The sequence below is a fragment of the Macrotis lagotis genome, chromosome X (genome assembly GCF_037893015.1).
Source record: "Macrotis lagotis isolate mMagLag1 chromosome X, bilby.v1.9.chrom.fasta, whole genome shotgun sequence".
In the NCBI taxonomy this organism is placed as follows: Eukaryota; Metazoa; Chordata; class Mammalia; order Peramelemorphia; family Peramelidae; genus Macrotis; species Macrotis lagotis.
The window spans coordinates 175,757,765-176,046,122 of record NC_133666.1 but is presented as its reverse complement, the minus strand read 5'-3'; the positions used below and the strand labels follow the sequence as shown (position 1 = coordinate 176,046,122).

Sequence of the window (288,358 nt, the reverse complement as noted above, 5' to 3'; positions counted from 1 at the left end):
TGGTATATGAAACCTGGTCTTCTCTGACAGTGCTCAATTTTAACATAGAGACACCTTAGGAGTCCTTTTGAGCATGCTGGATTTGATTTCATGGAAGTCCCCACACATATATACCTGGCTTTCAATTTCTATGATTCTGGATCATGGAAATTAATTTTAAAGAGACCTCAAAAAATCATAGAATCATTAGAAGTGGTCAGAGAGATCATCTAGTTCAAATCCCTCATTTTACATATAAGAAAACTTGAGGCTCAGTTAGAATCTGATTTGCCCAAATCCATACAGATAGTAAAACAGCAGAGCAAAAATTCAAACCCAGGTCCTCTGACTCCCAAATCTAATCCCCTTTTCACTATATTTTATTGACTCCATCTTTCCCTCTTCTAAATTATTTCCTTAAAATGACTCTAAAATGGAAGGAAAAAGAACCTCCCAAAGTCAATAATCGCTGTGGTCAACAATAAAAAGAGTAGCAAAAGCACAACTGAAATGTTCTTACAGCTATACAGATCACCAAGTCTTTGTAGTCTTCAGCCTTGACTCTTATCAGCCCTTTTTTTATGAATATGGAGATGTATTATAATACCAAATAAATTTTCTACTGAAACCATTTCCTGATCTTCTTTACCTCAGTTATATTCACTTTGATACTCTTTCTTTGATACAGTTCTGCTCAAATAGTTGTTTAGATTCATTGAAACTTCATGTGATTTCACATGTCTAATTAGAATTAACTTTAGGCAGAAATTGAATAAGAAGAGGCCTATCTGTTTCAATTTCAGTCATATAGACGGACTTCTACTTACCCTATACCAAACTCTCTCCAATCCAGGTGGATGATACCTAAAATTCAACCTAGGTAATAGGCAAATTGTTAATCATTATTTACCCTTAATATGTGATTAAGAGTTTTGAAAGGAAAGAAAATTTTAATAAGGGACAGAGAAATAAAAGGCAATGTAGACCTGATTAGGAGGGGAGTGAAGGTTCTCTTGGGGGCAAAGATTAGAAGGGGGCACCAAAACAAATAGCCAAAATTTCCAATTTTGCCTAAGACTAACTTGTATGTGCTCTTTTTCTGAACTTCTTTTTTGCTTCCTTGCTTATTAAAGTCTTCTGTGTTAATGATTATGTTTTACTTTCTGTTGCTTTCCTAATGTTTCTGTTCTTCCCATTTCTTAGTAGATTTTCCTTGCTGGAGATAAAACTGACTTAAATCTCATTGATTTAAAATACCCACAACCTGAAGCCCTTCACAGAGAGATCCAGTTTACTCCATCAGCAACCACAAACCATACATCAAATTACCTATCCAAAAATGGTGAGCATATTAAATCATTTGAACTTCATCTGTATAATCATTCTGCTAAAGACCCTCCCTCTGCTGCTGACTACTGAGGCTTTGAAAGCCACACTTGCAATTGCTGCTTAAGAAAACACTGGCTCACTGAGCATTTAGGAAATGAAATGTGTTAATTCAGATCCATTTCAAATTAGATCCTGGCACATAACTGTCTGAAGTGAGCACACCTAGCTGTAGTTTACATTTGTCTCCCCACTAAGCTTTTTCATCAAAAGTAATTTGGTGTTAAGCATATTGAAATGCCTTGCATTAGTAGTGGATGGGCTTGATTTATTCATGTGCCTATGCAACATATGTTGCTTATACAGTGGTTTATAGCAATTCCAATTTTAAATTAGTGTTTCATTTTTTGTTGCTGCTGCTGCTTCTCTGGCTGGCTGCCAATTTTCATTTTTGCCTGGTGCAGAGCAGGAGAGTTCACCATTTCTAAGGTTGCTGGTCTGCAGGTTGTATGTTTCCTTTTGATGGTTAAAATTTCAAGCGACATCACTGCATAATGGATAGAAAAGCTAAAAATACCTTTGGTTGATGCTATATCATCATCTATTAAATCTTTTTGTTGATATTATTCATGAATGCATAACAGTCTTTGAAATAGAACTACAGATTCATAGAAAAATCTAATTTAAAAATAAATTATTTCATCTGAACTGTTTAGGATTATACTGAATTGGTTTCATGTCCATTCTTCACACAGGCCACATCTATCTCCTTTCTGACCTTCCCTTCTCTCTCTCTCTCTCTCATACTCTCTCTCTCTCTCTCTCTCTCTCTCTCTCTCTCTCTCTCTCTCTCTCTCTCATACTCTCTTCTCTCTTTCTCTTTCTCCCCATTTTCCTCCTTCTTTCCTTCTCTTCTTTCCTCCCTCTCTATGAAAGTGGATGTCCCTATCTCATCCAGCCTGTAAATACAGTGGCTATCGATTAGCCAACCCGATGTTATTTGGCACTGAAGAGCTGATATGACCTATCTCTGAACTGGGCCAGTTCATCTATCCTTAGGCAGCCTGGAGGCCCAAGGAACTATAGTAACTGATTCTATTTTAAAAAGCAGTATAAGGAATAGGTAGGGATTCTGGGACTATTCTTTAGCATGAGAGTAATATGATAAAAATGGTGTGTGAAAATTATTATCCTAGCAGCTGTGCAGAATGAACTGAAGATAGAAAGATTTTATTCAGCTATTTCCTGCTTCCCTCTGCTATAACACACACACACACACACACACACACACAGACCCTCACACAGAGCACATAATGCCCCACCTACTTTATAGCTACCTTCCCAATAACTTCCCCTAAAATCCATAAATTAAATTATCTGTAATTCCATTATTCTCAGTATACATATTACCATTCTAAAAGTCATTCAACTTCATAGCTCTCTTTACCATCTTCTTTTTCACTCTCTATCACCCTAATAAACAGCTATCCTATAAACAGATTCAGAAATTTCTAGTCCTTTCTATACACGTTGAAACTTCTACAATTATATTTTTAAAAAGGAACCCATGAAAATTCATCATTGGGCAAGACTTAATGACATGCCTCATTCTCCACTTGAAAGAAAGAAACAAAGAAAGAAGATATCAAATTAATTGAAGCAATAAAATGAAAAAGATTAATAAAATATGCAGATATATAAATACATGCATGTATAAAACACATGCATTAATTTTATCATACTATTGTGTGTAAATATATTGAGGCGATGCAGCTATGGATACATATGCATTTGCATACATGTATGCATTTGCATACACATACATACATATGTTTTTAATGCTTATGCATATATGTGTATATTTTCCAAGGCCTTTTCATAATACAACCTTTTTCACAGTGATTCAGAAAGTTAGCTAAAGTTCTAGGATTATACAAAAATCATTTTCTTGTTAACTAAATAGAATTGTAGTAAGAATGCCTATAATCTCCATATCAAGGTGCTCAAATGTTTTGATGGAGATTGATGCAGGAAAAAATGCCTTATTTAGGAATTTCATAGAATTTTAGAGCTGGAAAGAAACTTAGAGGCAATTAGAGGAGCAGTAGCATGCTATAGCAGATGAGCCTTCAACTTGGAATCAGTAGGACCTGAATTCAAATTCTTCTACACTTCCTAGCTCTGTGATCTTAGACAAGCAACTTGACCTCTAAGCCTCACTTTCTTCATCTGTAAAATGGGGATAATAATAGAACCAATTGTTGTAAAAATCAAGTGAAATAATATCTGTAAAGTGCTATATTGAGGTAACTAGGTATTACCCTGGATAGAGTGCTGGGCTGGAAGTCAGGAAGAGCTGAGTTAAAATCTAGCCTCAGATGTTTATCAGATATGTCACCCTGAGCAAGGGTGAAGGAAATGACAAACCACTCCAGTACCTTTGCCAAGAAAACCCCTATTGTCATGGATTATACTGAATTGGGGTCATGGATTCTACTGAATGTTAACACAAATACTATCCAGTCCTACCTCCTCGATTTATAGATGAGCAAACAGATTTGGGAAGGTTGAGATTTTTCCCAAGGTCATACTGATAGTTAATGATAATGATAATAAATCTGCCTAAAAGGCAGATTTACTGACTCCAAGTCCAGTGATTTGCCTCTGCTCTTCATCATCCCATGTGCCCCTGCCTAAGCTTAAGTATGTGAGTCTATGGCTTTGATAAGCTCATTGAACTATATAGACCTTCAAGTCTATTTCAAGGGAAAACATTGACAAAGACCTGGATGTAAATCTTGAATGTGCTACTTATTAGTTGTGGAGTCATGTGTCACATAGCTTCCCTAGGCCTCATTTTCTTTATGAATAAAAAGAACAGGGTTAGACTACGTGATCTCTAAGGACTTTTGTAAACTTCAAAATATGAATTCCTTTGACTCTATTTCCATCTAGCTTCTTAAAATGAAAAATATTTTAAGCATAAAAATTTTAAATGGAGCACTTATAGCTTAATAGAATACATTCCCTTTCTTTATCTACTTTGCCCTCCTCCAAAAACACAATAATAATGAACAGAAATAAAAGTGTTTTAAATAGTCAACTATGGAGTCTAGCTCTTCCAACTGTCACAATGAGTAATTTTTGAGTCTGAAACAAAAATGGGAAAGGAAAGGAAGAATGAAAAATAGAATTTGACTTATAATATGAAACCCCAGGTAAAATAAGAATTAGTGTACCCAGATAATCTAGTTAGAAGATCATCAAAGTTTAGACTCAGAAATAATCTAATCCAAGCCTTTCATTTCTCAAGGAAGAAATAGAAGCCTAAGTGACTTATCCAATGTCACTCAGCAAGTTAATAATCTACCTAGTTATCAGTCCACCTATTTTCATCAGTTTGAATGAAAAAGTAAATAAGGATTAACCTGATGCTTAGAGCCCTGGTATCACCATTACATAGAATCCTTATTCTAATCACCAAGATGCCTTGTTCTACCTTGCTGTAGTTTCTTAGCTAGCATTATCAAAAGATATCACTAAGTAGACTTCATTACAAGGAATAAAGCCTGAGGGTAACACAGGAACATAGGAAAATGGCAAAACTGATATCGGAAAGGAATATTTGCAGTCTGTCAACCAAGTCAAGACTAGAAGAGAAAAAATGCAGCTAATCATTTACTAGCTACCACTAGTGGAGATGTTTGATGAGATCATATAATTTTCCAAAATGGGAATGATTACAGAATTAAAGAAATTGTTATGCTCAGGGGACCATCTCCCGATTTCATTTTACTCCAAAAAAATTATAAATAGATTTTCAGAATGATCTAGATTTTAAAAGGCCAGACACTCAAGATGGATGAACAGCACCATCTAGTGTATTTCCTTCTCTGACTTCATGTTCAAAAAACCCCAGAGATTTTGTTGATATCCATTTACACTGCTTTGGAATTTAAATCAACTGAAGTAACTCAGGTTATATTTAAATTTTCAGTCTTATCTCTAATTGGAAATCCATTTAATATTGAATAAACATTTATTAAATACCTACAGTGTACAATGCACTATGCTATTGCACTGGAGAAAATGAATGGAAAGCAGTTGCTAAGCCCTATCCCAAAGGTATATCTGACCTTGTCTCCACCCACCTTCTCTCAATAAATTTCAGTGGCTCTCTGTTTTATTCAGAACCAAATATACAATCCCCTGATTGGAATTTAAAAACCCTTCAAAACCTATCTTTCCAGTCTTCTTACACCTTATACTGCTCTCCTCACTCCCCTTATACACGTAGACCTCCAACACTCTACATCCTTGACATTGGCCTCCTTGAATAAAACAGTCCATCTCTCCAGCTCTAGGCATTCTCATGAACTATCTCCCATGCCTAGAATATTAACCTGCTGATTCCCCTAGCTTCCTCCAAGTCCTAACTAAAATTCCCCTTCTTAGAAAGACTTTTTCAATCCCTCTTAATAACAGTGCCTTTCTTCCAGTGATTTCCAATTTATTTTGTATATGGCTTATCTATAATATTTGTTAGTTGTCTCCCCACTATAATGGAGCTCTTCAAGGGCAGGAACTACCTCTTGTTTCTTGTTGTATTCTCAGTACTTAGCCTGTCACCTAGTAGTGATTTCTAAATGTTTGTTGTTGTTCTATTGTTGTTTGTCCTTTGTTCTCAAAAACGCTGACATCAAGGAAGTGATACCATGATAAGCAAGTGAGATGTATTTAAATGAGGGGGTGCTGAAAACTGAGATAAACAGGGTTAAAGTGACTTGCCCAGTGTCATGCAGTTATAAAGTATCTAGGGTCAAATTTGAACTCAGATCTTATCACTTTATCCATTGTGACACCTACTTGCTGGATGGCATAGTGGATAGAGTGCTGGGCCTAGAATCTGGAAGATCTGAGTTCCAGTCCAGATTCTTCCAAGTCTGTGTGACCTTGGGCAAGTCATTTAACTTCTTATAAATGCTTATTGACTAATTTGTTGACTGACTTACCATATGCCTTACATGTTAAGCACTGGGGATGCAAGCACAAAAGTAAATTAGTCCCTGCACTCTAAGAACTCATATTCTAATAGGTGGGTATCATATAGACAAGGGAGTGGTAGGCACAGAATGTTTTCCTTTGAGATCATATAATTTTCCAAACTGGGAATGAATACAGAATTAAAGAAATTGTTATGCTCAGGGGATAATCTCCAGATTTCATTTTGCTCCAAAAAATTATAAACAGATTTTCAGAATGAAATGAATAGGGTGAATTAGAGGTATAGGACAGTTAACTGATGAAAGTAGCAGTAACTTTACTAATTTAATTAATTCTCAAAGAAAGAGGCAAAAATGTTTTCTTGGACTGGGGGTAGAGTGGGGAGGGAATCTGATGGCAGGATAGTTGGGAAAAAATGGTGCCATAGAAATATGATGTATGGCAGGGATCAGCTAGATAAAGTATGGATATAGAGGACCATTTAGTAAAATGAATTTGTCCTCATGTACCCAGTAATCAGAATATCATGGAACCCTGGATGGGAGCTCCAAATCTAAGTAGGTTAAGTTCCCCATGTTATGGTTACTATTGTCTACAAAATGCTGTATAGGGAATGAGACAAAATGATGATCAGGATAAAGATAGAAAACTAAATAATTCCTTACTTTAAAGAATGTATAATGTGGGGGGAAGCAGGGGCGGGGAGAGACATTTAAGTGTTTAATACTTGCCAGGTACTGTACTAGGACTATCATAATTCCCAGAAGTAAAGCCTATGACCAGGAAAGTCATGGCCATGGAGATTGCTTCAGCTTTGGTAGTCATATCTCATCCTTAGCCTCAATTGCTCTGCACTTCAGATTGGAAGGCAGAATAAAAACCTCCTTCCAAAACCTCCTTTTAATAGAGGAATCAACACTTCATTTTCCATCAGTTGCTCTGGTTTATTATGACTATCAAAATCATGTCTCTTTTCCTACCCCATTGCATATTCTCTAGTAGTGTCCCTCCTCTTTTAACATACTCTTCCCTATTAGAATGTAAACTCTTGAGGACAGGGCCTGTCACGAATTCATTCTGGAAAATACAGTTTTGACTTCCTGGGATTGTTATCTTGTACTGACCTTTTTTGTACCTATTTTTGCTGACTATTAGAGTATGTGTCTAATTCCACACTGGTCAGTGGTTATTGCTTATCAGAGATCCTGCCAGAGATTGTGAACCTTGAGATACTTTGCCCTATTGTGATTTGTTTGCAAGTTATCTAATATTTATTGGTTTTCTTTCCTTTTAATAAAGGAATAATTTACATTAGATATAATATATATAATTTATATTATAATTTAATAAAATACTTATTAAATGTGACCAACATTCTTGCAAGTGAGGAACCTGTTGATGGTTCACTTTTTTTTTTAATTTCAATGGAGAAATTTTGTGAGATCTCTGAGTGGGGGCTTGTGCAAATAGAATGTGATATTTGCACCATGGTATTTCAGAGGTTAAGTTGTTTTTATAAAGAAAGTTTCTCTGGTTTTATAAGACTAGTTTTTTCTTTCTTTCTGAAAAGCTATCTCTGTAGCATTGAACCATTATTTTCCTGTCCAATATCCCTTATCTTTTCTCTTCTTGGAACTTCCCATATTAGAAACTTCTATTTTCTTACCAATTGAATGAGATCTTGTTCCTATTTATAAAATCTCTAGCTTTCTTCTGCATCCCTAAACCTTCTTGATATATTGGTTGTCCCCATAAACTGGAATGTCAATCCTCCTCTTGGATTTCCTGGCTTCCTTTAAGACTCAAATCCTACCTTTCACACTCCCACTACTAATACCTTTCCTCTGACATTAGATTCCAGTTATACCATATATAAATATTTTGTATGTAGTTGTTTGCTTATGGTCACCTCCATTAGAATGTTAGTTCCTTGAGTGCAAGGACCATGGTTTGGTTTTTTTTTTTTTTTTGCCTTTTTTTTGTATACCCTGATGCCAAATACAGTGCCCACACAAAGTAAACAATTATTAAATTATTTTTGATTGGCTTGCTACAAAGAATTATGATAACAAGTGTTTAATCTGCTAAAACATGGGAAGATAGAAAGAACATGGTGTAATAACATGACAAATTCAAAGAGCAACCTCAACTAGGGCTATCATGAATTCTCTTATCATATCATGATCAAAGGACCATTGTGCCAGAGGCAATGTCACAACTGATGCTTTGTTACATCTCTTCTTTGGTCCTCCCCATCCTACTTTGATGGTGTCATCTGCTGCCCTAATTTGAGGGTGAATACTGTCTCCATTTTGGAGGTATCAGCTACTACCCCAATTTAAGGGTTGGGGGCAAAAAGCAGTGGATGCCTGGTATGCTTCCCTTGCTACCCCATTCTCCCATTCTGTGACCCAAGTTTAGCTGTTAGTCTTCCCTAGTATATGTGTGAGATATGTCAAAAAAAAATTCTATTACTTTGCACTGAAAGTACAGTCTTACTATAACATACAGAGTGCACTAGGGTCATTAAAAACATTAACTCTAATTGGTCTATTTGCTTGAATTGAGCTTCCTTTATCCTCTTAATTTCAAAGGGAATTTGAAAGGATAAATGAAACATGAAACACTCTAGAATTGCTCACACTATTCTTGACCTTGACTTAAAATAGTTATGAACACAAAAGAACCTGGGAATTCTTCCATCAATGATCCAAGCTCATTGTTGTAGCCAGACAATTCAATTCACAACCCCAATTCACCAGGGAACCTACCCTTCTGCATCATGGCTTTCTCATCACAGTTTCAATATATCACGGGCTGGCATAAAAAATTTAAGTGGGAATTTGGGGGGGATTTTGCAGAAGCCTTAGACAACACACAAAGACCAGCAGAAAACAAACCAAAAAAAACCTTTAGAAACTCAGAAATGCATATAGGCTTATACCCAAATTTTACATGATATAAACACAGGGTAGCTAGATGGCTGGATAGAACACCAGCCCTGAAGTCAGGAGGACCTGAGTTCAAATTTGATCTCAGATACTTCATAATTACCTAGCTGTGTGACCTCGGGCAATTCACTTAACCCCGTTGCCTTGCAAAAAAAAAAAAGATATTAAAAACACTCTATAAAAGAAAAAGAAAAAATTCAGACTTCTTCTCTGGTACAAAGGGAGAGCCAAATAATTTTCTGTCGATTTTTCCAAATTTTCCTACAACATGGAAGGTGGAGCAGTAATCTTGAATTACATCCTGCCAAAAACATAGACTGTTGATCAGGGAACATTTTGAACTAGAAAGGAACCTTAGAGATCATTAAATCTAATTTCTCATTCTAGACATAAAGAACATGATTCCAGGTGAAAATGATAATAACAATAATAATAATAATAGCTAATCATTTATGTGCTTCACATATATGACCACATTTGATCTTCAGAATAACCCTGTGAAATAGTTACTATTATTTCCCCCATTTTACAGATAAGGAAGAAACAGAGATAACGTAATTTGCCAAGGACCACAGAGCTAGTAAATATTGGAGGCAGCATCTCAATTTAGCTCTTATGACTTCAACTTCACTGCTCTATCCACTGTACTATCAAGCTACCCTATGGAAAAAGTTTCCTAGGTTTTTAGGTAAATTTTGTGCCAGTATGATCTATACATGAAAATGTGACACTCCCCATGTGAAGTGATTTTTAGTAGGGGAAACTGATACCTGCCATTAAGATCTATGCTTTCAGTGCAAGAACATGGAAAAATAAAAATGGGAAAAAACAGATTTTCTTTAGAATTATATTTCTTCCAGAAAATTGTTACTGCAGGAGCTCCTTTATACACCCCCCCCCAAGAGGCCAACTCAGCAATTAGACTAACATCCTTCAATCAATATATGCTTTAGCTTTCTAATTAAACATTAAGTATCTAATGGACAGGGTTCTTCCTTTGGGGGTATACTTTACAACATGATTATGGGTCAAGTTTGTATGTGCAAACAAATATAGGGGAATAAATCCCAAACCAATAGAACTAGGTAGAATGACAAGTGAGAGTCTATATGGTATAATGTGTGAGGCACAAGAAAGGTTCTTTCTTAAAATATTTCCTCTGATTTGTCTGAAGTTCATTTTAGAATTGGTATCCTCTTGGCAGAAGAAAATGTCTATTAAAATGCATTTATAATATCACTAGAACAGGCTATGTGTTAAAGACTAATCTGTTTCAGTGTGTGTGTTTAAAGTGAATTTCTTTCTTGGAGAATATGTTTTAATAAAAAGAAAAATATGCAACCTACAGAGTATCTGAGGAGAGAAGCTTGGGAGAAGGAGAGGGCACAGAAGAGGAAGGCTGGAACAACACAAGCATAATTAGCAATTTTAGTATCTGGGGCAAATATCACAAAAACACAAAAGGCTTCCTCAAATATATGGGTAGGAGGCAGGAAATGAGGTTAAGAAGCAAAACATTTATCTGCACATTGTGGAGAACAAGAAATATGGAGAAGATGTCTTGGAGGGATAGTAGTGAAGAAAAGACAAGTCAGTAATAGATTAGATCAGAGAAGAGTTACACTTCATGAATTTGCATGTCATCCTTGTGCAGGGGCCATACTAATCTTCTCTGTATCATTCCAATTTTAGTATATGTGCTGCCGAAGCGAGCACGAGATCAGAGAAGAGTTAACCAAAAATATGAATGCTAGAGGGATGGAAGTTTATATCTAGCAGGTTTCTACTTTATTATTATTTTTATTTTAATTAATGAGCATTCAGTATGATGCAGAGTACCATGGGCATGGGAAATATTGAAATCAATTGGAAACAAATTTTGTAAATCTTTTGTTAGCACTGTTAAAAAAAAATGTTCCTTCTTCCTTTATTCCTCTGTTAAAATACTCCATCCTGACCTTCAGTCTAACTTTGTTCTCTTTTGGTAAGGGGCAGCTAGATTGCGCAGGCACTAGAAATAACATCTGAAACTAAACATACTGGAATCTGAGACCCTTCCCCAAAAGGCAAACTCTCCAGTGCCAGACTTGGACCACTCCCAGGTCTTCTTCCCATGGTCCACTTCCTATGGATCCTGAGGGGAAATTTAAGGAGATTTTGAGTGGGGTTCAGTATCTTTTTTTTTCCCCCAGACTTCTGCTGAGCCTGGCAGCTAGCCTGCCAAGATTATTTAGCAATCCACATGGCTTTTTCTTTAATCTCTTCTTAACTTTCCTATCACTTTCTTTTGTGTTGTAACTTCTTTTAATAAATCTCTATTTTCTTTTTACACTTGCATTTCTGTATCAAAAGAGTGATTCTTGACAGGCAGATAATCGAACAATTGGCAACAATTTTATTTCCTTCCACTCCTCTAGACAGAATAATGGATAGAGTTCTGGGTCTGTAATCAGAAATATTTGAGTTCATAACTAGCCTCGAACTCATCATCATCATCATTGTTTTATATAGCATTTACTGTGCTAAGAGCTTCATAATTATCATTTGATCTTCACAACCCTAAGAAGCAGATTTTATCATTTTTCATTTTACAAATGAGGAAACTGAGGCAGATAGGGTTAGGTGATTTGCCCATGGTCTCAAAGCAGTGGCTGAAGCTAAATTTTAACTTGGGCCTTCCTGACTAGGCAAAGCACTCATTCTACATGCACCTGTGAACATAACTGCTTGTTGACAAGTGACTCAACCTCTTCTGCAAGAGATTGTTGTCAAGATCAAATAAAACCATATTTGTATAGTGCTTATCTCAGTCCCTGGTACATAAGAAATGCTTATTCTTTTTCTTTCCCCCTCGACACCTCTACTAAAAAAGAAAACCAAGTAGGTTTCTACATTTCTATTTCTATTCTATAACAAATTTAAATAATTACTAAATGGGTGTAAAACTCAGTGTAGGTGCTGTCATTGATAAACCTCATATAAATTTTGATCCTTAGAGCCTTTCATCCTTCCCCTAAACATACTACCACCACTACCCTTCTCCCCTGTAGCCTCATCCTAGTTTGGGAACTTGAAGACAAACTTCATCTCCTTCATAATTTTATCTAAAGTTAGAAATGAAGTATTACCAGAGACCAACTTTCCTAATTTTAGTTTTGTTCTCTGCACATTTCTATAGTCCTATAAAGTTTTTAAAATACTTTCTCAACAACATCTTCATGAATCAAGTACATATCATAATTATTATACTGAAGTTTGGAGATATAAAAATAACTTACACAAGGTGAGCTAGAATTTTGCTTTATTGTCAAAACTCATTCCATTATACCTTTCTGATTCCCTATAATATTGTATATACAGTAGGCTCTCAACAAATTCTTATTAGTTAACTATGGCAGAAAAAGCTAGGAAACTGGCACTATTAAAGATCAGGAGATTCATACTGGAGCAAGTTCTAAAGGAGCACAGAAGTCTAGTATACAATTAAACATATGATTTGTGGAGTGGGAAGGAAGGAAGGGAGGAAGGGAGGGAGGGAAGAGAAAAAATGGAAAGGAAGGAAAGAAATGGGAAAGAGGGAGGAAAGGAAGAAGACCTGTGTCATTATTGTAACTTGATAACCCAAACAAGCAATACCAGGATTTTCAGGATAGGACCTAGATAAGAAAGCTCCAAAACTGAACAAGAGAAGGCCAGTCAAAGACTTTATTGTATGTGTGTGTGTGTGTACATGTGTGTGTTTGTATGTATGTGCATTTATGTGATGTGTATTAATTTTGGAGTCATGTTTACTTACTATGATATATCTAAGTAATTTTATTTTATTATATACCATCAAAATATTATGATTTGAACTTTTCTATTAGAGTGTTATTTCAGTCCTCAGTCCAAAAAACAGACCAAAGTAGAAAATCTTTCTGGCTTCTTCCTCTATCCAGGAAACCCTAAGAATGTCAATATCTTGATTATTTTTTCTAATCTCAAATGGATATTCATTTTCACTAGAAAAAATCAGTATAACAAAAGAGCTAATCTAGAAATAAATAGTATAAACCCTATGATAATAGGAACTACCTCGATTTTGCTCTTCTCTTCTGCAATATCTACATCATCATAGGCATTTAATTAAATATTTGTGGAACTGAACTGAACATGACCAAAAAATATAGAGCAGGATCTTACAGGAGCTACACAATAATCTTGAAAATGTTCTCTCTTTTTCTACCTTTCTCCTGGTAGATTCTATTTTCCACTGAGAACTCTCTAGTTTATTGAACTCATGGTACAATAAAGGGAAGGGGTAAGCTGCCCACTCGATGTTTTCTTCCTGACTGTGCCTATTATTTGCTAATAATCTAAAAGGGAGAAGGTCATGACTTTTCCCTATCCATTTCTTACTATGTCCAAGGGCTTTTTAAAGGAATCTTTCCTTTAGGAAATCTTCAGCCCTTCACAGGTTAAAATAATTCATTCAGATTCAGCAGGGATTGAATTGTCAAGAAAAATTATGTTATAACAATTCAGCAATTTCAGCTTTGTGCTTTTGTGTCTTTCACACTAATAAAGGTCATACATACACAAAAATAAATCTACTGGCCCCTTGTGAAGTTAGATAATTATCACTTCTTTAGACAATGGGCATGCTACAAGGAAAAAATCATATGCTCTAGGATTATTTGTCATCAGTTCAGCTCCCCTGGGCTTTAGCTCAACTTCAAGTTAACCTTGAAACTCTCAGTTAAAAGGGACAATGGTATGGAAGTCAGCAAAAAACAAAACACCAACTGATAAGCTTATCTTGGAACATTAAAGAATGTTTTACAAAAAATTACATTTTAACCTGTTGTTGTTCAGTCATATCCAAATCTTTGTGACTCCATTAGGGATCTTACCATTTCCTTCTTCAGCTCATTTTACAGATGAGGAAACTGAGACAAACAGGGTTAAATGCTTGCCCAGGATCACACAATTAGTAAATGTCTGAAGACAGATTTGAACTCAGGTCTTCCTGATTCAAGACCCATCATTCTATTCACTGTGCTACTTCTAAGTCTCTAATGGCAAATGTTAGAATGGCATCCTTTCTTATTGGCCAAAATTCCAAGAAATAAAAATTAGTGGTCAGGCCTATTTGAAAGGTCTGGTCACATTTCCTTGGTGACTATGGTGTAGAGGAAATTCTTGTTTAGGCACAGATCAAATGACCTCCAAGATGTTACCAAATCTGTTAGTCCATCCTATTCACTTTTTAAATGAAGAAGCTAAAGCACATTGCAGAAATGTGACACTTATTTTCTAACCCCAATTTTAAATCCTTTCAGTATACTAGGACAAGCCTTTGACAACAAAAAGGAACCCCAAAATCCAGTCCGTTGCCAAACAAAAATCCCTGAATATTACATTTTTTTAAATTATAAGAAAATTTTCTCAGATCCATTAGAATTAGGGGACAAAGTTAAAAAATAAAAAGACTCAACTTGTTACCTCTTGAGATAAATCTCAAATTAGAAATATCCATAGCTAAAATCCAGAGCTTCCCAAAATATTTTGTATGTATACTTTAAAAAAAAAGGATTCAAGTACCAAGGAACCAAAGTCATGCTTTACATAAGACTTTGCAACAACTATAAAAAGAGAAAATCTCTCCTAAAAAGTAAAACAGAAAAAGTTCATGATCAAGCATGACTAAGTAAACTAAGTAAAATTATAAAAGGAATAATCAGTCTTTTATAGAATATAGAAATTTCAAGCATTCCTGATTTTGAAAAGACAAAGCTTGACAGAATCTTTGAAATGCAAACAAGAAATAGATAAAAGTAAAATACATTTGACCTTTTGGAAGGCGCTAAATTATGAGAAATCAAATTAAATAATTAAATAAATTAAATAGTTAGTAATGGAAAGAGAAGAGATGCATCCTTTCAAAATTCCATTGTCTTCAAGGATCACAGTGATACAGAAAACCATGCAAGACCTGGAAGTGGTTTTATTACAATTTGTTGACTTTGAGAAAGGAAAGACAGACAAAGAAGGGGAAAAGAAATAAATTAGGAAAGAAGTGAAAGACAAGGAAGAGAGGATATTTAGGGCACCAGAAGTATATTACAAACATGTGGAAGGGAGTGGTAGAAACAGGAATATCAGGAACCACATTCTTATCTGACCAAGGCAAAGAAAGGCAGAAAACACCACACACCCACACCCGCAGCATAACCCAACACACACACACACACACACACACACACACACACACACACACACACACACACAAATATACAAATACACACACACATACACATAGAGTTTATTGTATTGTATATTTTAAAAAAAACATCAAAATAAGCAAGAAGAGGGAGAAGAGGGTGATACTTAAAAGAGAGGAGAAAGTGCAGAAAGGAAAAGTCACAAGAAAAGAAGCTTCAATTATGGGGAATGGATCATAAAGGGAGAATTAAAAGGATAGAAAGGATAATGTTTGGGATCAGAACCATGTTTCACAGCACTGGTTCATCTCAAACACAATAATCAAAAGACTAGGATCAGAGAACCAAAAGGAATTTATTTGCTCTTCAAGAAGAGAGCACGACCTCCCTAAGATGAGTGACAGCTCTAAGAGGAGTATAAAGTATGGTCACATGCAAGCCCCTTTTTATCCTAGTCCCTAATTCAGTCCCATCCCCCTGATTCTCTACTAGATAGCTGGGCTCCCATTCTTTCCTTTAGGATTTAGCATTTCAAGCCCTATTTGCATAATTATTCAGATCCAGTTTTACCCTATCAGAGAGATAATTCTGTATCCTTCCATATATGGAGTCAATCAGCATAGTTCTATATAATCTTTGTTACCACCTGACTTGGGAAAGTGGAAACTTTGCTACTCTTGCTGACATGGCTTTGGGGAAAAGGAAGATTTCATTTAAACCATGAGAGAAGTTTCATTCAGTTATAGTTCCATTCAGGGGTTTGGACTTAGTAAAAAAAGAAGAGAAAGAGGAATAGGTTCAGACCCCTTCAATTCTTGATTACTAGTTTTAATCACACTCTTCCTTTTTCACCATCTTTTTCTTCTTTATGAAAAGGAAGAGGGGAGGAAGAAAATTAATGAAAAAGGGAGGTATAATGGGGGGTAGTAATAATAATCAGTGAACATTCAAAAATATGAAAAAAAAGTAAAATCTAATCATTAACTATTTACAAGAAACAAATGTCTACATGCTTAAAGATATATATATATAGATAATGAGGTAATATCAATAGTATATAAAAATACATACATATATACATAAAATGAAATAATTTTTGTTGAAAGGAAAAATTAACAAAATGGGAAAAAAAACAGTAAAATTATGACTTGGAATATTCAAAGTACCTTCTTTTGAGACTTGGAACAAATCTAACAAAATAAGAAAGAAATTAAAATTTTAAATAAAAGTTTAGAAAAAATAGATATGATAGATCTCTCACAATCATTGAATATGAATCAAAAGTATAATTTTTTGTCAGGTATAAATAGCTTCTATAGAAAATTGACCATATACTAGAATATTAATGCCCTACAAACTAATATAGTTTTGTTCCTTTTGGCCCATTCACGATCAGCCTAAAGACCATTCTAAGCAACCAGACTATGGACATCCCAGAAAATGTTGACAATTCTGTGAAGGGTCAGACAGTTATTGTGAAGGGGCCCAGAGAAATCTTCTGCAAGGATTTCTACCCTATCAATGTAGAGTTCAGTCTCCTTAGAAGAAGAAAAAAAAGGAGTAGGTGGTATATAAATCAAAACAAACTTGCAATCTTATACACAATACATAGTCATGTAAGAACATGAACAATGGTGTTACCCTTGGTTTTCGATTACAGAATGAGTTCTGTGTATTGCTTACTTATCTATCAATGTTATTGAAATCAGAAATTTCTTGGGTGAAAAGTATATCTGAAGAGTGTTCCCATGAGACCAGGTGTTGCTTCTGAAATTTCTCAAGTCCAAAAAGATGAGTTAATTCTTGAAAGAAATGATATTGAACTTGTATCAAACTCAGCTGCACTGATCCAACAGGCCATCACAGTCAAAAACAAGGATATCATAAGGTTTTTGGATGGCATCTATGTTTCTGAGAAAGGCACAGTACAACAAACTGATAAATAAGTTGGAAAAGATGCCAAAGATTCCTGAAGAATCAATACTTATTCAGACGTCAAAATAAAAATACTTTTTGTCAAAAAAGCATATATTTAACACATCCTTTACTGACTACAAATCAATAAAAAGTTTAATAAATAAAATAAAATATATCAACAATAACATTATTGCAATATTAATAAATATACTAAAAACATAATCAATGAGCAAATTTGAAAAAAATAGCTATTTAGGAACTTAAATTACTTAATTCTAAAGAATTTGCAGGTTAAAAATCAGATCAGAGCCACAGCAGATATTTCATTAAAATAAGATAAAAAAGTGAGAACATATCAAAACCTTTGAAAAGAAATCAAAGCAATCCTTAGGGAAAAATTTATCTTCAAACTCTTTGGAAGAGAGAGAGAGAGAGAGAGAGAGAGACAGACAGACAGACAGACAGACAGACAGACATCAGGAATGAAATTAAAATAAAATTAGAAAAGTAACATGAAATTCAAATTAAATTAAAAAAAGAAATTAACAATAAAAAAATTGAAACTAAAAGTTAGCAAAATTGAAAATGACCCCAAAAATCATTAAATTAATGTTAAAAAGGAGCTAATTTTTAAAGTCTAGTTAAATCAACAAACCATTAGCTAACAAGAGAAAATCAAACTGCCAAAATGAGAATAGGAAACTTATAATAAATGAAAAGAGGCTAAAGGAAACTATTAGAAACTACCTTGCACAATTCTATACCAACAAAAACAATCAAATTAAATTTATGAATTTTTTCAAAATACTTAACATATAGGAGAGAGAATTTTAAAAAACTAATCTTAGAAAAAGATTTTGAACAAGTAATAACTGAACTCCCAAAGAAAATAAATTGATTAAATGATTTAAAAGAAATATTCAAAGAATAACTAACCCCGGGGCGGCTAGGTGGTGTAGTGGATAAAGCACCAGTGTTAGAGTCAGGAGTACTTGGGTTCAAATCCAGCCTCAGACACTTAATAATTACCTAGCTGTGTGGCCTTGGGCAGGCCACTTAACACCATTTGCCTTGCAAAAAAAAACCTAAAAAAAAAGAATAACCCCACTACTATATATAAACTTATGGAAAAATAATAGAAAAATAATAGAATGTCTCATTCTATGAGACAAATATGGTTCCAATACCTAAATCGGGGGGGGGGGGGCGGGGAATAAAGCAGAAGAAAAATAAAACTATAACTCAATATTTACAATGTATATGACATACAAAATTATTGAGCAAAAATTTATAAAATAGCATTTGGTAACATTTAAAAGAGTATACACTATTAATAAATTCTATTTATATCAGGAATATGGAGTTGATTTACACAGAGAAAGAAGAAAACTCCCCCCTCTTGGTGATTACACTTCCTGGCATTGCTAAATGCCAGGCATGATCTGAGGCAAAGGAAAATGTGCTCTCAATAGTAGCAGGTCTTCCTATCCTTATATATCTTAAATATCAGACTTTTCCCTTAAAATGTTTGTTAAGGAGTAGATAAATAGTGTAGTGGATAGAGTACTGGTCCTGCAGTCAGGAGGGCCTGAGTTCAAATATAACCTCAGACACTTAATACTCACTTAGCTGTGTGATCTTGGGCATGTTATCTAACCTTCTTACCTTCCAAAAACAATTTTGTTGAAAAGATGCCCATTATCACCATGACTATTCAATATAGTATTAGAAATGTTAGCTTTAGCAATGAAAAGAAAAAGAAATGAAAGGAAATAGCATTGACAATGAGAAAGCAAAACTTTCACTCTTTCAGATATGATAATATACTTAAGAGAACCCTAGAAAATCATCTAAAAAAACTACTTGAAACAATTAACAAATTCAGCAAAGTAGCAGAATGAAAAAATAAACTACATAAATAATCAACATTTCTATATATAAACAATAAGCCCAAGTGCAAGAGATAGAAAGAGAAGTTACTTTTAAAGTAAATGCAGACAACACAAAGTACCTGGGAATCTATCTCCCAAGACAAACCCAGAAACTGTATGAATACAATTACAAAATACTTTTCATACAAATAAAGGCAGAGTTAAACAATTGGGAAAATGTCAATTGTTCATGGTTAGGTCAAGCTAATATAATAAAAATGACAGTTTTATCCAAATTGAATTACTTATTTAGTGCTATACCAATTAAACTTCCAATTAACTCTTTTACTGAGCTAGAAAAATAGTAACAAAATGCATATAAAGCAACATAAGGTCAGGAATATCAAGGGAACAAATTTTAAAAAATGCAAAGAAAGATGGTCTATCTGTTCTGGACCTAAAGCAATACTATAAAGCAGCAGTTATCAAAACTGCCTAGCACTGGTTGAGAAATCGAGTAATGGACCAGTCAATTAGGATAGGTACAAAAGAAGCAATAGTAAAAGACTATAGTAATCTATTGTTTGACAAACCCAAAGACATAAGCTTCTGTGATAACAACTCACTATTTGACAAAAATTGTTGGGGAAACTGACTAGGCATAGACCCTCATCTCACAAACTGTGACAAAATAAGATCAAAATGGGAGAGGTTGATACCTTAGACCAATTAATGTCTTAAGATCTTTGAAAAGGGGAGGAATTTATGAACAAACAAGAAATAGAGTACATTATTATTTTCAAAATTGATTGTTTTACACTTAAATTAAAAAGGTTTTGCACTAATAAAATCAATGTTGCCAAGATTAGAAGGAAAATAGAAAACTAAGAAACAATTTTCACACCTAGGGATTCTGATAAAAGGTCTTATTTCTAAAATATATAGAGAGAATTGAATGAAATTTATAAGATTACAAGTCATTCCCCAATTGATAAATGGTCAAAGAATATGAACAGAAAGTTTTCAAATGAAGAAATGAAAGCTAAATTGATGAAATATGAAAAAATGCTCAAAATAATTATTGATTAGAGAAATGCAAATTAAAACTACTATGAGGTACCATCTCATACCTATTAGATTGGCTAAGATGACAAAAAGGGAAAATAATAAATGTTGGAGAAGTTGTGGGAGGATTGGAATATTGATGCATTGTTGATGGAGTTTTGAACTAATCCAACCATTCTGGAGAATAACATGGAACTATGCCCAAAAAAGCAATAAAACCGATCATACCCTTTGTTTGACTCAGCAATACAAGTACCAGGCCTATATTCAGAAGGAATCATAAAAAATGGGAAAAGTCTCACATGTTCCAAAATATTCATAGCATCCCTTTTTGTAGTGGCAAAGAATTGGAAAATGAAGGTATGCCCATCAATTGGGAATGACTGAGCAGGTTATGGTATATGAATGTTATGAATGGTATATGAATGTTCTAAAAAAAATCATGAATGGTGGAACTCTAAAGAAGCTTGGAAAGAATTACAGGAACTGATGCTGAGCAAAGGGAGTGGTGGGGTGGGAAGGGAGGGTGGAAGAAAATTGATTAATTTATAAATATAGCTTGTGCATGAATGTTGAAAATGTAACATGTAATGGGAAAAAAAATTAAATCTATTAAAAAAAAAAGAATTTTGTTGAAGGTCTGTGGGACCATAATCACAATATTGGTTAACAACCGAGGGAAGGTCAAAAGCAGTATTATAAATAAAATTATTACCAAAACATCCTTTAAAGAAAGAATCATTAAATAATTGGAGAGATATTCATTGTTTGTGGTTGAAAGCTACAATAAGATAAAATTAGTATTAATATAATTAAATTAATATAGTTTTAGGACTCTAGAGATAGCTAGATGTCACAGTAGATAGAGCTCTGGATGGAGTCAGGAAGACTTATCATCCTGAATTCAAATCTGACCCCAGATATTTAATAGTTGTATGACCCTGAGTAAGTTACTTAAACCTGTTTGCCTCAATTTCCTCATCTTTAAAATGAGCTGGAAAAGGAAATGGAGGGGCAGCTAGGTGCTGCAATGGATAGAGCACTGGCCTGGAGTCAGGAGTCCCTGAGATCAAATCCAACCTCAGACACTTAATAATTACCTAGCCGGGTAGCCTTGGGCAAGCCACTTAACCCCATTGCCTTGAAAAATCTAAAAAAAAAAAAAAAAAAAAAAAAAAAAAAAGGAAATGGAAAACCACTCTAGTATATTTGCCAAGAAAATCCCAATAGTATAATAAACAGTCACATATGACTGAAAAACAATTGAACAACTTAGTGTTCTAGGAATCAAACTACTAAGGGACACTTTATAAAGATAAATAAAATGATAATAAAATCACTTGAGACACAAAAGTTCTAGACTCTTCAGGCAAATAATGAAAAAAACAATGGAGGTGTACACAGGAATCATCAAAATTATTTGATACTGATTTTGAAGTGGAGAAATAGATTAGTGAAACAAAGTAGATATTCAAGAAACCTCTTCCCCCCAAAAGGAACTAAATAGTTGTATGTTGGATAAGAGCAAAAAAAAAAAAAACTCATTTAGTCTTATTAGAATATGAGCTCCTGGGGGGGCGGAGCCAAGATGGAGACAAGAAGGGATCGAGTCTTAGGAGCTCTCTGATAAAATTCATCAGCTAAGGACTCTAACTAAACTTTCGAGAGACAGAACCCACAAAGGGAACCAGTGAGGCAGTTCTACTACTCAAGGTAACCTGGAAAAGAGCAGAAAGGCTCTGCTCCCCGGGGTTGGAGAGGCTGCCCGCCAGAGGGGTGGCCCACCAGAGCCAAAGAACCTCAGCCTCCCGGAGGCAGCCTCAGGGCACTGGGGGTCTCAGCTCACAGCAGCAGGGGAGTGTCCTGAGCTGCACCCCGAGGAGCACCGGGCACAAAGTGGGGGAACAGCGGGGGACCTCTGCCAGAGCCAGCATGTGGAGTCCAGCCCTCAGGGCACACAGCAAGCAGCATTGTCTTTCCCCAGCCCTGATCCAGGAAACAGAAGCAGGAGCAGGTAAGCAGGAGCCCCCAGGGCATGAGCCCATTGAGCTGAGGGAGGGGAGTGAAGAGAGACTGCCTAGCTCTGTCCTCTGCCCCTGAAACAGGACTCTGGGGCTCTGACCACATTCAGATCCTGACCACAGTCTAGGCCCCCCAATAGAACAGCAGCCCCCCCACACATCAGCCCCTTGGCAGAGGGGGGCACTTATGGTCATTCACAGACCAGAAGGGAGGACAGAACTTCACACACTGAGACCCTTGTGGGAGTGTCCCAAAAGGTCAAGAAACACCCTAAACCAAGCCCAGGCTGGGAAAATGAGCAAGCAGAGAAACAAAAAGAAAACTATTGAGAAATATTTTGCAAATGAGCCCAAGAAGGACCAAAATACTCAGTCTGAAGATGAGGAAGCACAAGCTCCTGCATCTAAAGACCTCAAGAAAAACAGAAATTGGGCTCAGGCTATGACAGAGCTCAAAAAAGACTTTGAAAATCAAATGAGGAAGTTGGAAGAAAAACTGGGAAAAGAAAGGAGAGATGCAGGAAAACCATGAAAATGAAGTCAGCAACTTAGTCAAGGAAATCCAAAAAAATGCTGAAGAAAATAGCATGTTAAAAACCAGCTTAGGTCAAATGGATAAAACAGTTCAAAAAGGTATTGAGGAGAAGAATGCTTTAAAAAGCAAAATTGGCCAGATGGAAAAAGAGATAAGAAAACTCTCTGAGGAGAACAAATCCTTCAGACAAAGAATAGAATTCAAGGAGATTGATGAATTTAACAGAAATCAGGAATCAATACTTCAAAACCAAAAAAATGAAAAACTAGAAGAAAATATGAAATATCTCATTGAAAAAACAACTGATATGGAAAACAGACTTAGGAAAGATAATTTAAAAATTATTGGAATACCTGAAAGTCATGATCAGGAAAAGAGCCTTGACATCATTTTCAAAGAATTACTACAGGAAAATTGCCCTGATATTCTAGAAGCAGGGGGCAAAATAGAAATGGAGAGAATCCACCGATCCCCCCCGAGAAAGAGATCCCAAAAAACCAACCCCTAGGAATATTATAGCCAAGTTCCAGAACTCCCAAGTCAAAGAGAAAATATTACAAGCAGCCAGAAGGACACAATTCAAATATCGTGGAACTGCAGTCAGGATCACACAGGACTTAGCAGCAGCTACATTGGAAGCTCGTAGGGCTTGGAATACAATATACCGGAAGGCAAGAGAGCTTAGAATGCAGCCAAGAATGAACTACCCAGCAAGGCTGAATGTCCTCTTCCAGGGAAAAAGATGGACTTTCAATGAACCAGGGGAATTTCAAAGGTTCCTTTTGGAATGGCCAGAGCTGAACAGAAGGTTTGATCTTCAGATACAGGACCCAGGTGAAGCATGGAGATTGGAGGAGAGGGGGGGAATATGAGGGACTTAATGAGGATGAACTGCATGTATTCCTGTATAGAAAAATGACACTGATAATACTCATATGAACCTTCTCAGTTAATAGAGCAGGTAGAGAGAGCTTTTATAGTTGAAGCACAGGAGAAAGCTGAATTCGAAGGTAAAATATGGTGTAAAAAAAATGGAGTCAGTAGAATATGAGCTCCTTGGGGAAAAGGACTGTGCTTTTGATTTTCTCTGTATCTTTAGCATTTCCAACAGTGCCTGGCACACAGTTTGACTAGTTATTTTGGGAAGAATTCCCAATTTGACAAGTATTGCTGGAAAAACTAGATAGCAGTTTGGAAAAACTAGGCTTAAATGAAAAAAATAATATGCACAATAGTTACAAAATGGGAATAAAATGATACTGAATATTATGTAATTATAATCATCAAGGTTTTTCCAAGAGAAGAATTGAGAAAATGCACCTGTCTCCCATCATTGCAAAAGTGGTGATTCATGGATATATAATATTACATATACTATCAGAATATTATACTTGCTATTATATTTGGGAAGTAAGGAAGAAGAGTTAAGTCAAAATGGGAGAGGGTGATACCTTAGACCAATTAACATCTTAAGATCTTTGAAAAGGGGAGAAATTTATGAACAAACAAGAAATAGAGTACATTATCAATTGCAAAATGAATGTATCAAGTCTACTATGTGCTAGGTACCATTTTAATGCTGAAGATACAAAAAAAAGGAAAAACTAAAAGTCTCTGCTCTCAAGAAAGTCATAGTCTTATGGGTTAAATTATTGATGCCAATTACAAAGTAGGAACTGGATGGACCACCCCATACAATTATTATTTACTTTAAAAATTTTTATACTAGTTTTATATAAATACAAATTAAATTAAATATAAATATAAACATGTTTAAATTTACTTATATTCTATTTTATTTTAATTATATATTTACTTATTTATGGAATATATATATAATTTTACAGATACTAAATAAATCATAAATGATACAGAATTCTATACAAATATCATTTAGACTATATAGATAATATAGCATATGGAGAAATAGACAGAATTCTACAGTACAGTATAGTGTATTGGAAGGGATTCTAAAATCAGAAGACCTGGGTCTGAATCTGAGTCCAGTCACCTTGTACTGTTTGATACATCTATAAAATAAAGGATGGTCAGATTCTCAACTTTTCAGGTTCCTTCCATCGTGATGTTTGTGAACTCACTATCAGAGTTCAGATTTTGATGAGGAATGCCTCTTTAATGGAGATTGCCATTGCTGTGCTAACTCCTTTCTCAGCCTAAACGTCATATCAAATCATCCCTAAACTGCAACTTTGCAATTAAACCACTGGATGTCAGGAAAACACAGCACTTGATAATAATGCTTGCATGCTAAGATTGTTTTTTTCCTGACAGACTGTTCTGTATATCTAATGAAATCCAAGTTTTCCCTTTTAAAATTCAAAAGGTTGGTTTCTCAACTCTCATTCTTACTTATCATGAAACTATATTCATTTCTCTTCCTATTTTATCTTCTTACCTTCATCCTTTCACATCTCTCCCACCCCACACCCCAAATCCCCCAGCATAAAAGGGAGAAAAACAACACAGTTTTCTGGAACATATATATATATATATATATATATATATATATATATATATATATATATATATATATATATATATTGGCAAGGCAATGGGGTTAAGTGGCTTGCCCAAGGCCACACAACTAGGTAATTATTAAGTATCTGAGAACAGATTTGAACTCAGGTACTCCTGACTCCAGGGCTAGTACTCTATCCACTGTGCCACCTAGCCACCCCACTGTAATATTTTTGACAAAGATTTCTCACAAAACCTTTTGTGAGAGTTGTCCTTCCCTTAAGATTAAACTATATGATTATTAGTGTTGGCAAGTGAGGTGGAAGGTTTTATTTAACCTAATTAAAATCATTTCATAATCTTTAAAATGAATTTGGGGATTATTTAAATGATTTCCAAAGAATTATTTTCAGCCCCCCCACACACACACAATCTATAAACATTATCTTCAGGAGTAGGTGTTTTAAAGAAATCTAAATAATATTTAATTGCCAATAGGTTAGGGAATAAGAATTACGCTGACTTTTTTTGTATTGATGATTTCATTGATTTTTGATTACCTCCGATGATCAAACATTTGCACAAGATTAGGCAAAATGGGGCCAATGTGAAATAGACCTCATGTACAATGTTTTAGCTTCTTCTTTCAATTTCCTTGTTTGGTTTGAATAAAGAAATATGTGGTTGACAGCAACCACATTCTGTGATTATCAACTATGATAGACTAAGCTTTTCTCAATAATACAGTGAACCAAGATAATTATAAATAACTTATGATGGAAAATGCCTTCCATATGCAGAGTTTGAATTTAGATCAAAGAATAGTATTTTCACTTTTAAAAACTGGTTTTATGTTTGTTTTTCTTTCTCAGGGTTTTTTCCTCCCCTTTGTTCTAATTCTTCTCGGACAACATGACTAATTTGAAAAGGTGCTAAGCGTGATTGTACATATAGAACCTATATCAGATTACATGCTGTCATGGAGAGAGGGAAGGGAAGGAAGGGAGACAGAAAAATGGGAAACTCAAAATCTTATTTTAAAAATCAATTTCAGGGGCAGCTAGGTGGTGCAGTGGATAGAGCACTAGCCCTTGAGTCAGGAGGACTTGAGTTCAAAATCAGATACTACATTTAATAATTGCCTAGACTTTGAGCAAATCATTTAACCTCATTATCTTAAATAAATAAAAAAAATTTAAAATAAATGGGGGGGCAGCTAGGTGGCAGGGGCAGCTAGGTGGTGCAGTAGATAGAGCACCGGCCTTGGAGTCAGGAGTACCTGGGTTCAAATCCAACCTCAGACACTTAATAATTACCTAGCTGTGTGGCCTTGGGCAAGCCACTTAATGCCATTGTCTTGAAAAATCTGAAACAAAAATCAATCTTGGTAACTATCTTTACATGTAATTGGAAAAAAATGTAATTTAATTTTTAAAAATGAAAATGAACACATGAGGGGCGGCTAGGTGGCATAGTGGATAAAGCACCGGCCTTGGAGTCAGGAGTACCTGGGTTCAAATCTGGTCTCAGACACTTAATAATTACCTAGCTGCATGGCCTTGGGCAAGCCACTTAACCCCATTTGCCTTTCAAAAACCTAAAAAACAAAAACGAAAATGAACACATAGTAGAAGTATGAATATTTTGGGTGCAGGTAGATTTTTTTCTTATTTATTTCTCCTTTTTCTTTTCTTATTTTTTCCTTGCCCCATCTACCCCATCAACTTTATTTTATTTATTCATCAAATAATTATTATTAAGTGCCAGTTCATCTTAACACAGCATCCAACATTCTATCTTGTGACTTAAGGTATTTTCTTGAACTGTCCTTCATACCTGTAGCTCTCTCTTTGTCTGTCTTTCCAATTTATCCTGTATATATTGTATTACATAGTTATTTGCAGATTTTCTTACCCATTATATTGAACATCTTGAAGACAGAGACTGCTTTTTCAATGTTCTTGATATTCTCCAGTCCTTAGCACAGTATTTTTGTTGTAGCAGGTATATTTGTTGACTTGGCTTGCTGATTAAAGTTCATCAGATTGAACTTATATAGTCTTGAGGAAAGAAAGCATCAGTAGGACAGAACTCCTGAAAAAGGACAATCTATATTGTAACAATAAGTCTAATGCAATAAAAACATGCTAGATCAAAGAAGAAATGGAAAGTTTGCACTCCCATAATATTGACAACAGAACAGTTACATTAAGGGAAATGACTGAAACTCTAGCCTCTACACAAAATCAAAAAAACGCTAGTGACATAAAAAATCTGAGATCACCTCATGACAAAAACAACAGTCATCTCTCCAAGTAAGGATCAATTATTTGTTTATGTTTGTTACAGAAAGATTTCATATCAAGCTAAATTACAAATTAAACAGCTTTTCATCTGGTGGAAATTTTTCCTAAATATATCAAGATATGATTGATAAAATCAATGTAAAATTTTTAACATATACAAAGGAAAGATAGAGACTGACCCCTACAAGCTGGAATTTGGAAGTCACATTGATCCAGTAGATGAAAGTGATCACTGTAAATACCTTGGTCTCCTTCAGGAAAGATGCATTAAGTGTAAAGATTTCAAGAAAGCTATGGCTAAAATATTAAGACTTGTTGTCATTCTGATATCAAGGTTGCATGGGAAGAAGAAGACATTTAAAGTAATCAAAACAAATTTAAAACAAACAGTGCTTATTTCTTGAATTATAAAATGGATTGTAACAAATCTTGAAAGTGCCCTAATGAAAAAAACAAATACTATGCAATATTAACAAAAACATCCCCCTTATTAATTAAGGCTCACTTGCCAAAACGGAAGAATAAGGGTGATAAAATTTCTCAGAGCACAACAGGTCAAACACCATAGAAATATTTTTTCTGTATTTTTCGGTACTTCTCAGATACAGGAAGAAGTGATTGAAGTGTCAAAGTCTATGCTCTTTCATTTGGGGGTTTTAAGAAAAAAATCTGGAAGTTGGTGGCCTGAAAAGGCTGTGTGTGTCCAAATCTTTCATGGAATATACAAAGTATATTCCAGAGTAACAGTATAATCATAATAGGAAATCAATATTGAATTTATTGAATATAACTGACAGCGGCTTACCTCCAGATTAAACCTATGAAATGACTAAGATATAAGCGTGGAATGATCAAGCCCTCCATAGATGACATTTGATTGAATTCAAGAAGCAGAATGTTCAAAACAAAACACCAATATCTTAAATAATTTTAAAACAGAGATGGACAAATGATCTGGAATTTCAAAATATCCTTTTAGAATTTTATAGATGACTAGCAACTAGCCAACAAAATAGCATCATTTTTTGAAAAATTGTGTCTTCTAGAACTATAATGAATATAGCAACATATATGAGTGAGTGCCACAGTAAGATTCATATAAGAAAAGTTGGAGTTATCAAGAGATGTTAAGTATAGGGGTCAAACATCCCATTTATTATTTTCAACTTGTCAGGTGTTAATGAGTGGTCAGTTAGTTCTAATAACTCATGATGTACATCTTTAGCAGATGCTTCTAACTCCATGACAATATGAACTGTTCTACAACTCTCACATTCTTTTACTGAGTACTACAGTCTTGTATAATTTAATTTTCACCTCCACATTCAGAGTCTGCTCAAAAGTGAAAGCCAGCAGTATTTTTTCAGGTACCCATTCATATGTTCAGAATATTGCTTCATGTCATTATGTAACAGTCCCCAAAGGGCAGTTCACTGACAGATGATACAAAGTAAGCAAAATGACATGAAGAAATATATACAAATTAATAGCAATAAACAGCAGTAGTGTTCCACTTGTGCACCAATTGGCAATTAGCACTATGGTCTTCTTTGCACTACTGATTAACAGTAAGATGTAACATAGAGTACAGTAGGCCAAACTCAGCAACTAGTACATAGAGGAAAGAAAATAAACAAAATAATTCAAAATAAAATCGATCTAAAAATAAAATAGCATTCAAAATAGTCCAACTGATAACTTCAGTGAGAAAGAAGAAAATATAACACTATGATGTTTTTATTCAAAAGATTCAAAATTCAAATTAAAAAACAAGATACTCAATAATTTTCCCTCAGAAGTATCAGTGTTTGGCTAAATTCAAATTTACACCCAAGTTCATAAAAGAAAAAAATTTCAATTATCATAAAATTGAAAATTGGGGGAAAAATATAAATGTATACTTTAGTACAGGTTCATTCACTACTGCAGTGATCATGATGAAAATTCTGTTCTAAAAATATCAAGTATAAAAACATAATGAATTTTAAATTTCCAAAGAAGAGAAAAGAAAAAAAAAATATTAATGATGAACTTCTTACATTGTAACCAGTAGATGGAGATGTCTAGCAATGTTTGGAATTTTAAAGGAACACAAAATTGAGAGATACTCAATCCTCACTCCAATGCTGCCACCTCTCCTGCTGTTTCGCCAAAGGGTAAAACAAAAATTAAGGATTAGGATCTTTATGATTTAGCCTAATCTGCTGCTGGGGAACTTCTAAGGGTTAGTAATAAAAACAAAACCATCAGGTTCTTTCTCAGTGTTGGGGAGAAAGGAAAAATGGCTAGGAAACAAGACAAGAAATTAATTCCTTTCTCTGCCAGCCTGCTCAGGAAGAGCCAGTTCATACTTTCTATTCAGAGAAGTCCATCACTGGTCATTCTGTCACAACCCCTCTGATCAAAAACAAAGTATGTTTTTGGCTGGTCTTAGTTTTCTGAGACTCATAAGATTCTTTCAAAAGCATAAATTAAATTATTTTCAAAAGACTGAAAGAACAATGAAATTGGAGACTATCAGGACAGAACCAAGATGACAGTGTGGAGCTAACATGCTCCCAGAGCTTTTCCCTACCAATGATAAATGATGCCTCTATTCTGACATTCAAGCTTCAGCTCTCTCTCAAAGAAATTTTCAGCGGTAGACATCACAAAGGAAATTCAGTGAAGGGCATTCTCTTTGGAGGAAAAAGGGAAGTAAAGTCCAGGAGGAGGGAGATGGGAAAAGCCTTCAGCAAGAGGCTTTTAGTCGCTGTATAATCTAGGTCTTGATACCTTGTCAATGGCAGAGGTTCCAGCAGCCAGATAGCAAGCCAGCAGGGAGGATCCCAGCCCTAAACAAGGTCTGAACCCTAGGAACACCAGGGCAAAAAACAGGACTAGGGACAGGAAAAAAATACTGCTAAGTCAAAACCTGGACATAAAAACAGAAACAAACCTCTGCAAGGCCTTGCCTTTGGACTTCATAAGCAAATCTTAGTTAACAACAAGCCAAAGAGCAGACCCCAGCTACAGCAAAAAAAAAAAAAAGCTTGGATCTATACTCCTATACCCCAGGAGCAGAGCTAAAACAAGAAAAAGGAGCAAAAAAGCTAAAAATGTGCTCACTATAGAAAACTAAATTACAGACAAAAATGATAACATGCCATGTCTGAAGAAGAAATCAGTGCAAAATCACTCACAGGGGAAGTATCAAAACAGTCTATATATTGGATTCAAATACAAATGCTCATCAAAGAGTTTAAAAAATATTTTAAAACCGAAGAAAGAAGAAAAATGGAAAAAAGAAATGAGAGTCATGAAGAAAAATTATAAAAAATTGACCAGATAACTCAACACCTTTAAAAAGTAAACACAAAGGGTAATTGAAGAAAATAAAACCATAAAAATTAGAATTGAACAAATAGAAACCAATGAATCTATGAGACTACAAGATTCCATCAAACAAAATAAAAAAGCTGAAAAAAATTGAAGAAAATGTAACACACCTTTTAGGAAAAATAGATCCTGAAGACACAATCTACAAATAATCATCAGACTACTAGAAAGTCTAGATCAAAAAAAGAACCTGGAAAATATCTTGCTGGGGGGGGGGGGGGGGTGCAGAGCCAAGATGGCAAAAAGAGAGGATCCTCTCTTAGTCACTCTCTCATAAAACTTATAAACTAAGGACTCTAACTAAATTTTTGAGAGGCAGAACCCACAGAGGGACCCAGTGAGGCAGTTCTCCTACTCAAAGTAACCTGGAAAAGAGCAGAAAGGCTCTGCTCCCCAGGGTTGGAGGGGCAGCCCACCAGAGGGTGGCCTGCCAGAGCAAAAGAACTTCAGCCTCCCGGAGGCAGCCCCAGGGTGCTGGGAGCCAGGGCTCACAGCAGTGGGGGAGTTTCCTGATAGACACCCTGGGGAGCACTGGGCACAACTTGGGGGAACAGCTGGGGGACCTCGGCCAGAGCAAGCACGTGAAGCCCAGCCCCCATGACACACAGCAAAGACAGTCCAGATCTAGGAAACAGAAGCAGGTGGAGCCCGTAAGTCAGAGCCCCCAGGGCATGAGCCCATTGAACCGAGGGAGAGGAGTGAAGAGAGACTGCCAAGCTCTGCCCCTGGAACAGGACGCTGGGGTTCTGACCACATTCAGATCCTGATCACAATCTAGGCCCCCCCATAGAACAGCAGGGCTCCCTCCCACCTCAGCCCCATGGCAGAGGGGGACACTTATGATCATTCACAGACCAGAAAGGAAGACAGAGCCTCACACACTGAGATCCTTGTGGGAGTGTCCCAAAAGCTCAGGAAGCACCCCAAAAACAGGCTTAGGCTGGGAAAATGAGCAAATAGAGAAAAAACAGGAACACCACTGAGAAATATTTTGCCTGTGAGCCCAAGAAGGATCAAAACACTCAGTCTGAAGATGAGGAAGCACAAGCTCCTGCATCTAAATACTCCCAAGAAAAACAAAAATTGGGCTCAGTCTATGACAGAGCTCAGAAAAGACTGAAAATCAAATGAGGGAGTTAGAAGAAAAACTGGGAAAAGAAATGAGATACAAGAAAAACATGAAAATGAAGTCAGCAGCTTAGTCAAGGAAATCCAAAAAAATGCTGAAGAAAACAGCATGCTAAAAACCAGCTTAGGTCAAATGGATAAAACAGTTCAAAAAGTTATAATGCTTTAAAAGGAAGAATTGGCCAGATGGAAAACCAGATAAGAAAACTCTCTGAAGAAAACAAATCCTTTAGACCAAGAATAGAACTCAGGGAGAATGCTGAATTTATGAGAAATCAGGACTCAATACTTCAAAACCAAAAGAATGAAAAATTAGAAGAAAATGTAAAACATCACATTGAAAAAACAACTGATATAGAAAACAGATTTAGGAAAGATAATTTAAAAATTATTGGAATACCTGAAAGTCATGATCGGGAAAAGAGCCTTGACATCATTTTCAAAGAATTACTACAGGAAAATTGCCCTGATATCCTAGAAGCAGAGGGAAAAATAGAAATGGAGAGAATCCACCAATCCCCCCGAGAAAGAGATCCCAAAAAACCAACCCCCAAGAATATTATAGCCAAGTTCCAGAACTCCCAAGTCAAAGAGAAAATATTACAAGCAGCCAGAAGGACACAATTCAAATACCATGGAGCTGCAGTCAGGATCTCACAGGACTTAGCAGCAACTACATTAAAAGCTCATAGGGTTTGGAATATAATATACTGGAAGGCAAAAGAGCTTAGAATGCAACCAAGAATCAAGTATCCAGCAAGGCTGTATGTCCTCTTCCAGGGAAAAAGATGGACTTTCAATGAACCAGGGGAGTTACAAATGTTCCTGTTGGAATGGCCAGAGCTGAACAGAAGGTTTGATCTTCAGATACTGAACTCAGGTGAAGCATGGAGATTGGAGGAGAAGGGGAAAATCTGAGGGACTTAACGATGATGAACTGCATGTATTCCTGCATAGAAAAATGACACTGATAATACTCATATGAACCTTCTCAATTAACAGAGCAGGTAGAAGGCGATTTTATAGATGAAGCACAGGAGAAAGCTGAATTTGAAGATAAAATATGGTGTAAAAATGGAGTCAATAGAAAAAAAGGGAAATGTAATGTGAGAAAGGAAAAGGAGAGGGGGAGAATAGGCCAAGATAATTCATATAATAAGATTTTTCTTTATTACAATGAGCTATTGCAATGATATGGAAGGGGGGGAAGGCAAGGGGGCATGAGGGAATCCTTCTCTCTCATCAGAGGTGGCTAGGAAAGGAAACAGCATATATACTCAATGGGGTATAGGCATCTGGAGTAAGAAGGAGAGAGAGGGGGGACAGGGGGAAGGGGTGGGGATGTGAATGAAGAAGGAGAAGATGGACCATGGGGGAAGAGTGGTCAGATATAACACATTTTCTTTTTTACTTCTTGCAAGGGACTGGGATTGGATGGCCTGTTTGGGACCATAGGGCCAGGTGGATGCTGGGCCTAAGGGGTGGTATGGGGGCTGGGGGCCTCTTGGCCCCAGGGCCAGGGATCTGTCTGCTGCACCACTCAGCTACCCTACAGCAGAGTCAGAGTGAAAGGAGAGAGAAAATATAGTACATGGTAGTGGAGAAATATGAAAGGAGGGAGTTGCGATCAGCAATGGCAACGGTGGAAAAATATGGAAGTAACTTTTGTGATGGACTTATCATAAAGAATATAATCCACCCACCAACAGAGTTGGTGGTGTTGGAACACAGACTGAAGCACATTTTATTATTATTATTATTATTATTATTATTATTATTATTATTAATTATTTGGGGGGGTTGCCTGGGACCACACAGCTGGGTGATTCTTGGGTGTCTGAGGCCAGATTTGGACCTAGGTGCTCCTGGCTCAAGGGCCAGTGCTCTGTCAGACACCCAGCCACCCCTACTATTATTACTATTTTATTTTATTTAGAGTCTTTTTTTTTCTTTTTTTGATTTTTTGCAGGGCAGTGGGGTTGGGGTGGCTTGCATGTCACACAGCTGGGTGATTATTGGATGTACAAGGCCGGATATGGGCTCGGGTACTCTTGGCTCCAGGGCTGGTGCTCTGTCCACTGCGTCACCTGGCCATACCTACAATTATTACTATTATTTTTTAATTATAATTTTAATTTTTTTCTCTCTCCTTTACTTGAGCGCTCAAGCAAGTCTATATATTTTGGGGGTAGGAGGTATAGACTATTTTATTAATGTATAAAAAAAGTATTATTTGTACAAAATGAGAATAAGTAAATATTAAATTAAAAAATATATCTTGCAGGAAATTATAAGGGAAAACTGTCCAAATCTGCTAGAACAATAATATAACCATTGAAGAATACACAGGGGACAGTTAGATGGTTTAGTGGATAGAGTATCAGTCCTGGAGTCAGGAGGACCTGAGTTCAAATTAGGCCTCAGATACTTAATAATTACCTAGCTGTGTGAACCTGGGCAAGTCAATTAATCCTATTGCCTTGCAAAAACCAGAAAGGAAAGAAGGAAGGAAGGAAGGAAGGAAGGAAGGAAGGAAGGAAGGAAGGAAGGAAGGAAGGAAGGAAGGAAGGAAGGAAGGAAGAAAGGAAGGAAGGAAGGAAGGAAGGAAGGAAGGAAGGAAGGAAGGAAGGCAGAAAAATAAAGAAAGGAAGAAAGAAAGAAAGAAAGAAAGAAAGAAAGAAAGAAAGAAAGAAAGAAAGAAAGAAAGAAAGAATACACAGAATCCCTCCAGAAAGAGACCCTAGGATAAAAACTCCAAGGGCTGTTATAGCCAAATTCCAGAACACTCAAATAAAGGAGAAAATTCTGCAAGCAGCAAAAAGGAAACAATTCAAACACAAAGGAAATACAATCAAACCCACACAGGACCTATCAGCCTCGACACTGAAGGATCAGAAGACCTGGAATATCATATATATTGGAGAGCAAAGGACCTGGGATTACAACCCAGATTGTACTACCCTTCAAAATTCAGCACATACTGTCAGGGAAAAAGATGGATGTTCAACAAGACAGAGGACTTCCAGAATTTCCTGATGCAAAGATCAGAACTGAACAAAGAATTCAATCACCAAACACATGACTCAAGAGATACATAAAAAGATAAATGCACCTAGTGGTATAGCATCCAAATACTTACAGGAAAACCTGAGTGAATTACAAGAAGCAAATTACAAGACAGCAAAACTTTAATAATAGGAGACCTCAATCTCCCTCTCTCAGAACTAGATAAATATATCTACAAAATAAACAAGAAGTTAAGAAGATGAATGAAATCTTAAATATGATAGACCTCTGGAGAAAACTTAATGGGAATAGAAAAGAATTTATCTTTTTCTCAGCAGTACATGGCACCTCTACTAACTGACCATGTACTAAGGCACAGAAACTTTCTAATCAAATGCAGAAAGGCAGAAATAATAAATACACATTTCTCAGACCATGATGCAATAAAAATTACATGTAGTAAAGGGTCATGGAAAGATAAACCAAAAAATATTTGGAAATTAAATAATTTTATCTTTAAAAAATGGGTGGATCAAACAGCAAAAAATTGAAATAATCAATAATTATATCCAAGAAAATGATATTAATGAGACATCATACCCAAATTTATGGGATACAGCTAAGGCGGTTTTGAGAGGAAACTTTATATTTCCAAATGCCCATATGAATAAAATAGAGAAAGAGGAGATTAATGAATTGAGTGTGCAACTAAAAAAGTTAGAAAAAGAACAAATTAAAGATACCCAAATGGGGCAGCTAGGTGGTATAGTGGATAAAGCACTGGTCCTGAAGTCAGGAGTACCTGGGTTCAAATCTGGTCTCAGACACTTAATAATTACCTAACTGTGTGGCCTTGGGCAAGCCACTTAACCCCATTTGCCTTGCAAAAACAAAAACAAACAAAAAAAAGAATTAAGAGTTAAAGATCCCCAAATTAGAAATTCTGAAAATCAAGGGAGAGATAATAAAATTGAAAGCAAGAAAACCATTGATCTCATAAACAAAACTAAGGAGCTTATGAAAAAGTCAATAAAATAGACAAACTTTTGGTTAATCTGATTTAAAAAAAAGAAAGAAGACAACTAGATTACCAATATTAAAAATGAAAAGGGTGAACTAAGCACCAATGAGGAAGAAATTAAAGAGTTAATTGGGAGCTAATTTGCCAAACTGTATACCAACAAATTGGATAACCTGAGTGAAATGGATGAATATTTACAAAAATACAAACAGCCCAGATTAACAGAAGAGGACATAAATTTCTTAAATAACCCATTTCAGAAAAAAAGAAATGGAAGAAATCATCAATAAACTCCCTAAGAAAAAGTCTCCAGGTCCAGATGGATTTACAAGTGAATTCTACCAAACATTTAAGGAGCAATTAATTCCTATTCTACATAAACTATTTTAAAAAATGGGAGGGGAAGGAGTTCTACCAAACTCCTTTTATGACACCAACATTGTGCTGATACCTAAACCAGGAAGAACTAAAAAAGACAAAGAAAATTACAGACCAATCTCCCTAATGAATATTGATGCAAAAATTTTAGATAAAATTTTAATAATGAAACTATAGTAAGTTATTACTAGGATAATACACCATGATCAGGTTGGATTTATATGAGGAAGACAGGGAAAGTTAAATATGAGAAAAACATTCAACATAACTGAACATATCAATAGCAAAATCAACAGAAATCATATGATTATCTCAATAGATACTGAAAAAAACCTTTGATAAAATTCCTATTAAAAAATCTAGAAAGTTTAGGAATAAACAGTTTTCCTCAAAATAGTAAATAGTATCTTACTAAAACCATCAACAAATATTATACGTAATGGGAAAAAACTCAAAGCATTTCCAATAAAATTGGGTGAAACAAGGATGCTCATTAGCAGCATTACTATTCAATATAGTATTTGAAATGCTAGCTGTAGCAATAAGAGAAGAAAAAGAAATTGAAGGAATCAGAATTGGCAATGAGGAAGCAAAGCTGTCACTCTTTGCAGATGATATGATGGTATACTTAGAAAACCTGAGAAAATCATCTAAAAAAACTCCTTGAAACAATTAACAAATTCAGCAAAGTAGCAGGATATAAAATAAACCCACATAAATCACCAGCATTTCTATATATGAATAACAAAATCCAAGAGCAACAAAGAGAAAGAGAAATTCCGTTTAAAGTAACTATAGACAACATTAAATACTTAGGAATCTACCTCCCAAGACAAACCCAGAAACTCTGTGAACACAATTATAAAGCACTTCTCACCCAAATAAAGTCTGATCTAAATAATTGGGAAAATGTCAATTGCTCATGGTTAGGTTAAGTTAATGTAAAAGAATTACAGTTCTACCAACATTAAATTACTTGTTCAGTGCCTTGCCAATCAAACTACCAAATAACCACCTTAACAGAGCTAGGAAAAAAGTAACAAAATTCATCTGCATCAATAAAAGGTCAAGAACAGAAAAAGGGGAGGCTAGGTGGTGCAATGAATAGAGCACCGGCCTTGGAGTCAGGAGCGCCTGGGTTCAAACCTGACCTCAGACACTTAATAATTACCCAGCCATGTGGCCTTGGGCAAGCCACTTAACCCCATTGCCTTGAAAAATCTAAAAAAAAAAAAAAAAAAGAATAGCAAAGGAACTGATGAAAAATAAAAGTAATGAAGGTAGCCTATCTCTATCAGATCGAAAAACTATACTGCAGTTATCAAAACTGCCTGGTACTGGTTAAAAAATAGAGTAATGGATCAGTGGATTAAGACAGGTTCAAAAGAAAGCAAAGTAAATGACTACAGCAATCTACCGTTTGACAATCCCAAAATCATCAGCTTCTGGGATAAGAACTCATTATTTGACAACAAATGTTGGGAAAACTGGAAAATAGTATGGCAAAAACTAGGCATAGACCCACATTTTACACCCTGTACCAAAATAAGGTCAAATGGATACAAGATTTAGACATAAAGGGCGACACTATAGATAAATTAATATATTAAAAAACTATCCAGGGGCAGCTAGGTGGTGCAGTGGATAGAGCACTGACCTTGGAGTCAGGAGTACCTAAGTTCAAATCTGGCCTCGGACACTTCATAATTACCTAGCTGTATGGCCTTGGGCAAGCCACTTTACCCCATTGCCTTGAAAAATCTAAAAAACAAAACACACACAAAAAAAACCAACAAAAATAACTATCAGATCTATGGAAAGGGGATAAATTTATGACCAAACAAGAATTAGAATACATTATAAATTGCAAAATGAATGATTTTGACTATATTAACTAAAAAAGTTTTACACTAATAAAACCAATGCTGCCAAAATTAGAAAAAAGCAGAAAACTGGTAAACAATCTTCACAACTAGGAATTCTGATAAAGGTCTCATTTCTAAAATATATAGAGAATTGCTTCAAATTTATAAAGTTACTAGTCATTCCCCAATTGATAAATGGTCAAAGGATATGAATATATCCTTTCAGTGTTCAAATGAAGAAATTAAAGCTATATATAATCATATGAAAAAATGCTCCAAAACATTATTGATTAAAGAAATGCAAATTAAAACAACTAAAAGATATTACCTCATACCTATCAAATTGGCCAAGATGAGAAAAAGGGAAAATGATCAATGTTGGAGAGGTTGTGGGACGATTAGGACATTAATACATTCCTGATGGAGTTATGAACGGATCCAGCCATTCTGGGGAACAATATGAAACTATGCCCAAAGAGCAATAAACATGTTCATTCCCTTTGACCCAGCAATTCCAATGCTAGACCTATATCCAGAAGAAACCATAGGGGCAGCTAGGTGGTGCTGGAGCAGTTAGGTTCACAGTGGTTAGAGCACCAGCCCTGTAGCCAGGAGGACCCATGTTCAAATCCAACCTCAAACACTTAATAATTGCCTAGCTGTGTGACCTTGGACAAGTCACTTAACCCCATTGCCTTAAATAAATTTTAAAAAAGAAAAAGAAAAAAAAAGAAATCATAAAAAATAGGAAAAATCCTACGTGTTCCAAAATATTCATAGCAGCTCTTTTTGTAGTGTCAAAGAATTGGAAATTGAGGGGATGCCCATCAATTGGGGAATGGATAAACAAGTTATGGTACATGACTACTTGGAATACTGTTGTTCTATAAGAAACTATAAATGGTCAGACTCTAGAAAAGCATGAATGAGTTACAGGATCTGATGCTGAGCTAAAGGAGCAAAACCAAAAGAACAATGTACACATTAAAAACAACATTGGGAGATGATTGACCCTGATGGAAGAAGCTCCTCTTAGCAGTTCAGAGAGCTAGGAAAACCTTTTTAGTGACCATAGACAATGTTATTCCCATCTGGAGGAAGAAAAACAAAAACAAAAAAAACCATATACCTTCAGAATCTGTGGGACATTTTATAAAAATTATATTTTATGTATCTCTTTCCTTAATCCTAATTCTTCATACTGAAAATGACTTATCTGTAAATATGCTTATAAAAAAATATGCACATATATAATACTAACTTGACTGTTTGCCTCTGAGGGAAGGGGGTGGGAAGAGAGGGTGAAAGGAAATTTTGTAACTTAAAAATATACATGTGCATATGAATAAAAAAGAGAAAAAGAAAAAAAGAACAATGAAACTTTGGAGTAAGTGCCTGCCAGTCACAGGAAAGGGTAGAAGCAAAAAGGGTAAGCAACAGTAGTACTTTGCTGCTTTCTCAATCTCTCAGAGAAAATCAGTTCAAGCCCAACCACCAGAAAGTTAAACAGGTGGAAGGAACTTGGTTTTCCAAAAGCCATGATGATATCCATTCAAAACATGTAGGTTCAACTTGCTTATCTAATTTACTTGTTCTTCTTCATCAGAGAACTCTTCCATCTGCCTTTCTCCAAAGCAACAGTTTCGTACTTTCCTTCAGCTCAGCTCCGATTCCAAGGTCCTATCTCAGAATTTAAATTCAAGAGATCCCCTTCTGATTAACAAATCATCAATCCTTTTCTTAAAAGTTACCATCATCTCTGAGGATTGAATTTTGTGGTCCTTTGCATAATCAACTACAAGATTCTCAATATCTGAAATTATATTAAAGCATAAAAATTAACATCAATGTTTAATAAAACAAACATTTTGAACCCAACATCTCAGGCAATCACTTTAAGGTGATGTTTATAAAAGATGCACACCAGTAATCTATTCTTGAGATGCTGTTGTTCAGTTGTATGCAACTCTTCATGACTTAGAGGACTGTAGTCAACCCATTTAGGTTTTCCTGACAAAGATATTGGAGGGGTTTGCCATTTCCTTATCCAGAGGATGAAGGCAAACAAGTGAAGTGACTTTCCCACAATTAGTAAATATCTAGAGTTGGATTTGAACTCAAGCCTTCCTAATTCCAGGCCCAGCACTCTATCCACTGAACTACCTAGCTGCATTTGAGGCCAAACTTGGACTCCAGTCTTTCCAACTCCAGGCCTATCCACTGAACTCTAACCACTAAACCTTTAGCTGTTTATAGAAGGCAGTGCAAAGAAAGCATCACTTGACTGATTAGTTCAGAGGCTTCAAGACTGACTTCTATGTAGGATACAATACATACACATCATAGCAATATAAACACATCCATAAACAAAAGCAAACATTGAAAGTAAAAATAAAACAATAATGACATCTGTGGGCATACAAAAATAATAAAATATGGAGAAACACTAGCATTCATTCAAATAAACAAATAGCAAAATTATACATACTTAAAATAGATCATAATATAGGCATGATGTGAGACCAAAAAACAGAAACAAGAAAATTATTTTAAAAAGAGCATACTTAAACTTGGAATTAACACACACATGCAGGCACATAAATGTTAGCATTATCATCCATCCACATTTCTCCCGGTTCTACTGAAACATCATAAATTAGACTGATCCCTAGTCTAATAAATCTGATTCTGATGTATACACAAACCTGTCTTCTGCTACATTTGAATGAGTTGATTTGATCCTAATTATCATCAGAACTGTATCCTTGCAACCTGAACTCAGGGAGGGTCCAGGATAACTGAAAGTATTACTACATTCTGAGAGGTGGGTCTTTGCACTAAGAGTCCATAAAGTTGGTTACAGACAGGAAAGCTATTGTTTCTGATTTCCATTTTCTCTTCTTGTTTTGCACTTGTCCTGCATGGCACTAATGGACTAAGGTCCATTTTTCCAATTCCAGATAGTTTTCTGAGGAACTGGGGAGATTATTGACCTTGTTCAGTAATCTTAGTTCTTGATTGCCTCTCTGAAACGATGCACTTATTCCTAGCAAAATACATGCAGCACGGTTCTAAAACACTCCCAAGATTGTCAGGAGATGCCACTGAATGAGCTATGAGTGATAGGGTTAACAGCTGCCAAGTCATCATGATGTCTTCCCAGTTATAGATAAGTGGCAATCTATATTAAAGAGTTTTCTCAATAAGTTATTCTGTGGTGCTAAAGAAAAGAGTAAGAATATAATCAACATGGAATGTTTGCTAAGAATGTTTCCAATGGTTATCTAATTTTCTTTTCTATTTGAATTAAATACTTTTATTGATTCTATGCTGTGGTTTATCTGGGCTTTTTTTTAAAACACTGTAATAACCATCTAGAGATGACTTAATATTATTATTACCAAAAAATGACTCAGCACTATGGTTTACCCAGACTTTTAAAATGCAATAATCATCTATTCCTGAATTAATAATCTTATAAATTATTAAAATTATATTTGCAAATCATTTTTAAGTTTGAAAATGATTTACATATCCTATCTATCTCATCTGAGCCTCTTGACAATTCAAAGTGATACATGACCTTTTCTATTTTACAAATAAAAAAATTTGAAGTTTAAAAAAAGTTAAGTGACTTACTCAAGGTCACCCATCTCATAAATGTCAGAAACAGGAATAGAATTCAAGTTTTCCTGACACCAAAACCAACATTCTATCCACAATGTCACAATGATTTTAGAGGACTCCAGTTTCACACCTTAACTTGAGATTCAAGCCAAATTTCCAAAATGCATCACTTAACTCCTCTCTACCAAAGACATTAGACAAAAGACCAATAGAAATGAGTAACCATAAACTAATGTATCCAAGAAAACAGCAAACAGAAATCATTATTATGCAGATATTATACAGTTTTATTCAGATTAGACTATATCAGAAATAGATGAGAGAATAAGTTCTTTAGATGGAGTGAAGTGAGATCTCATTTCAATTCAAAAAGGAGTTCCTCTTCTTATTGAATTCAGTAATTCATTGGCCAGTATTCTAGTTGACATCTTTTTCACCCCTGATCTGGGTTCCTATCTGCCTTCTCATCTCATCTGTCCACCTTGCACACAGCCACCAATGTGATTTTTAGAAGTTCAGATAACTACTCTGCTCAATAAACTATTTTTGCTTTTAGGATGACAATCTTCCTTTTGTTTTTTTTTAAGTTCATAACAATATTACCCCAAACTACTTTTCCAAAATTATTATACATTATTACCCTTCATATACTCTATGGTCAAGACCAACTGACTTTCTTGCTGTTCTTCACACAATCATTCCTTCTCTCTTTTATATCCCTTTGTATTAGCTATCTCCCTCCCACACCTGGAATGCATTCCTTTTTCACCTTTGTTTCTTGCATTCATGGTTCCTTCAAAACCCATGCTCAACCACAACATTCTACATAATGTCTTTTATCATCCCCAATTCCTAGTGTCCCCCTCACAAAAGATATTTCTTTTATTTATTTTTCATATATTTTTATACACATGTGATCTCCCCAGTAGAACTATGGTTACTCAGAAAACATTACAAATGGTGAATAAAATAAATAAAAATAAAATAAATAAAATAAAATAAAAATAAACTCATCATATAAACAGCAAATAGAATTTGGAGGAACTATAGATTAGAAAAAGAGGAAAACAATGATCACCCAAGAATCCTGAAATGTCCTTGCAGATCTTTAGAGTATGAAGAGAAGCTATCTAAATTGTGGCATAGCTTTGGAGTCTATTAATCTTTAACAGAGAGGCATATATATATATAGTGCATGAATGAGGTCCTCTTCTTTCCTCTCTCCTCCACATCCTAGGAGACGTAATGCTTTTCTTCATTTTTGAAGTGCTGAATTTGGAGGAAATTGCTCTTTGAACTATTCAGTCAATAAATCTGATAAAATATTTATAGCAGCATTTTTTATAATAAAGTACTTAAAAGAAATTGAATCCTATCAATTTGAAAAATGACAACAATTTTTGGAATTAGGGAAACATAGGAAGACTTTTATGAACAGAGGAAAAATGAAATTCACAGAACCTAGAAGAAAATTTACACAATGTTCATAATAATATAAAGGAAAATAACATTGATTCTGATTAATGCCCATTGTAACATCATTGCATAGATTGATAAATCATGCCTCCCACCTATTGATAAAGATGTGGTAGATAATAAATGTGGGGTGAGACATTTCATCTTCAAAATATTGATTAGTTTTGCTTGATTATACTTATTTGTTACATAGGAAGGATGAAATCATTGGAATGTGACAATTATCTTTAAAAAAGGAAAAGTATATCAATAAGCATTTCACAAAGTTTTGATCCATACCCTCCCACTGTGTATGAGTATGCTTGCTTATAATAATATTGGCTAGCAATTCTATTGTGCTTTTAAATTCAAAAGGCACTTTACATGTACTATCTCATCTTATTCTAACCTACCTGTGAGGTGAGTGCCATTGTTTTCCTCTTTTTATTGACTGAGAGAGGATAAATGACTTGCCCCAGTTCACACAACTGTTAAAAGTCTGAGACAAGATTAAAACTCAGATTTTCCTAACTACAATTCTAGTACTCATTACATTACAATAGTAGTAACTGCCCCATTGGAGACCCAACTGGTCAGTTTCAATTGGACAATGCTGCTTCTTTCCTCCCTTCCTTCCTTCCTTTATCCCTCCTTCCATTCCTTTATTTCTTCGAACTTTTTCTACCTCCTCTTCCTTTGTCCACATAGGGAATCATTCCCTTACATATGAGCACTCTGTCCAAATGTATATACATTTTTATTGCTGAAGCCTTTCAAGAAGATATCTTTGGGTTTAGAGGATAGTTTTTTTTTTTAAGGGTCATGCCTTAAACCCAAGTCACTCTGGCTCTCACTGATTGGCTAACAATGGTTTCCAGTTTTGGTGACTGAGAGAGTGAGTAAATAGCAATTGTCTCTGTTTTAGTCAGAAACCCTGAGGGTCTTTCCCTCACAGATTGAGAGATTGAGGTGTTTTGGTTTTTTTGGCTAGGTAAAGGAAGTCATTTTTAGTCTCATTTATTTTTTTTTGCAAGGCAAATGGGGTTAAGTGGATTGCCCAAGGCTACACAGCTAGTTATTAAGTGTCTGAGACTGGATTTGAACCCAGGTACTCCTGACTCCAGGGCCAGTGCTTTATCCACTGTGCCACCTAGCCACCCCTTAGTCTCATTTCTTACCTAGCCTTAATCACTGAATAGACTTTACCTCAGACAAACTGAGACATAGGACTTTGCCTCAGACAAACTGAGACCTAGGAAAGACCTTAGTTTAAAAAGGTCACTGCATCCAGGGCTATATCCAGTCATCCCAGATCTATATATTGCCACTGGACCCAGATGGTTTCAAGAGAGAGGAAAGGAGAAACTGGGCCTGGTGACTTTGCACAGTCTTCCATCACTCAAATTCAATTCACTTGCTTGTCATGATATCACCACCATGATCTACTGGGTTTGGGGAATTGTTTTTCTTCTGAAAGCAAAGGACAAATAGCAACAGTAACACATAGCAAGTGATTAATAAGTTCTTATTAACTTACCGGACACGTGTGTGTGTGTGTGTGTGTGTGTGTGTGTGTGTGTGTGTGTATATCTTTTCTCTCACATTTATTTATTTTATTTTAATTAATGGAATAAAACAAGCATTTCCATAACAGTATTTTTTTAAAAGGTGATTGCACATGAAACTACAAATCTAAGGTATACAATAGAAGGTATGCTCCTCTGCTGATCCTCCAATTTGTGCCCAATGCTTCCCAGGATGTAGGTCAGGAAACTGCTCCAGCTGCAGTGAGCCACTCAATGTCTTACTTTCATCTTTGCTTCATCAGAACCATGAACAAACCATGGAGCATAGGAAGCTTGACAAAACCTATATATTCTGCCATTGGAAAAATACATACATTTATAGTCTCGAATAGAGACTAAAAAAGAATTAAGGCAAGTTCGTTCATTCTTTACTTGCTGTTGATTCTTGTTTAAGGAAGATGACAAGATTTTTATTGTATTTTCTTTCTGATTTCTGTTTCTTGTTTTAGTAAGGTCAAATTTGATGTTTTTCCTCCCTTTTCCTCTCTGTTCTGGGGTTTGGAAAGAGCCCAGAAGAAGTTTGCCTTCTCTTTTACCTTTGCCTTAAAGCATCTGACTTTATTTGCAGACAGAGAAATTCAGAAACTCTATTATTTTTTTCAAATGATCAAGTAACTCTGAAATATCATCCCACAGGAATAGTCCCTCGGGAACTTAATGGTATTGAACTGTTTGTATTCCTCCATGGGAAGAAGATATTGATAACTTATATGAACTTTCTCATTTATGAGAGCTGTTAGAAGGAAGATATATAGACAAGGGCACAGGATGGAGCAGAATATAATGATATAATATAGTAAAAAGATGGAGTCAATGAGTGATAAAGGAAAGTACTGGGAAGAAGGGAAGGGAGATAAAGAAGAAGCTAAGAAATTTCACATAAGAGTCAAGAAAAAGTGGAGTGGAAAGGGGTAAGGCAAGGGGGAATGAGTGAGCCTTCATTCTCATCAGAAATGGCTCAGAGAGGAAATAACATACACACTTAATAGAGTGAGGAAATCTATCTTACCCTAGAGAAAAATGAGAAGAAAGGGATGGGATTAGGGGGGTTGGGGGGAGGAGGGAAGGGGGGAATAGGTGATAGAAAAGAGGGAAGATTGAAGGAAGAGGGTACTCAGATACAACACCCTTTTGGACAGGGCCAGGATGAAAGGAGAGAAAGAATAGAATAAATGAGAGTGGGGAGGAATAGAGTGGAGGTACAGCTAGTAATAACAGCTGTGGGAAAAATATTGAAGCAACTTCTCTGGTGGACTTAGGATAATGAAAGCAATTCACCCCAGAGACAGAGCCATTGAAATCTAAACACAGACTGAAGTACATTTTTTTTTCTCTCTCTCTCACACTATTCTTGAGGTTTCTCATCTTCTTGGGGGGGAGGGGGGTTTTATGTTTACTCTTATAACAAAATCATTGTGATAATAGTAATAATAAATTTAAACTAAATAAATAAATAAAAGAATAGTCCCTCAGGATCCTGAGAAAGGCATCTTTATTCCTCAGGTCTACCTTCTTTACAGGTATTTTCACTGCAACATCTGTATCTACCTACTTCCAGTATTCTATGAGCATGTTATCTTTCTACTTTTATGAACTTTAACTTTTTTCATCTTCTTTCTATATATATCTTCTCTTTCTAAGTATGTTGTGTGTGATGTTCTGTTAGAAACTTGGAAAGTTAAGTTCCTAAAGAAAAAGTTACTTTATTGAACTCATCATAATATAGAAGAAAAATAATTTGTATATTTGCCTTTGAATTAAAATTCTCTTATATGGTCAACATATATTTCAATTCTTTATGTTTATTAAATTTGCTTTCATTTTTTAAAGGAAATATCTATGAAAATGAGTTGTCAACTACCATCTGCTAAGTTACTCTATCATGAAAGCTAAGAGATGCCAAGTTTACTTCATTTCAAGAATCATGAATATGTGTAAAAGAAACATATGCCTGAGTTAGTGCCTTATATACAAACTTGATACAGATTCAAAAGCCTTTTCTCATTTCTTTTGAACTTCACAGACACAGTTTTTCTTTGTACATTCACAGTCACAGACCTAGAAACATTTTATTTATGTATTGATTACATCATAAGGTTGCATAGGACAAGAAAAACAGGTTCCCTAGAGCTCTCCAGTAGTCTCCCTTGTTTCTTTCCATTAGTCCCCTACACCTTCTATACAATGAGAATGTGAGATGGTGATAAAGATGGCATGTATTGAGGTCCCACATACTGTGAGGGCTGTCCCCACTTATAGCATGGGGGATCATTGTGTGGCTTGAAGAGCAACATAAAATACATCTCTACCCTCTTTTCCCCAAATTCTTCTCTAAGAAAGACTTTAATTTTTTCCAGGAGGCAATTTTTCACTGTGTCTCACCTGCTTAGAGTATGTGCCTAATAGGAATATTGCTTCGTCAAAGTTAATGTACATTTTATAGTCCTTTTTAATACATTCCAAAATGCTTTCCAGAATAGTTGGGTCAATTCATAGTTCCACTGATAGTGTACCTGTCTTCTCTCAGCCTTTTCAGTACTTATCAGCACCTCTCAGTACACCAGAGCCCATTCGTATGAGACTTTCTCCTCACTGAGGAAGATCAATGCCCTGTGCCTACATGAGGAGTGGGGTGAAGTTAGACTGGCAGAGAGGAGAATTCCTCAGTCTTTGAAATTTGGTTGTTTCCAGTCATTGATTCTCTTCAGGCTCTGCATTTGCTTTTGATACTGCTGGCTTCCAGCTTCAAGAGAGAAATGGGGGATGCCAACCCCACTTAAAGTTACTTAAGGGAAAGAAGTCAATCTGTGATTAGCTGGTAATCTCCATCATTTTCCTATCCCCAGCCTGCCAAACTAGAGACTTCAGGAACTTCACCTTGAGTGAGATCTAGGATTCTCTCTTGGTTTACCTGAGTTACCTTGCTCCCAATGTGAAAGCTCCTTCACTCTGTATTGGCTAATATATTTTCCTATTTATGCCTTTGTATGGTTAATGCATAAGATACAAGATTATCCATGGTAAGGTCTTATAGTTTAGCTGCAGAGAATTACTGACCCGCAATTTACCTCTGGTATACAAAGAATTACTGACCCCCTATTACCCCTTGATGTACTACGGGGAAGGGAGATGAGCAGGATTTATTTTATGCATATATTTAAAACAGCTTGAGAATTTAAAAGAACTTCTGAATGTCCTTTACTGATCCTGGCCAAGGCCATACTTGATTAACATTGCCTATCTCTTCAGGAACTAGCCATCCCTGAATGTAAACACCATAATTCTTGGGATTCAGAGAAGGATGGCTCCCTCCTTGGATAACCTGGAAATTTTTGTTTTATTCTACAAAAAGTTGGCAAGAAGCCTCCTTTGATCTCAAGCTGTATAAGATCTAATTAGACCTTAGCCTAATTGGAGTCTCATCCATGGAGAGGATGCTCTGCCTGGGACCTTCCCAATCAAGATTCTGGAGGCTGTACCCCAAGACTCCCCAGTCACTGTTGATTCAGATGTTGAAGCTCCCCCTAAATGGTGATGTTTTCTCTTAATATTTATGCTTATGTAAGATTTGCTCTTCTTTTTATTATATTAGGACTGATTGGTTACTTTTGCTGTAAAACTGATTTCTACCTGTTTTATAATCATTTTATTAAATATACTTTTTAGCTTTTTTGGTGTGAACATGTCATTTTGTAGGAGCAAAGCGAAACCAAAACTCATTAATCAAACAGTCTTCTCTGACTTTTTATTTACAACTGATCTGGATAAATAGATTTCTTGACTGCCATTGTAGAACTGGAGAGAAAGAAGTCATCTTGGATATAGCACTTCTCCCTTTACCCCACCCCACCTAACAATGAACCAGCATAGCTAGTTTGAACCTAAAAACCGAATCCAGTGAATTAGTGAAAATACTAACTAATAATAGATAGAATTCTAGCCTAGTAGCCTAATCTCTGAGGAGAACTGAATGGTCAGACTTCTGTTGACCCTAATCTACTGCTTCCCCTTCTGGCAGGAATTAAATGTTTATATTTATGTTATAACCATTTGAAGTTTATTGGGTTCTATTATTTAAGATTAAGATTAAATTCAGGGGGATGGGGCATTTCCTGGGAACTCCTCCCCCACCAACTCCAAAAGCCAATAAATGATGACTTTAGTCAAAATTTAGAGGGGAGAACACACAGAAAGACTGAGTGATACATTTTCCCAGTCCAAGATAACTTAGAAGTTCCATGGGAAAGGTGTGTTTCACCAAAACCAGGGGTTGGGAAAAAACACACAGCAGTAGTGCGGCCCAGCCCAACCCAGCCCAGAGATCACTGGCAACAGCTTGAAGGGGCAGGGAGAGAACTCTGCAATACCAGAATGAGTGTGGAGTGAGGAGCATTGGCCACAGAATCTGGAGCAAGAATCTGGAGAAAGCAGCCTGAACTCCTAAAGATGGTAAGGGAAGTCTGCAGATATTTCTCTGCTCTCCCTCGGGGTAGGACTCTGCTGTTTGCAGAGACACTCAGATCCAGGTTGCAGTCTGGGCTTCCATACTAAGTAACCAAGCTGGATCCCTCCTTATAGCTCCAGGGCAGAGGGAAGTATGAGGGGCATCTATATATCAAAACACAGGCAAGAGAGCCTAAGACCTTGGAGGAATAAAGGTCCCAGTGGGGTGCCCCCCCAAAAAAACCCCAAAGCCTTTGAAGTGCTGTATTGGGCTGAGGAAATGAGTAAACAACAGAAAAAGAAAAATCTGACCATAGAGAATTATTTTAGTCCCGTGGAAGATCAAAACACATACTCAGAAGATGACAAAATTGAAGCTTCCATATCCAAAAGCTCCAAGAGAAATAGAAAAATGGGCTCAGACTATGGATGAGCACAAAAAAGACTTTGAAAAGCAATTAAGGGAGATGGAGGAAAAATTGGGAAGAGAAATGAGAGCCATGCAGAAAAATCATGAAAACCAAATCAACAGGTTGGTGAAAGATATAAAAAAAAAATACTGAAGAAAATAATATGTTAAAAACCAGTTTAGGCCTAATGGAAAAAGCAAAACAAAAGGCAAATGAGGAGAAGAATGCCTTAAAAAAAAGAATTGGCCAGCTGGAAAAGGAGATAAAAAAGCTCTCTGAAAAAAATAATTCCTTCAAATGCAGAATGGAACTAAAGGAAGCTGATGACTTTGCATGAGACTAAGAAGAAATAAAACTCTTCCCCCCCAAAAAAAAAGCCAAAGATTAGAAGAAAACATGAAATATCTCATTGGAAAAACAGCCAACCTCAAAAACAGATCCAAAAGAAATAATTTAAAAATTACTGGGCCATCTGAAAGCCATGATCAGAAGAGCCTAGACTTCATTTTTCAAGAAGTAATACAGCAAAATTGCCCTGAGATTCTAGAAGTAGAGGGCAAAATAGAAATCGAGAGAATTCACCAGTCACCTCTTGAAAGGGATCCCAAAAGAAAAACTTCCAGGAATATTATGACCAAATTCCAAAACTCCTAAATCAAAGAGAAAATTCTAAAAGCTTCCAGAAACAAACAATTGAATTACCAAGGCTCCATAGTCAGAATTACACAGGATCTGGTAGCATCTACATTAAGGGCTCATGGGGATTGGAATATGATATTCCGGAAGGCAAAAGATCTTGGTTTACAATTGAGAATCAGCTACCCAGCAAAACTGAACATTCTTTTTCAGGGGAAAAGATGGACTTTCAATGAAACCGGGGACTTTCAAACTTTCCTATTGACACAACCAGAGCTGAACAGAAAGTTTGATCTCTAAGTACAGGACTCTGGTGAACCATAGAGGGTTTGGAAGAGAAGAACTAACTATCAGGAACTTAATGATATTGAACTGTTTGTATTCCTGCATGGGAAGAAGATATTGATAACTCATATGAACTTTTTCATAAGAGCTGTTAGAAGGAGCATATATAGATAGGACATAGGAAGGAGCAGAATATAATGATATAATATAATAAAAAGATGGAGTCAATGGGTGATAAAGGAAAGTACTGGGAGGAAGGGAAAGGAGATGAAGAAGAAGCTAGGAAATTTCACATAAGAGTCAAGAAAAAGCTTTTTCAATGGAGTGGAAAGGGGGAAGGCAAGGGGGAATGAGTGAGCCTTCATTTTCATCAGAAATGGCTCAGAGAGGAAATAACATACACACTTAATAGGGTGAGGAAATCTATCTTACCCTAGAGAAAAATGAGAAGAAAGGGATGGGATTAGGGGGGATGGGGGGAGGGAAGGGGGGAATAGGTGATAGAAAAGAGGGAAGATTGAAGGAAGAGGGTACTCAGATACAACACCCTTTTGGACAGGGCCAGGATGAAAGGAGAGAAAGAATAGAATAAATGAGAGTGAGGAGGAAGAGAGTGGAGGTACAGCTAGTAATAGTAGTTGTGGGAAAAATATTGAAGCAACTTCTCTGGTGGATTTAGGATAATGAAAACAATTCACCCCAGAGACAGAGCCATTGGAATCTGAACACAGACTGAAGTACATTTTTTTCTCTCTCTCTATTCTTGAGGTTTCTCATCTTTTTGGTAGGGGAGGGGGGTTATGTTTACTCTTATGTTTACTGTTATAACACATTCAATTTCGATCAATGTATAGCATCGAAACAATGTAAAGACTATTAGACAGCCTTCTGGGGGAGGAAGGTGGGGGGGACTGTAAAATTCAAAACCTTACAAAAAATGATAGGTAGATACTACTATTGTATATAATTAGAAAACAAATAAAATGTTAATAAGATCTTTAAAAAAATTAAATTCATCTTCACCAACAAGAAGAGAGTTCCAAAACAATGGGTTTGGGGACAAAAGTTACAGACAGAATATATATTGCATCAAAGTATTTGTTAGAAACCTTTTTTTTTTTGTGGTGGAATTGTAATGACTTACCATAAGATATATATAAATAATGTAATCTAATTATTTAATATGAAATATAAAGAACTCAGAGAAACAGGAAAATTTGTAAGAACAGATATAAAGTAACCACAGCAGGACTAGAAAAAAGATAAACACAACTGCCCACTTAAATGTGACTTTATGAATGCAGATGTTTCCTCCAGTGATAGATTATAACCCTAATAATACCTATCTATCCTGTCTAACTCTTAAGTATTTTGCCCCATAAAGTTCATCACAAAGGAGTATCCAAGGTATTAGAGACCCCCCATCCACTTTTTTTTTATTTTGGAAGAATGCCAGAATAGCATATAGCATATTGGTTTTGACTATCCCTTTTACCAATTGGCAGGCAGCTTTTACTCCAACTTTTCTTTATAATTCCTTATGTGTTAAATGTTCCAACCTTCCCATATCCATTCTTCAAAGACTGTAGTACTCCATGACAAATGAACTATGGCTGGTCACTACATTGATCAGAATCAGTATATATTTTCCTTTATATTATTTTGGACACTGTGCAAGATAGTCATAAAATTCTGATGGCATATTTGCATTTTTAAAAAATGGGCTTTTCTTTTCAAGAATAAATTCATAGCTGATAAAGGACTTTTATTATTTTCCAAGGCAGAGAGAAATCCTAGATATATGCATACCTATCAGCTACCAACACATATACCTACTTATGTAGCTTTTTAATGAGACTATTATAGACAGGAATGGAAGGTTCCTTCATGAGGATATTGGTCAGGAACAATTTTCTACAATAAATCAATTCCATGATTACAATTTACTGAAAAGGACAGGCAGTACAATGTCCTGCAATGATCTGTATTTATTAATTATTTTTAAAAGCTTTGAATTCAGTAGGGCAAATCACTCCCCTTTAATTCTTTTCCAATAAGATATGTGCAAGAGAAAAAAAAGACCAAAATTTTTCAAGACTACTCTACTTGAAGTATATAACAGATTAACTCCTGGACAAAATAAGTACAGATTAGAACATAAATTAAAAGATCACTGCAAGGAATCTGAACTCTGGATAAATGAAAAACCAGTCATTGTCCCAGATAACTTATAATTAAACATATCTTCATCTGTCAACAAAATGTTGTATACATATATCTACTATCACTGTATCCTGTGTTTTTAATTTTTCCCCCCTTTATTAGAAGAGGGTGCATACTGCAGGTATGAGGAAGTGTTATTTGATGTATACTTTTTTAAAAGGAATATCAGAAAGCTGGAAAAAAATGAAGGGAGATTTTTATATACAAATAGATCTCTTAAAGGCTTGGCAAGGTCAATTCTCACATAACAATTTGACAAAAATTTCTCTGGAAAGAAGTTACCACTAATTCATTTTCACACATTCTCTAAAAGTGCAGAATGTGATTGTCCCAGGAGTAAGTGCCCCCAATTAGCTTTGCAAGGAAGTTCTACCTTTTCTTGGCAGAAACCTGAATCACTATGAGATGAAGACAACAAAGAAAGTCATCTTTTCTTCTCATTTCCCTTGTAAAGAAATACTAAATGGGAGGGGGGGCTGCTAAATGGTGCAGTGAATAGAGCACCAGCCCTGACCAGTTCAGAAACTTAATTATTACCTAGCTATGTGACCTTGGGCAAGTCACTTAATCCTATTGCCTTAAATAAAAAAAAAAAATTTAAAGAAAGAAATACCAGAAAGGGGGTGGAGGATGAATACTAAGATAAATCTTTTGTTCTGGAAAAGTACCTGTTCAAAATTGTTTACCCCTGTTCAATTTGCCAAGCACCGTTATTCCTTATCCTGTTGGCTTTGCTTAATTTGATATTAAAATTTTGTTAAAGTCAGCTAGGTGGCACAGAAGATGGAGTGTGAAGCCTGGAATCAGGAAGACTCATCTTCCCAAACTCATATCAGGTCTCACACTTACTAGCTATGTGACTTGGGCAAGTCACTTAATCTTGTTTGCCTCACTTTCCTCATCTATAAAATGAACTGGAGAAGGGAATGGCAAACCACTCCAGGATCTTTGCCAAGAAAGACCCAAATAGGGTCCAGAAGAGTCAGAAACTAGTGAACAAAGTTTTGTGGTGAGGACAGGGACAGGTCAAGGGCTGGCCCGGTGATTAATTGGAGTAGAAAATCCCTCAAAGGTGTGTAATTTACAATCTTATAGAAAGCTTCCCTCAGCTTCACTGAGAGTTTAAGCGATTTATTTGCACCATGACCACGCAGTTATTGTGTCCCAGACAAGACTGGAACCGAAGTATTCTCTACACCAAGGCCAATCCTCTACCCCCACTGCTTATCATTTTTGAAAGGGGGAAAGTGATCACTTTTGGCTTAAGTCATGTGCTTTAAATAGTCCAGGATTCTGATGCACCAACGTTTTCCTTTTCTTTTACTGAAATTTATATCCAATTATCTTCAGAAATTCCACCCCGTCCAGTAGAAAAGCACCACAAAGCGTGGGAAATTATAAGCTCAAGAAGCTAGAAGAAGGCCAAGGGCACCAGAGTGGCGCTCGGGTCTAAACTGTCCAGGGAAGGAAGGCAGCTGCGGCCAAGGCCAGCCCACACCCTCGCAGCCCCTGTGGCTCCACCTCCGCAGCCACCTCCCAGGATCGTCCTGGAGCTAGAGATCCCACCACCGGGCCCTACCGCCCGAAGCGGGGCCTCTCCCACTCCGCCTCCCTCGTTCCTCCGGGACGCCGGGCTTCCCCGCCGGGACAGAGTGGCGGCGCCGAGCAGGGCGTCCCAATGGCCAGCGCCACGCTCCGAGCGGTCACGCAGCAAATTTGCAGCCTGGGCCCGCTGCGGCCGCCGGAGACGGAGCGCGGCGTGCCCTTGGCAGAGGACGTGGCCGAGCTGCCCGTGCTGGATGCCTCCGGCAGAGGGATCCCGTTCGGGGAGCTCTTCCGAGAGCGCCGAGCCATCGTCGTGTTCGTGCGGGTGAGACCCGGCCGCCGAGTCCCGCAGCCGAGCCGGGAGGTTTCTCCTCCCCTTCCCTCCCCGAGGACCTTCCTCCGCTGGCCTAGTCTTAAAGTTGCTTACAACCTACTTCCAGGAGGAGCTGTAGATTCCTTAGGGTTGCGGGACCGGGACAGGCAGAGGTTTATTACTTTTTTCCCCCCGCGAAAGACCTTTCCTGTGGCAAGGGTTCTTTCTTTTTTTTAATTTTTGTTTTCTTTTGTAAGTTTTTTGCTAGGCAATGGGGTTAAGTGATTTGCCCAATATCACGCAGCTAGGTAATTATTAAGTGTCTGAGGTCGACTTCGAACTCAGGTCCTCCTGACTTCAGGACCCGTGCTCTATCCACTGTGCCACCTTAGCTGCCCCTTGGCAAGGTGTTCTTAATCTTGGCCATCTCTTTTGGCAGTGGGGTAGGAATCAGTGGAAACTATTTAAAGTCTACTGACCACTTCTCAGATTGATATTTTTAATACATAAAATACATTGATCACAAAGGAAGCCAAGTATATTAAAAGTTATAAAAATTTTTTAAAAAAACCGTAAGCTCATGGCCTAGAGAGAGAGAAGGAAAGAGAATGGAAAAATGAGTTTTTATGACCCTGCTCCCCATCTAAGTATGTGGATTCTTTTGTTTCTTTTGCTTTTTTTAGAAGGAGGAAATACAAAATAAATAGCTAGCAGGGTCCGTAACCTCTTACTTGGAAGATGCATTTCTCTCCTTTCTTTCTGTTCCCAAACACCACCACAACAAAGGAGGAGATGGATTCTTTTCAGTTTTTAGTATGACTAGTTCCCTTATGACAACTTTTGCTAAATGTTTGAGTAAAAATTTTAGGAAAATTCAATCACCTCTGGATGCTTGGTTTCATTACATTGGTATGAGTTCCTAACCGGCCTGCCTTGCTGCATTGATGTTTCAGCATTTCCTGTGTTACATCTGTAAAGAATATGTGGAAGATCTGGCCAAAATCCCCAAGAATTCCTTACAAGTAAGTTTCCTAAGTGGGAATAATCAATGAGTTATCTGTGCAAGAGATAGATTAATCCATCAATAAGTGTTTATTCAGGGTGCCAATCAGGAAGCCAGGTGCTAGAATTACAAATTATATTCCAGGACTTCAAATAGTTAATATTCTGTCAGGAGGAAAAAAAAACATGTATATAAGTAAATACATAATATATGTATGTATATGTGTATGTATGTATGTGTATATACACACATTTATATATACAACGAGAATAAATACAAGGGTCACTAACAACAGTTTAGGAATGATAGAATTAAATCAGAATCTCAGAACTGAAAGGGACCTCAGAGGTCATAGAGTCCAGTCCTGAACAATGATGTTTTCCATAACATGCCCCAAAAGTAGCCATCTAGCATTTGCTTTGATATACCAAGTAAGTGGTAACCCACTACCTCAAACAACTGTCAATTCCAGTTATTTTAATTTTTAAGAAGTTTTGCCTTCCAATAAGCCTTGATCTGCCTTTCTGTAAGGTCTGCCCATTAATATTAATTTTGTCCATGAGGGCCAAGCAAAGTAACATCTTCCACATACAAGTCCTTCAAATAACATACAGATGGATATCATTTCCCTGTTAAGTCTTCTCCAGGTTAAATATGCACAATTTATTTCAGTATCCTTGGATATAATATCTAATATTTACATAGCACCTAAAAGTTTGCAAAACATTGTATGAATATTGTTTCATTTGATCCTCCCAGGGAACCCAAGGAAGTAGGTATTATTCTTAATGTTATAGATAAGAAAAATGAGGCTGAGAAAGACAGGTTAAGTGACTCCCATGTTCACAATATGGTATGTGTCTGAAAGGCAAAATTCAAACTCATTTCTTCTTGATTCCAGGTACAACATTCTATCCACCATATCACCTAGCTCTCTGAGCTAACTTGCCTTCAATTATCCAAACTTTTTTTTATCACTGTCTTCTTGATTGCTGTAGCAACAGGCCTTCTCCACTCTTTTTCAGTTTCCCTGAGTTTCTCATCCAGAGTCACCACTTACAGAAGTCTTATTGCTTCAAAGATATACATGAAAATTATATTTCCTGAATTTAAACCTCAGTTCTTTATATTCAGCAAAAGTGCACTTGATGCTTCTTCATTGATTGGTATGTGAAAGTAAAATGAATAGAGAATATCTGATTTAATAACTTTATTGTTAATTGCTTTTATTCTTCCCTCAAACACTTTTTATGGTAATAAAGCTCATTAGGCATTTAATTTAGGGAAATCTTACTTATTGAAAGAGTTGTCTAAATGCAATGTAGGTTTCTAAATACTTTTAAAATTTATTGATGCTTTTCTTTTGACACAGCAGACACTTCCCAGCAAACAACAAACACCTTCCCCTTCTCACATAAACACATAAATTATTTGCTCCTGAACAGCTAAACAAACTTCCTAATAGTTAAGTGTTTGTTTTTTAAACAACTGATATAACTTGACACTTTGCATTTTTCTAGTTAATTGATTTAACAGAAGGGAAGGATATGTTTGTTAATTTGGTACCATTATTCTCTGTTATATCATCTCTGAGATTTTTTGCCTCATGTTGACAACATTTTTATTTGAATGACCACCTATGGCACCCTGATATCAAGAAATACTAATTTCATTTTTCCCTGATCCTCTATCACCTTTGAAATCCTGTGGGTTTTTTTCATTGCTAAGTTCATTGCTGATTCTTCAATCCCTCTGAGGCGATTGATAATATAATGGATAGAGTGCAAGGTCTGGAGTCAAGAAGACCCAAGCCTACCTCCCAACTAAGGTCCTTACTAGTTAGTTGTATGAGGAAAATCACTTAACTTGCAATTTCCTTAAGTTTTATAATGAAGATAATAATAACACTCACTTTACAGGTTTGTTGAGAGGATCAGATATTTGTAAAGTGCTTAGCACAGTGCCTGGTAAATAGTAGGCACTACATTTGTGTTTCCTTCCCTTCCCCCTCCTTCCATAACTGTTAACCTATGACAGTAGGCTTATCTCCATTTGCGACTGGCAAGGAGTTGGCCATCATCTAGTTCAGGGCTGCCCAACCTTACTTTTAACAGTTTTTATTGAAAAGTAGACAATACATTTTGCTTTGCCATTTTTAGTGAGAGTTCAACTAAAAGCATTTAGTAAACCCACAAGCAGCCACATAAAATCACCCTATGGGGCCACATTTGGACAGCCTTGATCTAGGTTTTTCAAACTATTTGAATTTGTAAAAGTATCGTCACTTAGTTCTGGAAGTGACCTTAGTGACTATCAAGGCCAAGGTACTCAATTTACAGATTAAAAAATCCCAGAAGATACAGAGAGGTTATTTGAGATGAGAGTCAAACCTAGGTCTTCCTGACTCTAAGTCCAAGGTGCTATTGTTTACTACATTTGCATTTTTAAAAACTGTGCTCACTTTTGACCTTCTTAAAATGTAAGCTTGAAAACATAAATTTTGTTAAAAATAATATTTCCCCATATAGGGTTATGCTTACCTGTTTTTGGTAGGATAAGTTTGGCTACCAGTCATCCTTTGCTTTTTGACATTCTATATTTCAGCCTTGTCTTCAATTTCTCAATTTGTATTTGACACAATATGATGCTACAGTAGGAATGCTATATTTGAAGTCAAAGATCCAGGGTTTAAGTGTTTTAGAACTTATCCAGTTTCCTTATCTGTAAAATAGCAATATTAGAGTAGATGACCTTGAGATTCTCTTATAGCTCCAAATCTATGTGAGCTGGGCCATATTGGTTGCTTGTGAGATGTTTACTGAAGCTCTGAAGTGTGTCAAAATACTTTTAAGGGTTAGTTAAATTTGGTCTTGTTTCCTGTGAACTAGCATTTTGCCTTCAAGCTTCAATACTAAAAGGAATTTTTTTCTTACATGATTTTGTACAATGTGGTATACATGTACCCTTTCATCATGAGTTTCTTCTTTTTTTGGAAACCAGTTATTATATTATTAATTTAAGGTCATTCCCTGAAGCAACTAAAATGAGGGCTCCTTGAATTTGAGAAATTTTATAATGAGGAGACTTGATTGGATTCTTGTACTAATTTTGGTTCTTTTATTTGGTGGCAAATACCTCTCTAAAATGGTGATTATGAATTGAACCAAGTGCCTTAACCAAGGAGGGGAAAAAAGAAGGCCGCATGCTAAATTTCAATGTTTAAAGAAGATTTATTAAAATATAATCTTCACATTTAGATAGACACATAAGTAGGATACTCAAGACCTCCATTTCTTCATCTTGCTTAGGGCAATTATATGGTAGTTACCCAAATTGTAATGATATGGTCTCTCAACTTTCCTTTTTTATGCAGTAAAAATTCCATCCCTTATGAATGCTAGCTTTCTTTTTCATATGTAGTAAAAGTCTAATCTCTCTTTTTTTTCTTTTTATTTCATATTTTATTTCTCCCCACTCCACCCCCCCAATTGAGCAGACAAGTAATTCAAAATGGATTATGCATATGTAGTCATGCAAAACATTTCATGAAAAATTCCATGACTATTAGAGATTCCCCTTCTTTTCTGGTATTTTAGGATAGTTACTGATGGAACAAAGTGCTCTCTGTTACCGCCACTTCAAGAGCTAAATTTTTCTATCTCTGAGCACACTAATTAGTTGTGAAGGATGAGACTGAAATGTTCCCTGATGTATTCAAAGTTAGCTAAAAAGAGACACATAGAGAGTATTCACGATGCCTGCTGCTATGGTGCCATCTGGGCCAAGATGGGCACTTTACCTGTGAAGTAATTATTCATGGATAATAAACACTTATGGGATACATGCCAATTACCAAGCAGGTGTCAGGAAAAAATGGTCTTAAGTTGTTCTCTGAAGTGAGGAATCAAAAGTCTCCCATGGTTTGTTTTTTTTTTCCTCTAGGATTCAGCATTTAAAATTCTCAAATTCCAGAGGAGAGGACAAATGTCACACACACACACACACACACACACACACACACACATAAATTATATATATATATATATATATATATATTTATACATCTATATTATATATATCACCAGATGATAAAGGCCTTACTTGTTGAACTATAGACACCAAAAATTATGAAAATTACTACAAAGCTGAATTTTATAGTGCTTGTCACAATTGTGTTACCAACTTATGACCTTAGGTTAAGTTGTTTTAATTTGTAGGGATCTTCCATGTTCTTCTAATTTTTTTCTTTTTTGCTTTTGCTTCAGTATTTTTACAGGGTATACACTGCTTTATACATCTTTTTTAAATCTCTTCTCAACCATTTACCCTCTTTGAATTTTACTTTAAAACTTGGATTTTACTCTTTATCTCTTCTTTCAATGCTTTTATAAAAACAAGGGAGGATTCCCCATTCTATTTTTATGGAGTTTTGTTCCACTGCCATTAGAATTTTTCCTCATCTTCCTTAATGTCATAGTGTTTCTTAATTCAGGAGAAATTTTTTTACTTATTTGTTTGTTCATCCATGATTTTCCTTGTAAGGAAAGTATTTCCTTTCCTTTTTATTTTTTGTTTACACTATTTCATCTTGCTAACTATTTTGAGGTAATGAGGGAAAGCTAGGCTTAGTCATGACTTCTCACTTGGCCATCTTACCAGAACTGAAAATTTAAAATTAGCATAACTTTTCCATTTTGAAGTCTTTCATCCTGATGCTGTAGAATACTGTTATTAAAATAAAATAAAAATTGAAGGCTGAGGAGACAGATGTAAAATAAATAGTGCCTAATGAATAAGATGTTTGCTAAAGTGCTTTATAAAATACCATTAAAGACAAAGACAAGTTATAATCTTACATAGTCACATCTTTTTTTTTTCTCTTTCAAAGGATGCTAATGTCAAACTAATAGTTATTGGGCAGTCATCTTTCCAACACATTGAGGTAAGTAGTTTTTAATAAGAAAAATTGTATTTTTTGATCCAGATCCATGAATCTTTTGATGTAGGGATCTCCCAGTGTGGAAATTTCCTCCAGTGATGCTCGGCTGCAAGTATCTATAACTTGTCACCTCTCATATATTCACCTAAGGAATTTAGAGTTAAGGACTATATAACAGAGTCAGGACTTCAATCCAGTTCTTTCTAATTGTATCTACTGTGCCATATCCTCCACACTTGGGAAAAGTGAGATTAAATCAGCTTACTTTCAGATATTGGATGTGTGTGTGTGTGTGTGTGTGTGTACATAATGTAAAAATTTTGACTGCGAATTGACTTTTTACAAATAAAAAAATCAGTGTTATTTTTTACATATTTTTTCTTTTTAAAGATTTAATTTTCTGCTTCCTTTCCTAGCCTTTCTGCAAGCTGACGGGGTATTCTCATGAAATCTATGTTGACACTGAGAGAAAAATTTATAGAAAACTTGGAATGAAGAAAGGTGAAGGAATTGCTACATCAGGTAAGTGTACTTCTGGGCCTTTTATTTTATTAGGAGTAAACATTAATATTTTCCTTTTGTGAATATAATTATTTGTGTATCTATGAAAATGCATCATAGTGGAGAAAAGTATGAGTCAGGGGCCTTTAAAAATTAATGATTTTTGCTCTTATATCATTGCACTTTCTAAATTCACCCTTTCTAACTCCCCTTCATAGAGTTATGTTTTGAAAATAAATGGAAAAGAAAGAGGAAAAAAAGGTAATTTCGCAAAACTGATCAACATATCAATTGAACCCAAAATGTATACATTGCTCCATATCCATAGTCCATCACTTCTGAGAAGCTAAAAATGATGGGCTTTTCCCCCTTCCTTTTCTCTAGAATCAAGCCTTAGTCATTATAGTTACATAGTGTTCAGTTTTGTTGTTTTTCTTAAATTTGAATTTTTGTGCAAATTTTTGAAATTGTACAAATTACTTTTTTAGTTTCTCATTCATCTACATCAGTTCATGTAAATTTTCCCACACTTCTCTGAATTATTTATATGTTTCTTGTTGCTCCAATTGTATTAATATTGTATTAATATTCCATTGTATTCATGTAACATGACTTATTTAGCTGTTTCCCAATCAGTAGACATCTACTTTAATTCCAGTTCTTTGCTACCACAAAAAAACACTGCTGTGAATATTTTGGTGTGCAATTTGACCTTATTTTCTGTCTTTGATATCTCTAGGGAATATTCTTAGAATGGGTAGCTAGGAAGTGTAATGAATAGAGTGGCAGCCCTGGAAGTCAGAAGGACCTGCATTCAAGTCCATCCTCAGCAACGTGACACTTATTAGCTGTGTGAACTTGGGCAAGTCATTTAACTCTGATTGCCTGGCATCCAGGGACATTTCCAATCATACTGATCCATATCTGACCACTGGTTCCAGATACTTCTGGAGGAGAAAGTAAGGCAAGTGACTTAGCACAAGTCCCCTCCTTACTCAAATCCTATTTATTTGCTTGTCATGGCATCACCTCCCTGATACCAAGGTTTTCTTTGAGAACAAAGGATAAACATCATTATAGTTTAGAGATGGAATCTCTGAGACAAAGGAAATGGACATTTTGGTATCTTTTATTTTTTTATTTAATTTATTTTTTTCACATTACTATAATAGTCTTGTAAAATTAAACATAATCACCTTTCCCCCCCACAAAGAAAGAGAAACCTCAAGAAAAATAATGAGAGAAAAAAATCTGTGTTCAGATACTATTAGCTTTCTCTGGGATGGATCCCATTCTTTACTGTAAGTTCATCAGAGAAGGTGCTTCAATATTTCTTCCCACAGTTGCTATTGCTAGCTATATTTCTCTCCATTCTATTCTTCCCCATCCCCATTTATTCTCTTCTCTCTCTCTCCTTTTGCCCTGTCCTTCCTCAAAAGGATTATCCTCTCCCTTGATCTTCCCTCTACACCTACAACTGCCTTCCACTCCCTTTTCCCCTTTTTCCCCATCCCCTTCACCTTCTACTTTCCTTTAGGGTAAGATAGATTTCTATACCCTAGTGAGTGTGTATGTTGTTTCCCCTCTGAGTGACTTCTGATGAGGATGAAGGCTCACTCATTCCCCATAACCTTCTCCCTTTCCACTCTACTGCAAAAGCTTTTTCTTGTCTCTTTTACATGAAATATCTGAGCCCCATCCTTGCCCTTTCTCGCAGTAGATGATTTTCTTGCCCATTAACTCCATCTTCATAATATGTTATACATTCCTATGTGGCTCCCTCTTGTGCCTTGTCTATTTATGCTCCTTCTAACTACTCTTATAAATAAGAAGGTTCATATGAGTTAACAGTATCATCTTCCCATACAGGAATACAAGTAGTTCATCATCATCATTAAATCCCTCATCATTTACCCTTCCTGTTCACCCTCTCTATGTTTCACCTGAGTCCTATACTTGAAGATCAAATTTTCTGTTCAGCACTGGTCATTTCAGTAGGAAAGTTTGAAAGTCCCCTATTTCATTGAATGTTCATCTTTACCCCTGAAAGAGGATATTCAGTTTTGCTGGTTGGTTGATTCTTGGTTGTAATCTAAGCCCTTTTGCCCTCCAGAATATCATGTTCCAAGCTCTATGATCCCTTATTAATATAGATGCTTCTAAATCCTGTGTAATCCTAACTGTAGCTCCATGATATTTGAATTGTTTCTTTCTATGCTTGTAATATTTTTTCTTTGCCTTGGGAGTTATGGAATGTGGCTATATTATTCCTGGTAGTTTTGATTCTGGGATCTTTTTCAGGAGGTGATAAGTAGATTACCTCAATTTCTATTTTCCCCTCTGCTTGTAGGATATCAGGGCACTTTTCTTGGATCTGTTTTTCAAGTCAATTGTTTTTCCAATGAGATATTTTACATTTTCTTCTACTCTTTCATTTTTATGGTTTTGTTTTATTATCTGTTGATTTCTCACAAAGTTATCAGCTTCCTTTAGCTCCATTCTACATTCGAAGGAGAGCCTTTTTATATCTTTTTCCATCTAGTCAATTTTGCTTTTTAAGGTATTCTTCTTCTCATTGACCTTTTGGACTGCTTTTTTCCATTTGACCTAAACTGGTTTTTAACATATTTTCTTCAGTATTTTTTGGTATCTCCTTCTCCAAGCTACTGACTTCATTTTCATGATTTTCCTGCATCACTCTCATTTCTCTTCCCAATTTTTCCTCTACCTCCCTTACTTGATTTTCAAAATCTTTTTTTGAGCTCTTCCAAAGCCTGAGGCCAATTCCTATTTTTCTTAGAGGCTTTGGATACAGAAGCTTTGACTTGTCATCTTCTGAGTGTGTATTTTGATCCTCCATGGGACCAAAGTAATTGTCTATGGTCAGATTCTTTTTCTTCGTCTGCTCATTTCCCCAACCTATGACCTGATTATAATTCACTTTCCCAAGCTTTTGAGGGATTTTGGGACACCCTCCTAGGGACCTCAATACCTTCAAGATTTTATGAGAGGCTCTGATTGCACTCCTGGCCTGTGCTCTGGTCTGTGGATGACCACAAGCACTTCCCTCTTCCCTGGAGATGTGAGGAAGATCCCTGCTCTACAATGGCATGACCTGGCTCTGAGTATAGGGAAAGCAACAGAATCCTGTCCCAGGGACAGTGAAAAGATCTCTGCAGATCTCTTCCCCAACCCCCAAGAAAACCCTAAATGAAGTCCCAAAGAGTTATACATGACTGAACAATAACCAACAAATGTACCTGATACACTGTGCTAAGCACTTGACAGTTATTATCTCATTAGAACCTGAGAGGAATATGTTATTATTGTCCCTGTTTTACAGATGAAGAAACTGAGGTTAAACTATTTGCTTAAGATCACCTAGCTAGGGGCGGCTAGGTGGCGCAGTGGATAGAGCACCGGCCCTGGAGTCAGGAGTACCTGAGTTCAAATCCGGCCTTAGACACCTAATAATTACCTAGCTGTGTGGCCTTGGGCAAGTCACTTAACCCCATTGCCTAGCAAAAAACTAAAAAGAGAAAACAAAAACTTAAAAAAAAAGATCACCTAGCTAGAAAGTATCTGAGCCAGATTTGAATTCAGGTCTTCCTGACTCCAGGCCTTACTCTAACCTACCTGCCCCTAGTCTTAAATATTAACTATCAATTGTTTTTTTTCATTGATAATTTACTGCGTGCTAAGTGAAATCTTAAAGCTGTTTTGATTTATATTCTTCTTACTATTAATGATTCAGAGAAATCTTTCATGTTTCTAATATTTTGTAATTTTTTGTTCAATTAAATTCAATTTCTTTTTCACCATCTCTCCATTAAAAAGCAAATAAGCATAAAACACTTGTGAGAAATATACAAAGCCAAGCAAAATAAATGCTCACAATAATTATGTCCAAAAACAGTTTGAGAATTGATTACATAATGTTTAACCCCTTTTCTGTGGGAAAATGGTTCTTGCTTTTTCCATTTTTGGTTAAATTCTTTGTAAGTATATCATGGGTATCATACTTTAAGCATTTTGCAGAGAGAACTTATAATTAGGGAGGCCTGAATTAACATCCTGCTTCAGATACTACCTCTGTGTGATGCTGGGCAAGTCAAATTCCTCTAAAGATATATGATTCAAGATTTTTCCCAACTGATCACATTCCATCTTATCTTAGTTAAATTGTATTCACTGAAAAATTTCATATAATTTAAATGACCAAATTTAAATGTTTTTTCAGATTTATTTTTTTATTTATTCTTTGTTTAGATTAGAACTCTCCCATTAACCATTATTGAAACCACTCCTGAAAATTTTTTTTAGTTTATTCTGGTACATACATAGTAAAAGTTTTTAATCTAAACCTCATTTCTGTCAAATTTCATTCCAATTTTTCCTCCCAGTACTTCTTGCTAAATAGGGAATAATTTCCCATGTAATATATGTTCTCAGATTTATTGAACACTGGTTAGTTTGTTTCATTCACTACTTCTTCTTTATCTAGTCTCTTTCACTGATCTACTTTTCAATTATTAATCAATACAAACTTGTGATGATTGCTTATATATCACATAAAATTATATTTTTTAAATTATTTTCCTTGAGAAACTAAAGCTTTTGTTGATTTAAATTAATATTTTAATTTATCTAGCATCACGAAGTATCCCCTTGTTAATTTGATTAATGTGGCACTAAAACAATAAATTAATTTAAATAGTATATTCATTTTTATTCCATTGGTGTGATCCAATAATGAACAATTCCAAATAATCAGAAGCAAATCTTCCAATTATTTAAATTATTCATTATTTTTTCATAATGTTTTATAATTATATTTACATTAAGATACATTAGCAGATTGACTCCCTGATATTTCATCAATTATGCAGGGGACTTTTTTGGTGAAATTTCTCTTTATATTATTTCCTCTATTCAAAGGGTTTTAAAATTATTATTTTATAAAGGATAATAATTTATTATTTTAAGTTAGACATTAAATCTTCATTTAGGATCTTAGTTCCCTAAAATAGTAGCTATTATGTAGGGAGGTTGGGAGACAGAGTAGAGGCAGGTGTGAGTGGAGGAGTAACTTATGAATCATGACCATGACATTTTTAGAGCATTGTTTTTGTGCTCTTTGAAAATCTCAACAGAATCTACATTCATAGAGCTCTGTGTAATTAAGATAATAGGATCATATACAGAAATGAAAGGAACCTCAGAGACTCTCTAATAGAACTCCTTCATTTTACAGATGAATAAGTTAGGTGTGAATTATTTAGTTTGGCATAGTTTATGGCTCAACTGAGAGTGATTTCTACAGTAAATAGGTAAAGGTTGAAAGATGACATAAGGGAGGGTGGGGGAAAAATTGTAAAATTTAAAACATTACAACAATGATAGGTAGAAACTACTATTGTATATAATTGGAAAACAAAATATTTATTAAAAAATGATCCATGGTATACCCCCTTTTCATAAGGGATTCTAGCTCTGGGTTCACAAACCAGTTCATCTGGAAGAAGAGTTAGATTTTTCTCTGTGTCTGACTCTGGCTTCATCCTGGAGCAGAACGTCTAGGAAATTTCTGAAAATGCTTAAGTATAGCAAGTAATAGGGCATCTTCTAGAAAAATCAGTTAATATACAGTATGGAGATGCAGTCTAAGGCAGCTCTTTATAGGCTTTGTCACAGAAAATATTTAAGATACAAAGGATTCAACAGCACACACACAAAGAAATGCCAACAGCACCACGTTTCAAATTATTCATTCTATTCCCAATGGAAGTTAATGGCAACTTTGTAGGACCACTGAAGAGCTATTTCACTTTCACCTCAGACCTTCACTGTATCAGAGTCACTCACAAAGTCTAGATCTCCTGCCCAGCCAGGACATAGTTTTCTTTTAGTTCTTTGGTTCTGGGACTACCCTGATGATGGGAGTGGTACCCTAATCTCAAACGCTAACTCTCAACTTGTAAAGTGGTTAATTGGCAAGATTGAAAAATGAACCATTTCTCAGGTTACTGATTTCCTATGCTCAGGAACTTGAAGTCCAGTCTTATGGGCTAGCATATATTCTTTCTGCTGTGTCTTTGTTCCATTGCCTCTGGCCAATGACTGGAGAATCAAGAGAGAAAAAACTTCTCTTCCCTCCTCTACCCCTGCTACAAGAGTCTTAAAAGAAAAGGATCCAAAAGAGAGACAGAGATATTGTTCTTTATTCATCTCATAGACCAGCATAGAAAATTCCTCAGTCTAAGGGCAGTCTCCAATCACTGGGGATCAACCAGGAATTTCTATGTCAGCAGCAAAGTACATGTCACTCAGTAAAAACAGAACACATATCTACTTTTGTAGGATGTGTCACCTTCTGATAAAGGTCCACATCCTATGATCAGTCTTAATGGATTTACTCATTCATCAGTGCAACAATCAGGGACAATTTTAGGGTACCTGGGAAGGAGAATACCTTCTGTATCCAAAGAAAGAATTGTGAAGTTTAAACAAAGACTATTACCTTTAATTTTTTTAAAAGTTATCTTACTATGTAATTTGTTATCTCTTATATTTTATTTTTTTTCCCTTAAGGATATGATTTCTCTCTCAGCACATTCAATTTTGATCAATGTATAATGTGGAAAAAATGTAAAGACTATCAGACCACCTTCTGTGGAGGGTGGGAAGAAAGAAGTGAGATTGGGGGAAAATTGTAAAATTAAAATAAAACCAATTTAAAAAAGATCCACATCCTACAATTTTATCAGGTGGATTAGGATGGGAGGGGGATTCAATTGACTACCCCCCCACTACATTTTTTCTAAATTAGTTTCTATTCATCGTTTATATAGCCCATATAAGTTTTGAGGATATTTATTGCATCTCGCATTTTCACAGATAAGTCTTGGGTCCTAGAGCAAGGTTATATCTTCTCCAAAAGCCCCTAGGAACAACCCTGAGTTTAGGGTGATTATCTAATGCCATTATCTTGACCTTTCACTAATGTGCTTCACCCCAAGATTATCATTTTAGACATCTAGTTCTTAGAAAGGAGTATTTATAAAGTAAGAATAGTTGGTAGAAAATATCCCCACAAAGTACTCTCACACAAATGCATGTGGAGTCCCTGGGAAAGTAAGCTCAAGTTTAGATTGTATATATGGCAAAGGAGTAATTCTCAGTTCCTAAATGTGAGAAGTTTTCTTTTCCCATTTGTATGGTGCTCAAAAAAGTTCCCTTAGGCATAGCATGGATTCTTTGCTAGGATCTTTGTAGAGTTGTAAATCTTCATTCAGTTTGTCCTTGGCTCCCAGTGTAGATGTTGCTCAGACACTAATAGGAAATTGAAAAATCGAAAGTCTTCTGAATCCTTTGAAACTGACAATGTTCTCTTCTAATCATTGTTGAGTTGGAGGGAATAAGATCTGGCCAAAGTTAAAACCAGGGACATTTCCACCCCATTCCATCCCTAGCTCTCTTATACTTCAGGGATTTATTGGAAAGACACACTTGTTTCAAACTCACCAGAGACTCTAGTTTGAAACTAGATTGACAATTTATCTAGGTAGATGACTTAGGGAACGTCATCAGGTCTCTCTGACCTATCCAAAGTGTTCTTCCTTTGCATTAAAATTTCTTTTCTAAGTATTTTTAGCACTTAGTCTAAAGTGTATGATTGAGATTGATTGAGCATCTTATCTTTTTACTTTTAAGTGAACTGACTTGATTAAATAAATCATTCACCCTACTTTATACTTAGAAAGTTGGTGTGTACAATTTAGATTAAAAGGACCCTAATTTGAATCCTGACTCTGATGCTTGGCACTTATGTAATTTAGTTTGTCATTTATTTTTTCTTCACCTCAGTACGTTACCTGTAAAATAAGAGCATTAAACAAGACAACTTCTAAAGTTTTTTCCTAACTTTAAATCTATGAATGAATCTGTTAAATTCTCATTTCTTATTAGCTCCTAAAAGGAAAAAGTGACTTTTTTCCCTCAGTGAAAAAACAGAAAAGATATGCATCTCAGAATCAGATAAAGCAAATTTTGATTTAGATAAGCAAATGAAAAAAATAACATAAAGAAAGCAATTAACTTCAAAAGGACAGTCCAATTAGAACTATAACTGACTGACAAATAGGATTATTAAATACCAGAATCAGTAACCAAAAGATGTTCTAAAATTCACTTCCTTTGGCCTTCTTTGAAAAACCCAAGAGGTACCAACTTCTAAAGTGGTAAAGTCTATTCTAGGGCATAGAAATGGATTAAAGGAGAGCTACATGTTAATTTTGTTCCATGAAAAAATTCTATCTGTGAAAAAACTGCAAAGAAAATATTAATATTTTTCAATCTAGTTTTACATGGCTAGAAAATTGTCTAACCCAAAGATTACTGTGGAGATCAGTTTGACCCTCACTCTCTATGGAGGCTGGATAGCTGTAAGGAATATTTAGATCTCATCCAGTCTCTGTTCAGGGTTTGATCAGGTCTAGTTTAGTGTCTATCCAAAGTGTGTGTTTTGGGTCTTCCAAATTCGATTAATTTACTAGTTGATAGACATCTCAAACTGCTCTTCTGGATATTGCCTATGTGAGGCCAATCAGGCAAATATCTTTTATAGCTCTCTATAATGTAACCTCACAAAGACTCAAGAAAGGATCCACCCCTTCTTTCTGAAATTATTTGGTTTTAGGGTTCATTATCATGACTAAGCAAAAATAATTAAATTACCTTTGCAAGACTGTACTTGTAAGTCCTAGTCAGTCAAAGACAAAAAAGAGAAAACAATAAGGATGATCAAGGCAAAGGCTTATTAGGAATAATTTATTTCTAAAAAAGGCTTATTGATCAGATGAATCAGACAGTGGAATGGTTACAAAACTTAAGAGTCAGGAGATTTGGATTCAGATTTCACCTCTGCCAAATGGTTGTGTGATATTGGACAAGTTATTTCACCATTGGGTCTCAGTTCCCTTCATCTCTATAATGAGGAGGCTGAACTAGATGATTTTCAATATCTCTTCCAGTTCTGGCTTATGTGATGCTATTATGAATTGAGTAAAAAGCTAATAGAGTAAATAGAAAAGTTAAGAGAGTAGAAAGAGGATGAAGAGATAAAATTTAGAATGTGAAGAAAGTTTTATTCCTATCAATAGTGTGGGAGTGAGGTTAAGGAATCAAAGTTGCTATAGGGAAAGAAAAAAGTTAACAAACAAAAAAAAATACAAAAAACAATACTTAGGAAAGATAGAAGGCACCACAAAAGAGGTATAATAAGTTTGGTAGTGGACAAAACAAGGAGCAGCAAAAAAAAAATCATGAACAGTATGGGCAACTGAGTGGGAGGAGAAATGAAGTAAATCTATAATTACCCCTTTATATGCAAAAGTCATAAGAGGGAAACAGAAATGCTTTTAGATCTAATTTAAATCTTAAAAATTATGTTCTTCTAATGACCTTTATTTTTATATTGCCATCATTTCTAGATATACTGTCCTCCACCCCCATCTTAGAATTGAATCCTCCCTTGAAACAAAGAAAATAGTAAGATTAAAAACAACCAGTACAATGGCCAATCTGATATGGATGCAGTTTTCCCCTATCTTTCTACTGAGAAGAGGAAAATATGTTTCATTATCTGTTCTCTGGGTCCATTATGGGTTTTCATCTACTCAAAGTCTGATTTTCTTTTAGTGATATATTCATTTACATTGTTATCATTAACTATACTATTCTTCTGTTTATATACATTTCACTATATGTCAGGTCAGAAAAAATTCCCATGTTTCTATTAATTCCTCATATTCATCACTTCTTATTACACAGTAATAGTCTCTTATAGTAATGATCAGTTTATTCATACATTCCCCAATTAATGTGTACCCATATAGTTTTGCTTCCTTCACTATCACAAAAAGTAGTTCTTGTAGTAATTTGGTATATATTGAATGCTAGTGTCTGCTTTGCATTTCCTTCAGATACAAGTAATGTATATTAGGAATGCTAGGTCAAAGAGTAGGAAAATGATAATTATATTTTTTTGTTGCTATTCAAATGTTTTAGTCATGTTTGATACTTCATGACCCCATTTGGGGTTTTCATTGTGAAAGTACTGGAGTGGTTTGCCATTTCCTTCTCCAGCTCATTTTTTACAAATGAGGAAACTGAGCTAAACAGGGCTAAGTGACTTGCCCAGGATCACACAGCTAGTTAAATGTCAGAAGCCAGATTTAAACTCAGGAAGATGAATCTTTTCAACTCCAGGTCCATCATTCTATCCATTGCTCCACCTAGTTGCCCCAATTATATTTCTTGCATAATTCTAAATTATTATACAGAATGATTAAACTAATTTAGTTCCAATAACTGTGTGTTGGCATGCCTGTCTTTCCACAGAGAGACTAATGATTTTTAGAATCTAAACTTTATAAAATATGCATTAATATAACCAAAAGCTTAAACATTTTAGTTCAGAGTCCACATGTGAAATCCAACCTACTCTCAGGAAGCATTCAAAGCCTGTGGAGGGCTGTGACTGGTCCTGTATTTGATTTTCAAGGCGATCCAACTCAACAAGGTGGCTCACTCATTTTAGGCCCTGGTAAGTCTCAGTTTTAAAATTAAGTAGCTTTGTTAATTAGCTTTCTACTCTCTGTGACTTTTCTTTACCATTATTTAAATCAAGAGGTCATTCCTAACATAAAGACCATTTCTTCTCGTCTGCATAGTAAATACTTAGATCTTTCTTGCTTTGCCTGGTACAAAATAAACATATAATAAATGCAAGGTTGATCGGCTAATCTAGGGACTTCATCTTTTTACATAATACTTTACACTTTCAAATGTTCTCTTGACTTTTCCATTTAATGACTAATTTGATGTAATACTTCAATAATCAGAAAGCAAGTAAGGTCAAAATACTGAGATTGTAAGGATAAGCAAAAGACATAAACTAAAATAATTCTAGTTTAATGATTTGTAAATATTTTAAAAGATATTGTTCAGTTCCACAAAATTCATAGGATCATAATTAAATTGAATAAACATTTATTATGCCCCTAATATGTGCCAGGCACTAGTGATATAAATAAGAAAAAAAGTATCTGTTATTATTAGAAAATTTGTAACCCAAGAGAGGAAATCAGTATACAAAAGGAAGCTGAAAAAGGGGCAATGGGCGCTAAAGAATACCTGGGTTGGGAGTATGATGTTGTGTGGAGTCAACACCAAACATCATAGCTGACTTAAAGTTCTGAAACTTCCAAACTATCTTTAAAGGAAGGCTTTAAGAAGAGATTGGGTCTTGCCTTTCATTATCAAAGAGAACCAAAGTGACATCACTGAGTTAGAGACAAGTGATGAGCTTAGAATGCTCTACCACAGGTGAGCCACAAATAGTCCATGTGAACACCTGGGGTAGGCTCTCTAAACTCACTTATATCATTTTTCCTTTGAGCTGCTTCAATTCTACCTTGCTCATAGAGCATTTCACCATCATTGATGAGGGCACTCTCATGCTGTACAATCAATTCCAAAGTTCTTAAGGGAGACTTTGAGAGTGTCCTTGTATTGCTTTTTCTAAGTTCACTGTGAGTGCTTGCCATGTATAGTCTTTTTGACAAGTATACATTTGACATTCAAACATGACCAGCCTATCTTAGTTGTATGCTCTGTAGTAAAATGCTTGGGCATTTTAACTCAAGGAAATTCCTCAGTGTCTCATATCTTCTCCTGCCAAGTGATCTTCAAAATCTTCCTAAGACAATTTAATTGAAAGTGATTTAATTTCCTGGCATGGTGCTGGTAGACTGTCCAGATTTCACAGGCATACAACAATGAGGTTGGTACACTGACTGTAGACCTTCAGCTTGGTAATCAGTCTAATACCTCTTCTCTCCCACACTTTCTTTTGGAACCTCCTAAAAACTGAGCTAGTTCTGGCAATTCATGTATCAATTTCATTATCTGAAAAGTACACTGCCTTTGGTCCTCAAATCAGAAGGGAAAAGCAACTAAGGGAGTTGAGAAGATATTGAATAACAAAAACTAAATCAATTAGCATGGTGTTGAGATTTTAGGTTATCAGCTTATCCAGAATGAAGCATGATGTTCCATGGAGTCAAAAGCAAGCAGAGCTGTTGATGGAAAATGAAGAGTTGTCATTAATTTAATGGTAGAAGCTTAGAGATTATCTAATTTAGCAGATGTGGAATTTGTAATTTGCCCAAGGTCACCCAAATAATGTCATGCAAAGCTGGGTCCTCTAACTTAAAATGCAACACTCTTTTCACTGCTGTGTAAGAACAACCTATTTTTTTTAATCAGTGGAAAGTTTAGAATTTATTTTACCCTTGATAAAACTAAGCACACATTTATGAAATGACCTATTAGAAAGAGCTAATTGGTGCAGTGCTTTGAGTAATGAGTCAGGAGTCAGGAAGATCTGAATTCAAATTTAATTTTAGATGTTTACCAGTTCTGAGATCTTGGAAAAAAAGTCATTTAACCTCTCTCAGTCTCAATTTATGGATCTTAAAATGAACATGATAATAGCGTCTACTTCTTAAATTTGTTATGAGAATAAAATTAGATATTTATGAAGCACTTTACAAACTTCAAAGCTGTATATAAATGCTTGTTGTTGTCGCTGTGGTTGTTAAGACAATAAAACAACAAAAGACTTTTATTCTTAACAAAAAGTGCCAACCAAGCCCCTCCTACTTGCACCGTTAGGCACAAAACTTTTTAAAAATTACAAATGTTACTTTTGAAGGATCTGTGATTTTAGTGACATGGAGAATTCTCAAATAAGGAAACTCCCTCTGTCATGGCAAGGTCAATGGCTTTTCTGAAGTTTATCTTAAAAAAGGATTCTTAATATTTTTGTTATCCTGGACCCCTTTGGCAGACATTGATGAAGCCAATGGTGCCCCTCAGAGTAATGTTTTTAATTTATAAATTAAAATGCAAGTTAGTTATCAAAGTACAGTTATCAAAATTTTTTTTAAAGAAAAACAAGTTCATAGGCTTCAGGTTAAGAGAGTTCGATGCCTGGAGAACTCAGAAGTTAACTCACTTGCCCAGGGTCACATAGTCAATATGTGTAAGAAGTGGGACTTGAACTCAGTCTTTCCTGACTTTGACATTATGCCTTGTATTGGCTTCATCAAGCTTTATAACTTTTAAAAAAATTCATATTTTTAAGTTCAATTATAATTTTAGCCAAAAAAGTCATGTCTTTCCACTGTTTGCATGAGCAACTGAAAGTCCAATCTTTTATGTTATCTGATTTTTTTTTCCACGAGGCAATTGAGGTTTGTGATTTGTTCAGGGTTACACAACTAGTATCTAAACAGTGTCTGAGGCTGGATTTGAACTCAGGTCCTTCTGACTCCAGGGCTGGTGTTCTATCCCCAAAGCCACCAGGATGTCCCATGTTGTCTTATGTAATCTCTATGTTCCCCTACTCTTATGTTCAGACTAAGGTCTGATCAATATAAGGACACTCGGTCTTATTACTACAGCAGAAACTAGAAGACAAAGAATAAATTTCGCCAACCTTTTGTCCTCTTTTTTTTTTGAGACCAGGTCTTCCTAGTTTATCTACTAGAAAAATATAGTAGCCAATTCCTTTACTGATTGGCATAGAAGCTTTAACCAGTAGCATTTTTCCAGTCAGGGTTAGTTACTGTCCTTAGGCAGCCTGATGGTCTTCCTCTCCCAGAGGGTCACCATATGAGTGTCAGACTTATTATGAGTGTCAGCTCATTATTCCCAAACACAAACTACATATATATATATATATGTTTATAGCAGGCTTAGCACCCCTAGGAGAAGGGACTACAGATTTATGCCAACCCCCAACTGCCTTCTAAGGCTTCTTTCTTTAATCAAATCTTCCACCTCAGAACTCCAGTGGCTTAGTTTTATTAATATTTCTTTTCTATAACCTAATAGCAATACATTTTAAAAAACAGAAATAAAACTTCTTATATATAACCAAACATATATCACAGATATTTTAGAGCATGCAGTGATCTTAAAAATTATCCAGTGAAAGCACCCTTTTGATTTATAGGTGAGGAAACAGAGACCCAGAATAGTTAAGTCAATTGTCCAAAGTCTCATAGGTATAATCCTCACAACAACCCTAGGTGGTAGGCAGCTAGGTGGCAAAATGGAGAGAGTACTAGAATCAGGCCTGAACTTAGGAAGGCGTCCTCTCCCTGAGTACAAATGCCTCTTTAGAGTTATACTAGCTATGTGATCATGGTTAAATCACTCAACTCTCTTAGCCTTAGTTCCTCATCTTTAAAATGAGTTGGAGAAGAGAATGCAAACCACTCTAGTATCTTTGCCAAGAAAATGCCAAATGGGATCACAGAGTCAGACATGACTGAAAAACAACTGAACTTATAATTATTCCCAGTTTACAGAACTAGGAAGTGCCTGAGTCAGGATATGAGCTCACATCTTCCCACCTCCAGGTCCAGCACTGTATCAAATACAGCCTCTACCTAGCTTTAATACCAATTAGAAGAAACATTATTAAAGAACCTAATAGCCAACAAAAGTTTCTCTGAGAGAAAATTAACTTCATGCAATTATTCACACATTTCTAAAACATGATTAATTTAGCATTTTTAAAAGTAGTTACAATGGAGTGATTGTAATGGGGTAAAATTAGATAAGACAATTAATCTAATATAAATTCAAATTCTGCCTTTTAGGACTCCTGTATCATCAGTAGAGGCTGCCAGTTTAGTTTTATGGGAAGGAAATATAGGATATAAATTTTTATCCTGTCAGTTAATTAGTAGGCATTTACTACATACCTATAAGGCACTCTGCTAGATGCTTAGAATACAAATTGCTGAGATAGTACTTGCCCTCAAGGAGCTTACATTTTACACAGATGAGTAATAGTAAAACCAGTGATTTGGAGGTTAGGGGAGAAAGACCTAAAGTGAGAGGAAATCAGGAAAGGCTTCTTGAAGAAGGTAACACTTAATGTGGACCTTGAAGGGAGTAAAAAAGTTCCAAGAAAGAGGGAAATCATTCCAAATATATGAGAAAGACCATGCAAAAAACACTGAGGTAGGAGCTGTTATGTAGGGTAAATAGCTAGTAATTATGGTTGACCAAAACTCAGTGAATATAATCAGCCCAGAAAGGTAGGATGGAGTCAGATTGTGAAGGGCTTTAAATGCTAACCAAAAGCAGTACATTTAGGCTTGTAATATTATGTCATATCTGTGTTCTGCCATTCAATCTGACCAGGCATTTGATTTGATTTGCATAATAAAGAACAAAATCTAACAGAAGGCTATAATTCAAGAATCTTTCTCCTGGGATCTTTTAAAGGGTCATAAAATCATTTTAACTTAATGGTATTCCTTTGCATGCTTTATTGATGAAATTAAAATTTATTAGGGCAAGATATAGGGAATGTTCTATATTCCAGGTGTTTAACTTGTCTCTTTAGAGCAATTAATTAAAAATCTAAAAGCTCCCTTCATTCTGTTATTAATAATAAATCTAGCAAATATACTTTTAAGTTACTAATTCAGTTTTTATTCTTCTGTTCCAGGTAACAACATCCATTTTATACACCTTGATAAAAATAGACTAGATCACAAGCCTATAAATTCCATTTTGCAGCTTGCAGGAGTTCAAAAAGTGAACTTTACAAATAAGGCTTTCATTATTGACATATGATTTAGAGACATATACTTCTCTTTTTAAGATTCTGTCTTGAAGGGGAATAAAGAAAATTACAAAAATGATTAAGAAATGACCTATCAGTTGAATAAAATAGATATTTCTTTGTTCTTAATTTATTCTACATACTATGAAACATCAAAAATCTTTTATAAGGCATTCACTTTCTAGAAGTTCATAGCTCACATACTTCTATTCATTCACTTAATGCACAGAAAAATCTGTCCATTGGTCACAGATGGCAGACCACCTGTTCAGTCATCTGCTAGTGCCTTCTGCTTGAATAGTAGGGGGATTGGGTAATAAAATATTGATTGTTCAACTCAACCTATTAATGGATATAAATAGTCACAACAAAAACATGCTCAACTGACAATTTTGCTATGAATTATTCATTTTTATTTTCTTTTTGCATGTGTTTATTATGACAACATAGAGGTGTAAATGTTTGAAAATTAAGTAATTGTTTAAAATATAGGCAAACAGGGCAGCTAGGTGGTGCAGTGGCTAGAGGCCCTGGAGTCAGGAGTACCTGAGTTCAAATCTGGCCTCAGATGCTTAATAATTACCTAGTTATGTGGTCTTGGGCAACCACTTAACCCCATTTGCCTTGCAAAAAAAAACAACCTAAAAAAATATATAGGCAAACATTTTTAAAAGAGCAATGTTTTAAATTTTTAAAAAATAAAAATGGATAAATTTCTTATAAGTAATGTGTAATAAAAGTAATTAATCATAACTATAATTGTTACAAAAAGATTATCCTTAAAGAGCCAAAATTCATTGATCAGCAGATTATGCTAAAAAAGTATAGAAAACATGCAATTTATCACTGAAAGATGAAAAAAAATTTAGTATCTACTGGAAAGAACACAACAGATTAATATTCCCCAAAATATCCTTGAGGATTCAGTAAAACAAATCATTCTGGAATAACAACATCATTACAAATAGAACTGTTGCCCACCAAAAAAATACAGAATATAACCTTCATCCATAAGAATTTCACAATAATTTTAAAAATAAATACCCTTATACAAAACGTTCATAGTCTTTCAACTATGTGAAATGGAAAACCTTTCAAAATATAGAGGTAATTAAAACCATATGGGAACAGTATAAAGAATAGGTTATCCCCATCTTGCTGACTAGTATTGCTTTATCCTAAAGGTTTTCAGCCAGTCAATAGAAGATGTGACAATATCCCAATACACACTCAACTATTTAAGAAGCAATGACTTATATCACCTCCTTCAACATCCCTATGTCATCCCTATATTCTGCCATTCAATCTGACTGGGCATTTGATTTGATTTGCATAATAAAATAAAATCTAACAGTTTGTATGTAACTCAAGATCTTCTTAAAGGGTCATATCATATTATCATATCTCAGGTATATTATCTTAATTCCATTTTTTTAAAAGTCATAGTTATAATTACAAAACCTATGTCTAGTATAGCAACTAGCCAGGCACCACAAGGCAACAGACACTGAAGCTAGTGACCTCCTTTCACTGTCCATTACCTGCCCTCAAAGTTTTCCTTGGATTCATTGCACTAAGGCTACTTTTGTCAATAGAGGAATAAGATTTCTAGTGCTTCAGTTCCACTTCTATCTTAGCTGTCCAAACAGGCAAGTCACTAACCCTCTTTGCCTTAGTTTCCTCATATGGAAAATGAACAGGAGAAGGAAATGGCAAACCAATGCAATATCTTTGCCAGGAAAACTCTGAATGGGATCACAGAGTCAGACATGACTAAAAAATGACTGAACTACAAAAATAAATGGTATTATTCTTTTTGTTATATAGATAATAAAAATATATACAATAAAATAATGATAGTTTTTATTATATATAAAAGTGTATGTTCAAATATACATATATGTATACTCATACATGTGGATTTATCTATCTACATACATACATGTATATATGAATGAATGATACTAAGATAGTAACTTGTCCTCAGACCATTTCTGAATTCTATCAAAAAAGATGAAAATGGGATGATAATAAAAAAAGAATAGCATGGTCATAAATAGTTAGATATTTGTTGTCTTCCACATAAAAGGTGAATTCATTCATAAATATAACTAAAGAACCTTGATTTCCAAGGCAAATCCAAAAAGTGACCTCAAATTAACTTTTTAAGAAAACTATTTTGAGGGGCTGCTAGGTGGCTTAGTGGATAAAGCACCGGCCCTGGAGTCAGGAGTACCTGGGTTCAAATCTGGTCTCAGACACTTAGTAATTACCTAGTTGTGTGGCCTTGGGCAAGCCACTTAACCCCATTTGCCTTGCAAAAAAAAAAAAACTACTTTGGGTGGAAGGAAGGGGAGAAACTTCCTTGGGAGACCTCAAAACTCAAGGCAGACTGGCTCATGGACACTTCCCCTCACAGACAGAGAATACAGCCTGTAAAAATGACACTGAGATGAAGTTTTCTCCAGAGCAAAATTTCATTTTAGTAACCATGACGCACATATATTGTTATTAAGTTGAAAAACAAAATGTTACTTAAAAATTGGCACCTCAGGAATCTGAGCATGATCAATTTATTAGTTAGGTTAGTAACAAAGAAATTGGACCAGTAGGGGGCAGCTAGGTGGCACAGTGAATAGAGAACCAGCCTTGGAGTCAAGAGGACCTGAGTTCAAATCCAACCTCAGACACTTAATAATTGCCCCGCTGTGTGACCTTGGGCAAGTCACTTTCTCCATTGCCTTAAATAAACAAAAAAATTTAAAAATTAAAACCTAGGATTGTCCCCCTTCTGATTAGTTTGATAATATATCATTTGGCCTTCCCTTGGCAAAGGCAAGGCAATCCCAATTGGTAGAAATTTTAATGAGGAGGTGAGTTAAGAGCTCTCAGCTCCTCCCTATTACTTTATTGTTGGGAGAGAAAGAGGAGAATAGGATTAATCCTCAAATGATAGGATTAGTCTGCAACTGGGGAAATCAGGCCCCTCTCTGACATTTAAGTAATGCTAGAAGTTTTCTGAGACCCAGCTGCTTTAACAATCTTGGCTAGGAAAACAAAAGTCACTTCAATCATGGTACCTCTGGTTTGATCTCTCCCTTAATTTTGATGAGAGGAAAAAGAAAGACCATGGGGAGGATTTAGCCCAAACTAATTTCTCTAGGGGGGGCCCAGCCCAAGTTGATTAACTAACAGATGCACTGGGAGTCAAGAAATGATCCCATTACCTTCAGACCTTCAGAAACAGCCTAGTGAACTTAGACTTAAAAAAGTGGTATCTGATCAAATAGGGAAAACGATGGTTTTCAGTTAATAGTATATTAATTTTCTTCAGACTTCATGACAAAAAAAAAAAACTGCTTCTGGAATGTCGTGCATCTAAGGGGAAGGCATTTGGTAGGGCCTTCAGATTCTGTGTTGGGGGTGTGCTGACCTTCATGTCCATTGTAGATTCTATGCAAATCACTGACTCCTCTTCACATAAGAATCTTTAGCCTATGTTTCGTGACTGATCAGGTAACAAATCAAAGTGATCTCAGGCTGGGCATCAAGAATGGACTGCTCCAGTTGGTTACACTTGGTACCAATGCACATGCCACAGGGATGGTTCCCAAGGAGTGGTTAAGACAGCACTCACTGAACATGACTAGCATCTACATACCACATCTTCTGCCCCAAGGGCATGACCAGTTTAGATCAGGAAATGGAGATCTTAGAATCAACACAGAATGGAGAATGTTCTCCAAGTACAGAAAAGTTTCAAAAAGATTACATTTTCTTTGTGCCCATACTTCCCGTACTTCAACTAACATACAGTGGTTTTGGATAAAAAGGAAATTTAAAGTTGTTTTGAGTCAAGTTCACTGAGAGCAAAAATTAATTTAAAAATTACCAAAAATTAACTTCAATGGAGTAAAAATATATTATTAATATCTGCATCAAAACAACAACAAAATGAGAATATACAGGTTTCTCTGTCCCTGATTTGAAAGTTAAAATGGACATAATTGTTGAGTAATTTACATATGAAAATTTTTCATAGCTTTACAAGTTTTTTTTTTACAAAGTCTCAAGTATCATTTTACCTTGGTTAAAGTAAGGAGGCTAAGGTTCTTAAGGTAGCCCTACTTTCTAAAGCAGAGAGGAAAAATACTTAATAAAAGTACTCCTATTATCACAAAATTTTATCAGACCTTTAAAATTTATTTAATATATTCTTATCTTTAGCTGTACACTAGAAATAATCCTACATAGATGGTTCATTTGAACAGCACTGACTAATTTGCTGTATTTCTTCCATCTTAATTTATATACGTATATTCATAGATGGAACAAGTTTCACAATTTAAATTACACAATTACTCCCCCATTCTGTGCAAGGATTTTGCCAAAATTTTACAACACTTATACACTTGTAAGTTTCTATTACGTTCCCTCTGTAAAATAGTCAAAAGTAACTCCAATAAACTCAGTTCAGATACGCAATAATTAAGACCATGTAGGTGAAGGGCAGGAGCGCAAAGCCTTTATCCTTTCAGGCTAGCACAGAAATCCATTGTTTTGTTAATAGGACTTGCCTAGTGCCAGGGGAGGTCCAAGTCCAGGAAAGTCAAGGCACTTTCTCAAGAACTTGAAAAATGGGATTATAGAAGAGACATATGATTGCCTTGAGCCATGTAAGAGATATAACCAGAGCAGAGGGAACAATTAAATTAATTTTAAAACATATTTCCTTGTTCAAATATTTCCTCTACTATATGCCAGAATAATTTAAATTAAGACATTCACAATTTTCATACTAGGCAAACAACCTTACATCATATTCCTTTCAAATATAAGCTTTAAAGAGTTACAGCACATAGTTAATCCATTCATTAGTAAAATGATCAAATTGGATGATTTAAATTGCTAAATACCCATCCAGACTTCCTGACAGAAAACTGTCTCAAAAATATTGGAGTTATGAAGTAGTTACATTTAATTAAAGGATAATTTAAAAAATACCATTGTCTTAAAACAAGTGTTAACAATACATTGTCAAGTGACCTTTACCACAATCCAGGGGGGATGGTTCTCAGAGAACCACTTAAAAATTGACAAATTACCTAATATGATACTAAATTTTAGTTTAGCATTATTTTTACTTAAGAGTTATAATGGAAAAATTCCTTTTAAAGACATTATTTTACTAAATTCCTAAATTTTTATCCCTATTTTAATATAATTTTCCTTTCATGGAGTTCCAGGCTCTCATCCCCCCATTTTCAATAACTACAAAAACCTCTAGAAGGCATGCAATGGCTTATACCATAGAAACATAAGTGATGTCTCTGGTCACTTTGAGGAATCTAGACTATTTAAAATTCCTTTGAGATCAAGCCAATTATTACTTGTCAGAGAAGTTTCATGATCCAATAAGGGTCATAATTTTAGGGCCAGGTACAGTGTTTGTGATTGAGCACCACAATTTAAAATTCTCAAATATTTAGTTTATGAGAGAATCTGTCCTTTAATAATCATAGCTGTGACATTTACCAGTATTTCTTTTTATAACATTTAGGACATCCAAAATACCATAATCACAATTGTGCCTACTAAAAGCTTTAAAAAATTCTTAATTTAAGTTAGTATATATTTTGGTAATGCACAAAAGACCAGCCCATATATATGGTTATCTAATTAGAAGCAATTGTATAGCTTTAATACATTTCTTAAGGTCAATTAGCAATTAATAGGTAGCCCAGTTCCTTTTTTCCTTTCAGGGCTAAATTTTGGCTTGAAAAACTTACAGATATCTATCTAGAACTCTTTTTCCTAGTTTAAACCCAATTTACTAATTGATTTCTAAAGGGAAAAAACTTTTGCAGTTTCTGAAGCCAAGTAACTTATACTATTAAAAATTCTCTAGCAAGGGGCTAGGCCCTGAAATTTTAAAAATGATGACATCCTAACTTAGATGGTAATCTATTATTTCTTATTAATTTTAAATTAGTCTATTTAAAGCAATTAAATCCAAAACCTAAACAAATAAAAGGAGTAATTTATATTTTAGAACTTTCATTTTATTTACACAGGGCCAGAAATGAACTCAGTTGCCCGTGGATCTTATTTTTCCCAGATGTTGTCAAATAAAGCTTTAGATTAATAATTTAACATTCTAAATTATTTTACTCACTTTTAAGATGTTAAGATTCAATCTACTCCAAACATGAGCATATCCTAAACTACTTCAAATCTGGGTTCCAGAAAGATTTTGTAGTTTATCTTTTGATTTATAATTACACACACACACACATACACACACACACACACACACACACACACACACAGCTTAAAAATCAAATTACAAAAACTTTCAGAATCTATTCGGATTTTAGTCAAATTCTTATAAATTATTCATAAAACATGTTCATGTAACTTCCTGTCTTGTATGGTGAGGAATTAAGACATTTCTTTTAAAATTTGAAATGCAGATTTAAAAAATTTTTTTAAATGAATTGAAATTATATATATAATTTGCAGTCAAATTCTAAATTTCTACCTTTCAAATCAACAGAACATTTTACATAAAACAATTCTTAATTTTTAACATTTAAAATACTCAATCAAAACAAACCTCTCTAATAGTTTGAGTCTTATTTTCTTAAAGCAAACTTTCCTTTAATAGAAGCCTGTGCTTATGATGTTTGTCCTTCATGCCATGACAAGCACATGAACTGGATTTGAGGGGGGTGGTGCTATATCAACAGCCTCACTTTCTCCCCCAGAGCCATCTGGGTCTAGTGACCAGATACTAAATCAGGATGACTAGAGATGCCCCAGGATGGAGGTGGGGGAAGAATAAGGGTTAAGTGACTTGTCCAAGGTCACACAGTTAGTAAGTCTCAAGTGTCTGAGACTAGATTTGAACTCAGGCCCTCCTGACTTTAAGGTCAGTGCTCTATCTATTGGACCACCTACTTGCCCCTAATAAGAGGCTATGCTTATAGAGCAGAGGGGAAGGAGGACAAACGGGAAGTGAATAAGATAAGAGAAACTGTGCCAGCATAATTGCTAGAGGTTAAATTTTAAAATAAATAGCCATTTTTACCCAAGCTAGGACTAGGAAGAAAATATTCTCTCTTTAAAACTGTAATTCCATGACATCTATGTTGCAGATTTGATTTTAAGAGAAAGTCTAATTTTTTCCTCCATTTTATAGCTGGAAAAAAAATTATAGAAGCAAAATGATAGCTGTCTAGAAGATACTTCTCTGGCCAGGGAAGGAAAATAAAAAGCAGAAAAGATTTGACCAAATCAGAACAGAGAAAATACAATAGACAACTACCATAACCAATTAAGACACAGAGAAAAACAACAAAACAAACTAGATCTAAACTCTAGCAGCAGTTAAAAATAGAAATACCAGTATTAAGCAGAGCAACAAATAAATGCAGGCATCTTAACAGACATACAACAAACAAAAGGGGATTACCAGAACAAAGTATCATATATGAGGTTGCCAAAGGTACAATTCCTAAAACCATACAAACAGTTTGGGGTACCCAACCAGATCTCTCACACTGTCAAGTGTTGTAAAGCCAAGAGAGGTGCTTGGGACCTAAAACAGAGGAAATTCTTACCAAGGGCAAGGATCTCAATAACAAGGAGGAGGTACCTCTCAAAGACAAGAATTTCATTAACCAGGAGTACTAAGAGGCCTTAAACCAGGAAATTCTCACCAGAGGCAAGAATTTCAGAACCCAAGGTTAGATTCAGAGAATATTTCACCTTGGAAAATAGAGCAATTGAGTTGAAAAAGTGGCAGACACCTCATTGCAAGGTCAACTTTGGCTAGGCTCAAAATCTGTCCTAGCTTTTTTTGGGGATCCCATATCCCAGCATTCTTATAAGGTACTCCATATCCAAGTCAAAATTGTCTAATCCTACATCTGTCAACTGAAACACTGGTTTGGAATACATCAGAGATTTTGAAAAGTTAAGGACCTTACAAGAAGCATATCTGCATAGATATTGAGATCCTGTCCCTTCTCAAAATTTTCATTCATATCTGAGTCATGGCACAAAAACTGTAAACCTTAAAAAGATAGGATTTATTCAAATCTGGCCTCAGACACTTAATAATTCCCTAGCTGTGTGGCCTTGGGCAAGCCACTTAATCCCACTGCCTTGCAAAAACTAAAAAAAAAAAAAGATAGGATTTAAAAAATGATAGAAAATAAAGGCTAGACATGAAGTTTTATTCTCTGGGATTTACCATTCTAAAGGTAGAGGCCACTATGATAATGACCACACCAAGCTGAGGGAGATCAGAATCCTTAAGGGGGGGAGGGGTGGGGGGCACAGAATTTATATAACAAGACAAAATCTTAAACTTCCCTGGAGACTATGCTATTATTTTAATATTAAAGAGAACCATCCTTTATATAATGTTATCTTGTCTGAGGGAGGTTACATTCTTTGACCAGGAGGGTGGAGCAAGTGTGGCAGAACATTCCAAGCTCATATCGTACTGATCAATCACAGTTGGACACACGGTAAATTTGTCTCAAACATCGTGACATCATTTTGATCTTCTTCGATAAAGGACAAGAACCAACCACCAACCAAACCAGGACAAGTACTCCTTTCCACATCTGAAGAAGATCATATTCCATTTCTTACAATAACTAAAAAAACAATCTATGGCTGGGAATATAGTTGTGATAAACTTATAGTAATTATTAGTATTACACATAGACAAGGACAAACAAGGACAACATGCTGAAGGAGTAAAATTCTATAATTATCTTCTAAATTTCAATGCTCTAGGACAAAGTCCTAGTCTTACTGCCTTTGTTAAGCAAACATTTGTCCCCTCCCTGAAATGCTATGAATTTACATGTACATATACATGATTTCTTTTAGTTCATAATAATCCTGGGATATATAGGATCTCTGGATCTAAGGGTATGAATAATTTAGCAACTGCATAATTCCAAATTGTCTTGCATAATAATTGAACTGATTATCTTGCCTTTCTTTCCTTTAAAAAATGAGTTTTCACCTGCTTTCGTATCTTTACATATTCTAAGATTCTTTAATTTGCATTTCTTTTATTTTTCTTTCTTTCTTTTTTTTTTTTTTTTAGTTTTTGCAAGGCAACAGGGTTAAGTGGCTTGCCCAAGGTCACACAGCTAAGTAATTATTAAGTGTCTAAAGCCCAATTTGAACTCAGGTACTCCTGACTCCAGGACCAGTGCTCTATACACTGGATCACCTAGCCTCCCCACATTTCTTTTATTATTAATGATTTTTAAATATTTTTTTCAATTGACAGTTGGATAGTTTGTCTTTCTTCTTTTGAAAACTTTCCTCCCTTTTGACCACTTTATTGGAAAGTTGTTCATGACAATTACTTCTAGGTTCTGATTATGAGATTATTCTGAGACATTTCATGCAAAGATTTTTGTCACTCTATATCTTTTTCTTTTTGCATCATTGATTTTATTTGTAAAAGTAGTTTTTATTTGTACAAAATTATCTATTTTGGTTTTTATAATATCTTCCATCCTCTATTTGAATACAAAGTATTTTCCAATCTATTGTTGGGATTTATCTTTCCCTTTCTCTGCTATTTTTATGGTTTGTTTTTTAAACAATTACATCATTTATCAATATGGAAATTATAGATGTATGGCATAAAGTACTAGTATAAACCTCATAGCCGGTCTTTCAGATTAATTTTTAGTTTTTGCAGTAGTTCTTGACAAGCAATGCTTTCCTCAATAGTTTATGTTCCCAGTTTTATTTAATACTAGAGAGCTATATATATTTGTTTATGGGTCTTAAATACCAGTTATTTTCCATTACTCTTCTTTTCTATTTTTATCTAATATTAGGTGACTTCGATAATTTAACAATTCCTTTACAATGTAGCACAAAACCTTTCTCCTTACTTTTTTTCATTATTTCTGTTGATGGACTTGGTCTTTTGTTTCTCCAAATTAATTTTATTTTAAATAATTCCATTAAAAATTCCTTTGATAATCTGATTGTTAAAATACTATTGTGAGAGGAGAAATATCAGGGAAATATTTGTCTGGCCTTTCCTTTAATATTCAGGATATATCATCTGTGTTCGTCTTGGCATTTTCTGTGGACCTCTGACTTCCCCACTCTCTTTTGAAATGTAAATTCACTAAGATTATAGGAACAACCTCAGCCCCTTTCCCCTACTCTTCCTTCACCTGTTGGTACATAGCCAAGGTGTAAAACTAACTCTAGTCCTTCCCACATAGTTCTGTCCACCCTCTCCTCCATGTTGGATCTCTGTTGATCTTAGCCCAGCTACCAATCTTTGGCTGTTCCTCTGTCCCTCTCTTCCTTCTTAATTGTGTTTGGTGTTCTTATCAGCCCTGCCTGTAGCTTTCTTCTTTGCCTAAACTTTACTATCTTTTCAAAAACTCACTTTCTCTACCTTGAGGCCTCCCTAAAGAACTCTGTGATTTAACTTATAACTTTTGCAGTAAACTGTGTGTTAAAAATTATGTCCTTTTCTTATCCTCCTAAATCATAAAGCCTTGTGATTTCTTCACTGATAAATGAACCCCCACTGATCCTTACAAGCCCTCTCCCTGGAGCAGTTCTCTCTGCTCACTGATTTCAAGGGCAATTGCTTTGTTTTGTCAAGCTTCTTCACATGTTGTACTATTGCTGATTTTGTCTTCACACTACTATTTCTTGTTACAACTCCGTATTTTGAGTCATATTTCCTCCATATTCTGCTTCAATGTATCTGCTGCTTCATTAAAAAATTTCCAACTTCTGTTCTAAATTAGTCATTTACCTTTCAATTTTTTTAAAAGCTTCTATTTTTCTTCCTTTAATTTTCTCATTAAGCTTTTTAGAGTTTCTGGGGGTCCTTGTGGTTGTTCCATTCTCTTTTCAGAGAGTCTAATTGTATTATTACCGGTATTATTTTGATATTCATTTCTAAAGAATTTTCCTTTTATTCTTTTACTCTGTTGTATTTATTGATTTCAGGTGACCTTTTTTTTAGCTTACTCATTTCTTCCACTGACTTTTTGATATCAGTATTCCTTGTGAACACCTTCATCTATTTCCTTCTTTTTGTTGCAATTGCTTTTACTTTATTTGCTGCATTTCTTGTTGGTCTGAGGTAATGAAAAGAGAGATGATCTTAGCCCTAAATTCTTACTTAGTCATCTTGCCACTGCTTCTGAATTATCTTATTTAAAAATGAGAATGCCACTATAATTGTTCTATCTATAAACAGACAGTTTTAATTAAGGGTAACACTGTGTAATTCAAAATTCTATGTGCATTTTATACTTGAAAATGCTGACTCATCTTGTAAATGGTTGAATTTATGTATGAAGATACAAGTATACAATAATCCAGTTCTCTAATATATGCAAATGGCCCTTGCTTTGCTTTGGTAAGGTACAATTACAATATCATAGAATAATTGTCTAATTATTCTCTAAAAGCAAAAATATTGTAAGTTGTAAAGTTTATTTACTAACACTGTTGAAAAATTTGAAATTTAATTCAGATCTCATTGTTTAAAGCAATTATTTTCCTTTTCAATTTGCAGGACAAACTATGCTGAGATTTCTGTTCATTTCTAGGTTTTATAATAGCTGTATAATAATTGCTTTTAGAATTGCAATGACCTTGTGTGGGATAAAAATCCACTTAAAAAAAATATAGAGACTCCTCTGAGCAAAAAAGAAAATTTATTTTGAGGAAAAAAAAATTTATTTTGAGAAAAGGGCACGCTCCAGGTCTCACAAAGGTAGTGAAGGTCAAAGAGCTTCCCCAAGGTGACAATCAAGCAAGATTATATGGCCTAGCGAAATTGCCCCTTCCCTAGCCCCCTCTCTTCCAACCTGATTGGTTAAGGTTTTCAGAGTGAAAAATCTACCTGGTAACAAAGAGACGAATAAAATGTTTTCAAAGAATATTACCTCACCATCTGGATGGTGAGGATATCAGAAGATTTCTAATGACCTTTTGTTGTCTATCTAAATGAATTAATGTCTGAGTATGCAAGGTCTTCTAAGAAAATCTACTATCTTCTTAGTTTAGTACTTATCAAACAAGAGGAGGTAATCTACTGTTCTCCCTCTGGAAATAGTCTACTATTCCCCTCCTAAGAGAATCAGGAGGGTGTCTGGCTTGGCTATTCTAAGAATAGTCTAAGAGTAATAGACTGTCTTTGTTTTAATGATTTTTAACCCTTCACTAGGAATATTAACTCTTTTTTATTTTTTATTTTTTTAGGTTTTTGCAAGGCAAATGGGGTTAAGTGGCTTGCCCAAGGCCACACAGCTAGGTAATTATTAAGTGTCTGAGACTGGATTTGAACCCAGGTACTCCTGACTCCAAGGCCAGTGCTTTATCCACTACACCCCCTAGCCGCCCTAATATTAACTCTTAAGAAGGAATATTCTACCCAACCTGAATAGAAAGTAGAACAAAATAGATAGTATACTACTGATTTCATTTGAAGGCAGAAATGGGGAAAAATTATATTTATACTTTCTAACTAAAGATAGCAACTGCAATCTTTTCACAACTCTTCCCATAGCTCTTTTTTAAATGACAGCCTTCTCTTTGTATTGATGTGGATCTCCTTCATAGATGAAACTGCTTTCAGTCAATGTACATTTTTTGAATAATGAAAATAGCGAATTTAAATATATATGTATACTTATTTATGTGTATGCATGTATATATATATATATATATCTACACACACACACACATATTTGTATTACTTTTCTTGGCCTTTAAGAGAGGAGTTGATGGGTTAAAGTCATCTTTCACAAAGGTACTCAGTTTAAGTGGTACAGTGGATTGAGTATTGGCCTTGGAATCAGGAAGACCTAAAATCAATTATGACATCTGATACTTGACATGTATTAGCTGTGTGACTCTGGGTAAGTCCCTTAATGCCATTGCCGCGCATCACCAATCATCCTGAAACCAGATAACTTCAGAGGAGAAAGTGAGGCTGGTGACTTAGCTCAGCACTCCCTCACTCAAATCCAATTCATGTCCTTATAATGGCATCACCTCCCTGATATCACAATATTTTTCCAAGACAAAGGACAATAACCCCAAAAAACTAATAATCAGATCAAATTAGCAATTGTAATCAGATCAAAGGCTTGCCTTCTTAATTCCATCAATAATCCCTATAGCTATTTCTATTGCTTTGATTTGTTTTAATTTTTTGGGATAAGACACTCCATTTACTGCAAATTCTTCTCAGCCCCTATCCTGAATTCCCCTGCATCTTCCTGTCCTGTTCCTTTCCTTCTCCTCAATCCTGAGTTGGGGTCATGTCCTTCTTTGATTGCATAAGTCAGAGGTAATTCTTCATGTCCTGCTTGCTGTTGGTCAAAGCTATACAAAACAAATCTTAGGGTTCCATTTGGGGGGAGAGTTGTGAGGTGGGGTTGGTTCTCCAGCTAGACCCCAACACACATACCAGCAAAATCCATGACTTAGAGAAATGTGAATAAATATGCTTGTTATCCTAATTCTGTTTTGCTCTTTCTTAAGGTCAAAACCCTGGTAATGTTGTCCCTAATTAGGATAATCTCTGGGAGGGTTAAAATATTTATTTTCAGCAAATCAAAATTCAGTGAGGACTCCTCATCACTTGTGGGGGGGGGCAAGCACTTTAGACACTATTAGAAAAAGAAGTGTAAAACAGGGTCCTTGCTTTAGTTGGAGAATAAAAACTATATAAAGGATACATAAAGTGGTAAGTAAAAATAAGTATAAAAGCAATGAGGTGCATGTAGAGTAAACATGTGTGCCAAAGGCAATTTACAAACTTTTGTTACTACAAAAGCTAGAAGTCCCCTACTTTTTTGTAGAGCCCTTATATGACCCTCTGCAGCTCAGCATCTCTGCTGGGAGCCATTGTTCATAACCATCTCTGTTCCTTACTACTAAAGGTCCCATTCCTTAAACCAGCTTTCCTTCCCTGAGTGACTATTATTTGGTTTTTGTGTCTGTCTCTGGAATATTTATTTCTATTCACTGATACATTCAGTATCTCCTACAGGTTTGATAGTTCCTCTTCAAAGACATATGTTCATTCACCTTTTCAAGGGAGTCCCTTGTTTCTACCCCCCCCCCAAAAGTAGAGGACTTGTTTTTTCACATGCCACAACTGATTTACTGAACTGATATATTTCCTATAAGGTGTCAGTTCTCTTCATCAAGTGGTCTATACTCCTCTCAAATTTACACATTTTGTGAAGTTGTAAGAAAACAATATATCTTTTCACACCTTGTAATTATATTCTGAGCCTTTTGTGACTATAGGCAAAAGTGGTCTTAGAGGAATTAATAGATTACAATAACAGATAAATAGTTCAGCTCCTGGGAACCTTACCTACCTGATTTTTTTTTCCTTTTCTCATATCTTTGAAGAAGGAAGCAAAAGCAATAAAACATCTAAAAATTAGATCATAGCAATGGTAGTAGGGGGCAGGGACATGGATAGAGTACCCAAGATCTGAGTCAGGAAAACATGAGTTCAAATCTGTCTTCAGACACTCTCTATGTGACTCTGGGCAAGTCATTTAAACTTGCCTCAGTTTCCTCATCTATAAAATGAGATGAAGAAGGAAATGTGAAACTACTCCTGTATCTCTGCTAAGAAAACCCCAAATGGGGTCATGAAGAATAGATACTACTAATACCAGTGAACATGAAAAAATAGTAATAGAAGATAACATTACCCAGAATTCTGTGGATCAAAAGCTGAGAGTTGATAGGTACTAAAAAAGAGACTGCTGAAAGAGGTAAGAGCAAAGTGGGAGAGAAAAAAAGCATTAATGTACTAGTATCCCATTACTAGGGATAATGGAAATACCTGGGATGATGAGGAAGCTTTCCCATCTTTAAGAGATTAATAGCTGCCAGAAGAAAAAAGCATTGATGCCAACCTGCATCCATTGAAATTTCTAGCCACTCTCCTAAGTCGATTCTATCTTGAATTCAGTTATTGAGTAATTCACCAAAAATCCCCTTTCGTGTTTGTATTTTTTGGAGGGGATGGAGATCTGTCTTACTCTGGGGAAAGTAAGGCAATTCTACCTGGGAATTCAAGTTGTGATTACTTCCTTCAGCTTTACTGTTCAGTTTTGTTATTAGCAAATGTTATGATTTTTCAGTGACATTGGAAGCCTAGGCCTGCCAGGTGAGTCAACGAAATATCTTGGTAGCAGTCCTACTAAAGGAGTTCTCTGGTACATTTAAATAGAGGTGGATCCAAGTGGATAGATCTGACATCCAGGTTACACCATGTTTGACTGTTTACAAAATCCTTTTCTCAATAACCCTGAGAGATAAATTTGATCAATTTAATTAAATTCAAATAATGAGAATAGTATCTTCTCTAATTTACACATAAAATATAATACAGGAGAATGAAGAATATTTCTTCATGTCAAATGACTAGGAAATGGTAAAATCAGAACCAGAATTCAGGTCTTTTGAATTATGGCCCAAGTCCAGTAATCCCTCTGCTCTTACAGCATATCCTAAAGAGTCCAAAGAAGAAAAAAATTAGATGATTGTTGCAAAGGAATAAGTATAATATGATGGAGACTAGAGTAGAGAAGTAACAATGGGAATGGAAAAGGAGAGACAAAAAAATATGGCAAACAGAATTGACAGGACTTGAAGACTAATTGGATTCAAAGGTCAAGAGAGGCAAGTCAAAAAATGACTCCATGGTTTCTAACCTGGTTGACTAGGAAAATAATGATACTACTGGCAGAAATGGTAAAACAAAATCACAGAAAGTCAGAGTTTGATGTTAATCTCAGAAACTATCTAATTTGATTTGTTTTAGAATAACAAATATCTTTAAAATCTCCAATGAGTGGTTTTTATTTGAAGAATTGATATTATAGGAAACACATCACATTCTAAAACAGTACATTTCACTTGGTCTACTTTAAACAATTATGAAGTTTGTCCTTATATCCAATCTAAATATTCCTCTACTATTGCCATTAGATTCTATCCTCTAAGACCAAGCACAAATCATATCACTCTTTCATATACTTTTCAAATACTTGAAGATAACTACCATGTCAAAGTTTTCTCTAGATTAAACATTCCAGTAACTTCAAATAATTCCCATTTTTTTTTTAGTTTTTTAGAAATAATTCCCATTTACCATGACCTATATTCTTCTCAAAACCTGGCTACCCTTCCCTTGAATACAGGAATTGGTTAGTATCCTTACTAAAGCATGACACTCCAAACATAACATAATATTCCATATGGGATCTGACAAAGGCAGAATAAAATGGGTCCAAAGGAGCAGCCAATTTGGGGTTGAAGAAATGATGGGTTTGATCTTAGACAAGTAGAGTTCAAAGTGACTATTTTCAAAGGAAAATATTCATTAAACACACATTAAATGCACAGAGATGTGGACTTATAGAGGTCAGGTTTGGAATTGGAGTATTTGTAAGCTACCCAAATCGAGGTAATAAATAAAATTGTGAGAGTAAATGAGCTTTCTTAGAACAAAAAGCAGAGTGCCAAAGGCCAATCTTTGGCCTATATCCACATTTAGAGGATAGAACCAAGAAAAGGAGCAAGTCAAAATGACAAAAATGCAACGAGAGGGAGAAAGAAAACCATGATTTCTTTTATTGAAGATGATAAATAATCTCTTTTAAAACTCTAATAACCAATGAGATGCAGTCGATGATAGAACTGCCTTTTTATAACTGAATTTTTATTAAAATGAATAGATTTAACTCAAATATGACTTTTTGATCAACTAGATATCAGTTATTTACCTCCTTCTATTACATGCCTTTCTATAATATCCATTCTACTTCTGCAACATATATCAAAGTCATTCTCACTCTATTCTTACAAATTCATGGCATATAACCTCAAATGGGTTCATGCTATGATTACCAGTCTCTTTCCTTATCGCATTTACCACAGCATCTTTTCTTTCTCCTCTTGTCAAAAAGCACATTCCAACATTTCATACTTAAAACCAACTGTCCTAGCAAGATAATTAGAAGGGCTTTAAAATATTTTGAATTTTAGAGGCAATTGGGGCTTGCTGACTCATACAGGGTCATATACTAATAAGTATCTGATCTAAATTTGAATTCAAATCCTACTTGACTTTAGGGCTGGTCCTCTAACCACTATACCACCTGGCTGCCCAAATATGGAGGGTTTTAAATGCCAAGTTGAATTTTCCAGAAAAGCTAGAAGGTACAGTGGACAGAGCACTGGACCTGGAATCCTGAAGATTTGAGTTCAAACTTGGCTTCAGATAATCACTAGCTGTGTGATGCTGGGAAACAATTTGCTTCAGTTTCTTTTTCTGTAAAATGAAGATAATAATAATAATCATACCTACTTCCCAAGGTTGTCCAAGGGATCAAATGAGTTAGTATTTGTAAAAGCATTTTGTAAACTTTAAAGTGCTAGATTATATATATATATATATATATATATATATATCATATATATATATATACATATACATATAAATGCTAGTTATCATTGAGGAAGTTTCCTTTTATCTTAGAGGCAATAGGTAGTCAATGAAGATTTTCTCAGCAGGCAAGTAACATGCTCAGACTTGTTTTCTCTCACCTGTAAACTCCTTGAAAAATGTTATGCATATGGTATAGTAGAAAGAGTAGTAAATTTGAAGTCAGTAATCCTTGATTAAAAATGCATCTTAACCACTGACTACTGATAAGCTAGTTAGTAACTTTGCCTCTCTGAAGATCAGTCTCTTCATTTATAAAAGAATGTGGAATTTTTTGGTGGGAATGGGTAGGAGGTGATGAACAAAATGATCTCTAAAGTTTCTTCTGATTCTAAATCCTATATTCCTATGCCTGGTGTTGTTATTATTACATATTAGGCCCAACAAAAGAATGCTGATTGCTCTAGATTTTAAAATCAACTAGCTCCCCAAGTAACCCACAGATGTAAAAATGTGAAATGCTGCCTAGATGAGTTGAAATTGAGAATTCACATCTCTTGGTCATTTAGTTCTTATTCTGTTATTATGGTTATACATTATAATATAATATATACATATGTTTTATATTATTATTTTTAGAGTTAACTTATTATCCTAATGAAACAAAGTTGACCACTGTGGAGTGGCTGATTGGTTCATTTAAGACACATATGTGCAACTAGATGTGAGTTCAGTATTTATCACTCCCTGTGTTTGTTACAACCTAATTTTATTTAAAAATAGAATGCTTTGATATTTGTTCCTCAAAAAACAGAATCACAGAATCTCAGAGCTGAAATGGACCTCAGAGGCCATGTAGTTCAGCCTATCTTTGATAAGAATCTCCTCTACTAACATATGGAAACATAGAATATTGGGCTTAGAGTCAGGTGACCTGAGCTCAAAAAACAATCTCAGATGCTTACTGGCTATGTGGCTCTGGGCAAGGCACTCAACAGATACCTGTTTCAGTTTCCTCAGTTGTAAAAGTGTTAATAATAGCACTTACCTCCTAAATCCTTGTTTCCTTCCTTTCTTCCTCTACAACAATACTTGACAAGTGGCCATTCATTTTTTGCCTTCTAGATGTCTTTCATGCCTTAAATTTTCCCCCTCCTCATCTCTGCCTCCTTACTTCCATGACCTCCTTTAAGATCCAACTGAAATCCCACCTTCTATAAGAAGTTTTCCTAATCCCACTTAATACAAGTCAAGAAATGGAGTGATTTGGGTGGGAGACTGCACTAAATCTCCAAATACATGAAAGTGAGTTAGGTGTAAGAAGACTGGAGAGGCAGGATGGGGAAGAAAAACTAACAAATGCATAGGGTCTCCCCTGAGAGCAATATATCTTAGTTTCATCAAGAGAGAGTCTTTGCCATCCCCCAAAGGAAAATTTCCTGAAGTCTCTAGGAAGGCAAGATAGAAATCAGGAAAAAGGTGAGAAGTCAGTTCTCCCCTATATGCCTACCCTTTAAAGTCTATCTCTTCATTTTTATGTGTCTGAGGCCATAAGTCCTCAGTCAAATAAAATTTGAAGAATGCCCCCATTTCCAATGCTCCCCTCTCCAAGTCTGCCCCTCTGAGTCCTGATTCTCCACTCCTTTCATAGTCATGTCCAAGCAGCAACTCCCCAAAACACTTCAGGTTACCACCTGGGTTACAGGTATATGAAGTGTAAATGTGCTTTTATGCCAACTTCTGCCTTCAGCGTCTCTCAAAGGAGACACAAGAATTTACTGGTCATGGGGAACAGAATTGGGAAATGAAGTGCTTTATTTGAGGAACAACAAAGAGGCCAGTGTTTGTGATTAGGCAGGAAATAGTACAAAGGACCTTTTTGCCACAAATTGTTGAATATTATGCCTCTTTTAATGCAGTTTAAGTTCAAATTAGCTTTTTTTGGTTTCAGTGGTATAGTGGATATAGAGCACTGTATTTACAATCAGGAAGACTTTGGTTGAAATTCAGTCTCAGACATTTTACTAGCAGTGTGCTCCTGGTCAAGTCTCTTTGTCTCCCTCCATTTCCTCAACCATAAAATAGGGTTAATAATAGCATCTACCTCCCAGAATTATTATGAGCATCAAATGAGATAATATTTGTGAATGCTTTAGCTGAGTGCCTAGCACATTTTTTGTTCTCATCCTTCAGTTGCTTTGAGTCATGTCTGACTCTTCATGATCTCTTGTTGTTTTCTTGACAAACATACTGGAGTGATTTGCCATTTCCCTCTCCAGTTCATTTTATAAAATAGGAAACTGTGGAAAACAGGGTTAAATGACTTTCCCAGGGTCATACAGCTAGTAAGGCCAGATTCAAACTCATGAAAAAGAATCTTTTCTGATTTCAGATCTGGCACTCTATTCACAGGACCACCTAACAGGTCAGGTAGAAAGTAAGAACTTAATAAATGCTTGTTCCTCAAGTTATGTATATGGATGTTATGAGGGGCCAGAGTTTAGTAAAGATTTTCATGAACTCATTCTGAGTGAGGTGGACAGAACCAGGAGAACATTGTAGACAACAATATTGTGAGCCGATCAACTATGATGATTGCAGCTCTGCTTAGTAGTTCAGTGATCAAGAACAATCCTGAGAGACCTGCTATGGAAAATGCCATCCACATCCAGAGGAAAAAAACTATGAAATCTAAATGCAGAGAAAAGCTTATTATGTTCACTTTTTAAAACATCTTTTATGTTTTTTCTTTCTTTCTCATGGTTCCCCCCCCCCCCCCAGTTCTAATTCCTCTTTCAAACAACATGGTTAATATGGAAATATGTAAAACAATTTACCAGATTGTTCATCACCATGGGGACAGGGAAGGGAATGGAGGGTGGTAGGAAAATTGTGGAACTCATAAATTTGCAAATGGATGAATATTGAAAACTATCTTTGCATGTAATTAGAAAAATAAAATAAATTAAAATGAATGCTTGTTCCCTTCCTCTCTCTCCCATGTCATGTTAATGTTTGAAAAAATAGCATGATACAGTTAATAGTGTACTGAGCTTATGATCAAGATCTGGGTTCAAATCCTGCCTCTGGTACTTCCCAGCTATATTATTCTAGCTAGCAATTTCATTTCCTTATTTCTTAGACTATTCCCCATGAATTATATACTAATTAACCTAGCTGTGATAGAATTTAATGGAAGGATTTTCTAGGGCTCATGGAACCACAGATTGCTTAGATTTATTTATCATTCAATTTATTCATATTGAGTTTAAAGTACACTAGTTCATATTCACTGAAAACACTAAAAACAAAAATCAAAATCAAGAGAGCTTTAAGTATCCTAAAGGTGGCAGACTTCTCCCAGCAAGAAGCAAAAAAGTGTACATCAAAATCTTAACTCCAGGAATAAATCTACCAGATAAAAATACTGAACTAGATTTTTTTTTAAAAATCTGAATTTCAAGGATTTCCATTTTTATTAATGTTATTTTGGCAGTTAGTTTCAAATGAGAGACTTTAATTACACAATATTTAAGTGTGTGTATGCCTTAGAGTAGTTAAGCCAAAATAATATACTTCAAAATAATTCTATTCAAAAAAGGGGGGGATGTTATTTCTTTCTCTTTCTCACACTAATCAGTCATACTGTATCATACTGTATTGCAGTAAAGCAATAGATATATGACCCAGTAGCTCAAGAATTTGTCAGTTCCAGAGAATTCAAATCACAATTCAGCAGGCAGACATACTCTAGAGATATATGGAAAAAAGAGAATCATTCAACCTGAGGAAGAAAGCAGCTTCAGGGAGCAAACCATCACAAAGAAAAAAGCTGGCTATGGAGAAGAGTTGGAAACCCAACTGAATAGAAGTGCTCTGCCAAGGGGAGCTTCAAATAGAATCTACAAAGAAAGGATGGATTTCCACACACTTACAGCATCAGGAATTTTGAGTCACTTTTTCTCTATACATGTATATATGTCTCACTACCATTTTACTCAGTTTCTTTCCATGGATGTTGTATATGTTTGTGGGAAAATGCACCTCAGGTTTATGAAATAAAAATTTAAACAACTATTCTTAATTATGCCATTTGAGAAAAATGCCTTAATTAAGAGCAGATTGTATCCATTGGCCTCTTAATGAGACCTTCACTAGTTGGGACTCATGAACCAAAGGGATCAAAGTTTGGAATGCAGATCTAAAGTCCACCCCTTCAATCCAACATAGTAGGTGGCATCTTTCCAGAGATCCAATCCTTAAGAGTGTAGATTGAGAAAGTACTCCAAAAAATAGAGTTCACTGGCTCTACAGAGACTCATCAATGTAAATGATCTCTCCAAGAATCTATAGTGCAACTATCCATGCCTTACCATCCTGTATGACTCTTATCTATGTCCTTGAATAAAGCCTGTGCATAAGATATAGCTGATGTCTGAAAGCAGCCTTCTATGGACATAAATTCTTTGATAGTAGACTTATTTTTGTCTTTTTTATGTTCAGTAGTATAATGCCTGGCATGCTGTAGATACTCAGCATACTTAATTGATTGATTTTTTTAACATTAGGTAGATACCAATGTAGCCTTGGTTTTATAATTTCTTATCATTCACTTTTTTTTGCAAGGCAATGGGGTTAAGTGACTTTTCCAAGGTCACACAGCTAGGTAATTATTAAGTGTGAGGCTGGATTTGAACCCAGGTCCTCCTGACTCCAGGGCCAGTGCTCTATCCACTTCACTACCAAGCTGCCCCCCATCATTCACTCTTGCTACACAACAAGACTATCATATTTACTGAATGGCATCTTTTCTTCCACATAATTAAGCAAGTACAATGCACAAAGAATTTAGGATGTTATTTCCTTTTTGGAAAGTATAGTTAAACTATAATTCTCTGCAAATTTATAGTATTCAGCAATTGATTACCATTTTGTGGGAAATTTGTTTTATTTCTTTTATTCCCTACCATATGACCATTTTCATTTGAACCTCCCTTAATAATGATAGCTCACATTTAAAAAGTTCCCTGGAATTTACCCAAATATTTTATCTAATGAGCTTTTCTCACAATAATCCTATGAGATAGGCTAGGCATATTTTTTTTATCAAAGCTCAGAGTTTAGATGACTTATTCTAGGTGAACATTTATTACATACCAGAGTGAAGCTTCAAATACAAGTTCTCTGACTTCAAAATCAGTGCTCTTGTCATCCCAACACCCAGTCTCAGAAAATGGAAAAAGTAAATAAAGGAAGTGGCAGTTGTGTACTCTTTGTTCCAGGATAAAGCAACTTCCCCACTTCTTCCCTTCCCCCAAGATAAGGGAGTATGTGCCACAAGACTCTAATTTTGTTTTCTGCTAAGGTTTCTATTTACTGGGAATCTGCTTCTCCAAACTTCCACCTTTTCCTTAAAGATGTCCTGTACAATGCCACACTAGGGAGGATTTTATATGAAACCTTGATGAAGCCCTGAGGAAAAAATCATAGTTTTGACTGTACTACCCTCTAGTCTCAATCTAAGAGTCATTCTTGACTCCTTCATAGTCAATTAATTGCCAGTTCTGTTCAAGTCTACATGGCAAAGCATCTCTCATATCCTACCCCTTCTCTAAAAAACATGGCAACACTACTTCAGGCCTCTCATCTGGTTTGCTGCAATAGCTTCCTCATTGGTCTCCCTTTAGTCAGTTGCCACCCCCCTTCAAATTAGTCTCCACATAGCTCCAAGCTGATATTCCTAAATCACAGGATATATTCTGATCACAAACTTCAGTACCTTTAGGATAAAACTCTCTTTTGTACTTAAAGACCTTCACAATCTAGCTCCTACTTACTATTCTAGACCTTTCCCATTACTAGGCATGTATTGGACAGACTGGCATGCTTCTTTTTTTTGTTCCCTGTATCCAACTTTCTGTCTCCTCCTCCCATGCACAACCTATCCCCCATGCCTGAGACCCCTTCCTGCCTCGTTTCTACTTCTTGATTCATTTCTGTTTCCAGGCTCATGAAAGGTCAACAATTTTAATACTTCATCCTATACTAAAATAGCTATTCCTGATCCTCTAATTATTAGTATTTTTCCTTCCCCTCCCCAATTACTTTATATTAATTTGAATAAATTTTTTATCTAGGATTGTTAACCATAATTTCTCTTTGGCTAAAACAAAACAAAATTAGTTTTATAAATGAAATTTAATTCTCTAGGATCTTACCAAAACCCATGAGTGAATGACATTCTTTCAAATGTCAACATTCTCCCAATATTTGGGAGAGTTTTTCTACAATTTAGACAAAAGCTGCAAAACTTTTAGTGGCCAGTCAATGAGATTTCATGTAGATCACATGGTTTTACAAATACAATTCCCTCAAATCTTACAATATTTACTAAAAATTTCTATTGACAAGAATTCCACTTATGCTGAAGAGTAAATGTTTACACACAGCAATAGTATTTTCTCTCTGCACATCCATGGTGTCCTATCTTAAGTTGATCAAGGTACTAACACTGTGATATTGACACAGGTGAAATCAACATTTTTTAGGAGACAGACCTTACATAGAGGACTGCATTTTACAACCCTTAGTTAAAGCTTAAGAGACAAACTTCTGATTAGAAATATATTGCTTAAGAAATATAAATTCCATCCTAAAGAATATCAGGTTATACATTTGTTGGTCATTGATCAACCAGAGCAGTTTTCTTATCTTTCAAGATGACTCTCCATCTAATTTACAACTTGAAAGCCATCCTTTGAGATGCCCATTTGAATAGATCTTACAGACAAAACCTTTTCCCTTTAATCTATTTAAAAAGGAGAGGCCCTGTGGGGAGACAGAGATAAACATTTCTGAGCCTACTTTCCTTAGAGCTAACAGGAGAATTATTTTCTTTTTTAATCAGAACTGTGGAGATAAAGAAATATTAATAAGCTGTTTAAGCTTATGAGAGTAGACAGGATTTAAGGCCAAGATCTGAAGGGACCTCAGAAGCAATCTAGTATAATTCCCTCAATTTGCAGTTAAGGAAACTGAGATCCAGGGAGGTTAAGTGACTTTCCTCACTGATACACTGGTAATAAATAAGAGATGGAATTTGATATGAAATAAGATAATATTTGTAAGATACCAGAGTGTTTGGCACTATATATTGTTAACTCAATCAGTAAATATTAAAAGTCTACTAAACAGGCACTGTGCTAAACACTGGAGAAACAAAAAGAGGCAAAAGACAGAACCTGCTCTCAAGGAGCTTATAATCTAATGGTAGAGACAACATGCAAACAAATATATAGAGAACAAGTTCTTTCTCTCTTCCCACATATATACATATATATGGGTGCATATGTGTGTGTGTATAAATAATTCACAATTTATTGTACAATATATTTATTACAATTTATTATACAATAATATATATTTATTATGCAATAATAAACATATACATACCTATATAAGTAAGAAATAGTTAACAGAGGGAAGGGACTAGAATTAAAAGGTATTGGAAAGACTTCTTGTAAAAGATGGTGTTTTAGTCGGGACCAGAAAACCAAAGAATTCAGTAGTCATAGTGGAAGAGAGAGATCACCCCAGGCATGAGTCAGTCTGAGAAAATGTCTAGAACCTAGAGGTAGAGAGTATCTTGTTCAGGGAAAAGTCAGAGTCTGGTGTCATTGGATATGAAGAGTATGTGATGGGGATAAAAAGAGTAAGAAGACTAGAAAGGTAGGAGGGGGTTAGATTATGAAGGGCTTTGAATGCCAAAGAGAGAATTTTATATTTGATCTTGGAAGCAATATGTAGCTACTAGAGTTTAATGAGTAAAGGAGTCACTTTAGGAAAATTATTTTAATAAGGAGATGCAATCTTGAATGGTGAGGGGGGAGGGAATAAGCATTTATCTTGAGATCCTTGCAACATCTTTGTGAAGTAGGCACTAGTAATATCCCCATTTTGTAGGTAATAAGGAAAATAAGGTAAACACAAGTTAAGTTGATTTGTCTAGTGAATTAAACATAGCTATTAATGTCTGCAGTGGAGCTTGAACTCCAGTTTTCCTGATTCCAGGCCCTTTGCCATGACCATTGTTCTATAGCTAGTATACTCAGTAGATGGCTGAATTTGGAGTCTTGAAACTTGTGTTCAAGCATTGCTTCAAACACATATTAACTTACAAACAAACTGTGTGAGAATGAGAGAACATTTAATCATATTGTATCCTAGGCAACTCTCTTGGACTGTACATTAACAGAATGGCTTTTCTATATCAACATAAGGAGTTTCCTACACCTGAAAGTTACCACACTGAAGAAATTACAGATCTATCCTCTGCTCCTATCAAGAAAAAATTCTATTTAGTTTAGGAAAATTTATACTATTACTTCTCTGTACAGAACACTGTGTTAGGTACTGGAAAAAATTAAAAAGTTTAAATTAGAAAACTATCTCTGCTCTTATACAGTCTAGCAAAGAGCAATGGCCTGCAAATAATTAATATAGAATAATACATGCTTAGTGCATAAGAGAGGTTCAAAGTGCTATGTCCAAAAAGGAAAAGAGAATCAGCCATAGTGACCAAGGAATACCATATGGAATGGATGGCATTTAAGGTGGACTTCAAAAGTTAGATAAAAATTCAACAGGCCAAGAAGAGAATGGAAGAATATTTGAAATATAAGAAGCAATGTTAATAAAGTCACCAAGACAGGAAGAAATCAAGTAATGTAGTTTTCTTGGCATTTAGGATGCTGAGATAAGGGGAAATAGAATGAAATCAAGTTAGAAAGATGGGAGGGGTGTGTGTGTGTGTGTGTGTGTGTGTGTGTGTGTGTGTGTGTGTGTGTGTCTTTGTGTCTGTGTGTGTTTTATGGGTATGTAGGAGGATGTATCTAGAGACCTTTTACTACATAGCTTAAAGAATAAAATGGGGGCACCTAGGTGGTACAGTGGATAGAGCACTAACCCTGGAGTCAGGAGGACCTAAGTTCAAATCCGACTTCTGATGCTTAATTATTTAGCAGAGAGAGAGAGGCTTTGAATAATGTAAATTTTAGTTAGTGGGCAAGAAGCAGACATTGGGAAAGTCATTTTACTTTTGTAGATGTCAGTTTCCTTATGAATAAAATGAGGGGAGCTGGACCAGATCACTTCCAAGATTCTTTTCATCCAAGCAGTTTTGATCAGAGCCAATGCAAGAATAGAGTTGTATATAAGAAAGATTAAATTGAACATGGTGTGAAAAGATTGGAAGTTAAGGCAGAGACTGAAGATAGAAAAGAATATTAGAAAGTTACTTCAGTAGTCTGGGACTGATAAGTTAAATTTATCCTGCACTAGAACAGACTAATAGAAATGGAATATGGAAGAGGGATGGATAAAGGATTATCGTAGAAGCAGAATCAATAGGACTTGTTGAAGAGGGGAGGGAGGGAATACACATTCTCATTTTGCTGTTTATTAGCCAATTGGAAAGCTGAGAGAGAGGGACAAGTGAAAGGTAATATAAATATTTTAAACATGAGATTGATGCTACTGGAAAAAAATTAAGTCAGAAGTAGTAGATTTTCAGCGAAAGGAAATTTTGGATATAAGTTTAAAGTATATAGGATATATTCTGTAGGTAGCTGGAAATATAGGTTTAAACACAGAAGACAGCTAAGATAAAACAAGGGGGGAAATTATAGATTTGGAAGTAATTTTCCCATATATGTAATACCAAGAGAAAGGACTGAGAAAAGAAACTTCTAAATTAGTGAAAGGAAGAGGGAATAGGAGCTTGTAATTAAGGTTGGGTGTTGCAACTTCTTCCTAGGGTGATGATTGGGGAAGGGAGAGAGATGTTTCCCCTTCCTGGACCCCCCAATCCTCAGCTGTCCATACACCAATGGTCCCTCAAATTGACAGTACAACTAGTCTCAAGGTTGTGCACCTCTCATCTAGGGAGCTGTCTTCTCCCAACAATAAGTAACAAGATCAATGCAATTCAGAGCTTCAATTTATAAATTGATTAGGTCTGGGGTTAGAATAATGACAAGTTTTTCATTATCTCATTAATCCTATTAAGTTGCTATTATCACAGTTTTAAGATAGTTAAGATGACTTCAAAATCATGCTGAATTTAGAACTAAAGAAAACTATAGAATTGTAAACCTCTCTTAAAAAGTTATTCCATAGCTGTGTGACCTTGGACAAGTCACTTAACCCCACTTCCTTTCAAAAAGAAAGAAAGAAAAAGTTATTCCAAGACTCCCATTCAATGGATTAGAGAGGCAAAACCAAGAAAGGTATTTCAGAATAATAAACCACTCAAGTAGGTAGATAATGGATCATCAGATAGATATGGATACAGATGAAGATGTAAATATAGATATCATTACTAGGGAGGGTCCAAAACTTGTCCAAATTTAAAAAAAATTGAACACTTTGGAAATAATAAGTTACAGGGGAAAACATGATGGGATTTTAGTAAGGCAGTTGGGAGTGAGAGTAGGAAATGGAGGCAAAGGTAGCCTCGAGACACTCTTTATCCCTGATTGGTGGGGGACTGCCCATACTTATCTCTATGGCGTCATTAGCGACTTGCAGGCTAAATGTCCTGTCTCCATGACGTCACACATCTCCGACCAATGAGAAACCTGGGTTCGCAGGACTAGACTAGGGCTGTGGGCACTTTTTTGTGAATGAGACTCCACCAAATTTCCCTCCAGGGGCTCCCAGGAGCTGCTGGCCCCGGTGTCCACAAACTTCTCAACAGCCGGGGCTGGAGCAGCCTTAATTCCATCTTCAGGCAGCCTCTGTCCATCATCTTCACCTTCAAGCTGCAAGGAACGTGGGGGGCGGGTTAAGGAGAGGAGGCGGAGAAGAAGGAGGGGCTGCTTCTGCTGCCAGTGCTGCCAGTGCTGCCTGTGCCGCCGCCGCCGCCACCGCCACCGCCACGGTGGGGGCTGCGGGCAAAAGGAGGCGGGGGCGAAGTAGGGGCATCCTGGTCCGGTAGCCGAAGGCGCGGAGAGGAGCCTTCACTCGGGCTCCTCCTCTTCTCCCTCCTCCACACTAACTTGGGCTTCTCGCCGCCGCCGCTGCCGCCCCCCCACCCCCAGCTGCGGAGGCCCCGGCCCCCTCCCCAGCTCCACCACCACGGACAGAACCCCCCGCCACCCCCGACGCCACTGGCAACGAGCGCCGGCGCTTCTCCTTCTCCACCGCCTCGCTTTTTGTCCTCCTCCTCCGGGGAGCATCGGTGCGGGGCTGGCCGCGGCCGCGGCCTCACGGGCCGGAGCTAAGGGCAATGGTCGTGGGTCCCCGGCCGCACCGCGCTCGGCTCCATGAAGCGGAAGAACGAGAGGCGATCCACGAGCTGGCTCAAGGTTGCCTCCGCCAAAAGCTCCCTGGACTTACTGGGAGCCAAGAAGAGCAGGAACTCGACCTCACCGGACCTGGTGGGGCTGGAGCAAGAGGACGTTTACTTGGACATCACCGGTAAGATGCCCAGCTGCACGGGGGAACGTGCCCCCAGTCCCGCCCTTCTCAGAGCTGTCACGCAGATTAAAGATGTATTTGTTTTGGGAGGTGCTGGAGGGGGGAGATAAAGGGGCGTGGTGGATACAGCCCTTCACTACTCCAATCGTCTCTCCGGGGGAAGGGGGTTCACACAGACCCCCTTTCTTGAATCCTTGCCCATCAGCTCCCTGTTGCTCTGCGACAGGTCCAGGTGCTCTGTGGAATTTAGGGGAGCCAGGGGGAGTCAGCGGAGAGGGACCTCCCCTTTTGGATACCTCGATCTCTCCTGATCTTTCAGGGTCCTGAGATACAGCCCCCCCCCCCCCGCCTTATTTCCCATCCACATCCCCTTTTCCAAGGTTCTGTTTCTTCCAGTTGTAAACCGGGAACTATTCCATCTTGCTCTTAACCCTACTCCTCTCTGCTGCCCCAATCCCTTCTCTTAGGTCAATGAGAAATAAGCAACTTGGCACCGGTGATTATACTGTTTGAACAAAATCGAAATGGATTTCAAACTTGGAGCTTTTGTCTGTGAAGAACCTAACACGTTTCCCCATCATCTCCGGGTTTTTCGGAGTAGTTCTATGAAATCGGGCTGCCAGCCAGGGTTTGGAGAGCCTGGCGCACATGTTAGTTTTGAACATCTTAAGGAACTAAATTGTTTCCTTGAATCCTTTTAGAAGAAAGACATCTTTGCCTCAGGTTCAGGAGAATACCCCGTTTGCTTTTTGCTAGACTGTCCAGTTTTTCAGTAGGAAATTAGCTTAGAGGAGATTGTTGCAGTCACCAGTGGTACAGCATTTCCTGAGTCATAGCACTAAGGCCCAAACACTCATTTTCTATGGCTGTTTTGGAGTCTCCCTCCCTTCCTTTTCTTGCCCCCCCCAAAAAAAAACCCCAAACAAATAAAGCTACGGCAGGCCTCCAAGTGCTAGAAAAAGAGACCTGATATTTTGATGGCATTTTCAGTGGTCAACTTACTCTCACCAGAGTTTATCACTTTCAAAAAAAACCAGTCCTTGATATCTGTACCCATTACTGAAAGTTTAATAAAGCCAAGATAGCAAATGGAGGTCAAATTTCCCAGACCAGCAGAAAATGCATTTTGTACAGCCTGTATATCATATCTATTTTGTTTTTAATTAAATTTTAATTTAATTTTTTGCATCATGTATTGCCTTATCTTCAGGAAAAACCAGGCATATGGCAACTTTTCCTAATATTAATATAGAAATGAAAGATTAAAAATGAATTTAACAGGAAAGTAATACCATACTATATATTAATTAACAAATTCTGTGCAATCTGGGTAGATAGTGAGATGATGAAAGTTCCAGGCTCTTGCCTGACACTCAGGATATGTGGCCAAAGTGACTGAGAAGAGAGGGTATTAATTAATTAATTAAGAAGAGTGGTATTAATCAAACTGAGGCTTCTAATAGGTTACATTCATAACTAGGACTTTCATTTTGGGAATAGGTACTACTGAGGTCACAGACTTGAGAGCAAATATGGTAAGAGACTGGGCCACTCCTTTTCTCTTCTCCCCCACTAAGGCTAGGGAGGGAGAACCTTTTCTAGAGAAGGTGTTCCATTCTTATACCAAACAGGGAAGTGAATACTTAAACCTGAAAAGCTATTCCTTTCCACTATCTCTTGTTTTTTCAACTTCTAGAAGTAAAATTGCTGACCCCTACATGGGTCACTGGAATGCATCCTGTTCCTTAATAGAGATACTTCTATATCACATTCAGGGTTTTGTGAGGATGTGGCAAGCATGGAAAACCTTCAGAAAGATAGCCAAGAAATATTTTCCTTTCTGGTTGCTTAATCAAACATTGAGAGAGAAAGTCTGTTGTGTCATTTGAAATCCAAGTGCAGTTTTTCAGATTTAAAAAACCTGGCAAGATGAGCTAGAAAGAGATGAAACTAGTCTGAGTAGAGTTGACTCTGTAAGAAAGGTTTTTCTGGTGGAAAATTATATTTCTTCAATATTCTCTCTTCTATATCATGGAAGCTGGTGAAAGAAAAGAGAATTGGATGTTGCACAATCATTCTGTTTTAACCTAATTAAAAATAAAAGTTTTTAAATTAATTTGTTAGCAAGTTTTAAATTACCTTTAGTTAACAAGACCAACAAGACTAAAACACCAGGCACAGCTTTTACTTTGAAATGATATAAACTGAGTCATGCTTTCTACATGATTCAATCTATCTTATTTCTCATTTCTTTTCAAAAGATTTCAAAACTGCTTTCTGCAAATTTTTGAAACTTCTTAGTTTGTTCTACTATTCTGTGTGTCAAGAAAATTTTTTGTTGTCAGTTTACTCACACACTTGGAGCTTGTTGGTACTAGAATTTGGTTGCAACTGAAAATATTTTGAGAAATTGGGGGGAAATGAGTTTTTTTTTGGTATAGTGTACAATATTTATATTAATTCTGCCTGCACTCTTCTCAGATATTAAAAATTAATTTCATTTTAAAAAATAATCCCCACTTATCTATAAATTTACAGATAATATTGTGTACCCACTTCACAGCCACATAGTTTATATTCTTTGTAGTATCTTCAAGAATTTCTGTTGCTTTATAGGGCTGTTTGTTTCCAATTTAACAGTCCAGAGATAACAGTTTACTACATCCTCTTCCTTATTGATTTTTCCCAGGGTTGGAAAGAGATAGGAGAAGACTACAATAGATAGTAGGGAAAAGGTTTTATCCTTTTATCATTTCCCTCAATAAACCTTCATATTACATAAAGAGGAGAGACAACAAAAAATTGTCAAACTATTTTAAAAAATTACTAATGGCATATACAATAATGATAACTTAGTATGGCATTCAAAAGGGAGAAATGTATAAAAGATTAGAATCACCTGGAGGATCTTTTACTTTACATGAGGCAATTAGGGAACAACTAAATTGCAACATAAAAACTATGTAATCTAACCTCATATTGACTATATATATATACACATGCTGAGTAAATATGGATTATATGACTAAGTAGAGTGAGGTGGTATATTAATCAAGGGAGGCTTTTCTTTTTTTCAAGAGGTGAGTTTTGATTTGGGTCTATTAGGCCCCTTCTAAGCTATAAACTACTGTAATTCTTCATTTGAAATGTTTTCATTAAGTCATTTCAAGTAGAGAGGAAACAAGTGATATGTTAAAAATAAGATAAACTGAAGTGAAAGAGAGGTTGTGTTGGGGAAAGTTGCTTTATTTTATTATAGTCTGTGTAAAAGTTTAGTACTGCGCAATGATGGTCTGATCTAGGTTCTTGTTCTTTTCCTTTTTAATGCCATCAAGAAATCTTTTTTTTAATTGACTAGGAAAATAGCTGTTATATTTTTGTAATATATTGAAACCATCCAGAGACTTAATTTCTGTATTTTGTATTGCAGTTATTAAAGAAATTGATTATGTACAGATTAAGGAAAGATTTAGGATATTGTATTAAAAAAATTATATACTATACTTGGTGAATTTTTCCTAAATATCTCATCTAATTATACATCTTTTAACATGTATGTACATTCCACTTTTTTACTTATATAGTTGATTATTTGGAATCCAAAGTAGAATTTAAGAAGATTGATAAAGGATAAAGAGTTTCTCAGATCCTTTCCAGTCCATCTTACAATCTCCAGACTTTGCATTTATCCCTCTTAAATCATTTCTTATGAGATTTAGTCCATTGTTCTAGTCTATTAATGAATTTTTTGTTTTTGTTTTTAAATTCATTCATCTACAACATCAGGCATTATTCTCAGCTTTGTGAAATCTGATACACATGAGATCTATTCCTTTATAAAATTCTTTCCTGATTTTTTAAGCACCTCTAGAGAAGTCTTTTTGATATAAAACTGACTAATCAATGAGTACTCATTGACTAGTCATTCAGTCAGTCCTCATTTTATTTACACATTTTAAACTGAATATATCCCAAACTGAATTTATTGTCTTCCCACTTAAAAAAAAAGAACCTACTCTCTTTCCTTTTAAATTTCCTTATTTCTGTGAAAGGTGCCACCCAATCCAATCTGGTTTTCCAGATTTCTGACCTTTGCTTTATCCTGGAATCCTTACTCTCCTTCATATATGTATATATATATCTATATATCCAGTCACTTTCCAAATCTTGACATTTCTACCTTGACAGCTCTCTTCCATCTAACCCCTTCTTCATTCACATGGCTACTATCTTGATTCAGGTCCTTATCTCTTACCTAGATTATTACAATAATCTCCTAATTGGTCTCTGTGTCCTAAATCTGTCACCACTACAGTACGTCATAAACAGTGCTCCAAAATCAATTTTCCTGAAACAAAGATCTGAGAACATGACTCTCCTACTCTTAGTAAGCTCCCACTTGAAAAGCTCTTTATGACCCAGTATCAACTGCTAAATTCACCTTTTCTCTGTTCTTCATATATATATCACTCTTACCTCCTACCTCTACACTATTTCCCTAACCATTTCTCATACTTGTATGCACACCTCCTCCTCCTCTGCCTTATGGAATCCCCCTCTTCTTGACAGAGTTCAAGCTTCATTTTTGGCTTAAAGAAGTCTTTCCTTAAAAAGTCACTAGTGTCCTTTTTCTCCCAATCAATGTATATTTACCTATTTTATATTTCTGCAATATATTTACTTTTATGTCTGTATCATTAGTATGTAAACTCCTCATGAGTAGGAAATTTTTCATTGTTTGTACTTGTATCCCCAGTAGCTAATGCTGTGCCTGTCATATAATTATAAATTAATACTTATCGATTTATTACCCAATGATTTTATTGATTATCTAGCCCTGCATCCTTCCATTTTTGTCTACAAGAACTGATTGAGACATTGCTAAATACCAGGTTTATAACATTTCTCTGATTCATCAGTCAACCTCTGTTAAAAAAAATGAAATGAATCTTCACAAATTCTTCTTGATGAAACTCAGCTGTCTTAATAATCACTTCTCTGAAAACTGAATTTTTAGGTTTAGATTCTGCTAAAAGCAGAAAATATCCCTTTATAAATCTGCAGCTATCCTACAGTTTATCATCTTGGAGTATGGCTTCAGTCTCTGGGCCCACCAGTCTCCACTCATTCTGATTTAGCATTCCTCACGCTTTTAAAAATTTTGTTCATCTTCATCTATTTGCTGTTACCTTCTTCTATACATTTTTGGTTCTTCCATTGAGCTATTAGTTTCTTGTGCATCCATCCACATTATTTTCTTCAGACAGCTCCCTTCTTTATCAAAATTGTTTCTGTTTGTACTATCTGCTTGGGTAGACTTGGTTTGGTTTTTTGGTTTGGTTTTTGCAAGGCATTGGGGTTAAGTGACTTGCCCAAGGCCACACAGCTAGGTAATTATTAAGTGTCTGAGATTGGATTTGAATTCAGTTCCTCCTGACTCCAAAGCTGGTGTTCTATTCACTGTGCTACCTAGCTGCCCCCGGTTGACTTGTTCTGTAGAATTTTAGGCCAAGAGGTTCTAACCTATCTTTGTACTGAATTTCTTATAATTTGCTCTTCTAAAATCCATACCATATGCTGTGTTTTACTTTTCTTTCTCCTGGGATTCTCATCATTTCAACTTCAGCAAGCAATTTTTCCTTAGTGCTTTAATAAGTCTAGACCAGCAGTTTCCCATATTGCTTCCCCTACCTTTTGAAGAATTCTTCAGTCTGCCCTGCTTTTGGAAGAAAGCATGCCAGCAGCTGTCTAGATAACTAAAGATCCCATCACTCCTCTCCCTTCCCTCTGAAATATATTCATTTTTTCATCCCATCTTATGTTTGAAGTTGGTTTGACAATCTATTGACAAAACTTTATGAACTTTAAAAATAAAAAATGCTTTTCTCTAAAGTTATCTTGTAAGAGAAAAATGGAAGGTCTTGATGTTAAAAATGCTATTCCATTTTTAGTATCAGTATGTTGTGTTTGCCTAATGCTGTTTTGGATAACATCAAATTGCCAATAAGCTTATGAACTGCTGTTAAATAGATGCCTCAGAGAGCAAGTCCTTAAAATAATACATATATTCAATTTTTTCCGACATGATACAGCTTTTAAATATTTTTCTTTTTTATGTTCATGTTTTATTTAGTATTTTATCTCTCTTCAGTTACTTGTAAAACTAAATTTTAACCTTTGTTTTTGAAATCTTTTGAGTTCCAAATTCTCTCCCTCCTTCCCCACCCCTACACTTTGAGAAGGCAAGCAATTGGATATAGCTTATACATATATAGGCATGAAAAACATTTCCATAATAGTCATGTTATGGGGAAAAAATAGAATTCTCTCCCCAAAAAATCTTAAAAAAAATAAAGAAAATAATTTGTTTCAAACTCTGGGAATGGATAGCATTTTTCATCATAAGCCCTTCAGAGTTGTCTTGGATCATTGTATTGCTGAGAATTATAGCTTTTAAATATTGGCTTAAAATTAGGATTTAAGTCATACTGTTAAAACATCCTGGATTTTAATATGTTGTGGTTTAGAATAGGAAATGGATTGACATCAGGAACTCCTAAATAGAGAAAATCACTACTGATGAAAATAAGCTTCATTTCAACTTACAGTCTTAGATATTTTCCTACAAAATGGAGAGGTTGAATGATTTTGTTTAGGGCCATACAGTCAGTAGGTATTAGAAGCAGAACTTAAACTCATGTCTTCCTAGTTCCAAGACTGGTTCTCTATCCACTACACCATAGTGCCTCTCTGTTCTTTTTAGGGGACAGAATTGATACCAGTCATATATATCAACAATTTGTGTATGGCAATCCCCTGGAAAGAAAACTTTGTTAACCAAAGGACTTTCCCAAATTTAATCATGTATCACAGAGAGGTATATTGTAGGTAATTAACATCAGACCAGAAGTAATAAAGAATTGTCCTTGGAGCTAGTATTTAAAATGTGTATTTATTTCATCTTATTATCTAAAAGATTGTATTTCCATGTCCTTATTAAATATTTATGGGGTAAGTAGAAATACTCATTAATATCTACACTTTGTAGATGGATGAATTAGCAAAGTGAGGTTAGCTGATTTGAATCACTGGATTTTATTCTGAATTTTTCTTTATTCTGAATTACCTTTAGCAGTACTATTCCTATCCAGTATTCATGGATTTCAATTTGCTGCCATTTATTTACTTCCTAAGTTTTAAAATTTATGAGCACTTGTGATTACTCTTGTCAAAAGAGAAAAAAAATCTTAACATATTATTTCACCTTTTTAGTTTAAGCATAAGACTGTGGCATCATCATCACATCTAAATTCTCTAGTCTATATGAATGTCTGAAGTCCTCTTCTCTCTTTTTTTTCTATAGCTTTTCATGGATACTGCTCCAACCAGGTATTCAGACAATGACTCTCATTGTAGTTCTTTCTGATAATTTTAAACTGTAGAATTTAAATTCATGCTGTCAGTTGTGATTCATGGGTCTCCCTTTTCCTGTTTGTTTGTCTAAAAATAGTCTGAATTAATTCAGTTTTATAGAAACATTCTCTTCATGTTTGATTTAGTCTTGATTTCTTTCTCTTGATATAAAAACTTATCTTGGTTTCAAAAATGCATGGATGCTGGTGAGGATGGATGCTAGAGTATAAGTTTATCGAATTCCAAAAGCTAAAATTAGAGTGAAGGGCATATTCTATAATGTTAAATTGTTGGATTGTTTTTAAAATTTAAAACTCACCTTTGAAAGGTCTTGCTGAAAGTAAATTTGGAAGGAAATTCCCATCTTGGTGACTAGTTACAGTAGGTGTTCTAAATAGCTTTAGGTTTTTCTTTTGATTTTTCAAGTGTCTGGGCTTATTTTTTTTAGTTTAATGTGTATCACTAAATAGAAAACCTAAAAAGAATGTAACAGTGTAAGCCTCATTAAGAGTAACATTTTATCCACAGGTATCTTACATATATTTATAACTTTATCTCTATGGTGGGATCTGAACCTGTGATTTTATAAGTGTTGGGGACTTCTGTGAAAACCTTGTAGACCAGTGATTGCTCTGTAACTTATCTTTTTTGTTGTTTTTTTCCAATTAAATGTAAAGATAGTTTTCAACATTGATTTTTTTTCAAGATTTTAAGTTTCACATTTTTTTGCTTCCCTCCCTTCTCTCCCTATGAGAGCAAATATTTTCTTATTTTCTTGAGAGTTGCCTAGGAAACTTAAATGACTTGCCTATGGTCACAAAAAACCTGTGTGTTAGAAGTTAGACTTGCACTGAGGTCATTCTGATTCTAAGATAATCTCTCCACTACAGCAAAATGAGATACACACATCTATATAACATTTAAAACACATATTTGAACAAGACTATAGATTACAAATATATATTTATTACAGATATGTATTTATACACTTCTTTTTTTTTTAGGTTTTTGCAAGGCAATGGGGTTAAGTGGCTTGTCCAAGGCCACACAGCTAGGTAATTATTAAGTGCCTGAGGTCGGATTTGAACTCAGGTACTCCTGACTCCAGGGCCAGTGCTCTATCCACTGTGCCACCTAGCCACCCCCCCCACACACACACTTATCTTTACATGAGAGGTAGTATAGTGTTTAAATAGAAGATAGAAGTTTGATCTTAAAGCCTTGAAGACCTGAGTTCAAATCATATTAGCTAGGTGACCATGGATAAGTGACTTAAGTTTTCAACATACCCTAAAAACTTTATGAAAATACACATTGGGAGTTATTCTGTATCATTGAAGGGAGTTTAATACCAAGTGTTCCCTACACAAAGGAAATCACAGGTCCAGACCTGTGTATGCATGTATGTGCATGTGTGTGTGTGCATTTAAATGTGTGGTATGTATGTATATACACATACATATATCTGATTATTGGATTTTCTTTATATTTTTTGCACTTGATTTAAGGACAAATACCAAAAGAAAACAGGTCTATTACCCCAAAGAATATACTTTGTACCTCTTTGTCATTTTATTTCTTAATTCTTTTCTATGATGCTTTAAATACTTTGGATCCCACATGAGTTCTAGGACCAGTTTTCAGCAACTTCATAGCATGCTTTGTTCCATGTCTACTTCAAGATTGTGGCTTTCTTTTGTTTGTCACACGTGTAGGGATGATAAAAGCTAGGTTTTGTAAATTAGACTATATCATATCTCTCAACTTTATATTTAATGAATTTCAGTTTTATATTGCCAAAACTTTGATCTATAAATATTCTGCCTATAGCATAATAATAATAGATAACATTTATTCAAGACTTACTGTGTGCCAAAAATTCTTCTAAGTGTTTTACAATTATGATATAATCCTCACAACATCCTTGTAAGGTAGGTGCTATTACTATTCCCATTTTACAGATAAAGAAGTTGAGGCCCTATGTGAACTGATGTCTTTCTGATTTCAGGACCAGAGAGTTATCCTTTACACAATTTTACTATTAAAAAAAAAAAGAAGAGCTCATTCCAATTATTTGGAATTCTCTTAGGGGTTGGCAGGATATTGTAATATTCTTACCAACTAAAATTTAAGAATGGAGATTTTGAGCGCCCTTAGTGCCCCAGCTTCCAGGAATTTTTCAATGACTTATACTATATAGTTTATTAAATTAATTTGAATTTATGGAAAGTTTGAAGGGATCATGTTTAGTAGATCATTAAAACATGCAGGTATTCACTCAATAAATATGGTGGGTAACAATGTTTTAAGACCTGGGGAATGGGGATGCAGAGGATGCATATGAACAACCCAACCTTTTTCCTTCTCTCTCCTAGCTTAGTATATGCAGCCAACTCTTCTACTTGCCTATTAAACTAGACAATACTACTAAGATGTAATAGTTTATATTTACATAGTACCTTAAAGTATACAGCATACTTAATTCACATCAAACTCATTGATGTAGGCCACTTTTGTCCTCTCCGATTTTCAAATGAGGAAACTGAGGTTCAGGGTAGTTAAAAGACTTGCCCAGAGTTAGTTTGTTGTTGTTGTTCAGTCTTTTCAGTCATCTGACTCTTCATGACCCATTTGGGGTTTTCTTGGCAAAGATACTGGAGTGGTTTTCTAGGTCCTTCTCCAACTCATTTTACAGATGGACTAAGGCAAACAGGGTTAAGTGACTTGTACATGGTCACACAGTCAAGTATCAAAGGCCAGTTTTGTACCCATGAAGATGTCTTCCTTACTTCAAACCCAGCTCTCTATCCATTACCCCACCTAGCTACAGACACTTAATATCAAAAGTAGAAGAGTGAACCTCCTGGTCTCTTGACTGAGTTCATTGCTTTTTCCATTATATTATTCTGCCTGTCTGATATGTGCTTCCTTTTTAAAAATTTCAACGATGTAAATTGAGAAAATTCTGAGATAAAACACTTCATTCCTAATGCAAGTATGAGTAAATCAGTTTCCAAAACCCTATGATAATTGTTCTACACATACCTAGACCCTGCCTCATCTTTGCCTAGAGCATTTTTCTGCCTTAAAGTCAAAGGTCTGAAAGAAATATTTCACAAAAGTATATAAATAGTTCTATAGTAGAAAATATAATGAAAGCTGTTAAAACAGGAGATTGGGTCTATGTAGTTCAATTAATTATATATTTCAGTCTGACAGTATTCCAGGCAGTAAAATGTTAAAATAAGGGACCTTATTCATTTTTGTTAAAGTAATGATTGAGCACATATAAATATCATGAACTGAAAGTACTGGAGGACAGTGAAATTTTCTATTTTGAAGTCTAAATTTCCTCTGAATCAAGTTGAAAATACACCCTGATTTTATATATATTTTTACAACTCTCACTGGGAGACTGTTTTGACTTAATGTAGAGTGAAATTAAGGTTGTGGTTTTTAATATCCAGCTTGAGTTAAAAGTGTTACTATAATGCTGTTATTATATTGCTTCCTTGAAACTGCTACAAGATGAAGTTACAGATTAAGACTGTTCGTTCCTCCCTCTTTGAAAATAAAATTGTCACTTCAATTCAAAAGAATATTAAGTTCTTATAATAGGGTAGTCACTGTGCTGGCTATGGATGTTCTAAGACAAAAGTAATATAATTTCTGCCCTCAAGGAATGTAATGTTCTTCTGTAAAATGAGGTGATTGAACTGGATGAGGTCTAAAAGTCTTTTCCACTTCATTCTCTAATTCTGAGTACTAGCTCAGCCACATATCATGAGCAATCTCTTAAACCTTACTTTTCTCATTTGTTATAAGGTGTCTAACACATAGTTTCCATAAAATTCTATAACTTATTAGTTGTAAGTACAAATGTTAGTAGCTAAATGTGGTTATCACTGGGGAATATATCCAATAATAGCAAACTTATTAACCAGGGTTTTATTTATATTTCTGTTATGAAGGATTAGGCAGCTAGGTGTTAAAATGGATAGAGTGCTGGGCTTGTAGTCAGGAAGGTTCATCTTTCCAAGTTCAGATGTGAGCTTAGACACTTACTAGCTGTGACCCTGGACAAATCATTTAACACTGTTTGCCACAGTTTCTCATCTGTAAACTGGAGAAGTAAATGGCAAACCACTCATCTTTGCCAAGAAAACCCCAAAGAGGGTCACAAAGAGCTGGACATGATGGAAAAACAATTGAACAACAACAAAAATTATAAAGGATAATTATTTCTTTTAAGGAAGAGCCTTTTGCCATTATGACAACTCTAATGATAATGAAAATAACAAGGGATGACCCATACTAAGAAGGCATAGTGGATAGAATGATGGAGTTTGGAGTAAAGAGTTGCTAAAATTCTAATCTTGCTTTAGATATTTACTAGCTGTTTTATGCTAGGCAAGCTACTTAGCTTTTCTCAGTCTCCTTTTTCCTCACCTATAAAAAGGATGTAATGGTAGCACCTATGAGGTGAGGATCAAATGAGATAATATATGAAAAGAATTTTGCAAACCTTAACGTGCTATGTCAGTATTAGCACCTATCAGATGTAAGAATCAACACTAATATTTCTTAGTAAACACAAATCAGGGGTTTTATTCATATTCAGACCATGTGTGTGAAAGGCCTTAATAAAGCCTAAAATCAATGAATCGTTATTGAGGTCTGACTAGGTGCCCAGCTCTGAGCTACTGTTCTGCCTACCTATGATGTTTGAGAAATGGTATCTGCTCTCAAAGAATTCAAATTCTAGTGGGTTAGGTTTAGGGTAACATGTGAATAAAGTACTATGTAATAAATACTTATTCATGTGGAATTATAAGCATTAAAGAGAAATTTTAAAAGGTGGTATTCAATTTAGGAAAACTTCATGGCAAAGACTTGAACTTTGCTTCCTGTGCAAAAGTGACATCTGGAATGATAAAAACCATGCACCTTATGACTCGATTAATACTTTCTCCAACTTTGTCTTATCAGACTTATGGAACCATAATAATAGTTGGGTAACTTAAGTGACATTTAGTGTGGAGTGTTTGTGTGTGTGTGTGTGTGTGTGTGTGTGTGTGTGTGTGTGTGTGTGTGTGTGTCTACTGCAACCATCCATGATTTAATTTAATCTTAAAGAGGGATGCCAAAGACAAAAAAATCATCATTTATTGACCATTATTTATTGTGATGAGCTTTTCTGATCTTGGCCAAGCTAGTGCTTGAATGGAAGTTTACTGGCAGATTCACATTTCAAACCTTTCCAGCTAGTGCTTTACTGGTCTTAATTTTGAGAATACAGTCCCCTCCACCACTTAAGGCAGGGAAGAGGACTTCAGTGGATGAATCTAGAGTGTATACACATTTTATTAAAAAATAAACGGGGGTGGCTAGGTGGCGTAGTGGATAAAGCACCGGCCTTGGAGTCAGGAGTACCTGGGTTCAAATCTGGTCTCAGACACTTAGTAATTACCTAGCTGTGTGGCCTTGGGCAAGCCACTTAACCCAGTTTGCCTTGCAAAAACCTAAAAAAAAATAAAATAAAATAAATGGTGTCTAGTAATTAAAGGATGCTTCATCTTAGTTGCTCTTTTTTTTTCAGGCTGTGTGTGTGAGTGTGTGTGTGTGTGTGTGTGTGTGTATGTGTGTGTGTGTGTGTGTATGTATGTGTATGTACACTGCAACTCTCCATTTGATTTGGCTTTATTTTTGAAATAGGATGGTCAGATTCTTTTTTTTAAATATTTATTTTTTATTTTTTCATCCATATATACACATGTTTATTTTTAAGTAACAAAATTTCCTTCCACCCTCCCTTCCCCATCTCCCTCCCCCCAGTGGAGAAGAGTCAGCTTAGCATTGTATATACATATTTTTGATAAACAGATTTACAGAGTAGTCATTTTCAGTATGTGGAATTAGGATTAAGGGAAGGAGATAAGAGGATTTTTTTTTGCTTTTGCAAGGCAGATGGGGTTAAGTGACTTGCCCAAGGCCACACAGCTAGGTAATTACTAAGTGTCTGAGGTCGGATTTGAACTCAGGTACTCCTGACTCCAAAGCTGCTGCTGTATCCACTGTGTTCATCAGATTGGTTGTTTTTTTTTTTGTTTCTGTTTTTTCTTTGTTTTGTTTTTCTTCATCTGGATGGGGATAATATTGTCCACAATCCAGTCTAATATGGTTGTCCTAGATCTCTCAACTGCTGAGAGGAGCTACTTCTATCAAGGTTGATTATCTCACAATGTTGTTGTTAATGTGTATTGTTCTCTTGGTTCTGTTCCCTTTGTTCAGCATCAGATCCTGTAACTCATTCTGTACTTTTCTAGAGTCCTACCATTTATGGTTTCTTATAGAACAATATTACATAGTATTCATGTGCCATAACTTTTTTAGCCATTCCCCAATTGATGGGCAAGGATGGTCAGATTCTGGATAATATGCTAAAGACCTCTATCTTCCTAAAGCCCCCCCCCCCCAAACTCAAATAATTTTAAGAATTTTTTGCTCTTTTTTTTGCTTAGTGTTTTTAATTTGGATTTTCATGAAAGTAGAATCATAGCATTTTAGAAGACTCTACAATAAATAAGCTTAACTTCATCCTCTCATCAGCTAAATGGATAAATTGAGACTCAGAATGTTAATAACTTGTTCAGGTTTAACCAAATAGTGACAGAGATGGAACTTGAAAAGAAGCCAATGTTGTTTCTTTCCTCTCGTGTTCTAGACAACCTGGTCAAGAAGCTTGGGGGAAGCTACTGACTTGAATCTAGTGAAACCATTTCAGTGAACAAGTCCTGTTCAGGGGCTTCTAATCAAATGGCTTGAGTCTTGACAGGAATAGCATTAAAATGAATACCTCAAACCTTGATTTTTATACTAAAAACATATTTGATGAATTAAAAGATTATTTTATTAAATGACTACAGTGCTGAAGGAGCTGTGTTACCTCTGTTAAGTGCCTTGGGGTAGGGGATACAAAGATGTATCCCTGACCTCAAGGAGTTTGTAATCTTTTATTATACAATATATGTATTATAATGTATTATATATGCACACACATATATAATTATGGATGCACATGCAAATGCTCATATGTATATAGATATAGACATATGTATGAATGTACATGTATAAAATATGTATACATGTGTATACACCTATATGTCCATTTACACACATACCTGTTTATAAAATCAGCTATTACAAAGCAGTGTTTGATAGCTGTTTTGTACCACTTGTGGCAAATGTATGACTTTAGAAGAGGATAGATACAGATGTGAGAATACATCCAAAAAAATTCAAATTTGGTTTTCTATAAATACACTTACTTTGGTTGTTCTTTTTCATTTTTAGATATCACTTCATAATGCTTTTTAATTTCTATTCCACATCTCCCTCTGTTTTGTTCAGACTGCAAAAATATAATAGTAAAATATTTATGCTTTCTAAGACTACCTTTCATCTTGACTCTTTCATTTTCACTGGAGGAAAGATAAAAAGTTAGTTTCCATAAAACCCTGGAAATTCTGTAAAAGGTTGAAATAACTTAGGAATACAAAGTCAATGCCTTGTCACCCTCTGTAAACTAGGAGTTGTCTGTTATTGATATCTACTTAATTTTCAAATCTCTTTAATTTAAAATATCCCTTTAAATGCTGTATAGTATAGTTATTTACATCTAATAATGACCAGATTTAAGTGAATAAATCAGAATTTAAGGAGTAAAATAAAGAGATCGTTTTATGTGTGTGTATGTATGCATACATATATATGCTTAAAATATATATATATTTAGATATACATACTTAAATTTACACACATAAAAATATATATGTGTGTGTATATATACATAAAAAGTTTATATGTAACAGAGTTTAATTGTTGACAGCTAAGAATCCTAGGAATTGGGTTAACTTATGTTCCAGTTCACTGACTGACATACTGACATACTCTGACAAGTCTCTTAACCTTTCAGTATCCCACCTTTCTAAGATTCTGAGTTGTTGGATAGTTAGCAGTCTACATTTGGATGGGAAGTTTTCTCAGGGAGAACTCTTTACACTAATGAAATCACAGATCTGAATCAAGATCAAAATTTCTAACATGGGTACTCCTAATAATTTTAGGTAAATTATTAGATGAATTTAAATTAGGCTTTAACACAATTCCAAACATAATAAAATATACTTATTTTTTTATTTTTTTTAGATTTTTGCAAGGCAAATGGGGTTAAATGGCTTGCCCAAGGCCACACAGCTAGGTAATTATTAAGTGTCTGAGACCGGATTTGAACTCAGGTACTCCTGACTCCAAGGCCGGTGCTTTATCCACTACGCCACCTAGCCGCCCCTAAAATATACTTATTAATTAGTATGTAAGAACACTATATACATATATATATATATATATACACACACATATATATGTTCTCTTCAAAATTAAAAAACCCACTTTCTTTTCTAAGTGCAAGTAAATATTTATAACATTTATAACATACTCTCACCCTATAATAAAAAATCTGAAATATAATTGAATAAGATTTATATTTGTCAAACTAATATTTACTTAAGGAAAGATCAGTATTGATAAACAAAAAATATTCTGACTATAATGAATATTTATAAAGCTATCACAACCATATAGTAGAGATTCTATGTTTGGCTCTTTAAGGATTATAAACATAAGAGCTCCCCCTTCTTCTTAGTTCTTAACATGGTTTGGATGAAATTCATTATTTAAAAAAAATAAAGAATAAGGGTTCTTCCTTTGGAGAAAGGGAGAGAAGGTTTTAATCATTAGTACTGACTGTTTCATGCAAGATTATTGATAGGTTGGCCCCATATATACTTTGCCTCCCACAGTGAGCTAAATGGCCCAGATCTGAGAATCCATTCTGATAATGACCTGTAAATAAAATCAGTATGCTCCATTTGCTGAATAACCCCATTAACTAGGTTAATAAAGGGTGTTCAGCAAATATCCCACTTTCTTTCTTTCTTAGGTTTCCCCAAAGTTCTGCTGGCTCCAGCTCCCTTTGTGGTGCCCCAGGATGTATTCTTCCATGATGTCACACCTACCACAAGGAAGCCCTGCTGTAAAGTGAAGTGAGCCCCAAAAAGGCTCAGGTAAAGTTTTCTTTATATGGTGTGGGTTTCAGTTTACTTCCTTTGCTTTCTCCTTTTTTTCTTTTCCTTTTCTTTCCTTTTATTTTTGTTAAAATCTTAAAACCTTGAAAGCCATATCATATAAAATATTTATTTTTAAAAGTTACTCAGCTGAACCTTGGACTTATTTTTCCTGTGGGGCTTCCTTGACATAATTTCAATTAGAGTAATAAATAGGAGCATTAGCATTATGAGATCTTGGGGCATACTCCAAAAGACTGAGATACTTTGAGATATTAAGGTGTATACCAAAATTTGAGTTGCTATAGTTACTAATACCCAGGAGAACTACTTGCTTAGAACTGTACTATGGAAACCAAAAGTTTGACATTTTGAAAATAGTTCTTCACAGGATTTTAAGTTAAACATACACTTCTCTGGGCCAATTGTAAGCATATGCACTCTGTAAAATAAAACTCATGAATTTTATTCAGTATTTTTCTTATCAGGTGATACTACTCTATGAATTATAGGTTCTTTCTAGTACCATTAAATTTGTCTCTTTTTCCTATTTCATCAAAACTTCTGGTTTTTTTTCCCTTAAATTACATTATTTTTGGTTTTAAGATAATATATAGAATTAAAAACTGAACTTAAGAAGTAAAGTATTTTTCTGCTGCTCATTGATAGTTTAGTTGTACAATATTATGTAGAGGACTTTGTTATTTATTACCTCTGCTAGGATCTCAAAATAGTACTTATCAAGTAATCTTATCAAGGAAGTTTTAAATTATATCATTAAATATATACCTTTTTGCACAGTACTTAGGCATTTTCAAAGCTCTTACTTGATGAGTTCTTTATCCTCCACAATAAATTTTGAATTCTTAATCTTCTTCTGTGCAAATGGACAAGTCAAGCTATGAATCTCTCCAATAACAGAAAACATCTTGTTATGAATAAACATTCTCATCATTGGCAAGGAATTGCTCTTTAAAAGCATAAAGGAAGCAATTGTGATATGTTTTGAAAAAAATCATCAAAACATCATTGAAAAACACCAGAAAGCATCTAGAAATAATATTATGAATAAAAACACTTTCTGTGGGTGGTTTATAAAACAAAATTTTTTCATATATGTGTTGAATTAACATTTTGAAAATTGCATTTAAATGATCCATTTAAAATTTTATTTTAACATTTCATTTTTCTTGTCATTTTTCTCTTGTATTTTCTTTCTTTTTTTTTTTTTTTAGAGTTTTCAAGGCAATGGGGCTAAGTGACTTGCCCAAGGCCACACAACTAGGTAATTATTTAGTGTCTGAGACTGGATTTGAACCCAGGTACTCCTGACTCCAAGGCCGGTGCTTTATCCACTGGGCCATCTAGCCACTCCTGTGGTATTTTCACTGAAGATGAACTTTTAAAAACCTACATTTCCATGTTTTAAGTTCTATAAAGTACCTTTTATAGCTAAGACATTTAATTACCTAGCTGTGTGGCCTTTGGCAAGCCACTTCACCCCATTGCATTGCAATATATATGTGTGTATGTATGTGTGTGTGTGTTTGTGTGTGTGTGTGTGTGTATGACATCACATGACTTTTCCCCACAAAGATAAGACTATTAAGAATATTATGCATGTGCAGTTGGGAAATAATTCTCAGTATCGTATACTGGGGGAAAAATATAGGATTCTGAATGATTAGAGTGAAGCATTCATTTCTCTCTTTGTTATATCTGGGAAGATTTTGTTAAGGAAATGAAATTTCATCCACTTGACCATTTTGTTCCTTCTTGTTTTTGCACAATAGATTATGTACTATGTTGTCTGATCCAAGCTAGTATTTTTTGCTGTAGTAAATTTTAAAAGTCATTTACTTGCATGCAAAAAAGGTCAAGATTGTATTTTGAAGAGAGTTTTCTGGAAAAGTAAATGTTTGCTTCTGCCTTCAGTATCAAAGTTTTCCATATAGGGTATCAGTGTTTATAAGGGAAAACTGGACTTTAGTTTTCCCTTTATGGAAAAAAATCTATTTTATGACACTTATATATGGACACACATATACTCCAAGATTTTTATTTGTTCCAGAACGTACTAGGACCATAGCAAAGTCATATTATCTATATCTACTTTTGATCTATCAACCTATCCATCTATTTATGCTTGGTCTTCTCAATATACTAAGCATTGTAACAGCAACTCCAGGTGTCAGGACAACCTCAGAACTTCCCCATGTTTAGCATGTATTTCCCTCCCTTCATCCTCTAATCACCCTTTAGGAATCTTAATCTTTTGTACTGCAGCAGGAAGAAAGAAAGTAGAAAAAATGTTGATGTTTAATGTTGATCGATCCGCTGTCCAAAGTGGCTATTGTCATTTTATCTCCAGACAGGTTTGATTCAGCAACATGTGAGGGACCTACCTAAGGCACTAAAGACAGAACAAGCTTCTAGAAGACCCAACAGAGGGCGTGCTGTCTCCAGCAGACACACTAAATATTTACTGCGTTTAGGGAAGGAGGTAGAGAGGAATGGGGTTGAGACTGCAGTCAAAGGATCATTTTCTTTTTTTCAAAAGATAAAGAACCCCCAGTTTCTGATCGGCTCATTAAGGTGCAACCCTTGGATTGCAGTTTATTAAGGTGCTTTTCCTGGATTGTAGCAATCAGCTAACCCTCTTTGCTAGAAGCTGGCACAGCTGGAGACGTCTGTTGGAGGTGGGGCCTTGGCGCCCCAGCTGCAATAACTCTTGGCTAGTCTTGTTCCGCATTCCAGTTGGAAATAACAGGGGGAGGAGCCTTAGATCCGGAGGAAACTGGCCCAGATACAAACTTTCACTTAGGGAGCTAATTCTGTATTTCTGCGTTTCCCTTTGCTTTTGCGGATCAACATTTCTATCCCAATTCTTTCCATTTCATCAGCTGAAATATTTTCCCATCTCTCAAAGAATTTTTTTAAGATCATTTAAAAAACTGCTCAAAAGAATTCACTGACATGCTCATTACCTTGAGAATTTTTATTTACTGCAGAATTTGGAAAAAATTTTTAAAAGTTAATTTCTCAATTAGCTAATGTCAAATCTAGAGGATCTCAAGAAAGTTGGCAGTCCCGATTTCTGGGCATGGCATTGAGAGGAGATTATGGTTCCTCCTTCTTTGAACTCAGATAGAGCCCTTTAAACTTTTTTTCTTTTCTTTATTTTGGGGGTGTGGCCCCGGCACTTCTTCCAAGCTGCTGGTTTGGGAAGTGAGATCCGCCCTCTTGTCTCCTTAACTTTCCTTCTCTGTACTTTTTCCCACTTCTAGCTTCCTATCTCCCCCCTCTTTCCTTCACCCTTTTTTTTCTTAGATGCTTTTAAAATCATGACGGGCAAGGAGAAGTTAATAGTGGAGGTGATAAAAGGTGAGTTTCACACCAAGGGGGCACCCAGCCTTGTTTGTCTGTAAAAGCTGCTCTGACCTCCACCCTGGACATGAGGTGGGAGGGGGGAGTACAAGAAGGACGAGGGAGACCATTGAGACTCTTGTTCCTGCTCTCCATCCTAGAATTTCTTAGTGGTTCTCACGATACACGATTGATCTTTTCTTGGGGAACATCAACTCACTGGAAGTTTCCTCTGGCTCAGGCTTTGGCAGACTTAGTCTGAAACAAAATAAATTTAAAAATAAAAATTAGCATGCTTAAAAGGAGGGAGGGGGAAAATTAAAAAATGTACTTCTTTGCATTTCTGTCCATAATGTAGAGAATCAGAGAGTTAAACAGTATACTTTTCCTGGAATACAAAATGATTGGACCTCGAGGTCTCAAAACTCGTGAGGGGTGTGAATGTTCTCCACCAGAACTCTTGGGTTGGTGGAACTTCAGCCTCTGAGTTAATCCTTTTAAAAAAATCCACTTAACTATATAGATTGCTTGGGAGAAGCATATAAATGCTTTTTATACGGGATATTATAATGGTATTTTTATTCATTAACTTATTGTATTTCAATTGTAGATATTTAAATGATGGATTTTTCAATTAATTTCTAAGTGTGGTTACAAAGTGAGTTCAGTATAGGTCAGAACTTCTGGAAGTTACAATTTTGAGGATCAGTGATTGGCATCATTTGTTTCTTTCCACTAGTAATACTGAAAATAGGACTTTAAAAAAAAAGCTCAGCATTTTGCGGTATTTTAAAGGAAAAATGAGCGTGCCACTGTTGCTTTTGTGTGTACATTATAGATTTTTTTGTGGTTTCTATGGGAGTCTTAAAGACAAAGATTTCCAAGAGGAGAGGGGTGGAGTCTAGTAACACTACTTCATATAGTCTGCTGCTTGGTTGCTGTTTAACTCTCCTAGGGGACCCTGATATATGTACTGCAGTTCCGAAGGTCCCATTCCAAACTGATTGCAGAAAAACTAACCCTTGTGACGTTTGTATTTTGAATACAAAACCTTAGCCATTAAAAGTAATAACTCTGAGCTTGTTTAAAAAAAAGTGATATCATAACTAGACTTGTTTTTGTTTTGTTCTTTGTTTTTTCTTAACTTCATTTAGAAGAAAATCTTCCTGAAAAATACCACCCTCCCCAACCCCAAATGGTTTTATAGTTGAAACAGTTGCTGTATGACTATGAATACATAGGATATTATAAAAAAAATTTACAATGTATACTGGCTGTTTACAAATGCTACAATTATACACACACACACACACACACACACACACACAAACACACAGACAACCCTGAAATAAATTTATTTATTTATTTAAATATATTTATAATCCTGAAATCTCACCAAGTATTATGACAAGCAAGTGGTAGAAATTTGTGAGTTCATTCAAAAATCAGGCTATACAGCTCTATAGAAAGTCACTTATTCCTGCTTGAATTCAGTGGGTAAAAGGTCATAGAATTAGCAATTAAGAACTGGAAGGGGGGGCAGCTAGGAAGGACATGTGTTCAAATCGGTTCTCAAACACTAATTACATAGATATGTGATCTTGGGCTAGTCACTTAACCCCATTGCCTTGCTAAAACCAAACAAAAAAAAAAAGAGCTGGAAGGAATCCTAAAGATCCTCTAGTCCAATCCCTTTCTATAGATGAGGAAACTGAGTCCCAAAGAGGTTAAATTATTTGCTAGTGTCCACAGAGGTGGAATTTGAACCTGGACTTCTGACCCCAAATCTAGACCTTCTCTACTACAAAAACAATAATCCTTTTTTTAAAAAATCCTTTTATTTACCAATTGAGTTTCCTAGTATGTGGAAACATGCATGAAAACTAGAATGTAATAAAAGAAATCTAAGAGGATTTGGATAACTTTCAAGGTCTTTTTTTTTCCCCTCTGAAGACATCAAGCTTGTCATTTTAAGAGTAGTATTAGTTTTGACTTTCTTTGCATTTCAGATCGCCTTTGTTTTGCCATTCTTTACCAGAAACCAAAGAGTGCTGCAAACATACACTATTTCTCCATAGATGACGAATTTGAATATGAGAAGTAAGTATTATCTTGTGCTCTTCTAAAATTATAGGGAATCTATTCATTTTTCACTAGGTTAGAAGAGCACCTTAGTACAGAACAACTTTAAAAACATCTTCAGGATTATAGAACTGGATAGTTGAATATTGAGATTCTATTATTAAATTTTATTCTTCCTTCATGGTAAAATAACATCTTGGATGGAGGTGGGTGGAGAGAATGCTTCCCCCCCCAACTTTCAAAAATAATTTGTACAGAATGTTGAGTTGGAAGGTAGACTTCATCTGTTCTGGTTTAGTGATACATATTTTGAAGTTTATGCTAATTTTACATTAAACTGAGTTAATAGGATATGCTTTACATTTTTGTCATTGAGGAAAAAGATTGCCATATATAATAATTATTTTTCCAAAGGCATTTTCCAATTATTTGTGTGAAAATAGAAAATATTTATTGATGGTATTCATTGTAGTCATTTATTTTTGGAAGTTTTATGTTTGCTAATATGTCGCTTCCATAAATATAAGCAGTATCTTGAAATTGTTTGTCCAGTAATAGCATTTTATGTTGTGTGTTTTTCTTGTAATTTGATTTGCACAACAAAACAAAAAACAGGCTTTTATTTAGAAAATCCAAACCATACCTACACAATTTTGTTTGTTTTCATTTTTAAAGCTTCTTCGCAGATTTTGGACCACTCAATCTGGCAATGGTTTACAGATATTGTTGCAAGATAAATAAGAAATTAAAGGTAAACTTTTTTCTGGGAGCAGATTGGATTTAATTTATCAGCATTAGCCTAGTCAGAAAAAAGAAAACATTCCTCTTCTCCAGGTATTTTAGAATGACCAATGATGTTTCCTGTGTATTTAGAGTAGGTACCTATATATTTTTTTATTTTAGAAAGTGTATCTATCTATCTATATATGTATATATATATAAATATATATACACATACATACATATATATATATATATATATATACACATATGTTATCATTTTGGTTGAACAGTTCTAATTTATGCTTCTATTCTTGAATTTTATTGGTTGTCTTTGTGACAATATTTTAAGAATGATAATAGCCACTGGATAATAAGGACAATGCAGTTGTATCTCTACCAGTGGAGTTGAGGCATAAGCAAAAACTGTTCTCATGTTTTCATTGATCATTATTTTTTGCATTATGTTAGAGCTAAAAGGATACCTTTAACGAATGATGAAACTGAAGCCCAGGTGATGAAATTACTTTGCCCAAAGCCAGACATGGAGAAAGTGAGGGGAACCAGGTCTTATCCTATGTTCAGTGTCCTTTCCACTCTACCACCTACTGTTCACCTTTGATAAGAGAAGCAACAAACAAAAGGAATGATTTCTTTGTTTCCTTGAGTAAACTTTGAACCTTGATGCTCATGTACTACTTCACACTGTGCTGGGCCAGACTTAACTCAGTCCAACCATTCAGCTTGGGGATGGGGGGGCAATAAAACATTAGTGACTCAGGAAAAAATGTTAAACTCCCCTTGACTGCCAAGTCTTTTATGCCTTGGGTTTGCAGGAAAGGCAGGCAGTCTCTTTCCTTATAAGATGAACCCAACCTACATAAAACTGGTGGCACTTTTATCACAGAAATTTTCTTCTTGATCTCCTCACTCTAATGTATAAATACTCGATACTTTTGTTTGCCAATGTGGTCTGGGTCAGTTGAAGGAAAAAGGGTGTCAGGTAATATACTACTTCTAGAGCAGAGTATGTGTTTGCAGCAATATATTTTGCTTGATTTTTAGTAGTACAGAGGAGAAAAAGAAGACAGTTTTAAAAAAGAAAATTTAAAACTTTATGCTGTCATTGATAACTTATGTGAAAACGTTTTACTAAGAAAAGGTCCTATTTAACATCATGAATAATTAACATTTCATTTTCCATTATAATCAGAGGAATCCCATGTTAGAAGGGATCTTGATGCCCATCTAGTCTAATTTATAATTGTATAAGAATTCTCTCCTTGTCTGACAAATGATCCATCAGCCTTTGTTTAAACTCTCTGGAGAGGGAAAACTACCAATGTCCAAGGCAGCCTTTTAATAATTTTAAATAAAATTGTTTAAAAAACAAAACTTCCATTCATCATGCCTAAACATTTTTATTTTTAAAAATTATTTATAATCCTTTTTATTCCTAGGACTGCCCTCTAAGACCAAGTTAAAAAGTTGAGTTCTTTTTTTGTATGGCAGTCCTTCAAGATACTTAAAAGATGATTATCTAATATTCCTTTTAAGATTTCTCTTCTCCAGGATAAAAATTCTTTAGTAATAGTAATAGTAATGTTGTATGTTTTCCTTGTAATTTGATTTCCTTTTTGTTTTTAAGGTTTTTTTGCAAGGCAGTGGGGTTAAGTGGCTTGCCCAAGGCCACACAGCTAGGTAATTTAGTAAGTGTCTGAGGTTGGATTTGAACTCAGGTACTCCTGACTCCAGGGCCGGTGCTCCATTCACTGCTCCACCTAGCCAACCCTTTTTATACCTTTTTTTTGGTAATTTGATTTTCACAACAAAAATAGGCATTTATTCAGAAAAATTCAAACTATGACTACACAATTTTGTTTTCATTTTTAAAGCTTTTTTCCTTTTTTTTTTTCATTTTTACTAAGATATGGCATGGTCTGGAGTCTCCTCATCATTCTAACCATCCTTTTCTGGCCCCTTTCTAGCCTACAATATCTTTCCTATAAATAATGTCCAGAATTGAATACAATAAGCCAAATTTATTCTGGTCAGGAGTCAAAGAAACAATTACCTCCCTAATATAGAACTAGGCTTCTCTTAATGCAACTCAAAGCCCATTAGATTTTGAAGCAATTGACTCATTTAGTTCAATCTAACTAAATACGTCTTTCTTAAAGTTAGTCATTCCTCTCCCATTTTATAATTCTGAAGTTGATTTTTGTGTTCCAAAATATAAAACCTTATTTTTGGTCTCAGTAAGTTTAATCTCACAGGATTTGACCTAACACTTTAAACTGGCCAGATCTTTTGAAATCCTGATTCTATCTTATAGTACCTCAGTTTCCTCATCTGTAAAATGAGGATAATAGCATCTGTGTCACAAAGTTATTGTGAAAGATACAAGGAGATAATTTATGTAAAGAGATTTGCAAATTTTAAAAGAGCTGTTAGTGGGGGCAGCTAGGTGGCGCAGTGAATAGAGCACCGGCCCTGGAGTCAGGAATATCTGAGTTCAAATCCAGCCTCAGACACTTACTAAATTACCTAGCTGTGTGGCCTTGGGCAAGCCACTTAACCCCAGTGCCTTAAATAAATTTAAAAAACAAAATTTTTAAATAGAGCTGTGAGTACAGATTCCTGGGAAACACTACTAGAGATTTTTTTCTAGAGTGTTACATTGACCTGTTAATCTATTAGCCTATTAATGACTCTTCTTTGGGTCTGGTTTAGTCTGTTCCAATTTCACTTAAATGTTCTAGCAAATATCCCTTCATGTTGTTCACACAAATAGCACAAGGAACTTTATCAAGTACTCAGCTAAAGTCTTAATTAAATAACTGTGGCATAATCAACCAGTTTACTAACTCTGTTATGTGCCTTTGTCAAAAAAAATAAAAAGAAATAAATTTAATATAATTTGTCATTAGAAGTAAACTTTAGACATAGATGTAATAGGTATATTATTCTAGTATGAAACCATACTGATTCATTGGGATCACTAATCCTTCTTAAAGAAAAAAAGTATTTCAGTTATTCCCTGTTAAGTATATTTCACACACATTATTATATCTAAACATGAAATAGCTGATGCTCCTTAAGTATGTTATTATGTGCATATATTCATGGGTATATAAAAGTCACACCTGCTCCATGATGCAGAAAGGTACTAGCACCAATTAACATTGGAACTTTAGGCATTCCTTAACATTTTGGGCTACAAATTTTCTCTCATCATTTCTTTTTACTTCTTTCTCAACTATTTAGCAGCCATAATCAATAAATGTTTATTAGTTCCTATGCTAAGGTCTGAGGATGTGAATATGAAAAAAAAGAGTCCCTGCCTTCAGGAGTTTACAATCTAATGGACATAGACTACATACAAAAGGAAGCTTCTGAACAGCCAGAGAAGTGGAATGGTATAGAAGCCAGAGAAGTCTCAAGTGCTTCAGCCAGTTGCAAAACAAGATATTTTGAGCTGAATTCCCTCCTTAAATGGAGTTTGGGGGTTTATAGCTTTATGGGGCAGAGGGAAATGAGCCCACCAAATCTGATTGAATCTTACAGGATGAGGATGATGTTTTCCCAATGAAGTACTTCCTGGAGTAAGACATAATAAAGCCATTCCTGATGTTCCCAAGCTCCCTAGTCTTTCCTTAAAAAAAAATCTATATAGTGCTTGCCTCCATTTTGTGATGCCTCCTGTCATTCTCCAATCATTTTTAAAGACTTGACAGAGGCAGTGACTGTACAGTGTCTGCCAGTTCTTTCACTGTAACCCTCTGTGATAATTCATCTGGACTTGTGACTTGAACTCATCAAGGGTAACTAGTTGCTCTCTTACTATCTGCCTTTTTATCTTGACTATCAACACCTCCATATTTATTTCTGTACTGTTCTTTCCAGGTCAAAGGTCTTTCTCTTTGGCACAGAAAAGAGTAACTATGAGCTGGGCAATTCTACTTTCCCTCCATCATGTATGATAAGTTTGATTAGTTGGTTCTTATTCTTTGTTATCGAAGATGACCAAAATGCCATCTCTAGGTTAGAGATGAATTGCATCATGTCTTACTGTGGCTGACAGACCAATACAAGCTTGGAATGCTCTGCCACAGTCTGGCATAAATAATCCATTTGAACATCTGGGTGACTATTTTAATTTCACATCTCATGTTTTCTTTGAGTTGCTTCAATTTTACTTTGCTTGATAGAACACTTCAGATGAATGAATGCCATGCTAGGTGGTCCTGTGCTGTCTCTCAATTTGAACAATCAATTTCCTAAGAGAGACCTTCATGGTGTCACTCTAACACTTCTTCTGACTCCCCCCACCACTACCCCTTTTGTCTGCCCCTTTACCCTCTCCACCATGAGCATCTTTCCCTGTTCAAGTTCTCCATGAAATAATCTTTTAAGAAAGCATATGTTTGACATTTGAACAACATGATCAACCCAACGTGGTCAGTGTGAACTCCTTAGAGAGCAATAATGTTTGAATGCTTGGTAGTTTAAGCTCAAGAAAGTACCTCAGTGCCTATCATATCTTCTGCAAGTAGGGTAACTATTCCTCTTTGACCTTCCTCTTTTCCTCAATATAACATTTTCTATATGATTTTGTTGTCTTCATATTCCTTAGGTTTACCAGAACCATATACTATTTTTATCTTTCTCCTGTTACCTGCCCTTGCTTTTATTCTCTGTATATATTTGCTTTGTTGTTGTTTCCCTTTACATCCATAACACTCCCTTTTCCTCAATATTGGCAGTTTCCTTTCTTAGTTTGAGTCTTCTGAATCTCATTCTTGAGAGCATTACATCCTCCTTTAAGTTATTTCCCTTGTCAGTGATTATTCTATAGTACTTGAATCCTTTAAAATCTACTCTTCCAACTAGTGTGCCTATCAGATTGTGCCCATATTGCTTAACTTCTTTCCCAAATTTTAAGATGGAGTGGTAACTTTCCCCAAGGTTCCCATTATTTCTAATACAGTAATCACTTCCTACCTAACTGAAAATCAGATCTAGAATAGAATTTTTCTCTTATCAATCAAAAAGTACTTATTATGCCAGATGTATCCATTACTGTCGATACAGAATGACAATCACAGTTCCTGCTTTAAGGAGCTCTCAGTCTGAGATTTATATATGAACCATGGTATCTATAGGATAAATTGGACAGCAATCTCGAGGGGACCACTTTTTGCAAAAGGCAGAATTTTAGCTGAGACTTGGAGGGAACCAGGAGGCAGAGATGAGGAAAGAGAGAATTCAAGACATGGGGGACACTCTTGTTGTGCCCTACATCTATTGAAGTATAAAATTATGGAGACAGATCAAGAAATTGTTAGCTCTGCTACTTTTGGCAAAGAGATGACTTCAACATTGGATTATTAACATAAGCCCCCAATTTATTATATATCACCTTGCCACACTGGAGATGTTTTTCAAATTGCTCATCCATTTCCTCTTTCTGTCTGTCCCCAGTTGTCTGTGATATATTCATTTAATAATAAGGTAGCTTTTATTTCTACTTCTGATCCTCTTTACCTTGCTTCTTTTACAACATGGATAGCCCCTTCCACCTGTCTTTTCCCTAACCAATCTTCTTTCTCTTTTTATCTGTTATGTCTATTTTGATTTGGATTGTACCCATATACAGTCCTAATCTTTAACCCTAACCCTCCAAGTTTCCATGATATCTATGTCAAATGTCCCTCCTTGCCTTATTATCTCATAGTTTAGCTTGCTTGTTACCTGTGTTTTGTAAATTTGTGTGTAGACATCTGGAGTTATGGGTTTTATTTCTGACTTTTGTGGGTGGAGGGAAATTTTATCTCTTGTGTATTTTTGGCACTATTTTTACATTTTTGCCATTCTTTATGGTATCTAGTTTAATAGGTGGGTGAGTATGGGGGAGTTAATTTTCTTCCTACTTTCTTTTCAATTTAAAGGTCTTTTGCTTAGATTTGCCAGAACATCAGGCAAATAAATTCTTACCAACTGTTCTTTGATGTAATTCATTCTAAGAGTTTATTATTCTATAACTGAAACTGTGGTCCAGAAATCTAAGTCCTATTGTCAGCATCTTTTTAAATAGCATTTCATTCCCCAAATCTGTCTTTCTATTTTGAAATGCTTCTCATCACTTGTCAGCAGTGATGAAAATAGCACCTGAGGTATCACCTAAGATTTCATATTTAATTTTTTCTTCCTTCTGGCAGTTTCATTTATGCTCATAAGAATCCCCAAGTAGTAGTCATCCTTGACAAGACCTACAATTAGGTTCCTTGTCATTTTCTGCATACCTGCCCCCAAGAAGATAACAGATCCCATTATTATTATCAGGTCTACAGAAAGCTACCTCAGGACCCCTCAGTAGGAAAACATCAACTGGCAGTACTAAGTTTTTGTTTCATCTGATCTTTATAGAATAATTTCTCACCTGATAGCACATAACATCCTTCCTTAGTATCCCTTAGTGCCTTACAAATAGTAGATACTTCACATATACTTCTAAATTGAATTGAATTGGAAGGCAAGTGACTGCTGCCTCCTTAGAGTCTATCTCCTTTCTCCTCATAAAGAAACTCGTATGTTTGATGGGTCCAAATGTTCAGTTTCCTCTTTCTTCTACTTTCTTCCCTCTTAACACTGTTAAAGATTTGTTTTTCCTGTTTAAGGAGCACTTGATTTTTTTTTCTTCTCCCATAGCATTCAAGTATTTATCACAGATTTAAAGGTCCTTATTTTTTCTTGGCTTTATTTTTTAATTGCCTTTTATTTCACTATTACTCATGAAACAGATTGGGGGTTAACCTCAGATAAGCGACAGGGATAGTTAGGCACAATATTCTTTTGCTTTACCTGTTGAAAGGAGGGTATAGAGAAAGATATATATATATATATATATATATATATATATATATATATATATATATATATATATATGAATCTAGAGATATGTATTTAAAAATAAATTTAATAATTTGTTTTAATTTTTATCAGAATTAATTTTTGGTTTTGGAGGCTTTACCATACTTCACATCAGATAGATTATATGACTTTCTTTGTCTGACCTATTAGCAATATACAGTTTATTTGCTTGCAGGCCTGGCTACCACTGTAAATTGTGAGTAAAGTATTTAGAATGAGTTGAAGATTAGGGTGGCTGGTTTAAAAATAAAAAATAAGAACAACCCAGATACCATAAATTAATTATATATTATTAATAAATACCCTAAGGTATTCTCTCTCTCTCTCTCTCTCTCTCTCTCTCTCACACACACACACACACACACACACACACACACACAAAATCTGGCACCTTAAGGGATATTTATCAATTTTTATTGGAACATGAACAGTCATCATTTTTGTTAAAGTTAGCATTTAATGATTCACGGACACAAATGTATATGTAAATATATATTAACTTTTAATTCAACAGTGTTTTTAGCATTAATGATTTAGTATTCTCTCTTGTCTCAGTTGTTAAATTTTGAATTGGGATAGATTGAATATCTTATTTCTAAGAAGAATGCTTATAAATGGAGAGATTTGGATTTTTTTCTGAAATCATAATATAAGGGGAAATGTATCAGGCCACAAATATTTAATGAATTTTAACAATAAATGGAATACTGACAGCTATTCATTTTTAATGCAGTCCCTTACAATGATAAGGAAGAAAATAATTCATTTTACGGGCCCTGATCAGAGAAAACAAGCAAATGCAGCTTTCCTCATGGGGTGTTACATAGTAAGTATTTTCTAACTCCCTAATTTAATAAATGAAAATGTACTTTATGTTCTACTGGATGTTTTAAATTTGATTCCTGCTTTTTTTTTTAAAAAAATGTATTTCTTGCTTTTTGTTAAATAAGCAAATTAGAAAGGGATAGGTTTTCGATTGTGTGGTTTGTCCCTGGAGTTAGGTAATTAGTGACTTGTACAAAGTGCTGAATTTTCAGACTGAATTTTTAGAGGTTTTAGAAATCTTTTTTTTTAATATACCATTATTTTGATGATGATTACCTTTTTCAAAGCTTAAACATTTGCTTAAGAAAAAAGGAATAGATGACAATTAAAATGTGCTTTAACTTATTTAAAAGGTGTTTTTTTCTATATGAGATAAAATCTAGTGCCAACCCTTTCCTTCTTCTTGAAAACATTTATTGCAACTGAGTGCTTGAAGAGATTCAGAAAAGTTACACATTGAAACTATACTCTAAATACTATAATTAAGTAATATCAGATAAATAGTGTGATTTTCATTTATTTGGGAGAAATGCTGCAAAGATGCAGATTTAAGGGCAGCTAGGTGGCACAGTAGATAGAGTACTGACCCTGGAGTCAGGAGTACCTGAGTTCAAATCAGGCCTCAGACACTTAACAATTACCTAGCTGTGTGGTCTTGGGCAAGCCACTTAACACCATTGCCTTGCAAAAAAAACCCAAGTTATGAAGTAATACTTGGCAGCAGAGATTCAGAGGCAATAGTAATATAAAGTGAATGGAATTCTGAGCTAAGAGGTAATGAGAACCAGGGACAGATAGCTTATATGATCCCATACAAATCATACAATCTCTTTGAGCCTATTTCCTCATCAGTAAAATGGAAGCACTAGATGTATTGGTCTTTATTTCCCTAGCACCTCTGGACTTATAATCTAGAAGGATATAAAGTTTAGCTATGGACCTATAAGAGCCTAACTAACATTCTGTTATTAGACAAAGTAAATTTTTAAACTATTAAAATCATTAATTTCTTATTTATGATTCATATGTTAGGTTTATCAGAAGTACTTTATGTGGTTTTGGGCAGCTTTAATACAGGTATACTTTGAAGAGATTGTAAGTTTGGTTTCAGTACACTGCAATAAAGTGAATATTGAAAGAAAGTAAATCATAAGAATATTTTGGTTTTTCATTGCATTTAAGTTATGCTAATACAATACTGTAGTCTGTTAAGTGTACAAAAGCATTATACCTTTTTTTTTAAAAAAAAGTACATACCTTAATTCAAAAATACTTTATTGCTAATGATTATCTGACACTTCAGTGACTTATAATCTTTTTTGCTGGTTGAAGATCTTGCTTCCATGGTGATGGCTACTGACAGATTTTTTTCCCAGTGGCAATTTCTTTGTTTTTTTTTTTTTGTTTTGTTTTGTTTTTTTTTTAGGTTTTTGCACGGCAAATGGGGTTAAGTGGCTTGCCCAAGGCCGCACAGCTAGGTAATTATTAAGTGTCTGAGACCGGATTTGAACCCAGGTACTCCTGACTCCAGGGCCGTGCTTTATCCACTACGCCACCTAGCCACCCCATATGCCATCTAGCCGTCCCCAGTGGCAATTTCTTTAAAAAATTAAGTTTGTCACATTGATTGACTCTCGAGAAAAGTCAAAAGATTTCTCTGTAATTTGTGATCTTCTTTGATAGAATTTTAACTACTTTCAAAATTGGAGTCAATCCTTTCAAACTCTGCTGCTGTGTTATTAAGTTTATATGATATTCTTCAACATTGTTATGTCTTAGGCAAGAGGGAGATACAAGGAAAAGGGAGACAGATGGGAAGATCAGTATTCAATGGAACTGTTAGAATCCATCACATTTATTAAGTTTGTCAGCTTACACAGGTGTGAATTGTATCGCTTCAAAGCAGTTACAATAGTAACTTCAAAAATCACTGATTACAGATTAATAATAATAATAATGAAAAAGTTTGAAGCATTGTGAGAATGATCAAAATGTGACACAGAGACACATTGCAAACATGTGCTATTGGAAAAATGATGTCAATAAACTTGTTCAAAACAGGGGTGCCACAGACTTTCAATATGCAAAAAACCTCAAAAAATTATCTATAAAGTGTAGTAAAGCAAAGTGCAATAAAATGAGGTATGCTTGGAATAGTAATAATTCCCAGCAATATATACCGTTCATTCACTCTGTATATAGCTTGTATATACCTAATCATTTAGAGGCAGTCAACACTCAGCCTGAAGTCAAAAAAACCTGAGTTCACACTACCTGTGTGATCCTCAGCAAATCACTTCACCTCTGTTTGCCTTAATCCACTGGAGAATGAAATGACAAATCTTTGTCAAGCAAATCCCATGGAACAGCTCCCAGTGTGCTATGGTCCAGAGGTCATGAAGAGTCAGATAACACTGAATGACCTGAACCATTCACATACTCTTATCTCCTTCCTTGGAAAGTGAGTTTTTTAAGGGAAAGGACAATTTCTGCCCTTTTTATTCCCAGTACTTAGCATAGTATCTGGCATGTTATTTATAATGTTAATACCTTATTACAAATTTGTGTGTGTGTGTGTGTGTGTGTTTGTATTTTAGATCTATGATTTTATCAATATAGGGAATTCCTAGGGAAGAAATTTTCATTAAATTTTCTACAACTTTAATTATAATTCTAGTTTTAGAATTGAGACATTCAGAGTTTAAGTGACTAACCCAGGTTTATATGCAGCAAGTATGAGTGAGAGGCACAACTTAAAACCATCTTTTTTTTTTAACCTCCTAGGCCAACTCTCTTATCAGTTCATAATATTTCCCCATCCTCCACCCCCATTTTATAGACATGAAACTGGAGCCCAACACTCAACTCAAATGACTTGCCCAGATTAAGTGAAAAATGATAATAGGTAGCGATGACTGGATTCAGATTCAGGTCCCATATCTAGACCTGTAATTTTACAGTTTTTAAAAGCATTATTTAGAGTTCAGTGTCCAGAATTGCAAGCTCAAATGAGCAGTGATAAATGATGCAATACAAGGAGATGAAGATATACATCTGGGAAAGCCTCATTTTTCATTTCTCTCATTTCACCAGTCAAGTCACTTATAATTGTGATTCTTCTGTGGGTTGAGCCTGCTGACACAGCACTTGCATTTCCTCAGATGTACATTGCCCTATATAAAAAGGAAGAATTGTTTAGGGACTTTCAGAGATAAATACTTTCCTCCTTCTGAAAACAGCATTTCCTCTCCTCCTCTTGAGGGGGTCTGAAAATTTAGAATTCAAAAGAGAGTTAGAAAAACTCAGTTCCTACTAATTATTATGTGTAGTTATCCAAAAGCCATGACACTTTCAGATAATATTTTCTTTGAAAAGATAAACTCGTAAGGGAGATGTTTAAAAATATATGCCCCCTAAAATACATACTATTGTCTGTTCTATTTTCATTGCTGTTGCCATTACCCAGAAAATCAGTATTTTACTGTTGTATGAAAATAAACAGCCTAGTCCTTCCTGAATTAGACAATTTGATTTCTTAATGTCCTGAAAACATGAATTATCAGTTCTTTTTCTCCATTCCTTTTTTCCCCTTTCTCCACTCCATCCTTGGCTCAGAGGATGGGAATTGTCCCTAAAACTTTCTTTTAATATCTCTCTTTCTCTACATCTGAGGAATAGTGTAAATTCAGTACTTCCCTTTAGTCCTACTTTTTTTTTTTTAGGTTTTTGCTAGGCAATGGGGTTAAGTGGCTTGCCCAAGGCCACACAGCTAGGTAATTATTAAGTGTCTGAGACTGGATTTGAACCCAGGGACTCCTGACTCCAGGGCCAGTGCTTTATCCACTGCACCACCTAGCCGCCCCTCTAGTCCTACTTCTTAAACCATAAATTCTACTATAGGTCATCTTTCTCATACATGACTATCTAATCCACTTTCTTCTTTCCCCCTTCTCTTCCAACTTTTGTCAACTATTATCAGGAACATCAATTTCCCTCTCTATGTATAACTGAAAAATTGACACAATGATAGCTAATAATGGTGGCATAATTGTACCAAGACACAAGAATGTTTTATTTCGAAGTGAAGTTAAATACCAGAAAGAGCCAGTGCCATCAGCTTTCAAAATGATTTGAAAGTACAAATCTCCATCTTTTCATCATCCTTTTCTATAAGTATTATTCTTTTACCAATAGCATTCTAGATCAACTAAATTCTGCTATTTTACAAGTTTTATTTAGTTAATTAATGACTAAATAGTAACTGTTATGATTCTCAATGAAGTCCTTTCTCATTTAGACAACTAGATTAATGATTTATTAATACTTTAATAGTCAGTACATTAGTTTTTTTATGATTTAATCTGAAAAATTAACCACTGTTTATAGTATTGTGTAGAAGGAAAATACTGGGTGTTTCAAACAACTGACACAATGTTGGAAAACATTTGTAAATTGGACTTTCTAATAATGTTTAGCAGATTATATGTACTTTGGTGGTTCTAATCACTGCTCTAATATGCAGTCTCCCTGTTCTTAATTTTAGTAACCATTCTTTTAGCTAACAAATCATACCCAATCCCTAGCCCTGCTAGACTAATGCAAAGTTGCATCTTTATATAATTCTTTTTTGTGTTGTGATACTCAGTGATTGGCAAGAAATTCTTTTAATTGAACTTCAGCGATAGACTCATACTCTCAAATCTTGAACTTTTTGAGAATTTGAAAATAGCTTTAAGAGTTACAATAAGAATACATAATGTATCATGTAACTACAATTAACAGAATAAAATATCTGCATATCCACATTAGCCACACCTGCACACTTTCAATAGCAAATAGTTTGTGAATGGGTCTCTTGGGTCACCTGTGTCTCATGATAACATATCAGAGAGGAAGTTGGTAGATCAGTCGTCAGGTAGACAAATAGATCTAGAAAATCAAAGGGCAAAGCAAAATTGTGGGTCTGAAGTCTTTGTAAAAAAAAAAAAAAAACTTTGACAATTGTAGTAATGTGATAGTACAAAGCGGAGTTAACCAACCAGGCAAGGAGCAATTGGGAGATCCACTGGACCTTTGAAGAAACACAAAGCACCAATAATGGAAAGAACTGTTACTAACGCAGCATTGCTATCCTAACTCACAGTTAGGATAGTATTTTTTTTTTTCTGGTTTTACCTTCATGAAAATCAGTCCTATATGAGCATGGTCTAGAGATCTGACGGTGGTGGTAACAGAACATTTAGCCCACATAGTGAATTTGAAAGCATGTTACTTTATCAAGAGACATTTTACAGACAATTTAAAAGAGTGGGTAGCTGTGGTGTTCTTAGTTTTTGTATTCCATTCTTCTTTGGCACAATCACATGCCTTGGGGTTCAGTTCCATGTTCTGTTGATGAGTATTGTAAGCATTTGTAAGCATAAGGCATTTGACCCCTTGGTGCCACAATTTCTGCCTCTGTAAGCTGGAAAAATTCTAACCCCATATGTCTCATGTGAATTTGTGAAGGGAGAATGAAATAACGTAAGTAATAATGCTTTGAAAAAGTAATAGCTGCATTCAAGTATCTTATTCTTTAGGGATGAAAATCTGATTTGGAGCTATTTTGGAAGAATTTTCTGTTAACTTATCAGTATTTGCAAAAGGACATTGCAGTAGTTTTCTGCCTATCTTTCATGTAGCTAAAATGGAATTCCCCCTATAAAATGTGTCATATTAAATCTTTCCATTAGTCATCTTTCTTCCTACAGGGTGTGTAAGTATATGTCTAGTTTTTTTCCACTTTTAAGTAGCTTCCAGGATTCTGCATATTGTGAACCTCAGAGTGACTAAAATGAAATCTAAATAAAGTTTGTGACTGAGAAAAGAACATTATATCTCCTGGATGGTTTACATGTATTGTAAATATGGATATGCATTACAATTCTTTTAGAGGAGAAATTAAGTATTCTAGCATTACATCTTACTGCCAGATATATTTGATGGCACTCTAAATAATCTTTTTCTGTTTCTAAAATCTCTAATAAAGAATTATAAATATGGATAAAATATTTTATTTTTATTGTTGTTGGGGTTATTTTATTTTGGCAAAGCAGCGGGGTTAAGTGACTTACACAAGTTCACACAGTTAAGTAATTATTAAGTCTGAGGTTGGATTTGAACCCAGGTACCCCTGAGTGCCAGGCCAGTCATTTATCCATTGCACCACCTAGCGGCCCCTGTTTTATTCTTAAAGCTAGCAAAAGTCCTCTAGATTCACACACACACACACACACACACACACACACACACACACACACACACACACACACCATACACACCCTACCCGTCATCAATTAATTAATTATCATTTTGGAAAAATTTAACCAAAATTTACAAGCTCGTCTTAGAAACTTGATTCAGGTATTTACAAGCAGAATTGTGTGTAGTAGGGGGAGAAAGACAGTAGAAACTTTTCTAAAAGGACTAGAGAAAGAAAAACCATCTTAAAAAATAAGAATATTTAATAAAAAGAATAAGCAATGTAATAATAGCTAATATTTAAATAGAACTTTTAAGGTTTTCAATCTGCTTTACATATGTAAACTCACTTTATCCTCACAGTAATACTGGGCAGCTAGGTGGTGTAGTGGATAGTCAGGAGGGACCCCTGAGTTCAAATTCTGACTCAGAAATTTGACTCTAGCAGTGTGATCCTGGGCAAGTTACTTAACACCAATTGTCCCCCATCCAGGACCATCTCCAGTTGTCCTGATTCATATCTGATCCCTGGACCCAGATGGTTCTGGAGGAAAAAGTAAAACTAGTGACTTAGAACAGCATCCCCTCAATCAAATCCAATTTACCTCTCTGATGTCATGGTCCTCTTTGAGAATGAGGGCCAAACAATAGCAATCAACTCACAGATGCTTTAATTTTACTGTTTTTATGGAAGAAGAAAATTGAAGTAGAAAGACAACTTGCCCTCAGGGTCATTCAACTAAAAGAACCTGAGGCAAGATTTGAAGTTACATCTTCTAGATTCTAGGCCCAGTAAGCTCTGCATCCTGGGAGAAAAAATAGATTTAAGAATTGGGAAACCTACATCCTGATTCTAGTTCTGCCACTAATTGTGGATTGATGCTTCAAGCCACTGCTCTTTTGATTTTCCTTACATGGCTAAAACGTCTAAAATATGATTGCCTTGAATTCTTATAAATGTAAACCTTTATATTCTTTCATGTCTCAATCCCTTAACTGATATCTCATATTGAAACTTTTCTTTGATGGCATCAGAACTCTCCTATATTTTCTGAACACTCAAGTTCAATTTTATAATAAAACTCTTGTTATCTTGCATCTGATACTGATTTAAAAAAACCCTCTAGTCTAATACTGTCATTTATTTCTTGATTACTTGTTCTTTGGGCACAAATTACTACTGAAAACATTTGGATATATTATATAGTATTTATTTCCTGTGGTTATACAATTAATTGTGGTATCTCTGGGTTTAAAGGGTGGGAACATTTTAGTCACTTTTCTCACCTGATTCTAAGTGTTTTCCAGAATGGTGGGGCCAATTCAGTGACTGATTACAGCCCAGTGTAATCAGTATTCTCATACTTCCATAAGACTTTCAACATTGACTATTCTTGACTTTTGTCATCTATTTACAAAGTTGTTTTGATTTGCATTTTTATTATCAGTGATTTCGAAAAATAATTTCTTGTACTATTGCAAAATGATTGTTCATATCCTTTTGGCTACTTTTCAATTGATGACTAATTTTTTATCATAAATTTATGACATGAATTTAGGCACTTTGCAATTTTATATGAGATAATTTGGTTTATAGATGTTTCCTAATTGTTTCCCTTTTACTAGTTATGATTTTACTAATGCAAAAGTCTTATTAATGTCATTTAATCTTTTTTATCTTTTATGATTGCATGCATCTTCATGTTTAAGAATACTCCACCTGGCCATACCAATGAAAGATACTAATTCTGATCCTCTTTTAACTTTTTTGATGGTATGACTGTTCATATAAAATTCAATTTATATAAAATATTCAAGTCACATATCCATCCTGAGCTTATTGTGGTTGGAAGTGTAGGATGCTGGTCCAAACCTAATGTCAATCTGCAATTCCATTTTTTCCAATAATTTTCATTAAATGAGTGCTTGCCCAAATAATTTTTTCCTTTGTTTTGTCAAATACTTATGTTGCTGAAATCCCTTATTTCTGATTTCTTTTTTATCTAGTTTTCAAACTGATACACTTCCAAATTTTCTTATATTTAGTACTATTTGCCCTTAAACATCAGCATTAAAAATCATTTCACCTAATTGGACATAATTTCTAAGGCCCCATGTTCTTTTTGAATTCATCAAATAAGTATCTACTATATGTCACACAATAGTCTAGACACTAGCACTACAAAGACAAGGTAACTCTCTGCACACACAAAGTTTACACTCTACTCAAGAATAAACCACCAATATCCAGGAAATCAAATATAAAATAGATACAAAATAATTTCTTAATGAGAAAATAATACTAGTAATGACAATAGACTTCCTGTAAAATGTGGGACCTGAGACAAGCCTTGAAAGAAACCAAGATGAGATTGATATGAGGAGGGTAATATATCCCACACACTGGGAATGGCTTGGACAAAGGCCTAGAGATAGGTAGTGGACTGCTGTGTATTGAAAGATTGAATGGATGAAGGGTAGTAGTAGCATGTGGTCAGATTGGAAAGGTAAGCTGAAAAAGAGTATTTTTCTGAATTTTGTGAATTTGCATTTCATCCTAGAGACAAGAAGCCACTGAAGCTTCTGGAACAGAGGAGTGATATGGTTTAGTCTGTGCTTTGAGAATAACAGCCAGAAGATATGTAGTAGTTAGAATGAAGGAAAATTAAAATTAATACATGGCCTCTACATGGCTAAAACATCTAAAATATGAATGCCTTGATTTCTTATAAATGTAAGCCTTTATACTCTTTTGTGTCTCAGTTCTTCAACTGATATCTCATATTGAAACTTTTCTTTGATGGCATCAGAACTCTCCTATATTTTCTGAACACCTGAGTTATCTTACATCTGGTATTGATTAAAAAAAACTGTCTAGCCTAATACTGTTATTTATTTCTTGATTACTGGTCCTTAATTCAGTAATTAACATTTTAAGTGCCTATATCATGCTATGTACTGTGCTAACCACTGGAAATGCAAATAAAAACCCTAAGAAGTTTATAATCTATTAGGGGAAGAAAACACAAAAGAAGGCAGGAAAGTAAGGTGTAGGGTAGGCAGTATGTGTATATAGAATACTTGACTTGGGAACATATTATCCTCTGTAGTCAAAATGGGAGAGTTACCTGGAAAAGTTCTAAAAGTTCTAAGTTCTCTATACAAGAAGGCTTTGGAAGGAGTTTAGTATTTCACCCTCCAGCCCTCCAATCAAAGAGGAGAGGAAGCTCAGGGAAGTAACTTAGGGATGAATTAGTAACGTGGTATTGAGATATTAGATATGATGAGGCATCTTGTTCTCAGGCAGAGTAGAGTAGCTGAAAGTAAAATTTCTGCCTTCTATAAAGGAAAACTATTTGAAGGGCATATTGAAACATTCTAGGAGAGAGGTAGTGAAGGTATGAACTAGGATAGTGTCTATATGATTGGAAAAAAAGTGATTTTATATCATTAAAATAGAATTTTTATTAGATATTTGGGCAGAAGTGTTGATGATGAGAATGAAACCAAATAGGAGTAATTGAAGGAATGTCATTCACTTAAACAAAATTAGTAAAGTGGAAAGAGAGGGGTTTTGAGAGAAGAGAATGTTTTGGGACATAATGAGTTTGAAATGCCTGTAAATCATCTAGTTTAAGATGGCCAGTGGATTATTACTGTTGGGAGAACTGATCTCTGGTACTGGATATAGTTCTTGGGATCATTTACATAGAGATAAACTTGATCACTGAAAAAAAGAATGGAACCCTTTGGTATACCCAGAGTAAAGATGGTTGGGATTTGTATGATATCCAACAAAGGTAGCTGAGATAGAAAGGACAAATAAATAGGAAAGCCTGAAAAGAGCAGCATTATGGAAACCTAGGGATAGACGATTGTAATAGAGGGAAGGAATGTCAAGAATGGCAAATGTATAGGGAAATCAAGAAGGATGAGAACAGAAAAGGTCATTGAATTTGGCAATTGAAATGATACAGGACTTTGGAGAGAACTATTTCATCTGAGTATGAGTACACTCATGTATCGACCTAAAATTCAAATACAAATTTAAACTCAAATACAATCTAATAGAAACCTGAGGGCAAAAAGCATGGGCATGGTATGGGTGATAATTTATTTCTTAAAGAACAACCATCAGATCAGATGAAAGCAGAATATTTGACTGCTCAGTTGAAAGGAAGAGATGGATGATTAAGTAAGTATACCACAAAGTGGAGTTTGGTGGTGCTCTTCACTCTTTGGTTTGCACATTTCTACCAAAGATGATATCTTTAAAAAAATTTTTTTTAATTTTAAATAGCTTCCTTTACTACCCCCCCAAACAGAGTCTTCCTTTATAAAAAAGAAAATGAAACAAAACCCACTAACACAGTAACCTCATCCAATTGTATTTTATACTTTAGTCCATAATCTTCTATTAAGAGGTTAAAAGGGTGTTTTATCATCAATCTTTGGAAACCCAAGTTTGGGCAGTATGTGTGTATTTTCTTACTCTACCACTATATCTATATCTATTTATCTATCGTATATCTCTATCATTTATCTGTTATCTATCTCTATCATCTCTAACTGTATCATCTATCATCTGTCTATATCATCTATATGTATGTCTACACATATACACATACATATAAATTCTTACTGTTCCTTTATACTATGTATACATACAACACATATACATATAAATTAGGAGTACTATTTTTGTGTTTCATTTATAAGTCCTACCAAGACTCAAATGTACCTTAAGTTCAAAGATCAATCTTTCATTACTCTTATTTTATTATTTATGTTTTTGGTTAACTGATCTGAGGCCATTATTATTTTGTTTCTCCATTGCTATTCTGTCATATGTGCTATTCTCTGAGCTATCTCCTTAAACTATTGAAAATAGGGAGTTTTTCCTTTCCTTCTCCATTTTCACTTTAAAGCTGTCTTGGGGTGGCTACGTGGTGCAGTGGATAGAGCACCAGCCCTGGAGTCAGGAGTACCTGAGTTCAAATCCGGCCTCAGACACTTAATAATTACCTAGCTCTGTGGCCTTGGACAGGCCACTTAACCCCATTGCCTTGAAGAAAAAAAAAGCTAATAAAAAATAAATAAAAAAGCTATCTTGGGCATCTGAAAAATTTTAATCAAATATATTCTTATTAAGGTCATAGAAACATAAAGAATTAGAAAGGACTTCATGGACAGCTAGATGTGATACACTAGAATTCTAAACCTGGAGTTAGTTCAAATATGGTCTCAGACACTTACAAGTTGAGTAACCTTGGGCAAGTCACTTAACCCTATTTGTCTCTTTCCTCCTATGTAAGGTGTGTCAGAGAAGGAAATGACAAATATATATTTGCCAAGAAAATCTTAAATGGGGGTCACAACTAAAACCAGCTAAATATATTCAGTCCCTTAACTTTAAGAATATGGGGTCTGGAAAGGTTAGATAACTTACCCAAGGTCACTCTAGTTTCTCCATAAAAAATACTGAGACTACTTTTGAGATTCAATTGGATTTAAAAACTGTAGCTCTAACTGGTGAAAGAACCATCCTTATAGAATTTGAAGCCCTTGTTTCAACCACTAAGACCATACTCTATTAAAACAAGGAAGGTAAGGATAGGTCTTACTAGCTAAATGCTGAGTATATTTTTTATGATAGAACTCCCTTTTGTTAACTATTAAATGAACTAGCACTGTCTCATTTTGTTCTATTATTGTACATAATTGGAAGGACTCTAGCCTTATAGGTCTTTCTGATAATACTGGTATAAATAAATGTATGTTATAATCTCTAGCTAGATTATGTGATCTTATAAGTCACATATTGTTTCACTATTTTGTCTGTTTCCTCAGTGTATAGTGTAATGCTTGTTATGTAGTAGGTACTTAGTAATTGCTTACTGATTGTACTGATTTTTTTTTAAATATTTTTCCAACTACATGCAATACTTTTCAACAATTTTTTTTGCAAGGTTTTGACTCTTCCAATTTCATTATTCTTCCTTCTCAGAGTATCCATTTTCCCACTATTCATGGACAGGAAATCTCCAATTGTGTTTTTCTGTTCAATTTCGTACCCCTTTTATTTATCCTCCAACCTCCTCATTCTGTTAACTTCGGGATGTTTTTCTTCTTTATTTTCTTCTTGGAACAACTCTTCTGTTCCATTTTAGGGAATACTTTGGTCTCCTTGAGAAATTTGTAGAGAAGCTTTCTCAAGCTCTTTTTCTTTCTCCTTGGCAGGAAGGCCAAGCTGAACTCTGCAATTATAAATTGAACCTAAAGAATCATAGGCCCTCCTTATATGTTGAAACTGTTCCTTCTCACTTCTCTCTGGCTCATGTCTCTAAGTTATATTGATAACTACCCTTTTATTTTTGTTATTGTTTGTTTATGATACTCTTTCTCACTTTCTCTCCATTGAGCTATTCATTTGTCTCCATTGGGAAATTCTTTTATTCTCAGTCTTCTTATTTTCCCCCCTCTATCTTCCAATAATTTATTTATAATGTGTATTGTGGCTAATGTTGTTGAATCATTTCAGTCATGTGTCACTCTCTTTGATTTCATTTGGGGTTTTCTTGGCAAAGATACTAGACTGATGTACCATTTCCTTCTCCAGCTCATTTTACAGATGAGGAAACTGAGACAAACAATGAGACACAGTTGAACAGCAACATTCCTTTATTAGGGAGACAGCATGATGTAATGGAAAAAGGTTCCAGATTAAAAATTAAAACACCTAACTTCAAGTCTGAACTCAATTACTTATATGTGATACATAGCAAGTTTGCAGCCTTTCTGAAATAATATGTAAAATAAGGGTAATACATACTTTCACATAGTTTTGTGAGAAAATTGCCTTGATACATTTAAAGTTCATATTTAAGGTTATAATGATGATGATTCATTTTTTCTCCTTTATTAATTTGTTTTTCTGACTAAATTATTATCAATCATTTTTTTAAAAAAAATTTATTTACTTAAAGCAGTGGGCTTAATTGACTTGTCCAAGGTCACACAACTAGGTGATTATGAAGTGTCTGAGTTCAGATTTGAACTTGGATCCTCTTGATTCCAGGGCTGGTGCTCTCTATCCACTGTGGCACCTAACTGCCCCAGGATTTTTTTTGTAAGGTTTTTTGAATTTTTTACATTTTTCTCCCTCCCTTCTCTCCCCCTCCTCTTGACAGAAAGCAGTCTAAAATAGGCTCTATATTTATAACCATGCTAAACACAGATCCATATTGATCATATTGTGAGAGAAGAATCAAAAATGATGATTCTTGACATTATAAACTTATTGAGAGGATGAAATCATTTCAATAACCTTATTTTTCCTCCCTATCTCAAATTTCACTTAATTCAATCGCTTATCCTCCACCCAGGATTAAAGTGATCTTCAGGAAAATATTAGGTCTAACCATATTACTACATGCAAATACCCACATGTTCTTGCATATATTTATATACACACAATTTGAATAATGCCATGTCACTTTTAGGATCAAATAACAAAGCCTCTGTTTGACTTTTAAAGCCCTTCTTAAGGGGCAGCTAGGTGGCTCAGTGGATAGAGCACCAGCCCTGGAGTCAAATCCAGCCTCAGATACTTCATAATCACCTAGCTGTGTGGCCTTGGGCAAACCACTTTACCCCATTGCTTTGCAAAAAATAAATAAATAAATAAATAAAGCCCTTCTTAAGTTGACTCCTCCCTACCTTTTTCACTCTTCCTCCTCTTTGGAATACTGACCCTCACTACTGTCTCTCACATAAGATACTTCCTTTTCCAGCTCTTTGCCTTTTCCCTGACTGACCCTTATGCTTTCCTGACTTCATTCAAGACTTATTACTCTCCCTCTCACATCATTCCCCATTACACTGTATATATATATCTTTTATTTACATAATTGTTTACATTTTTCCATCCCCATTAGAATGTGATCTCCTTGAGCACAGGGACCATGTTTTTGTCTTTCTTTTTATCTAAGCTCTTAGCACAGTGCCTGGAATATGAGTTAATAAATGCTTATTGACTAATATGCATAAGAATGTTTTTGTAACCATTTTTGTAAGCATTTTTATGTACCTTGTCCATCATCATACACAATATCTTAAACATATTTCAAAGAGTTGTGTTTTCACTGATATCTCTTCACTATTACAGATTACATTTCTAAATGCCTTTATTTGGGGGGGGGGTTGCAAGGCAGTGGGGTTAAGTGACTTGCCCAAGGTCTCATAGCTAGGCAATTATTAAGTGTCTGAGGCCAAATTTGAACTCAGGTCTTCCTGATTCCAGGGCTGATGCTTTATCCACTGTGCCACCTAGTTGCCCCTCTAAATGCCTTTTAAGATAGACTGTTAGCTTGTCTAGTCCTCCAATGAAAGATGTTTGTATAAATCCCTATGTCTCAAAAACCTCAAAAACTCCATCATGGCAGAACCTGGTGGAGTTATGCTTCACTGGCATAGCCTTTGACTAGCCTGGATCATACTTCCATGTCAAAATGAAGCATGAGAGGTCTTTAAAGGATTTACAAATGGCTGAACTAAATAGAATTGAAGAGGAAAGATTGACCTGCTTCTGCTCCCTTAGGACAATTCAGACTAGGGCCTGGTCTCTCTCTCTCCTTCTCATTAACCCTCTCCTGCTGTGAAACTCATTACCTTATACAATCTACTTTTAGTTTATTATTGACTTAAATATATGGCTCATATTTTGTCCTGTCGTAATCCTCAGTGATTGTCAAATCTATGTTTATCATCCATCTAAGACACTAGTTATTCATCTTCTGGACTTCACTTGGATTCTCAGTCAGCCAATATACTAACACAGTCACATCCTACCCTGGCTTTAGTCATCTCAAAAAGTAAAATGAACTATTCCTATTTAGGGTTATCTCTATGAACATGAACATAACTTGATTATTACTTATTACTTCTTTTCCTTCATTCCTTCTGAACTAGTTTGACCCTCTCCCAGTCTCTATCACTTCCCTTTTGACTACACTTTGATTCATGTTATTTCAGTACTGCCATCAGTAACATTCTAGATTGAATGCCAGTCTTCAGACCTGAGTCATCTACTGATTTTTGTGTTTTTGCTCCTAACTACATAATTGAAATGACTAAACAGCAAAACAAAAGTTTTGCATAAAATCACTCACGCAGAACAAAGTCATATTAACTACAATTGGACCCCTTGTGCAGCCCTATAGTTGTCTTACTCACCTTCTTTTTATAGTCTAGCATATTCTGTCTATTTGTACTGACTCGTACTCTCCCAAATGACCTTACCTTTTGCTTTCCTGAAAAGATGAGCTTGGGGGCGGCTAGGTGGCACAGTGGATAAAGTACCGGCCCTGGAGTCAGGAGTACCTGGTTTCAAGGCTGGTCTCAGACACTTAATAATTGCCTAGCTGTGTGGCCTTGGGCAAGCCACTTAACCCTGTTTGCTTTGCAAAAACCTAAAAAAAAAAAAAAGATGAGCTTTGTCTTGCTTGTGCTCTCTTATCCACATTGTCTTCACAATAATTCTCTTATTTCTTGCCCTCATTCTCAATTATAGAATTCTCTTTATTCCTTTTAAACTTCCAAAGTAAGTGGCCCTTCTATTACTATATCACTTCTCCCATCTTTAAGCTTTTGAAATATTTACTGTCACTCTGTTACCGTAACTGTAATGTTGAACGTCAGTGAAAAGACTCTCATTAAAGCTCTTGTCCTTCTCAGTGTGCATTCTCCTTGATGTCTTTAGCATATTATCCTGTCACACACTCCTTTTAAAGCTATTTCTGTGTCAATAGACTTCTAGATTCTCCTTCATAACCTCTTTGTCTCTTCTCTCTGTCTACTTTTTCCATTCTTAATAGTTAATAATATTATTTATATAATACTTGAAGGTTCACAAGGTGCTTTACAAATATTTCATTTTATTACAAGTAGGGGAGACAAGTGATTATTCTCATACTATGGATAAGATAACTGAGGCAAACAGTTATCAAAAAACAGCTACATAGGTAATATCTGAGGCAGTTTCAATTTGTCTTCCTGACACCAAGGCCAACACTAACAACTATGCCATCTAGCTTCCATTCTTTGAGAATGTGTTCTTTCAAATTTGTGTCTCAGTCCTCTGCTCTTTTTTCTGTCTATTCTTACTCATCTAATCTTATGCTTCTACTGTCACTTCTTAGTAGGAGACTACCAGTTCTAAATCTTTAGTTAATTTTTGTCTCCCAGATCCCAGTCCTATACCTCTGAATTGCTTCTAAAATTTTCATCTGAGAATGTCTTGGGATCACCTCAAATTTTTGCTGGAATGCTTCAAGATTCCAAGTTTTAATGGTGTAGATATATTCTTCACTGTTGCAAAATACATACTCATTAAATTTGTATAGTTTGTATAAGTTCTTATGGTTTGAAAAAAAATCTTGTTGACCAGACAGCTTTACAAATACTTTTCCTCTTGAGTTTAAGTAGGGAGACTTCTCAGACAATGTTAAAGACTGTCACTGGGTTCCCCCTTACTCATCTAAAACTTTTAGTATAACATTTCTAAACCTTTTTTGTGTCTTTTAGATTCCTTTCAGACTCTGTTGAAGCTTATGGACTTCTTAGAATAATATTTTAAATGTACAAAATAATATAATATCACCAAGGAAAGCATTATATTGAAATACAATTGTCAAATATAAATCCATGCATATATGTATAGAGACATGTATATATTACCTATGCAAGCATATATATGTATGTATATACATTATATATATATATTAGTTAAGAACTCCTTTTAGAGTATATACTCCCCAACACTTGACAAGTTGACTATCACATAACAAGATCTAAATAAGTGCTTTTTGATTTTTTAGCTGTTAACTGATCAAGGTCATACTAATGGGCAAGTGGTGTAATGGAAAGAGGAATGAATTTGTTTTCAAATCATGATTCTGCTTCTTCATTCATAAGCTCTCCAAACCTGGAAATAGAGGTCTTTATCTATAAAATGAATGGATTGGAGAAGACCATGGTGTTCCCCTGGTCATAAACCTCTATCTCCCGCTCTCTTCGCTGCTGCTTATAAATTTTTAAGAGTATGAGTTTTGAATATCCCAATTATGAATCATCTAGGTAGCCACCTTTTTGGCATCATACAAACATCTAGGGCCAAAGCAATTTCTACATGTGGGATTTTGTGCTTGTACTGAATGAAATGATATACTCAGATTTCTACAATTTTTTAATTTCATTTATAAGTATAAATAAGATTTTTGCAGTATTATCCACAGATACTGTTGAATACCTACTATGTCCAAAACCCTCAGTATATGGTACTGAGAACTAAGACAATGTCTGTTCAACTGAAAGTATAATCTTGCAAGAGAGAAGAATGCTATATATCACTGGATGTAAAGTCTCCTATTGGGCTGGTAGCTCTACTGAAAAACATTGGTAGAGTTAGCATGTAGAGTTAGCAGTTGTAGGTTTTCTTAGTGATTTGTGGCAATTGTTCCTAGCAATTTAATTAAGAAACATTTTCCCAGTTAGTAAAGAGATACAGGACATAGACAAGTCTTTATACCTAATATCTTCCTGCCTATAATGTTTTTCCTGTTTTAACATCTGGAGTTGGAGCACAAAGAGAGAGAAGGGGGTAAAACTAACAGCCTATATGGAAGGTCCTGTGGTACTTAGGGTGCAAAGCAGATAGAAATGCTTTTTTTTAATGACATCTCTACTGATAAAATTATATCTTTCTGATGTTGAAACATTTGACAGTGTCAGAGACTTTAGTGTCAAAAACTTGATTCCTTTTCTGGCAGTTTCATATATTTAAAAGGAATGAAAGACATTTGCTAACCTAAATTGACCTTTAAAAAATTTATATGATTAGTCTATGAAATAGAAATGGTTTTATTGAGATTACATGATTTTCCTGCAAATGTCATTTATGTCAGTGGTGTCATAATAAAGAATTAAACACATTTTTCTATTTTTGTTAGCATACTGCACATATTTTTAATCTTAATTTACAACTTACAAACCCAGCAGTTTTGGTTTTAGACCTATGTTTTAGAGTTCTCTTTTTAACCAGGATAACTAATTTAAAAATGATTTTCTTGAGCTATGGAAAATTGTCAGGAGGGGAATAATTTTAAACCTTTATGGTGAGAAATTTTGTAATATTGACACAATACTTTGTGTTTTAATGCAGATTTTCCTGTGTATTATCTAAAATGCATTTTAGAGCCGAGATAATTGATTTTCTTTCATTAAATTGAAGAATTTATACCTTGAGATTGTCTTTTTTCTTTCCTCAACTCTTGAGCTTAGTCAAATATGTGTTATTAAATTTTACCTTCATCCAAATTGGTTTGTCTCTTCAAAATTAAGTGCAGATGACTTTTAAGCCCATCACAACTTCAATTAGTGTTGAAGCATTTTAAAAAATATAATAAATAAAAGTGGACTATATCTCATTATTGAATAATTTATGGCATTAATTTAGGCAATGCTAGTGAGAAGGGTTGTTGTTGCTTATATGTGTATCACAGTATAATTACATCTGTCATGGTGTTTAGATGGGGAAATAGCTATTTCCCCATCTTGTGTTAGTCAAAACTTTGACAATTTGTCTATTCCTAAAATGTTCTAGAATATAGGCATATGTGTGCATTTTAGGGAAAAATAAAATGTTTTAACTAATTAACAAAGGATTTGTATTATTTCCACTTTATATTTAAACAATCTGTCTTAGGCACAGGATGGCAGACTTCATTTTTTTTTAAAGAAACTGAACAATATTTCATTTGTTCTTTTCAGAAATATCAATTATAATGGCTAGTGACTATAGTGACTAGTTCTTTATGAGTATTATGAGAATTTATGAGTAAATGAGTATTATGAGATTTATGAGTAAATTACCTTATAGTTTTTCCCCCCTTTGAAACCTAGATAATACATTTGGAGAAATCTCCAGAAGATACTTATAGGATGCTATTGTTTGGAAACATATCCTATGTCCCTTTCAGGTGAGTATGAGAATTTTTGGAATCATTATTACCTTAAACTTTTATTTAATGTTCAGTTCTAGATCTACCTCATTTTCTATCTTTACCTTCCTTTTTCTTGCATACTTTTCATTATGACAAATTTTTTAAAATGCAAATGAAATCATGCAGCACAGCAACCACATCCAAAAGTATGTACAGTATTCCACAGCTGTTTCAAGAAAAGTAGAGAAATATGTCATCTTATCACTGCTCCAGGACCAAGATTGATCATTAGTAAATGTGAGAACTTTAGTTTTGAATCAGTTCCTTCTATGGACCTTGTGTTCTCATCCTTCATCCATAGAACATCAAAAAATACTTTTAAGAAAGGAGCTGGTAAATATACATGGAGGTATGTTATTTTATTATTCATGTGCAAAGGAGCAGTCTCTAATGGGAAAGAAGGCTTGTTGAAGCAGCTGAGCTGAAGTTATTGTGCACAGAGAACTTATTAAAGACAAATTATAGATTTTATTCTTATGTTAGTCTCTTAGTTTTACCACATACAGTAACCATCGCTGAAAAAATTTGCCCGACACATGGAAAGGTGGTCTCCAATTTATGTGTTTCATGTTAAGAAGAAAGAAGGGAAGGGATTAAGTAGGATGTGTTATTAATGCATTGGCTGCTACTGGAAAAACTATTGAATCATACATTCTTTAGATGGACTATATAAATAATGTCTTCCTTACATATAAATTACATTAGCTTAAGTTCAAAGAAGTTAGTATAAAACTGAGCAGAATTTAATAGGCTCCTTCTACTAGTGCCATATGTAACTATAATAAAGAACTTAGGTAGCTTTATAGAAAATTAATTTTAAAAAGAACTATCCCTTTTAATTTGTTTATTGGTATACTAAAATTTGGCTGTTTTTTATTTTAGCAAAATACCTGGTTAATATCTTAGCTATTTGGTACAATTTTGTACAAAATAATCATTTCATTTAGATGCGAAGTACTGAGAGAAATTTTTAAAATGAAGCATCTGCTTTTAAAGTATCTATCCCGTATATATTATTAGCTTAGTTTCTTCTCATTCTGCACTGCCTCATTGAGGCATTGAGATAAATTGAATACCTGAGGGCTGTACCCATGTAGCATCAACTCTTCCACAGAAGTTCTTAAACTGGAGTACAAAGAAAACTCAAAGGAGTTCATGTATGGATTTCAGAGTATCCAGAACTGTGATAGGAAAAAAAATGCTATATTTCCATTTTCATTACTTTCTAAATGATATTTAGCATATCCTTCAATACAGCATTAAAAAAAAACTTCTGCATTTGGTTCCATGGATTTCATGAAACTCCCCAAAGGATAGGATCCATGACATAGAAAGGTTAAGAACTCCTGCTTTAGGAGGTCCTATCTAGCTGGAAAGGCTTTGAATAGGACCCTGCAACTGATTGTATATCTGTCCTCCAAGGAACCAGTATCACTAATAGAAAGACTCATAACTAAGTTGGCCATGGTTTCTTAAATTTGTGACCATTATAAGCGCATCTGTTCTTTTGCAATGGAGTTTTATAACATTTCTAGACATGAAATTCCTAATCTGCTGGAATTGGAGACAGTATAGCACAGACTTACTTGGTTTGTATTGAATTATCAAGCCAATAGGAAAAAATATCATGGATTGCAGAGTCCAAACTGGGAAGGGATGAGAGAGGAATTGAGACCTAAGTGAGATATTGTACAAAGATTAACTTTATTCCTCCCCCTTCCTATGTTGCAAAGAACATAAAGGCTATGGATAATGTCATTTAGGAGGGAGGCTGTTGCCCAAAAAAGTAGCAGAATAGTTTTTTTATATCATTTATCAACAGGAGCCTTTAATCTGATTAACAAGAGCACTGTTGTTGTTTTATACATTACTCTTCTTTACAATGGTATTTGTGATAATGGATTTCATTAGGAGCCATCTATGGCTCCTGGAAAATGAACAAATAAATATATGACTTGCTAAAGGCCTGTGAAACACGGTTTGGGATTGACAAAAAATATAACTAATGAAAATCAAATAAAAGAAGAATTATTTGGTACAGAGTAAGAAAATTGTGTCTTTCCCCTAATAGTGTCCCAGGAAAACTGAGTACTCAGGCATTATGTTCAAGAAAAGAACTGTTTAGAAAAATTCAGTTTTCTTGGGTAATTTGAATCTCTTTCGTCACAGCCACCAAGAAAGTAATTTCTCTAAAGTGAAGTATAAATCTCTTTAGTCTGAATTAATTGGAAGGAGGATCAGATCCAAATGGGAAAGTATTACAAAAGAAATTACTTTGTTGTTTCTTTTAAGTACTTCTAAATCTAGGAAACTTTTTGAAATTGTAGGTCCTATTAGATCTTTGAGGAATGGACTTGTTATTTGCAGATAACAGTTTGCATATGCCTTTATACTGCTCTTCCTACCTCTTCCTGTTTAAGAATGGAATCTTCCACTAATGCGATTTTTTTCAGTAACTTAATTTTTTCTACTTTAAAGAATCATTTTAAAAATCATAGTTAATAGGAAATTGTATGCTAATATAATTTAACCTTTTCTTGATATTTTGTAGTGACCTTGAGATGAATTAGATGATCTCCAAACTCCTTTCCAGTTCTAATATTCTATTCTTTTTTTTAACTGCCCCTATGGTTTCATTGTTCCTAATGAGATAGCGATTTTTTTTAATGCTGTTCTATAAATACATGGCAGCCTGTGTTGCAGTGGATAAAATACCAGATCTAGAAGACTCATTTTCTTGAGTTCAAATCTGGCTTCATTTACTAGCTGTGTGACCCTGTGTAAATCACTTTACTCTGTTTGCTTCAGTTTCCTCATCTGTAAAATGACCTAGAGAAGGAAATGACAAACCACCCCAAAATCTTTGTCAAGAAAACACCAAATGAGTTTGCAAGTCCTATAGTATTTAAAAACAGCTGAAGAACATATATTGATACAGTGAGAAGATTTCAAGACCTGTTAATTTGCTTTGGTGAATTTCTAAGCTATCTTCCAATAATTTCTTCCAAGTTTGTTAATTTTACCTCATCTAAATTCCCCTCTAAAGTCTTTGAACTGAGAAGTGAAGTATATGGTTCCAGTGGCATTATTTCCCCCCCCTTAATATTCCTTCCAGACTTCATTCCTGATGGTTGAGAAAGTATTACTAATTCATAATAATTGACATTTTTCTACAGTGTTCCAAATATCTTGATATCATTTTAAACTTTAATAAAATACCCCATATAAACTTAGTACTTTAAAATGATTTAAATAAGTTGTCTCATTTAAACCTCACAACTGTCAAGATAGAAACTACAGGTTTTATTAACCCCATTTTATAGATGAGAAAAAGGAGGCTCAGAAAGATTAAATGACTTGCCCAGCATCAAGCAAACAGTGCATCAGAGATGGAATCCAGCTCCAGTTCTGTGATTTGAGTCAATTCTTATTCCATTGTTATAGGACTATGCTGTCTTCTATCTAATATGTGACTTGAAGTTCTTACAAAGGTGTAGATAATGTCCTTCAAAATAGTTTTGCTTTCTGACAGTCTAAATGTACCTCCCTTGTTTTTTTAAATACTATTAAGATTAGTAGGTTTAAATTAAATTTAAAAATTTAGTAACCTTTATTCTATAAATAGTAAGAAGACAAACCTTGTCACAGTACAGACAATGTTATCACAAATTCTAAATTATTCAAGTCTAAATGTAGGACATTTTATTATATTTTTCACTTAATTTGTGGAGGTAGCTATATAACATTATAATTTTATGATTTAGAATTTCATTTTGATTTGAAAAATAAATCTAGAGAACTATTTTGATTAGCTTACATGCAAAAATCATTGATAATCTCCATGTACATACAGTTTCGACCTCAAGATAATATTACCAGTGTGCCTTATTCTTGCTGATAATAATTAACAGAAAGGAGGTAATTGTTGGATTGATAATAACATCAATTAAATCTCTGAACTCCATATATAATAGAGTTCCATTGGTCCACCATTCCCACTAGTCGATTGTTCCTTGGCCTAATCCTTGACTGACCATATTTAACCCTGTCATTCCAAACTCCTCTGCACTGTTGCTAAACTGGGGACCATGGATTTGCTTATTTTTCAAAATATTATTAAAATGGATTTCAATGTAATTAATCTCTCTTGTAATCCTATTTTTTTTTATTTTATTCATTTTAAAATATTCTGATAAGGGATCCAAAGGCTTCACCAGAGACCATGATGCACAAAAAAATTAAAGAACCACTGATTTAGGAATATCCAGGAGTTTTTTATTTTCTCATTAATCAAATTACAATAAATTAATCTCAGAGCCCCCATCAGTTTATCCAATATTATTTATCTAATGATTTAGAGGAACATTCTTTACTACTAATAGTTATTTAGTTATATATAACTATATTAAATCTTTTCATTTTTTGGTATTTAATGAATTAAAGTCATAAAATACATAATTTATAGAGAAATCAATCACAAAGGCATAATTTGAAGTATTTTTTTTAAGCTGTGAGAAAACTCACAGTCATTATCACTTCATACCCTCTATTTATTGGCAGAGGACTTCCCTTCTTAAAACACAGTTCCGTACCATTAAGTTTATCTCTAAATTCAATTATGAATTAAAATTCTCTTTATGATTTCACAGGATAGAAAATTTCCCTTCTTTCAGTCTATATTCTCCATGGTTTACCTCCTACTTAATAAAAATTTTAAAATATATAATTTATTCCCAAATCCATAAAGAGAAGCACTTCATAGAATGACAATTATAATTATAGGTCCTGACTTGTATACTGTTAGACATTATTGATTTCTATAGCTTTTGTAGAAAAGGCTTTGGAACAGTTATGACATTGCTTTTATATAGTATTCTATTTTATGTTTAATCTGTGAGCTTGGTTTTACAAAAGTAAATAGTAGTATATCTTTTTTGGGGGGGGTGATGTGGAAGGGCAGAAGGGAATTATGATTAAATGATTAGAAATTAATATAATAATTAATATAATTCTATGAGAGAATCTTCAAAATCAGAAAATCCAACATTCAAAACCAAATTTGATATCTTGTGGTGGTAAAAAAATAACTATATCTAATCCCCTTTCATCTCAAGTTTTTAATAATCCCTGACATTCTTTTTTTTTATGTTTTTAGGTTTTTGCAAGGCAAATGGGGTTAAGTGGCTTGCCCAAGGCCACACAGCTAGGTATCATTAAGTGTCTGAGGCCAGTTTTGAACTCAGCTACTCCTGACTCCAGGGCCCATGCTCTATCCACTGCACCACCTAGCTGCCCCAATCCCTGACATCCTTTATGCATTTTTCTTTTTGAAGGAGAAATACCTCAGTCTAATCAAATCAAACAGCAATAACCAAAACAACTTAACAAGTGTACTTTTCATTATCTATTCATTAATAAATTATCTAAAATATCCTTGAAAATCTTCAACCCTAAGTCTGGGAACAAGAATAAAAATTTAATTTGATACAATGTTTAGTTTTTTTAAGTAAGGAGTATGCAATTTGAATCTAGTACAAATTTTTGTGCCTTTTTGTGTGCAGGATTGATAACACTATGAATTCTTCTGTTCTGTTGGGCATACAAATTGAATTAGTGACTTTTATTTAAATCTATTTTAAGCAAATTAAGCATTTTTTTTGTAATTTAGTTCTCTTAAGTTGGCAGAGATGCTATATTATATGCATAATCTTCTGAATGATTAGAGAAAATATTTTTTCTGATGTTATGTTCTGATTGAATCTTAAGTAGGCCTACTATCATGAGATAATTATTCTCCTTTAGCTTGAACCTAAAATACATTTTGTAAACACCTTGTTTCATGAACAGTATAGAGTTCTGAAAAAAAGATGTGTAATGATTTATATATTTAGTTTTAAAATAGCGCTCTATTTTAAAATCATACTATTTTGGCATCTATAAATTAAGAGAGAAAAACACATTGATCTGTAGTACAAATCATGTGCTAGTAGTAATTGTCATCCTTTCTTTGAAGAAAAGGAAAAGAAGTTTCTAGAAATTTTCCTAAACATTTTAGGATCAAAACACATAGTACAGTGGAGCCTAAGGGATATCAGCGTAACTTGAAATTACTTTGGATCATTCATGAAAGTTTTATTTTTTTTTAAATCTCTCCTTCCTGCCCATCCTCATATATTGTTTCTTGTCAACATTCACACACACACACACACACACACACACACACACACACACACAAACACACACACACGTCCCAATATGGGTGTCTTAATTTCTTTTGAGATGATATATGGTTGATATAAAAAAAAGTTGACTCTTTTAAAAATCTAGTAGATATAAAAGATAAAAGTGATACATGGAAATTATTTGAAGGAAGGGGATGTACTTGAGAGCTCAGTAATTAGAATTAAGTTAAATATTGTACATATTTGATGATTAAATGAATGAAATTTTTATTTACATTGATCTTTTTTTCAAGGAACTCTTGCTTGATTCAACCATCTCTAGATGGAACTATAAAATAATAGTTATATTTATGAAAACTGAGATAATGATTCAAATATTTGTGGAATTTCAGGGATGCTTCCTATGGTAATTGCACTTTCTACATAACACTACTCGACTGTTTTCAGGCAGTATATAAGGTAAGTAAATCAAAGGATGCTCTTTGAAGGGCTATTATTAGAATATTAAAGCCTCAATATAGAAAAGTCTAGTCTCGCATTATCAGGAACTGGACTAATAATTAGTGTTTCTTTTGAGATGTTGCTGTGATTTCACATGTATTCTAATTTCTGAGAAATATTATGTATTATATGGTAATTGGAATGGGGGCAGGGAATGAATGTAGAGGTAGAATTTCCATTTTGATTTTAATTTTAGTGTTACTTAAATATGAATGTCCTTATTGATGCCTTCTGTTTTTATATCATAGTTATTTCATGATATCCTCAATTTAAAAGGATTCCATAATGGAGCCATTTGATCCAAATGCCTTTTTTTTCCATATCTAACTCTGCAAAGCTCATTTATAATAGATAAACCACCAATGTTACATATGGAAAGAAAACAGGAACTTATATGTACCAGTTTGCTCCATTGTCCACCCAATTTTGTCAACTGTGCATTTTGGCACCTGAGAGGTGAAGTTGTGCAAAATTTTTATGAAACCTTGGCCCAGTCCAGAACTTCAGATATGATCCTAGAAGAAGTATTGGTTAGGGGTTTGGCAGTTTTGTACTAGTGATGCTAATAGGGAACTGTAATTTTTAAAAAAAAATTTAAGGCAACAGGATTAAGTGACTTTCCCAAGGTCACACAGCTAGGCCATTATGTGTCTGAGGCAAGATTTAAATTCAGATCCTCCTGACTCCAGGGCCGGTACTCTATTCACTGCACCATTTCGCTGCCCCCTGGAATATTTTTTTAAGTAATGAAGTTTCAGGTGTTAAAAAGAGTTTGATAAAAGGCCTTTTTTGCATTTGAGAAAGAAATTGATATTTTGTAATTACTTTCTTAACAGTATAAAACTTATTAAATGTGTCACAATTAGAAGGCAGATTGTTATATTGTTTGCCTTTTCTCATTTTTCTATGACTTTTTAAAAATCTAATGCTATTATACAAATACCATTAAAGTCTAATACTATTACAAAAATACCAAAACCAACAAAATTTTTTAACTGTTTCTAAGTTATCCCCTTTGACTTATGAATCTCAGTATTAAGTTTATATCCTAAAAATATTAATTGTACTATTTATAATAAAAACCTGGAAATAATATATGTGCTCAACAATTGTGAAATGACTGAAAAAATTGTGATATGTGAGTGTAATGAAAATTTGAGGAATTCAGATGGAAGAATAATCTATTCAATTACTACAGCAATGTAAGAAAAGGTCAATTAAATTAGTTCATTTCAGAAGTTTAAGAAGTAGAAATGTAGCCAGAGACTCCTTAAATCAGGATTTAGTGAAAGATGTCAACTACCAGTACTCCATACAAAAGAATGCAAAGACTGGAAGTGCCAGTTACCTCCACTGCCCACTGATTTCCTCATCTATCTGTCTGTTATAGTCCCCAAGAGGCAAGACAGAATGTCTACAGTTTCAGGAAAGACTGCTGCTATAAACTTCATATTAGACCTCAGGAGAAGAAAATACTGTGTTATATTCAGGAGAGCATAGAGAACTGGTGGGTCTTTTTTCCAAATGCATCCACAGACATCAAGCACTTTTGAATGTAACAACAATGAATATGCTTCATAATGGGCTAGTGGAGTTCCTTTGTTTCTGTCTACCTGTCTGCTCACTTAGTTCAAGTAAAATAAGATAGCTACTGTTGGTATGATATTGTCAAAGTTAAAGAACTCTCCTTTTAAAAATCTGTAAACAAATAACAAGTGATTCTTATTGTTACTTACAATTATTCTGTTATATGGTTTTAACTTTTCAAGGAATGTACTTCATTGTACAATTTGTATAGGTATTTAGGAAGTATTTTCGAACAATAACAAAACCACAGGTGTTTAAGAAGTATGTTTGAATAACAATAAATACAAGCACACACACACACACACACACAAACTCTCTTTCTCTCTCTCTCTCTCTCTCTCTCTCTCTCTCTCTCTCTCTCTCTCTTTCAAGCCCCCAGCTCAAAGTCCTATTATTATTTTTTTTTAGGTTTTTGAAAGGCCAATGGGGTTAAGTGGCTTGCCCAAGGCCACACAGCTAGGTAATTATTAAATGTCTGAGACCGGATTTGAACCCAGGTACTCCTGACTCCAGGGCCGGTGCTTTATCCACTGTGCCACCTAGCCGCCCCCAGAGTCCTATTATTTTCACACACTATCCCATATAATTAAATTCTAGTACAACAGAAAAATTTAGATACTCAAACTTTTAATATGACTCAGTTCTTTATAAATTTCCATTGATTTTGGCATATATAGTCAACTTGTTGAACTTGTAATTCAAGGGCCATCAGGTTCAACAAGTTGAAAAGAAATCCCTATTAAAATAAGTTATGTTAGTACTTATATGACATCTTAATAATTAGAATATTATTTATATTTTTTACATTTTCATAATTAATTGACTGTGGCTTATTTGTCCCTGTTGCAAAAAACAGCAACTTTATAAGATATAGAAATGAGTTTTTTCCCCTTTGATGAGAAAATAATCCTTATATAATTTTATAGAACTGTCAAATCCTGTGACTTGTTACTTCAATATTGCCTGAAGTTTATCCATTATTCCAGAAATCCCTCCTATATACTAGGGAATATCTTGATCTGTCCTTAGCTTGAAACAAAAGGCTATTTAAAATAGCATTGGAAGAAAAGCCAGAGAATATGTTTTCAACTAATTGCAGCTGCAGACAGCAGAAAGAATTTACAATTCTTGGCACACGCCAACACACTAGAGGGATTGCTGCTTCTGTTAGAGCAGCCAAGGCAGCAAATGTTTCAAGTTTACCTGTCTAAGAAGCAAATTTTGGTCAACTTCTGGAGCAAATCAATTCTATACATTAAAGATACTTACATTTACTAAATTACTGAGAAGGAATTTGACAAAGATTTGGTATCAGAATCTGAGCTTTTTGCACAGTAGTAGAATTCATTGTCGGTGGGGGAGGAAGAAGTGAAGATATATGTATATTTTATTTTTGACTCTCAAAATTGCTTTATATTCAAGAGATCTTATTAACCTGATTCCTCTGAACTTGGAATTGTAAACTATTTCGATAACTGAATTTCTTTAAAATTAATTACCTAGATATTTTATTTTGCGCATTTAAAATAGTGCCAAGAGTTCATGACACAAACAAGTTAAGAATCCCTGCTTATTTAGGTTGCACCTTTATAAATCCTATATATTGGTTAGAAATTCTTATGTAAGTGCAGTGAGTGCTAATCTAGTCAGTTTGGGAAAAAAATCAGTGCTGGGGATATTTAACTCATCCTCTTTCTATAAAATAAATACTAGTTTTCTTACTTCACAATAGTAGTGTATTTGGCTGTGATTCAAGGAGAGATTAAAGGACAGGATATTTACCTACATAAAGAATAGTACATTTTCCTGTTTTTATATTAGTGCAATTTATAATATTACTTTTTAGTATGCAGAACATTTGGTTTCCTAATTTGAATTTATTTTAAATGAAGGCATTTATAAAATATATAGAATTGCATCAGATGTTTCTTTCACCGTCTATAAATTTCATTCAAAGGAATGTTAAGGAGTATTACTGAAGGTTAAATTTCCCAGTAATTTTTTTAAAGCACGTAAGGGTATTGTTAATACACATGGTCTTGTTAGATTAGAATCAATCTGAAGTGGTGGCTAACCAGATTTACATTAATGGCACAAATTTTTAAAATGAAAATATAGATCAGATACATATAATAAAAATAGAGGCAGTTAGGCATTGTTGTAGTATAATAAATTCTGAGTAAGTTTGATAGGCAGGTTGGTGCAGCGGTTAGAGAATTAGCCTTAAAGCCAGAAATAACTGATGTCAAATCATGACTGACTCACTGGCTGTTGTGTGACCTTTATTTAGTCTCTTCTCTTGACAACTCTCTAAAAGCTTTCAGAGAAGATGTTGATGTACATTAGCAGGTATACCTTCTTCCTCACCTTGGAATTTCTTTTAAGGATCAAATCATAGGTCCACTTTTCATTCCTGTAATAAATACATAATGTCCTAACAAAGATTCTTTATGAAGAAGGCATTTCAGGGAGCTATAAGCTCACTTAATTTAAGTTATGTTTAATACAATATAATATGCATTTGTTGAGAATGCTTAAATTTGCCATAACAGGAATAGATCTGTAATTATTTGCCTATTAAATTTTTTTTTAATTTTAGGCAGTTCAGTATGGCTTCCTTAATTTTGAAAAATTTGACCTTGGTGATTACGAGCATTATGAAGTAAGTTCATGTGGTTTTTCTAATCCATTCCATATTTATATGTATGCTGTATTCATACTGACTTCAAAAAGTTATTTGTTCCTATTGTTACACGTTTATATTTATCTTATTTGAAAATTGGGAGAGAGGGAAGAGAGCAGTATGACATTTCCACTTAGCAATAACAAATGGTAATATCTATGCTTTGTGGGTATTTTTCCTCACAAAAAATTAAATATATGGAAATCTAATTGGGAGTAGATTTTATTTCTATCACAAAAATGATTCTTATTCAAAAGTGAAATTATTTTTCTTTGAAGTTCATTTGTGATGTTACTTTGAAATGTTTATTTGCAAATTCAAAATTAAGGAGAGTTTGACTGCAGTCAAATGCGTTAAGGTTATTGGTAATACATTAAAACCAATCAGAAATTGAGATCAAGCATATTTAATATTGCCACTTGAACTTTAACTCTAAAAGTCAAAATAACTAATGCAACTATTATGTACAATTATTTATTATAGTTATCTGTATCTCTGTCTTATCCCCCCCTTCTACTGTGAGTTAAAAGAGACCAAGAAGATATCTTCTCTAAACACTCCACCTATTACCCACAAGCAGTCTTAGAAATTTAGCAGAATTGAATTTCAGAGGATAGATCAGATGGCGATTGTTATACTCCACATTATGAAGAGTGGAATCAATCAACAAGCATTTATTAAGTATCTATTTATTATGTGCCAGACACTAAGCATGTGGAATGACATACACTAAGCAAATTTCAGAGCCAAGTCTTGAGTGCACTGTTGGTGATTTGGAGTGTGAGAGACATGATGACATGAAGACGACTTAAACAGTCCCCAGAGCCAAATTAGAACCAAGCTTCTGAAGTTGCTTGCCCCGTTATCTAAATGATAGCTGTCAAATTTCTTGCAAATGAGAAAGTTCAATACCACAGTAATTGTAGCATTTACTAAAATGAAAAACACTATGTAAATATGAGCTTTGCTTATCTTTTCTTTCCCTTCTTCCCCCATAATCTGAACTACTTCATAATACTAATCATTCTTCCTGATACCCAGGTTCATAATCTAAGAAATCTTTAATTCTTGTTCTCTTACCATAATAGTCTGATGAAAAATCCAGTTGATTCTTTTTTTTCTGAATATCCCAAACATCATCTTCCAACCCACCCCCCACTTCTTTCCAATTGCTGCTGATTCAACTAATCAGAACCTGATTTTTTTTAGTAGCCTCAGAACCAGTCTTCTTTCTCCCATTAAATTTACATCCTGCTCTGAGAAGATTTTTCTTTAAGAATTGTTCCAATCATTACCTTGTTACAATAGTAGCATTGAAATTTGCTTTTTTGAAAAATATCCCTGGTGTTACCCAGTCGGTTATTTGCCTCTTTCTCAGTAAGGTAGAATTGAGTATGCATACCCTTACAGGATCTCTTCAAAAATTTAACATAGCTGACCTTCTGGAAAATTATTTGGAAAATCAAAACTTTTAAGTAACCATATTCCATGTGGTTTTCTCGCTCCTGAAAATAATGATCTTTCACTGTTAGCAAGTGTCCTTACATTCATTGGAGCTGTCATAAAAATTTGAGATTTTTTGCATCACAAAGTGGACTATAGAAACCTTTTTAGTAGCTCACATTTACTTACATTAATTTTTTTCATGAGATATGAAGAATATTCTTCATTTTTTGAAGATTTTGCATTAAGGTGTTTCAGGAAAAAGCCAAAGCAGACCAATTCTTTATTCTCATAATAAGAAACTAAAATTTTGGCAGTCTCAACACCCAAGTCACAATTTTCTTTCATCTCTGTCTTGTGTAGTGAAAACAATGCATTTAGAATCTGAGGACTTCTGTTCAAATCATCTACCATCTGGGTATATATCACTTACATAAATCACTTAACTCCTAAACCATAGTTTACTCATCTCTAAAATAAGCATGTTGAATTAAATGATCTCTTAAGATGTCCTTTCAGTTCTAAACCTTGTTATGTTAATGATTAACTTGGAGCTGAATTCCAAACCAAACAAAATCTGAAAATTTCTTCTATTTAGCATTATAATAAAATTGAAACTTGTATATTTATGCCCAATGGAACAACCTGATGAAGTTTCTTATTGTATTAAGTATATTATTTTAAATTGTACTCTTAATTAGTTGTTTGAATCAGCAAGGTTTTATTGTAAAGAAGTAGAAATGCTGAATTCAACATACACTTACTAGGTATCGTATTAAAATAAGGCACTGTGCTAAGTGCTTTGGAGAAAATGAAACTGAAAAATTTGATTCTTCCCATTAAAGAGCTTATATCCTGCTAATTTCTATATAAATTTGCTAATTTCTATATAAACATTCCATCTTCAGCTTTCATGCTTTACAAAGACCATCTCCATGCCCATTTATCCTCCTTTCTGCCATCTAAAGGAATTCCTACCTCCTTTTAAGGCTTAACTCAAATACTACCTCTTGCAAACATCTTTTCTAATCCTCTCAGTTGTTAGTATGCTTCCCCTCTCCTCTGATTTACTTAATTGCAAAGATATTCTCTCCCTCTAGTGGAATATAAGTTTTTGAGAGACAACTACTATTTTAAATTTTGCCTCATTACCTAGCAAAGTTCTTGGCACATAATAGTTGCTAAATAATTGCTTGTTGAATTGCATTAAAAACACGAACTATAATTGAGTGACATTTGAAAGCTTTATGCTAAGCTCACTGAAAACATGGAGTACTTAACACCTTCCTGGGCTTTTTTTTTTGAGGGGAGAGTGAGAAATATCAAGGAAGGCGTCCTAGAAGAAATAGCCTTTGAACTACTTACTGTTATTATGATCATAATAACTATTAGTAAAGTATTCCTTTGGAGGTAACTAGAATCTGAAGGTAGAGAAAGTCAGGGACATTAATAACTGAGGCTCCAGAACTTGAAATGTTTTTAGAGATAAGTGAATAGATAACAAGTCTTGAAGTCAGAAGTACTGAGTTCAAATTCTACCTCTGACACATAACTGCCTAAGAACAAGACAATAAGTATTAATAGACAAAATTTCTTCACTGGGGCATCCCCATACTAGTAAAACTATAAGTCTAGTTCCAATACCTTTGTATAGTTATTTTTTAAATCCTTAAAAGACTTATTCAGATTAGAGATTAATTATCCTTTTTCTTACTCAAGAAAGCTCTTTGAGTTAGTGGAGTTTGAGAGAATATGAAACCAGTTTAGTAGTAGCTAAAATTTACATAGTGTTTTATAGTTTGCAAAGTGTTTTATAGATATTATCTCATTTCATCCTCATAGCAGCCCTGGCACAGGTAGTTGTTATTCTCATCACCATTTTACAGATGAAGAAACTGAGACTGGGGGAGGTAAAATAACTTGTCCAGGGTCACACAGCTAATAAAAGGAGCTGAGAGACTGGATTTAACTTTGTTTTCCTGCTTCAGATGCAGTATTCTATTCATTGTGCTACCAAGTAAGTTTTAAATGGTTCTTTAAAAAAAAATCCCATTTATTGACATCAATTCAGTTAGTTTTTTCAAGAATATGGGAGGTAGACTGGAATGGTGAATAAAGGACTACCTTGAGAGTCAGAAAAACTTGGAATAATGAAGATCACTTCCGAAACATGCTGGCTATATGTCTCTGGGCAAAGCCCTGAACCCTTAGTGTCCTAGTCAACTCTGAGATTATAAGTAGCAGAGGAGATATGATTCATTCTGTAATAGCAATGGGCATGCTCATATGCTTCTACAGTCTCTAGGCTAACTCATAACATTCAATCTTAGTTACCTGAAAACCATATTGAGCTTCTTTATTAAATTTTATTAAGTTCTCTGTCAGATGATTCCTGAATTTCAGCCACACACATATTTGTTGTTCACTTTGGTTGCATTTTAATTCTGTCATTTTAAATAATTGATATTGCTGTAGTTGGTTGATTCTTGTCCTTCATTGTCAAAGACCAAAATGACATCACTATGTTAGAGACAGAATGTCTGACTGTAGCTAATCAGACAGATGTGAGCTCAGAATCACAAGTCAGGCACACATTGTCCATATGAACACCTGGGTGTTTACTCTAAACTTGACACAGCTCACATTTCCTTTGAGCTGCTTCAATTTTGCCTTGTTCATAGAGTGCCTCACCCTCTCTAATGAGGGCACACCATGCTGGGCAATCCTGTAGCAGTGTCTCCTATGCTGTACAATCCATTTCCAAGTTCTTAAGAGAAATGTTCTGGGGGCCCTGAGTTCCATATAAATGATTTTTGTTAAGTGTGAGTTTGACATTTTAACAACTTGACCAGCCCATCATAGTTGTATTCTCTGTAGTAACATTTGAATACTTGACAGTTTAGCTTGAGAAAGGACCTCATTGTTGGTATATTACTCTTTCAGGTGATCATCTGAATCTTCCTAAGACAATTTAAATGAAAGCAATTCAGTTTCCTGGCATGGTGCTAGTAGACTTTCCAGGTTTCACAGGCCTAGAACAATGGTCAGCACAATGACTCTGTAGACCTTACAGATAGTTAGAGCATGAGACTCGTAATCTAAGGGTCATGGGTTCAAGCCCTACATTGGGCAAGTTGGATGATAAGACTAGAAAGGTGGCACAGTGGATAGAACCTGGGCTTAGAGAAAGACCTGAATTCAATCCAACTTCAGACACTTTCTAGCTCTGCAACCCTGGACAAGTCATTTAATATCTTTCTGCCTCTGTTTCCCAACTGTAAAATGATGATAATAATAATAGCACCCCCCCAAGTTGTTATGAGAGTCAAATGAGACAATATTTGTCAAGTGCTTGGTACAATATCTGGCGCATAGTAGGCATTTAATAAATGCTTCTTTCCTTCCTTTTTTCCTACTCACCCAAAGTGCATTCCACTATCTTGGAGGAAGCCCAGGTCAGTGTCCAAGTTGAAACATGATTCCTATAGATCAGGGGATCTTAATCTTGGGTCTATTAACTTGGATTATTTATATTATGATAACCATATTTCAGTGTAATTGGTTTCCCTTGTAATCCTATGTAATTTTATGCATTTAAAAATTATTTTCTGAAAAGGGGTACATAAACTTCACCACATGACCAAGAGGAGTTCATGGTATACAAAAAAAGGTTAAAAACCACTGCTGTAGATGATGAGGTCTTCCAGATTCTCTTCTTTGCCAGATGACTTCATCTTGTTCTATCAAGTAGTGTACTATATAGAGCACTGAACTTGGAGTCAGTTTATCTCTGACCTCAGATGTTATTAGCTATATTTCTAGAAAAGACATTTAAACTCTGGATCAGTTTTGTCATATAGCACCAGCCCCAGAGTGGTCATGAGAATCAAATAAGACAATGCACCAAACCTTAAAGTGTTGTATAAATGCTTATTGTCATCATCATCATCATCATTAGACATTGATAAACTTTCTGTGGAAAAAGTCTATAATAACTCCAAAGAATTTAGTCTAACAATTCACACAAGAAAAACCAAGTGTTTGAAGCATGCCTATTGTTTAGGTTGTAATACACTATTAAATTGATAAACTATTAAGAATTTATCCAATTTTGCGTGTACATATAAATATGTATATCTCAATAAACAGTTGAAATAGACAATGAATCGATTCTAGAATAAAGACAAAGAAAATTGACTTGCTTTTAGGAAACTCTTTAAATAATCTCAGATTTCTACCAGAAACAGCTAACTTTTTTAATATGAAAATTCTATTTATTTTATTGTATAATTGTGATTCTTGGAGAATTCCAGAATGAAAACATAAAAATGGGTATAAGTCAGAGGACTATGATGAGATACATGGTGACTATAAGCAGGTTGTAATATAATCTAAACAAAATAATAAAGATGCCCTCAGAGAAATATATGATGAAAAAAAGATATACTAATAAGCACATGGGGAAAATTCGATAGTAACCAGCAATCAGCGTTTTTATATCCTCTCAGTATCAGTAGGAAGTGGAGGTTCATTAGGTGAACTCTCTTTGGTAAATTTTTATAGTAGGATATTGGCAAGAGTCCCATGGTGTTGCCATCTGGTTGGAAAGAATTCTAAGTTGATGAGATAGAACTATTTTTATTATTTAAGTTATTTTGCAGTCACTTAATGGCTTTTGTAAATGTTACAGTTAAGTTTATAGAAATGTAGAGGAAAGGAAAAGTGTTGAAAATATATTTCTCTATTCACAGAAAGCAGAAAATGGAGATTTAAACTGGATAATACCAGGCCGATTTATTGCCTTCTGTGGCCCTCACCCAAGAAGTCGACTTGAAAGTGGTATGCCAAAAAGTCCTCTCACTGAGAATTTGAATGAGCACATTGTGCTTTCTTTGATGCCAATCCATATTTTTGTTCAAGGGAAATAGAAATTGGAACTAAACCCTGAATTTAGTTACATAAGCTATGCTTTTGAAAATCAGTCATTTAGGGGGTGGCTAGATGGTGCAGTGGATAGAGCACTGGCCCTGGAGTCAGAAGTACCTGAGTTCAAATCCCGCCTCAGACACTTAATAATTACCTAGCTGTGTGGCCTTGGGCAAGCCACTTAACCCCATTTCCCTTGCAAAAAATCTAAAAAATGTATGATCCTGCGCAAGTCTCTTAATTTCTTTGGACCAGTTTCCTCATCTGTAAAATGAAAAGGTTAGACTTGATTATCTGTGAGATCCCTTCCAGCTCTAAATTTTCAGGCAGTAGAGAATGAGTTGGGAGAAAAGGGGTGTAAGGCACGAGAGAAAAGGGAGAAGGGGAAGAGAATGGGAGAGAGAAATAATTTTTTTGACATTTCTACTTGTCTCTACTATTATAGAAAAACTCATTCTAGAGAGCAAAAATAATTTTTATTTTAGTCTGTCTTCATAGTGATCAAAGAAAAATATTTTCTTTTTATTCTCCACAGGTTACCACTATCATACACCCGAAGCCTATATTCCATATTTTAAAAGGAACAATGTTACCACCATTATCAGACTCAACAAAAAAGCATATGATGCCAGGAGATTTACAGAGGCTGGTTTTGACCATCATGAACTTTTTTTTGCTGATGGTAGCATACCCAGTGATACCATAGTAAAAGAATTTCTGAACATCTGTGAAAATGCTGAGGGTGTTATAGCAGTTCATTGCAAAGGTGCGTTTATTTGGCTGATAAATTATGCCTTTCAGTGCTAACTATAGGAAGTTGTAGACTGCAAGTACCATGAAGATTTGGACTAATTTCTCATATGCACTTTACGGCCCTGGGTTAGCTGATGAACATTCTGTACTTTTGACAGAGTTGTCCAGACCTGTGAATTTCCATGACATAAGGAACTTGCTCTACCAGTACAAATCAGATCTCTTTGAAAAAAGCCAAACCTATCACTTCTATCCTTTATTCATTCCTTCCTGTCTTTTTGTTGCCCATTGCCCTGTTTACTGGCTCATTCTCTGATGTCTGCAAATGTTCCTTTTAATTTTTTTCCTATTGACAAGCATCAACAAAACGTTTCCCTACATAAAGAAATTGTAGAAGATCCTATTTTGAAAGTGTTTTGCAAATTTTAAAGGATGATAGAAATTCAGCACATTAGTTCTAGAGTTTCTTGCTCACCCATGTCTTCCCCATTATTTAGAAAGTTTGTCACTAATAATATTTTTTCTTTTCTTGTTTTTTGACAGCACTGTTGCTAGGCACTCTGTTCCCCTGCTCCATCTCTGTAAATGTTCTACCTTATAACAAATAAACAGTCATTCAGAACATTAGCCATGTCTGAAAATGTATGGATATGGCTCTTGTAGTCTCTCACCTTTCTTAGGATGTGAGAAGCATGCCTCATCACCTACTTGAGTGTAAGGCTCTAGAAAACTGAGCACAGGTCACTATCTTCTTGTTTTGGGCTCAGGGGGACGACAGAGGTATACTGGGTTATATACTGGAATTAAATGGGATTCATGTATAAACCTATGATTCAGTTTGGATCTCTCCAGTGGGAACATGGAGATCATTACAAAGTGAGTGCTTTGAGGATTAATGGTTTCTGATATTAAATCTTAAATTTTAAGTTAACAGGTTTCTCTCTTATTTGACTTGTTGATTCAGCTGTAGTTCCAGAGTGCCTAGTATTTTATTATTTTTTTTATTTCCTTAACTTTGAAGAATTTAAAAGATGTAAAGAAAGTGTAATCTTGCTAGTCAAGTGACTAAGAAGTCCTAGTTATTATTTTTAATGTTCAGAAAACAAAGTCTATTTCTTTTTTTATTGTTTTTTGCAAGGCAATAGGGTTAAATGACTTGCCCAAGGTCACACAGCTAGGTAATTATTATGTGTCTGAGGTCAGATTTGAACCTAGGTCCTCCTCTAACTCCAGGGTCAGTGCTCTATTCACTGTGCCACCTAGATGCCCCCAACAAGGGCTATTTCAAATTAAGAAATGTCAGTGTTAGTAACAGTAGTTATTAGAATAAGTAATTAGAATAAGGAGTAGAACTCCTTTAGTCTTCAGAGCTGTTCCCCAGCTTGACTCTCAGACATTCTCTTCTCTCATCCCTATTTTTAGGCATTTGGAGTATCTAATATAACTAAGTTCAAAGTGTCGTACTTTAATAACTTTTTCCCATGATAATAACCCATGTTACCCAAAAACTTGAAGCACTACATTTTGTAAAAATGAATCTGCATACTATTTAAATTGTCTAACTTTCTCTTTAAGCTGAAATGCTAGAAAATAATGCCCTGAAAATCATGGGTATCAGAATGTTCTACAAATAGCCATTTCATAATAAGACCTAGTATTTTCATTATATAATGGTTCCCAAATATATAGCAATATGCTTCAGTCTTTCCAAGCTTGCATATGCAAGATTTAAGAGTGGCAGTCCATAGGTGAACATTGGATCACTTTGGTGCAGATAAAATGGACATCTGGCTCAGAATTTTATGCTGTGATTGAACCTGATCAGCCCCCTGAACTCAATCCAAAGGGACAAAGAAAAGACAAAGTACTAGTGTAAATGAAAGGAGAAATCAAGTGGTTATTTGGACTTTTTCTGCCTTTATGTGACTTAGGGAGTACCTACCCAGATATCTGTTATTTCTGTGAAACTTTCTAGACAGTGAATATTAGACCCTCTAATAGACCATCAATATTTTTAGTATGGATCTTGAAGTAAGAATAGAAACTTTGAACCTTTCTCCTTAAAAGTAGCAAAAAATCATTAGGCATTTGATATCCTACATATAGAGACAGATTACTAAATCATTTCATAAGCAAAATTGATGAGCAGATGAATGACTCAGAATAAAACACAAACTTGATATTTGGAAGGCCTGATTTTATCTTAGACATTTTGTCTTATATATTTATTAGTTGTATAATCCTGGGTAAATCACAGACCCTCTGTCTTCCTCAGTTTTCTCAAGTGTAAAAAAGAATAATAGTAGCATCTATCATATAGGATTGTTGTAAGGCTAGAACAATTGTTTGAAAGCAAATTTTTACAAACCTGAACATTCAAATTTGTAATTGCTATCTATTATTTAATGAAATGAATAAACCTCTTTTCCCAATAGTAATTACAGTAATAACAAATATATAGCATTGTTTTCAAGATTTGCCTATGATGATACCATATGTGCATTTTGCCACTAAGACAATAATGCAACCAATAATGCAATAATACAAACCAATAATACAGTTTTTTACTTTTCATTATCTAAGTGTTTTTTAAATTTGTTTCTTTTAGTTATAACATAGCTTAATGTAGTTCCATCAAGGAAAAGAAATTTTCAACCTCTCATTCCTATTTGTCTGCAATTTTTCTTCCATTTATAAACCTTTCTTTGTAAGATTAAGATTACTTTATTTTTTTAAAAAAATATTTATTTAAGGCAATGGGGTTAAGTGACTTGCCCAAGGTCACACAGCTAGGCAATTAAGTGTCTGAGTTCAGATTTGAACTCAGGTCCTTCTAACTCCAAGTCTGGCGCTCTATCCACTGCACCACCTGGCTGCCTCCTTAAGATTACTTAATAAAACAATACTTAGACAATTCTCCCAAGAAAGACATCCATTCTCAACTTCTTCCTAGTGCATAGTTTTTCTAGATCTTCATGTATTCCTAAGGCACTTTACATAGAGCTAATAGACATTTCTCAGCTGTCAGTTTCTAAACTGTTAGAACAAAACTGCCTTTCTCCCAATATTCTTTGAGCACTTAAAACTACAGTATTGATTTCCCTAAAAGATTCAATTGAAACAAGGGTTACAAAAGCAAATCTGTAGTCCTTTTTGGAAAAATTAACTTCTTTTCAAAAGTCTTTGGTTAACTAAATTGTTAAAAAAAATATCAAATGAAGTTTATAAAACCATATTTTTTTTTCCTTAGCTGGCCTTGGACGGACAGGTACCCTTATAGCCTGCTATATTATAAAACATTATAAGATGACAGTTCCTGAAACCATTGCCTGGATCAGAATCTGTAGACCTGGCTCTGTGATTGGACCTCAACAACATTTTTTGGTGTCGTAAGTAAAACTCCACTAGTTTCTCTGTGTGGCATGGAAGTGATCCTTGGTTCTCAAGCATTGTGACAGTAAAATGAAAGTGCTGGCAGCTTTTATCAAACAGAAAATTTTTTTCTAGTTATTTTCTAAAGATGAACTGTAGCCTGGGCTTTAAGGACCAACCTTCTTAAATTTAGGAGAATCTTGTTGCCATGTTGATCATGAACTTTTTGGTTATAGTTATGGCATCCCAGATCCTTGAAAGATTAAATAATATTAACCCTATGGCTTTCTGTGGACCCAGGTGCTTTGCTAAGTACGTTATAATTATCTCATTAGTAGGTACTATTATTCCCACATTACAGATGGGGATTCTGAGACCCAATGTCAAACAACTAATAAGTGTCCAGGGTCACATTTGAACTCAGATCTTCCTGACTGCAAGTCCACTGATCTATCTACTTCTCTACCTATCTGTCCCAGACCTGACTCCTTCAGAATCTATCTTTCCTCTTCTACATTCCTTGGCATATGTATCTAATAGTAGTACAAACTAAGAAGGTAGACTAGCAGCTATTGCTGAATGGTCTTTTCTTCCTTGCAGAAATTTAAGGTAGATATATTAGTTTTTGAAAGGGAAAGAAATAGTAGTGGCAGAGAAGAGTCCTTCCTATGTACATATCTAGGAAAAGTCGTGACATTATTTCACTTCTATAGGAAACAGGCAAGCCTTTGGACAGAAGGAGACTATTACCGGAAGAAATTAAGGAACCAGGAAAATGGAAGGCATGCAGCTGCAGTCACAAAAATCCTGTCAGGGGTTGATGACATTTCAATAAGCGAAAACCTATCCGAAGTAACGAAAGATTCTGAATCGGTAATCGCCTCGAAAATATCCTGCCTTAGATGTTTTGGTCATTTGTTTTGCTGCTGTTTAAAATCTTTTAGTGTGTGGAAAGATTGCAGGCAAAAATAAAGCCAAGTTGTGAGGGATTATTGTTCACATATTTTTTTCACTTTATGCTTTCTCCCCCCTCCAAAAACCTTGAGAGTTAGTCACAAAAAAGGTTGGGTGACTTACATTAAAGTTCTTTTCACACCTAGGCAAAGATTGAAACAGCAATGAGGTATGTGAAATGACTTTTCAGCTGATCTTAATTATGTCTTTTCCATATTTTTTCCCTCTATCTATTAATAAGCACCTGGTTTAATTCAAAGTGAGAATTTGAGGTATAAGAGCTTCTCTTTTGTTGTTTGTTTTGATTTGGTGGGATGGTCTTTGCACATATAAATAGTGATAAGAAATAAAACATTTTCTCATATTCTCTGTGTATGTATATGCACATAAAACAAATAACATACACAGAAAAGAAATAACATGTGTATGTTTTTTTAAAAAATCATATCTATTTAGTGTTTATATGTATAAAAATAGCATTCTTGGGTAATTTTAATCACAAGTTGTATATTTTGAAAGCAACCCAACAGACTTTTTGAAATTCCATTTGTGGTTTATTCTGAAGTAAGAAGATATTTTTAAAAATTAAGTGCAAATTTGAAATAGACATTCACTTTATGACAAAGTAATAGTTGATCTTTGCTGCAGTTATAGATGCAACTTAAATCATTAGCTCAGTGTTTTTTTACTTATACAGTACAGTGGTGATGATGATGATGATGATGATGAAATAAATGGAATGACACAAGGTGATAAGCTACTTGCCCTGAAAAGTAGAAGACGGGCAAAATCAGCTACTTCAATTCCTCTAACGTAAGTCTTTTATTATTTTTTTTTTCTAGTATATGCAAAGTATATCTGTCTGTCTCTCTTTTCAGAATTTCTCCCCAATGCCACTTAAAAGTTTCAGAGTAATCAATGCATTTCAAATCAGTATATAAAAACTGTTTTTTTAATAGTAAATAGAGGTTGCCAACATCTATAAATATAGAATATTATATACCTCATTTGTTTTCTATTTCCAGGGTGTTTCCTTTTATGCTACTAAGTTTTCTGAAATCTTGGCTACCTGTATCCACCTCTTTTAACTTTGTACAAATTGGGTTTTAATTGGGTGGGGTTGTATTTGTGTGTATTTGTATTTGTTTGCATCCTCAAAAAAACTATTGAGAAAGATAGAATTTAGTCAGCTGACAGGATTCTTGCCTAAATATGGGGAAATAATGAAATGGTTTAAACTTAGTAAGATCTAAATGCAAGAAATTTCCCCTCAGAGAATCACAAAGAAGATTCTTCCATTGCTAAGGGAAGGAGACAATTTTGGTTTTTGTTTTGCATTCTGTGCAAGCAAGTAAGTTATATTGTTTGGTTCTTCTGATATAACAGAAATAATGATTAAGTTCTACTTTCTCAAAGCAATATAAGAACCCCAGTACCAAATTTTTATTCTTTCCTGGAAAGTAAAACATGAAAATAAGTAGAAGTTGAAGTCAGGACCATCATAAGCTTGTAGGCCATTTCTGATCCTTCTACTTCTAGGCTAAATAATTATCTTTTGTGGTTACCAGAGAGTGAAGAGATATGCAAGACTCGCAGGGATGCTTAAAAAAAACCACCAACATACAAGTTATTCATTATAGTCTTTCCTTGCCCATTTTTAAAATCACTACATTTTCTTTCTTTAGACCATAAACTAGCTTTAGATACAAGAAAATCAAGTTTTTCTTAATATTGGTTACATGTTAGTATTCACTAGAAAGTATAGCTATTATCCAAGTAACTACAAGAAATGTTTCATTATCATGTCATTTGGCCAGATACATACCATATAGTCTTCATCCCACAGTGAGGCTTCTGGGCAGCCTTTGCTATTCATCAAGCAGCCAGTTGCTGCAGATGTAGAAAATTCTCTGTTAACTAGAACACCTAATGGAATGATGTATTTGGAGTGGTTAAATTTTCTGATTAATTAATTCCTAATTAACTATAAATAACTTTCTTCTTTTAAATCTTATTCAAAATTGTTTTAAATGCAAAAAAAAACTATTGCCTTATTAAGTATTACTTTAATACTCCAGGGATTAAATACTTTAGGGACTAATATTTCATTGGTATGGTTTCTTTCTCCACTGATATTAATTGAAATCTCTCTCTAAAATACGAGACAGTTCTTGAGAGTTGCTGAAGCCAAAAATGCCATTGTCTTACCACTAGTCTGTTGATGAATTTCCAAACATAGCTAGATAGATAATAGACATCTAGTACCTCTCTAGGTCTGTACTTAAATCTTTTATAGCATAACAGGCCCTTTCCCCCCCAAAATTTGTGATTGCATAGGTTTTGAGAACCCAAAATTACCTCCACAATACAATGAGGATTTCAGTGAAGTATTAAATATTGTATATGATACATAATTGAATCCTTAGTGATTTTAAGGTCTCATCGTTCCATGCCTCAGTTTTTATGGTACAGTTGTGGGGAAAATATGAAATTAAGCAGAACCTATATTATCCCAGGACCTACCCAATGTTTATTTTTTTAAATGAATTTGTTGGAGTTGTTCTTTATTTCTTTTTAAATTAAAATTTTGACAAGAAGATCCACTTAATAAAGGGTTCCACTTAGGTACCAGTTAATCAGAATTGTCTGACTGTGACCCTGGATTTAATTGTACTTGTTGTCTACAAGACACAAACACATAGGGTTTAAAATACTTCCTTCCTTCTGTACCAAAGGCTGCAGGTGGAGACAGAAGACAGTCTTGTGACAGCAGAGTTGTGTGATGAAGTAAAAGAGGAGTCACTGAGTGAAAATAAAAGTGAATTGTTGGAACATTATCAAAGACCTTTCTTTCTTATAATCTTTTGTGGGGATTATGTACAGGCTACAGTGGTCATGTTCTTTTTATCTGAATGCTGTGTGTGTGGTATCCCGGGTTAACAATGAAATGGAATATATCATGGGGTAGCAGGAAACAAACAAAACCAGAAGAAAAATATTCCACAGTACTAATATCTTGTTACTTTCCCTTTTGTCAGACTGAGCATCTACCTCTATATAGATCACTTAATCCTTACTTTATCTAGATGCCTTTGGGCTTAATTCTAATTTAAATGCTCCAGAGAAATGACTCATAATGAATAGGTTCAGTCCTCTCTTTTATTTACTCCTTATCCATACTCACAAAGCCCCAGTGTCATCAGGTTTTCCCTAATTCCATTGTAGATACCAGACTCTCTTTTTGTTTTGGGAAACTGACATAAATGGAACTATACAAAATAGATTGTAAATTCCTTAGTCGCTTTAGCAATGGTTTTTCTTTGTTGGGCCTTTTTTTTTTTTAACATCTCTTATAATAATTGGCACAGTGCCCATTTGTTGAATGAATAAAGTTGTAGACCTGTTCAGAGGGAAACAAGAAAGCTGAATTACAAAATACTCTTAATCCCGTGGTTATTCTTTGTGGGTGTTCCACTTCTCAGATAACCTAAAACAAATCTTGCTTTCTACCTTGCTTCTTGCAACATTATAACCTCCTGCTTAACTCTTTTATTTCTGTTATGACCATCTCTGTTATAACCCCATTGAGAGGAAGTTTTTTTAATAATAACTTTTAGCTTAACAGAAAAGTCCTTTTCAAATAAACAAAATGGGCATCATTCTGCTGAGGCAATGAGGTACCCTGAATTGAGAATCAGGTTAAGTTCTTCTGTCATTAACTAGACATATAATTATGGGCAGTTCTCTTTGTCTATATTATTTTTATTTAATCAGCATTTTTTTTATATTAGAGCCATTTAAATTAATTGTGGGTCACCAAGAAAGGGACCAAACTTTTTGCTAATAGAGACAATACATCACAAAAACATACAAAGATTCACTGATTTGATCTATGTTATTCTGGGCCTCAGTTTCTTTTTCTATAAAATGAAGAGTGTCACTAAATGATTTCTAGAGTTCATCTCCAAGGCTATGTTGATGCTATATGGAAATTGCCTCTGCTAGGACGAATTACAACCTCTTCTGATGATGAATTCTTGTCAAATAATGTGTTAGATATTGAAAATGAGCAAAACATTCTTTCACCTTCAAGAGCTGAAAAAAAATATGAAAACAAAACAATTTTTGGGAAAAGGACACTAGCAACTGGGGGAACCAAGAAAGTCATCATGCTGTGAAGGTGAACTAAACCTTGAGGAAAAACTAGGGTATGTTAAGAGGATTAATGTATATAATAAAATTAGAAAAGATAGAGTAGAAATGTCCTAGAGAGTTGTTGAGGCATTTGGAAATTAAGTAACTTGCTCAGGGTCATATAACTAGTAAATATCAGATAGAATTTGAACTTAGTTAGTTCTTTCTTAATCTTTATATTCATTATATCAGACTTCCTCTAGGCTACAATATTCTGACTGGAAAAAAAGGTCTTTAGTTTGTACTAAAAACTATTCAATAGGAAAAAATATTAAAGAAAAAATTATATTTGTTGGTCTTAAGGGGTCACATAGACTAAGGAAAATAATATTTTGAAAAGGAAAATATTTTTATAGCTTACTGTCTAAAATGTGTATACTGGTTATTAATACATTCTCTATTTTTTTAATCCTCTTATATACAGAAGATATGTAAATTAAAAGCAAATGAGCAGTGTAAATAACCTGCCTTTTATAGAGCAACAATAACTGGGTTGCCTACTATATTCTATATTAAGCTTTTTTTTTCCAGTGGAGGAGGGATGGTGAGGAAGGGAGTTAGACCCTTTATTTCGATTGTATAACTATAACTAAAACTAGGATCAAAGTAATTATAAAATAGAATTTGTTGATTAATATTCTTTTTAAAATTAAAAAAAAATTTTAAATTTTCATTCATTTTTAAGTTACATATTTCCAAGTTACAAAATTTCCCTCCACCCTTCCTTCCCACTTCCCCTCCCCAATTAATAAAACATGACATAATTTAAGCTGAAGAGCAGGTAACATTGATTAACATTATTAGTGTATTCATAACCTCATTTCTGTACCATTCATCTCTCTCCTATATGGTGTTCTTCCTCTGAGTTGTTATTTTTCCTTCTAACCTCCAGGAATTAGTCTACTCATTTTTTTGTTGGTTCCAAATAAAATGAAAAAATTATTTATAAAAAAAATCATAACCCTATTCAACTTCCTTTATTCTTTGCCTTACTTCCCCTCCTGCCTCAACATTCCATGGGGCTAAAATTCACATTCAGCTTACTTTTTTGTTTTTGTTTTTGCTTCTGGGTTTGAACGTTTGTTCTTTTCCTCCCCCACCCCTTTCTAGATGTATCCTAGCTGTGCTGACCTCTGCACTATGTAGTATTGTCATCTGGTGGATTGTTTGTGACTGCATTCTTCCCATCCTGCTATTCTGTCTAGATGGTTTAAGAACCTAGTAACCATCAGGACCCTTTGACAGATAGCCACTGTGTAAGTGTCCCATTCCATTTCTCTACTATTACTCACTTTTGGTGTCCAGTATGTTTCTCATGATGCATGTGTTTATTCATATTCCCCCTCTCCTGGCTTTATTGAAAAGGTTAATTTTATTTGCATTTCTTTTAAAGATTCTTTTGCATGGTAGTGAAAACTGTTCATGTCAACTATTTTGAAGGCATTAATAGCATATAGAACTTTAAAAAGATCCATCTTTTGACTTTGTCTTAGAAATAAATTAGAATATAAATTGATGAAATAAAAAATGACAGCAATAATTTGTTTCATCTGATACTCTTCAAATGAAGTTAGTTTTGATTTTGATGTCTATTTGCATTTGCAATTTCTCTTAGAGAACTTATTCTTTATGTACTTTGAATTCAATGAGAAGAATTTTCTGGTTTTTTTTTAATGATGTTTGGCGTCCTCTATTCTTAACCTTTAAAAATCTGTTATCTAGACATAATGACAATTTAGTCTTTTGGCCATGCAGCAGCCTCAATGTTTTCTCTGTTTTGTTTTATTTTTTCTTTCTCATTCTAAATGTTCTATTACCCCTCATTTTGGGAACTGCAAACTCAACGCTTTCTGTCAAATCAAAGTAAGAAGGAAAGAAGATTGACAGAAGCAAGATGCATAGGGTTGTTTGAGTGAAGATGATTGCTGCTTTCTCCATCTGTCCCCATCCCTGTGCCACCACCATCCATACTACCCAAACTTCCATAAAAAAGGTTCTTAAAGATATGTTATTGGAGTAAGCATTCACTTGGAAAATTAGTCATCAGAAGGAAAGTCAAGTCAATGAAGAGGCTAGACTTATTGGTTACAGAAGAATAATGTGTGAAGGAAAAATATCTAAGAAGTTAGAAGTTATCTCCTGTTTTCAAGTCAGGATTTCTGTTTTGTCCCAATTTGAGCTTAACTAAGAGGCTATAAAAGATGACCAATATCTTCTGCCCTACAGATGATGTAGAAACCTGCTTCAACCAAGGGTAAAATCTGGTATTCAATGGGCTCTTAGTATATAGCTTTAAAGGACTGGATTTCCACTCGAAATTCTAATTTTCAGAATTTTATATCTTGAAAAATCCATTTCTCCCCAATGATTCTTCAGGGGGAGAAACTCTCTCTTGTATTCTCTTGTATTCTTGCTTATGACATTTTCCTGAACATAATATTACTGCAGTTCACACAGTTATGAGGTTATACACCTGTCAGATTTTCCTTTTAGAGTTTTTTCTTTTTGTGCTTAGCAGACTGTAAGACTTCAGCTTATTTGTTAATTCTTCAAGGATTGGTTTGTTTGAAAGAGTTCACAAATTATTTAACTTTTAACATTTATGTCCACTAAGGAGAATGAGCAGTTAATGGACATATTAACCTTTCTCAGTTAGCCCCTAAAGTAGATAGTGGGATATAGGGAACAAGTCACAACATTTAAATTATCATTAGAGAGACTTGATGAGAGTTCATCTTGGAAGATCCTTCTTAGTATCTTCTTGACCTCTTTAACCATTCCTGACTAGACTAATTTCAAACTATCTAGAGTGCCTTATTTTGGAATTCTAATGTTAATTTTACAGACAACTTCATTCCTTGCTTTTATTTATTCCATTTTGCATGTAGATAGGATATAAGCTATTTTTGTAGGAGATAGACAGAAAGCAAAAGAAATAGTTTTGTTGTCATCGTTATCTTTTCGTGTTCATCATTGGTCTTATTCTCCCTTCAATAGTTACTTATCTGTAAGGCAAGAGTGAGACACTAGGGTTGGAGCTCTTGTTGATGCTAACTTGGACACATACTACAAATGAGACTCTTTGACCAAATCAAAGTAACCTCTTGGAAACTGATTGAAATGTATATAGCATTGAATGTATATAGGTTTGCAAAGTACTTTCCCTTACATTTGAACCTCACAAAAGCCTACAAGGAGGCATGACAGGTACATTGAAGAAAATGACTTCTGAGTAATTGAGTTGTCCAGGTTCACTCAAATAGAAAGCATCAAAGAGGGGTTTGACTAGACCTTCTTATTCTAAATCTAGTACTTTGTCTCTTTCATGGTTGTTTTTTAAACTTGAAAGTGCATTGGGATTTACTTTTTATAAGACTTGTACTAAAGTTTTTTAGCTTTGCTAAATGTGGGCTTTCTTTGTTTTGTTCTTATGTGATATCTCTTTTCACATTTGTTTCCAACAGTTGCTTGCTTTGGGGATCAAAAGAGGGTAAGGGATCAAAATTGCATCATTCTGTTATCTGTTGGCTCTAGAGTTCTGAAATAGACAGTGTTGACTGACACAGCTGTCTTCTCACCATCTTCATGGCAGATGAGGTTATTTGATTCCATCAGTAACATAGCTACTGTTTTCTGATAGGTAATTTTTTTGTAAATAGCAAACTGGTATCTAGCATGTTTAAAAATTAGGATAGAGGATTGAACCAGTGCATAATTATTGATAGAAATAATTCTCTTTTAGCTGCAGAGTAGAAACTCATGCAATCAGGGTCAGAACCAGTACTATGTGTCAGAGATGAGAATTGAACCTAGACCTTTCTGGCTTCAAGAGCAGTTCTTTATCCACTAAACCACATTGCAGAGATTGGGATAAATAAGATAGGTCCTTAATAGGAAAATCATATATGTGGCATGCATAGATTACCAGTTTTCAATGAATTTGAACAGAAGAAAATGCCTCTAAAACTATATTGACTATAACTTGATCTTTCTTTGATTCAAAGGATAGGCACTTAAGGAACTTGGATTACATTAAGATCTTCTTGAACATTATATATATGGTTGTTCAGAAATTTCTGGTGTTTCAGTTTAGTTCAGTGAAGTAGCAGATTCACCATTTCTTTCCATGCTGTTGAACATATATGAGTATATTAAGGTTACCAAACAGTGGAAAGAATAGCCAGGTGGATGAGACCCGTGAAGGTGATTTCACCTTCACATTAAATATTCATTTTGTGGCATGAAAGGCACTGTGTTCTTTGCCTTTCAGACTGGCAAAGTCTAAAGTTTGCATTGACAAATGCTCAAAAAAATGAGAACCAGTGAGAAGGGCATTGTAAATAAAAGTCATGAAAAACAGAATTATGAAGAATTTGACAGTGGGGGGGGAGAAGGAAGTATACCTGAAAGGAACTATAATTAATGAAGCAATGTCAGTGGCTTGATTTGAGAGATGAAGAGAATAAAATAAAAACAGTTTTTCATCAAATTATGCTACCTTTTGGAAAGTAATGTAAAACATGATAGGTGCTTGGAGGAAATTCAACAATGGGTTATGACCCAGACCCTGCCCTCATTAATCTTATAGTCTAGTAAGGGAGTATTAACATATACACAATTAAATGTAATTCAAAATGAAGCATATATATATATCAGGAAACAGTATCTTGAGGGAATAAAAGTCATTGCCAATTGAGAGGAACAGAGGAGGCTTCTTGGAAGTGATATTTGACTTTAGCTATAAAAGGCTTACAGTAGACCAGTATAGATGGGGGTAAATAAGGATTTCCATTTCAGGCTTAAGAACAACAAGAACAAAAGTTTGGAGGCAAAAAAAATTACTGGAGTTGTGTAGGGACAGAAACTAAGCTGGGCTACATCAATAGCATCAAAAGCAAGACTGCAAAGGAGTCTTGATTTTATTCAGCAGACAATAAAGGAGTCATGAGAGAATGAGTCAATAAGATCTATCATATATATAAAACAAGCTCTATGCACAAGGAAGATTACTCTGGCAGTAATAGGAATGGATCAAAAGGGGAAGACAATGGGACCAGAAAGATTAAGAGGTTAATTTCAAAGGTAGGACATTGCCAATGAGTTGGGGAGGAATTGAGTATTCAAGAGATTGTAGAGATAATAGATGTTGGAGTTTAAGGAAAAAAGATGAGTGATACATGACTCTAAGGAGAACTAATTTTGATGTATTCTGTTTCTTCTCACTTCATTGATCTACAGTAAATTCCAAATTCTGTGAGGATGAAAATTCATATAATGTGGTGGTATTTAGCACAATGCCTAGCTCAATAAGTGCTTAATAGATGTTTCATAGATTGATTGCTGGTTGGTTGAATTCACCAAATGAACTCACTTTGGAAAGCCAGGAATCTTTTTTCCAACATGATTCAAAACTTTCATTATTCTTTTGACACACTTGTATTACTTTACATAAGCAGGTGAATGAATGAACAATGGTTTTATCTGTCTTATTATGATTCTACATCCTGGGTTCTTTTTTTTTTCTGGAACATTTAACCGAGGTGATTCCAGATCAATTGATGGTAGTTACTGGCTAATTCGTTAATAATTCATCTCCCTCAGGACTGAGAGAGAGATATTTTAACAACCGTTTGAATGTTTAAAGGATGATTTCATGCTCCCTTCTCCATTAAAAGCAAAACAGCTTTCCACACCATCAAATATGTTAGTCCTGTTCTGGAAATCTGTCAAGAAAAAGGCATGATTTTTCTGTTATGGTCTTGGCACAGTAATGGAATGAATGATAATTAATCCCTGAGAAGCTCTTCCAGCTTTCTAATGATTCTGGGATAAGCATAGCATACATGCTGTCAGCTGTAGCAGTGGAAATCTGTCTTTTGGTTGATTAGTTACCCTGTTGGTCTGCTTTGCACCATAGTTAAAGAAGTGTTAACATTGTAGGAGTTCATCTTTCCTGGGTCATAAAGGGACAAATTGCCTTTGCTTAAGTATTAAACACAGCCACAGAAACCATCAGATTCATAACTTGTCCTTAAGTTGGAATTGAATTCTGCTATACCTCAGGATCATTAAATTATAAGGAATTATTTGTTTTTGTCATTATTATTATTCCTGCAGAATTAATTGGAGGAGAGGAAATGATAGAATTTATTCTTAGGATTGAGGAAGGTATTCTGACTAGTAGTCATTGCTCGGCAAAGAAAATAATTTTTAAAAGTATAATAATCCAGAGAGGCAGCATGGCACAGAGAGCTGACCTCAAGTTCAAGGTTCATCTCAGGCAAGTCATTTAATTTCTAAGCACCCCAGGCAACTTTCCTGAAGACTATAAATTGCAGAGAAGGTGCTGATCTAAATAGGAGTTTCCTTACTTAGAGTTTTCTATGCCTTTAAAATTACATGTCCAATCCAGATACAGATCTTATATTTTATATATATTTATAATCTTGCAAATTATCATCATTATGGGACAATATCATATGAATGCACAAATGGGAAAAAAATTTTTTGCCCAGTCAATCCAAGTTCTGCTGTTGTTAAACATTAGTATTTGAGCTGAGCCACTTGATGGACTTGGATATTTAGATTTTTTAAAATGTAATTGAGGTCTTAAAGTCCATTGGTATGGGATTCTCAACTTATGAAGGAAATGAATGTCATGAGGGGCAAAGGAGAAGGGGCTCAAAATCACTTTCTCTTCTTCTCTGAGTCACTATTCCATTCTTTATTGTTGCCTTTCAACAATAATGTGAAACAAATGGTTTATTCCTCTTATTAAATGTAAACTTTACCTAGGTATAACATTTTTTATTTTTATTTGCTTTTAAACTGTGTTACCTTGATATTATATATATATATGTATATATATACATATATATATATACATACATACATACATATGAGAGAGAGAGAGAGAGAGAGAGAGAGAGAGAGAGAGAGAGAGAGAGAGAGAGAGAGAGAGAATATGACTTCGTGAATAAGAAAGCTGATCTGAAAGTCCGGAAGACCTAAGTTCAAGGTCTGGTTCTGACATACTGGTTGTATAATCTTGGGCAAGTCACTTAACCTGTCAGTGATCTAAGCAACCCTCTAAGACTTAGTTACAGAGAAGGTGCCCCACCTGCTTTGGAAAAAAGGATTTCTCTGACCTGGAAATTGCACGTGTGTGTGTGTGTGTGTGTGTGTGTGTGTGTGTGTGTGTGTGTGTGTGTGTATGTGTGTACACACATAGGCAATTGAACATTTATTTCACTGCAAACTTGGAGGCATAGTAACAGATGTGCTATAATTCATACTGTGCTCAAATTTGAGAATGGGTATTAATGTTGTGAAAAGGCATCCTTATTTAAGGACCACAGCCAGAAAAGTTAATAACTAACTCTATGTTGAGTTGTCTCCTACTGTTTGTCCTTGAATAGATTATTGCCTGCTGGACCTTGATTTCTGATTTTTCAAAACTGAAATCCAGTTAGGCATTAGAAGTTGTGTTACCTTTAGATACATAGGGGAACTTTTTCTTTTTTTTTTTTTTTTTTTGGTAGTTGATTTAAAAGTCAAAGGCTCATCCAGATTCCCCAAAGCACACACTAGATTTAATCCTGGTATTTCTCTCCCGAGTTTAATCCTGATATTTCTCTCCTGAGAAGGGGAGATTACTAGACAAAACAGAACACATCAAGAATGCCTTTGATTACAGAGGACATATGCTACAAAACATGCTTCAGCATCTGTGAACAAATTTATTTCTGGAAACATGTCAATCTATAATGAAAATGTTTTATTCTGGAATAAAATGGCTTCTGCAAACAATTTGAAAACAATTACAGTTCATATGATTTTATTTTTTCCAACTTTTCAGAGTTATTCTTCAGTCCAGTGTTCAGAACAGTAAAACATCTGAACCTAACATTTCTGACAGTTCAGGCATTTTTCAAAGAACTACCAGATCTGCTGCAAGAAAAAGCAGTTTTAAAAGGTGAGGAAAGAATCTTACCTTTCTACAAAGATTCATGTTTTGTTTTTTAGCACAGTTTTTTGGACCATCTCTGTCCACTACAGGAATTGGAGTTTACCATTGGAGAGAGTAGATTCTTTTCTTCTTAAATGTACTATGAATTTATTTCTGGACCTTTTATCACTATGTCATGCTTTGATTTAGCCATTGTTGATTCTAGACACTAGACATTTTGAGCTCTTGTTCTTGACAGGTTAAAAAAGTTAAGAATTGCTGTTCTTGTCATCCATGAGTTCTTGTCAAATGATCTCAGAGCTCCTTCATATGATTTGGAAGAACTCCTTCCACATCTGATAGTCCAAATCATTGGGAAAGCTGTCGTGGGCAATTATGATGAAATATGTCACCAACTACATTTTCTTACTTTCTCATCTTCCTGTAATGAAAAATGAACTTTGTAACCAAATTAATGTAATATATCCAAATCATTTATCCCATGTAGGCTTTATGTTTAACAAACTCCTACAAGTATTGTTATTAAAGTTTCCTTTGGGAGAAAAAGAAGGAATAGACTGAGAAGACAGAGGCGGTGAAGTGGAAATAGGATTCATTCTGAAGAAAATAATCTAGCTTCAGATCTTGTTTCTACAATTTAAAAACTCTGTAATCTTGGATCAGTCACTCAGTATATTTGTGCTTCAGCTTTCTCATTTGTCAAATGATGATAAATGAGACTTGCATGATTTTTTTTTCAATTAGAGAGTGATCATAAAGCTCAAATGAGATAACTGCATTTTTGTAAACTATAAAGTTCTATATAATGACCCCTCTTAGGTGCTTTTTTTTTGGTTACTCTCATTATTTTTGAGCTGTGCACATGGTTTTTTCCTTTAGTAATCAGAGATAATCTATTCCAACTTTTTTCATATTTTATAGATAAAAATGGAACCAATGGAGATTAAAGACTTTACCCATAATCACATAGTGGCAGAGTGGGATTTGAACTCAGACCCTCTTAATTCCAGTGCTCTATCCAGTACTCCAAATGTCCCAGCTTTTTCATTTTATATAGCATTCCCCTTCTTGGATTGAATATGTACCAAAAAGCCATATCAGCAAAGAGAGAAAATATGCTAACTATAAAGTGAAGTTAAAATTCTAAAGAATATCTCTGTAGCAAGATCCTAATCCTAACTCTAATTCTTTGCCAAATCATGGGGAAATTCAAGATACAGACTTGTTTATGAAAAGGCAAATATCACAAACCTCACAAGTGCAGCATTGAAACCAACTCTTACAAAGCAACAAATATCTACATAATGCTAACCAAAATAACTTTTTCATACACATTTAAGGATGGTAATGTAGGAAAGAAGAAGAAGCACTGCTGAGTGGCAGAGTCAACTTTAGGATTGAGATAATTTGCTTTTTTAGCACCTACTTTTTTTTATTTGCAAGGCAAATGGGGTTAAGTGGCTTGCCCAAGGCCACACAGCTAGGTAATTATTAAATGTCTGAGGTCAAATTTGAACTCAGGTACTCCTGACTCCAGGGCCGGTGCTTTATCCACTGCGCCACCTAGCCGCCCTTAGCACCTACTTCTAAAAATATACTGCATTGCGTATTTAACCTCTCAGAATTCCCAAGCAGTTTAGCTTCTGATGATTATTTCAAAGCTTTTTTTTCCCAAAATGTTTAGGGATATGCTTTTCCCCACTACCTTTAGAGGAACTGAAAAACTCATTGTCCAGATAAAGAATGTACTGATATATCTTAAGTTTGTCATGGGGGTCAAGGAATGTTGTAAATATTTTTTTCTTTTAGATGTACTTGGGCATTTGATAGAAGCCAGGGTTTTATACTCCTCTAAAGGTGCTTTTGTTTGGATAATGTCTTCTAGGTTTACAATGAACTAGAACCCAAGGCTCTGGCTCAAGACTAGAGCTCTGCTACAATGCATTTGGTAGTTGGCTGTATATTGGATATCTGCCACCTTCATCCAGCGCTTTTCTATTCCTTTCACATCCTTAGCCTTTTGGAGAATTCTGTGGTGGTCCAGACCTGTCCTTGCTGGTGGAGGAAGTTCCTGAGCAAATTTTGAGGACTCAGAATGCATAATTTTGATAGGACTTGAAACAACCACTTTGGAAGAATGAATTTACAGCATGTTTAGATGGCACAGTGCATGCAGTGTGTTATTAATTTGAATGGCTATGAGAAAGATTTCAAGTTACCCAAACCTGCATAGAAAGAGATTTGGGGTAATAGGGGAATAGAATAGATAGGAGGAATTATGTTCTTCATTTTAGTAGAGTTCAGAATAGCTAAGGTAGGAATTTTCAAGTATTGAGTCTGTTTTAAATATTCAGTTTATTATAAAAATCATACCCTGCTCTTTCCTTGGTGTTTTAAGTAGCTTCCTCAGGGCCTGAAGATTGTACTAATAGTTATGACTGTAAGGCTTTCTCTTGATACTGTTTTTCATGTGTTTATATCTATGGGTGCTCTGCCTCCATAGTAATTCTGTCATTTACTTCACTGATATGCTTTTCTTTATGAAGTGGTTTCCTGCTCAGATGTTCTATAAGCACTCTCATTGAAATTCCTAAAAAAGACTTCCTATTGGTTTCATTCAGGTTGCAGGGTTTTACAACTTTAGAATTTCTGGTTATTCTGAGTAGACATCAAAATACATCTGGTTTTAACAGTCTAATATCATTAGCTTGTTCAGAAGGTTGTGAGTATTGAATCTTGGCAAAGTCAGTAGAACACTTTAAAGTTTACTCCAGTAACAAATCTGATGACTTAGACCCAACAGGGTGAGCTATGAAAAGAGAGCCAAATAAAAGCCATTCTAGTGGAAATTAATATGTATATATAGAATCTGTTCTTTCCATGACAAGATTTAAACTTTAAAATGCTCCAGTTAAAGCATTTGGTTTTTATGAATTTTTTTTTGCTTTTAAATTTTTTGTTATATTGCATTTAAGGAGATGGAGTGAGATGGATCAGAAGAATCTAGGAAATGATTTGTTCTTCAATAGTTCATTTCTTTATGGAGTAATCAAACCATACCTTTCTGTCCTTTCAGAAGGATGGTATAGCATATTCTAATACTATTCCATAAAGCAGGGAGTTGTGTCTACTGTTATTCTGCTCTTAGTTGAGCTGGAAACTGTTGGAGCTACTAATTCTGTCTTTTAAATAGTTAATTTTTCTGTATTAGTTACATCTGGGCAGCTAGGTGGCTCAATGGAGAAAATGCTGAACCTGGCTGGAGCCATCTTCCTGAGTGCAAATTTGATCTCAGACACTTTAACTGTATGACCTTGAGCAATTTATTTAATCCTGTTTGCCTCAGTTTTTCACATCTGTCAAACGAGCTGGTGAAGGAAATAACAAACCATTCCTGTATCTTTACCAAGAAGATCCCAAATGTGGTCACGAAGAGTCAGACACAAATGAAGAACAATATCACAGGCTTAATTCACGAGAATGTAGGAATGAAAAGAGAATACTTTGTGACAAATGTACTTATACAAATTATGGCACTTTAATTGTTTTAATGTTCTTGCAGCATTGGATAATTTTCTGTTCAGCATCATCATTTGTCTATGCTCTTATGGCTAATAATTATATCACACTTCCAAAATCTTTCTCTTAAAAATGTACCCCAGGACCCTTAAAATTGTTCATCTTAAATGTTGTGACATTTTTAAGCATGAATTGGCAAAAATGATTTTAGAATGTTTCATTTTGCGAACACATTTTTAACATTTTAAACATCTTGTTTTTGTTTTTCTCCAATAGCCACTCCATTCGAAGGACTAGAACAGTGTTGTGTTAAGTTAAAAAAAATGTGGCTGGAATTGAAAGAATCCTCTAGGAAAAGGAACAGCACTGTTTGTTTGAAAACCAAACAAAAAAGAAAATTCTTTAGTTGCTTCCAACTAAGTGATTTGGTTAATGAAATAATTGTAAATTAGAGCTCACATAGTTGAATTTGTTCATGTAATAATATGAATCTTGAAGCTAGTGATTTGAAGAAGAGCTCAAATCTCTGTGTGAAGAAATATTTGAAGTTTGGCAAACAAAAGTAACCTTATTGTAAATTTAGTCTCAGGTGTAAATATGAAGCCTTCTATTGTCAAGAGGGTTCAAGAATCTGTTTGGTGCATGTGTATAAATTGTGATGGCAATCATTTTAGCTTTTGGCCTCCAAAGGTAATGGAGAATCTAAAGCAGGCTTCTCTGTATATTTATTTTCTATTTGTCCTTGCAGTGTTCTATTATTATGTAAAAGGAAATGGCTTTTTTGAAAGCCATTTCTTTGAGTTGCTGTAATTTGATTTCATGTTATTTAGCCACATATCACCAAACTGCTTGCTTTCCACCAAAAAGTGTTTTACTAATAACATTATATAAACACTGTGTTTCAGTACAAATTAGTTCCTTCAGAAAACATTTGAAAACTAGTGAAAGAATATGATTTGTGCTTTAGAAGGTCAAGAAGGAGAACTGGTTTCAAATAGTACAAATGCTGCATAACTTCATTTCTCATCTTCAAGACAATTTAGTAAATGAATAGTGCCCTGTGACTGGTCACTGTTTTGCTGTCCAGTAACACAGAAAGCTTTTCTTTAAAAAAAGAAAAATACTGTTTTTTTTCCCTTTTCAAAACAAATTAACAAGTAATTTAAATTTTTCTTATGGTACTACTTTTAATTAAATTCTGCTATTGCTTTTTTTCTTGTGTGATCTCCTTAGTTTCAAACTATGTATTGGTTTGTAACTATGGACTTCAGTTGATGAGACCTCACTTATTGCCTTTATTAAATGTAACTCTTTGTATATAGTGCCTTCAAACCAACGAAACAGTAGATTCTGTGAATATTAGATGACAATTACAGAAATTTAATTTAAAATCTGTATCTTATTACATAAAATAATGGGGGCCCAATGGCAAAGACTATTTGAGTATCCTGAGTTCACATATATTTCTTTTCCATGTGCACATAAAAAGAAGTGTATGATTGTTACATCACTAGACCAGTTTCAGGCAATCCAGTTTGAGATGTTGGACCATTGAAATCTTATAGAAAATGGATACTTTTATAATACAAATGCATAGAGTGTCAGCCATGTTTATTTTTATACTAATTTATTTTTAAGAGCTGTTGTTAAAAGGAAAAAAAAAGGCCCTACTAGGGCCAAAGGATGATTGTAATTATAGCCTATAAATGCAAAAAACAAAACAAAACACAAAAAAAAAACTTTAAAAGAGAGGTTCCATTTGCCCCAGGGGGTAAGGGGGTAATTCTCTCATATAACACACTGAAATTGGTAGCTGTCATAGGTTCCTGCAGTTTAGCACAAAATAATCCTCTCCATCCTTGAGACTAATGATTTGATGAGGGTAGGATTAGAAACAACAGCTGCTAGGACATCGATTATTAATTGACCCAGAGGCAGAGTTATATCCCAACATGGCTGCTGGCTCCTCTCTAGACTACATCTAGGAAAATACAATTCTGCTGTATTATGGTTGGGTAAAAAAAGAGAGAAGCCCACAGTTATAAAAAGTGAATATAACATTAAGCCCCCAATTCTCAGGTCAATCTTCTCATTCAGAATCTCATTTCTTTAAAGACTTTTCCTCTATCAATGACCATATATATATTTATAAAATCATTATTAAGTTTGTTGGTCTTTTAAATCAAAGTGGGGAAAACCCATGTCTCCAAAATGAGCAACTTGTCTCCCAAGACTGGTTAAGACAGTTTTCTTTTTTTGGCTAGTAAAAAAAAATTATCTCCAAATAGCCATCACATTATGAGTCCTCAACTCAGCCTTTCTTGAATTTCTCATAATTTTAAATGTCAACAAGGATCTTTTCCCCCTATTTTAATGTTCCATCTACTCTGTTCATACCAGAATTAATCACAGGAAGCCTGAGTTTGGTTAAAAAGCATTTCTTTGTTGGCCGCCTTAATAACTTGAGCTGGTATGAGCCAAACAAAATAGCAGAACATGTGGGTGGAAGTAGAGAAGGACATATTTAAGGATTAAGATGATCTGGGTATGGCTGCTCGAAAAATTCCTATCATTGGAAGTCAGTTTTTTCTTATTTTTTGCTTTTTAATCTCCAAAAATATAACCAAATTGTTGTTCTAAGGTTTCTCACTCTAAGCTCATTTTGTTAGAAACATAGCCTAAAGAAAAAAAAATAAAATTTCCTATTTAAAAGAAACCCAATACCCTAAAGAGGCAGATAGAACAAACCCTGGATTCAAATCCAATCTATTAACAGATACTCGCCCTGGACAAGTTTCTTAGTTTCTCAGTGCCTTTGGCATCTCAAAAAGAACCTAAGTTGAATAGGCGATACCAATTTACATTGATCAAGGAAATTCCCCATCTGTTGCTCTCTACCATGATGAAATTCTGATAGGATTCCTCCCCACCCCACAAACAAACAAAAAAAAAACTATTCAACAACACTGTAGATTTCTCATGGTCACTTTTTATTTTCATGATTAAACAAGTTAAATATTTTTATTAGCTCTTCCATCTTTAGGGCACTGATATAATGAAAATAATAAAATCGAAAATGATTGTATGTGAATTCTTTTGGTCATTCAAGAAACTGCTTTACTCATCTTCCTTTTCTCAGAAAAAAATAATCTATGAAATGTTAAAGTTTATTGGAAGCAAAGGAAAAATTTTTAAAAAGCCCTATAAAACCCTTAGTGGAAAAGGAAGATTAGAGATTGATCTGTCCTAACTGCCAGGTTTAATATTTCAGAAAGTATTTTTTTACCTAGCTGTGAATGATTGTTTCACCAAGCATTGCCTCAGTACAACAAGTAGCCTTACTTGTCTATCAGTGTCGATTGCTCTCCTGAAGTTCATAAATGTTGGTCCTAAAAGTTAGCGCTAACCCTTAAATCCCCTTGCCATGGGGAAAGTTTTCCAAAATTCTACCTCGCTTCTTTCCTTGAAGTTTTAGTTAGGATCTGATTTCCCCATCAGAATGACTGGGGTCAACCTGTTTGAAACTGAAGTACAATTCATTGTGACACTCACTGTGGAGCTTTCTTGGGAGATGTTCTCCTATAAGAAAGGCCCAAAGGTAATTCCTATTTTTCCTCTGTGGGTAAAAACCAATTAACTCAAAGTAGTTTGTGAAAAATAGCTTCAATTTCTATTTTCATACATCTTCTGTCATGCCATCTCCTGTTCCCCCTTGTTGAATTTCAAAAACTTTTTAAAATAGCTTTTGCTTAACCCCAACCTGAAGATAGCAGGTTTTTTTCTCATCAAATAATGACAGGGGGAGGTTAACCCCCTCCCTTCCCTTCTCTCTAAGATGTTTTTATTCTCCATGTTGTTAAATGGAAATGCCGCAGATGTGTTTTTAAAGACTGGACATTTAATAGTGTGTAGAAAATTACCTCCAGTTCATAGAGAGAAAAAAAGTTGACAGCAGCTCAGTTCATCTGATATGAGTACTGCAATTTTTTATTAACAATTTGCATATTTTTATCTAATGTGCACTCATAGGTTATAAAGTTTTCAAGTATAACTGAGTAATCAGTACTTATTTAACCATTGTCTTGATTTTTAAAATTAAAATGTATATTTCTATTCATATTTTTTAAATCAGAGGGAACTGGTAGAGTGAATGTTTATTTTACTTATGGTATTTTTCAGGTAAAGCTTCATAATAATGTCTTGTAACTAGCTAGTTTAATAATTGTCTCATTTGAAAATCTTGTGTATTGTAACTGATTTTATACAAAATGTTAGTGGAAAATTGTATGCCTAAGATCATGTACAATTAAAAACTATTAACCAGAAGCTGCTCCTTTATTTTGTTAATGCATTTGATAATCAAAAATTGTCACAGCTAGAATACAATTCATCATTTGTGGCTTTTTTCCTGGAGTGATAGGAATGGGCAGCCTCTCACACTGGGAAAGTTATTGAAATAAAATCTGTGGTGAACAGTTGTCATTCTGGCCATCAAGTAATAGAAGTGATTCAGATTAACAAAAATATTTAAGATGAAGTTAAATGATAATAAAATCACAAAATATTTTTCATATCATTTAGGCTTAGAAATCATTTATGCTAACTCCCTCATTATACAGAGGAGAAAACAAAGACCCAGATGTGTTAAGACTTGCCAAAGGTAGCACAGCTAAGCGGTAACAGTAGTCAATACTCTAACTCTTTCCACTACACTATGCTTTGTCTTCCTTGCTCAAATACAGCAACATATTCCAGTCTAAATGATTCTGTGTGTAGCATGAAAGAATAGACCCAGTTAGAACCACAACAGTGGGAAAGAAAAGATTTACATTTTTATTTGGAATTGCTTTCCTAAATAATAATATACAATGTCTGAATAGGCTCTTTTTTGTGCATCCTGGACTGCTAGAATCATTCAGATAGTCTGACTGGCATTATGGGAAGAGGAGATAAATATTTAGGTAAAGAGACAACATCCTAAAAAAAGATTCATTGAAAATTGTATCTGTGATGCAAGACCAATATTTGATCAAAGTGCTATAAAGTATCAGAAAGAATTAGATAATGTTTCCTCACTACTGTTATTCTCAAGAAGTATCTGAGTATAACTGTGCAGGAGAAAGACAGTTGGATATAGTGTCAAGAGTTACTTGAACTTGAATCTCAACTTTGCCACTGTGTCAAATTATGTATGACCTTGGGTTGTTTAGGGGTTGGACTAGATTATCTCTAAAGTTTTATCTCTAAAGTTTTATCTCTAAGAAATTGATGTTTCTTGTAATTGAACCAAATAAAGGTTGAAGAAAAAAAATTTTAACTGGTTAATGTTTTTTTTTCAGTATTTCATTAAACATATTAAAGGGGAAATGAAATCAGTAGTCCTCTTTTGCATTTTTATAGATATCTTATTTCCCCATGTAAAAAAGTTTCAATGCATCATTCCACACCTATGATCCCCCTAGTTAAAACTCTCTAGGAATGAAAATTATATGAAATTTGATTTCCAGTTAATGGGACACTTTATGGACATTTTTTCCCAGATGAAATGATTTCCTCTTTTGGTTTTCTAAACTTTACTTGCCACCATATCAATAATCGTAGCTAGAAACCCGGGCACTGAAGATACTAATTCCTAAATTTTATGGGGTTTCAGAACTTATTTGACAATGTTCTCAGCTATCTAATATTGGGGGAAAGGAGGAATAGAAATCGAATTTTAAAACTGATATGCTACTGATGGACCTAGTTCAGATTCAAATCATTTCCATTATCCAGTGTCCTTGGTTTGAATATAGTTTTTTCCTAATGCTTTTTCCAAATGTTACTGTTTCTCCCAAATATTTATGTAGCAGGGGAATTGGATGAAAGGTAAATGTGAGTTTCCTGATCTTGACCTCAGTTCTGCACCTCAGCACTTTCTTCCCCAGTAACAACACAAAAAATATACAAATCTATTTGATTTCACAATCAATGTCTAGTAAAGGTAAATTTTTTTCCAGGTATACATGTCTCTTTATTGATAATTAAAACCTTAAAACCATTATCTGAAGATAAGATATCACAGGATTTGTTGTAACATTTATTCTCTTACATATAATGCAATTAAGCATGATTTGAGTGTTAGGAGCTTACTATCAAACACTTGAGTTTTTTATTGTAAGAAAACAAATGTTTCTGTGGAGTACTTATTGCCTAGCACTAGGCAAAAATTCCTTGGTAATAAATTTTTTACACATTTTGGACAGGGCTGTTAAGATAATGCCCAGGCATCATGGGTTTTTTAGGTTAGGGTTTTGCAAAGGAACATGAGATTGACTAAGGAAAAGATTGTCAAAAAATTAGATGGAAATGTACAAATAAATAACAGGGCAGCAGCACTAGAGCTGTAATCTGTGATCTTAAAAATTTACCCCCCCCCAAAGTAAATGAGACTGATACTTGAGCCTAGGATATTGTAAGCTTAAGTGTCCCATACTTGGAAGAAATTTGAGAAGCAGCTTGTTTTTAGTAGTGAGAACAGGCTCTAGTAATGTACTACTGTTACCACTTCTAAATAAGTTCACTACTATTTATATGAATTTTTTCTATACCACCTTGATTGGAACACTTTATAAATACACCAAAAGCTCAAGTATGCATAAAGTGTTCCAATCAAGGTGGTATAGAAACCATTTTGGTGTATTCTTTATAAAGTTTAGAAATTAAAAAGGAAATGCAATCATGTGGAAAGTTCTTCAGTTCTACCAGGAAGCTTTCCCAACTTAATTTTCATAAAAGGACATTCATAAGTCACACTGAATTCTATCTATAAACACTACACTGTGGAAAACTAGATTTGTCACTTCATCCCTTTTGTCTCTTCTCCCTACCACTGCACTTCTTCCTTGATGTTAACAGGCAGAATAACCCAGAGCCCTCCCAACTCTTTCATTTTTTAGCTACCCAGAGGAAAAAAATGGTACCCAATGACTTGGAAGTGAAAAATTGTAGCATGAAAGAATGTAGCATGAAAGCATTCTTAAAGTACCTGAAAACATCTATATTTGAGTTTCATGATGCTACCTACCCTCACTGCGATTTGTCCAAAATGTACTGTGGGTCAGACAAATTATCGCCATTGTAAATATGATAAAAACTGATACTCCAACCCTGGGCATAGTAATCAATAAATTATACATACTAATCAATAAATTATATTTACCTATAGGAGTACATAATCATAAAATGCAGACTGTTTTTTGCAGTAAGATCCAACCATTTGGGAAAAAACTCACTAAAGATGTAGGGATGAGAAAAGATGGAACCTAGAAATATACCATCTTTTAAAAATTTATAAGGTGCAGATGAAATAATGGCTTGTTTTAAAAGGGAGGAAATCACTTCATGTTAACATTTATTCACAGGAACAAATACAGGCAATATTTATTGAGTTCAAAACAGGGTAGAGAAATATATACAAAATTATGTTGCTGTAGCATTTGTATGGAATCAGAAAGTGGAGTTACCACTACAGATTGATCAATAAAATCATTGTACCTGAAATTTCTAATCTATGATTTTTAAACAAAAAAACTTCCACTGATAAATCAACATATAACTATGCTAGTGTACCCTTTTATAATTCTACATGTGTGTCATGTTTCAAAAACCATCTAGATCTGGGGATCTTATATTTATTAAAAAATTCAGGGGCCCTAAGTAAATAGATTGCAGTTTTTTAAATTCTTGCTTTAATCCAATCCATCTTCCTTTTTGAATTCTACTGCTACAAATTTAAAATGCCTGGAGGACTTCCAGATCAAAGTGATCTGGAACAAACTATTTTATGCCTCCTGGACAACTTTGCCTCTTGTGTTGTAGGGGCTAAATAAAAATTTCCCTCCTTTGAAAAGTAAACTATAATCTCTACACACACCCACCTGGCTAGCCTTAAGTTAGCAAAATAAGTGAAAAGGCTCAAATGAGACAATGGGTCCTTTGAAAACTATTGCTTCCCCAAATTAAGTTTATTCTATGGCTCCAGGCAAATTATGTGATTTAAGACATAGCTACATAGTGCAGCATTTGCAGCATAGTGCACTGAATAGCAAACAGCATTTTGGCTAAATGTGAAGTGAGGTCAAGTCAGTCATCACCACATGTAACCTGCATCCAGAAGGATATGTCTATTACTTTTTCAGTTTCTTCTGAGCCAAGACAAGGAAAAATAAAATGTGAATAATACTGTTCCCACAAGATACTAATGAATAGTATTAAACTATTATTCATTCTTACTTCATTAGCAGTCATTTTATTGTGTGTTTACCAAAGGGAAGAAATAATACAAAATCTGTTAACATATTGTAGAGTACTCAAATATGAATTTAATACCAGAGGACTAAAAATACATGAGCATATCAGTTTGAACTGAATTTTAATATGGCTCCACACTTCATTGAATAAGTTTGCAACTGAATTATAATATGGCTCCACACTTTTTTCTTTATTGAAAAAGTTTCCTTCCCTCTTTTCACTTATATAATGTTGAATAATAGAGTGGAATGAAGTAGAGTGGAATGAAGTAGTTCCATTAACATTCTTCCCGGTTCTGCTGATAACACCAATGGGTTGATAAAAGGACAACTTTTGCAGTAGCTTTTTTGATCATGAATTGTAAAGGCAGCAATTAAACTAAAGAGGGAAGAACAAAGGCTATGTATGCTAAGTATGATAGTTTTTGAATCAAACCCCAAAGGCTACCTTGCCCTAAGATAAGAGTTAATTCCAACCACCAACCAATTCATTTTTCCCTTTATCATCGGTTTTCCTTTCTCCCCCCTTTTGATATTCATCAAACTTAATTACTCTTCTTCAAAGCTAGAGACTGCAAAAAGTCTCACATTTTTGTGTATACACTAAAATAAATGTTCTAGGATTCTGATTAAGAATCTAAGTACTGAAAACATCAACACAGATCAAGGCACTGTTAAAAGCTAAGCCTACCTGGCTTTGGTCTTTTCCCTCCTGCCTGCCCAATCATCTCTGACCCCTTTAAAAAATATGACATGTCATGAGGTAGTGACCAATATTTGCATAATAGAAAATTTAAAGTGTCTTTTAGGGCATAGAATTGAAAGTTACTTTGAAAATGAAAGAAAACAAAAACATTTACACTGAAAATGACTATTACTGCTTAAATTTGTCCAGGTCATATGTATGTGTGTGTGTGTGTATATGTATATATACACACACACACACACACACTATATCATTTCACAATGAAAGAAAACAGCCTCCAGTGTCTACAGGGCTAAATGTAGCCTGAACAATGGAATATAATTTCTAATTTATGTTACTCTTTAGTTTTGTGAAAAATTTCAATATATTCTCTCTATATGCATCTTAAACATCATTCTTGAACTTTATTTGAGATCCCTTGAGTATAACAATGATCATTGTCCCTCACCTTCTTGCAGAAGGTTCTTTATCAACCCAGAACCTCATGCTCTAGGAATCTCTGGAATTGCACCTACCTTAAAACTCCCAAACCAAAAAGTGCAACAAGTTCACACTACAAGGGGGAAAAAGCAACTTCTATTGTTTTCATAGATTCAGACTATCCCTCTTCCCCATAGCAAGGAAAGTCTTTTTTTTTTTCCCATAGCTGTGCCAGAGCTACTTCATGATGCTGTTAAATGAGGGCTTTTTCAAGCTAATGCAGGAAAGTCTTCAGGGTCATCTGGGTTTGGAGCAATGATCTGTGTCTATAAATGAAAAAGAAATATCTCAAAATTAGCATGTTGAAGATTCTTAATCTAACCAAGGGAAATTCATTTATAAGAGAATGCAATCTTTAAAGCAATTACATAGGATATATACAAAACATGAAGAACTTTTATAAAAGTAGCACCCAGAACAATGTAAAGACTGGCAAATTGCCTTCTGTGAGTACAAAAAAAAATTAAATAAAGTAGCATCTGGATATAAATAAATGTGATACAAACAGTACACAATAAAGGGGAGAGCAACTTCTCTGTAAGCATGACTTCAGTTCTATCAGCTGAATGGAAAAGAGTGGAGGGAAGGTAGAAGCAATGAGAGAGAAGTTAAGAGTCCCTGATTCCAGTGCTGATTCTGCCTCTAGCCAGTTTTATATATATATATATATATATGTGTGTGTGTTTGTGTGTTTGTGTGTGTGTGTGTATGTCCCTGACCATGAAAGAGGTCATAGATAAAGAAATTCATAACAATGAAAAACATCAGAATTGTGATCAACACAGTAACTTTAGATCCTTAAGGGGGATTATCCTCAATGAGGAAGAGAGATCTTCCTGGTTGCATGTCTCTACATGAGAAGAAGAGTTGGTGGAATAGCCTGGGAGAGCAGAGACCTTTTTCTTTCCTGCTTTGGAGGGTTACATCATTCCAGACCCTCCGGACTCTCTTTGGGGGAGAAAGACTAGGAAATCAGGGACACATTCAAGTGCTAACTCCTTAATACATGTTTGTGTATTTGTGTTTTTCACACCAAAGAGGGGTTGGAACCACATAGATCAAGAATAGGAAAAAAAAATCTCTTCCAAGCTCTCCCATCAAACAACTATTTTAGTATTTAATAAACACTAGATGTGGAGTGTGGTAAAATGTGGTAATTTGTACACTTCCGTGTTCTAGGAATATTCTATGAGCAGTCAATGGAAGTAAATAATGATGGTTTTTTTTTTGTTTGTTTTGTTTCGTTTGGGTTTTTTTAGCTTTTTGCAAGGCAAATGGAGTTAAGTGGCTTGCCCAAGGCCACACAGTTAGGTAATTATTAACTGTTTGAGACCAGATTTGAACCCAGGTACTCCTGACTCCAGGGCCTGTGCTTTATCCACTGTGCCACCTAGCTGCCCCAATAATGATGTTTTAGAAAGCATCAATAAAGCATTTTTATAGAAAGAATTCCAAGACAACAGCAGGAGAATCAAAATTAGGGACATCAAGAAAAAAAACATTCAAGGAAGAAGGTGGGATGGTTTAGGAACTAAGTAAAAGTGGCATCTTTAATTGATTCAATTTAAAAAGACACCTCATTTAAAAAGACACCTATGAGGAAAAGTACAACTGAGACTACAAACTTGGCGAAATCCTAGTCAGGAAAACAAAAAAAAAACACCAGAATATCCTTGGGATTGGTATATATATACTACAAGGAGGCAGAGGTAACTGTATTTGGAATCAAGAATAAGATAACCTGGGCTAGCTAGGTAGCTCAGTGTATAGAGCACAGGCCCTGGAGTCAATTGACTAGCTGGTGTGACCTTGGGCAAGTCACTTAAAAAAAAAAGGAATAAGGTCACCCACAAAAATCTCAAAATATTTGAGCTGTAAGAGATAATCTGGTCCAAAAATGAAACCCAGCAAGGTAGAGCTTTGTTCAACTCTAAATTCAGACATCAAGAATTTCCTGATTGTCACAGAGACTAGACCTGGGGGTTATTTTGTTTTGGAGATGATTGTTACTTTTCTTTTGACTCCTTAGCACTTATAATACCTGGCAATTAGGAAGTGCTTAATATTTGTTGGCCTGATTTGACCTGAAAAAATAAAAATACTTAAGTCTTATTTTACTTTTTGTTTCCCCAATTCAAGGAGAAAAAACACACAAAAATCAAAAAAATCAAAAATAACAGGAACCCAATAAACAAACTTTTTTTGGGTAGCACCCTGGAATATATCTTCAATGAGTTCCATTGATATGACCCAAACTATACCTTGATTAATAATCTGAGTTATTGTAGCAAACTAAATAGATAGAACTGGTAAATGGAAAGCAAATTTCAAAAAAGGGATTTTTCAAATGATAATTAAGACTTGAAATGAAATCTAATAAAATTCTAGAAAAAGAAAAATTGAAAAGAATAGCAACAATCAGAAAACTCAGAGACCATACAATATAACATAACTAACCAGGAAATCTTTCCCACAATATTCTCTGCAAATAATCATTAAGAAAGATAGATTAATAATAGATGACAAAAGATTATGAAATATTGGGCAAGAAACTGAAGGTCACATTATGTTTTGATCCCCGCTGCAAATCAAGGCAAGAGTCTGAAAGAAAACCTAGACATCTAAATAAAAACAGTAAATCAAATCATGATTTGTAGTATTTGTACACACATTCAAGGTATAAATGCTGACCTGAAAATTTAACAATACTTTCATGAGCCTGTTCAAGCTGGCTGTGGCACAACCCAAATATATAAAAGGAAAACAGAATGATGAGAGAATTTCTAATTATGTCATCAGGGGAAAAACTGAAGGAATTGGGGAAAGATTGAAGAAGAAAGAATGATATCTTTAAATGTCTGAAGGAATTTTAGCCATTAGGTTTCTTTTTGCAGCTCCAGAAGACAAAAAATGAGACCTTTTGGTAGCATCCATTGAATAAAGAGCTTGCATTTCTAATGTCATTTAAAATTTTTTCCGAATTAGAATTAAATATAAAAAGTTTACCATAATTTAAAAAAGATTATTATAACAACTAGCAGATGGTAAATGATTCACTGAGGTGAGAGAAAATTCTAGGACTGGGTGGGGAGTCAAGCTTGATGATTTTTTTTTAAGTTTTACAATTTCTTACTTCCCTCCCCCCCCCCCCCCACAAAAGGCAATTTGCCAGTCTTTACATTGTTTCCATGGTATACATTGATCCAAATTGAAATGTGCTAAGAGAGAAATCATATCCTTAAGGAAGAAACAAAGTATAAGAGATAGCAAGATCAGACAATAAGATATCAGTTTTTTTTTTTCTAAATTAAATGTAATAATAGTCCTTGGTCTTTGTTCAAACTCCACAATTCTTTCTCTGGCTACAGATGGTATTCTCCATTGCGGACAGCCGCAAATTGTCCCTGACTGTTGAACTGATGGAATGAGCATGTTCATCAAGGCTGATCATCACCCCCATGGAGCTTGATGATTTTTAAGTCTTTCCTAACTCTAACTCTATAAAATTATTTAGTACTGAAACTGAACGTCATTAGTACTGAAACTGAACATCATGTCAAAGGAAGTATTCTTCCTTTCTCTCCAAATTTCTTTTCCTCATTTGGACACGAACCTGATTTTTAATTTGGACCATATGCTAATGATAATGCCTGCCTTCTTTTACTCAACATAACCAAAAGACTGTTTATGTTTTACAATGCTAGAACTAATGAGAAATGCTGAAAGTTCATGTACTGTAAAATTTCCACAAGGTGGCACTGTAGCAAAATGGGTACTATAACCAAAATGGGTACTATAACCATTTTTTATAAATCAGTGACATTTTTTAGCTAGCATGATTTGCTATCAAATGGGGTTTTTGTTTAGACTAAGAAAAGAATGAGTTTTATCAGGCACATGAAAATACAGGTTGAACCCACACCTCAGAGATCTATACCAAGATATCAAGGTACCTTCTTTTTTGTTTAAAATTTGATACCTTCTTTTTTTATTTAAAATTTGATTTATTTAAGGCAATGGGGATAAGATAAGTGACTTGCCCAAGGAGACACAGCTAGGCAATTATCAGGTACCCAAACCCGTATATGAATTCAGGTCCTCCTGATTGAAGGGTGGATGCTCTATCCACTGCACCACCTAGCTGCCCCTAGTACCTTCTTTTTATACATTGAAATATCAGGCAATAATGAAAGAAAAAAGGTATGAAATATAAGATAATTTGGAGATATTACAAAATACTGATCATCCCTATCTTTCTTTTTAGGTTTTTGCAAGGCAATGGGGTTAAGTGGCTTGCCCAAGGCCACACAGCTAGGTAATTATTAAATGTCTGAGGACAGATTTGAACTGAGGGACTCCTGACTCCAGAGCCAGCTCTCTATCGACTGTGCCACCTAGCCACCCCCATCCCCATCTTCTTAACAAGCTTTACAAAATAATTCAATATTTGTTAAATAAACAAAACACCTACCACAACTTCTGGTTTAGATCCAGATTCTTCCACCCTCCTAATTCTTCCTCGACCTCGCATACTACCTCTGCTTCCACGCCCAGGACGAGGCAGATTACCAAAATTAATCTCCAACTGGGATGTGATGTCATTGGCTGCTTTTCTGAAAACATGGGTGTCATCCTCATAGTCATCCTTTATCATCTGAAAGGTAGTTATTTTATTATTATTTATTATTTTATTATTCATAAACAAATCACCAAGGCATGCCGAGTGTATGGTTCTAACAGACATCTAAAAACAACTCATCATATACATACCAGTATTTAGAAAACAATACATTTTATCTTGGTATTTCAAAGGTTAAAAAGTTTACACTTTCAATTTATCTAGCTTTTGTCACTAAGCAAAACAAAAGTTACATTTTTCCAAAAGTTACATTTTTCCATACATTTTTCCATTAGATTTTCTAATAAATGTATCCGTACAGTTTGAAAATTTATATCTTCTTGAATCCTTTTAATTACTGAATTATAGTGAATTCTCTTTCCCCTCAGTCTGTCATTCTAGAATCAGGCAATATGAGCATTAACTAATATGAATGTTTAAATCTCCAAGTACATTTTGATTGTCTTTTTTTTAGGTTTTTGTTTGCTTTTTTTTGGCAAAGCAGTGGGGTTAAGTGACTTGCCCAAGGTCACACAGCTAGGTAATTGTCTGAGACCAAATTTGAACTCAGGTCCTCCTGACTCCAGGGCTAGTGCTCTATCCACTGCCACCTAGCTGCCCCTGTTTAACTCTTTCAAATTCAGATCTTAAGGGATGATTTTGAAGGTATTTCAAATATATGCTAAAAATTGTGGGGTTTTTTTGTGTGTGTATAAAATGCCATGAGTATACTTTACATATATATGTGTGTGTATCTATATATATATATATATATATATATATATATATATATATATATATATATAGAAAATGGAATAGCACTTTATGATATACTAACCCTGTCAGGCCCTTGAAGGGGTTAATTTTTTTTTTAATATTACCAGCTTATTTCTCTTCTCAAGATTTTTCTCCAATGTGTACACCTATGCTCATGCACATGGGCAAACACAAAAGATGCAACATTCTCCATCTGTTCTGTTGTTCATTGTTATTGTCGAGTCCATACCATGCAGTTACCACCCCCCCCATTTAAGTCTTTTTCTCACAATATGGCTTAGAAAGAAAGATCTTGAACATAGTACTTAGCTACTGTTCATTTCAAGTTTTAATTTTCTCTTCCGAGCTTTAGCATAACTAATTATTCTCATACTACTGGTTCTTTGTATTCATCTTCAGCCACTTGCTTTTGCCTCTATCTGCACATTTTTAAAGAAAATTAGTTGAAGAATTTTCTCTATAGTCACATTGGTCTCTCTTGTCAAATTTTCTATTATCATCAGAATTTTTTTCCCCCTCTAAAATTTTAGACCACAGAATCAGGCCTTTCTTTCCATATCACAATAATCTAGAACCATGTCAGATAGTATATGGCTTTCCTCTCTATCATAAATGTTAATATGGCAGTCATTCTCCCTTTCCTCCCCACTCCAGTATTCATCTCCAGCCCAGTAACCAGTTCTTCCTTTTTGAAGAGAATTAATCAGATCCAGAATAGAAGCCCTTAGTCCCTCCACCTTTTGAAAGATGAATGGTCATTAATTAAGGCAAGTCAAGAAATTTTTAGGAGTTCTAAAAGGCACTTGGATAACTGAAGTCTCCTATGACTTAATTCTAATAAATAAGACTCGTGATCTTTTACCCAGAAATTTTTCATTTTCTGTCCAAGGCATCTGTAAGATTTGCAAAGCACTTCCCCTACAACTATCTTGTGAGGTAATCAGTACACATACTATATCTCTCTAAGGGGATAAATTACTTGTCTGTGCACATAGCAATAAGTGAAACAGGATTCAATCCCTGGGTTCATGACTTCAAGATCACAACTCCATTTACTTTTCCAGGTTGTTCTTGCAAAGTAAATAATCAATTTTTCAAATCATGTTTTAAAAAACTGGCCTTTAATAACTTTTAAATTCTCAAATTTTATTAAATTTGGAGTTTGTAGGTGTGTATGAAATAGAGTAGCAAAGGAAACATTAAGACTCAAATGTCAATAATGTAATGGAAAGAGTTCAGGTCCTGAACTCCTTAAAATATATTTTCACCAAATGTCCCATCAGCACCTCAAAGGTAAAATGTCTAAGACCAAGTGGTTTGACCCTAAACTGACCCTCATTCACTTCCCAAACTATTACAAAACCTCTTAACTGGTCTCATTGCCCCAAATCTCTCCATCTACTACCCAGACAGAAAGTAGCAATAGTAGCAGCAGTAATTGTTCAGTCATTTCAGTCATATTCAATTCTTCATGGGGCAGCTAGGGTGGCTCAGTGGATAGAGCACTGGCCTTGGAGTCAGGGGGATGGGAGTTCGAATCCAGCCTCAGACACAAGTCTTATTAGTTGTGTGACCTTGGGCAGGTCACAACTCTGATTGCCCTGCATCCAGGGCCATCCCCAGTCATCCTGATTCATATCTGGCCACTGGACTCAGATGGCTCTGGAGGAGAAAAGTAAAACTGGTGAGTTAGCACTCCTCCCATTCAAAATTCAATTCATATGCTTGTCATGGCATCACCTCCCTGATGTCATGTTCTTCTTTAAAAATGAAGACAAACATTATTATTATTACTATTATTATTAATTATATACTATAATATCTGTGCCAAGAAGATGAGATATTAGAAAATAATATATTATAGTATATAATTATTTTCCAATATCTCATCTTCTTGGCACAGATATTATAGTGATTTGCCATTTCTTTGTGTCTGGCTTATTTTACAGTTGAGGAAACTGAGGCAAAGAGGGTTTAAGTAACTCATCCAGGGGTCACACAGCTTATAAGTGTCTGAGTTCAGATCCGAACTCATCTTCCAAACCCAGGGTTCTTAACTACGGTATCACCTAGCTGATCTGTTTTAAAAGTAAATAAGATCTGACTCATTGCCATTTCTACACTCAGTAAACTTCAATAGCTCCCTACTGACTCAAAGATCAAATATGATATCTTTTTGCCATTTAGAGTCTTTCATAATCTGGATTCAATCTGTCTTTCCAGTTTTATTACATGTGCTTCCACACACTCTATACAGTATCCTGGCTATTCCTCACAAGTTTCTCTGTGCCCCTAGACATGGAAAGTATTTTTCTTCTTCCTCTTCCTCCTCTTCCTCTGTTTTTTGAATCCTTGATCCTGTCAAGGCCTAGTTGGAGTACCACCTCCTGCATGAGTTCTTTCCTGGTGCCCTCAGCTACAAGTATCTTTCCACTTAAAGGGTACCATGCATCTGTTGTGTATAATCCTGTGTATTTTCAGTCTTCACTCAATAGAATTTTCATATCTTTAAGACAGTTTCAGATTTTGTTGCTATCTTTGTACCTTCATCACTGGCTTATAAAAATGCTTGTTGACTGCTTATGAAATTTTTCATCACTTACACAAAAGCTTCTATTTGAACTGCCTCAAAAAGAGAAATTTTAATACAAAGAATTACCAAGCATATGTTTGCAGGATAAATACCAAAGCATGTTAGCATGTTCACTGAAACATTAAGAAATTTGATAGAAGAATTCTGTTCCTATAATTTGAGTTTTTTTATTTAAAATTTTTTTAAAACTATAATAATGCTTTTAACAAGCTATCACAACACTGACACTCCATAAATGGTTCCCATAGTAGCACTAATACTATTCTCTTTTAAAATACAAGATTTACTTAGAATTTTGCTTTCAATTTTATTAATGGAAATGAACCCATTATTTCACCGGTCCAGTGAACTTACAGTGAAATTTCCTCTACCAAAACAGAAGGACACTGTCTCCAATTAACAAAGAGAATTTTCCCATGTTAGAGTCATACAGGCAGGTTTTCTCAGAGGTGGAACTTAAATCCAGTTCTTCCTAAGATCAAGACTTCTTCTTTGCCAACTATGCTATCTATTCATGTAACAAGATATGGTTATTAAAATTATTGCAAAGCAATAAACTGACAACTTGCTATTGTTATTCTCAGGTGGTATAACACTCCTCTAACATTTTCTAACATTCTAGGCATTGTGGTCCAAGCCTTAAATCAGCAGCATGCTATATATAGAATAACCCAATCTTTTCCCTAAGATCAGACACTGATTCAATAAATTCTATTTATTAGTGTAATTTAGACTCTTGACAGAGTCTAGATCTTTATACAACTAAAATCAATATAATCACATTATAAATGATTTGAAGTAATCAATACTTCAAAAAATCCATACAAGAGAATCCAAAGCTATTAAGAAGATGCTAATTAAAGAAAAAAAAATAGAAAAATTTGCACAAATTTCTAACATATAATTATACTCTCATAACTAATGAAACAAATTTGTGACTAAAATCTAATCTGACTGCAATTGAAAAAGTCATTATATTTTATAATGTCCTATAATTTGGAGCTTAAATGATTAAGAAAGTATTAAATTGCTTCTTCAATTCAATGGGGTAATTAGATTAGATGGGGTTTATATAAACAGTCATACCATCTCCTTTGCCTTGATGTATCACTATACTTCTAATTCTATGCTAATATAAATCTAAGGGTAATATAATAACAATTAATATACTTTTCTTTATAAAATGAAGGGACTGATCTCCACAATCTACCATAATTTTACTATTCTAGCAAGTAGCATATTCTCGTTCACATTTTCAGTTAAGGACAATTCAAATAAGATTCATTTAGCATACAGTATTTTTTTAAATTAACTAAATTTGCTTTATGATATCAGCAAATTTCTAACATATATATATATATATCTATATATATATACATATACATATTAGACATGCCTATCTTCATGAAGCTACACAACTCAGGTTTCAGTGGAAAATGCTGCTTTGTATTTTAAAGAATGTCTTTAGGATGGCTAGGTGGTGTAGTGGTTAGAACACTGGCCCTGGAGTCAGGAGTACCTGAATTCAAAATTGGCCTCAGACACTTAATAATTACTTAGCTGTGTGGCCTTCGGCAAGCCACTTAACCCCATTGCCTTGCAAAAACCTAAAAAAAAAATGTCATTATCATCTCTGATAATTTGTAAGAATTTCATTCCTTAATTATATTATCCAAGAAAACATGTTTTTGAAGAGGGGGGGCCAAGGGCATAGGAAATACATATGTCAGATTTTGCTGATTAGTTTTGAAGAATTGATTTTCTCCCCCTTGTGTTATGTTATACAAGAATAACTTTTTGTGTAAAGGAAAGGGAGAATCATAGGATAATTAATTTAGAGCAGGAAGGAACCTCAGCAATCATCTAGTCTAGTGAGCCCCCTTATTTTAGAGATCAAAAATTAAGTGATTTGCCCAATATCACACAAAGGTGAAGTTTAAGTCTAAGTCCTCTGATTCCAAAAGCTATCAATAAAAATTTGCTGTTTAATGCTAAATTGAAAGGAAAAAGAAGACACTTCTCCCAATATGGGAAAAAATTAGAACTAAAAGGCAATGCTTACATCATCTCTATATTTTGACTTGTGAATCACCACTGCTTTGGAAGGAACAGAGGATTCAGGCTTCCGGATGTTGAATTCAGGCTTTGGTCGATTTTGCTCTTGGAGGTTTTTCCATTCATCTAAGGTCATTTCTTGAACTTGAGCTTCTTCTATTAGCTCCCCAACTTCAGTAACTCTAAAATTTATAATTGTAAACAAGCAATTAGCTAGTGATATGTCAACTAGTTTGGCAATGAATTGTACAACATGCTCAAATAAAATGAAGGATGGAAAACCTTTCATCAAAAAAATTAATCAAATATTTGAAATAAAAATTGGAAATAAAATATCCATTTTATCTTAAGGATGATGGAAGTATGTTATTAAAGGCCTTTCTTACAAGAAAAAAATCTACTAAGGAGAAAAAATAGAGGATTCTGCAAAAATGAGAGACTAAAGGAAAACTTCATATAGTATATTAAGATAAAAAGTATTACTAAGAAATCCTCTAGCTCTAAAATTTTATAATTCTGTGTTACTTTTAGGTCTGGAGATTAGGGATAATATAGCAGAAATTCCAAAATCTGAAGAGTTAGAGCTATGAGTGCATCCTAGAACAAACTTTTTCATTTTATTTTTCTCCTTTTGGGGGGAGGGAATTTTTTCCCCTCCATCATGGCTAATATGGAAATGTTTTGCATGACTTGTCCACATATAGCTAATATTATGTTGCCTCAATGGGTGGGATATGAGCAGGTAAAGAAGCATAGAATTTGCACTCAAAAAATTTTCTTAAAAGAAAAACAAAATGTCAGCTATTAAAAGGAAGAAAAATGTAGGAACAAGATGAAAGAATTCTCACTACTAAGATTGTAGGATTTTATAAAATATAGAATAATATAATTTCACAAAAGAGGGCTATAAAGTAGATAATTTACTAAAAATATCAAAGAACAATGTTAATTAAAGAATGTTTCCAAGGATCTCTGAAGAAATAATAAAACACCAGTTTCAACAAGACATCAAATCAAAAAAAAGAAAAAATGTACCAATATGTTAATACTATTTACAAATTATTTGACACAATTAAAAAAACTGAATTGAAAGTATTGAGTGGCTAGAAAATGAATAACATGAAAAATGTAAGTCACATGCAAAGTGAATTTTAAAACAGATATGTTTTCCTTAGGATTATGAACCTAACTCAGTTCACCTTCTCTATTTACTTAAAAACACATGCTTACAGAATTTCCTTCTTCCATACTCAATTTTTTTATTGTTTGTTTTGACAAGAGATCCCTTTTGACAAGGGATGACTGGGTAAAGATTATATATTTACAATGCTTTGAAAGTAGGTCATGCAAACCACTGTAACCAAGATCAAAAGAAATATAGTAAATTGGGAAACAAACTTTACAACTAATGTTTCTGACAAAGGATTTATTTCTAAAATATACAAAGAACTGAGTCAATTTTTTTTTAAAAAAAAGCCATTCCCCAATTGACAAATGGTCAAAGGATATGCAAAGACAATTTACAAATGAGATCAAAGCAATCCAGTCATATGAAAAATTGCATTAGAGAAATGCAAATTAAAACTTCTCTGAGATACCACCTCACACCTCTCAGACTAGCCAATATGACCAGTAAGGATAATGATCATTGTTGGAAGGGTTGTGGGAAATCTGGGACACTAATCCGTTGTTGGTGGAGCTGTGAACTCATCCAGCCTTTCTGGAAAGTAATTTAGAACCTTACCCAAAGGGCAACAAAAATGTGCATACTCTTTGATCCAGCAATACCTCTACTGGGTATATACCCTGAAGAGATGATGGAAAAGGGTAAAAATATCACTTGTACAAAAATATTCATAGCAGCCCTGTTTGTGGTGGCAAAGAACTGGAAATCAAGTAAATGTCCTTCAGTTGGGGAATGGCTTAGCAAACTGTGGTATATGTATGTCATGGAACACTATTGTTCTATTAGAAACCAGGAGGGATGGGAATTCAGGGAAGTCTGGAGGGATTTGCATGAACTGATGTTTAGTGAGATGAACAGAACCAGAAAAACACTGTGCACCCTAACAGCAACATGACTCACTCATTTCATCAGTGCAAAACTCAGGGACAATTTTGGGCTGTCTGCAAGGAGTATACCATTTGTATCCTGATAAAGAACCATGGAGTTTGAACAAAGTCCAAGGACTATATCCTTTAATTTAGGAAAAAAACTGATATCTTATTGTCTGATCTAGTTATCTCTTATACTTTGTTTTTTCCTTAAGGATATGATTTCTCTCACATCACACTCAATTTGGATCAATGTATAACATGGAAACAATGTAAAGACTGACAAATTGCCTTCTGTGAGGGGTGGGGGGAGGGAAGAAAGATTAGGGGGGAAAAATTTAATGAAAAAAAAATCTTACCATCAGTGACCAAAAGAGAAATATCCCTGTTATTGTCACAGGACAATCTATTCCCTTTACTTTTTTTTTTTAATAATTTTTTTTATTTATTTAAGGCAATGGGGTTAAGTGACTTGCCCAAGGTCACACAGCTAAGGTAATTATTAAGTGACTGAAGCTAAATATGAACTCAGGTGGTACTGACTCTAGGGCTGGTGCTCCTATCTACTGTGCCACCTAGTTGCCCCCTCCCTTTACCTTTTATAGAGATGGACAATTGAATTTTGGGGGATAACCTCTTTATGCAATATAATCTGGAAAATTTCAGTCAGTTTTTGAATGAGCAATGGGCCTCCCACTTTGTAGATCTCAATTGGAAGAGAAAACAGCACTAGGTGCTTTACCACTTGAAAGGTGCCTGATGACATTCAAAACCTTTGTCAGTTAGAACTTCAGCTAGGGATTGATTTGACTTCAACTTGAAGTGAATGACTTCTACCTTGATTGATGATGATCTGTTAAGAACACTATGGAAGTGTTCAGCCCATCTCTCTAGGAACATGTCCCTCTCATTAAAAATAGCACATGCTTTATGAGCCTGCTTCTTTAAGAGAGCTTTAGAGGCTTGATCTTGTTGACCTGAGGTGGAAAGCTGACACAGGCTTTATTTATTTTTTTAGGTTTTTGCAAGGCAAACGGAGTTAAGTGGCTTGCACAAGGCTGTGTACCTAAGTGTCTGAGACCGGATTTGAACTAAGGTACTCCTGACTCCAGGGCTGGTGCTTTATCCACTACACCACAGCTGCCCCTGACACAGGTTTTAAGCAAAATTCCCACTACACTGTAGAATGCCTTTCAAATGCAGAGACTGCTGAGGCAAAGGAATAGCTATTTTATTTAAATTGGTACTTTAAAATCTTATTCTATCACTAATTCTCCCCTGTTTTTATAGCACTTTATGGTCTATGAGTGCCTCACTGAATTCTTTTTTTTTAATTAAAGATATTATTTGAGTTTTACAATTTTCCCCCCCAATCTTACTTCCCTCCCCTTCACTGCATTCAAAGACTGAATCAATACTGGCCTCAGGGAGATAAGAGATGAAGGTGAGGTTAAGCATATAATAAAATACGTGTCCTGCAACATATACTCTACATAATGCAGTGGGTTAGTAATGCTCCATAAGAAATAATGAATATGAAAAATCTGTAGAAGCATAGGAAGATTTCTATAAAGTCATCCAAAATGAAGGGGAATAAGGAAGACAATATAACACACACCACCACAACAATGCAAATGGAAAGATGAAGAACTAAAAATTCAAAATGAACACAAATACAAATGAAATGGTCGAACTTGGAACGTGAAGAAGAGATATAAGAATGTCAGCACAGTCTTTTTTTTCTTTGTAAAGAGGAACTAGGGAAGAAAAATATTAAACCAGAATCTATTAAGTACATATTTTCTTGGCAAAGCATGATGCTAGGAACAAAAATAAAATTAAAACAATTCCTACTTTCAAGTATCTTATAATAATACATATTCTGTGCAATCTGATAGGTTTACTTAACTGACTGTTGGAGGTGGTGGCAGTCAGCAGCAAATCACTTTTGAGAATGGAGGGTGAAAGGAAAAAGAGTAGGATAAATCTCGTGAAATAGGATGGATAGAAATATTCATCTAGTAATCATAAGGGTGGAAAAAATTTTTACATCAAGTTGCTCTGATAAAGGCCTCATTTCTCAAAATATATAGAGAACTCAAGTCAAAATTATAAAAAATTAAGTCATTCCCAATTGACAAACTTAGAGAAATTGAACAGTTTTACTACAAAGCAATGAAAGTTGTTTATAGGTATATGAAAAAATGTTCTAAAATCATTTTTAGAAAAATGCACATTAAAACAACTCTGTGGTACCACCTTATATATTTCAGACTGACAGAAAATGCCAGATGTTGGAGGGCTGCAGAAAATTTAAACACTAATATAGCCAGAACTGATCTAACCATCCTGGAGAACAGTTTCAAGCTGTGCTTAAAGAGTTATAAAACCGTATCTTCTGACCCAGTAATACTAATACTAGATCTGTATTCTAAAGAGATAGAAGAAAAATGAACAGGATCTATATGAACAAAAATTTATAGCAGCTCTTTTATAGTGGTGGCAAAGAATTGGAAACTGAGGTGATAGCCATCATTTGGGGCATGGCTAAACATGGTGCCATAAGATTAACATGGAATACTATTGTACTTTAAGAAATGACAGGCAGAAAACTGGAACACTAATGCATTAGTGGTGGAGTTGTGATCTGATCCAACCATTCTGGAGAGCAATTTGAAACCATGCCCAAAGGGTTATAAAACCACACTCACACCTTTTGACCTAGCTATACACTGTTAGTTTCCCAAGACTCACTGTATCCCAAAGAGATCATAAGGGGAAAAAAAACCCACATTGCAAAATTTTTTTTGGCAGCTTTTTGGGGGGAGGGCAAAGAATTGGAAACTGAGGGGATGGCCATAAAGTGGGGAAATAGATGAACAAATTGTGACATATGAATGTGATGGAATACTATTGTTCTGTAAGGAATCACAAGCATGTGGATTTTTTTTTTTAGGTTTTTGTAAGGCAATGGGGTTAAGTGGCTTGCCCAAGGTCACACAGCTAGGTAATTATTAAGTGTCTGAGGCCAGATTTGAACTCAGGTACTCCTGACTCCAGGGCCGGTGCTCTATTCACTGCGCCACCTAGCTTCCCCAAGCATGTGGGTTTCAGAAAAACCTGGAAAGACTTACATAAACCGATGTTAAATGAAGCGAGCAGAACTAGGAAAACACTGCACATTAACAGTAGCATTGTGTAGTGATCATCTATGACAGACTTAGCTAAGACAATTCTAAAAAAGACCTGTGATGGAAAATGACATTCCACACTCAAGAGAAAAAAAACAAAAAACAAAACTATGGAGTCTGAATGCAGTCTAATATATACTATTTTTCACTTTTAAAATTTGTTTTTTCTTTGTTTTTTGTTATTTTTCCCTTTTGTTCTGATTCTTTCACAACGTGACTAATATGGAAAAATGTAAAATGTACATGCATAACCTATATCAGATTATTCCCTGGGGAGAGGAGAGAGAAGGAGGGGAGGCAGAATGTTGGAAACTATCTTTACATGTAATTAGAAAAAAGAAATGAGCATAAATTCTCTCAGAAAAACCTGGAAAGACTTACATGAATCGATGCAAAGTGAAAGGAGCAGAATCAAGAAAACACTGAACCTAGTGATACACTGAACATAGTGATAAGCAAAATTATCTGATTAACTGTGAATGACTCATTTTCAACAATACAATGGTCCAAGAAAGTTCCAAAGTATTTATAAGGAAAAATCTGTTTCCAGGGAATGAACAGATGGAGTAAGATTGAAGCATACTTTATTCTCTGGGTGTTTTTGGTCGATTTTATTTCACTAAGAATATGGAAACCTGTTTTGCATGACTGGACATGTATAATCTATCAAATTCTTTGCCTTCTCAATGAGGGGGAAGAAAGGAGGGAAGAGAACATGGAACTCAAAATTTAAAAAAAGAATGTTAACAATTATTTTTACATATAACTAGGAAAAATACTAATTTTTTTTAAAAAGTACTTATGTGCCAATTGTATTTACTTAAAATGAATATGGAAGAGGGAAGGGAGATTTGAGAGAATATTCAAGAAGTCATTAGAAAAATGTAAACAACAATGGAAAGATGTATGGCCTGAAAAAATGTAGAAGTTTTCAATGAAGTCAGTCAAAAAAAAAACCCAGATGTAAGAAACTAAGGTTTCAAAGTATTGATACTCTTGGGGGGGGCAATGGAGTTTAAGTGACTTGCCCAAAGTCACACAACTAGGTAATTATTAAGTTGTCTGAGGTTGGATTTGAACTCAGGTACTCCTGAATTTCAGGGCCAGTGCTCTATCTACTGCAACATGTTGCTGCCCCCAAAGCAGTGATTATTATGAAACCCAGCTTCTTCCTCCCAGTAGAAAAGGAAGAGGCCTATGAATGCTGAATGCTGTCAGACACAATTATTCTGATGATTTTGCATCATTGATTTTTATTTAGGAGAAGAAAATTGGATATTAAAAATATTTGTGGTATAAAAAACAAAAAGTCTTTTAAAAGCAAAAAATAACATGCCAGAATTAGTACTAAAATTTGTTCAAAATTGGAGGTGTATATTTTGGCCAATTTTTACCCCTCTAACAACTGGTGTTTCTATAAATATTGGTGATGATATTAATATTAACAATATTACAGCATTAATATTAATATCAACAATACTAAATGTCACAACTCAATAAACCTTCTGAAAAACAAATTGTCTTAAGCATGACTACAAAATTTTGAATTATAGAACATCAATAAGATACCAATCTGCTGCCATCTGTCTAAAAAAGGAATGAAACAAGGAATAAATGAAAAAAAAATAGATTTTCAGTTACTCATTTACAGGCAGAAATTCTAAGATTTGTAATATGGTCAACAAGACCTAGTTCTTGAAATATACACATTCTGCTTATAATGAAAGTATTGAAAGACTATCTTTAAACAGTTCCTTCTATTGCATTACTATGTTTCTGAACCATCAATTGACCAATTTTGTTGAAAACATGCTCAAATTATGAATACTTAAATAAAACACTATACTTAGTCAAAGATTCTCCTTCAGGTATTCCTTGGTGCTCTTCTATTTCTGCATTCTCTTCCATGGGAGCAGTTTGTTCCAACTCACTGTAAAATGACAAAAATATGGTCATAATAAAAAATTATTCTTGTTATCCATAAAGATATAGTTGTGATGAAAATAAGAAATCTAGGTGATTGAGTTTTCAAATCTTTTTCTTTTTATTTCTTATGCAACTTAAAATTTTCCCAAAAGGTAGTTACATCACTGGATCTTTATATATCACCTTGGCAATTACCACTGAAAATCAAAAGGATCACTGCATTTCTTTGAACTCAAACATAAAAATTCAATAATATTAAGAAAACAAATTACAATCTGAGACCTGTATAAACAGAAATTAGGTATTATAGCCATAGGAAATACTAATTTATTTGTTTACAGATGTTTATATACATTTTTTTTAAAGTGGAAAAAAAATCACTAAAAATCATCTCCCATTCTACAACCAGGTACTCCAGTATAATTTCAATTACTAAAATGAGCTAAAGTAACTTGAATTTTAAAATAATATATGCTATAACACTCAATAAATCCATTGGAAAGAATAAAGAGAGACAATATGGAACAAACACTATAGATTATGTTTAAATAATTTCAATTGGGTCAAAGCAGGAAGAAAATCTTTTTATACTTCCCTAATCTCCTTACTATACCATTGATTTCACTGACTCTTCCAAACCATTTTTATCCCTCTCCTCAAACCCTGCAACATGACTCCTTCCCCCATCATCTCAGATTAGAACCTTGCCTCGATATTTCATAGAAAAAATTGAGGGTAGTTGCTAGGAGCTCCCTCTTCTTTCTTCATTTCACATCACTCAAGCTGCCACCATTCAACCCATCTCCCATGAAAAGTAGGCCCTTCTTGCCAAGGGAAACTCCTTTCTGCCACAAGTGAGTGCATTTCATCCCATCTTCTGTGACAAACTGCCCCACTATCACCTGGACTCATTTATCTTCATTTTCTCCCTGTTCTAGTCTGCTTCTCTACTTTCTACAAATTATACCTCTCCATCATAAAAAATCTCTTTATCTGTCCTTTCCTGCTCATTTCATTTTATATTTCCTCCTCCCTTATGGAGTTAAAACTCCTTGAATAGACCCTCTATAATCAGTGCCTCCATTTTCCTTTTACTCTCTTCCTTTCACTCTTTTCTTAACTCTGCAGTCTAACTTCCAACATCATTCACCTGAAACTACTCTTTCCAAAGTTACCAATGATCTCTCTCTTAATGCTCAAATCCATAATCCTTTTCTCAATCGTAATCCTCCTTAAACTAGATTCTTGACACCGTCAATCACCTCTTCTCTTTTTTTAGGTTTTTGCAAGGAAAATGGGGTTAAGTGGCTTGCCCAAGGCCACACAGCTAGGTAATTATTAAGTGTCTGAGGCCAGATTTGAAGTCAGGTACTCCTGACTCCAGGGCTGGTGTTCTATCCACTGTGCCACCTAGCCGCTCCTCTTTTTCTCCTTTCAGAAATGTTATCTTTTCAGTCTTAATACCTCACTCCCTTTTCTCCTTGTACTTTTTGATCTGGTAACGTTGGCCTCCTTGCTATTCTATCCCCAGAATTTTCCAGCTTTCCCTGGTTTTGTCTAAAATTTCTTTCAAATCTATATCCTTACTTCTCTGGCTTTCCTCTAAGTTTCAAATAAAATCATGTCTTCTGCAAAACAAACAAACAAATCACCTATCCTGACCTCCCCCTTAATGCTAGTGCTTTCTCCAGAACACTCTGTAGTTAACCCAAAAAACAATGAAAAGAAAGAAATTAGAACATCAGTTGATCATGTCACAAAATTTGTGCCTCATTTCACTTTTAAGAGTTTACTCCCTATTTCTAAGAGACATATGGCAAATTCCAGTATCAATCCTCTATACTAATCAGAATTCTAAAGTCTTTTAATTCTATTTTCCTTCATAGTATCTTGCTCACTGTATAAATTAAAAAATTAAAGTCTGCATCGTTCATAGAAATCTTTTTCTAAGTTTCTCTGAAGAAGTTTTTACAGCTCAATACTATTCCACCACATTCATAAGTCACAATTTCTGAAGCCATTTTCCAATTGATGAGGTTTTCACTATTCCTACAGCTTTTGCTTCTAAAATTCATACTACTATTAATACTTTCATGCAGAGTGAGCTTTTCCTTCTGTTTTTTTTTTATCTCTGGAGACATTGGTGAATTAAGGGATATATAGATTAGTGATATTTTTAAAGTAGAATTCTAGATTGTTTTCACAGAATGGTTGAACCAGTTTAAGTTTTAACAACAATGTATTACTACGCTTGACTTTCTAAAACTCCTACCGAAATTTGCAATTTTTATCCTTTTGTCATTCATGTCAATATGATGGATATGAGGTAAAATATCAGAAATAATTTACATTTCTCTTATTAATAATCTGAAATATTCATTCATATGATTGTGGATAATCTAAATGTCTTCTTTTGAAGACTACCAGTTCCCACCATTTATTTGACAATTTAGCTATCCAATATGATACACAATAGGCTTCAAATAAATATTTTCCTATTTTTTCTAATGATAATGACATGAACTTGAACAAATAGCCTTTTTTGAACATCAGAATAAGGTAAAGAATTATTTCAGGAAATGATTTTGGGTAGTACGCAATATTTTCTTGTCACTGCCTTCCTCACATGCCTAAAATGATGGAGCCATAACCCAATCATAGGGCAGCTAGGTGGCACAGTAGATAGAGCACTGGCCTTGAACTCAGGAGGATGAGAGTTCAAATCCAGCCTCAGACACTTGCCACTTACTAGCTGTGTGACCTTGGACAAGTCACTTAATCCTGATTGCCTCACATCCAGGACCATCTCCAGTTGTCCTGATTTTCTTATTTGGCCACTGGACCCAGATGGCTCTGGAGGAGAAAGTGAGACTTAGCACAACACCCTCCTCACTTAAATTCAATTCACTTGTCATGGTCCCTGATGTCATGGTCAACTTCAAAAATGAAGGACAAATATTATCTCCACTATAAAAGGATATTAATATCTATCTCAAGGAGGTCTCTTTGCTCACTCCAGAAGTGAGAACTCCCAAGAGGGAATAAGATTATCATTTATCTATTCCAGAATGTTAACTCAAATTTTACTTTAATATGTCATTGAAGAAACAAATAAACATGTTACCTAAAATCATTGTTGGGAGCAGAAAGAAAGTCATATTGTAGGGCATGAGGGATTGGACTATGTCAGTTTGAACATTTATCTTTCCAAGCTGTAAATGCTTGCAAATTAGGTTGATGTTAAATTAAATTGTTTCTGGCAAATGAAGATAAAAATGCAAAGTAAAATATTATTTTTGAGAACAGGCTGCACTTCATTCTTAATACATACTGTGTGCTTTTTCTTACTTTCTGAGGCCATTTTTATATTGTTTCTACTGTGCAAGTCCTCTTTAATATACTGTAATCTGTTCACATCTATCATATAACTCCATTAATCATAAAAATTAAGGTATTCCATGAGTTCCTGGTCAAATATCTTCAGAAACATGTATCTGGGGAATGTCTGAAGAAACTGTGAATTAATGGAGTATTACTGTGCTGTAAGAAATACTGTATGAATATGAAGAGTTCAGAGACACTTGGAAAGAATTTTGAACTTCAAAACTCAGCTCCAATGCCAATTTCTACATTAGACTGCTCTTGAGGTCATTAAGTACTTAGAAAACAAGAGATATAATGCCTATGATGTAAAGGAAAAATCAGAGTAAAAGACATTTAAATTTGAGTAATAACAAAAATAGCAAGCTTTTATATAATACTTTAAGGCTTGCAAAGTACTTTATATACATTATTCCATTTGATAACTCAATGCCAGTTTCTACAGGAGGGCCTTTCTTAATCTGCCTAGCTTCTAGTGTTTAAGCCCATCTTCAAGAAATTACTTTGAATTTCCCTGCTATCTATTTTGCATATAATTATATACATGCATGCATAACAACCCTATGAAGTAAATGCTATTATTATCTACATTTTAAAGATGAGAAAACTGAAACTGACAAAAGTTAATGAACTTGTCACACTATTAAGGGCCAAGACAGGATTCAAACAAGTTCTTCCTAATTCCAAATCGAACACTATTGCTGCACACCCAGCTGTACCTAAGATTAAACTGATCAAGAGGTCTAATGATGAAATACTTCTATCTTTCACTCAGTAAGGAAGTGGTAGATTTCAGAGGCTGTCTGACATGGGTAAGACAAAATTAGGAATAATGACAATATAAAAAAAGTCTCTTGGGGTCATTAAGTAAGACTATACAATTTCCCAAAGTCAGTATGATTATCTTCACCTGTTCAGTTCTGCTAAGGCTCATTATTCATATATATTATGTGCCTAGGTTGTTGATGATGATGTTTTTAGACATTTAGATAGTACAGTGGATAGAGTGTCAGAACTGAAGTCTGGAAGACCTGAGTTCAAATGTGATCTCAGACATTTACTGTGATCCCAGGCAAATCGTTTAACTCTACTTACCTCACTTTCCTCATTTATAAAATGAGCTGCAGAAGGAAATGGCAAACCACTCTAGTATCTTTGCCAAGAAAACCTCAAAAGGGGTCAAATAGTCAGATATAACTGAAATGACCAAACAAGTACCTATCATTAGACAACCACTGTGTTTTAGCACAGTGATTAAGACAAAAATAATGCGGCCTAGCTTTTAATCATGAAAACATATATGTATAGAAGTAAATCCAGAATATACAGCAGGTAAATACAAAGTGGTTTCTTGAGAGTGGCCTTAAACATTAGAAGCTAGGCAGATTAAGAAAGGTCTAATGTAGAAATGGGCATTGGAGCCGAGTTTTGAAGTTTTAAAGGGGGTATATTTCCAGATATAAGGATTAGCCAGTGCAAGGGCATAGAGATAAATACTAAATATTATTCAGAAGAAATATAAGTAATATAATTTGGCTGAACATGGAAGGAATAGGAAATAATGTGTAATAATTTTGGAAAGGCAAGCTGACAAAGGTTTTTAAATACTAAAGAGGTTTGGCGCAAGAGAGGTTAGTACATTTATATGGTCAGACTTATAATTTAGAAATATCACTTTTGACAGAGGATGGATTAGAGTGGGGAGGCAGGAAAATTAAGATGCTATTACAATAGTCTGGACAAGATGTGATGATAAACAGAACTAGAGTGGTGGTTGAAATAGTGGGTTGGGAAGGGGTGGCTACGTGACATAGTGGATAAAGAACCGGCCTTGGAGTCAAGAGTACCTGGGTTCAAATCCGGTCTCAGACACTTAATAATGACCCAGCTGTGTGGCCTTGGGCAAGTCACTTAACCCCATTTGCCTTGCAAAAACCTAAAAAAAATAGTGGGTTGGGGGATTAGGAGCATGCTTTTAGGCAGGATAAGTTTAGATTGCTTATGGGACATTTTGTTAGGTAAATATAATATAGCTCTGGAAAAAAAAAACTAGGGATAAAAATAAAGATCAATGAGTTATCTGCAGAGATCAGAGCCAAGTAAGTCATCAAGTCATATGGTTTGTACTTTTAGTTACTTGACAATATGTGGATGAAAGGCATTCTTTATCTACTTGGTATTCTCTGTGGATAGTGAGGGCAAATTCTTTTGAATGACTATGAATCTCTTTTAAGAACTTGTAATATGTTTCAGGACTTAATAAAAGGTCAATATTTAAATGAACATTTGGAAGATTTCATTGTTCACAGAAACCATATAATCATAGTTAGAGAGTTAGAAGATAACTCATAGGAAATCTAATCCAACCACCTCATTTTACAAATCAGGAAATGGAGGCCCAGTGAAGTTATGATTGATTAAGGTAATACAGGTAGTACCTAACAGAGGTGGCATTTGTAGTTCAAATCCTCTGATTCTAAAACTTCATATTTTTTTTAGGTTTTTTTCCAAGGCAAATGGGGTTAAGTGGCTTGCCCAAGGCCACACAGCTGGGTCATTATTAAGTGTCTGAGACCGGATTTGAACCCAGGTACTCCTGACTCAAGAGCTGGTGCTTTATCCACTGTGCCACCTAGCCGCCCCTGATTCTAAAAACAGTATGTTTTCTGTTATATTATGGGAATCCCTCACTGATTTGGATTCTCTATTGAAAAAGATAGCAAATACCAGCTCTTTTCCTGTCAAAAATAGATTTCCCTTTTAAGTTTGATGAAATACTCATAGTACAATAGTACAATTTTTTAAAATTAATGGTCTATCAACTAAATGTTTTTTCTCTTACTCAGTAACTTTATATAACTTGAGAAAGATTGCAAATTATCCTTTTTTAAAGTCCTTAAATAAACTTAGGTCTTACAACCTACAAATGGACAAGTGGTATCTTCCATTTTATAAATGGGCAGGTTCATTTACAAATAGACCAGCTTCCATATATAAGACTTAACAGACAATATATTAAGTATGTAAATAAATTTGTAAATATTTTATATATGTAGTAGTCCCTTAGTAATGAATATAGATTGCTTATGGAAAAGATAATTCCAAGATAATGTAAAACTGATCAAGAAGTCAAAATGAACAAACTAGAGAGTGCTACTTTTTTTTTTACTGTATTGCATCTTGGTTAAAAAACTATAAAGTCCAATGTTAGAGATGCATATATTCAAATGTTAATATTGAAATACCTCTATAAAATAAAAAGAATTTAAAAAGGAATGTTATTGTTCTATCTTTTGTATTCAATATTTTATTTTTCCCACTTAAATGCAAAAACAATTTTTAACATTCTTTTAAAACTGAGTTTCAAATTCTCTCCCTCCTTGCCTACCTCTTCCCACTGAGGCTAGCAATTTGATATAGGTTATATATGTGTAGTGAAGCAAAATATTTCCAAAAGTCATGTTGTGAAAGAAAACAAAACTAAAAACCTTGAGAAAAATAAGTTTTTAAAAAGTATGTTTTCAATCTGTATTCAAATACCATCAATTCTTTCTCTGGGGATGGATATAATTTTTCATCATAAGCCCTTCAGAGTTATCTTGAATCACTGTATTGCTGAGATCAGCTAAGCCATTCACAGCTGATCCTCTTCTAATATTACTGTTACTTTGTACTCAGTAGATTTCACTTTGTATCAACTCATGTAAGTCTTTCCAGGTTTTTCTGGGAGCATCCTGCTTTGTGATTTCCCATATTAGAATAGAAAGGGTTTTTTAAATTATTACTTACCACCTAGGATGATCAATTTCACTGCTCCTTGCCAGTTTTCTCACCAATAAATAGAAAATTTTTCAGTTTATTATTCTGGAGAGCAATGAGCGTTAAGCAATTTGCCCAGGTTTGCATAATTAGTAAGTGTCAAGTATCAGAGACTAGATTAGAACTCAAGTCCTCCAGGCTCAGGGCTGGTGCTCTAACTATATCACCCATTTGCCCAGAATAGTTTCAAACTATTTGCTGCCTGTTAATGGTCCCACTAATAGTTCTAAACTAGAAAGGGCAAACCATGAAAAGGAAGGGAACAAGGAAACAAAACTGAAGAATCCTTCAATGAATCCTTTCACTCCTTAAATCTTTTGAACTTTTTCACTAATTAAAAATAATTTTACATATGCCATAACTACCAAATTTAATTTTAAAATCAGTTGACAAATTGTCAATCCTAAGTAAGTTTATGGAAGATGAGAACCTAGGAGTCAGAAAGCTTTGTGTTGAAAATTTGCATCTCAAACATAGTATGTGATCATAGGTGTTACCTTAGCCTTTCAGTGGCTCAGACAACTACTGGAGATGAAGATGCCAAATCAGGTCTTTTCATAGCAAGAACATAGTTGTCACTTGGATGAAATCACAGGTCCAGATTCAAAAAGAATAAAACAATGGAAGTGACAACAGTAGCAGCTGTCAACATCTGATTAATCCCAGAAGCTCACAGACATAGCACACATTTTTTAAAAACAAATTACATACCTTCTGGACCACAGAAACAATCTATCCTTTTTTGACCTCAAATGGATACCTGGGTTTCACTCTTTCCAATAAGCAGAAATACAGGATAAAATGGATTTTAGGACATCAAGATAACCATTTTTTACAAAAGTCATTTGAGGAATATCTCAATGTTGTTACAGATATCATGGAAAAAAAGAGAAGAACAAAGGTATGAAAAGAACTAAAAATCTTTAGAGGAATTTTAAAAATTTCAACATCAAAGACTTTTTCTTTCAGTTTTCTGCCCCCAATTAAAAATGCATCTAAATTCTGGAAATAATTTTAAGAAAACAAAGTAAAACATTGATTTACACTAATATTGAGAAAAATTAAATATGTCTACTTAATTGTTTCTATGTTTAATATGTTTCTATTGATACAGTAGAAACATTCTGGATTCAGAGTCAGGCAACCTGACTTCAAATCATATCATGTAGCCACTCAATAGCTGTATGACCAGGGACATTGTTCCCTTAACTCACAAAACCTGCTTTCTCATGTAAAAATAAGGACAATAATATATGTGTTACCTACCTCACAGGGATGTGGTGAGAAAGGGTTTTGAAAATTTTAAGCCATAAACTGTTATAAAAATATTCAGGGGAATCTGCATATAGAAACATAATAGATATTCAAACACCTGGTTAACAGATTACAATACCGTCGACTTAACAAAACTATCATTTGATGAAATTAGAAAAGGAACCTAAAATGTCACAGTGCACTACATAAGACTCAGGCACCCAAATGTTACTTGAATGAAATGAAATTTCATTATAAATTCATTCCGAAGGGAGACATCCCATGAATTTTTTGAACAAGGTACCTTAAAAGTATTTATTTGCTTTTAAATTAGGCCCTCCTTAATGACACATAAATGGGAAGCATATTATTGAAGAAAACTATTTTTAGGAAAGGAAAACATTCCCAGACAATAAAAGGTTTGTGAAGTGTTTCATATACATCATTTCATTTGCTTCTTATTTAACCTTGAGAGGTTAAAGAGGTATTTGCCTTTTGTTGATGAGGAAAACCGAGGCTCTGAGAGGGGAAGTCAGGGTGACACACCTAAGATATATTTGAAGAAGGATTTGAACATATGTCTTCCTGATCCTGAGTTCAGCAGTCTGCACTCTATTATGCCATTCTGCTTTCCCAAAAGATGACAAGATAATACAATTTTCATTTGATTTCATAATGTACAGTAGGTACAAATATGGATTTACCTTATATCATCTTACTTTTTTTAAGTTTTTTTTCCAAGGCAATTGGGTTAAGTGGCTTGCCCAAGGCTACACAGCTAGGTAATTATTAAGTGTCTGAGGCTGGATTTGAACTCAGGTACTCCTGACTCCAGGGCCACTGCTCTATCCACTGCACCACCTAGCCTCCCCAACCTTATATCATCTTTAACTGATTCCTGTTTATGAATTCCATTTCCACCCTTTCTGTCTTCTGTTCTGATTGCTCTAGAAGTAGAAACAATATTGTTTTAAATTGAAGACCTATTTCCCTTCATCTTCCAACTCAAATAGTTTAAACAAAAATGTGGAAGCTACACAAAAAAAGCAAATTAATTCAAAACTAATTCTAAGAACATTCCATATCATCTAATACTATAGTGAAAACAACATATCCAAAAGGACTCACGTTTTATCATTTCCACCACTGTATCTTTCAAATTCTCTCTTCCCCCTTTGGTCAAAACCATCAAAAGTTCTGTTCATTCCACCACTTCTTCCTCTGCTTCGCATTCCACCTCTTATGCCTCCACGGCCTCTAATTGGTCTTTCCCGTTCAAATCTTTCAACTGGCCTAAAAGGAAATAAAGAAATACTATAATAATTAACTGGTTTTGTTAAATATCATTTTCCCAATTTGAAGAAATTTTAAAAATTCTTATTAGAATGTTACAAAGCATAGCTCAACCGGTACTAAGACAACTTCTAAATTAAGTTTGAAGTAGAAGAATTCATAACCTGAAGTCCAGGGTATTTGTATAGATTTCAAGGAGTGTTTGAATTCAGATGGGAAAAAAATCCTTTTTATTTTCACTAACCTTTGGTTTCCTTTATAAATTTTGTGTATTTTATTTTAGGCATTTAAAAACATTATTATTCTAAGAAGAAGGTTCATCGATTTCATCATAAGGTGCTATAGATTCAAGACACAAAAAAGGTTAAGAATCCCTCTACTAAAGAGTGCCTTAAGTAGAAATTTAAAATAATTTTTTTTTAGATTTTTGCAAGGCAATGAGGTTAAGTAGTTTGCACAAGGCCACACAGCTAGGTAATTATTAAGTGTCTGAGGCCAGATTTGAACTCAGGTACTCCTGACTCCAGGGCTGGCGCTCTATCCTATGCACCACCTAGCCGCCCCACCACCTAGCTGCCCTTAAAATAATTTTTAAAAAATACTGACTGGTCCTTTTCTAATTGAGAAATAGTTAAGGGACATTAAAAAGGTGGTTTTAAAAGGAAGAATCCAAGCTATCAATGGCCATATTAAAAAAATGATCCAAATCACTAATCATTAAAGAAATGCAAATACAAGAAATTCAGGTTCCATCTCGCATCAATCTGACTAACAAAGATGACAAAAATAGAAAATGAAAAATTTTGGAAGGGCTACAAAAAATTAGGCACATTGAGTCACTCTTGGTGAAGTGATGAATTGGTACTACCAATCTAGAAAGCAATTCTGTCATTAAATTGTGCTTGTGTATACCCTTTGATACAGCAACACCAGAACTAGTCCTATACCCCTAAACAAAGAAAAGGATCCATATATACAAAAATACTTAAAGCAGCTCTTTTTTTGTAGTACTAGCAAACAAGCAGAAACCAAGAAGAGACTATCCATCATGATTCTGAATCCTAAGCCTTCATTACACAAATTCCTTTCTTACTATTCCCCACTGCAAACTGCATTACTTCCACCTCTCCTGTCCAACTCCAGATCTATCTCTTAACCTTTCTACATTAAACTCAGGAAAGCCTGTCCCATAGTTAATATTGCTTTCATTTTAAAACTTTTCCTTTATCACTCATTTCATCTTTTTTGCATTCACTGAGAATTCTATTCACTGAGATACTGTTTGAATGACTACCCTATATAGTACTAATTTGCTACTTGTTACTACTTCCTTTACCACCATCACTTATGAGCGCTCTCATCCTTTGAGAATCACTCAATCCTTATTACCCAATCAGGACCCTTAGGAAATTCTCTTTCCTTCCTTAATGAATTCACTGCCTGAATTATGATCCTTCTCTCCACCTTAGCTCCTATTCTCTTACTATTAAGTTGCAAAATATATATATTGATAAATCCTCAAATATCCTGATTTCTCATTTCATTCAATATAGTCATCCTAATAATTAAACTTCAACATGCAGAGTTTTATGTTTAATAGCACTTTTACCCACAAATGCTCCATATATCCATATTCATCAACTCTGAAAATTCATCCATCTGATCATAACATTTTATCATTTTACCTTTCCCTGTCTTATGACCTTAAGGTCATAAGACCCTATTCCTATCCATTCATCCTTGCCTAAAATCCCCTAGCCTTCAGTTCTTTCCCAGGCCATCATCCCTACAATGCTCTTTCTTCATATCTTATCTCAAAACTCCTTGGAGAACCACTTCAACTATCCAATACTTTACACTATCCTACTGCCAGTCATGCAAAGGAGACTAAGAAGGAATAGTCAGAAAGTAAGAAAACAAACAGGAGAAACCAATGCCACAACAACACAGAGAGCAAGAAGTATCAAGAACAGTGTAACTGACATCAGAGATTGAAGAAAGTCAAGGAGGATGAGGACTGAGAAAAAACTGAGATTTGGAACTTTAGGGAGGGCAATTTTAGCTGAATGAGACAAAGTCAAGTTGGTTTCTCATTCCTAATTGAATCACAATGCTAGTTCCCTGTTTTCTTCCCTCCTTAAACTTTCCAAGGCACTCTTTCAGCTAAGAATTAAACCTCCAAAAATAAAAATAACAAGGCTGAGAATTCCTTCTCTTCCTTCTTTCTCATCACTTAGATATCTATACTTGTTATACATTTAGATCTTTTACTCCCTTTACCCCCATTCTCACATGACAAGACTGCCCCTCTCCTTACAGAGGTAAACTCCACATTCAAAAGTAATCCCCATCCCACTGTGTTTTCTCCAGCAGTTTGCCCCCTCTACCATCTCCATTTCTCATTAATTTCACTCTCCTGTTAACTTGCTTCTTCACTGCTGTCCCGAAACTTCTTCATGTCTTGCTTACCCCTTTAAAAACTTTTACTTGATCTATCCATCTCCACTAGCTATCACCCTCATCATTCCTCCCTTTCATGGCTAAAGGCCCTGAAAAAGTCTTCTCAATGTCTTCACTTCCTAAATGTTTTTTTTAAAAAAACTTGAATTCCTCCCTCAACCACAAAAAGACAAGATTAGATAGTTACAAAATATAAATTTAGATATAGCCAAACCTCTGTCTGTCCACTTGTTAGGAATTTTCCTAACATGGTTCATGGGTTCAGAATATCTGTAATTGAACTCATAATTTTCATCGAAAATAAACCTCCAAATAAAAAAAGGGCTCCACATTGACTATATGGGTTATTATATTATTCTTGGGTTTAAAAACAAGCTATTAAAATAAACCTCAGGTGTTTCAACAAACACATATATCCTGGTCAATTCCAAAGGACTTTCAAAGAACAACTGGGGACCAGAATTAAATGAGCAGAGAATAATGGAAAATAAACTATGACCTATAAATATAATGAAATATTGTTCTGTGAGAAATGATGAAAAAGATAAAGAGAATACTGGGAAGATTGTAGAACTAAAGCAAAGAAATCTGAAAACAACCCAAGAAAACAGTTAATACAATAAAATTGTAAAGACAAACCAATTAAGAAAGACTTGACAATGCTAATCAACCACAATCCCAGAGGGCTGATGGTGAAGCAGGCTATCCACATAACAGAGAGGTGATAGACTTAATGCAGAATGAAATATATTTATATTTGGATTTGAGCAGCTAGTGGACAGAGTACCAGGCTTAAAACCAGGAAGTCATGAAGAAAATGACAAATTATTCCAATATCTTTGCCAGAAAAACAACAACAGCAAATATTTGGATTTGACCACTGTAAGAATTCATTTTCCTGACTAAATATAGTTAGTTTACATGTACTATATTCTGGACATAATATCCAAGACTGAACTATTTTGTGTCTCTTCCCCTGAGTAGGGGTGGGAAAACAATTTCTGCTAAGATGTTCATTTTCAAACTTGGAGGCAGCATTTGAGATGGACAGTGTAGTACATAAGGCAAAAATTCAGGATCCCAATCAAAGAATATGTTCTGACAGAACAAAGAATGGCAGCAAATGTGGTATTTATTACTCCCTGGTAGCTGCACTCAACCTGGCCTTAAAGGGTATTGGATAAGACACCCCCCCCCTGCAAAGGAGTCAAAGTAGCCTCAAATCCTAGCACAAGGGGATCAGGGTTTGGCATAAAAAGTGGCAAAGCTGTTTATGTTCAGCCCCAACAAATGAGACATCATATTGGCCCAAGCCAAGAAAGCAATGTCAAAGCACAGAAGATAAATTTCTGCAAGCAGTTCCACCAGATCACTGTATTAAACTTTAATTTGGAACAGTTAAGATCCCTCATATTGTTCTGATGAGTTAACTCCACAATTGTCCTTTACCAATAGACTAGGGAATAGAATTATTAGGAGATGCTTTGCTTTATAATTACATGGGTCAGATGTAACTGTATAATCAACCACCCACCCTCTACTGAAAAAGGGGAAATCCTTCAGCAAAGGTTTCTAAAAGGGAAAAAATTTGTTATTCATTCTGATGGGAATTCTTAGGGAAAGAGTGATCTGGTTCTGAGTGTTGGTCTGGGGAAATGGCTGACTCAGAGATGTTGCATGTAAGATTACCAATTATAATCTCTTAGGATTGCTGATTGCTGAAAGTGGCATTACCTGTGCTATGGCCGTCTTCTTTTCAGTACTGCTCCAGCTTACCATCACTACTCTACATCAGTGAACTGCAAAGATTTGGCATTATCATCTACCACACAGGCAAGACTTAAGCTTTCTGAAGGGATAGGAAGAGTGAAGTATCTTCACATTCAGTTACTCCTTTACAGAGGTCATTATCTTTCAGGTTGAGTGTAGGTAAGAAGTGGGGAAAAGAAATCTATTTAAAAAGTAATTCCAATTTATATATTTTTTTTCTTTTAATACACACTCAACTTCTTCAGTGCCAGGTTTCTCACAAGCCAAAGTCAATTGCTACATAGCTCTAAGATCAATCACATGATAAAATATCTTCTAGAAGAATTATCACCTTGTCATCAAAAGATGTTGTTGTAGGAGCAAAGTTACCTTACACAAGCTAATTTTTCCTTAAAACATTATGAAACCAATCTCAAAACATAATTTGTTCAAAAGGACAATTCAAAAAAAAAGATGGAGGGGTGGCTAGATGGCACAGTGGATAGTGCACCAGCCCTGGAGTCAGGGGTACCTGAGTTCAAATCCAGCCTCAGACACTTAATAATTACCTAGCTATGTGGACTTGGGCAAGCCACTTTACCCCATTTGCCTTGCAAAAACCTAAAAAAAAAAACCCCAAAACTGGATACAAGTACAAAAGACAGAGGAAGTTTTGGTGGGGGGGATCAAGGACATGAGCAATTCAGAGTTCATTAAACTTTGAATTAACCAGAGTGGCACTGTGGCCAATTTAGACTCACAGAAGCCACAACCAAATGAATGTTGTATCCTTACTGGGTATCATTTCCAAATTATGATTAAATAAATCTCCTTCAGCTAACAGCTAGATGGTTTACAAATTCTGTTCTAATTCCAAACCTAAATCCCAGAACATCCTCAACATCCTCAATCAAAATTGGGGCACAATATCTCCTCCGTCACCCCCCCCCATGTTCCATCTAAACTAGTCATCTTAATATTCCCTATATGACACATTTCCTGCCCACATGGTTTTGCACTGCTGGTCCTTCATGTCTAAATACATTTCTTCCTCCCCTCTGCTTTTTAAAATCCCTACTTTCTGTCAATATATGGCACAGTTGGGGGGAAAAAAAACAACTGAAACTAGCTATAGAGTCAGAGAACCTGGATTTCAAATCACTCTTTGTATGCTTATGTGTGACTGTGACCTTAGGCAAATCAATCTCTTAGGGCCTCAGTTTCCAGATTTGCAAAATGAGAGAGTTGGACAAGATAGTTTCTGGGGTCTATTCCAGTTTTGGACCTAGGAACTTAGGACTCAGCACAAGTGATAATATATTAATCTTTCTCTTTCCCCTAGTTGCTATGGACTCCTTCAAATAACACTATCACATGACTAATATGGAAATATGTTTCACATAACTGTACATGTATAACAAGTATCAAACTACTTATCTTAGGGAAGAGGAAGAGAGGGAAGAAGAGAACTTGAAACTCAAAAGATTAAAAAACATATATATGTTAATTTGTTTTTACAAGTAATTGGAAAAACTATAAAAATTACATTATATCTATCTAACCATAACCATACATAAAAGAATGTAATCGCTAAGGAAGGGGAATTGTTTCACTTTTGTCACCGTTTTGTTGTTTTTCAGTTGTTTCATTCCTGTCCCAATCTTCATGACCTCATTTGGGATTTTCTTGGCAGAGATACTAGAGTAATTTGAAATTTTCCTCTCCAGCTCATTTTACAAATGAGGAAATAAAGGCAAACAGAGTTAAAGTGACTTTACCAAAGTCAAACAGTTGGTAAGTAACTGAGGTCACATTTGAACTCAGGAAGAGGAGTCTGCCTGACTCCAGCCTAGTTCTCTATCACTCTACCTAACTGCTATGTCTCTATATCCAGAAGGGAACATAATAGGCACTTAGTAAATGCTTAGTGAGTTAACTGTTATATCATAGCTATTATCATCACTATCATGATGATCTATTGGAATATAAACAGGCTATTTTATCAACTTAAAAGTTTCTGAACTCAGTATCCTAAGTTCACAGAATGTGGGGGGGTAGGTAAATTTTCTTTTATTCATCTTAAACTTAAATGCAAAATGAGGGAAAAAAGAACATTTCCATGTACAGAGCAGAATATGAGAAGATTCAATATAAACCTAGATATTAAAAATTACACATTATTTTCAAAGATAACAGTTTATCTTTGCTTCCTTGTAGGGTTTTCTTTTATTCTCTGCTGTGTACTTTTCATTTTATTTTCTCCCCTAAAGAAATTAATGAAGAGACACACACTACACACACACACATACACACACACACACACAAACACACACACACAAAATGACATCTATAAACACATGCACACATCCTTATATGATTTAAGATTTGAAACTGCTGAATCTCCCTCCTTTACATTCTTTTCCCCTGGTCTTTTTGAAATTCTTGGTGGAGGGTATTTATTAAGTTCTTAAACTTTTCTTCATATATCGAAAGATCTTCTGTGGCAATCTACAAATAAGAGTGTCTGCATAGGAACCAAAGCAAATTTGTACAGCACATACTAAATGTCTCTCCATCACCTTAGGCTTATTCTGTGATGTACTAACTAAATGACAGGGACCAGGGTAATATGTGATGGCCAGGCATTGATGCTTTGCAATATTTATGACTCAAAGTAGTATTCACACCAATGAGATCACAGTATCTTGCTCATATTAAATGTTTATTCAATTGAACTGAGTGAACAATGAAGAGGAGAAAGTATATATGATGCAAAGTGAAAAAGAAAAGATGGCAGAGTCTGACAAAGGATTTTTCAGAATTGGGTAGAGTTAAGATTTATATAAGCAGTTATTGAAAAGAACCAGTCAATAGCCAGTTAGGTGACTATTTGGAAAGAGATTGACTGATGGGGTGAGCCAGGATCAAGAGTACTGGCAGAAGGCTTGTACCTGGCAAAGAGAAAGGGTCACTTCTTTCAAAAGAGACCTAAGTAAGGAAGTTACGTTTGGTGAAGATGTAAAAGGTTCTGAAATACTGAGTAAAGAAGACAAAGGAAATCACAGGAAATGGCCTCTATTTCAGTAAGGTAAAAAGCAAAGTTCTTTTGATATTGAAGTTGAGGAAGGTATTGATTAGAGAACATGATGCATGGAAAGAGCATTAGAGTTAAAAGTCATAAACCCAGGTTTAAACTCTATCTTCACCACTTAAGTATGAATAAACCTCAACTCTCATACTTTAGCACTAAAGAAATACCTTCCTCAAAGGGTTGTTTGTAAGGAAAGTGTTTTATATTTATGTAAATGTGCAGTCTTTGTACACACACACACACACACACACACACACACACACACAATCTAGTATTAGTTATTTACTTGGAGTCAGGAAGACAGTAAGATTCAGATCTCACCTCTGAGACTTAGCTGTGAGAACCTAATTAACATCCTTTGGTTTCCTCATCAGTAAATTGGGAGGGTAGACTAATACCTATCTCTGGTCTCATCTCCAACTGTCTACTGAACATTGCAAACTGGATGCCTTGCAGACATCTTTTAACCTGTCCAAAATTTAAATTTTAAATTTAACATATCCAAAACAGAATTCATTAACTTTCCCAATAACCAAACTTCCTTATTACTACTAAGCATCACTATCCTCCAAGCAACTAGGACTCACAACCTGGGTATCTCTAGTTACCAATTCCTCATATGCCTTTACCACCTCCTACCATTCCCAACCAATCTATGTTAAAATCTTTTTGAGTGTACCTTTGTAAGATCCTTTATATATAGGTTTCCTTCTCTTCCCTGACTCTGGTACTACCAAGTATCTAGACTCATCATCTCTTTTGGGGGGGGGGGGCGTTGCAAAGCAATGGGGTTAAGCAACTTGCCCTAGGTCACACAATTAGATAATTATTAAGTGTCAGAGGCTGAATTTGAACTCAGTTCCTCCTGACTCCAGGGTTAGTATTCTATCCACTGTGCCACCTGGCTGCCCCTACTCTCATCATCTCTCACCTAGACTACTGTGATTGATTGCCTGATGGTTATTAATTGCCTTGCCTCAAAACACCTCACTGTTCCAGTTTATCCTTTATTCAACTATCAAGTGATCTTCTTAAAGCACACATTTGACTATGTTAATTCCCATCCCTATTCATTCAGCTCCAGTGTTTCCCAATCACCACTAAGAACAAACATAAAATTTTCTATTTGGAATCCAAAATACTTCATAACTTCCATCTTGTTACACTTGCCATGTACTTTATGATCTGTTAACACTGGTCTCTCTTCTGTTCCTTACAGGGGAGATACTCCATTTTACTATTCTTTCCATTTTCCTTGGCTCTCCCTCCCATTACTGAAATTCTCCTCCTTTTTCTCTATATCCTGGATTCCCTGGCTTCCTTCAGGTCAAAGATAAAATTCCACCTCTGGGGAAAAAAGACTTTTCCTGATTCCCCATAATGGTAGTGGCCTTTCTGTTGAGATTATCTCCAATTTATTCTATTATTATGATGATGTTTGTCCTTCATTCTCAAAGAAGACCATGACATCAGAGAGGTGATGTCATGATAAGTACATGAATTGCATATTTCAGTGACAGGGTGCTGGGCTAAATCATCAGCCTCACCTTCTCCTCCAGAGCCATCAGGGTCCAGTGGACAGATAAGAATCAGGATGATTGGAGGTGGTTCTGAGAGTGAGGCAATCAAGGTTAAGTGATTTGCCCAGACACAGTGTCTGAGGTTCGCTTCAAACTCCTGACTCCAAGGCCACACCACCTAGCTGTGCTTAATTTATTCTATATATGTTGTTCAAACAGAGTTTACCCATTAGACTGTGATGTTCTTGAGAGCAACCCTCTCTTTTGCCCTTCTGAAGCCCCAGAGCTTAGCACAGTGCTTGGCATTTACTAGGCATAAAATAATGCCTACTAACTTGACCATTATAGCAAGAAATCATGCTGAAGTTCAGGGAAGTTTAGACAATACCAAGCTGTTATTTATATTATTAATTCCCTTTCCCAAATTCTTATCTGGAACTGTGCCACTTAAATCATATAGTACATACTTTCCAATTGTAAACTTTTCCACAGTAAATTCCACTTGTCTCTCCATTTCAAAGGGTCGATGTTCCCTGTAAGTTCTTCGTTCTGTCTTATCCAGTTTTACATCTGCTCCCCGGTTATCATTCCATGCCTGCTGCTCCCCTCTTTTAGCAGCTCGCTTTTGACCTAAAATTTGAAAAGATAATGTCAGAACACATCAGAGCAGTATTAAATTTAACTCTGAGAAGTAGTATTAATTTTCATCTTTTCCCTTGACAGGCACCAATAGCATGGTGAATAACATTGAAGAAAACTTGCAGTCAGGAAAATGAGTTCAAGTTCTATCACAAATATTCTGTATTTGTGTGATCACAAGAGAACCAGTCATTCTAGGACCCCAGGCAAGCTTCTAAGAATGTAGGCTACAAATGAGTTACAAATTGTATACACAGAAAGTTTCCACAAAATTCCCTGTACACCGCAGGTTCAAACTAAACCCCCTAAAACTATTTTTAGTTATATGCTATGAGAAAGAATTTTGTATTGAATTCTTTAAACAATTATAATAATTCTTTAATTCATCTATGCTGTAACAGGTATGGTTGATGAAATAACAATAAAGCCACCAAATCATTAGTTTAAGCCACTAAAACATAATGGTTAGAGTTCATTTAGAGAAAATCAAAATATTATACAAACCATATGACTGATCTCTTATATTTCATAAATAACACTCTTAGTTGGTTCAACTCAAATACATGTTGATTACAATAATTAAGAACAAATAAAATTACCAGTGAGTCAAGAAATATTTTTATTCTAATTATAATTAATACCTATTTTTAATTAAGTTTTTTTGGTCTTCAATGAAATTTACATATGTGAATTCTGTTCCTCATATAGGAATTGAAATTGAGTTTGTCACTTCACACATTCAAAAAACTAAAAGGACTTATTATTCCATTCCTTTATTCAAAAATGACTTTTGGGGTGGCTAAGGTGGTGCAGTGGATAGAGCACTGGCCCTGGAGTCAGGAATACCTGAGTTCAAATGTGCCTCAGACACTTAATAATTACCTAGCTGGGTGACCTTGGGCAAGTCACTTTAACCCCATTGCCTAACCAACCCCTCCAATAAAAGATTTGGAAAAATGACTTTCAACTGAAAGCTGAGATCATAACAATAGGCAAAAACATATCTAATTTTAACAGATCAAACTCTAAAAACATAAAGCTTTATTTTACATGTCAAGTTTACTGAAAGTCCATTAATTAATAGCTCTTCTCTATTCGTATCTTTTCACTTTAGCTCTAAATACAAATAATTTTTTCTTCTCAGGATTTATGGGTATATTATAGTTAACTATTTTGAACTATGAGAATGCATTTATATTGGCTTATACACCTTAGGAAGAGAGTTTGATGATTAACATGCTCCATGTAAAACTAAAACTGGATATAAAAATAATAGTTCTAATAAATTATTAGAACTTTCAGTAAACAAACTTATAATTAGTTCCACTGAAAATGGAGGAGAGTTAAGTCCCTGTCCAAAAGAATAACATTTCCTGGTGTTAAAATGTGGAATATTGCTATTATAATAGTAATTAGTATACTGAAATTTGATATATCATAGATTTAAATTCAATTTGCAATGGTTTTTAATATGCCTCATTCCTGTTTTAATATGCTTTATTCCTGTTTTAAACAGATTTCCATTTTGCAACAAAATTATAACTGTCATGACTTATTTGATACCATACTGCTATCATAAACATAGTATTACAGTTTTATTGAAGAGCCAGAGCAATGATGAAAAAAGCAAGTTAGATTACTGAGAAGATCAAAATTGCATGCAACACTAGCTTATCTGGCACATAACACTAAAAAACATAAAGGGAGGACTTATAGGCTGATAAGTATGAATTTCAAAATGAATTACAAGAAATTAAAAAATTTCTCTAATAGGAGTTTGAAATTGAGTACTGTTGAACAAATGGTTATCAGCATATGGACTAATAACATAAGACATGTATATGTACTCTATATTTAAATAATTTGAATTTTTCTAAATATGAACTCAGTTATTTTAAAGAATTTAAAAATTAAATATAAATAGGAATCATCAATTAACTATGATTTTTTAAAAATACCACTTGGCTAGAAAATTCTTCACAACAAATAAAAATGGCAAGTGTGCAAGTGCGTGCACAAGTGTGTATATGTGTGTGTGTGTGTGTGTGTGTGTGTGTGTGTGTGCGCGGCACGTGTGTGTGATCTCTGTGTTAAGTGACTTTCCAGGGTGTTCACACACTAGAGTAAGTGTCCCATCCCAATATATTTTAAAAAGTATCAAGATAGAATAAATTTAAGTAAAAAAAATCATGTAGTTTTTATATCCATCCTTACTAAGGTCACTTTGCCAAAAACCTTGCCCAATCTTCTCTAAAGTGTTTGCCTTTCATGAAATGCATCAAGTATGTATAATAATAGTTTTTGTCTTGTAGATGAATATTATCAATGGTTCAAATTCTGGAAACATAGTATTAAGAGTTGACTGAGGCAGAATTCAACTCTCTTCTCTATGCCTGATCAGCAACTGTGATTCCATAATGCAAACCTTGCATCCAACAGCCCCTTTCAATAAAAGGCTGTCTCATGCAATTTGATCACTGATCCAAGAATAAAACAGCAAGTTCTTAGAAAAGGGATTAAATAAATGGTATATACAATTCTCTGGCAAAAAAAAATCAAGTTTTTAGTTTAAGGACCATAAAGTTTTTGTTTTCAGGATTGAAGCAAAAACTTTGATTAACTCAAGAAAAAAAGATCCATTTACAAGGGTATACATTTACTATCTTACATGATAAACTATTGAAACAAAAGAAACATTAGGCATTTTCAATGAAAAAAAAATCTGGTTTTGATTTGCATGACATTCCTTGATCTACACTGAATCATTCAAATCTTTTGATCTGTTATTTCTTGTTCACAGTAAGTTTTCACATACAATACTGCTCTACTTGCTAAAATTCATAGATAACAAAGTTCAGCACCTGATACTTTAATCATATTGTCCAGGGCTATAAACTTGGAACTTGCATTTTTATGCCTGTTATATAAAAGCTTAATACAATGACTTCACAAAAAAGAAACAAATGATTTCATTTGCTTTTGAAAACCAAGACATTCCTAAGGAACAAAAAGCCTTTAGACTCCCCAAAACAACCAAAATTCTTTGAAATTGATCTCATAAGAATTTTTATTTTTAATGGAATAGCAAAAATTTCCTAGTCAGGGGAAAAGACAATCGAAACTGTTAAAAGTGGTTTTCAAAAGTCAGTTTGGGAACTTAAAATAATACTAATCATATTAGTTAAATATCCCTAAATGTAAGTTTCATACTAACACTAGGGGACAAAGAACACAAATCTTCATTTGTTGGAATAACATATGGCATAAGGTACAGGATTAACCCAAAAGTTAAACAAAATGAACAAAATGTTTTTAATCAAAGGAAAAAATTATGTATTAGCAAAGTTTTACTTAATCATTTGATAATGAGCTCAAAGGAACCATATGAGCAAAGCAGTATAGTATATAAAGAGTTTTCAAATATCATCCCTTATTGGCATGCTAAAAAATACTTAGTGGTCCATTTAGGTAATTTAATAAAGTAGTAACAATTAACAGCAAAATGATATCTCTACATCATATTTCACGTAAAAGTAATTCATTATCATCTCGGGCCTTCAGATTTTTTTGCAAGGCAAATGCGGTTAAGCGGCTTGCCCAAGGCCACACAGCTAGGTAATTACTGAGTGTCTGAGACCGGATTTAAACCCAGGTACTCCTGACTCCAAGGCCGGTGCTTTTATCCACTACGCCACCTAGCCGCCCCCAGATAAATTCTTAAAGCTTGAATTAAGCCAAATGACTCAGTGCTACCATCCCCCAAAAAATCAACCTTGGATCAACAAAGCAAGCCTCCAAACAGGTAAATTGAAAAATCCCCTTTCAAATTGAGAAGACTGTTACATTAATTTTTAAACAGAAAGCAAATAGCAGTAGCTTTATGCAAAAGTCATAGCCATTGTCTGAATTCAGATTGCTCAGAAGCAAAAGTGGCTGTCTTGTAAAGTTAAAGGTCATCAATCAGTGCAAATTATCAGGTGGCAAGTTGAAATAATAAAATACATTTGCATTGTAAAAATACTACCACACCTATCTGGAGTCTAGATTTTCTACTTACTTTAAAGAAAGGAGGCATCTACCAAGAATTATTTTTGAATACACTCCTGTTGAGTGCAAGCTCTGATATATAAGCAACATATCTATATGATCCCAAATGCAAAATCCTAAATCAAAAATGCTTTCAGTTACTATAAGTCAAATTTATCTAATACCAGATGATAACAGACAACTTGCATGGGATTATTTAAAACACTGAATCTCCCCAGTGCCCACTTAGCACTCTAATGAACTATCTATGCTATTATGCCCGCTCAGATGCACAGTCCTCCCAAAGTCGAACTGGTTCTCAGATCGGTCCTAGGATAATTTTAAAGACACTTTTACTATCTTTTCCTTTTTCAACACCTAACTGCTCTACATCATTCCAATCCTCCAAACCTTAACAAGTTTCATCAGTACCAGGCCGCTTCAGTGAATTCCGATTCTCACTTTTGTCCCAGTGTCTTAAAGGGCTCCTTCCTTTCCTCCTCCCAGCTCTTCGACTGCGGGGCTACTTTTCTCTCTGCCTCCCAAAAGAAAAAAATATCTACTTCCTCCCCCGCATGAAAGGAAAATATAACGTTTTTTCAAACCCCTCCAAACTGTCCTTGGCAGAAAGCGGAGGAGGGATTTCTTTGGGATGTTCCAGGAACATCCCGTCTCTTACAGGCACATTTTGTATCTCTCACCTCTTACTCCCACCCTGTTATACTTCTAAACCCAACTTTGACATTGTCCCAGCTTTTCAGAGGGATGAAGAAGAGAAAGGACGGAAATGACGTCCCTCTTTCCCATTTTGATCTGGGCTTTCTCCTGTCATTACTTTTCTGTAGAGTTTTCAAGTAGCTGCAATATTTCCCTGGCTGGGGGATGGGATTGGGGTGAGAAAGAAAAAGATTAACGAAATGACTGCATAAAATTATTACATATATATATATATACATATATACACACACACATATATGTAATGGAATACTATTGTGCCGTAAGAAACGACAAAGGGGCCGGGTGAGTTTAGAGAAAACTTGGGAAGATTTCTTTGAACTGATGAAAAGCGAAGGGAGCCAGATCCAAAAGAACGGCGAAAGTAACAAACGATTCTGAAAGAGTTAAGAACTCGGATCCGGCCCAACCGCGATTCCGCTGGACCAGGATGATGCTGGGCTCAGATTGAAGAATGAGACAAACGTTTCTGGCCAGGCCGATGCGGGAGCCTTTGCAAGACTCTGCATTATCTGAGTACAAGGCTTCTTTTTTGGTTTGTTTTTCTCTTTCCACGGGGAGGGAAGCAGGGATGAAAAAAGATTATTGGGCATATTATTGTTAAAAAAAAAAAAGAAAAAGAAAAGAATAATAATTTATAACGCTTCGGGCAGCTAGACTGGAGGGAGGGGGTGTGGGCGTACCGGGCGGCTGCGGGCCTCCCCCAAAGCTGTCTGGCTGGGAGAAGGGGGAGGAGAAGATCTTGCGGTCTTTCTGGGACTCCCTCCGGCCGCCGCCGCCGCCGCCACTGCCGCCGCCGATGCCGCCGCCGATGCCGCCGCCACTCAGTCTGAGGCCGGCAGCCCGCGGCCGAGGCGGGTCTTCGACCCCCCGCCGCCACCCCCCGCCCCCGCCGCCGCCGCCGCCGCCTCCCGCAGCCCCCGCCGCCTCGTCGCGCTTCTTGCGCTGCTGCTGCTGCTGCCGCTGCCGCTGCCGCTCGGCCTCGCGAAGGATGTCGAACGGGTCCGACTCGTCGTCCAGCAGCTGGTGGAAGCGGTTGGCAACCGCGCAGCCGAAACTCTCCTGCATCACGGAGGTGGCGGCTGCGGCGGCGGCCACCGGGCTGCCCAGAGCCCCCTTCATGGTCCGCTCCCTCCTTCCCTCGACTGCCGCCGCAGCCGATGCCAGTCTTTAACGGAGCCGGGAGCCCGACTCCATCCCGCAGCCGCCCTCAGCCCTCGGCCCTCCGCGGTCCCCAGCCCCACGGCCCACACCCCCCACCCCAAAGCCTGCCGCCCCCGTATCCCCCACCAGCCGCCGTAGATGTCCCCGCTCGCGGGCCACGCCCACCGACCAATCAATGGGGTTGGCCACGCCCAGACCCTCCGTCACGGCCAATTGCGGATCTCCTCCTGTCTCGTCACGCGAACTTTCCGCCCCGCCTCAGCCCGTCTCCCCAGCCAGCCGGGGGGCGGGGAGGGGCGGGGCTTGTTGGCTGTAAAAAATGAGAGAAGCGTGGTCGTAGGTGGGTCCGACTGGTCCCTCCCACAAGTATATTCCCAGGTCTTTGGCAAGTCGGTGTTGAAGAATGGTGGGTGGACTCTTGAGTCTGATGACTTCCATTACACCTCTGGTTTTCAGGACTATTTTTTGTTTAATGTTCATAAAAGTTCATCTCTACGAGGGGAAAATAGTACTGCACTGACAGATAGGACTTTCACTGGTGCGCTTTGTGGTAACTGTTAGGTCAGATGGAGTTAAGGGCCTTTCCAGTTCTCTGAAACCAAGCTAATTCCTTCGGTGATGGCCAACCAGGCTCTTTTTATCCTTCCCAGGGAATAGTTCAGCCAATCTGCAATTTATATCAAATGCGTGTAATCTGTGTGCCTTCACAGCTGCATCCTGGAGGAAAGATCCCCGCAGTTGTTTTTCTCTTTTTCTCCAGGTTAAAGCAGTATGGGGTTCAGCCACTGCTGTCCCTACACAGTGAAAATTAGTTCTTGAAAAAAAAAAATCACACAAAACTAAATTTGACTAGGATCACTGCAGCTTTATAGGTGTCTCACTAATACTGAACCTAGAAACCATCACATGGCAACCTTTTCATCTCTTCTTGAATGAAATCCGTCACAGTGGCTATTCCAGATCTCTTAAACTCTCAGCTTTACCAATACTTCTTCAAGGAAATGACCTTCGTTTTTTTTTTTTATTAAGACCATGAAGTCATTCATTCAACAAGCGTTTATTAAATACCAACTGTGCCAAAAAGAAGACTGAGAACATTTAATAATCCCCTCTTCCCATTTTCAATGTTTTTATCCATTCTTGGCAAGGCTTGCCAAGACCAATCATTTTAAGTACTCTTTATTCTTGGTCTCAGCCATTCGCAGGTCCAATTTTGACCTTTATTTCATCAACCAACTTTCTTTGTGTATCTTCAATCTCTCCCTCTCTACTCTTTTTTTCCTGGATTACAGGAAGAAAGGAAAGAAGGAAGGAGTTTTCCTGCTACTTCTGAATGTGTTATCATACCACTCTAGCCTTTATAGCCTGTAAAAACATTCATTGCCTACAATCATTTTTTAAGCCCTTTCAATTTGGCTTAAATTCCCATTCGTTGTTGCTCTCTCCAGGGCCATCAATGACCTCCTTATTGCTTATTTTCAGAACTCAGCTCCTTTTAACCTCTTTGCAGCATTTAACTTCACTGCATGATTTTTCTTATCAATTCTATTTGCTATCAATATGTCATAAAATATCAGAAGATAGACCTTAAGACAGTGTGAGACCTATTGGTATCACTCACAAATCAGCAAGCAATTTTATATATTATCTGAAAAACAAAAATTTACAATTCAACTGGCCATACAAAGAAAATAATAAGGAAAAATGTCATTAGCCTAAGGAGATAGATGTATCTCTGATAATATACCCAGTTACACTAAGTCAAAAGGGAATGACTTAAAAGATCAGATAGAGAGGCCATTCCAGAGACTTTGAGACCATCCTATTTTACCAACTAAATAACTATTCTGTACCAATTTGAAAAGGAAAGAAAAGACTGAAGGAAACCAGCTGATCCTGTTGAGAGTCTTGTGGTTAATATAGGGGTAATGTCCAAGCAAGATGGCTAAGCTGAACAAAATGGAGTTTTCAACAATACTTCTAACTACTGTCCCTTGATAATTACTTTCTTCCTTGGTATACCTTAAGCTATGCAGCTTTCCTGGTATGTATCTGATTCCTTCTCTAGTCTCCTTCCTGGCCTCTATAAGAATATACATATATCTACAATCACATCCATATTTCAAGGTTCCAGAGTATTACTATATTTATGGTTGACATTTATATAACACTTTAGGGTTTCCAAAATACTTTACAAAGACTATTGAATTTGAGCCTTTCAAAAACCCTGGGAGTTAAAATATCACAGGTATTTCATACTCCTACATTCCACCTACTTCTTTATGCTGCATCAACTTTTATTGTCATTTTTACCTAACATGTCACATTATTATATCATATTGACTTTGCAAACCACTAAAGTCTGCAGATTTTTTCAAACAATATGCTTTTCCTAGACAACATATCTGTCCTATCATGCTTATGAAGTTGGGTTTTTTTTAATACACATATAAGAATTTACACATTCTCAACAAATTAAATCATTACTTTTGTCCCCTTGTTCAAAATCTTTGTGGTACTTAGTTCATTGAATATGTTTAATTACTTCTACCTTTGTATCTTTTACAAATTTGATAAACATGCCATTTTTCTTTTTGCCCAAGGCAATGCTAGGAATGCCATGTACATGGCATTTTGTATGGTACTCCACTAAAGTGCAAATTAACATAAAAACATTAATAATTACTTTTTGGGTAGAGGTGTTCAGTTGGTTCTAAATCCACCTAAATAGTGGTATCTAGTCTATATCTCTATCTTATCTTCAACGATAGTATGAGAAATTTTGTCATGTGTTTTTTTAAAAATCCAGGTAAATGATGTATCTGTAGCATTCCTCCAATATAAAAACCTAAAAATACTGACAAAAATTGTTGATCTGTTCTTGATTAAGCAACGTTGGTTGTTCATGTTGTTTGCTTTCTTTTCTAGTTTATTTATATTAATAACAGCTTCTGAATTTTGACAGATTCAAACTCACCTATAGATTGTAGACTTTATTCTTTTCCATTTTTTGTAAATGACTATAATATCTGGCCTTCTCAGATCCTACAGGATCACTTCTAGTCTCCAAACTTTTTCAGACAGCACTATAGTAGCAGTCTTGTCTCCCTATTCTTTCTTCATTTCTAGAATGGAATATAATTCATTTAAAATGGGATATAGTTTATCTTCATGGTGATGTGGAGATGGGATCTACTGCACCCTGAAGTGCAATTCATTTGGTCTGGTGACTTAAATTTATCAAAAGCAATTACATGTACTTTTACAATTTCTTGGCTTATCTTGGTTATCAAATTTAAGTCAATTTTGTTGTTTCTTTTCTGAATCAAAGATCATTCTTCTTGGTAAAAAAAAATAAAAAGTTGAGTAGTTGTTTCTTCTCTCTGATTATTGTATTTTCTGTCCTATTTTGATTAGCAGTCCTCTTTAATTATCTTCATTTTCCCCCAATACAACAGAAAAACAAAATAAAAAATCCTTTTTTCTTTTCACTTTCCAAACCTTAGCTTATTAAGAACTCCTGACACTATTATTAAAGGGGGCATCTAGCAAGTCAGAAGGTTCTGAATGCAAGGCCATACTGTGACCCTAAGCAAGTCACTTAACCTCAGCTTTTACCCAAAAAAGGACAATGTCATACTCTTGTATTCATCCTATTATCTGATCTGTACTTCTATCTTCTGCAAACATTTTTTATATTTTCTTTTTAAAATTTTTCTTTTTATTCTTTTCCCCCCATTTTTGCTTCCCTCCCCCTACCCCCCACAGAAGGTATTCTGTTAGTGTTTATACTAGTTCCATGTTATACATTGATCTCAGTTGAATGTGATGACAGAGAAATCATATCCTTAAGGAAGAAAAATAAAGTATGAGATGGTAAAATTACATAATAATATAACGCACTTTTTTTTCTAATTTGACGGTAATAGTCCTTGGTCTTTGTTCAAAGTCCCTAATTCTTTTTCTGGATACAGATGATATTCTCCATTGCAGATAGCCCAAAATTGTCCCTGGTTGTTGCACTGAAGGGATGAGCAAATCCATCAGGGCTGATCATCACCCCCATGTTGCTGTTAGGGTATATAATGGTTTTCTGGTTCTGCTCATCTCACTCAACATCAGTTCATGAAAATCTTTCCAGGCTTCCATGAATTCCCATCCCTCCTGGTTTCTAATAAAACAATAGTGTTCCATGACATACATATACTACCAATTGAAGGACATTCACTTAATTTCCAATTTTTTGCCACCACAAACAGGGCTGTTATAAATATTTTTGTATAAGTGATTTTTTACCCTTTTTCCATCATCTCTTTAGGGTATAGACCCAGTAGTGGTATTGCTGGGTCAAAGGGTATTCACATTTTTGTTGCCCTTTGGGCAAATTGCTCTCCAGAAAGGTTGGATAAGCTCACAGCTCTATCAACAATGTATTAGTGTTGCAGATCAAACATATAGTTTTTAAAAATCTAAATAGGTTGTTCTATTCACTATGTATTCACCTGTTTTTTTGGAAAACTTCTCAACCTCATTAGAATTGCTTCTCTTTATGTCTGAACATTTCCTTCTTGTGTACTCAGTAGCTCTTTAAAGAATTTTAATCTCAGGGATACCACTCTATTCTGTCTTTTTTTTTTTTAACAGATTTCCACCCTTTCTATCATTCCTGCTCTCTCAACTACCTTCAGTTTTTCCACATCTATTAGATACTTTCCTACTGCCAATGAACATTCCCATGAGTTCCCCAATCCTCAAAAAACTTTCACTTAATACAACTAGCCCTAATAGCTATCATATCACATCACTCCTCTCTTTTGTAGTTAAACTTGAGAAAGGTATTTACAATTGGTGACCCTACTTCTTTCACCTCAGTCTCTTCTTAACACTCTACAGAGTTTGCCTTTAACCAAAATTATTCTTTCCAAAGTTACTAATCTTGTTTTTATGGTGTTTATAGTGTTTTATTTTTTCCAAATATATGTCAAGATAATTTTCAACATTATCTCTTTTTTTTTTGGTTTTTGCAAAGCAATGGGGTTAAGTAACTTAACCAAGGATACACAGCTAGATAATTATTAAGTATCAGAGAACTCAGGTACTCCTAACTCCAGGGACCAGTATTCTAGCCACTGTGCCACCTAGCTTCCCCCAACATTCATTTATGTAAGATTTTGATTTTCAACATTTTTTCTCCCTTCTTCCCTCCCCCTTCCCCAAGACAGCAAGTACAGATTATATATATATACATATCATATATCATAGTTGATCATTATATATCACAGTTAATATGTACAATATTCTCATTCTCTTTACTTAGCAACATTTCATAAAAGTCTTTTAGCATCATTTCATATGTCTTTCCTGATTTTTTTCTGATATTTTACTGTTCCTTATTTCTTATAGAATAGTATTCGATACATTCATATACCACAAGTTGTTCAGCTATTCTCCAATTGATGAGCATACCCTCAATTTCCAATTCTTTGACACCACAAAAAGAGCTGCTATATGAATTTTTGTACATGTAAGTCTTTACCCCCTTTTCATGATCTCTTTGGGATATAGACCTTGTAATTGTATTGCTGGATGAAAGGGTATGCACAATTTTATAGCCCTTTAAGCATAGTTCCAAATTGCTTTCCAGAATGGTTGGATCAACTCATAACTCCACCAATAGTTTATTAGTGTTCCAGTTTTCCCACGTTCTCTCCAAAATTTATTATTTTCCTTTTATTATCATTTTGGTCAAAATGGTATGTGTGAGAATTCTTTTAATTTATAATTCTCTAAGCAATAGTAATTTAGAGATTTTTTTCCATATGATAATAGCTTGAATTTTTTTCATCTGAAAACTTTCTGTTCTATTCTTTAATCATTTATCAATTGGGGGTGGGGGAATGATGTGTATTATTATAAATTTGACTCGATTCTCTTTATATTTTAGAAATGAGACTTTTATCAGAAACACTGAGCATAAAAAATTGCTTCCCAGCTTTTTGCTTTCCTTCTAATCTTAGTTGCAGTAGTTTTGTTTGTGCAAAACTTTTCAATTTAATGTAATCAAAATTATCCATTTTACATTTTATATTGTTGTCTATTTCTTGCTTGACCATAAAGTCTTCCCTTCTCTATAGATCTGACAGATAAACTCTTTATAATTCCCCTAATTGGTTTATGGTATCATCTTTTATGTCTAAATCATATACTCATTTCAACCTTATATTGATATAGGGTATTTGATGTTGGTTTATGTCAGTTTCTGCCACACTCTTTTTCAGTTTTCCTCCAGTTTTTGTCAAATAATACATTCTTATTCCTAAAAAAATACATTAACCCAAAGACTTAATCATATAATGAATTACTATAGTCATTTAGTACTGTTTCTTTTGTATGTAATATGTTCCATTGGTCTACCACTTTATTTCTTAGCCATACATTTGATGATTGCCATTTTATAATATAGTTTTAGATTTGGTAAGGAAAGATCACTTTCCTTTACAAATTGTAATTCCCTTGACAGTCTTGACCTTTTGCTGTTCTAGGTAAATTTTGATATTACTATATCTGGTTCTATAAAATAATTTTTGGTGGTTTGATTGGTGTAGCACTGAATAGATAAATTTTTTTAAGTAGGATTGTTACTATTTAACATAATAGCTTGACCTACCCATAAGGAATTTTTTCAGTTGTTTAGATCTGATTTTATTTATGTGAATAGTGCTTTGTAATTGACTTTATTATAGTCCCTGGGTTTGTCTTGGCAGGTAGACTTTCAAGTATTTTATATTATCTAGTTATTTTAAATGGAATTTCTCTTTCTATCTCTTGCTGTTGATCTTCACTGGAAATATATAGAACTGATGATGTGAATTTATTTTATATCCCACAACTTTGCTAAAGTTGTCAATTGCTTCAAAAAGTTTTTAGTTGATTCTCTAGGGTTCTCTAAGTATAATATCATATAGTCTGCAAAGAATGAGAATTTTGTTTTCTCATTGTCTATTCTTTAATTTCTTTTTTGTCTCTTATTGCTAAAACTAACATTTATGTTTATTTTTTATTATTTTTCCAATTATAAGTAAAGATAATTTTCAACATTCATTTCCTTCTCTTCACCTTAGGACAGCAAGTAATCTGATATAGGTTGAATATGTATAAACATGTTACACATATTAGTAATGCTATGAAAGAAGAATCAGAACAAAAAGGGTAAAGCCAGGAGAAAGAAAAACAAAAGACAAATTTAAAAAAGTGAAGTTAGTATGCTTTGATTTGCATACAGATTCCATAGTTCCTTCTTTGGATGTGGATGATATTTTCCATCACAGATTTTTTAGCATTGTTTTTTATGACTATTGCTGAGAAGAGCTAATTGGGAATGCTTCCAGTTTATCTCTATGATATGTAATGCTTCTTGATGGTTTGAGATAGTTATTGTTTATCATTTTTAAGGAAAACCTTATTTATTCCTATGTTCTCTAGAGTTTTTAATAGGAATGGATGCTGTACTTTTTTCAAAAAAGTTTTCAGCATTTATTGAGATAATTGTTGATTTCTGTTGGTTTTGTTATTGATTTGGTCAATTTGCTCATAATTTAGTACTGTTTCTTTTGTATGTAATCTGTATGTAATCTCACCAGATATTAGAATTAAGTCTTTCCACTTTTTATTGTTTCTTTTGCTAATCTTTATGCTTCAGCATTACCTTCAACTTTTGAATGAGCAGGTATGTACTTCCACTCAGCATTCATGGACTGAGTCATATTATCTAGCATAATGAATTAGTCACTATGGACAAAAATCTTTATTTTTATTCATTTTCCAACCATTTTCTTCTGGTGCATCTGCTGTTAATCCAGTCAGTCATCATGTATTATTCTAGTAATAAATTACTGTAATCTCTTTATTAATATTTTCTTTAAAATTTTTGCATCAATATTAATTAGGGAAATTTCTTTCTCTGTTTTGGTTCTTCCTGGTTTAGGTACCAGCACCATGTTTGCATCATAAAAGGAATTTAGCAATTCTCCTTTTTGGCCTACTTTTTCAAATAGTTTATACAATACTATAATTAATTATTCTCTAACTATTTGTAGAATTCATTTGTAAATCCATCTGTCCCTGGAAATTGTTTTTTTGTAGGAAGTTCATTGGTGACTTGTTCAATTTATTTTCTAAAAGGGGGTTATTTAAGTATTTTCTTTTTTGTTAGTCTGGTAATTTATATTTTCATAAATATTCATTCATTTCACTTAGATTGTCAGATTTGTTAGCATATATTTGGGCAAAATAGCTCTCAATTATTTCTTTACTTTCCTCTTCATTGGTGGTGATTTCATCTTTTCAATTTTGATACTGGTAATTTTATTTCTTCTATATTTTTAAAAATGAAATTAACTAAAAGTTTATCTATTTTATTGTTTTTTTAATAAAACCATCTCAATTTTATTTATAAGTTTTGTTATTTCCAATTTTTACTAATCTCTTTGGATTCTAAGAATTTTTAATTTGATATTTAATTGGGAATTTTTACTATGTTCTTTATCTAGCTTTTTTAGTTGCATGCTCAGTTCACTGATCTCTTTCTCTATTTTATTCATGTAAGCATTTAGATATATAAAATTTCCCATAAGAACTACTTTGGGACTTCCGGCCAAGATGGCGGAGAGAAGACAGGCACAGTTCTAAAGTCTCCTGATCTCTTCCCCATCTATCACATGAAACAAGCCTCTTAAAAGACATCTGACCCACAAAACCCAGAAAGAAAAGCCAGGAGAAAGAACATCTACCTCAGGATTTGTCTCCCACAGCAGCTTTGGCCAAATTCGGGAGGGTGAATCTGGGCTCAGAGGGAGGATCAGCCCCGGATCAGCCAGATTAACAGCTGAATTGGAACTGGGAGTCTGAGGGCTGGAGAGCTGGACCTGCTGGATCAGCAGTGGGGCTGGACAAAAGGGGCTTGGGTCCACGGGGAAGCAGAGGTGCTGCTGGTGTTGGTGCTGTCCCCCTGGAGCTCGGAGACCAGACTGGGGGAAAAGTTCTGGTGCAGGAGAGCTGCAGACACCATCCCTAGGCTCCTCAGGTCTGAGAAACTCTGTGGGCACACCTCCATTGCACAGAGGCCTCTTCCCAAACAAATGCAAACTACTTCTGCCTCAGGCCCAGGTGTGTGAGCAAAAGAACCAGCCCAGTTGAGGAATGACCTCAGGCCAGGGTAAAGCCCACCATTGATTGAAGGCAAAAGAATTCAATAGTTCCAACTCCTCCCTTCAAGCAAAGGGAGAAAGCCTCTCAACCAAGGTCACATACACTCGAGAGAGGGCAACCAGCACCTCCTACTGGCCAACTAGAGAAACTGCACTCAGTAAAATCTTTAGCGATCTCAAGCCCAGGTGAATCAGCACCCCCCCCCCCCAACTTAAGGTCTTAGCATAATGAAGAAGGGTCAGCGGAAAGGTGGATCCATAGAAAAATTACTGGAAGGGAAAGACCCCAACTCAGAGAGACCTGGAACCTCTGAGGCGAATACAATCTGGTCTCCAGCACAGAAAGACTTCCTTGAAGAAATAAGGAAGGAGCTTAAAAATTTGGTAGAGACAATTAATACCTTGCAACAAGAAAACAAAACCTTAGAAAGTACAGTTGGACAAACACAAAAGGAGAATAAATCTCTCAGATCATCAACTGGACAATTACAAAATGAGAATAATTCTCTCAGATCCTCAAATGAGCCAATGCAAAAAGAAATTAATTCTCTCAAAACCTCAATTGGTCAAATGGAAAGCTCTTTCAAAAGTAGAATTGACCAATTGGAAAAGGAGTTGCAAAAGGTTAATGAAGAAAACTCCTCCCCCCAAAAAAGAATGGAGTCTACAGAAAATAATGACTCCATGAGACAGCAAGAGTCAGTTAAACAAAAATCAAAAAACAGAAAAAATAGAAGCAAATGTAAAATACCTCATCAACAAAACCACTGACCTTGAGAATAGATCGAGGAGGGGCAACCTGAAAATTATAGGACTTCCTGAAACCATTGAAGACAAAAAAAGCCTGGACTTAATATTACAGGATCTAGTGATGGAAAACTGCCCTGATATCATGGAATTGGAGGGCAAAGTAGTTATTGAAAGAGTACATTGATCCCCACCAGAAAAAAATCCTAAAATGAAAACACCAAGGAAAGTTGTGGCCAAACTGCAGAACTATCAGACAAAAGAGAAAATCCTGCAAGCAGCCAGAAAGAAACAATTTAAATATCAAGGAGCCACAATAAGAATCACACAGGACCTGGCTGCATCAACTTTAAGGAATCAAAGGTCCTGGAACAAGATATTTTGAAGAGCATGGGATCTTGGAATGCAGCCAAGAATCTACTTTCCTGCAAAGCTGAGACTTATCTTCCAGGGGAAAAGATGTACATTTAACAAAATGGAAGAATTCCAAAAATTTCTGATGAAAAGACCAAAGTTAACAGAAAATTTGGACATCAAATAGGAGGTTCAAGGGACACTTGAAAAGGTAAAAAAAGGGGGGGTGGTAAAAGGAAAAAAAATGCAATCCAGTAAGTTGAAACTGGCTATATCCCAACATGGGGGTGGGGGAAGATACTCATAAACCTTGAGAAATGTAACTCTAACAGAGAGAATACACCTAGCCAGAAATGATGGACATTCATGACCTATCCATGAGACTACTATCTAGTGGGATGTAACTGGCTTTAACCCCACTTGGAAGAAAGACTCTAATAACACTCAGGAATTTTGACTCTATTTGACAGAATATACAGAACTAGAAGGGACAGACACTCAGAATTTTCTATGACTTAGATAGAATGATCTAAAAATAAATACTACCTCCCTAAAAAGGGGGACAGGAAAGAGATGGGAGGAGGGAGGGGATTGAATGGGGGTAAATCTCATTATACTAAGAGGTACAAAAAATCTATGGTAATAGTGGGGAAGAAGGGAGCAGAGGAGAAACACCTGAATCTTCTTCTCATCACACTTGGCTTAAAGTCAACCTACACATACTCAGTTAACTTATAAAACATCTAACCTTTCAAGTATTAAAAGGGGAAAAGGGGAGGGGGGTGCAGAAAGGGAATGGGAGTGGGGGAAATAAGGGGAAATAGCAAAAGGAAGGGAAGGAAAAAGGGAAAAAGGGAAAGGGCAAAGAAAGGGGAGGGTGTGATATAGGAGGGCAAACACACTGAAGGGGGTAGTTTTCAGAAACAAAAGACTGGGGAATATGGATAAAAGGGGGGAAAGGGGGAAAATACAAATAGAGCGAAGATAGCATGGAGGGCAATAAAGAATTAGTAATCATAACCTTGAATGTGAATGGGATGAACTCTCCCTTAAAATGTAAGCAAATAACAGAGTGGATTAAAAAACAGAATCCTACAATATGCTGCTTACAAGAAACTCATTTGAAGCAGAGAGATACATATAAAATAATGGTAAAAGTTTGGAGCAAAATATATTTTGCTTCAGCTGAAGTAAAAAAAAAAGCAGGGGTAGCAATCGTTATCTCAGACAAAGCAGCAGCAAAAAATAGATAGCATTAAAAGAGATAAGGAAGGAAACTTTATCTTCCTAAAAGGTACCATAGACAATAAAGTCATTTCAATATTGAATATATATGCACCTGTGGGACAGCACCCAAATTCTTAGAGGAGAAGCTGAGAGAACTACAGGAAGACATAGACAGCAAAACTCTACTCGTGGGAGACCTCAACCTCCCTCGATCAGATCTAGATAAATTGAATCATAAAACAAACAAGAAAGAAATTAGGGAGGTAAATAGATTGTTAGAAAAATGAGATATGGTAGACTTATGGAGGAAAATGAATGGGGATAGAAAGGAATATACCTTTTTCTCTGCAGTACATGGAACTTATACAAAAATTGACCATGTACTAGGACATAAAAACCTAATGATCAACTGCAGAAAGGCAAAAAGATTGAATACATCTTTCTCAGATCACAATGCAATAAAAGTCATATGCAATACTGGGCCAAGGAGATACAGACCCAGAACAAATTGGAAACTGAATAACCTCATTTTAAAAAATGAGTGGATCAAAAAACAAATTATGGAAAGAATTAACCATTTTATCCTAGATAATGATAATAATGAAACAACATACCAAAACCTATGGGATTCATTCAAAGCAACTCTCAGGGGATATATTACAGCTCTAAATGCTTATATGAATAAATTGGAGAAAGAGGAAATCAATGAACTAAACATGCAACTAAAAAAATTAGAGAAAGAACAAATCAAAAATCCCCAATTAAGTACCAAATTAGAAATTCTAAAAATTAAAGGAGAAATTAATAAAATTGAAAGCAAAAAAACCTATTGAATTAATAAATAAAACCAAAAGTTGGTATTATGAAAAAACCAATAAAATTGATAAACCTCTGGTTAATTTGATTAAAAAAAAGAAAGAAGAAAACCAAATTGCTAGTATCATAAATGAAAAAGGTGAACTCACCACCAATGAGGAGGAATTTAAAGTAATAATTTGAAATTATTTTGCCCAACTCTATGCCAATAAATTTGATAATCTAAGTGAAATGGATGAATATTTACAAAAATATAAGTTGCCCAGGTTAAATGAAGAGATTAAATACCTAAACAACCCTATCTGAGAAAAATAAATTCAACAAGCCATTACTGAACTCCCTAAAAAAAAATCTCCAGGGCCTGATAGATTGACAAGTGAATTCTACCAAACATTTAAGGAACAATTGGTTCGAATCCTATATAAACTCTTTGGAAAAATAGGGAAAGATGGAACTCTGCCTAACTCTTTCTATGAAACCAATATGGTACTGTTACCTAAACCAGGAAGAGTTAAAACAGAGAAAGAAAATTATAGACCTATTTCCCTGATGAATATAGATGCAAAAATCCTAAATAAAATCTTAGCAAAACAATTACAAGTCATCACTAGGATAATACATTATGATCAAGTAGGATTTATCCCAGGAATGCAGGGTTGGTTCAATATTAGGAAACTATTAGTATACTCAATTATATCAACAACAAACCTATCAGAAATCATATGATCATATCAATAGATGCTGAAAAAGCTTTTGACAAAATACAGCATCCATTCCTATTAAAAACAGTAGAGAGTGTAGGAATAAATGGACTGTTCCTTAAAATAATTAGCAGTATCTATCTGAAACCATCAACAAGCATTATATTCAATGGGGAGAGGCTAGAGGCATTCCCAATAAGATCAGGGGTGAAACAAGTGTGCCCATTATAACCACTACTATTCAATATTGTGTTAGAAATTTTAGCATCAGCAATTAGAGAAGAAAAAGAAATTGAAGGAATTAGAATTTCGCAGGAAGAGACAAAAACTCTCACTCTTTGCAGATGACATGATGGTCTACCTAGAGAATCCCAAGAAATCATCCAAAAAACTACTGGAAACAATGAGCAATTTTAGCAAAGTTACAGGTTATAAAATAAACCCTCATAAATACTCAACTTTTCTATATATGTCTAGCAAGAAACAGCAGGAAGAACTAGAAAGAGAAATCCCATTCAAAGTAACCTCAGACAATATAAAATATTTGGGAGTCTATTTGCCAAGACTGACTCAGAATCTTTTTGAAAACAATTATAAAACACTTCTCACACAAATTAAATCAGATTTAAATAACTGGGCAAATATCAACTGCTCATGGATAGGTAGAGCTAATATAATAAAAATGACAATTCTACCAAAACTAAACTATCTGTTTAGTGCCCTACCAATCAAAATTCCAAAAAATTACTTTAACGAGTTAGAAAAAATTGTAAGTAAATTCATATGGAGAAATAAAAAGTCAAGAATTGCTAGGAGCTTAATGAAAAAAAGTGCAAAAGAAGGTGGCTTATCCCTACCTGATCTAAAATTATATTATAAAGCATCAGTCATCAAAACTGTTTGGTATTGGCTAAGAAATAGAGTGGTGGACCAGTGGAATAGACTAGGTGTAAAAGCAGGAGATGATTATAAGTAATCTGCTGTTTGATAAACACAAAGAGTCCGGCCATTGGGATAAAAACTCCCTCTTTGATAAAAATTGCTGGGATAATTAGAAATTAGTATAGAAGAAACTTAGATTAGATCAACACCTCATACCCGTTACCAAGATAAGATCCAAATGGTTACAGGACATAGACATAAAAAACAATACTATAAGCAAATTAGAAGATCAAGGACTAGTTTACCTGTCAGATCTATGGAAAGGGGAGTAGTTTATGACTAAGGAAGAGTTGGAGAACATCACCAAAAATCAATTAGATGATTTCAATTACATTAAATTAAAAAGCTTTTGCACAGATAAAATCAATGTAACCAAGATCAAAAGAAATGTAGTAAATTGGGAAACAATCTTTACAACTAATGATTCTGACAAAGGACTCATTTCTAAAATATACAGAGAATTGAGTCATATTTGTAAAACAAAAAGCCATTCCCCAATTGACAAATGGTCAAAGGATATGCAAAGGCAATTTACAGATGACAAGATTAAAGTAATCCATAGCCATATGAAAAAATGGTCTAAATCATTAATTATTAGAGAAATGCAAATTAAAGCTTCTCTGAGGTATCACCTCACACCTCTCAGATTGGCCAGTATGACCAGGAAAGATAATGATCATTGTTGGAAAGGATGTGGGAAATCTGGGACACTATTACACTGTTGGTGCAGCTGTGAACTCATCCAAACCTTCTGGAGAGCTATTTGGAACTATGCCCAAAGGGTGACAAAAATGTGCATACCCTTTGACCCAGAAATACCACTACTGGATCTATACCCTGAAGAGATGAGGAAAAAGGGTAAAAACATTATTTGTATAAAAATATTTATAGCATCCCTGTTTGTGGTGACAAAGAATTGGAAATCCAGTAAATATCCTTCAATGGGGAATGGCTTAGCAAACTGTGGTATATGTATGTCATGGAACACTATTGTTCTATTGGAAACCAGGAGGGACAGGATTTCAGGGAAACCTGGAGGGATTTGCATGAACTGATGCTGAGTGAGATGAGCAAAACCAGAAAAACACTGTACACCCTAGCAGCAACATAGGAGTGATGTTCAACCTTGAAGGACTTGCTCATTCCATCAGTGCAACAATCGAGAACAATTTTGAGTTGTCTGCAAAGGAAAGTACCATTTGTATCCAGATAAGGAGCTGTGGAGTTTGAACAAAGTTCAAGGACTATTCCCTTTAATTTAAAAAAAAACAGGTAGCTTATTGTCTGATCTTGTTACCTCTTAGACTTCTCTTCTGGTTAAGGATATGATTTTTCTCTCATCACACCCAATTTGGAACAACGTACAACATGGAAACAAAGTAAAGACTGACAGAGTGCTTTCTGTGCGGGGAGTGGGGAGGGAATCAAGATTGAGGGAAACTTGTAAAACTCAAATAATATCTTTAATAAAAATAAATTTAAATTTAAAAAAAGAACTACTTTGGCTTAGTTCACATTTTCTGAAGATCTGGGTCACTTTCTTTTTCCACCAAAATTTTAGACTAAAGATGAGCTGATAACACAATCCCAGGAGTTGGCACCTGCAAAAAAATAATGAAAGAGAAGGGGCACAAAGCAGTATTGATGTCTGGGGACCAGAGCATGATCTCAACATAAATGGTATGCATTCTGGACAACAGACAAAGCAAAGAGCATAATTAGAAACAACTGTCAAAGGGGTTGAACAAGCAAAGAACCAAGAAAAGGACAACCTGGTTGTGTGCTGAGATAACCAAGTTATCACCAAAAGAATGTATGCTGAATTAATACTTGGAAAGAAAATGACTGGAAAATGAATAAAAAAATAAAAATTTTGTCCATACTGACTAATTCATTATGCTAGATAATGACTCGGCACATGAATATTGAGTGGAAGTATATACCTGCTCATTCAAAACTTGGGGTAATGCTGAAGCTCAAAGAAGCAATTAGGAAAAAGTGAAAAGACAATTCTCACAGATGGTAAAAATTATGTTAAAGTGACACTCTGTTTAACCTTGTAATAATCTCCAAATCATTTTCTCTTTGTCTTCCCCTTCCCCCTGCCCATTTTCTTTTCCTTTTCCCTCCATTGTTTTGGAGCTGTATTCCATGGTTATCTTTGACCATTTTCTTCATATGATTTCTTGATTTTTCTATGTGATATTTTAATTTTTCTTTAATAATACAAACTAAAAAGAAATGCATACTACAAACAACTGCAGAAATTGTTCTCATGTACTAATAATAAATAAAAAGAAAGCAGACATCCCTATGTCTATCAGATCCAGCTAAACTCTGACTTGCTCAATTCTTACTGCAGACTACCTAGAAACCAATCCAGACTGCTTGACTGCTCATCACTAACTTTTCCTTCAGGTGACATGAAATGTGAAACAAACCTTGCTGTCTGCCCTGACACTGCTTTCTATGGACTTTCTGGCTTTACCACTTGACCTACTGACAATCTAAAGACTACTATCTGGGCCATGCAATCTGTCCCTCTGGTACATTCTTCTGACTTTTAGAACTTAGAACTTAAAATTATTTTCATTTACCCAGTAATGAACTCTAATAATATGTTGTCTTTTTTCTTTCACTCTCAAGTGTGAACTTGATCACAGATTATTCTTTCTCTAGTTGTTATCCTCAGTGCTGAGCATAGCACTGGAAACTTAGTAGGAATAGGAATTCAATTAATACTTTTTCCTAAATTTTTCATAATGTCAAGCTCATGACTCCCTGACCCTTCCAACATTTTTGTTTTATGAAACAAATAATTCTTTCCATTTAAGAAAAATCTTTAGAATTTGATAAGCTTTAAAAAATCAACAACTAGCTGGGACTTTGGGAAGATGGATGTCCAAAATGAATGTTTGATAATCTGATCAAAGATGATGTAGAATATTTCACAGTTAAATTTTTGCTTTTTCTTTTCTTGGTAAAAAATGTTTTACTTTACAATTCTAGGTATTGATTTCTCTTTGAGTTTCTTTTGGATTCTAGATGTCAAAGTCAAAGAATTAAATTGTTTCTACTTTTTGAAAAAAAAGAATTGCTTTGACTGCACTCCACACATTATTGTCATTCTCTTGGATGAATTTGATTTTTTGTTGTTGGATCCAATCATTTTTAGAATTAAATTATTTATTTTTCAAATTAATTTTTAGTTTATCTTTCCATGGTCCTTCAGTACTTTTTATCCCCATTCAGTTTTCTACGGAGGTCTGTTTTATCTAACTTTTACAAAATTCTATTCACCTCCTTAGCTTCTTTCTTGTTTATTTTGTAGTTAGATTTATCTAATTCTGTTAGAGACAAATCGAGTTCCCCAATTACAATAGTTTTGCTGGCTTTTTTCCCCTGTAATTCACTTAACTTCTCCTCTAAGGATTTGGATGCTATACCATTTAATACATATAGGTATAATATTAATATTACTTCATTGTCATAGTAGCTTTTAGCAAGAGAAATTTTCGTTCATATCCATTTTACTAAGATCTATTTTAGTTTTTACTTTGTCTGAGGTTAGGATTGCTGCCCCTGTTTTATTTTTTTAACTTCAGCTAAAACATATATTCTCCTCCACTCTGTTCCCTTTACTCTGTGTGTATCTTTCTGTTTCAAATATGTGTTTTGCAAACAAGATATTATAGGATTCTGATTTAATCTACTCTGCTATACTCTTCCATTTGATGGGAAAGTTTATCTAATTCACATTCACAATTACAATGACTAATTCTGTATTTTGCTCCATCCTATTTTTCTCCTTTTAAATACTTTTCTCTCTCCTTTTACCCCATCCTTCTCACTCATTTTGGTTCTGAATACCACCTTTCTCAATATGCCCTCCCTTCTATCAGCCCCACTTTTTCTTTCTCACCTTTCCCCTCCCACTTCCCTATAGGATAATATCAATCTCTAACCCCAAGTGATTTATTCCCTCTTTTTGCCAAATACAACAAGAATAAAATTCAAGCAATACTCACCCTTTCCCTTCTTTCCCATTAGTGTATAGGTTTTTTTAGGACTGTTAATAGTTTAATCTTATTGAAAAACATGATTTCTTTTATTCAAAATCTTTTTTATTCAAATCTTATATTTGAAGACTGATTTTTCTGTTCAACTCTGGTCTTTTCATCAGTAAAGTTCGAAAATTCCCCTAATTAACTGAATGTTCATATTTTCTCCTGAAAGGTAATATTCAGTTTGACTGGGTAGCTGATTCTTGGTTTTAATCTAAGCTCCTTTGCCTTCTTGAATATCATATTACATGTCCTCTGATCCTTTAAGGTTTAAGTTGCTAAATCCATTGTAATTCTTATTATAGCTTCTTGGTATTTGAAGTATTTCATTCTGACTGCTTACAATATTTTCTCCTTGATTTTAAAATTCTGGAATTTAACTGCCATAGTCCTTGGCATTTTCATTTTCGAATCTGGAGGAGGTAATCAGTAGATTATTTCTATGACTATTTTACCCTCTGATTCTAGGATATCAGGGCAGTTTTCCTTGGTAATTTCTTAAAAGATGTTATCCAAGTTCTTTTTTAAGATCATGGCTTTCAGATAATTCTATAATTCTTAAATTATCTCTCCTGGATTTATTTTCTAGATCAGTTGTTTTCCTAATGAGATATTTAAATTTGTTTCTATTTTTTAATCTTTTTAATTTTTTTGACTGCTTCTTGATGTCTCATGTGTCAATAGCTTCCACTTTTCCGATTCTAATTTTTAAGGAATTATTTTTTTAAGTTAGTTTTTGTATCTCCTTTTCCATTTGGCCAATTCTACTTTTAAAGGAGCTTTTTTTTAATTGGATTTTTTTCTATTTGGTCAATTCTAATTTTTAAAGGGTTATTTTCTTCAGCAATTTTTGTGCTCCTTTTCCCAAACTATTGACTCTTTTTTCATAATTCTCTGGCATATCTCTCATTTCTTTTCCCAAATTTTCTTGTACTTATCTTCCTTGATTTGAAAAATACTTTTTAAGTTGTTCTTCCAAGAGGATTTTTTTTGGCTTGAGACCAAATCATATTTACCTTTGAGTGTCATATGTAGGTATTATGCTTTTGTTCCCTTCCAAGTTTGTGTTTTGATTTTCCCTGTTGTCATAGTAACTTTCTATGGTCAGGGCTCTTTTTGGTTCTTTACTGATGGTTAAAAGTTGAGCACTGCTTCTGCATAATGGGGACACTGTCCCAAACTTTTTGTCCTGGGACACCAGGGATCTAATCACTGGTTTTCCATACTGGGGTCTCATTTACTAGTAACTCAGGTGCTCACTGTGCCAAGGTTGCCCGGCCTAGTTGCATCTGTTATGCCAGGGTCCCTGGACTTGCAATATGCCTTCTGCACTGGGACTGGAGGTCTCACAGTTGATCTCTCAGTTGATCTCTCAGTTGCTGATCTGTGCTGTAGCTAAAAGCCTCCTAAGGTCATACCCACATTCCAACTGGACTGGACTGTGCTTCCCCTCACAGCAAGGTAAACAGACTTTTCCTGAAGTCCTTTCAAGATATCTTAAGCTGGAAAATTGCTCCCTTCTTGTCTTTTTGTACGTTTTTGCCATTCCAGAATCTTTTTAGAGACTTTATTTAATATTTTTTTTGGAGGGAAACTGGGGAGAGCTCAAGCAATTTCCTGATTTCTTTTCTTCATCTTAGCTCTACTTCCCCTATAAATCTCTTAATTTCTAAATCTAATGGCCTTTTCTCCTTCCTATTTGACCTATGAGCAGTTTATGATACTATCAATCACCCTCTTCTCCTTGATTTTCTTATTAGTCTTTTCATGACATTACTCTTCCTGGTTTTCCTTCTACCTATCTCACCATTCCTCAGTCTCTTTTGAAAGCTATTTATCTAGGTCACACCTAACTAGAAAGTCAACTGGGGGTATTCCATAGGACTCTTCTATGCCATCTTCTCTTCTAGTTCTGTAACATTTTACTTGGTGATTTAATAAGCTCCCGTTGATAAAACTGTCATGTCTATGCTAATTATTTTTTCATTTTTAATATATTTTATTTCCCCCATTACATGTTAAAGCAAATTCTATCCTCTCCCTTCCCTTTTCTTCTATGCCCCATTTCCCTCCTTGAGTCAATAACCAATCTGATATAGATTATACTTATGCGTTCATTTAAACATTTCCATATAAATAATTTTGTACAAAATGACTTGAATAAAAGAAAGAAAATGAAAGAAAGTGAAAATAGTATGTTTCTCTCCGTATTCAAATAATATCACTACTTTTTTGTGAGACAGATAACATTTCATTAGTCCTTTGGAATTGCCTTGGATCATTATAGAGAATAGCTAAGTCTTTCAGCTCATCATACAATAATGCTGTTACTATACATAATAACATGTATAATAATATTCTCCTGGTTCTGGTCACTTCTCTTTACATCAGACAATGTAAGTTTTTCCAGGTTTTTCTGAAATCATCCTTCTTGTCATTTTATATAGCACAATAATAGTCCATAACAATCACATACCATATCTTTTTTGGCCATTGCCCAATTGATGGGCAGCCTCTGATTTCTAGTTCTTTGCCACTACAAAAAGAGGAGTTATAAACATTTTTGCATGTCTTTTTCCCTTTTTTAACAAAAAATCTTTGCAATATAGACTTATCAGTGGTATTGCATGCATAATTTTATAACCCTTTGGGAATAATCCCAATTGCTCTCCTGAACAGTTGGATCAGTTCAGAACTCCACCAACAGTACATTGTTATCCCAGTTCTCCCACATCATCTTCAACATTAATTATTTTCCTTTACTGTCATATTAACCAATCTTACATGTATGGTTTGGTAGTTCAGAACTATTTTAATTTATATTTCTCTAATTAATGATGATTTGCAGCATTTTTATATGACTATAGATAGCTTTGATTTCTTTGTTTCAAAACTGCCTTTCATATCCTCTGACCACTTATCAATTGGGGAATGACTTGTATTTTTATAAATTCAACTCAATTCTCTATATATTGAGAAATGAGACCTTTTCAGACATCTTTATAGCAAAAAAACCTTTTTTCCTCAGTTTTGTTTTCCTTTCAGTTTTGTTCTTTATATTTTTTTGTCCTAAATTCTTCCCTTTTCCTTAGATCTGATAAATGATTCCATGCTCTCCTAATTTTCTTATAGTATCACCCTTTATATATAAATAATGTACTCGTTTTGATCTTGTCAATGATATACAGTGCGAAAGGTTGGTCTATAACTAATTTCTGCCATAATGTATTTCAGTTTTTTTTCTTTTAAATTTATTTTTTTATTCTCATTTTGTACAAATTTTTTTTACATTAATAAAATATTCTTGTTTACAAGTAAACAAAATACCCCTTCTCCTCCCCCATAAATATAGATAGACTTGTTTGGGCAAAAAAAGTAAAGGGGAGAGGAAAAAAATTAAAATAAAAAAAAAATAATAGTAGTAATTGTAGGTATGGCCAGGTGGCGCAATGGACTAAGCACCAGCCCTGGAGCCACGAGCACCGGAGCCCACATCCGGCCCCATAGACCCAACAGTCACCCAGCCGTGTGACATGCAAGCCACCCGATCCCCACTGCCCTGCAAAAACCAAAAAAGAAAAAAAAGAAAGAAAAAAAGACCCAAAATAAAATAAAATAGTAATAATAGTAGGGGTGGCTTGGTGGCAGACAGAGCATTGGCCCTTGAGCCAGGAGCACCTGGGTCCAAATCCGGCCCCAGACACCCAAAGATCACCACGCTATGTGGCCCCAGGCAGGACATCCAGCCCTACTTGACCTGCACCCTCCCCCAAATAATCATAACAAAAAAAATGTGCTTGAGTCCTTGTTCCAACACCAACAACTCTGTCATGGGTGGATCTCATTCTTTATGATAAGTCCATCACAAAAGTTATTTCCATATTTTTCCACCTTTGCCATTGATGATCTCAATCCCTCCTTTCTTATTTCTCCACTACCATGTACTCTATTTTCTCTCTCCTTTCACTATGACTGTGCTGTAGGGTAGCTGAGTGGCACAGCAGACAGATCCCTGGTCCTGGGGCCAAGAAGCCCTGAGCCCCCATACCACCCCTTAGGCCCAGAATCCACCTGGCCCTATTATCCTGGGCAGGCCTTCCAATCCCAGCCCCTTGCAAGAAGTAAAAAAATGTGTTATATCTGAACACTGTCCCCCCATGGTCCATCCTCTCCTCCTTTATTCACATCCCCACCCCTTCCCCCTACTCCCCCCTCCTTCTTACTCCAGATGTCTATACCCCATTGAGTATATTTGCTGTTTCCTCTCCTAGCTATCTCTGGTGAGAGCAAAGGTTTCCTCATTCCCCCCTTGCCTCCCCTCTTCCATATCATTGCAATAGCTCATTGTAATAAAAAAAATCTTATTATGTGAAATATCTTGGATTATTCCCCCTCTCCTTTTTCTTTCTCTCTTTCCATTTCCCTTTTTTTTCCTATTGACTCCATTTTTACACCATATTTTATCTTCAAATTCAGCTTTCTCCTGTGCTTCAACTATAAAAGCTCCCTCTACCTGCTCTATTAACTGAGATGGTTCATATGAATATTATCAGTATCATTTTTCTATACATGCTGTCCATCCTCATTAAGTCCCTCATATTTCCCCCCTCTCCTCCAATCTCCATGCTTCACCTGAGTCCTGTATCTGAAGATCAAACCTTCTGTTCAGCTCTGGCCATTCCAAAAGGAACCTTTGAAATTCCCCTGGTTCATTGAAAGTCCATCTTTTTCCCTGGAAGAGGACATTCAGCCTTGCTGGGTAGTTCATTCTTGGCTGCATTCTAAGCTCTCTTGCCTTCCGGTATATTGTATTCCAAGCCCTACGAGCTTCCAATGTAGCTGCTGCTAAGTCCTGTGTGATCCTGACTGCAGCTCCATGATATTTGAACTGTGTCCTTCTGGCTGCTTGTAATATTTTCTCTTTGACTTTGGAGTTCTGGAACTTGGCTATAATATTCCTAGGGGTTGGTTTTTTGGGATCTCTTTCTCAGGGGGATCGGTGGATTCTCTCCATTTCTATTTTGCCCTCTGCTTCTAGAATATCAGGGCAATTTTCCTGTAGTAATTCTTTGAAAAGGATGTCAAGGCTCTTTTCCTGATCATGACTTTCAGGTATTCCAATAATTTTTAAATTATCTTTCCTAAGTCTGTTTTCCATATCAGTTGTTTTTTCAATGAGATATTTCACATTTTCTTCTAATTTTTCATTTTTTTGGTTTTGAAGTATTGATTCCTGATTTCTGGTAAATTCATTAATCTCCTTGAATTCTATTCTTTCTATTTCTATTTCTATTTCTATTTCTATTCTTTCTAATTCTATTTCTGTCTGAAGGATTTGTTCTCCTCAGAGAGTTTTTCTTACCTCTTTTTCCATCTGGCCAATTTTGCTTTTTAAAGCATTCTTCTCCTCAATAACTTTTTGAACTGTTCTATCCATTTGACCTAAGCTGGTTTTTAGCATGCTATTTTCTTCAGCATTTTTTTGGATTTCCTTGACTAAGCTGCTGACTTCATTTTCATGTTTTTCCTGCATCTCTCTCCTTTCTTTTCCCAGTTTTTCTTCCAACTCCCTCATTTGATTTTCAAAGTCTTTTTTGAGCTCTGTCATAGCCTGAGCCCAATTTCTGTTTTTTCTTGGAGTCTTTAGATGCAGGAGCTTGTGCTTCCTCATCTTCAGACTGAGTATTTTGGTCCTTCTTGGGCTCATATGCAAAATATTTCTCAACGGTGTTCCTCTTGTTTCTCTGCTTGCTCATTTTCCCAGCCTAATCCTGTTTTGGGGGTGCTTCCTGAGCTTTTGGGACACTCCCACAAGGATCTCAGTGTGTGAGGCTCTGTCTTCCCTCCTGGTCTGTGAATGACCATAAGCGCCCCCCCCCCCGCCATGGGGCCGAAGTGGGGGGGTCCTGTTGTTCTATGGGGGGGCCTAGACTGGGATCAGGATTTGAATGTGGTCAGAGCCCCAGAGTCCTGTTTCAGAGGCAGAGGACAGAGCTGGGCAATCTCTCTTCACTCCTCTCCCTCAGCTCAATGGGCTCATGCCCTGGGGGCTCCTGCTTTTGGGCCCCGCCTGCTTCTGTTTCTTGGATCAGTGCTGGGAAAAGAGGATGCTGCTTGCTGTGTGCCCTGAGGGCTGGGCTCCATGTGCTAGCTCTGGCAGAGGTCCTCCACTGTTCCCCCACTTTGTGCCCGGTGCTCCTCGGGGTGCAGCTCAGGAGACTCCGCTGCTGTGAGCTGAGACCCCCAGTGCCCTGGGGCTGCCTCCAGGAGGCTGAGGTTCTTTGGCCCTGGTGGGCCACCCCTCTGGTGGGCCGCCTCTCCGACCCAGGGGAGCAGAGCCTTTCTGCTCTTTTCCAGGTTACCTTGAGTAGGAGAACTGCCTCACTGGGTCCCTTTGTGGGTTCTGTCTCTCGAAAGTTTAGTTAGAGTCCTTAGCTGATGAATTTTATCAGAGAGCTCCTAAGACTCCATCCCCTTCTTGTCGCCATCTTGGCTCCGCCCCCCTGTTTTTCAGTTTTGTTAGAAGATTTTATCAAATATGAGTTTTGGCTCCTTGGCTTTATCATATACTAGCTTTTTATGGTTAATCACTACTATGTTTTCCAAGTCTGACCTACTCCACTGATCCACCACTCTGTTTCTTAGCTAGTACCAGATTGTTTTGAGGATTACCATTTTATTATACTGTTTGAGAGCTCATATGGCTAGATCACTTTTCTTCCATATTTTTTTTATTGATTCCCTTGATATCTTGACTTTTTGTTCTTTAGATGAATTTTGTTAGTATTTTCTAAATACTAATGATTTTTAAATACACTTATCCATTTTTAACTTCTCTTTTAACATTTAGTCTCATATTTTCTTTTTTTAATTGATATTTTATTTTTCCAAATATATGTTATAGAAGTTTTTCAACATTCAGCCAGATGCATATGTATATTTTTAAGTTGCATAATTTTCTTCCCTGCTCCCTTCAGTGGTGAACAGACAGGTGAATATTGTACATACATATCTGTGTTAAACATGTTTACAGATTAGTCATTTTTGGTATGAGGAATTAAGGTTAAGGCAAAGAAGTCTTTAAGAGAAATTATTTAAAAAGTGAATGAAGTATTCAAAAGATTCTGAAGGGTTTTTGTTTTGTTTTCTTTTACTTCCTCTAAAATGAGGATATCATTGTCCATAGCTGGTCTTCTACAGTTGTCCTAGTTTTCTGAACTGTTGAGAGGAGCTGCATCCATCAAGGTTGTCAATTTACAATGTTGTTAATGTGTAAAATTATCTCTTTGTTCTTCTCCTTTCACTCAGCATCAGATCCTGTAATTCACTGCATGCTTCTCTAGGGTCTGATCATTTATGGCTTCTTATAGAACAATAGTATTCCATTATATTCATATACCATAACTTGTTCAACCATCCCCTAATTGATGGCATACCTTCAATTTCTAATTCTTTGCCACTACAAAAAGAGCTGCTATGAATATTTTGGAACATGTGGGACTTTTCCCATTTTTTTATGATTTCTTTTGGATATAGGCCTAAAGTTGGAATTGCTGGGTCAAAGTGTATGATCAGTTTTATTGCTCTTTAGGCATAGTTCTATATTGCTCTCCAGAATGATTGGATTAGTTCCCAACTCCACCAGCAATGTACTGATGTCTCATTCCTCCTACAACCTTTCCAACTTTGATTATTTTCCCTTTTTTTCATCTTAGCAAGTCTGATAGGTGTGGTGATACCTCATAGTTCTTTTAATTTTCATTTCTCTAATCAACACAGACTTGGAGATTTTTTTCATAGATTACATATAGCTTTAATTTTTTCATTTGAAAACTCTCTATTCATATCCTTTGACTATTTATCAATTGGGGGGGGGTAACTTGTAATCTTATAAATTTGATGTAGTTCTCTATATATTTTAGAAATGAGACCTTTATCAGAATTTCTAGTTGTGAAGATTGTTTCCCAGCTTTTTGCTTTTCTTCTAACTTGGGCAGCATTGATTTTATTAGTGCAAAAACTTGCTTGCTTGATCATAAATCTGTCCCCTTTCCATTGATCTGATAGGGTATTTCTTGGTCTATTAATTTATCTATGGCGTCGCACTTTATATCTAAATCCTATACCCATCTTTACCTTATTTTGGTATAGGATGCGAGATATGTGGTTCTATGTCTTGTTTTTGTCATACTATTTCCCAGTTTTCCCAACAATTCTTGTCAAATATTGAGTTATTATTCCAGAAACTAATGTCTTTGGATTTGTCAAACAGTAGATTATTAGAGTCTTTTACTACTGTTTCTTTTGAACTATCGTAATCCATAACTGTCTCTTAACCAGTACCAGGTAGTTTTGATGACTGTCATTATAATCTGGTGAAGCTTGGACACCACCTTTTACATTTTTTTCATCAGTTCCCTTGATATTCTTGACCTTTTGTTGTCCCAGATGAATTTTGTTACTATTTTTTCTAGCTTGATAAAATAATTATTTGGTAGCTTGTTTGATTTAACACTTCATAAGTAATTTAATTTGGGTATAATTGTCATTTTTATTATATTAACTTGACCTAACCATGAGCAATTGACATTTTCCAATTGTTTGGCTGATAGGACTTTATTTGAGTGAGAAGTGTTTTGTAATTGTGTTCATACAGTTTCTGGGTTTCTCAAGTATTTAATGTTGTCTTCGGCTACTTTAAATGGAATTTCTCTTTCTATCTCTTGCTCTTAGGCTTTGTTGTTCATATATATAGAAATGCTTATGATTTATGTGAATTTATTTTATATCCTGTTACGTTGCTGAATTTGTTAATTGTTTCAAGCAGTCTCACATTTTCAACTGCCTATTAGTCATCTCAAACTGGATATCCCATAGACATCTTAAACTCAACTTGTACAAAACTAATCTTATTATTTACTCTATAAATACTCCCCCATTCCTAACTTCTGTATAACTCTCAAAGAGAAGAAGCAATCTTTTTACCAGTTCTCTTGCTGGTCTCCAGTCTAGAGGAAGAAAAGAAACACCATTCTGTCCAGAAAGGCCTGACAATAGCCTTCTGACTGATCTCTGACACAGTTCTCTTACTCAGTTTGGTCCATGTTTCAGTTAACTCATAAGGTGAACTCCTGTCAGCCAGAAAACTCGAATGGCACCCTATTACTTCTAGGATCAAATATAAAATCCTCTATGATCAAATTTCTTTCTGCTTCATCTTTCCAGTCTGCATACATCTAACAATCCTCTCTCATCTACTCTGTGATTCAGTAACACTATCTTTGTAACTATACCTCTAACTAAATTTCACTAGCTGTCCCCCATATGTAGAATACTCCCCTCCACATCTCTGCATTTGGATTCTATGGTTTCTTTTAAATACCAGCTAAAATCCTACCTTCTACAAGAAGACTTTCATGATCTCCCTTCATTGCAGTGCCTATCCTCAATAGACTTTTCAATTTACCCTCTATGCATCTTGCTTGTACACAGTTATTTGCATATTGTTTCCCCCATTAGACTGTAAGGTCTGTGAGAACAGAGACTTTTCTTTTTGACCTTTCTTTGTGTCTCCAGTGCTTATCACAGTGTCTGGTGCATAACAGGAATTTAATAAACATTTAATGGACTATCTAAGAAAGAATCAAAGGAAACTAATACAAAGTATCAGTAAATATTATTTTCTATAACCTGTGGCAGAACAAATTATAGAAGGACATGTAATACTCTTTCAGGATAATTGCAAACAAAATCACTCATACTCTTTGGAACTAACAAAACTCAAGGTCACTATTTCTGAATCTTTCGGAATCTGCAGTCCCAGATATCCATGATAGATGTCAAAGTATGTCCAGATTTTCTCTCTCTTTTTTTTTTTAGATTTTTGCAAGGCTAATGGGGTTAAGTGGCTTGCCCAAGGCCACACAGCTAGGTAATTATTTTTTTTTTGTTTTTCACATTTTTTCATTTTTTTAAATTTTCTAATTTTTTTTATTCTCATTTCATACAAATGGTTTTTTTTACATTAATAAAATATACTTGTTTACAAGTAAACAAAATACCCCTCCCCCCATGAATATAGATAGACTTGCTTGGGTGAAAAAGTAAAGGGGAGAGAAAAAAAATTAAAATAAAAAAAAATAATAGTAATAATTGTAGGTATGGCCAGGTGGCGCGATGGATGAAGCACCAGCCCTGGGGTCATGAGCACCTAAGTCCATATCCAGCCTCATAAACCCAATAATCACCCAGTCATGTGACATGCAAGCCACCCGATCCCCACTGCCCTGCAAAAACCAAAAAGAAGAAAGAAAAAAAAAGACCCAAAATAAAATAAAATAGTAATAATAGTAGGGGTGGCTGGGTGGCAGATAGAGCATTGGTCCTTGAGCCAGGAGCACCTGGGTCCAAATCTGGCCTCAGACACCCAAAGATCACCCTGCTATGCGGCCCCAGGCAGGCCACCCAGCCCCACCTGCCCTGCACCCTCCCCCAAATAATAATAACAAAAATTGTGCTTCAGTTTTTGTTCCAACACCAACAACTCTGTCGTGAGTGGATTACATTCTTTAGGATAAGTCCATCATAAAAGTTACTTCCATATTTTTCCAATGTTGCCATTGCTGATCGCAACTCCCTCCTTTCTTATTTCTCCACTAGCATGTACTATATTTTCTCTCTCCTTTCACTATGACTCTGCTGTAGGGTCGCTGAGTGGCACAGCAGACAGATCCCTGGTCCTGGGGCCAAGAAGCCCTGAGCCCCCATACCACCCCTTAGGCCCAGAATCCACCTGGCCCTATGGTCCTGGGCAAGCCTTCCAATCCCAGCCCCTTGCAAGAAGTAAAAAAATGTGTTATATCTGAACACTGTCCCGCCATGGTCCATCCTCTCCTCCTTTATTCACATCCCCACCCCTTCCCCCTACTCCCCCCCTCCTTCTTACTCCAGATGTCTATACCCCATTGAGTATATTTGCTGTTTCTTCTCCTAGCCATCTCTGATGAGAGCAAAGGTTCCCTCATTCCCCCTTGCCTCCCCCCTTCCATATCATTGCAATAGCTCATTGTAATAAAAAAAAAATCTTATTATGTGAAATATCTTGGATTATTCCCCCTCTCCTTTTTCTTTCTCCCTTTCCATTTCCCTTTTTTTTCCTATTGACTCCATTTTTACACCATATTTTATCTTCAAATTCAGCTTTCTCCTGTGCTTCAACTATAAAAGCTCCCTCTACCTGCTCTATTAATTGAGAAGGTTCATATGAATATTATCAGTATCATTTTTCTATACATGCTGTCCATCCTCATTAAGTCCCTCATATTTCCCCCCTCTCCTCCAATCTCCATGCTTCACCTGAGTCCTGTATTTGAAGATCAAACCTTCTGTTCAGCTCTGGCCATTCCAAAAGGAACCTTTGAAATTCCCCTGGTTCATTGAAAGTCCATCTTTTTCCCCTGGAAGAGGACATTCAGCCTTGCTGGGCAGTTCATTCTTGGCTGCATTCTAAGCTCTCTTGCCTTCCGGTATATTGTATTCCAAGCCCTACGAGCTTCCAATGTAGCTGCTGCTAAGTCCTGTGTGATCCTGACTGCAGCTCCATGATATTTGAACTGTGTCCTTCTGGCTGCTTGTAATATTTTCTCTTTGACTTTGGAGTTCTGGAACTTGGCTATAATATTCCTAGGGGTTGGTTTTTTGGGATCTCTTTCTCGGGGGGATCGGTGGATTCTCTCCATTTCTATTTTGCCCTCTGCTTCTAGAATATCAGGGCAATTTTCCTGTAGTAATTCTTTGAAAAGGATGTCAAGGCTCTTTTCCTGATCATGACTTTCAGGCATTCCAATAATTTTTAAATTATCTTTCCTAAGTCTGTTTTCCATATCAGTTGTTTTTTCAATGAGATATTTCACATTTTCTTCTAATTTTTCATTTTTTTGGTTTTGAAGTATTGATTCCTGATTTCTGTTAAATTCATCAATCTCCCTGAATTCTATTCTTTGTCTGAAGGATTTATTCTCCTCAGAGAGTTTTATCTCTTTTTCCATCTGGCCAGTTTTGCTTTTTAAAGCATTCTTCTCCTCAATAACTTTTTTTTTTTTTACTGTTTTATCCATTTGACCTAAGCTGGTTTTTAGCATGCTGTTTTCTTCAGCATTTTTTTGGATTTCCTTGACTAAGCTGCTGACTTCATTTTCATGTTTTTCCTGCATCTCCTTTCTTTTCCCAGTTTTTCTTCCAACTCCCTCATTTGATTTTCAAAGTCTTTTTTGAGCTCTATCATAGCCTGAGCCCAATTTCTGCTTTTCTTGGAGTCTTTAGATGTAGGAGCTTGTGCTTCCTCATCTTCAGACTGAGTTTTTTGGTCCTTCTTGGGCTCATTTGCAAAATATTTCTCAATGGTCTTCCTCTTATTTCTTTGCTTGTTCATTTTCCCAGCCTAAGCCTGTTTTTTGGGGGTGCTTCCTGAGCTTTTGGGACACTCCCACAAGGGTCTAAGTGTGTGAGGTTCTGTCCTCCCTCCTGGTCTGTGAATGGACATAAGCGCCCCCCTCTGCCATGGGGCTGAGTTGGGGGGGGCCATGTTGTTCTATGGGGGGGCCTAGACTGGGATCAGGATCTGAATGTGGTCAGAGCCCCAGAGTCCTGTTCCAGAGGCAGAAGACAGAGCTCGGCAGTCTCTCTCTCTCTTCATTCCCCTTCCTCAGCTCAATGGGCTCATGCCCTGGCGGCTCCTGCTTACTGGCTCTGCCTGCTTCTGTTTCCTGGATTAGTGCTGGGAAAAGAGTATGCTGCTTGCTGTGTGCCCTGAGGGCTGGGCTCCATGTGCTTGCTCTGGCAGAGGTCCCCCGCTGTTCTCCCACTTTGTGCCCGGTGTTCCTTGGGGTGCAGCTCAGGAGACTCCCCCGCTGCTGTGAGCTGAGACCCCCAGCGCCCTGGGGCTGCCTCTGGGAGGCTGAGGTTCTTTGGCTCTGGTGGGCCACCCCTCTGGCGGGCTACCCCTCCGACCCCAGGGAGCAGAGCCTTTCTGCTCTTTTCCAGGTTACCTTGAGTAGGAGAACTGCCTCACTGGGTCCCTTTGTGGGTTCTGTATCTCGAAAGTTTAGTTAGAGTCCTTAGTTTATGAGTTTTTATCAGAGAGCTCCTAAGACTAGATCCCTTCATCCCTTCATGTCGCCATCTTGGCTCCACCCACAGCTAGGTAATTATTAAGTGTCTGAGACCAGATTTGAACCCAGGTACTCCTGACTCCAAGGCCGGTGCTTTATCCACTATACCACCTAGCCACCAGATTTTCTCTCCTCCTTTTGGTCACTTTCCCCCACAAAGTTCCTACCATTTCTATCTTAGGAATCAGTTATTTCTTGCTCATCATAATAAAATTTCTATTCATCCAGAATTTATTAGATGTCAATGGCTTGGAAAATGCTTTGCTTTCTTAATTATCAAAGACAAAAGATTAATACATTTTGAAGTATTTTGAAGTCCTATCTACCAAAATGGCAAAAAATAATGAAAAGCAATGAAAAAAATGTAGGTAGGGTTATGGAGAAACTGATAGACTCAGTGAAAATGGTGGCCATGAAATTCCATAAATTTGCATATGAGTAGTATATATATTTCTTTTGAGATCTTGTTTACTTTCTCCCTTGTTCTCTTCAGCACAAGTTTCTTTTCTTTAAAAAAAAGTCAAATAAAAGAACACAAGAGCTTTTGTTGTTCCACTATCAAAATTATGCAAACCTTAATCCTAATTTTTATCTGACTATACCATCTGGTAGAATAAATATAATACAACATACTCAAATGCAACTAAATTTATATTATAAAAAAGAAATCTTTCAAAGTTAAACTAAATGAACACATTTTTATTATGTAAAAACTAAAAATCTTTTGTAATAATCAAATTTCCATGTATATATTCATAACAAAGCACTTTTAAAAATTAGAATACAAATACCATTTTCATGAGAAACTCCTTCCCATTCTCCAATACATATATATATATATGTATATATATACATGTATATAAATTAAACTTCTTTAAGTGAAAACATGTTTTAAATTAGGATTTCAAATCACAAATAATCTTGTAATAAATCCTTCCATAATGTGAAAACTTCTTTTTTGAAATCCAATTTTATTCTATTATGCCTGCCTATCAATTTTATTTAAACAGCACATAATTTATAACCTTAAGGTCAATCAGAAAATTGTGGTTCTTAATGAGGACAATAATAAAAGTAGTGGTTAAATTTTCTAAAGACCAAAGAGTGTATTTCATTGGCCTATTACTTTAATGTTTCAAGTAACTTCTAAATTTGATAATCAACATATAGATGATCTGAAAAGAATTATAATGTAAATTTATCTCAGAATAGCCAAATAAAATAGATAAATTATAAAAAAGAAAGCTATTCTGTGTCGTCTTTGTTACCTGTTATGTTTAAAATTGAAATACAGACAATCTGTCATTTGGTAACTATGCAATTTCCTTTGGACCTCCTAGATAACTGATACAACATGAAAATGAGTTTCTTCAAAGAGTACAAACATTGTAATTTATAGGCACATGGAACAATCATGGGTATGTTGATCACATACTTCTAAAAGAAATTTAAATCCATTCCTTGTGATCATGAAGCCTTAATCTCAGGGTGATAAGACTAAATTTGAGAATGAGCCAAGTAGCTGGCTGAAGAATGGTCTACAAGTAAAGTGATATTTTGTATTCCATTATATATGATGTTGATTAGTTCTCAAAACCCTATAATATCTATACTGATGTTCAATATTATAATAGAACAAATCAATAAATGAAAAAATTATTAGCTATTCTGTTTTTCAAAAGGGGTAGAAGAGAAAGCTCTAGAAAATGTTCATGAATTTTAGGGTGCCCCAACTTGGGATCATGGGATCCTGTGTGGTGAATAAGATTTTCAGGTCGGTAAAAGTTCCAATTACAACTTTACTACTGTATATTCCATGTTTTGGAAATGCTGAGATCCTATGGGGGATTGTTTGAGAAAAAATGCATATGTGTATATGTTAACTATTCTGAATAAATTGGATTTAATCCAGGAATTCAAGGATGATTCAATATTGAAGAAATATATAACACAATAAATAATAGTAATAACAAAACAAATAATTCACATGACTATATCAAGAGAGACATACTAGATTGTATTTTCTAGAACACATATGTTTTTATGAAGCATCAAAAAGGATAAGAATAAAAGGATTTTTTTCCTTAATATGATCACTCATTTTTTTTAAAACTGAGAGCTAGAAAGTTTAGAAAATCTTTGGAAATCTTTCCAATAATATCAGGTAGAAATGATGTCCATGATCACCACTATTATTTGACATAAGATGATAGATATAAGTAGACTAAAACAAGAACAAATAAACAAACAAAAGATCAAATATTGGTCAGGAAGAGGTGGAGTTATCACTATTTTCAGATTATGTGGTTTGCTTAGAAAATCAATATAAGCTTGAGAATAAGAAAATCTTATAAAAATAAATCCACAAAATCATCATTTCTATATGTGACTAAATGGGAAAAATCCAAAAAAAGAGAAATTGTATTTAAAACAATAACTAGAGAGAAGCAAGACAGAGAAATAAACTGTAGACCAATATCGCTAATGAAAATTGTTGCAAAAATTTTGAAAAAAATAGTAGAGCAAAGAGACTACAATACACATCACAATCATAGCCAGACTGGATTTATTACAGGAATTCATAGATGGTTCAACATTAGGCAAACTATAACAATAACTAACTATATCAATAAAAATCAATAATATGGAAAAAGCTTTTAATAAAATATAAGACTCAATCATATAGAGGGGAAAATTTAGAAAGCAGAGGAATAAATGGAAATTTCCTTAAAATAAGTATTATTTATTCCAAACCAAGGAAGCAAAATGATCAGATGGAGATATGGTTTGTTTACAGAGCCCTAGAGAATAACTTAAAATATGACTACAATTAACCTGGGCAAAGTTGATGGACATAAACTCACATAAATTATCCATATTTCTGCAATTTAATCCGCAAAATTCAACAGGAAGAGATAGAACAAAAATTCTGTATTTTATGGATAATGAATATCATCAGCATAAAATACCTTGGAGTCTACCTGAAAAGACATACAGAAATTCTGTGAACACAATTACAAAACACTTTATATACAAATAAAGGGAAATAGGAATAATTTGAAAAATATTCATTACTCAAGGGAAAGTCAAGTTAATATAATGAAAATAATAATACTCCTAAATCAATTTATATATTCAGTGCCATACTGATTAAACTATTGAAGAATTGATTTGTAGAGCTAGGAAAAAAAACAAATTTAAGAGAAGCAAAAAGTCAAGAAAATCAAGCAAATTAATGGAGAAAATTGGGAAGGAAAGAAACCTAGTAATACCAAGTCACAAACTATACTACAAAGCTTTAACAATCTAAATAATTTGACACTGGCTAAGAAGTAGATTAATTAGTGGAATAGATTGGACACATTTTATACAGAAATAAAGACATAAATAGCTTCATCTTTGGTAAACCCAAAGTTGCCAGCTATTGAGGCACTATTAGAAAACTTAAGAAAAACTGGAAAACATTTTGGCAAAAACTAGGCATAGACCAATATTTCACACTGTATACTGAGACAGACTCCAAACTGATACATGGCCTAGAAATAAAAGGTTACCTCATAAATAGAATATACAGGAACTTGAAAGAAATTACCTATCAGATAAATGGACTGGGTAAGAGTTTAAGTCCAAAAAGAGACAGGTTCATAAAAGGTAAAACTTTTGATAACATAAAATTTAAGTTTCTGTACAAATAAGATCAATACAGTCAAAATTAGAAAAGAAACAGGAAGCTGATGGAGTGGAATCTTTATCATACACTTCTCTGATAAAGGTCTCATTTCTAAGCTATATTTGTCACTGAGTCCAGTTAATAAGAATAAGAACAATTCCCATTTGATGGTCAAAGGATATGAACAAGCAGCTTTTAGGAAGAAACTCAAGGGATAAATAATCATATAAAAAATTCTCTAAATAACTATAAAAACAAATCAAAACAACTCTGAGGTACCACCTCCCACCTGTCAGATGTTGACCTTAAAAATAAAGGAAGGCCCAGGTAAAACAGGTACATTAATGTACTATTGATAGAGTGTGAAGTAGTTCAGGATTCCAGAAAGCAATTTGGAACTATCCCCAAAAAGCTGTAAAACAGTATAAATAACCCTTTTACCCAGTAACACAGGAGGATCAATGAAGAAGAAAAAGGAACCATCTGTAGCAAAAATCTTATAGCAATTCTTTTTTATGGTGTCAAAGAATAAGAAATTGAGGGAATATCCATCAATTGGGGAATGGCTTAACAAGTTGTGGTATATGAATGTGATGAAAGGTATTATACTATAAGAAATAGTAAAGGAGATGAATTCATAGAAATCTGAGATTTGTATGAACTGTTACAAAGTGAAGTGAGCAGAACCAGGAAAACAATTTATATAATTATACCAATATTCTACAATAATCAAATTTGAAAGAATTACTTTCAACACAGTGACTCACGCTAAAAGATGCTATCGTTTTTTGCTGTTGTTAATCTTTTAATTTAACACTTGACTTTGAACTTTTTATTGGTATAAATTTATAATAGGATTATCTGACCTGAGCTTCTGTACTGTTACATCATATTCTGCTTTCACAGTTCAGTCTTGAGGTCTAGAAGTTTTCATCGCACCCAAAGTAATATGACCCAGGGAAAGATTTATTTATTGCTCTCTTGATGTAAGCTCTGCAATCTTTTTTTGTTTTGTTGTGTCTTTTAAATTTTTTCCAATTACATGTGAACATAGTTTTCAACATTTCATTTTTTCATAAGATGAGTTACAGATTTTTCTGTATTCTTCCTTTTCTTCCTCAACATAAAAGTAAGTAATTTGAAATAAGTTTTATATATATAAAATCAAGTTTAACGTATTTACATATTAGTCATGTTGTGAAAGAAGAATCAGCGCAAAAGGGAAAAAACCACAAGAAAGAAAAAAGAACTTTTAAAAAGTGAAAATAGTATGCTTTGGTCTATATTTTCACTCCATAATTTTTCCTCTGGATGTGAATAGAATTTTCCATCACCATCCCAACTCCTTTAGAATTATCCTTGATCAAGGGCAATAAAATTGTGCATACCCTTTGATCCAGCAATACCCCAAGTGGGTCTATACCCTGAAGAGATCATGAAAAAGGGTAAAAACATCACTTGTACAAAAATATTCATAGCAGCTCTGTTTGTGGTAGCACAAATTTGGAAATTTAGTGAATGTCCATCAGTTGGGGAATGGCTGAATAAGCTGGGATATATGTACATTATGGAAAACTATTGTTCTATTAGAAACCAGGAGGGATGGGATTTCAGAGAAGCCTGGAAAGACTTGTGTGAACTGATGCTGAGCAAGATGAGCAGAACCAGAACACTGTACACCCTAATATCAATCAGGGATGATTTTAGGATATCTGCAACAAGAATATCATCTATATCCAAAGAAAGAACTGTGGAGTTTAAATGAAGACCAAAGACTATTATTACCTTCAATTTTAAAAACATTGCTATCTCTTAATAGTTTTTCCTCAATGGTATGATTTTTCTCTCAACACATTCAGTTTTGATAAATGTATAGAATAGAAGCAATGTAAAGATTATCAGACTGTCTTCTGTGGGGGAGGGAGGGGAAGGGTAATATGTAAAATTCAAAACCTTACCAAAACATGATAGAAGAAACTACTGTTGTATATAATTGGGAAACAAATATAATATTTATATTTAATTTTAAAAAAGAATTGTCCTTGATCATTTAATTGCTGAGCAAAGTTAAATCTATCATACAATGTTTCTGTGAAGGTATACAGTGTTCTCTTAGTTCTAAAGTTCTACAATTCTTGACATAGATTTTGGTCTGTTGACTTGTGTGTGATTGAGTTTCAGTAAACTGCTACTGGACTTGGTTGCTGTTAGCCTGCTTAGAGATTCTACAGGCTCAAAGTGACTGAACTGCAGGTTCCCCTTTGGCCTAGTTCTATTGCCCTTGGTTTTTCTATGGCAGGCTTGTGCACTGTGCTAAAAACAAGAATTGAGTCACTGCTCTGTTTTTGGTATCAGAGGCACACAACTATGTTTCACTATTTGTTTCTTCTTCAGTATACAACTAGGACCCACACTGATTAGTGACCACTCCACTTTGCCCTGAATTTGTGACTCAGGACTGGGTAATGAATGATAAAGATGCCTGAAAGCACCTGGTCCTATACAGAATCCTAGTTCCCGGATCCCTTGAGATATCTTTCTGCTCTGGTGCTGTTTCATTCATCTTTCTACTAATGGTCCCGAGAATGCTGCCTGCAACTTTTTCCATATATGGTCCTAGCTGCCCCTGTGCCTAGTAGCTACAAACCTCTCAGTTCTGAAGACTGGGAAAATGATGCACTATGACTTTTTCTTAGCTTTTCTGATTAGAATTCAGACTGATGCCATTTCTGGATAGTGGAGAGGAGGTGTGCTAGGCACACCTAGGCAAAAATGCTTCCTCTCATTCTGCCATCTTGATGGCTCATCCATCAGTAGTTTTAAACATATTTTATCCAGTTCAGATATAGGTGAGGTCAGAGGATGCTCTCTTCCCTCAGACACTTGTTTATTCTAATTTTGTGTGTAACTCTGTCTCCACTGCTTGAAGGCCAGGGCTACTCCAGTGTTCTCTAGCAGCTCTTTTTTTTAGGTTTTTGCAAGGCAAATGGGGTTAAATGGCTTGCCCAAGGCCACACAGCTAGGTAATTATTAAGTGTCTGAAGTCGGATTTGAACTCAGGTACTCCTGACTCCAGGGCCATTGCTCTATCCACTGCACCACCCAGCTGCCCCTTCTAGCAACTCTTAATATTATGGTGGTGAGGGGAGAGGATTGGGTATTTAGGTTCTGTCTTTGTCTCCAACCTCTCACTGATGTTCCACCAATTACAGGGTTGGGCTCCCTGAACCCCAATTACATTTAATCTCTTAACAATTGGATTGATTTTTATAAACTTTTTACTTCAAAGCCATATTTAACAAATATAAAGCCATATTCCACCTAATGTAGTACATAATCACCCTCCTTTCAATCTATGCCACTTCAGATTCTGAATGAAAGGGAAAAGGGAATAGGTTAACAGTTTAGCTTAGTTCCTGTATGTCACATTCGCAAATTGCAAAACCAAAACTTCTACTGGATTGAGTTCCAGGTACCCAGACTTTTCAGGGTTTTCTTGATATCCTGGTTGGCTATAATATCCCACCTGGAATCTTGACTCTGATGTCACTAGGGCTCTATGATACCAGGTCCTGTGGGGATTACCACATGAACCTGAAAATGAAGTTAAACAAAACTGAATAGGACAAATATCCCAGACTCATTTTTAGGAACCAAGGAGTAAAAGGAAGAACAGAAGAAAGAAACCTTTCCCTTTTACTAATTTGGTTTATCTGAGTGATGCATCAGGAAAGACTGCACAGCAAAGTGTCTATTCTATTATTCTTTAAAGTTTATCAAACATTTCTTGATCTCTATATTTAGATTAAAAATTGTTCTATCAGTCTCTGTAGGTTTTGGGATGCTTACCTCTGCCCCCCACCCCGGTCTGTTCTTTGAGATAGATCTGAGGAGAAAAGTTCTGTGAAATGCAGCCCTTCTCTAATTTTCATCTCAAGGTTGGTTTTTTAAGTAACAATCAGATGAAAGACCATCCTAAGAAGAATGGAAAACTGCTCTGGTTAACTAGATAAGGGATGAGTATTTATCTTTATGACAGGATATAGAATTATCTCTCTGATAGGGTAAAATGAATTGTCTCTCTTTGATAGGGTAAAACTGAATCTGAATAATTATAGGTATTGAAAATACTTTGCATCAATTGGCTTGAAAGTCATGGAAAAATTGTGAGCCTAGCTATCTAGCCAATAGATAGCAGGCCAGGGGGTTGGGGCTAAATCAGGGACTAGGACAAAAGGGGCTCGCATGCCTCTGCACTTTGCACTCCTCCTAGAACTGTAACTCATATTACAGAGGTTGTGCCTTCTTCTTGAGAAGAGCAAATGAACTCCTTTTTTTCCCTCTAGTTCAGGTTTTCTGATTATTCTGTTTAAGAAAAACCAATGCTGTAACAGAGGTTTCTGATGACACAGATTCATTGTAGGGAATACCTCTATGGAAAGGGATATATTGGAAGTAAAAAACCTTATGTAAACAAAAAAACAACAAATTTAAAAATAAACACCTTGATGGGGGGACTGAGAACTATGATTTTAGGGTATATTATCTATAGATCACTAATACTCTTAGATAACCATTCCCTACAATTTGGGGGAGAAGGTTTAGATGTTGTACCAGAAAATTGTCCAAAAAAAGTCATATTGTTATTTCATTAAATCATCATCCATCTTAGGTAGAAAAAAGAGAGTCTATGCACAAAACACACATATTCGAATGATTTTTCTTTGGAGGAGACCCTCAGAAGTGTTGGAGTCAGCAGAAGCTAAAAATATCCAAATCTGTATCCATTGCAATTTGCTGTTAGAGAAATTAGCAGCTTGTCAAGATGCCAGCTTTCTCCTTTGTTCAGGAAATGTCCCATCTTTAATAGTTGGTAGTAAGGTTTCTAGGGTGGTAAATATGGGAAATTCAAGTGTTAAATGTAACTTCCACTTCCAGATTTATACTTTGGTACCCTTACCTTGCTATAATGGTTAAGCAGTCAAAGAGTGAATTGAGAGGAGAATCAAGCTCATACTCATATATAACCCTGGGTTCATTCTCATAGTTATTGCTCTGGACTCTCATATCCTTGACTGAATTCTGAATTTTTTAAAGTAATCATGAGTTCATTTATGATATTCTGAACTTATTCTCAGCCTGTTGGCCTTCACAGCACAAATAGATATATCTTCCCCTAAGGGAGGTTCTAGGGCAGTGGTGGGATTCAAATAAATGAACATCTGATTCCATGCCTTAATGACCATTTTAAGTATACAAAAAGATATAACAAAAGGTAGTTTAATATTTCATGCATTTAATATTTAAATAATAACAATAAAAGAGGTACAGAAAAGTAGATTATATTATATTACTCACAGTAAGCAATGTATCCTAATGTGGCAAAAGTAGCCACATGACCACAGCAGCATATTGGAATATTTGCAGAACCAAAACTCAATCTACCTATTTTAACTCTTTTTTCATTTCTACTTCCATGACTTCTGTAAGGGATGTTAAGATAACCCTTGAAATCTGTTTTTCTGTTTTTTAAATTTTTTTATCTATTTATTTATTTGTTTATTCTTATTTTGTACAAATAATTTTTTTATACATTACTAAAATATTCTTGTTTAAGAGTAAACATAAAACCCCTCCCTCCCAAAATATAGACCCATATGGGTGATAAAGTAAAGGGGAGAGAAAAAAATTAAAATTAAAAGAAAAGAAAAATAGTAATAATAATAATAATAATAATAATAATAATAATAATAATAATAATAATTGTAGGTATGGCCAGGTGGCGCAGTGGATGGAGCACCGGCCCTGGACCCAGTAGCACCTGAGCCCAAATCTAGCCCCAGACACCCAACAATCACCCAGCTGTGTGACCCTGTGCAGGCCATCCCAACCCCATTGCCGTGCAAAAACCATAAAGAAGACCCAAAATAAAATAGTAATAGTAATAATAATAATAATAAAAGTAGGGGTGGCCAGGTGGCAGACAGAGTACTGGCCCTTGGGCCAGGAGCACCTGGGTCCAAATCTGGCCTCAGACACCCAACAATCACCCAGCTATACAGCCCCTGGCAGACCACCCAGCCTCATTTGCCCTGCAACCCCCCCACCAAATAATAATAATAATAATAATAATAATAATAATAATAATAATAATAATAATAATAATAATGAAATTGTGCTTCAGTCTGTGTTCCAACACATTCTTTATAAGTCCATCACAAAAGTTACTTCCATATTTTTCCACTGTTGCCATTGCTGATTGCAACTCCCTCCCTTTGTACTTCTCCACTACCATGTACTATATTTTCTCTCTCCTTTCACTCTGACTCTGCTGTAGGGTAGCTGAGTGGTGCAGCAGACAGATCCCTGGCCCTGGGGCCAAGAGGCCCCCAGCCCACATACCACCCCTTAGGCCCAGCATCTACCTGGCCCTATGGTCCCAGACAGGCCATCCAATCCCAGCCCCTTGCAAGAAGTAAAAAAAGAAAATGTGTGATATCTGACTACTCTCCCCCATGGTCCATCCTCTCCTCCATCACTCACATCCCCACTTCTCCCTGTCCCCCTTCTCTCCTTCTTACTCCAGATGTCTATACCCCATTGAGTATATATGCTATTTCCTCTCCTAGCCACTTCTGATGAGAGCAAAGATTCCCTCGTTCCCCCTTGCCTCCCCCCCTTCCATATCATTGGAATAGCTCATTGTAATAAAGAAAAATCTTATTGAATGAAATATCTTAGCCTATTCCCCCTCTCCTTTTTCTTTCTCCCATTACATTTCCCTTTTTGCTATTGACTCCATTTTTACACCATATTTTATCTTCAAATTCAGCTTTCTCCTGTGCTTCATCTATAAAATCTCCTTCTACCTGCTCTGTTAATTGAGAAGATTCATATGAGTATTAGCAGTGTCATTTTTCTATACAGAAATACATGCAGTTCATCATCATTAAGTCCATCATATTTTCCACTTCTGCTCCACTCTCTATGCTTCACCTGAGTCCTGTATTTGAAGATCAAACCTTCTGTTCAGTTCTGGCCATTCCAACAGGAACATTTGAAATTCCCCTGGTTCATTGAAAGTCCATCTTTTGCCCTGGAAGAGGACATTCAGTTTTGCTGGGTAGTTGATTCTCAGTTGCATTCTAAGCTCTTTTGCCTTCCGGTATATTGTATTCCAAGCCCTACGAGCTTCCGATGTAGATGCTGCTAAGTCCTGTGTGATCCTGCCTGCAGCTCCATGATATTTGAACTGTGTCCTTCTGGCTGCTTGTAATATTTTCTCTTTGACTTGGGAGTTCTGGAACTTGGCTATAATATTCCTAGGGGTTGGTTTTTTGGGATCTCTTTCTCTAGGGGATCGGTGGATTCTCTCCATTTCTATTTTGCCCTCTGCTTCTAGAATATCAGGGCAATTTTCCTGTAGTAATTCTTTGAAAATGATGTCAAGGCTCTTTTCCTGATCATGACTTTCAGGTATTCCAATAATTTTTAAATTATCTTTCCTAAGTCTGTTTTCCATATCAGTTGTTTTTTCAATGAGATATTTCACATTTTCTTCTAATGACCATAATTGCACCCCTCTGACACAGGGCTGAGGTAGGGGGGGTGTGCTGTTCTATGGGGGGCCTAGACTGTGATCAGGATCTGAATGTGGTCAGAACCCCAGAGTCCTGTTCCAGGGACAGAGG

General features: G+C 35.0%; 2 protein-coding genes and 1 non-coding gene across 10 annotated transcripts; 1 reads left to right on the top strand and 2 right to left on the bottom strand.

Annotated features, from left to right (window-relative positions):
- Window positions 1–10,869: 10,869 nt before the first annotated feature.
- Window positions 10,870–10,976, bottom strand: LOC141503594 (U6 spliceosomal RNA). Its single transcript, XR_012472940.1, has one exon. It is a non-coding gene; the product is annotated as a U6 spliceosomal RNA (small nuclear RNA).
- A 43,722-nt stretch (window positions 10,977–54,698) lies between these two features.
- On the top strand, window positions 54,699–200,528 carry CDC14B (cell division cycle 14B). 8 transcript variants are annotated; one of them, XM_074201439.1, is made up of 19 exons: window positions 54,699–54,967; window positions 55,909–55,977; window positions 60,847–60,900; window positions 61,314–61,419; window positions 71,873–72,004; window positions 76,994–77,095; window positions 128,014–128,104; window positions 128,762–128,837; window positions 136,473–136,565; window positions 155,765–155,841; window positions 162,440–162,506; window positions 166,735–166,797; window positions 173,013–173,100; window positions 173,723–173,953; window positions 177,191–177,329; window positions 178,026–178,185; window positions 178,964–179,079; window positions 190,319–190,435; window positions 194,225–200,526. In XM_074201439.1, exons 1-19 carry the CDS (start codon window positions 54,776–54,778, stop codon window positions 194,259–194,261), a joined length of 2,010 nt encoding a protein of 669 aa, XP_074057540.1. In that variant the 5' UTR covers window positions 54,699–54,775; the 3' UTR covers window positions 194,262–200,526. The 8 variants fall into 8 exon arrangements, with proteins under 8 accessions (XP_074057540.1, XP_074057533.1, XP_074057534.1 ...); XM_074201432.1 differs by lacking the exons at window positions 54,699–54,967; window positions 55,909–55,977; window positions 60,847–60,900; ... (1 more) ...; window positions 71,873–72,004; window positions 76,994–77,095 and adding an exon at window positions 105,297–106,100 and having other exon boundaries at window positions 194,225–200,527; XM_074201433.1 differs by lacking the exons at window positions 54,699–54,967; window positions 55,909–55,977; window positions 60,847–60,900; ... (2 more) ...; window positions 76,994–77,095; window positions 190,319–190,435 and adding exons at window positions 105,297–106,100; window positions 183,571–183,716 and having other exon boundaries at window positions 194,225–200,527.
- A 2,974-nt stretch (window positions 200,529–203,502) lies between these two features.
- Window positions 203,503–245,866, bottom strand: HABP4 (hyaluronan binding protein 4). Its single transcript, XM_074201440.1, has 7 exons — window positions 245,291–245,866; window positions 239,675–239,837; window positions 230,223–230,387; window positions 220,561–220,644; window positions 213,476–213,650; window positions 207,897–208,079; window positions 203,503–203,691 (listed from the first exon to the last, which is right to left on the bottom strand). The coding sequence occupies exons 1-7, from the start codon at window positions 245,727–245,729 to the stop codon at window positions 203,635–203,637; spliced, it is 1,266 nt and encodes a 421-aa protein (XP_074057541.1). The 5' UTR covers window positions 245,730–245,866; the 3' UTR covers window positions 203,503–203,634.
- Window positions 245,867–288,358: the final 42,492 nt, after the last annotated feature.

Coding starts and splice junctions, on each gene's coding strand:
- CDC14B (XM_074201439.1), top strand. CDS start 54,776: ATGGCCAGCGCCACGCTCCGAGCGGTCACGCAGCAAATTTGCAGCCTG. Junction 128,838..136,472: donor AGATAAATAAGAAATTAAAG/GTAAACTTTTTT, acceptor TTTTTAATGCAG/TCCCTTACAATGATAAGGAA. Junction 173,954..177,190: donor TATAGCAGTTCATTGCAAAG/GTGCGTTTATTT, acceptor TTTTTTCCTTAG/CTGGCCTTGGACGGACAGGT.
- HABP4 (XM_074201440.1), bottom strand. CDS start 245,729: ATGAAGGGGGCTCTGGGCAGCCCGGTGGCCGCCGCCGCAGCCGCCACC. Junction 213,651..220,560: donor GAAGGAGAATCTTTGACTAA/GTATAGTGTTTT, acceptor TATAAATTTTAG/AGTTACTGAAGTTGGGGAGC. Junction 208,080..213,475: donor AGTCAAAATATAGAGATGAT/GTAAGCATTGCC, acceptor ACTACCTTTCAG/ATGATAAAGGATGACTATGA.